At 38.2% G+C, this 288,358-nt stretch overlaps 2 protein-coding genes and 1 long non-coding RNA gene across 21 annotated transcripts; 2 read left to right on the forward strand and 1 right to left on the reverse strand.

The window, feature by feature from the left end:
* The first annotated feature begins 20,971 nt into the window (after positions 1–20,971).
* On the forward strand, positions 20,972–169,304 carry MEF2C (myocyte enhancer factor 2C). 19 transcript variants are annotated; one of them, XM_072958411.1, is made up of 11 exons: positions 20,972–21,050; positions 23,256–23,346; positions 77,872–78,067; positions 95,910–96,113; positions 128,391–128,534; positions 137,292–137,478; positions 139,597–139,644; positions 155,673–155,845; positions 158,271–158,400; positions 159,013–159,148; positions 164,587–169,304. In XM_072958411.1, the coding sequence occupies exons 3-11, from the start codon at positions 78,014–78,016 to the stop codon at positions 164,906–164,908; spliced, it is 1,398 nt and encodes a 465-aa protein (XP_072814512.1). In that variant the 5' UTR covers positions 20,972–21,050; positions 23,256–23,346; positions 77,872–78,013; the 3' UTR covers positions 164,909–169,304. The 19 variants fall into 19 exon arrangements, with proteins under 19 accessions (XP_072814512.1, XP_072814519.1, XP_072814513.1 ...); XM_072958418.1 differs by lacking the exon at positions 128,391–128,534 and adding an exon at positions 128,594–128,731; XM_072958412.1 differs by having other exon boundaries at positions 77,875–78,067.
* On the reverse strand, positions 139,401–140,032 carry LOC140695635 (uncharacterized). Its single transcript, XR_012071338.1, has 2 exons — positions 139,941–140,032; positions 139,401–139,719 (listed from the first exon to the last, which is right to left on the reverse strand). It is a non-coding gene; the product is annotated as an uncharacterized lncRNA (long non-coding RNA).
* Positions 169,305–192,778: 23,474 nt separating the features above from the next.
* LOC107034349 (uncharacterized) lies at positions 192,779–217,619 on the forward strand. The gene is made up of 5 exons (XM_072958932.1): positions 192,779–192,915; positions 197,191–197,380; positions 208,979–209,102; positions 210,946–210,995; positions 214,517–217,619. The coding sequence occupies exons 1-5, from the start codon at positions 192,779–192,781 to the stop codon at positions 214,577–214,579; spliced, it is 564 nt and encodes a 187-aa protein (XP_072815033.1). The 3' UTR covers positions 214,580–217,619.
* The last annotated feature ends 70,739 nt before the right edge of the window (positions 217,620–288,358 follow it).

Below are 288,358 nucleotides of genomic sequence, written 5' to 3' on the forward strand. Positions count from 1 at the left end.
CATAATCTTGTATGTTTTCTTCAACAGTTTTAAAGGATTTAGCACACAAGTAAGTTTTTATTTCAGAAAATCATAATTAATAAAATGTCAAAATGAGAAGTAATACACAATTGGCCACCACAAAAAAATGAGAAAAAGTATCAAGATCTGATCAATAACAAATGACCTGTTAAATCTAAAATATATTATTGCTATGTTAGAAAAGTTTGAAAAAAATGGATCAAGAACCCACCACTTCATCAATGCAAAAAAAAAAAAAGACATTCAAAAGATAGAACTAGTGTGAATTTCACAAAGCAGACATAAGCAATTTCAAATTGGCTGCTATGTTCCTAAAGGTAAATGACAAAAACGCCTATCCATACACTTTAAAATTCTATTTCAGGGAGACTCAGATCGGATTAAAAACTCTACAAATGTTTTCTTCCCAGTGAATATTCCAGTAACACACGCAGGTAGAGACTCGGACACTCTCCTTAGTCCAAGGGCAACTCCAAGGAGGTCTTCCCGACACTGAGAGGAGGGGTGAGTTTCTGGAACAACTACAACCAATGACATCACAATATTTCCACCTTATATATTGTAAATCCTCCTTTTCATAGATCTGTGAAATAGACACAGCCTAACAAAAACTCTAAGATAACTGAGTTGTCACATTGAGTGGCTTTCGTAGTGCCTCCTACTAAGTACCAAAATATGTCCCCCAACATATCAGAAATAATATATTTTCTACTGAGTTCCAAGGGGGGAAAAACTTTTATAACTTAAGAAAACTCAAAATACGTGACAATCTGTCACTGAGTTAAAATACGTTCCAGTAACAAGTGACAGTGTATGTACAACACCCTCTGCAGCTGTATGTTCATCTCCACACACAAAGGCTATTTATTTCTAAACAGGTCACAGTAAAGCTTTGGTTGACGTGTACTGATGGCAGAATAGGGTCTGAGATGAGCCAAAGCTTTGTGTAATCCACAACTCATTGATATTTAAATTTGGAATGGGTCTTTGAACTTACGTTTGAACATGTCATGAAAACATGAGACTCCTGTTACTTTATACACGCTCATTCTTAGAAAGTTTGCCTTGTATGGTGAAGGTATTTTACTGAGGCCTTAACGACTACGGCACGTCACCATGTGTGCTGAGGGTGGGGGAGGGCTGCTCACAAGCCTTCCACAAGCCCATCACCGCTAATACATACCCTTCCAATAGAAGCAGGAGCTGCCAGGGACGCTGCGGGAGACAAGGGAGTAGTAGAGACACTGCCTCTTGGGACTAAGGTCTTCCTCCACTCACATGCTCTACAGTGCTTCCCATACACTGAGTCGTATTATAATGCACTGGGGCTGTTTCATTCCTCCCATCTCCCATGAAGTGCCAGATTTTTAAGAAAAAACATTTTATTTTGAAATAGTTAAAAATTCACAAAAAGGTGCAAAGAAATGTCCTGTGCTGTGTAACCTTCCCCAGCCTCTCCTCCCACTCTCAGTGTTAACATGTGACATGACAATAGCAAAACCAGGTAACTGACATTGGTAAACAGAGCTTATTCAGACTTCACAAGTTATACATACACTTATTTGTGTATTTGTGTGTGCGTGTGTGTGTGTAGCTGTATGCAACTTTATCACATGTGTAGCTCGGAGCACCCACTAACACAGTCAAGACACTTAACTGCACCATCACCACAGACTCCCAGTGCCACCCTTTCAGGTCCACACCTAATCCCTCCCCTCCCCTCTCATCCCTGGCAACCACAAATCTGTCCTCCATCTCTATAATTGTGTTATTTTATGAATGTTGTATAAATCGAGACAAGCAATAATGTACCCATTTAAGATAAATTTTTTTCATTCCGCATAGTTTCCTCGAGGTTGACCCAAGCTGTTGCCCACATCAATAGTTCATTACTCTTTATTGCTAAGTAGTATTCCACACTATGGCTCTATCACAGTCTGTTTAACCATTTATCCATTATGGACATTCGGGTATTTCCAGCTTGGGGCTATTACTAATAGAGTCATTTTGAATATTCATGTACAAGTTTCAGTGTGAAAATAAAATGGCAGGATTTTTAAGGGTAGTGTGATTCATCGCTATTATCTCCAACACTTTATACAACACGTCGTAGGTAATCAAAATATTTGCTGAAGGAATGAATGAATGAACCACAAAACTGTCTCTAAATGGCAGAAATAAAAATAGGACTCATCTTGTGGAAAAAAACCTAATTAGTTGGGAAGGCATATATCAGCAAGAGGTCCTGTAAGTTACATTGGCAGTTTAAAGACTGTAGCAGTGCCCCACAGGACACACACACACACACACAAATACACAGAGCAATTAAAACATTCTTCAGTTTGTTTTAAATACTGAGCTTTATGTTAAGATACTGCTTGACTTAAAAAGCTATGGTAGAATTTTTGAGAAATAATCCGAGAGACTTCCTATCCAGCCAAGATGGACTAAGAGGGGTTAGATTTTCCCCCCTTCCTAAAACAACCACCACCAAACTCTGACAAAATGTATGAAACAATGATTTTTAAGACACAGGACATCAGGCAACAAAGAACAGTGGTCCCTGAGAGATGAGAAGCCAAGGAGGTGAATCTTATGATCGCCCAGCTTACTGTCTTGAGGGTTGAGACAGCAGTGGCACGGAGGGTAACTCAAGGGACACAAATGCCCCACCTGTGTTGAGGAAACAGAATGGAAGGCATGTGGGAATAAGGTGGCTACAGTTCAAGGTCAGAGCACGTGGCAGAGAGCTGCTACACAGAGAACGCTCTCCCGAGACCTGCGGAATCCCACTCAGGAACTGAGCACAGTATTGATCTGAGTAAATGTGTGAGGACACTATCAGAGCCTGGGTATTCCTTAACCCTAAGGAATAAATGGATCTAAGCAATGATCAATACCTGCTAACGTTTCAAATCAAGAGAGAATCAGTAGTCTTGCCCAGCCTTCTCCAAATGGTCTGGTCAAGGTCCTAGCATTAACAGAAAAGGCATAGGACGGAAGAGCTTGTTAAATAGTTCCGCAGGAATGCATCAGCAAATACAAACTATGGAAAGCTGGACAAACACAAACAAACCAGTTTTCTCAGGAAATAAGGAAAAATAAATAGAGGGGAAACCTATACATTAAAAGAGAAGTATCAACCAACTGCAGTGTATGGATCTTATTTGTATTCTGTTTCAAACAGTAAAAAGTAATTCTAAACATTTTTGAGACAATTGGGAAAATCTGAATATTGATTTAACATATTTGATAACAATAAGGAAATACTTTTAGGTGTGGTTATTTTTTAAATGTGATTCATTTTTTTAAATTTAAAAAAGTTCTAATTTTTTAAAAATGCCTGCTGAAATATTACAGGATGAAATGATGTTGTGTCTGGAATTAATTTCAAAATAATTTGGGGTGGGGGTGAGAGGTGGGCATGGGGGTATGACGAAAGAAAATTTACCATGACATCACAGTTGTTGAAGGTGGATGTAATTGGATGGAAGTTCACTGCACTATTCGATTTTTAAATCGGCTTGGAATTTTCACAAAACAAATTTAGATAAATAAACTTAAAAATACATAAAGAAGTACAGTATCCATTGAGGCGGTGGCTAAGGACTCAGAGCTCACAGTCTATGTTTTTGAATCAAAACAATTTGTCAGACACAGAGATATCAGAGATAATATTTTACAAGGACACTGAAGACTAAATGGAGGACTGTCTTCTCTACACAGAACACTGGTTTTTAAGTAAGAATAGATCTTTTCTCTGAAAATCCAACAGCCTGCAAGTGGTTGACTACCTACTCTGAGACACCAAAAAACATCAAAGGAGGTCAAAAAGCTGGGTCTATAAATGTGATTGTTACTTCTTCTTGTTCTTTTCCTAAGGCAAGAAGTCTAACAGAGCGTATGACTGCTCTCCTTCCAACAGCATCCTTGCAATACAACTCATCCAGCTCAATTTGGCCATTCCCACATTTACTGATTGCTTAACAACACTATTTTCTGCTCACTTTCAGTTTTGGGGTTTTGAGATGAGGGCAAAGGAATCTTTAGAGATGTCTGAAATTCATTTTCAAGTCAAACAATTCATTAGAAAGTATGTTTTACCTAGAAACTGTTTTTCTCTCTTTCGTTCCTTTTTTTTTTCCTTTTTGGCAGTAGAAGGGATACTCTGAGTAGCTTGTCCAAGGTTATGCCAAAAGAAATTTCCTCTCTTTTCTTAACTTATCTGAATTCTGCCCTCCAAAAGGACATGCCCAAGGGCAATGAATAGAGTTCTTAAGAAGATGAGTGTTACATCATCCATTTAAAAAAATTCTTCATGGTCTTTAGTTTAATATCCTATAAAGAACCAATATCCTACATATAACTCATTTCTTAATCAGGAATGAGTTGATTTACAAATTTTTTTTAAAAAATCAATGTAAATTTAAAATTCTCTGTATTTTTAGGTAATTATTCTGTCTATAATATTACTGTACTAATACTATTATTAAAATATCAACATGCACCCTAAAGTTCATTTTCATTGAATGCAAAAAAGCCCATGGGAGCAGATTTAAAACCTGAGATGTACTTTGGGAACAGAATCAACTTTGGAGAATCAAGGCCAGTGGGCATTTACATAGGCTGGTTACATTTTCAGAAGCATTTGTAAGGATGTACTACATACTGCAGAAATTCTAACTGCATTTTTCAAAATATTTATGATTATAGTTAGAACTCCCATTAAGGTGTTTTTCTTTTTACAGACAGTCTTGCTTGCAATGACCATTTTAAAAGTTGCTACCCTAGGCTTATAAAACAGTATTATAATGTCTTCCCACTAACCATATTAAAAATTTTCATCTCTGGGAAATGCTACAAAAAATTTCAATGCCAACAATATTTTTGCTTTAATATAAAAATTGATAGTTTAATCTACAAAGGATTAAAAAGTCTTTGCAAGAGAGTATTTTAATTTCTGATAAGAACAAAATAATAGTGTAGTAGGTCACATATGGCCTATGTAAATTTTATATATATACTTTTTTATTTGGCCTATATAAATTTAAACCAATTAAATAAAACTCAAAACTCAGTTACTCCATCACACAAGCCACATTTCAACTCCTCAACAGACACATGTGTTGACACTGGACAGTGCAGATACAGAACATGTTCATCATCATAGAAAGTTCTATTGAATAATGATGGTCTTTGTTAGAGAGACCACCACTGGTGAACTGATGTGCAGATATCAATTTCTTTCTATCAAGTCATTTTTTCCTTTGGTATAAGAGGTTGAATTAAACTGACTGAATTTAAATGATCTTTCCAGAAAACTCTATATTCCAATATAAACACTTAAAATTCTGCTACAAGAATTGCAGTGTAGATTTCCTTTTTCTTCATGCTACAAGGAGAATGGGATTTTTAAAAATTCCGTTTCCTCAAGATCCAGAAGTATAACATTAACTAGTCTTCTCTTTCACTTTGCATTTTCTTTCTTTGTAACCGTCTATTCTAACCCTGCTCTGCTTCCAAGTTTACCCAGCAATGGTCCAACCTTTATTTTGTGGCGAGGAATTTCTAGTTTAGAGGGCAGCACTTCAGGCCTCCAACTCCACACTTACGAAGTTTGTAACTAGCATCAAAAAAAAACCTCACAGCCTAGCCAGGTCCTTCTACCAAGTAAAGGGTTTAATTTAGCAGAGACACTGAGTGATATAATCTTTATCAAAGAAAGACTGAATGAAAATAATATGCCAACCTCCCGAAACTTTATGCAAACAGATTTTTGAATCTCTGAAATTATACTTTTTTCAAAATTCTTTGTGCTGTCTAAATACTTAACCTCATCTCTGCTCACTTGCTTACTCCCCAAGTAAAGTCTAAAAAGAAATAAATTGCTATAAATGTTTACCAATAAAGTATTACTTTCCAAGCAATTTTTTTCTTCATTTTTAAAATTGAAAAAGTTTCATTACAATTAGGTAACTGCTCCTGGCACAAGGCCTCTGAAACACTGTTTCTCAGACACTAATGAGTTTTAGAAAAGTTTGAAACTCCCAATTCATTAGGACTTTGAGTAGCCGTTTGTAACTTAGGATGAGAATTGGTGGAGAGATTGGGACTAAACACATAATTTTATGAAATATGATGAAAAACATAAGGGTTTTGTTATGATGCACATAACAAAGAACCTGTTTCTTTTTAGCAAGCTCCTAAAAAGTACCTCCCGTATAATTATTAAATAAAAACACTCACTTATTCAGTACTCAGCTAGCTTTTAAACTCTGAATAAGAGAAGTACACAGTGAGAGAGGTACTTACATGGTTTCCTTGGATACTGGATGATGCCATTCAGGTCTATGTTTTTATCTGAAAGTGGTGCCCTGTGGAGAAATGAGGCTTAGTGAGTGGCTGTTTATACATAGTAAGTAAATAGGAACTTTGTTTATTTTACAAAGCATTTTTTATTTTGACCCAGATTTCTTTTCCTCATCACACCCAACGGCTGTAAACAGCAATAATATGGTAGAACAGGTATTCTGCACAACTCTTTTTAACACCACTTAAGAAAACATAATTATTAAAGTAGAAACTCAGAATGCCGAGGCTAAGCACATTACTTCTTGTGCTGCTTTATATATCTTGACTACTATATTTATGTCAGATGTATCAATGAACACTGCCTGCCTCTCTCTTTTCCTTCAAAAGGAAATGTTCTCAAACTATCAAGAAAGAAATCAATCTAAAAAATTCACATAAGTGATAAACGTCCTTACCTTAACCAGAGAGTAAGAGAACTCTAGCTTCGGCCCACTCCTAAACACCCAGGGCTTCCACAGACATCAGCTGCCATTTTAAATGTTGTACTGGGATCCTCCATTCTCAACAGTGTAAGTGCCATGAGCATACAATTTGGACATTGAGTCTCTCAGAACTACACGCTTTCTAATTTTGGTAGCATGATTAATCCCTCCTATGTGATAAGTTTTTAACCTTCTAATATTTCTTTGGATCGAAAAGAACAAATGAGCTACAGCAAAGAATGGCAACTGACTTTAATGCTTAACACAATTTAATAACCTGGAGTGAAGTAAGTGTGTGCTATGTTTCCATTAAAAAGTTTCCAGCCACAATTAATTGAACAAAAACTCATCTTGTTCCAAGATTATTCTTGGAAATGTAATTTTAAAGTCTGTGTGAAATAGGGGAACTTACTTTTTACCATATGAAAGCAATCTCATTTTTTAGGAACGATTTTTGGATAGACTTCCGATTTGATATTTTCCATTTGAACTGGCAGCGAAGGGGCTTGGAAGGGGGGAGGGGAGAAAAGCAATTCTGTGTTCTTCTGCCAGCACTGACAAAGGTCTGCTTGTCAGTGATACCTTTACAGCTAAATTTACCCCAGAGTGACAGGAACAGGTGCACCTCGGCCTGCCAGACACTTGTGCACAGGGATCACGCATCTTACGGCTTGACGATCAAGGGGGGAAAGCCTGGGTCTTCATAGAAAAGGAGAGGAGGCAAACGCAGCCCAAACTGGGGGGTTTCTCTTCAAAGCCAGCTGGTCTGGCTTTATTCTACAGGAATTTTTTTACCTGTCAGAGTTTGGACAACAAAGCCCTCAGCAGGTGCTGACGGGTACAACTTCCTGGAGAAGCAGAAAGGCACTGGTGAGTTTCAATTGCCAAAATATATTTTTTAATCTCTAAAAGTTGATTTTGTTATCTTGGAAGAGGCACTGCTGAGGTACCTACATTCAGAACACTGAGGAGACCACTGGAATCAGAGCCAACTAACTCAACAGTGGGTTTATCTGTTGTAGAAAGTAGGGCTATTACCATTTGACAATTTTTCAGAGTTAAAGAAAGGTTATACTTTATATTTTTAATGTGGGTCTCTTTCATCACTATCTTCAATATCTTAAAAATGAAGAATTAATTATATATATGATATTAGACTATCCAAATAAATACACAAATACTATTTCATCCCTTTACCTAATTCTGTCATAATCTATTCATTCCAAATAAAATGTTATTTTTCAATAAATCTCCAAATAAAAATGTGAAATGGTACATGCTCTTTTCAAATGTTTCATGTGCTAGTATTTTTCATGTGTGCATGTGAAATGAATATGATTAGAGAGAATATGAAATTAATTTTATTGTAATACATTTTTTTAAAACATTGCACAGAATGTTTAATAATGAAAGTGGCAACATTTTCTTATAACTTTACAAAGAGTTTCTTTAGAGAAAAATCTTTGGAATGAACAATCAATACAGTACTAACGCATGTTTTTACGTCACTGATTTCCAAAATTAGTACATTTATATATTTGGTATTTTTATTTTGTGAATTCAAAAGTTTAGGCAAAAATATTTTTTTCAGAATAGGACTTTAATTAATGCAAAACATGGAAAAGTGAGACCACATGTTAGGACATATTTTTAAAAAGAGATTCTATTTCAAGGACTCATTCTTTTAACTATGCTTCACAGCATTTCTCTACAAATTGTTGTATTATAGCAAATTGAAAACATTTATTTAAGCAAGTAAGGAGCTCAAAGCTAGGGACTATACATAGTAAACATATGAAACCATTTTAATAACCAAAATCCATATTCACAAGCAACATGGACTAATGAATGTAAAAGACACACAGCATACATTGAGCAAAAATGCTATAAATTATGATGCAGAAAATCAATTTTCTGGGCTGTGGGGGGTAGAATTGGTGCTTAAGAAGAGAAATGCTCCCACCAATATAAATGAATACTGTGAAGCAATTGTCTTATTCTGATGATCTCATAAATAATTTTCAATCTGCATGCTTAATACATAGTCACATAGTGGGAAAATAGTAAGATTTTTTTAATACCCACAGTATCTAAAACAAGTTTCAAATCAATGATGATACGGGTATGTCCCGAATTTATATGTATCACACTCTATCAGACTGAGTTAATTGCTGTTTAAAATTATGAAATATTTGTGGTTTAATAATTACCAGAAATGATCTCCCCACCAAAAAATCTAATTTTTGAAACATAATCTTATCTACATTTCAATGAACCCATATTTTAAAAAACTGAAACCCAAATCTGATTTCCATAATAAATTACTAAATGTAGAATACGGTTCAGAATATTAAAACCTCTTATTTTTTTAAAAAAGAAATACATTGTGATTCAAACTGCTATTTTTGTGTGATATTTTAAATCTTCAGTATATTGATTCTGGCACTTGAGTAACCATGGTCACTGAATTTTTTAGTTAACGTTATTATCTCTTAAAGAATGAGTATGTACTCAATGCAAACGATAATTTTTTTACTTATCTTGTCTGTTAAATACATATTCCTAAAGAATCAAAGCACGTGCTTTTAAAGATGACTAATTATTGCAAAACTGAACATACACTCTTAAGTCAACTTCAAAATTACATTTAAGTTTTTATGTGCAATACAATTAGCTATAATTATAATACTGTCTTTCATTAACATTAAGTATAAGCAATACAAAAGTTCTTCCAAACTATTTTTTATGACTCTTATGAATTACTTAAGTGTGACTGAGCCTGTAAGAAACAATGTTAGGTATAGCCCAAATATTTCTAAATAACTAAAATTTATAAGTTTAACTATGCTCTAAATTGTGGGCTTAATCTAAAATTCCATGATATTTCTTTTAATTATGAGAAGAAGCTTTAATTACTTGTTCGACATGCAGCTACATGTTTGTCCTTCTGATAAACCCTCAACTTTCCTGTCAGGAAAATACCTACGCCAACTCCCTCAATGTATGGGAATGGTTTCTTTTAATAAGTCTTACTCAGAAACTGTGGCTTAAAGTTGCAATGACTCGTACATGCCCTAAAAGTTTAATTTTAAAACACATGTACTTTAAGTATTATTTGCAATATATGTTCATGTGTTAAGGAGAGCTTATTTATAGTGGAGAAAAATTAATTATTCTCCCATTTCAGAAAGACATTTGAAAAACATTTTCTTTACCTTATATATTCATAGGGAAAATCTTGGTTCTCCTGGCACTCAATTCCAAAAAATTATATTCTGAATATCAATCTATTTAATTTCAGGACAAAGAAGTTTCCAGCTAAAATGGTTTACTTGTAAGTATTTAAAGAAACAAAAATTTTGGCAGCTTTATATGTATCTACTCATTGACCAGCCACCTGACTGACAGCTGTCAACTGTCTGTGAGCCAAATGTAACCCAGTAAAGATAAAAATTACATATTACTCATCCCTGTTGATGATAATACCTGGTGCCAGCAGGTTTTCAAATAGGAATAACTAGACTGTAGATACAAAGAAGTAAAAGAGGAATCATTTCCACCATCTACCATCCCTCCTCTGTCACTAACTTGTTTCCCCTTCCTTTTCCTACCTCCCCTACCTCTCTCAATGTCCATATCTCACACCGACAAAGAGTTAATTTCCTTAAAGGAACTTCAGATAAATGTAATGAGTGGGTATCCATGAAAATACTGGGCAGCCAGGTAATGATGCCCACACATTTCTTTCAATCAAATCTTCTTTTAAGTTCATGGAATCTTTGCAAGAGTCTTTGAAGCTTTCAACTACTCATTTTAAAGAAAATGAAACAGAAGTACAAAAATGAAAGTTACCTAAGATCATCAATGTGAGGATGTAGATGCAGGCTTGGGTCTGTGTCCCAACTTCATATCCAGTGATTTTTTTGCCTTCTATTAGACTTAAACATGTGGACTGTCACACTATAAGTAAAAAAGAGCACATGAAAATTAATGTGAATTACATTCCTTTGGAGAAGCATATTCAGTCACAAAATGTAATATCTTTTAGAGAAGTACAGCTTTACCAGAGTATATTAAAATGTAGTTTAAAAAAAACATAAACACATTAAAATTTCTATGGTGTGAATTCTCATTTAGGTTCTCTTTACTATTTAAGTTGATTTTCAAACTGAAAATGTTAAAGGTGCACATGAAGTAGCAGAAATAAAAAATAATCAATGGCAGCATATATGTTTAGATGAATGAGAAATGAAAAGTTCAGGTTGAAATTTTTTTTTGAAATAATAGAGAATAATTAAAAATACCAAATATACCAACACATAAGCATATGCATAATACTCAAGTGCAGAATATATTAAACAGTTCATATAAATGACCCAACAACTAACTAGCTTATATGTATGTGTGTTCATTACTAAACCTCTCTGGATCCTAGCAGCTTCATCAGCAAGTGTTTCCTAACAGTTCAGAAATTCTTTAACTCAATACCTGTATTAATATAAGCATCTGATATTTATTCAAATAATTATTAATTATATTAATATTTTATATTGTTATAATATAATTTGTTGGCAATGCTCCACAACATACTGATTCAGTCAAGGTCATGAAAATATATTCAAATTAAATACCTAATTTTTTCTGACCCTCTAGAAAAGGAATTGTTTAGGAGATATCTACCATGTTCTGAATTTTAAATAATTTATGTTAACCCTAGGCTTTGGAGCAATATTTGCCTGTGAGAAGTGTTTGCTTTAAAATCCAGACATGCAAACACATTTTTTTAAAAAAGGAGAGGGAAGCTTAAAACATTGATATAGGATATGGGAGGAAATTGTGGAAAGGGTTTCCTTGCAAGGGATTAGTCTAAAATAATCTCCAACATCTCTATGATACCATTTAGCAACTAAATTATATATCTAAATTTACAAATGAATTTGCTTATTCTATTACATTTAGTCCAAATCAACATTAGTCATTAATCAGCAAACCATTTAACAATACGCAATAACAGTATGCAAATCAACTACAAGCAAAATAATCAGTAAATAATATCCATTTCTAACAACTGAGAAAGACAGGGGTGTCAAAGCAAAATATGCAAAATCACAGGACTTTCAAATAAATTCAACCATCTCCCTGTATCTCAAATGACTGTTAGTGAAAGTGAATGATGACTTGTCCCTCGTCTGCCTTTGAAGGATCATAAATGTTTTCTCCTCAAAGCTGAAGAGTGCTGTCCACAAAGCACCAGAGCAGAAGTAGGGTACTCTGAGTTGTAGTCTCTGTTTGCACTGCTTAGTAATTTCGTAACTGGAAACAGGTCATGTAACCTCTGAGAGGCTACTGAAAGGATGAGACTCTTGCTAGGCTGTGTGTAAATCAGAGGAAAGGAAGTTTCAGTTATCCAATAAGAAGGCGTATCCTCTGCTGTGTGTGAAGTCCCAAAAGGACTCTGGACCTTACTGGTGGGTTCCGTTCTGCAGTGGCCTGCTCTGCCCTCTCCTTATTGCTGTAAGTAGCTCACCATGTCAGCATTCCAAGTATTAAAACTAACACCAGTATTAACTTATGAAATCAGTGGGCAAAACAAAATCACTTTGTAATACATTACTGACTGGCTGGCCATATTTTTCCCACTTGGGTGCCCTGGCAACAAAACATGAAAGGTCTTACCATCAAAATGATATTATTTATATAGCTTTGAAGTTTCCAGTGTGCTCTCTAAGGCTGAGTTGACACAAAGGACTTAATAGTCATTTAATGTTTTTAGTTTCATACAATGGGAGACTTTTTTAATGAAAGAAAAAAAATTCACCACACTCACTGCTGTAAGCCAGTATGTGAATATGTTTGTTCGTGTCAGAAAGACACTGGAACAAGAAACAGGCGTGGCGGAGAACCCCTAATCTGAAGTGATAAAAATATCTGAATCCCAGAGAGGTTAATAGCAGCAGCTGGGGATGGAGAGAGGTTAAAAGGCTGGGAATGTGGACTGCCGTGTTGCCTGGGATGCCAGTGTTGTGAAGGCCCTTCATGATTGCTGGGCAGACCAAGGTAATTACTGAGGTGATAAGGAACATTTGTATTGATTGAAAGTCGCTTTGGTGAAAAGCCACATTTCTTAAGTGATCAAGAACAAGCGCTAGTCCTGGGTGCAGCGAATCTCAGCTCACAGCTGCTGGCAGTCACTGAAATACGCACGTGTTTGTGGGCCAGCTGTCACTACAGGTAGAGGTCCCTGGATCCAAAGCCCATTTTAAAGGTTTTGCTGAGATTCTGGACTCCAAGGAGCATATTCCATCCAAGAAAAGATAGGTGCTACTCCTCAGATAAGTGAAGATGAAGACATTCAGAAATGCACAGAAATTTCAGAGAACTAGCTCCCCATGTTGCTTAGTCAGTTTTCTCATTACAATAGGTGGAATCTATGTGGCTTTTTTTTTTTTGCTTATTTTAATATGAACCAAGATAGGCAATGGGAAAACTCATATCATTTTGAACTCTCATTCTCACTATTTTGAAAGGTGTTCACTAACTTAAAAGTCCCATGAAACTTAAGATGATTCAGGAGAACAGGAACAAATGATGGAGAAAAGGTAAGGTTGCAGGATTAGGACTTGGTAGACTTTATGCTTACTCTACACTAAAGCAGTGGCTTGCAAACAAAATGTACGTAAGAAACACTGGAGGAGTTAATTAAAATGCAGGTCCCTGAGATTGTGGCTCCATGGACCTGAGGTGGGGCCCAGGAACCTGCATGAATCTGACGCACTCTGAAAAACTGCTCTCTGCGCTAGGTTGTTCAGTCCTCACTGGAGCCTTCTGTAAGTGGGTGGGTTCCCCTGCTCTACAGTAGCAAGAAAATGAGCACTTAGAAATCTCAGGCCCTGAGAGATCAAAGGGAACATGCGGACACAGCTACAGATGTTCTATGTCCACTTTTATTTACTGTCTGATATAGTTTTGCCTAAGTAGTTCATTACTTTTCATTCTTTTTATGTAGGTTGGCAAATGATAAGGTTCACGCAATACTAATGATAAGGCAAAAATCATTCTCAAGTTCTCCTGAGGTTTCAGGCACTAAATAGTATAGCCTGAAATATGAAAAATGGCTTGAACTGACCCCTTAGGAAAGTCATGAAAAAAAAGCACACACAGTGTTTATTAAGAGAAGTATGTATGCAAACATACTCAGTTTTAGAATACTAGAATTCTAGTTTCAGAAGCTTTAGAATACCAGTGATCACTGACCGAGGGAGTTTAAAGGGTTATTGGCCTAGTGTTAATGTATGGGAAACTGCAGGCTTTATTCTTCTGTATGTGAGTCACTCTGTGGCCATAGGCTACACAAACTAGAATCTCACAGTTACATAAGGGTAAGGTGAGAATGTGTGGCTGGATGAACACAAATCCTTCACAAATGCTAGATACACAAGATAAGCACATGCTTTACTGGCTGCGAGTTAATCATCATTGTAATCAAAGAGTAATTATAGTGATTAACAACAAAAATAATCATAGAAACTCTTCTATGACCATACTGTCTATAGCATAAATCATCAATTATTTAGAAATAAGCTCAACACTGGAATTTGACACAACATTGTAAAATGATTATAAATCAATAAAAAATGTTAAAAAAAATTTACAACTGAAAATAAAGAGATGGAGCAGAAAAGATGAAGGAAAGACAAAAGAAATAAAGGTGAAAAAGGAAGGAAATGGAAAAGATGGGAGTAAATCTGTTGATTAGCTATTTAGCTATTTCTAAAGGGATCAAAAGGAACACAAAAATTGAAGAATGTTTCTTACATACCCCTCTTCAAGTAGTGTTCAAACTCTTTTACTTAGACTCATATTTCATTTCTGAATAAAGTACACTCTATTTAATATGGATGCTCCATATTTAGAGGTTTAATGCTATACAAAGTTGGGACACATTTCATTGATGTGCCCGATCTTTGCACTCAGGAAGATGCTTTACCTGTGATTTCATAGAGGAGATAAAAGACAGAATGCATTTTGCCCTCCAACCTTGAACCTCTCCCCAATCCTTCCAAATTCTTCCCTCCGTCCAGGAAGTAACAGTATTCTTATCATAGGGTTTTTATATTCCCTTCAAGACATTTCTGGAGAAATAATCACTAACAACACCTCTGGTGGCTTTTGGGGTGGGGGCAGAAGGGAGTGCACAACACAGTAGGCGGTGATCCAAGGGACACACAGCAACTGTGTGCCTCCTATGCAAAGAAGGAATAGAAAAGGAAACCAGGGCAGCAGGAACTAAAGTATATTATATTTTTTAAAAAACTAGTAAGTAGACAAATGTTCAAGAATCATGATATTTTGCTGACAGAGAATTTGTCTCTCAATCCCAACCTTTTCAAAAATAATAAAATGTCTTCCTCAAGGAAGAGCCAGGCTTCTCACTGACTTGCAGCCAGGTCAGAACACCGTGACCTGAGACATACTGAGAGTCTCCTCCCCAAAGCATCTCCTGACCAACACAGCAGGGATTTTGTAGAATTTGTGTAATCACAGATATTCCTTTGGATTATGAACTCTTTTTGGAAAACTTCTGAAGAGAAGTTCATTTAAAGGAATAACACATTGCTACTGCATCACAATGTAAGTGGCTGGAGTGCTTGGCTCCTCTGGTAGAACATAGTCCAAGAGAATTCAGGAACATAAAGAGGCTTCTGAGGAATGAAAGAACCTTGTGGGTCATATCAGGGAGAGGCTGGGAGGAGATAGAGGCACGCAATAAAGAGCTATTATTGATTTTTAAAACTGCAGCTGGGTGAGTGGAGCATGCCAGAGTGAAAGGAGGACCAGCTGAAGGTGAGTGGAGGGAAGATGGTGATACAAAGACAAGCTTCAGCAACCTTACCATTTTGCCTGCACCACACCCATAATCTTGATTACAAAGGACTTAAAAATTCAGATTTAATAGAAAGCCACTAATTCTATACATTTATGCTAAGGTTCCATAAATTTAAGTGTGAGATATGTAATCAATAAGCAATTGAGAAGATGTCTGATATAGTTAAAAAATAAAATTTTGGTGCCTTATTCTGGGCAAATAAAATTATTTTCATAAGCCTGATCAAATCGAGTATGAATACAAAAAAAGATTCTCTGAAAAGTTTATATAAAATACTGACAAGGATATTAGAAATTGGACACCCCAAAGTGCAAGGCCCTTCGGTATAATGCATATTGGTTTGATCAACATATTGTCATAAATGTTTTATATTTATTTCAAATATGAAATGCTTTTATGAAATAAAACTACTTTGAAGCATGAAAGCTGATAGAAAAGAAAATATCGTCTAAAATTTTGTTAGATGACTGATGTTGAGATGTTTTTCAGGAATATGGGATAGCCCTTGAAAGTGAAATAGTATAATGATAGCTAACTATATTGAACGTTTTCTACATGCCAGGCACTAAATGGCTATACAAGTACAATTCACATCTTCTTGTTAGCAAAATCATCATCCTGGGGAGGTCCCACAACTTTCCCCACTTTACAATGAGGATATTTAGAGAATAAAGGTTAAATGATTACTAAGTGTTTGAGCCTGGATTCTAATCCGGGATCTCTATTTACCCTTTCACTCTGGTTTTATCCTGTTGTACATTGTCTGAAAAGGTATTTCCCACAATGTTCATACATGATATATAACTTTTCATTAATGAAACTGACTTCTCAAAAAAATGAGCAGAACTTTTGAGTGTTAGTTGCCAAAATGTCTCCTTAAAGGCTACACATTTATATCAGGGACATCCTTGAAATTCCCAACTTGTATCTGCGATTAGTGTCAATTTATGAAGCAGATATCCAATAATCTGCTGCTTTATAATCATATCATAGTTTCCATCAAGCACTTTGTTCATGACATTTGGTTTGGATTTAGTTTCAGTAACAAATTCATCCTTAATGATAATGACTTGCCAACAGACTGTTAAGATTGCAGAGTAAACGCCTAAGGACATTTCTGTAGAAACTTAAATGCAAGGACACCATTACTGAAATAAGCAAAGAGCTTCCTAAAGTGTGAGCCTTGAAGAGGTTGACACACGGTTAGACACATATTTATGAAATATTTTCTGGCTGGGAAAAAAATATCGATTATATCATTTCCTGCTCTCATCATCCCTATAAGTGAGCAAAGTTTATGAGTATAAGGAAGCCGCATAGCATCGTAGCTAAGGGCGTCTACTGGAAACAAATCAACATGGTTTCACATCCTTTGTCTGACACTTATGAGCTATGTGACCTGGGGCAGGTACTATTACCCCTCTAAGCTTTAGTTTTTAAAATCTGTAAGATGGGGAGAATGGTAGTACCTATCAGAAAGGCTGTTGCTTAGGTAAAAGGAAGTAAAGTTTACAAAGCAATTAATACAGTATTAATCCAATACTGACAAATAGTGAGTGGCCATTAAATGTTATGCATTTTGAACTTACTTATTTTAACCCACATTCTAATAAGGTAGTATTATTTTTGCACATATACTACAAATCTTTGTATTACCAATATGAATATTATTGATACAGAAATATTTAACTACAAATTTATTTTAGAAACCTTTTATAAGAGATCAGACCTTTTTTGGTTTGGATCTTTGACTCAATGAACTAGTATTCACTGGTAAAATAAACTGATTTTAATCATGGACTTAAATTTTAAAGTTTTATTGCATTTTACTTTTAATTCTCATCATATTCCAAAATAATTTAGACAGACTTCATCCCAAACAATGAAAATTAATTCTCTCTCTTTCTGGTAAATTAGAATACAGATATAATTATGTTATCTCATTGTTTTTAAATCTGGTGAGTATTGGAAACATATAAATCCATGCATGATATTGCTTTGAAAAAATACAATTTTATATTGTTTGGTTTGGTTTAAAATTTTAAGTTATAAATAAAATATTTTAGAAATAAATGTGTACATTCTCAGCTAAGTAAAGTACCATGATTTGGAAAATTACCTAGATGGAGAGGATTGGTGATGTGGTAGCTTTATTCTCTCCTTTCCAGATTCTTTGTCTTGGTGTTCCTAATGAGAAGAGTTTGCATGAATGCCAGATGTAAATTGCTTAATAATGTTTTTGAGTCTGTTTTTTCCTGTAGCACATACTTACACCCATCATGAAATCACAAGGAATCACACACATCCCAAGTGGGACTTTATTCAAACCAAAAATGCAAAATGCTATGGTTTCTGTTTTTCAAGAAGTGGCAAACAGTCCCTGAGACATAGCTCTACTGCTGATCATGCGTCCAACAGAGAACTACTTCTAGGTCCCTCTTGGACAGAATGCTCCATTAGGCATTCCACGGGCTCCCCCTTCCCAGCAGGCCTCTGCCCAGCCCCGTTGCCATAGATGGCCATCAGACATTTGGAATGACATCAGGAGATAATCTGAGCAGGCTCTGCCCAAAAGAATTCAAGCTAGCGGGAGACTGAAGATATCAATGTCTTCTTGGCTGACAACAGCATTCCAAAGGTCAAGCAGGGTGAAAAGAGGATAGATGGAGTTTCCAGTGCCTTTTCAACAACCAAGCAGCTAACAAGTATAAGGAAGCATCCCTCAGGGAGAGAATAAACAAATAAATACAGACAAAAGAAGCCCAAAAGTATCCCAGAGGCACCATCTTGTGAGAGGGAAATAAGGCAGCAGACAGCCATTGAGTCAGGAAATTTTAGGATTAAGGAAACCTCTATCTCTTAAAGGTAAAACTCACAAATAGCTCTCATGCAGAACGAATCTCTACCTCTCTGACAATCTACTTCTCCGACTTCTACGGTGATAGCCCACTATGGAACTTAACGGTGTAGAAGTACAACTCCTCGCAGGAGAGCAGAAATGGCTAACCTTCACTGCAGCTGACCGCTTTCCCACCTCTGGGCTTCACACTGAACAGCTCATTTAATCCTCATAACAAAGTTTTGAAGGTAGCACTTTATGTTCCACATTTTATTCATGAGGCAACGGAGGCAAAGGGAGGTTCGGTAACTCGTGTGTAATCATACAGTTACCATGGGATAGAGCCAACTGGCTTTTGGCCACATAGAGCCTCCCTAGTCAGGCTAGCGTTTTAGGTAGTCAGCTGTGGAAATATGTCCATGCTTCTAATACATATGAAAGCACTTGAAGAATTTCAAAGATTTTCTCTTTGGTTATCAGATTTCAGGGAGAATGGGAAGAACGCTTTCTACCATGAACCACATACAAATGGTAAATTAATAAGAGAAATAAAGATAATAATTCAAATATGCATCAGCTCAGGAGAAATTCAAGCTTTAAAAATCATTTTGTTTTAAAAGTATCATTCATAAGTACTCTTATCTGAACACTTAGTGGTCCTTCACTAAGGGTTAACTTAAAAGCTAATTATCATAAACTCCCAGAATTAACACCAATATATCACTTCCAAATAACAATAAGAAACACAGGGGATAGTCATGGCAAAATCAACCAACCAACCAAAGCACTGAAGTTAGAAAGTTTGTGCTTTGTTTCTAAATGTGTATGATATGTTCTGTTGCCTTACATGCCTCGAATAGTGTAATTTGCAATTACGCTTTGTTCATGTTATTAACGTTTCTGGTCAAATTCCACCCCAGTGATATCACTCTAAGACATAATCAATGTATCTGATACTATCGTCATCAAATTTGAGGAAGATTACGCTTTGTTAACAATTTTCACCTTATGTAACACCCTTCCTCTCTGACCTTAAGAGTGCAGTTAGCTGTTATTTTAAAAGGATAATTCCATTTCCTCAGAATTTTTTTTAGTACAAGTAAGCACAATGTTATGCCAATTAGTCTTTTTAAAAAGGCATTCTATGAATCTATGACATTACCAATAATACATTTTCAGTTTGGGAAACAGTGTTATTCCCCATACACCTTATTCTTTATTAAATGGAATTTCTCCCTGAAAGAATACTTAGAGATATTTTCTCTTCTAAGAGTACTTTTCTCTGAAATCTTCTGTCAGGTCACCTTTCTTTACAGTTAATTTGCCTTGCCAACCCCCAGCCACTGCCCAGGTCTGGCACAAAGAGTACAATACCCTGTCAGGTGACCTTACCTTCTTTCCAAATTTATGGCATGATTTGGGTTGCATCTATTAACTTCCCTTTTTTTGGTAAAAAATTAGTTGCGGTGTTAAGTGTTCCCTGAGACCTCTTTCAGCAGGAAGATACCAAAATTCTGACTTTAAAACCTTCCACATTACTACCAAGAAATACAAATGCAAAGAGGGTCCTAAAATTTGACCGGTATCATAAAACCAGTTATTCCTTTCTTTCTTTAACCAACATTCATTTAAAACTCTTGCAGCACATTCTGACAGAACTTTATGCAATGATGGAAACTTTCAACATCTAACAGTCAAATAAAGGTAGCCACTAGCCACCTGTAGCTACTGGGCACTTTAAAAGTGGCTAGTGTACCTGAGGGACTGATTTTAAATTTTATTTAATTTTAATTAACTTAAAGAACCACATACGGTCAGGGGCTACCACACTGGTAGCAGTTCATAGCTTCAAGAACACGACAATACAAACATTTTACCCTTTTGATTTATTCAGCACGTACTCTATCATGCCTTCCGAGCACTGATCCTCCCACCACGTTTTCGCTTCATAGAACTCCACAGACAGATCAAAAAACAGCACAGGCATTTCCATTTCGTGATGATAATTTTGCAAGAGATCCCAGAACTGTTCTTATGTGCTAACAAATACAGAGGCTTGGAAGGGGAAAGGAACTTTTTGATTTTTTTTTTTCCTGTGTTTTCTCCCCAGTACCCCGTTTCTCCTTGTAGTTTGTGGCCTTCCTCTAGCCAGAGCGCGCCCATCTCCAGCGGGGCACCTTAACTACTAGACTTTGTTGCTAGTTTTTTGAAATAACCCTGTGGACCCTGAGGGAGTTTGGACTTTAAAAAGACCCAGTTCGGGGACCCTGTCCTTTCCTATAGGTCGGCCAGGTGACAAGGCAGGCCGGCTGGCGCGGGACCTGCGCGAGGCCCCGTCGCTCTCCCAGGCTTGCAAAACGCTCGGAGCCCTCAGGGCAGCCCGTGCGGCCGGACGCAGACCGCGCGCCAGCGCTTTGTGCACGTGCGTGGGTGGGCTCGCTCCGTGCGTCGCTCGGCGTCGCTCCGCGCGCCCCTCCAGATCTGTGGGGTCCTCTTTCGTCAGCTGAGGGTAAATATCCCCAAGTTCCCCAAACCACACCAGCAGGGCAAGTCCCCCGACACCGCCCCCGCCCGTTACGGAAGCCCACCCACCGCCGCTGGCCCCTTCTCCATCCGTACCCCCCCCCCGGCCCGCCACGCGGCCTCTTCGCCCAGCAACCGGCCGTGTTCCCCCAAGCCGTGACTTCCCGGCTCTGGACACCACCCGGCACACGCCCGGCCGAGACAGCGCGGCCTCTCCTCCACGCGCCCAGGCCCAGCAGCCCCCCGAAGGGCCCCGAGCCCGCCTCCTCCTCGCCCGTGGCGCTCGCACGTGGCGCACTCACCCCCTAGAGCTGCCTCCGAGCTTTAGAAACGCTCCGGGGAGGGAGCCCCCGCCCCCTCAGCTCCGTCCGCGCGGGAAAGTGGGTTGGGGGAGACCGACCCAGAGAAGAATGTGTAGGTACCGAGAGCTGTGTTAGAGGGGAGGGCCGGCAATAATTGGCTGGCTCGGCGGCTGTTGCGCCTCTGCTGAACGCCTAGCCAGCGAGGATTCACTTTCCACACAAATCAACCTGAGGGATTGCTGCTGCCTACAGTCAATAACTCAGCGGAGTGAGCTGCTGAAACCGGAGGCGTTCCCGGGTCTGGGTCTTTAAAGGGGGCTGTCCGGACAGAATCCCAGCCTTCTGCTTCCCAGACAAAGAAGTGGGCACCAAAACGCAGGGTGACATTTTTCGCCCCTACCCCCACCCCTCTGAGTAAGGATCTTTTAAAATTAAAGGGCACACGCACACATAGAGGTATCTAGAAAAAATAGTTAAAAGGGGAAGTGTGAAAGTTCAATCTTTGAATTGAAGGTTCCTATGATATTTCAAGAAATGGAATAGAATCAATGTTCCGATGAATATTTAACAATTTTGTAAGTAAAAAGTAAAGTCCATGAAATGTGGCCATACATGTGGATACTTTTTAAAGAACTATACATTTGCAGGCAAATTAGTGATCAAGCCTTATTTGGGCATATTGATCCAGGAAAAGGAAGAAATGTATCATAATTTGTAGTGGCATTTTTAAAAGCCTTAACACCTATCAGACATTATTTCATGATGATTGCATTTCTGTACGATGAAAAGGCCCTGGGAGATGTGTATTATGATGCCTACTTAATAGACTGTAAAACCAAGCCGAGCTGGGAGAAAGGATTTACCAGGTGACCTGGTACTGACTCCCAAGTTGAGACTAACTCACTGTGGGCCTGAATCTGAAAGACAAAACTCAGCTAACACCCTTAAAATAAAAGTGACCAAAATTCTTCATTTCTCCTTGACTGTGAAGCAACTTAAAAATAAAAATAAATCTTAAGGATGACAACCCCAAAATAGAGGCTTTATAAATCTTAATGACTCTTGACTATGAAAAGTCTTCCTGCTAATACAAATGGGAAATAGATATTGACCATTATGGTCTGATATGTGTCAAGGCTGGGAGGACTAGACCCGTTCTAAAGCCAAAGAAAAGTTCATTTGTGTGCTCAAAGTCATTGAAAGCTGGTTTTAAACAGAGGCTAACACACAGGAGCACTTGTCTGTGCTCAGCACAGTAAAACACGGCTTGGAAGGATAAGGTATTATTGGTAATAGAATTCATTAACCGTACTGAATTCACATAACTAATCCCAAAGTATTTAAAGTTGGCCTTTAGGCAACATATAAAATAAGCCCTTTCAGCAACTTCAGTTGAAACTTCAGTATCCCAACTTGACAAATTTTATTAGCTTGGGATATGATGAATTTGACTTTCTTCCTTGTAATTCTTCATCAGATATTAAAATAAAGGTACAAAAATAAAGATAAATATAAGAGCTTTAGATACGAGCTAAAGGATGTGATTAAACCTTGGCTTGTAATAACAAATCCTTCTTATATGGCAGATTCTCAGTCACAAACAGTCCATGTGATGTACACTGTGCATGGACTAAAGCTGAACCTAAAGAATTTTTGAAATTTAGATTTGCCATTATTTACTTTAAAGGTTTATAAGTATTATCACAATTAATGATCATTTTAATTAATTTATATTTAATACCCATTTATTTGGTTTAAAATTAGAATTAACATTAATGGTACTTCAGATTAGAAGTTTTAGAAATAAATTAATCTGAATGTATTTTAATATCAACATTCTTAAAAAAAGTTTTTTAATTATGTACCTTGTTGTACTTATGCATTTTAAGGTGCCAAAGAAGAGTTGCAAACTGTGAAGTAACTTCTATGAAGAGATGAAGTAAAGAATGGAAGGCAAATGACGGACTGTATGTGTATGTGGTAAGTGCTTAACATGTGTTATTATCACCTACCACAAAGTTAATGCATAAAGGTGAAGCTGCCAAACTCTGTCATTAGGTATTTATAATGTAAACATGTATAAAAGTGATAAAATGTTGCATAACCATTATGTACTTTATTATAGAGCAGTACCATACCATTTTGCTTAAAACTCGCATCACCTTTCAGGGCCTACCTTTGCAAATCTGTTTTACAAATAATCCATTTCAGGAAAACTTGTGTGAGTCATCTCTACTGTAACTATAAAAAGAGATAACATTTTTTTCTGCTATTGGAATTTGTGTCTTACTACTTTTTATATCTGAACTTCTATGTTCAATTATCATGTGTGTGTTGAAAATATTCTAGCTGAAGAACAGATACTACTGTAGTTGAATAGTCTTGAGGGGTAGATTAATCTATAGACTTCCTTCATTTTAGGGTGGGTTGCTGTGGCAACCTCCTCAGCTTACTTTAGAATAATTTTTTAAAGCTCACTTCAAGAGCTACACCCAGCGTGGGCCAAGCTTAAAAGCAGGCAGACCCAGTGCACAGTGTTTTAGTAGATTGCTGATTTGATGTAGTGAAGTAGTAAGGAGTGGAGGGTGGAGCAAGATGATATGCAGCCCCAAAGAGAAATTCGAAATTAGCTTTCCTTTCCCTAGAGTTAAAATTCTGAGGATCATGCTCTTTGTAACTTCTGTGGCACTTTAGTTAAAATATATTGCTAAACAATTTGGGGGGGGATAAGTTAATATATATTTACAGGTTTAATAAAGCACTCATGATACTTATTTAATGAAGGAAATACTTGGTGATTGGGAAGGAAAACAGAGCTGGTTTAAATCATCAGTAATATGATCATCAGTCCCAGACATCATTTTCTCTTACAGGAAGTGTTCTCCCCCACTTTTTTAACAGGATAGGCTACTAGCTTTCAATTGGCTTAAAGGGTATAAAAATTTTCTACTTTCCAGTCATAGAACTGGAATAGATTGGAGAATTCACTTAACATATAAGCAAATTGAAGCCCACAAAGGACACACTCATTAGTTAAGTTCTAAATGAACTAGGGAATCCAGGCCTCCTAACACCTAGTACAAGCTACTTCCTACACTGGAAAATACTCTGATCCTAGCCAAGTACCATTAGGTGGCAAGGAACAGAATGATTTTGATTAAAAAAAAAAAGTTCAGAAGTATTTAAAGATGAACACAAAGCACATCTTGGATTAACCGCTTTGTAGATTACCAGTGAATAATTTTAAATCTCAGGTGACTTTCTATTGTGTATTTCTGCACAACCTCTTCTGTTCCACTTCGACTATAAAGGCTCATAAGGAGGAAACTAATGCTAATATTAACTTAGGTCACATATAATTACGAAGCTAAATCTCCTGGGAGGAATATCTTATATTTTAAAAGGCCAACTGTGGTACATTCCAGATCTAAATTATTTTCAAATTATCCACAATGTGGGGTTATACATACCTTTAAATGCTTGTACTATAACTGATAATTATGGGCTTGTTATAATGTTTATTATTAAATAATTCTTTAGAATGTTGAAAGGTTAAATAGTTTCTTTTTGAAGGAAAAAAATCTAAAACTGAAATGTATTGTAGTAAATAAAAATACTCTTTATTATCCATCAAAAATAGTACGGTTAAGAGTCATGTATTGAATATGTCTTTTTGCTCATGTAAAATAGACTGTTACAATTCATTAATTTCACACATTATGGCAATAAACTTAAATGTTCCTGCAAATGATTTGCTTTGTCAGGACATCTGTGAATCTGGAAAAAATTAATTTCTTTTTTACCACAATATATAGACATATCTTTAGTATTCAAAATGTTGATGCACCTTTAAATTTTTGGATTGTTTTTTAGAAGTTGTACCTTAAATGAAAACCTGATATAAATCATCTGTGCCATATTATTAAAATGAATTCATGGTAATAGTAAACTCACCAGATGAAAAACAAAACAGGCAAACAAATATATTGTAGATACTAATCTTCAAGAAATAATGGTATTTCATATGGTTTTTGCTTTGTGACAGTTGGCCATGCTCTCCTATAATAATAATAGCAAAAGATTCATAATGTCTGGGCTGATAGTCACAATGGTGATGAGCCAGAAGCCTGAAGATTATTCAGATCTAGTTGTACTGGCCTGAAAATCAACCTTCCCCTTGCAAGTGAAGCCTTCGGGCAGATGCTTAAATGTTGAGCCCATTCTTCTGAGAAACGCTACCCAGATTAAATAGCCCCTACAATGAAGCAGGAGCTGTTTGATTCACACTGCCCTCATGCATTAAAATAGTCTAGAGGCATAATGCAGAACTGAACAGGAAATGCAACTAGTCATTGAGTTAAACACATAGTGCTGAAAGAATTTTTTTTAAGTGAGGAAATATCTTTAATTAGCTAGATATTCCAGTATACTCGTATTGTCTGCACTTGTACAGTCAATATTTTTATTTCCCCAGTGTATTTTCTCTTCTTCCTTTCACAACATTAAAAATTTTAAATTTAGTTTAAATATTTTATATAATCTATAGTTCTACTGGCATGTAATCTTATTTTTTTCGTGGCTTGTTTACTAGTTGTTATATTTTATCTTTGGCTTTACTGGGCGTGGTGTAATTGGCTAGGGAGGGGAGGGGCTCAATCCCTAGTAGCCTTTCTTAAATCTTGACTATTAACCTTTTTTTGTAAGGAAAAGTATTTACTGTTCTTAAACCTTAGCATAAGTATCTTCCTTATCAGTCTCTATTGCTGCTTCCTGTGCAGCTGAAACTCTTCAGGATAAGTGAAGTCATCGGCTATCGGATAGGGAAGCCTAATGCATTTGGGAAGTTGGTTTGGTTTACATGTTAATGCCTTGGATAAAATCCAGTAAGGTGTGGAAGAGATATTGTGGGAGGAGGGAGGGGAAACTCTCCGAATAAGCTGCTGCCCGGGGAAATATTTCCAACCTGATTAGAAAGTTCATGGCCCCAAGATGAAGTCGAGATTTCATATACTGGTAATTCTTTTATTATTTTATACATTACTAACACTTGAAAAGCATTTCGGTTCACTTTCTTGCCCTCCAACCTCTCAGGGCCGAAAACCGCGTATTTTGAAGGGAAGGCGCGCTGGAATCGAGTGCTGCGGACACCGTAGTCTGGGGGTTTTAAGCGTGAATAACGGAGGAGCGCTCGGACGGGTGGAAGAATGAAGTGGTTAACGCGTCTCCAAACGCGGGGGAAAGTCATAAGAGCAACTGTTAGGGTCGCGCTCCTATTGGTCAGAGGAAAGATCCCGACTTTAGAAGGACTTTCCTGCTGGCTGGCTCGCAGCGTCCCCAGGGAGCGAGCGCGCCGCAGCCGAAGACTCGGTCCTCCGAGCGTCCTCGGCGGCGGCGCCGGGAGAGAGCAGGCAGCCGCCGCTCGCGGTGTTGTCTTCATTTCGAGCAATAAAGAATTGTCATTAGGTGTGCGTATGGCATTACCCCACCGTAAAACTAAAATTAGCAAAATGTCAGGAATGGAAAGATTGATTCACCAAGATGCAATTATCATTTAAAAGTGCTTGATTGAGGTACTGATGTTCAGTGATTTATTCTGCATACCATATACATAATTAAAGCAGTGTAGTGGAGTAATTTATCAATCTAGTTGAGACTGGAGGGGTGAGGAAGGAACTGCTGTATGTTTGTTTTATTAAAATGCTCCGAGGTCTAGTCCCGCCCCCCTTTTGCAAGAGTGAAACTGATGATTTCTCCAGCCCTCGAGGAGAGTCAACGGTTTGGGATTGTGAGGGAGATTGGAAAAGGCAGCGCGAGGCAAAGGCAAGGACAAAATAAAATAAAGGAAAAGAAGGCAAGAGGCACTTCATGGGACTTGCTGCTTAGAACCCCCAGCCGTGTGCTCCGTTTTCTCTACCACCCCCGCCTCCCCTCCCAATATCCTTCCACTCCCCCCGCCCCCCGCCTTTTTTACGCGATGTTTCAAAGGCTGTGAGCGGCTCTCCTTTTCCCATTCGTCTTCTGTCACTTCCTTCCTGGACGCAGTTTTCTGGACGAGTCTGGTTACTTTTAATCCGGCGGGCCGCTGAGAGCCACTTTCTCCTCCTCCTCCTCTTCCCCTTCCTCCTCCTCCTGCTGCTGCTGCTGCTGCTGCTGCTCCGAGCGGCCTCGGCGCGCGCGAATGCGCGGCCCCGAGCGCGCCTCCCCCGCGCGCGCTCCTTCCGCGCGCGCGCACACACATCGTCTCCAGCTCTCTGCTTGCTCTGCTCGCAGTCAGACACTTGAGCACACGCGTACACCCAGACATCTTCGGGCTGCTATTGGATTGACTTTGAAGGTTCTGTGTGGGTCGCCGAGGCTGCATGTTTGAATCAGGTGGAGAAGCACTTCAAGGCTGGACGAAGTAAAGATTCTTGTTATTTTTTTCTCTCTCTCTCTTAAGAAAGGAAAATATCCCAAGGACTAATCTGATCGGTTCTTCCTTCATGTAAGTACCTCTGACATTTCTCCAGGAAATAGAAATAGCCGGGGTATTGTCTCTGAAATCTGCATCAGTTATATTCCACTGCACCGAATCTATCCCTGTGCCTTTTTGGAGGCTGAAGTTAAGGCTTGCTGGCCATTCTTTTCTTAGATTCCGTGATTTCCTTGTGTTTTGCTAAAAGTAACTTTTTTGATAGTCTTTTCTGTTTGCCATCAGTTATTGAAATCACTCCTGACTAGTTCTTGTCACACTAGTGTGTTTAAAGTTTCATGAAGTTAGTTCACATCATTAGCATGTTATGGTGGAGCGTGTGGAGCCTGTGGATTTTAATATTTCACAGAATGTTCTGTGACCTTGAAGTACATGCCTTAAGATTTAGCTGTTAGTTCACTATGCAAAGATGCTTCTGTGAGTCCCACCAAAGACTGATTATTTGCTTTGGGTTATGCTTCTGAGCCACTAAATCTTGGGATTAGTTTGAGCTAAAGCATGGCTGTCTGTCAGAGTATACCTTTGTGCATCTCCTTCCTTTACCAAAGTGCTGGCTTGAGAGAGGGCTTCTTAACTGGTGTGGACAAAAAGTAATACCCTGGCCATGGTAGTCTATACATTTCACTGTTCTTGTTGGGATTTCAGTATATGCACTGCTGTTCAGATCGAGTCAAATACATAACTGTTTAAAAACAAACAAGGTTAAGTCACTTCAGTTGCCTTCTCTTTGGACTTTGGATGAAAGTTACCAAACTCAGTGATAAAGTTTGGCACAAATGAAGTATATATAGACACGGCACACTGTTTATTGTTTTATGAAATATTATGCAAGTATTAAAGTTGAATACTAGTGTTATCTCCTTCTCAGAATACGGCTATTCATTCTTAAAGGAAATTGTATGTCTGAAACACGTATGACTGTTCTAGGTCCAGTAGTTATCACTTTGGGGGAAAAGCTCTTTTTCTTCCCATTTTAAGAATGTGTGTCTTTTGTGTTAAATACCTTTATATGTAAATGCTGACAGTATAATAAGTAGAATCAGGCTCTCTGCCAGTTCTTTAACCGGTCCTCAGTGGAGAATTGCTTTGACATGAAGTGCGTTTTACTATTGTGCATCTGATACTAACTCTAATAGTAACCGTCTTGTGAAATGGTTAGTGCGTGCATATGTTTTCTAAGTGTTATAAAGGAACCCTGGCTACCTCATTATACCAGTCAAAGAGAGTGACCAGCCTCTTTTTCACTGGCACCTTGCAGTGGAATTGTGGTTGCAGAGTAAAGATGTTTATGTAGAGCATAATAACTCCAGTCCCTAGAGACTTGGTAGGACGTGGAAATGTGACCACCTGTGAACCCCATTTAACCTCTGTATTGCATACTAATTTTAGCTTTAAAGAGATTAACAATCTCCAAGTTGAAACTACATCTTGTTTAATTTTTAAAATGATGTCAGTTTGGTCCAGTCTCTGAAAATGTTCAATATGTACCAATGTGGCACAAGCAGTTTCGGTTAAATATAATGCAGTTAATAAACCATATTATTGTCTTCCAGTATATGCATGAAGTTATTTATTAAATTAAAAGGGGTAGTTCTAAAGCAAGTGTCAGAACTTGACAGGTAAAATGACATGTACCTATCTAATGTCTTATCTAAAGAGGGAAAAAAAACCTCTAAAATCAAATACCTCATTCTATTTGTAGGAAGATATATTTGGCTATATATTAGACTACTAACTCAATTCTAAAAGTTTTCCTCAAAACACATTTTAAACTCAATGTTTGTTTAACATATGGTCCTCTAGTCAAGTTAAGGAGACAATAGCTGGCAGTTACGTTTACTTTAGGTTTTTACTAAACTTTAGAAAATCTACTGTTTTTTCTAATGTGATTCACACAACTTTGGAGTATTTGTAGCATATTTTCCATACTTCTTACTAAAGACAGTATTTTACCTCATTCATTAGACTATTTACAGTCTGATTGCTGTGTATGTATGTGGAATATAGTGAAAGACAGTATTAAAGATGTAACTTTTAGTAAATATTAATTTATTTCTTATGTTTAAATAACAAATGAGCCTTCAGAATAAAAAGCCAATTTTCCGACTTTCCTGAGCTGTTCATACTTTAAAAGTATGCAATTATATATATTAACTTTTCAGAACAAAAATATATTGATATTAAATATATAAAATTTAAATAACAAGAACCTTGCTGAACCTTGTCTCTTTTCTTCTTTGTAAACATATTCAGTTTTCAAAATTTAGGGTAAATGATTCATTCCATTAGGGAAAAGGGCTACCTAATGATTCAAAATTGAATCCTGAAAAAGCATCATGTTTTATATTTTTCAGATTTCTCTGAGTTTCTTCTCTGACCCTCACTTTACCAAATCAATAAATTGCATAACACTAAACACTACAACCATATCTTTCCCATAAGTGATTTATTGTATTTAAACTTCTCTAAAAAAAAACTGAGCTAAATAACTCCTTGGCATATGTTAACATTATATTTCAAAACTTTCTTCTGTTTATTGTAGTATATTTTGTGGTTTTATTTCCCAACTCTTGTGTGGTATACTTTGAGTCTCTGAAATCTCAGAAAGTGATAAAAATGGGGAAATATCTGTGCAGCAACACTTGTGCTACATAATGACAAAAAAAATAGTTATTAAACAGAGAACCCTGGCTTCAGGGACATGATTCAAAACAATGTGGAAGAATTTTGTATGCAGTTAAGGATCACAGAGTAGACTTTAAAGAGATTATTAATAAAGTTCTACTTTTTTTTTTCTCTAAGCACATCCTCTTAAGAGAACACCACACAAATTAATATCTAAAAGTTACAAAAATGCACATATTCATTTTATGAATACAGTGATTGCCTGGACACAATGAGAAGATTTAATCACTGGTGCTCAGTCTGTGTGCTGTATGTGGAGGGTTGGGTGATTAAGATCCCCGTTCTCAGCACTGTACCTTAATCTCATGGGCGCGTGGACTGCCCTGCACTCAGTAAAGCCTGACTGTTCACCGAGATCTGTCATCTTTAGGAAATCAAACCAGATTACAGAGGCAATTCACAAAACCAGGAGCGACAACAGAGTCTGTGCACCTTACAAAAGGCGGATTACGCAGTTCACATGTTATTTTGATAGGTCAAAGATAAAAGCTGATTGTTGAGGAATGGCAAGACACTCCAATTTCAAATGATTGCTAGATAAGTATACCACGACCCTGTTGCTTCCTCATTATGAAGAGCCATTCAAACAGTAGAAAACTCAGTTTTCAAATGACAGGCTTTCAATAATGACATAAGAGAAAACATCTCCCTTTTATATATGTCTTCCTTGCTTGTATTTTAAGTTCCATCACTTCTTTATGAACAGATATCTAGTTCTGGCTGCTTATATGAAGCAGTTATTATTATAAGGCTTAATTGCAGTAGACATTTTCAGAGGCGTTGTAGAGAGCGCAAAACAGAATTTGCCAGAAATAAAACATACACTCATAGTATTGAGTAACCGAGCAGAAAATGCACAGTAGTCAATAACCATTATGTTATTCTGTTACCAAATAGGTTCTTCGTAAAAATGTGGAATTCCTTAGTTAATGAATCCATACGTTTGAAATATATCTTGATAGATGTTTACTGGTCAGATTATATCTATTTCATGAATGTTTTGTAAAGGTCATTCTTTACAACAAAATATGAAGTTTTCAGAGTTTATTTCAGAGAATAAAGTTTTGGTTTACATAATAACATTTTGAAAACCCCAACTTCTTACATATCCAACTCTACAGTAATTTCTTGCTTCTTTAAATATTGAAGTCCTTTTTTCACCCAACTGATGCCTCCTAGTGTTTCGCACAATAAAACACTAATGAGTCACCCATAATGTAAACATTGCATTTTCATTGCCTACATCTTCTGTGATACATAAAATTAATATTTATGTGTTTAATTTTCTGTGCATTATTATAGTGAGATAGGAAATTCCAGTGAATGAAATGTTTCATCTGAGTAGATTTGTGGCACACACTTGCAGGGTTTCTTTGACCATAACAATATCTTACTAAGTTTTAATAAGTTTATTACCTTAAGCTCCAGTTCATATATTCACTGTTTATATTCCCTCTTATTCCAAGTGGAAAACACAGGCAGAGTAGCAGAGCTTCCATTTTGTAGGCCTGGAAAATACGTAGCTGAGTTCATCCGCAAAAGCCTGACCAACAAATTGCGAAGGGACTAACCGTTTCATTTAAACACTGAAATATCTCAAAAGAGATAGAAAATTTCGCCTACTCTGTGTCTTCACATTTGCAAATTTCTGTGCAAAAGTGGAATAAAAAAAGAGGATTTAGCAAAATAAAAAGTAAAGATAAATGTACAGATTCCCACAAATGTGGATTGTATCACTTTATTAGAAAATCACAATAAAAAAGCTTGCTTTGGCAGCATAGTATTCTACCTAATAGAAGGAAAGCTTGTTGGAAAAACTTCTTATGACCAGCAAGTTGTCGAGGTCGAGGTCGAAGTCAGTGGATACCAACTCTGGTGTGAGTTTTCTGTCATTAGATGGTGAGTGTAGACTTTCAATGCTTTCCCACTTAAATGATTTCAGACAACTTTCTGATTCTACTTACAAAAAATAGAGACTTTAGTTTCTGAATATTTATTCTTTAAAATGTCTATGAAAGGCAGAAGGCTTTCCCCAATGGGTCTGAAATTCAAAAGATGCACCTTAAAGCCTGTAACATTTATGGGCCTCCTCCTGAGTTGCCATACCACACACAAGTGCACAAAAACACTCACAGATTGCTTCTAACACAAGTGTTCTGAGCGTCCAGGCATAGACCCTAGACTGAGGCTGAACTGAGCATAGTTCATTTCCCTTACCTGTGTATGCGTCTCTTAGTTTTCCTGATTCAAAACATGTGCATTTTAACGATATTTGCCTCCCATTTAAGATTTTTCTAATCTGGTCAATAATACAGTGTTATTACAATTCTGTGCATGTTGGACACATTTCAAAGAATGTTAGGGGGTGTGTTCCTTTCGTTCTAGGAAGCAAACATGTAGAAAGGGGTGGACCTTTCCCACAAGAGCCACATTTCTTCCCTTGGAGAATTGAAGCAAATATGCAGTATGTAAGTGAATAACAGCATGAGAAAGAAAATAATTTCTAATGGTCTGCTATAGTTAGTGAGCAAAGGAAACTGTCAGGTTTTTCCTAAAAGTGGTTCCTATTGATAACCTTTCTCACACTGAATGCTGAAAAAAGTCTTTGAGAATTTTGTAATTTTAATATTACTTAACTTCTATAAAGTGCACTACAACTAATTTTGCTCAAAACAAGAATTCAGTAGTAACTATTTTATAGATGTATTGAGGCATAAAGAAATCAAGAGAGCTAAAAGCACCCATTCCCTACCTTTCTTAAGAAGTAGATAGCTTCGGTGTTCTTACACTAGTTTTTGTCCGTGCAGGAAAAATAAAGAAAATTCTATAACAAAGAATACCATTGTAGAAAAATAAGATTATAAAAAAGATTATCCAATATAGCATTATCTTAAATTTCTTTGGTATTATTTTAACATTAACTACAAAAAGGAAAGTTATATTCCTAATAAATATGGAAATTGTATGATACCTGTTTTGTACGTGTTTTTGGGTTTGAGGTGATAACATGAGTAGCATTCATTTGTCATCTTAATGCACGTTGTCATTATATTGCCTGAGTTAAATCTCTGTGTTTATTTTAAAAATACAGCCAGTGTAAACAAACTTCAAAGTATGCATGAAGATAATCTTTTGAGGACATTATAAAGGAAATCAGTGACATTACAAGAGATTAAAAACAGCAAACCTATTACAGGCAGAATTCTGCAGGAATCATTACTCTTAAATAATGCAGACATTATAGAGACTTTATTAATTCTTAATGTTGTAAATTTGCAACGACTGGAGCAATGTTGTTCTTCTTGCAAGTGGTCGCAATTCATGTAGAATGACAGTGCCGATCTTCTAGCAATAATTTAATTGAAGTACCTTAAACTTGTTTTCAGAGACTGGAGAAACTGATCTCTGAAGCAGTCCCTGGTGAGAACCTGCTTTTTACAAATAGTATCCTGAGTGTGGTCTGGTTTTCCTCTTGTATCTTGTTGTCATAGATAAGATGCACATGAAGAATTCATATAAATTGTTCTCGGAAATAATAACCAATGGATATGGTCTTTTGATAGAATGCAAAGTGTTTTTTTTTAAACAGCTAACAACTACCTCTCTTTTTCACACCTCTGTAATTCTTTCAGCAAGTTAGAATGATAGCAAGAGAATGCGTCTTCCCCCGAACCCTGAAGATAGGCAGCTTTGGCTTAGATATGCTTATTTAATTGCAAAATTGGAAAATAGATTCACTAATGTAAATAAGTGGGGACAGACAAGGGAATTAGTCTACTACTTAATAGAGTAAACATGACTTTTTTTAACCTTCTAATTAATTGTTGACCATTGCATGAGGTATACAACTAAGGCTTATTATGGAAAGCTGGTAATATTGCTTAATATCATAGGAGAGATTGGGATTTCTGTAAAGTAATTTTGAAAATGTGATTATTTAGCAGAAATATTCACTGGAGCATTTCATTTTTAGAAATCATGGTCACACAAGGAAGCCTTTATAGGACCGACTACCTAATTGCAGACAAAAATCTCTTTAATGAATGAACACACACACAGAAGAACGCATACTTTAAAAATATAATAGCCCTATATTTTTCAATTTTTTTGCCACATTCTTTATATCTGAACAGAATGTGCATGTCTAAGCAGATGTTTTAAGTTATATCCTTCATGTAGGTGAGCCTGTAAGTGTACCATTTAACTTAAATGGTTTTGTGGGAAGGTAGTTTGAGGAGTTTAAAAAGGAGAAAAAAAAAACCCTCCAGTTACTATAGTTTCAGCTCTTTCTTTTTAAAAACAGTAATTACACTCAGGATAAAGAAAGAAAAATAAACTCTTTTAATTCTTGGTAACATCCACAGTTTCTGAGGCAGCGCTCTGGTGTATTTTTATTTCTGAGCATGCAGGGCAGGTACTGGCAGCACAGCTACAAAATGAAAACTTCCTGGCTGCAGACCAGATACAGTGCACAGTGCCACATCAGAAACTTCCCCTCTTCTGTCTCCGAGTGATTTCAGCCCGAAGTCATGTCCTTTTTTCCCCTTGCGTAGGCTCAGGACCGGAGGGCCTTCTTCCTGGGCAGTCGCTTTGGGAAAGGAAAAGCATAACGTTTCCCTTCTTCAACTTGAAAACTCTGCTTCTTAAATCACTGAGACCTTAGCTGCAAAGTGGATTCAGTATGTTTCCTTTTTCTTCCCATATAGCCGTTTAGAATGCATAAAACAATAGGTATACGATACAAAATGAGCCCTCTTCCCCACCCCCCTCCTCCAGCACATGCAGGCCCAATCAGATGTCTGTACTTTATTGTTTTGCAGAGAAAAATGTAATGGTTTCTTCCCATTGAAGCCCGTGCATTATATTCCAAATATGTTAGGTCATTTTGTGATGCAAATTAACGTTGAGTGGTTTTTGTACTTGTCTCGGGAAATAGCAATGTTCCACCACACTATGTGGCACTACAGTAATTTTTTTATTGATAAACATTCACACTTTAAATGATTACTAGGTCAAAATACAAAGGAAATATGGCTCTAGGTTTCAGATTTGGTTTACGCTTTTCATTTGAAAGATATGGTGTAAGTAATGCAGTTATTATCCCCATGCAGAATAGATCAACTTCTAAATATCTGCATTGATATTCTTTGCATTTGAAGACATAGTCTGAAAACTTGTACTTCTTCTTATAAAGTTAAAAAAAAAAGTGTTAAAACCAGTCTTTAATTACTAGTTACATTTTCAGTCGTTACCAATGTGATTGTTAAAATTTCTATTAAAAAATAATTCCTAGCTGCCATGACTCTTTTCAGTCAGTAGTAGAATTCTTATTTGTGTGAGGTGTAATCAAATTATTGCTAGCACACGTTTCTAAAACTAGCCTTCTCTTGTAGAAATGTATTAAATGGGAGCCTTAAGTGCAAAGTGTTACTGCGTAATATTTGTTCCAACTTTATTTTTAAACTAAATTATTGATTTAACAGTATACAAATAGCATATAAATGTTAGTGTATTCATTAGCCCACCAAACCAATTATTAATTGCCTACATAAAATTTACCAGGTCAAAACAATGGTTAAATGTAACTTAATTTTATTTCTTCTTAAACTAAGATAGATTGAAAAATTGATTTTAATTATGTTTATGTATCAAGCAACTATTTTTCTGTGAATGCAAATGTTTCCTAATAAAGTGTTAAGAAATTAACAGAACATAGATCTTAAAAGGTAAAAGGTAGCTCAGAGGAGTATGATCACAATGGCCTATTCTTGCCTTAGGTGTTATGAGCAAGAGCCCTACTCCTGGAACACTTTCAAGGCCCATTAGCAAGAGGAAAAAATGTTAAATTTTTTTTGCATATATTAATATACATAGGAGTCAGTAATTTTTTGACATTTATTTCTTACAAAATTAGACATTCTGTTTAAAAATTCAGATTCGACCTTTAAAACTATGCTTTTATTTAGGATATGGTAGGAGACTTCTTTATCTTCTTGGAATTCTCCTGAACTGTAGGATAATTTGAATCATCACCACTTCAAAAATATTGTTAGACACATTTGTAAAGTTTCAGTTGTTTAATATGTATACTGGAAAAATTTTTAATAGAAAATGAACTGTTTTATATTATAAAATTATGCCTGATTAAAACGTGAACCTCTTGGAGTTTCCTGAAGTAGATAATTCTCTAGGCAAGAAATTTAAAAAATTTTAAACTGTTAATCAGTAAATGACCACGTACTTTTTTAAGTTGCCTGATTCCCATTCACATCTGAAGAGCCTTAGTAAATTGTTGGATGATCTTTAAGTAAAGGTTTTGTGGTCCAGAAAGTAGATCTTTCTACCCTTCTTCTGTTGCATTTAATATAAATATGTTAAAAAGGTATGAATCCAGACCTAGTTTCATTAGGATTATTTTTCTTAACAATATGAAGATGAACAAACATGGCTATTAAAAATAAAAAAGTGTATCCTTTGGTTGATTTCTAAGTATTTATCAAAAGACCACTTAGAGTCTGTCTAGGTTATAGGTTAAGGAAATAACTTCGACTACCTTTTTCTTTTCTTTCACCTTTGAGTTTTTCTCCCCTTACATAAACCAAAAAGAAAATCTCATGATGACATTAATTAATAGCTTAGCAAAGGGCCAGATAAAATACTCAATCCCATTGCTTGTTTCCATATGGCCCTTTGGTTGAAATGAATGCACAACGTCCCTTCTAGAACTATGTGAGCTTTCTTGAGTTAGTGTGAGCACTATGTGATTTTTTTTGCCTTCTCTCATTTTTTAGCTTCAAAAATCAACGAATTCTTGACTTTACCCTTCTTTTTCCCCAAATTTTTATTGGTTTTGGATTCTCTCCTGTGTTCTCTTCTTGCTTCAGAATATTTGGTATTGTGAGAAATCAAGTGCACTTTTAACTTGTTTTGACTACACATGTGAGATCATAGAATTGTTTCAGGTGTTAACTTATCTCCTTACTCTTGAGAGCTTGATGTGGTTCATCACAGCCCAATGCCATGTCATGAAAGAGCTCTAGACACTGATTTTGAAGCAGCGAAAACTACAGAATATCTTTATAAGGAACTGCCAACAGCTTTCGAGTCAGTGGCTGGTCCATCCATAGCAAAAATGCACAGCATTATGAAGTCTCAGGAGATGGGACAGTTGTTGGACTAGATGAAGCAGATTATGGCTTTGATTGTATTTGGTGCATTCTTGGGCCAAATCTCCAAGGGGTGTGTGTGTGTGCGCGCGCGCGCGTGTGTGTAAAGGGAGAGATGAGAGGGGAAGAGCAGAGACTTAAGAGACAAAAAGCCTGAGAGGATGTGGATGAATGCAAGACAAAGAGAAAATCAGTTCTCTTGATTTGCAAGCATAAAGAGTTTGAAGACCACATTGCCATATTAATATCATTTCTTTAATTATACGTATGTGTGCTATTAGACAAACAGGCCCATAAGCAATAGAAAGTAATGTTTAAGAGCAAAGGCCAAACTGAGTTCAAAATCCAGCCTTCCATTTACTGGTTAGTGGCTTTAGGTAGGTAATTTAACCATCAGAAAGCCTTGGTTTCAGAATCTGTAAAATGGGTGTGATAATACCACCCACTTTTAGAGTTATTGTAAGGATTAAACAGGATAATACGTATAAAAACCAATGTAAGTGGTAAGTAATTAGTAAATTATTATAATAGCACTACACTGTATTTTAATTATTTTATCTTCCTGCCAGTGATGATCCCTTAGAAATCCTTGGTGGAATAATTATTTTGAACTTTCTTTTTCAATAGTGCTTTCATACCATTAAAATTGGGTCACTTTCGGGGCAAGTCTCTAATTCTGATGTTATGTTGGGTCAATGCTAATGATCGCTAGGTACAGTATACTCCAAGAAAAGCAAAATCTTTCACAGATCAGATGTTATTAAATATCACGCTATTTTTAGAACCAGAAATAGAACCAAAGAAACAAAATAATTTCATCTATGAGTTTTAAAAGTCTTTTATTGAAAGTTCTGAATTCCAGATAGATTCTTGCTTTTTAGTTTTAATAAAAGTTCAGTTTGGAGGAAGTGTTTGAGGTACACAGAGTTATTATGTGGTTTTAATAGTGAAAACAGCCTCAGTAAGAATTCTAAACTTTTTTTCCTTAGCATTACCCACTTTGAAGGATATATTAGTATTCTTTGTTTTTCTTATTGTGCAGTTTTGATTGTATGTGAACATAAATTATGAAGAATGAATGTCATTTTACTTATCTTTCCATTTCTTCATACTCTTGCATGTAATTGGTATACTATAGATATTTGTTGAATAAATTAATTATATTGACTTGTAAAGAGAAAATACATTTTTCATTGGAATAGTTTAAAAAAACTAAATGGCACTCCTGCCATCCATTATTTCCCCAGATTTGAGGGATTGTTCATTTTAATTATAGTTTATCAACTTTGAGATGAAGAACAAATGAACTTATCTTAATTTGAGTATTTTTCTTTATGTGAGAAGAAATACAAAGTAGTCTAGAAAATGCAGAATTTTACGTGAGGATTACACAAATAAGCGAATTTAGGTAAGATGTGGATGAAAGTAGGAATATATCTGGTCTCAGAGTCTATTTACCACATTTTTGTTCAGATTTTACATTTATGTAATTTCTCAAAGAAATTCGTATTTTGGATGACAGGTAGTGTCTATGAGGCTGCCCCTTTTAGACAGCCTGTGGAGTTGCAACCACTTGAAATTATTCTCATGCTCTTGAATAACTCCCCTCCGGTGTGTACCTCGCATTTCAGCTTTCTTTTCCAGCCCTGATTTAATGCTTGGCTGAAGAGTGTTCAGTGCAAGGAATACTTGCAGAGTGGACTTCCCTATGGTAAAACAGCATGGACAGCTCCCAACACTGCAATCAAGGATGCCTCTAAAAGCTTTAATTTAAAAATAATAATAATAATAATAAGTCTGCATGAAGATGATGGAGCCCTCTAAGGCACATGGGCTTAGAGAATTATTCCCATCTGCAACCCCCTCCCCCTGCTTAGTAGCCCTTTCCAGGGTTATGATTACTGGAAAATGGCTGTTAATCACCAGATTTTTTTTTTTGACTGCAGCTGCTTCAGTCAGACTACTAATCTATTAAACAACTTCGTCTCCAGTTTAAAATTTGTATTGTATACTGTATAGAATAAATTTTCATTGTAATCAGAGCATCCAAGAGAACTTCCTGATATGATTTATAGAAGCACATTTGTTTTTATGTATGGACCTCTGGTGCTACTGAGCCAACTGTTTAAACAATACTGTGGTTGATCAGCATAAAATCAAATATTGTAGCACTATTGAGTGCAAGCAGCATTTACAATAGTCACATTTGCAGAATATTTGAATTGTGGCATCTCTAGCACTTGACAATATAATAGCCACATAATTCAAAACTTAACCCAGATATTTAAAATTTGACTTGAACCTGAAATGGTTTTTAGAAGTTTAGATTCTCATACCAGACTGTGGTAGAGTGGTTTGGCCTCTTTTTCTACCCTAATGCTTATTATATTTGCCATAATTTGAAGAAATAGTCCAAAACCTGAATCAATATTTAGTGCTGGGAGAGGACAAAACAGCTCTGATTTACAAAGACCCTTTTAAAACACATTCTTGTATGTAAAATTGACAGGCTACAAGAGGTGCTTGGATGAAGTTCATCATGTTGGAAAGAATGTTTCAATTAAAGTTGAGCACTTTCTCTTCCAGGTCTTTTTTTCTCCATTTTTTATTTGCTGTGCCAAGGTATCCATGTGCGTTTTTCCACTGTCATCTGGCTCATTCCCAGCAGATGCACACAATCTGTTCTGCTGTCACTAACAGGGTTCGGTTTATGAAAAGAATGTGTCAGAACATGCCACTATAGTCACTTTTACAGGTTTTTTTTTAAGAGTAACTGAGAATATATGCATTGCCCTAGTTTTATTGTACTCAGCCTTTAAGAGATTTCTAAGAAACCTTTATAATATTCGTAGACCAAAAGCTTTCTTCCAAACATACTTTTGACCAAATATTTGCTTTCTATTAAAAATAAAATTTTAGAAGTTCACAAAACATCTTTAATGATGAACTGAATGTATTGTATTTAAATGTAAGAGTAGATTTTTATAGGAATGTTTAAAATAAACCCAAGATTTTTATGAAAAATAATTTTCAATTATAAAATTTACTTCATAATCATTAAATACATATCTCCTACTGAAAACAAACCTGCTTTCCTACTCAAATCAAGGCTTTATTTTAAAAAATAATTGTGATATACTACTTAGCATCAATTATTTGACTTGATCGATAATATTGGTTTCCTTAAGTCTTCGACTGACATCATTACATTAAATCAAAAGCAGTTAAACTATCAAATTCATCCTTATTCTGTATAAAGACATTTGATAAATTGTACTGTCAAATCATATAACATTTTTCTTTTGTAGTTGTTCACATTTTAAAAGCATAATAGGTAAATAATTCTGAGTTTAATTTTTATTTATTAAGGTGTCTCTATGCCTATTAAATATTCTGAATAAAAATTCAGTTTTTAGTTGTTTTCTTCATAGAAAACAATTTCTCTGGCTTTATACGAATTATTTAAAAAGTGAGCATTAGAAATGTGGAAGTAATGAGCTTAATAATGTAGTAGATTGTGAAGTTTAAGCATGTATAGTAAGTACATACTGCATAACATATGCACATACAAATAAATAATGGACACATTTGCATTTTGTATACAGGTTATGGTATTTAAGTATCTCCCGGAATAGAAGATTTTTAAATGTACTTAAGTGCTAATTTTAGATTTTTAAAATGATTTTTGATATGAAGAACGACTCAAAGTCCAGAAAAACTGAACATTTTTCATCAAAGTTATAATTCACATGAACTAAAAATGAAGATTCAGAAACTATTAATGGATGACCACTTATACAAATTAAGCATTAATTATATATATTTAAATAGGAAAACGAATTATTAGATTTCTGCATAAGGAAAATTTGTGAAGTACATTTTAAAATGTAATTTATGTCAGAAATTTTTCTGATTATGAAACTGATATATCGTCACATAGACAACTCAGGCAATACATATAAAGAGACATTTTTGAAACAACTTTGCAAATTTAAGCAAGAAAATAATTTTCTTAAAGCTCATTGGTTCTGTTGTCACATCATATGGATGAATTGCTAAATTATCTTTCTAGAATTGTATCAAATGATTGTTATAGTTTTTGTTACTTTTTTTAAAGTTTCAAGAAATAATGATGACTCTTGTCTAATATTCATCTATAAGGGATTAATTTTCAGAACCTTTAAAAAGTGACTGCCATTAAAAAAAAGTTGATATAGAAAGAGGAATCCTTGTCCATTAAATTTCAAACATAGCAATGTATACTTGTCCATTGTAAGTTGATTTTGTAATGTTTTTGATGATGTGAACAGGGCATATATATTTGAGATGAATGACAAAGGTCAGTTCTGGAGTTCACTTTTTCTTGCCCATGTTTTAATTTATTCATGACACTATGTGTCAGATAACTTTACTTTTAACTAGTCTGTATGGACTTGAATTGTTTAGTTTTTGGTAATCCTGAATATTTGCACTTGGGATAAAAAGGCTATTCTACACCAAGAATCATGGTGGTGAACTGAAAAGAATGTTTGGTAGAACCCCATAAGATATCAGAGCCTCTTACTCTTCCCCTCAAGCCATCGGCAGTGGAACTGGGGGAGAATGACCATAGTGCATTACAAGATGGTAGACCTGACCTTACTAAGTGACTACTGCTGGTATTGGAGGAGGAGTCACAAGGACTGGAGAACAACCAGAGTCTTTTCAAATTCGCTACAATTTGAATATACATGAGATCATCTCAAGACAAAACTCCATAGGCAAACTTAATTACACTTGTCCTGAATGACTAGTCTTTAAAATCCTCTATTTATCACTCAGAGTGTAAATACAATCCAAAATTTCATTGGGCGGTGCGGGGAAGGGCTTACTCCTCTACGTGAGATTTTCGGAATTTAAAGAACATTTGCCTGTATGGTTTGCCCTGTGAAATACTTTTAAATACCAGATCTTCTAAAAAGATAGTCTTACTTATTTAATAATACCTTACAAAGAAATGATCACATTTTTTTTCCAGTTTTATTTTTTTTAATTAAGAGAAAAGTAGTTTTGGAGCTTGAAATTTTCCTGGGGCCACTTTATCTCAGAAATACTTGTTTTGAATTTTGCCAGTTGCCTCAATTTCCGACATGGGTACCTCCCTGCTTTGTGGTTGGGAGGTAATTCTTTCTTCACATTTGCTTAGTCATAAGTCTTTTTGGAGCAAAGAAAGATTATTTTTGTGAAACTGTCCCCAAAATATGTATTATTCATAGACAAGAAACCCATCAAAGAGTCTCACTGCACTGGTAATGATAGGTTGGACTGCAGTGACCAGAAGGCTCACCACTCAGCTTTCTTTAGGGAACTTAAAGACAGTTGTAGCCTTTTTCCATCTGGATCAACATATGTTGACCAGTTGGTTTTCAATGCTTGCTGGCTTGGTGGCGGGAAGTAAGACTGATCTTCTATAAATAGAATTGATACTTTCAACTATGACTTAGGAATTCCACTTTTACTTTTATTCAGCATCACTACTCAGTATCTCTCTAATAATTCTAGTAACTTTTATGATGTGTAAAAAGCTTGTATTATTAACTTGAAAGCATTATTAATTACAGCTATTCTTAAATAGTAACAATCACAGCTAACTTTTTTTGAGAGCTTACTTTCTATTTGAACATCGTCTAAGGGCTTGAGGCTTTACAAGCATTAACTTATTTATTCTTCAAGACCAAGCATATAGGCACTGTTACTATTCCCATTTTACAGATGAAGAAACTGAGACAAAAGTAATTTAAGCAGCTTGCCTTAAAGTTATCCACTTTGTTAATAGCAGAGCTGAAACTTCAACCTGATAGTCAGTCTCCAGAGTCCACGCACTTACCAACTAAGCCGAAATCTCAAATACGCTGTCTCAGCAGTGAGATAAGAAAAAGGAAATAACTCAACTATAGAAACAATTTGGTGTGGTATCTTGGGGAAGAGTGTTCAGTAGCCCCAGAATGACATGTTTATAACCATGTTTATGTGATATGTTAGTATGGTTTTTAAAGAGAAGCGAATTAATTCTTAGTCTATGATACAGTTCCATATTGTTAACCTGGAGGGGAAAAATATGTATTTTATCAGCTATTTGATAGATTTTCTTTTCACAAGAAATATCTTATTACTATTGTGAAAACAGATTTACCAGTTATAATGTTAGCTTTAATTGAAATGTGAACATCTAGTTTTATGTCATCTCCATCTAGTGACTTCCAGTTTGTTTCTCACTTTTTAAGCTCTCTTAATTTTTTATCCTTTACTTGCAGGAGTCACAGTAATTTATAGAGTTAAACTTTTAATTCTTAATTATTTAAGAATATAAGCTGTATGACAGAATCTATGCATGGATAGTAAATGGATTTCAGGAGTTATTCAGTTAATTTAACTAGTGCAAGTGGCTATCTTAGACAATTTTAATTCTAGAACACTTTTTAATTTTCTCTCTTTGTAGCTAAAAATGGAAAAAAACCGAACGTTAAAAGCAGAGATAAATTTGAAACAGTGACAAGTTAGAACAACTTGCATTGTATTTGAAAACTAGGAAATGTTATATCAAGTTTATTCATCAACTAAATGGCTTTTATTTGATGAATGGCTTTTAGTTTCTAACTGAGTATTTCTGAGTTCAGTAAAAGGCCTTTTGGAAAAGAAAAGGGATCACATTTAGAATTTTTACTTTGAGAGATAATATGAACTTTCTTTCTTCTAATAAATAGTTTTCATGTTTTTTCATAAAAGCATTACTGTGCTCTTGGCTAAAAGTGAGGACAGAGAAGCTGGTCAGAGGTCAAACGGAATGCAGATACTTCTGAATTACCAAGTGTACACACATCACACTTCAAAATTAATAACTACCATATCTTTAAGTCATGGATTCCTTGACAAATTTCCACAGTGAATCTTAGTAACTACATTTGGTTCCACTTTATTTCACTTATTGAAGAGAATCAAATGCTTATTTGGATTACCATGCAAACACCAAAATAATCTGTGTTCTATGTATTTAAAAATGCCTTTATTAGAAATGTGACTGGAAGATTTGGGAATTAGACATACAATTTGGAATTAATTGGTTACAGTGATAAATGGCCTCCATGTCACTTTGCGGTGCCTGCTGGCGGGAGGAGTTTTGTGAGCTTTATGCAATATTAAAGTGCTGCTAGTAATGCTCAGTATTCATTCCTCCCTTTCAAACAAAACCACTGAGGCTAGTTAATCTGCTTCCTTGTGTAATTTTGACTACAGTTGTTTGAAATTCTTCTTTGGAACCTTCCAACTGTAAAGCACACTCTTAAGACTCCGTAAAACACCAGATTTATATTTAGTATCCAAAGACAGGAACAATAATTCTAAATATACAGAAAACAGGTATTCATTATAATGACCTAGATTACCCAGAGACTTAGGGAGGAAGTCATAGCTGTTAGCTAACTCTATAAAAGATAATTACATAAAGTTATTAGTAATATTTCTGGAAAAGGATTGTGATGTAGTTGATACTGCATTTTAAAAGCCTTTTCAAAAATTTTAATCATCAAAGGACTAAAATCTAAACTAACAATTTCTCACTTAGAGAATCCATTCAGAAACGGTGAGCTATTATTGATCTTGGGTATATGCTAAGTGACAGGGTCATAGGTATAAAGCATTGAGAGTCCTTCATACTGTTAGTTTAGTGCAGTGTTCTCGAGCCTGGCTATATGGGAGCTTTTCAAAAATGCTCATGCCCGTGCACCTCCAGATTTGGATTTAATCGGCCAGCCCTCTTGACATTGCTGTTTCTCAAAGCTGCCTGGATGATTTTAATGTGAAGCCTGGGTGAGAACCACTGTTTAGAAGAAGATAAATGTGAATTTTGAACTCCATGCATTCTGGAAGTTAAAGAAACAGATAAGCTTATAGTTTGAAAACGTTCTTGAGCTCTGCCCATATAATGTCTACTGCTATTCCCCACACTTCCCCTTGGACATCAACTAAGAATTTATTAATTGATCAGTCGTTTCATTCACTTAGTGTTTAATGGGGCTGGATTCCTAGGTGTTAGGGATACAGAAGTGAAAGATGGAGCGAGCCTCTGTCCCTGAGGAATTCAGTATGATAAGGGAAATGAACGTGCCAGATGCAATTATGAATATAATGTGATAAACACTATCCTATAAGTATGTTGAAGGCAAAGAGGTTATTTAAGTGCTGGAATGTTCAACTTTTTTGGGAGATGAACAGTCAGGTCAGTCTTCAGTAGAAGAAAGGACACATGAGGTGAGCCTTAAGTGATGAGTCGAATCCTGGCAGTATTCTAGAAAAGGGCATTTTTTGGATTCATCTCCCTTCTAAAAACATTTACAAGTTTTTTACATGGTTTACCATATTCTCAACTTTGCCCCCTCATTTGGAGAGGCTGTCCAGGTCTTGTCCAGGACTTTAGCTTCTGTTGAAATTGGGGGCAGCTAATGGTACTATAGTACTATGAGGATGGTACCGGAAGTAGGAAGAGCCTAGCTAATCCCCTTTCCATTTTCAGGTATGAAGTAAGACATCCTCCCTGTTACGGGTCTTAAGGTGACTCGGAGGACTTGCACCTTCTCCACTCCCACTCCTGCCCTATTTCCTAGACGCAGCTGAAAGGAAGGATGGCCTCATCCAGGTCTTCCCCTGCAATTCACTGTTTTAACAGGAGATGCAAAACAAGTTATGAATGAGGAAAAAGAGTACTGACAGTGAAATACCACCACAAGAATACTTTCTATAGTGGAGACTCAGCTCTGATCTCCTACCAAAAGTAATTTTTTAAAAAACTTCACATGGTATTTATTTCCTTTTTTATTTTCTCTTGGTCTAAAAAAATCAAAAATAGGTAAATAAAAATACGTTAGGGATGTTACACGGTTATGAAAAAATTTTGTTTACTTTAAAATTATTCTGTTAGAGTTCCTCTAAAAGAAGAGTATAAGCCTGTAAGACAGCAGAGCATGACCTTCTAAGACACAGAACCCAAGAAACTGGACTTGTTCTTTCTACGTTGCCAAACATATGACAAGTACACACATACACACACACGTGTCAGTTTCAGAAGACAAAAAAGGCAAGATATGATGAGAAAATAAATATACTGGTTCCAGAAGTTATATAGAAAAATGTTGCATTATTTCAGAGGAAGCCTTACTAAAAATGAGTCACATCAAATTTTATGTAAGGGAGGATTAGATGGTGATCTTAATTATATAATGGAATAAAATTCTAAGTCTGTAAGTAAACTTTTCGTTCCAATTCTTAGACCACGTTACCTCCTCAAATCTGATACTTCATGAAACAGGTCCAGGTTCATACTGGGAGGGAAGAGGGGGAACTGGGCTGCACTGCTTGATTATATCATATCCCAGTGACTGGAGTAGAGAACTAAATTAGTTATGATAAAAGACTGAGAACTTTGACCTAATGGGTTGACTTTTGGGGAAGTCATAAAATGTACTGAATTTGGTCTCAAAGAAATGATGCATTATTATCACACATGCAATTAGAAAATTATCACCTTGAGTAAATTAAGTATACAGCATTGAATTCAATTAGCATATTATTAGGAATTTACAAGTCAGTAAATATCATAAGGTGAGTTTATTTTTTTAATGCTACTGGAACTTCTCCAGAAATTCAATATGATCCAGATAAGAACGAGTGATTTTAAGCCATCGAAAGCCCTCAATCCTGGTTTTGCAGGTAAGAGGCATATTTATCCAGACTGTTTTATCTCAGAAAGGCAGAGTTCTCTATGATTGTAACGTATAAATCTGTTGAGAGTCCAGACGAGTTTTTCTCTCACATCATGCAATAGCTGAGAAGCTCTTTGATGGCAGTCAGGTCATAAATAGACTAGTGCATTTCAAGAACCTACTACACCCAAATAAAATCATGCTACAACATAACGTGTATTGGGGTGCTATATTTCTAAGAGAGTTTAACACAGTAAATTTCAGATCTGGCTTCACATTCGAATTCTTGGAGAGCTTTTAAAAAATAACAATGCTGGGCAACGAGCTGCAACATTTCCAATTTCATTGGTCTGGGATGGGTCTAGGTATCAGTATTTTTTGAAAGTATCCCAGATGATTCAAGTGTGCAGTCAGGGTTAAGAACTACTGTTAACATTCAAAATCTTTAGAACTTTGAATCATCTTTGAACACTAAAGTGAAGTAAATAAGGAACATTAGTATTACCTCCCTTTGAGCTATAAAATTCAGAAGAAAATTAATTGATTTCTTAAGTTATAACAGGGAAATTATCTCTTCCATAGAATCTTCCTTTTCCGAGTTTATGAGAATAGCTGCATCATTCCACTTTCTAAATTATTGGCATTTCTAAAGATGAAGTAACAGGGGAAGTGATGAACTTTATAAATAGACTGCATGAAATATTTGGCATGCGGGGTCAAGATGTAGGCGAAGCTGGAAAAAGACTAGTATGTGTGTTAGCCAGAGGCCAACAGTTGTTAAATTCCCTAATTTTCCTCAAGAAGGGGAAGAGTAAGAATCCCTTTAAGAACGTAATTTTTTTTTCTCCAATGTGTAGTCAGTAAAACCCAGAGGGGAAAAAAATGTACCTTTCAAGCCAAAATTAGGTCATGCCAACCACAGCAAATTGGAAGCTCTGCTTAAAATGTAGTCTTGCAGGATTGCTGTGGATCATCTTAATGTCACGCACGTGGTGGGGCTGGCGTTTCCAGATCGTGGCTGCGGGGCTCTGCTGAGCGGGCCAGCTCTGCGGAGTGAGTCTGACTGCCCCAGTGGGGCCGCGGTTGGCACACAGACGTGACCTAAAGTTGTGTCTGAAAGGTATGTTCTGGACTGTGGCATTTTCTAAGGTGAAAAAAATTGTACATATTCTAAAAAAAAAAAAATCAAAAAATAGAGTTCATTTTGTCTGATTCTAGAGGGGGAAAATGTTAAAGGAAACAGGGAATGGACAAATCCAGCATAGTGGCCAGCAATTACGGCTTCCTAGTAATTAGGAGGAGGTTGCCAAAGAACTACCTTGCCATTAAAAAAAAGAAAGAAAAAAACCTACAAAGTAATAGCTTCATTCATGTATTCACCTGTTCACATTAGGAGTGGTGGGATTGTTCTTTTTCCAGCCTTGAGGGATGTGGAAGAAAATTAGAAGGCACTTCATTCATTTCATTGGCACTTATCATTATTAGAATGTTGAATCTGCTGTAAAATGCAGTATATTTCCATTATGTAAAAGAAATTGCTGCTTTTTTCCTACCTGCAGAACATAAGCATTTCATGGGTGTTTCTGTTCATTATTTGAATGTTGAACTGGCCATAAAAATATAGCTTATTTCCATTACATAAAGGAAATTTATACTCTTTCCTACTTGCAGAAAGTATTTAATAAAGTGATAGGCCTGTAAGGTTTAAAAAATTTTATTGTGGAATGCAGTAGAGAACTTTATCAAGTTGTGTAAGGAAAGTATTAATGTGTGTTATATAGTATCTCATGTGTTTGTCTATCTTTTGTTTAACACTGCTGAATTCATTCCCACTGGAAAAAAAAATCTCTTCAGAATTTTGGACTTGTTCCTAAATGAGCACATATATTCACAGCTGCGGGCTCTGTTGCCACTACCTTTACATCTGTGTCCTATCTGCAAAAAGAAGTTTTTTTCCTCTTCTAGAGCAACTTTCCAGTGTGTAAAATTAGTTGTATCAGTCTAGTTTCCAAATTATTGACATCTGCTAGGATGAGATAGCAGTGGATGTATAATATTGTATCTGCTAGGGACTGAACTGGGATATTGTGCAGAAGACTGAAAAAAACAAACAACTTTCTTTCTATTAGAAAACACTGCATTCTTGAATTAATTACCAGAGGAACTTTCAGGTGTTAATCTCTAGCCCCTCTTGATTTTTCTGGCATGCTGATTCTACATTCTCTGATAACATAGGAAATAAAAGGCCCAGTTGGTCCTGAATGAAAATTCTGAAAAAACTTCACAGAGGAGAAAACACCTGAACTGTTTCTTAACAGAAGATCTTGAGTGTGTCTCACCTTGCTGTTGCATGTCTTGCCTTTCGAGCACAGACTCTTGTGTGCCACTGTGTACTCAGTAGTGCATTCGGGCCCCAATTTATGAATAATTTGGGTCCCATAAATTTGTTTTGAAATTGGGAGTCGCAGAATTTATTTTTCATAGAAACTGTTTTTAAATGGTGGTTAGCTTCTCACATGAGCCCACAAAAACCTGTTGTACCCTTAGAGTAAAATTTATTAAAAATAGCAGGAAGCCATACAGGTGTTGTAATATGTATAACTGAATTAAGAGTCTTCAAATTTTCCTTCACCAGCAATGCTGAGACAAGTCACTTTTTCATGAGGCAAGTAGAATTTTTGTGGAAATAATGGAAACAATTTCTAGGCTTCACAATGTAGTCTAGACCTCAGAATCATATTCAGTGTTCCTTCAAAATGCAGAATTCCCACCACCACCTTCCTGGGGAGACCTTTCAACAGATGATTAGTATGTTTACTGGAGTTTAAGGATTACTGCTTAAAGATTGCAAGTATTCTTAGGTTATAATTTCTTATAAAAATAGCTTTTTCTGTTTCTTAATGCAGATCTATAATAAGCATCACTAAATGTTTATGAGTTATCTTTAGCTAACATGTGGAACATATAAGAACATTTCCCAGGGGATAACTGGGCAAGAGGAAGAGGACAGGAGATGGTTAACAAGGATGTGTGCCTGGACGAGAGTGTCTGAGAAGGATTTGACTGAACTACCGTTAAGACTCCATTAAGACTCAAGCACTTGGACTCCAGACTCCACATCTTATTGAATACACTATGTTGCCTTCTATGGCCCCTAATAAACTCTTACTGGGCTGTCTCCTCCAGGAGTGTACAAGGCCAACTTTGAGTTTTATTGCCCATATGCCCAAAATCTAGACTCTGCCAGGCATTTGATTGGTAGATACTTACTGAATGAGCAGTTTTATTTTATGGAATTTATTAATTTCTATCTTGTACTAAAATTCATGTTTAAAGTATCTTTCCCAATTTGGTAAAATTTAAGTTCTTTAAGGAGTAGAGATTAAGTTTTATTTGTCTTTGTATTCAGGATATACTCTGTAATGGATTTGTATCTCTGAATTAACAAATTACTTTTTTGCACCAGATCCGCTATACTATCTGACTGGCCGAATAAACTTGATCATAACCTCAGAACCAAAGATCCTTCCTTGGAGTAGGCATCCAATTCCTGTTTGAAATGCTACTGCTCACTATTCTATGAACCCTAGTAATAATATCTACTTATTGTACACTCATATATATTTTTACAGCTAGGAAAACTGAAGTTTAGGAGTCATAGATTAAAACTTTGGTCAGAAAGCAAGATTCTTATAGCTACAAAAAATTATAAAATATAGCTACAAAAAATTATCAGTAAGTATTATTTCATTTCATATGCAGGTAATGGATGAATAATGGTTTTGCATTTTTCTTAAATCATAATACTACATTTCTTTCTCAGATTTTGCCCACTGTGTAAAAATTATGAATTTTTGTGGTTCTTGTTTATGCATGATGAAAGCCATGAAAAATACTGTTGTAACTGATAGAGCAATGTTGAAAGACACATTTATGACTCATTAAGAGACATGGTGTATCTTATTGGTGCTGTCTGGAGTTTCAAATTTTATGTAATCCTTTCACATAAGTTGTGGGGGAAGTTTTTGTTTTGTTTATCACAAAAGCATCTCACTAGGTTGATCTCTTACTTCATAAATATATGAAGAACCGAATACATTGGAAAGGGTTTATATCTTCTGTAAATCCACTATTTTGACATGTAACAAAAGTCAATTCAAGCCTTTTATCTATTCCACTGCTAGTTAGCATCAGTATATGAAGGGGATTAAAAAAACCAAATGATAGTTAAATCATGAAGTTTTACTCTTTATTAGCAGTCTCCAAGATATGTTTTGTTTTGATGATATTGTTATTTCTAAATGATAGTCATTTTTATTTTGGTCATAGGTTTCATTTATTCAGGCAGTTACATGGATTACCTGTATCCATTTAAGTATAGTAACTTACTATTGTTTTCAGTTTATTGAATGTCTAAGTGTTAGGCAGCTACAGAACATTTCTTCTCAGAGGTCCTAGTGGAAGATACTTGGCTACCAAGTGTACACAGGTGTTTGATAATTGACTTTTGTTCAAAGGTGTACGAGTCCAGTCTAGACTCCGTTATCCATTAGGTTCCCACTTCAGTGACAGCTGCTACATTTTAATACTGCATTAAGACCAGTGGATGTATCATTTTCATTGTCACTTGAAAAATATAATTATAATAAAAATCCTTGTTAATTTTTTTCTTGTTGTATGGTACACTTATTCCAAATAATGGTTAATACAACCAGAAGCCAGTGTTTAAATAAACTGAACATTGCCTTGAATGTTCTTTTATAGGAATTGACTTTAGAATATGATTCTGACTCTTCTGATTCTTCTTGATTCTTCTCTCATTGTGGTTCCTGTAATTTCTTTATCTCAACTTTCATCTCTACCACCAGTACTTTTAGATATGTATTTTCCTTATATTTATTAATAGAAATAGATTTATATTAATGTTTTAATCACATAAAAGAGATAAAGTTATATTATAAAAAGGTGTGATTTTTTTAAACATAATGTTTGACTCAGTTGCTAATGAATATTGAGGACACACTCTAATATATAGTTCTAAAATTGTTTGAATCATGTTACCTAAAAAGATACTAATAACCTTTTGTTTGTAACAATACTACCAAGGAATGTAGAAAATTCTGCATAAATTATTTCCATATACCATCACTTTTAGTCTTTTAAATTTCCATTTATCATTTTGAAGATGTTGTAACCTAAAATACAAACACAGTTTGGTAGTTTGCTTATACTCTGGATATCTAAAACCCCTACAGGTTGAGTCTGATTGTATTGGTTCCATTTAAAGCTTCAAGTAATAATTATCGCAGTACATTTTAGTACAGTTAGAATCATTTAATCTTTTTGAGATGCTGAAAATAGATTTTATAATTTCAAGTACCTGGGATAAATAATTATAGTCTATTCACAGAAGTATAAATGCATTAGTTATTTTAATTTTAAAATATGATAGAGAAGTATACATTTCTAAATACTAAATTTTACAACTTAAATTAGCTAGCTAGTGAGTTAGAATGTGAAATTAACATTGGTGGTTTATAGAATGTTAACAAGTAGAAGCTTAAAGTTAGTAGAAAAATCAGCCAAATTTAATCAGATAGGTGTTCCCTGAGGAAGTTCACTAAGCCTATATTCGGTTCTTGTGAGACAGGTTGATGGATTTCACAATGTATGAATGTTTACTGAAAGACAAAGACTTGGCATTATTCTAATAATTGAACAAAACAAAGTTCTTCACTGAAACATTAGATATTCTTCATTTAAAAGTTCATTGTATGTAAGTTCTTAATGATATGTAAGTTATATATACACACACAAATATGTATACATATATACACATCTCAGTATGTATGTATGTCAAAGGACTTATCACAGTCAGAGCGAGTACCTTCCAGAGGTCTGGAAGTTTTGCTTGCTGCTCCATTTTAAAATGTTAGGTATTCTGGACATCATGGAGGTCCTGAAGAGCAGTGGCCTTCTAGGGTCTGCTCCAACTCTTAAGTTCCCCCACTCTCTTACCTGCTTTGGCAGTTACCATTAATATGTTGTGGTCTTAAAGCAATCAACACAGCCATCATTTTTTCATTAAATTGTTGGGATTCTTTTTAGCATGACATAAAGGGCAGACGCTGGAGTCAGATTGCGTGGGTTCCAGTCCCAGAGTCACCACTTACCTTAGGCAAGAGAAGTTCCCTTTGTCTGTTTCCTCATATGTCAAATGGATGCAATGATGTTTGTTATGAAGACTGAATGAGTTGAGATATGTAAATAGAAGAGCCCTAGACACAAAACAAGGATTAACATTCAATATCCTTTTTTAATTTTTACAATCAAGAAATTTTGCATTGAAACATTTTTGGGTTTTGCCTTTTGTGGGAGAAGATCTAGGAAACAGGTTTTATAATTACCTACATCATACCACAAATTAAAGCCATTAAAGGCAACTTTACTATTTGATTTTATCTTTTTGAAGTTCTTTTTTAATTCTTATAGTAGAATCTCAATAGTTTCCATTTGTATTATCAGATTTAAAATAGAACTAGGGAATACCAGATTTACCAATTTCTGGAATTTTCTGAGTTTTGAAATATTAACAACAGATAATTTCCTGAAGGAATTTGCAGATTCATCCCCCTGAAACATCAGAGAAAATTGAACTTTAATAGTGGTCAGTCATTAATCCCATTGAAACACTTAAAATAAACATTTAGACGCAAATCAAACAGATAGATGTGATGAAACTTTTGTAGATTTTTACATTAAGCCTTAGACAAAATTTTGCCCTAGCCAAATATTACACATTTTCAGTGCATTTTATTATGTCTGTATGACCTTTTTTTTTTTTTTAAGTTTTCACAATTCTTATAAAAAAAGATTTCCCGTAGCATTCAATAGACAGCCAAAATCATGTGGATCTGGCTCTTAGATATGTGACTTTTAAGACTTAGATAGTTGAAGCATGTGAATTTATGAATGCCTTTTATTTTCAAATTAACAGACTTAGAAACAAGTAAATTAAAGTGCTTGGCACAATCACATTCTTTTAAGAAATATTTTACAACGTTGAAGTATTTCTGTATCCATCTGAGATAACAAAATACTCCCACATGGACCATCTATACCTCTAAATAACCAGTCCATTGACAGAGGGGATTGGTGGACCAACTCTTTCACAGAGAACAGTGTCATTAGTAAACAGAATTTTGACCAGGATCTAAACTTTATTTTTTCTCATTAGTGTGCCCCATTCATCAGTGTAGGTGAGAATGAATTCATGACATTTTTTTTATGTGCTTACCCATGTTGCAAATAACTAGTTTACAGCATGGAGTGAGAAATTACACTACTTAAGGTTTTCAAAATATGTCTATTTATTACCTTATTGTGACTAAAATAATTACAAGAATTAAATAATATATGTAAAGCACTTAGCATGTTGCCTGTTATTATTTCTGTGTAGAAAGATGTAAATTTGTGAAAAAACAAATTTTCATCTTAGGGAGATGGTTTTCACCCACATACGTTTATCCAGTGCTCTCCAAAGTAAGAGATAATTACATAACAAAAAAGTTGTACCCATTCAACTGAACTTCAGGAATTATATTTGTTATTTTCTACTGAATAGCTTTCAGCTACTGTAGGTTTGGACTTTGAAATACAAATAATTATTATGTTTTTAAATCATGCAGATTCTCTCCAGTACCTCCTCTTCTATGTGCCTTTGGGGAAATAAAATTGCTTTTTAAATAGCAGATTATTCTACATGATTTTTGTAAAAGTTGTTATAGTAAGAATATAAATCTCAACTAAAATGTTATATATGAATTTTAGTTACATCACCCTGTGCCCAATGCAGAATGGAATTTGTGTGCCCTCTGTGTATTCCCAGTTTTCACTCGTGTATTTTATAAAAGCATTTATATTTGAATCTAATTTTTATAATTTAGATAATAGTTGTTTGTATTCAGTTTCAAATTTGAGAAGCTCCTGTGTAAGATACTTGCAATCCAAGTCATTACCAAAAATTGTGCAAATATAAATGAGATAAACAAAATAGAAATAGTGATCATGTGAAAACTATAGATTGGTATCTGATCTAGTCTCATAGCTAATTATGCATCTTAACAGCCTGTTAAAATTCTATCTAGAGATCCTGAATTATTCTCTCTCTCTCTCTCTCTCTTTTTTAAATCGTTGTTTTATAGATGAATTACTAAATGAAAAAAAACAAAAGTGGTAATAGAGGAAGTTGGCATGGAGAATTGTCCCTGTGCTCAGCTCTTTTTATCTTTTTCTAAATATAGTTTTAAAATATTGTTCAGGTCAGCTGATGTCAGCAGGGGAGTGCTTCTTCATGTCTTCTTTCTTTCCCAATCATTTCAATAATGTTTTGATAAATTAAAGTATATAAGTGAAACAAAGAAATCAGCACCAAGTTCTCATATTAAATTGAGAATTGAAATTGCTAATTCCCCAGATATTTTTAATACATTGCTAATCTAGAGACCAGGACTAAATTGGTATTCAAGGACTAAAGTGGTAAATTTTTAATAGAGATGTCTCTTACAAGCAAGTCTTATTATAACATACTAGAATATCATTTATTCTTTGAGGGTGTGATTTATTCTATTTAAATGTAAGCCCTGTAAAGGAGATGTGTTAATCTATTTTTACTCTAAGTACATAAATATGTCTGCTACACTCTAGTCAGTAGATGTATTCAGAAGCCAATATGCCTACACTCTCACATTTCTTCTGTAAATGATGAATAATATTGATAAATGAAAATTACAAATCTGCAATAGAGCTTAACTATTGAACACTAAATCATTCTGTTACTAACTCTGTGTTCCAGTGACATTTTCTAGATTAAAAAAAGTCATTCCTACACTTAAAAAATATTTTATGCTTTTGCAGCAATGTAAGCAAATGTGCATTTGAAAGAAAATTCACAATGCAGCCACAAATAATTCCCTTTAAGACTCCAAGTGCCATTTTCAAAAATGATTCAATTTTCAGAATAGAATATTTAAAACCTCTTTCCTGCCAGACTTTACATTCTACATGTTTGGTACAATTAAAATGGAAGAGTGGAGGAATGGAACTCTTCCATCTATATTTTGGAAAAACATATTCACTCACCTCAATTTGTCAGTGTGCATTAAGAAGGAGGTCATTATGCAGTAGAAAAAGAAGAAGAAGGCAGCTCTAACTCATGTGACTGACATATACTGAACATGGCCATTAATACAACTTGGCAGTGACCTTGGCAGCATTACGGGTAATCTCCTTGCAGGGATAAACTACTTGAATGATATTTCTACCATGTTAAGCACAAAGAGAGTTCTCTTTGGAACTTTACCCTTTAATTTTCTTTTATTCTAACAAAAAAAAATTTTTTAATTTTCCCTTTGCTCTCTGAAATGATATTTTACTTCAAAACATTGTTGCTGTCATTTTTCTGTTATAATGGGGGACTGCTGTATATTGATAGCAGTTTCATAGAGGATTGAAGTTTATTTTATTTTTATTATAGGTATAAATCTGTAGTCAAATTTTATTATACCACTCATAACCAAAGTTCTAAAAAAAGCAGAAAGCTTATGTAGAGAAGATACATGTTGAGAATTTGATGTTGAAAAATTTATTGCATATTTTATAAAAACTCTCAGCAGCATTATTATTATTACCATTTAGGATTTATTTGGATTATGTGAGATAAAACATGTATTTGTATAACTTCGTAGAATTTGCAGTAGAAAGTTCAAGTGCATCATTGCTCATTTCTTCCTACTTCAGATAAGTTTGTCACATAAGAAGGAAACTGTGTGGCACATAAAAGATTTAGGTAAAAAAATGGAAAAGATCACAAGCATAGTAAAGTTGTAATCTTATTAAAACATTCTACTGCCATTTTAATCCCATATTTAGTAATAATCTGTACTAAAATACGTATAATAAAGAAGTTTCACATAATGAAGGCTGGGCTTAGTAAAAAGCCTCTAAGCAGGTCGTAATTTCTTACAGTTTCTTCTACGTCATATTTCAATACAGGAAATGAACAATGACTATAAAGGAAGAGCATTTTTTTCCACAAATGTGGATCCATTTAAAAACTATTCCTTCCTGAATTGTTTCTGGGGCCTTTTGGCAATTTGAACCAGCTGTTGACAACAGCATTTATAGGAGCTATTGACACTGGAGGATATGGCAGTTTCTGTTCAATGTTCATTATTTGAAATGTTCATTCTAGTTTAAATTTTAAAAGTGGGCCAGATTGGTTAATTTCTGGAATTAAAGCAAATTCACTGGTCATTTACATTTTTAAGTATTGCGTGTATGTAGAGTATTAGAAAGCTGCTTTCAATCAGTGAGTCATTTAAAGTGCACAAGGTGAATTGTTTTCATACATAGAATCTTTAAGACTCATTTGCTAAGAAGCACATAGAAATTTATTAGTTAAGGCATGTACAGTAAATTACAATTATTGCATTTCTCATCAATTTACCTATAAATTTAACCTTTAGCAGCACCTAGTTCCCATTTACTGTCAAGTTGATCTATATAATCAGAATTCCTTGTTATGTTTACATTTCCAAGGCATACAACAAATGGAAAATTAAAAGTACCTTATCTCTAGCTGTAAATTATAAGTAAATGGTTGCCGATAGCCTATACTATTTAAAATCTTAATCATGGGGGAAAAAGAAGATTTTCTTCAAATAACTGTAATAAAAGTACATTAAGAAATATAATTTCAATCAGAAAAAAGTTAAAATTACTTAGTATTTTTGGTATATTTTGTTTAAGCTACAAATGGCAATATGTTTTAATCCGTTTTCAAAGGATGACGTGGAAAAGTCAGAGAAAAAATGAAACACCCTTCTCTAATCTAGAGAGAATCAAACTTTAAGGTTTGTTTTTAGATAAAAGCTCAAATCATGAATGTATTAGATTTTATGTATTTCACCATCACCTGACTTAGGACTTTGACATATCAAATTTAAAAACTAGATGATGAAAATATTTCCTTAGAATTTTGTAAGACCCCCAACACATGGGACAGTATCGCAGAGGAATATGAGCTTGGAATCTGGAGTCAGGTTATTTTACCCAGTTTTGCTACTACCTACGTTGTAAAGTTGGGCATGTTTTGTAGTTATTTTTTCTGGGCCTTGATTTTGTTTCTGAACCAGAAATATAATATGAACCATGATCATGACAGTACAGCTTACCCAGGTATAAGTTCCCATGGAAATAATATTCCTGGGACATGTTCATTCAGTGAACTATCACTATTATCACTATTAGTAGGATGATTAAAAATTGTTTCACAGGAATAAAGAATCAAACACAAATTAAGACTCTGTTGCCAAAATTTCAAATTTTATTCTTCAAATCTTTTTTTCCTCCACTTTTCCAATCTGAAATAGAATCTCCTAACATGATAATTTTCTAGATTATAGAAAGTCATAGATACTCATTTCAATAGATCATAAAACCTTTCAATAAAAATTTAAAAAAATGTATATCTATAGTTAATGCCTCTCATTTGGTGGTGAAGAAACTGAGTCTTAGAAAAAATTGAATGAAATACAAAAATTGAATTCAGAAATACTAAAAATTTAGCTTAAATGTGATTGTACAGCATACATTGTCAACCTAGTAATTGATTTGTCTGGTTTTTGCACAATGTCTCAATAGAATTTTTAAGACAGACTTTTTTAACTTAATTCCAACAATTTATTAGTTTACCTTGATTTTTTTTAAATGTAATTTAAATAATACATAGACACAAAATATTTTAAATGATGGAACATGTCTCCAGGTGTTTAAGCATAGAATACAGTTAAAGTATTAGCGAAAGGCAAATAGAAGTGCTTTTTGTGGCAAGATTGAAAAAAAAAAAACTAAAAGAAAAAACACAAAAGAAATCTAGAGACATTTTGTCCATCCAAAAACAAACATGGGATAACGAAAAGCATTAAAGTAGACAGGGCAACACCACCGCAGATATTAGAATCTTCCGAAATACCTCAGCCCTTTGTACCTCCCAGCTGGCCGCCAGTGACACGTCTCTCTCTGCACATACTCTCCTTCCAGGAGAGGACTCTGTGGGGAGATGGCTGTGGGGAGCGTCAGCACCTGCTGTCTCCACTTCAGACACTTCACTGTAGGATGATGCCCATCCTAATTTCAGGGCTGCTAGAAAAGAAAAGTTGCTTTCCTTCAAAAACCATTGAGATCCTAATCTAGGATATCATCTTTTTAAAATTATTATATTTAAGTTCTTGTAAATACATGAGAAATTTACCTAGGGAGCTGGCATATTGGCACACATCTAGCCAGACAGAAGAGGTGTGCTCTCCTTTATCTTACTGTTTCTCGTCCTGAGAATTTTTTCCAACATAATTAAATCTAAAATTTTGACAAAGAATCATCACAGTATCTCCCACTTTATTGTAATTTTGGATTCTGATGCTATATCCATAAATTCTCGGGGAAGGGTTTTTTTTATTGTGTATCTTTTAGTTTATTTTTTCCATATGGTTGATGTCTGTAATTGCACTCCGTTTCTAACCTACTCTTTTATTATAAAATGGGGAGTCATTGGTCACTTGTTCTCATCCTAGTATAATAGAAATATCCAAATATTATAGTCACAGATTACCTAGCCATATAATCAGGAAACATGAAAATGATATGGCTTTTAAAATTTATTAGAACTTATTTCTCTTTCAATAAAGCTAAGACAATATTATTTATTAATTAGTTTAATTTTTATCAGACCTGCTGATTGACTGAAGATTCACACCTTTTAGGGTCCAGTCACAAGCAGGAATTAAAGATCTGAAGAATTCAACAGTAGAAAAAGATGAATTTAATGGAACAGGTTTTCAGAGGACTTGGAAGTATTTCAAAGGTACTCTTTGATAATTCAGCATACAGGGTGGAGGATTGCACAGGTGGTCAAAGACTACTTTACCTTGTATCACAAACATTTAAGAAGGAAGGAGAGTATCTGGTTGACTAAAGAAAGACCTGTATGAGGACTGGAAATGAAAAAGTATTATGAAAAAATTTTTTAATAATATGGGAATTTAAAAGTTCTAAGAACTAGTGAAGGCTTGAAGTTTGATAAAGAGAGACAAAATTAAGATATGCTATTTACAAAATGTATTCAGTTTAACCAAAAACAACAATGAAAGAAGGTGTGGCCCATTTTTCATGTGAAGGGGAAAGTAAATATAGATAATATGAGGAATATTGTAAATTCCACAGGGGTTTGGATTTTTGTCTGTTTTGCTCCTTGATGTATCCCTTAGAATAGTGCCTGGAGCATGCAGTAGTTACTCCAAAATTTTTGTTGAATGAAAGAATGAATTAAATGCTTCTTTGCATTGCTTTTTACCTTTATTAAGCAGTAAAATGACCTCATGGTTTTGGCCACGTCCCTGAAATGTAACATACGTACGAATGACCTAAGGAATGAAGTGATGCTAAGGAACATAGCAAGTTTCACGGAACCCCTGGGCAGGTCTGGCTAAAGCCTAAGATCATTCTAGTAGCAGGAACTCGTGTTACATATGCCATTGCGGGGCCACAGCTACTATTCTTAAGAGCTATTGAATAAAGACTAGAAGATATCTATCACGCTGATGATATTTTTAAAAGAAAACAAAGGATGACCCAAGGGACCACAACTAGTAACTCTCTAATTAGCAGACTTGAAAATATACGGGGAAAAATCACAATGATGTGTTATACATTTCTTATACATCCTGTAACACCCTGGATGTGAGTATAAAAGCTGATCCTATGAGAATATTTTATCCTTCACTGTAGTGTGAAGGGGGAGGGGTAGATATAATATCAACTTTCCAAGGCTTTTGATTTTGTTCTGTACAACATCCTCACCCATAAATTGGGAAACTATTTTCCAAACTGCACAAGTTCCAATCGTAGCTACAGGAATAGTGTAATAAATAATTTGTTCATTAAATTTAGAGAGTCCTGTGTAAAGAGAGTTTTTGAGGTTTGGCCCTTGGAAGACAAGATCAGAACTCAGCGTGACCTTGGTAAACTGGCAAAGTGGTCAGAAATCATGAAGCCAAGGAGAAGAAAAATAAACTCTTTACATACAAAATATGAAAGAGTTGGCCAGGAGCAAATCTGGCAGGGGAAAAAATGCAAAATTGGAATAAATGAAAAGGCAAACATTTACTTTAAAATTCATACAGTATGTGGCTAATTAAAAAATATATCTGATATGAGTATGTAAGAGCCTTTTCTTGGTACTGTGTGTATTTTTGGACTCCAGAGCTAAAGGTGGGTCTGACTTGAAATGAAGAGCTGCAAAGATGGGGGCAAAAATAGAAACTCAAGCAAGGAAAGGACAACGAAAGTAGGTGTAACTCAGTCCATAGCCTTAAAGCTTACGAAGTGAAGACACGATCACCAAGTGCGGTTCTCTGGACAAAGGCTAGAAGGAGAGGACTGGGCATGAAGTATTCTGTGAGGGATTAGCTATAAGTAAGAATTTCCTGAGAGGGAGAGTTGTGAAATGTCAAAATAGGTTACTGAGGAAGGTTGTGCTGCTCCTTTTCCGGAAGGCCTTAAAAATAGGAGGGGTGGAATCTTTGTGAAATAATTTGGGTATGGTATTATCTGAAGGAGGGGAAAATGCTGTGACCTTGCCTGACCCCTACCAGTTTTAGTGTCCGGCATTTCTGCTCTTACTTTGGCTAAGTGGTATTATCGCTACGTATTTCTACAAAAAAAATAAATAAATAAAATAAGAGAAAGACTTTTTTGCTCTTTTCTAACATAGCAAAATGTATTTTTCTCATAAAGAGCCATTTTAAGGCAAGTGAAATGTCCAAGCCCACCCTTCATTTAATATGAAATTCTCCATATTAAATTAGAGAGGCAGTTATTAAATATTCATCTTAATTGATTTTTTTCCAAAGGAACTGGATAGAGATTATGCTATTATTCATTGTTTTCCAATTCATATGCTATAAAAGATGAATGTTTTTCTATAATTTTGAATGTTAGAATCCTCAGGAATGTGGCCAAATAATGATTTGGTCTGTTAACTGGTTATTTGATGATCATGTCCACCTTTCTAGCATCTAAAAGTCACGTCCCCCCTCCACTTCTCAGAACTTTCTTAATACCACTGACAGGCGTGAGTGACACCTTTGTAAAAGTTATTCCAGACGTTTCTTCACTGTGAAAGACAGTACTTGCCAACAGGTCTTTTCTTACTGAACTAGACATCTCAGAGGTTTCCTGTTTACCAAGCGCCCTCTCAAAGCACAGGGGATATGTAGGCAGCCACTTTGAGCTTTCACTTTGCACGGTCACTTGCCCAGCATCTCAAATTGAATTCAGGCTTGGATATTATTGTTGCTTATGGAGTTTTTGACTCTGACCCATAGTCCTCATCAACTGGTGCAATAAACGTGTAAATACATAAATGAGTACATATGTGCATACATCTGTACCACAGTGTTCTGCCTACGAAAGTAGGAGAAAAGGCCGATACATGCTGAAAATAGGCAAAACTGTTACATCCTCACACTCTGTAGGCTCTGACAGAGTAAGGCTGAGGTAAATTGTGGGAAGAAAATGATGTGAACTTCTATAATACACCAAAATATGTCACTTTTCTTCAACAATCATAAATATATTGCCAATTATGTCAACTGTTTTTATATAATTAATTTATATATTTTATTAGGTGTGTCTTACAAAGCTGATAGCCATACAATTACTTCTAAAATAATGTATTTAAAGAGCTTCAATTACAGTTACACCCAGAGGTCTCAAACACAAAGAATTCTAAAAAAGCAGGTACTTGTATAAAATACTAAAGTGGAAACTCCACTGCCCTCAGAAGAATATTGCAGTGGACCATGATTTGAGGAGATAAAGGAGAAGGAAGAGAAAAAGCTTAAAGAGAAGGAAGAGCAGGAGGAGAGGAGAAATGCGGGGGGAGATGATTACCAGGCCACACCAGGCTTGCTTAGATCTGGGTAGAAACCTACCCAGGCTACTTTGAAGGGGAGCAAGATAACTGCCCCAAGCCTGGAGACAAGGTGTCTGTAATATTCTGTATAATTCTCACCTTTGTCATAAATGAAGTTGACTTCTTACCCATCCTCAGAGAGACACCTGTTTTGGTGGCTTTTACCAGGAGTTGAGATGAATATATGCTGAGTCTTGTACATTAAGCTGGTTTGACTTGTGAGCAACCACATTCATTTGTAGAAAGGAGGGGAAAAAACCGTTGGTGCTGATCAGCCAGTAAATACTGATATTCTAATGACAGGTATCTGACTCAAGTTTTACTCCTTTTCCTGTTAGGACAGTGAAGGAAACTCTTTGTTTGCCATCAAGAATCAGAGAATGTTAGATTCTTTAAAGAAAATTGATTTTTAAAAGTATTTTGGATTCTACTAAATCTCTCTGAACATCACATTTTCTACATAGCATTTTAACCCTAGAGTACTCTTTTGAATATTACCTTGCAGCATGGAGAAATAGCAGAGTATGTGGTTTGATTACTGAGTCTCGGACTGGACTTACAGGGGTTCAAATTACAGCTCTAGCACTAGCTGTGCGACCCTGAGCAGGTAATTTAACCTCTCTGTCCTCTGGCCTTTTTTTCTGTAAAATGGAAATTGTAATAGTGCCTTCCTCAGAGGCTCCTGTGAGGATTAAAGTCAATATATGTAAATTTTTTAGTGCCATAGTATTTTATAATTTGTAGCTATTGTTATTAAGTTTCTAAATAGAATTAGTGGTCCAAAATGCATAATATAACCTTCATCTTAACTGCTTATTTTGCTTGAGTCTCAGGTGAATCAACTTCTCAATGCAAAAAAAAAAATTTAAGCAATTATATTGACCACACAATTAAACATTTTTGTCAGCTTATTGTTTCTCTAGAACTGTATCATTTGGAGAAGCATTCTGACCTCATTTTGTCTTACACCTTTATTGAATTTATACCGTTTAGAAACTTGAAAGGGGTCTTTAGAAATTGAACCCAGCTCCCTTTATATGTCCAAGGAAAATGAGACTCAGAGGAGTTGAGTGGCCCAAAGACCTGCACCTCCTGGGTAGCAGAACTCAACCAAGAGTCAGATTTTGACCAGAACTTTCTTTCCACTGCACTCTTCTGCTTTTTGGTGCTTTGGACTTTGGAAACAAATTACACTAATAGCTAAATATTTTATTAATATTTTTACTTTAGAAGAGCAGCAATTTTCTGCACCTGATACCATGTTTGTATTTCTTTGTCAAGCTGAAAGAATAGTTTGTTTTTTTATCAATTATTCAACAATACTGTTATATCTTCCTTGAGCCAGGCACTGAGCTAAGGTTTGATTTGGGGCATTTGTATTCAGTAGTCAGAGGAAAGAAGCAGGTTCCTTTCTTTGAAGCTAGCATTTCCCAAAGGATATTCCCGATAAATCTGTAGATATTTCAGATTCTGTCATCCAGTATATTAAAGAAGTGAAAAGTCCTGCAGCAAAGAAATGTTTTCCTCAATTTTTTCGATTTTCTGACTTTTTGAGGGCAGAGGGGATCGTTTGTTAGCATCCTTAGCAACCAGTGATCTTCTGAACCCACTTTGGGATTTCTGAAGAGTCGTGAGCATCCTTCCAGCAGTGAGTGCTCTGTTTTAGATCCCTGGTTCTGGAGAATCGGGATGAAAAACTGTCCATCTCGGTAACTTCTGATCTGTCGTAGCACGGCCTTCTTCACAGGGGCAGTGCTGTAATACTTTCCATGTAGTGGCATCTGCCAAGGATGACTTGGGCTTTCCTTGAAAAGAGCCTGGACAGAGTGTGTAGACAGGCTGAGATAAGGAGCCTCCCGCCAGGCCTTCGGCCCGGGACGGGTGCAGCTTCCCCCGGCCCGCGGCTGGCCCCGCGCCGCGTGCTCGCCTGCCCTGCCTGCGTAGTCAGAGGAAGCGTTCTGTTCATCTGAGAACACCTCTGTTCCTAGCCCTTTGACAGTTTCACTTTCCATTTCCCCTCAGTTCTAAACATGTGGAAAAAGAGATAAAGGTGATGAAATGAAAAAAATCAAGTGGGGAATGCCTGAAATAGAAGGAAGAAACCTGTATTCATGTGCCTGCTTTGTATGTGGTTATGACAGGGTTTTGGAAGGGGAGGCAGGCATCCTCCAAAGGTCGTTTTACAAGATGGGGAGGGAGGAAGGTGCATATGTAATGTGAAGTATTGGTTAACTCTGAGAATAAAATGAAACACTATGCTTATTTTTAATAGGATAAATGTCTATACTATGATTCCTTTAGGAAAGGAAAGAAGACAGCTTGACTTAAAAAAAAACTTCAAATTTTTAATTCATTTTCAGAGCATTTGATCAATAATAATGAAAATAAATTAGTGTCAATTTAGGCTTTGTGGTAAATTATACAACTTACCGTATTTTAAAATGGATAAATAATGTTCGCCAAATAGCACATTTTAAAAAAAATGATAGAATAAAGGATCAAACATATCCCATTCCCCCTAAAAATGACAGGGGAAGGAGAATTGAAAATGTATACCCATTATTCCTTAAACAGAGTTTCCTTGAATAGGAAATTTTGACCCCCCCCCTTACTTAAAATACTCTAGTTTTTCATTGGACATTTCTGTTTTATAACTTTTAAAATTAGTGTGTCAGTTGTCCTTCTCTCTAATTTCCTACTTGTTTAAATTCATAATTCTCAAATTTTGTATTTTTCCTCTTAAAAATACTTTAATTTAAAAAATACTAGATGACTCAATTTCTCTGTTCATTCTAAGTTGGAAATTAATCTGTTTGGCTTGAGGCTACATGGCTTACTCTCATTAGATGCATATGTCCAAAGATGTGTGAATTTTTTCCCATACAGTGAGACGCTGGGATTATCACTGAGAGCTTAATCAAAACTGTGCTGATTACTTGGGAGTTGGGTCCTATGAGAGAGGAAATAAATCAACCTAAAACAATGACTCCGTTACATTAGTAATGTTATAAGATTGTTTATTTCTAAGAGTTTTAAAAATATAAATCTGTATTTTACATTTGCAGAAATTTTGCATTGTATTTGTTAGATTGCTCATGGTGCTATCCATATTTAACATTGCAACGTGAACTAATATACCCACGAACTCTTTTGACCAGTGGACCTTGCTTTTAATGAAATACCCACATTTCAAGGGAAGACACACCTTTGGATTCAATGAATATAAATTAGGAACCTTTTTTGTTATAGTATATATTCTCAGTGTTTCAAAGTATTTACAATTTCCATAAACTTATATAATAATGAATTGAAGAAAACAAGTTTACACAGTGAATTTAAGAAACTGAATTGCATCCAACTGAATTTTTGCAAATGAATGTGGTTCTCTTTTCATTTGAGCCTCAAAGCCTCGTTATAGAATATATGTGTTATTATTCCCACTCTATAGCCGAGGAAACTGAGGTTTAGGAAACTGAGTTAGCCAGGTTTGTCCCACCAGTGACAGGCAGAGTGCTGGAGTATTCCCCTCCAGATACCGCCTTGCTCCATCCATGGTTTACATCTCCCCTCAGATGTCATCTTGTCAAATTACCCTTCCCTGACGCATTGTCTACCTTGGCCCTTTCCTGTTCAGTCACCCCCTACCTAGCCTGTTCTACTGTGATGTTTTCTCTATAGGATTTTTCTATTTAAAAATCACCATATTAGTGCACTTGTTTATTGCTTCATTCTCCCTTTAAAACATCAATTTCTTGAAGACCAGACCTACTTTGTTTTGTTTATAGCACCCAGCATTATGCTTGATGCACTTATGTCCCTGTGAATATCGATCAAACTTTTTCATTGATCTCTGTAATATTAAACATCATAGTTTGGGCTCATGGCCTTTGATGATGTCAGTTTAGCCAGGATTTAATTGCCCACGTGGTCCAAGCTAGAGTTTAGTTTAAAATCTATGACAGGAATACAGCCAGTGCAAATGTATCATTCATCCACTCCAAAGGTGGGGCAGGTAGACTGCCTTGCGTCCTTTAGGAGCTCTGCCCTGCGTCTGTGCACTTTAATCTCACTTCTCACATTTAACTGTCACCCTTCCTGACCACCAACCCCGAGAAAAGATCTGAAGTACTAAAAGCGTGTGTTACACAGCCCTGGCGTGTTTTACAGTCCACGGGGCAGTTGGGTAGAATCCCCCTGTCCTGGAGTTTTACACAGATAAAGGGAGGATACAGTTTTGAGAGGAATGCTGTAACTACAAAGTGCATCCTGAAGGCCATTTAGCTCACAATGAAGGTCTGTGTTTTAAAATAGCACTAAAACAAAGTAACTACAGAGTTTTGGCAAGGGCTTCAACTATTTATAGAACTAAGTAAGGCATAGTAAATAGTGCCACAGTACCCAGTTCTCCCTTGCCATAACCCCAAACTTGTGAGAAGCACTGTAATTATATTTTTATACTTTAAAAAAAAAAATCACAGTAGCCATTATCAGTTTAACCATACGGAAGCTCAGCCTGAGATTTCTTTTTTAAATGCATAGTTTTGATTTTCAGCAGCTGCACTGGGTCTTTAATCATATATTATCTTTATGAAGCCTTTTTCTAACATATGTTAATTGGCTGTTTTCTGTGACAAATTATGAGCTCTTACTTTGATGAGGTTCAATTGCAATCATGTTGGAGTCGAGTACGTAGAGTTTCCACCCCTGCTGGCTCCTCAAACCACTACAAACATCCGCACGTCACTGCAGTGCTGAGTAATGGCAGGATTTGGGCTGGCTGATTTTGTTACAGATTTTTTTTTTCCACAGGATATTTTCAGCTTCTTTGTACTAAATCTGTTGCAGGGTTTGCCCTTTTTAGCAGAAGCATGCTCTAAAATTAACATCAAATCTTATTGGAGATTACTATAATACAGTGAGAAATATTTCATGATACAACACCCCCGCGTCTGTTTCACCCCACTAAAATGTTAATACATTTGTTGGACAGTTTGTAGAAGACAGTCAGCGGTGAGGTTGGTGTTTTCTAAGTCATCGGCATTTTGTAATAAAGATTTTGAATTTTCCTCTTTTGAGGAGAACAGTTATTTATTGAGTAGCTGATCAAGGGTGTATTTAGCTATCATAAAGAAGGCACATGCTCTTTTTCTCTAGGTGTTGCCAAACATCAGTATGCCAAAGACCCCACTGTATTTTCTTTTTCCTTTGCAGTTAACATCTGTTGATCGAGTAATAAAAAGAATTGTGTGTTCCATCAAGGTTAGTGTCCTAAGAGATGCGTAACATACATTCCAGTCCTCTAGCCTAACATCAGTTTTTAATGTATGATTAGCGTGAACAGATATGTTCTAATCCACCTGCTCTGCGGCCTGTGAGAGAGAGCCTGCATCAGAAACCAACAGATGATCTGTGAGAGCTGTCGTTAGAATAGATACAAAAATAGACTGCATTCGTTTACGTTCGCAGGAAAGTAGTCAGGGCAATGTCCTGCAGAAACTGTGTCGAACACCAGTCATGTTGGGATTAATTTAATTATGGTTCTGCCTTGACATACAAGGTGGAGGATCTGTAAACTGAGGATCTCCAAAGCGAGGGGTCAAATTTCCATACAGGTATTGGAGTTTAGAATAAGATGAGCCAGATGTGAACAGGAGCTACTCCTCACGAGGCTGTTTTTAATCAGCCGTTTCCCTGGGGTAGCTCACAGTCAATGAGCTCTAAATCCTGAGGCTACCTGCGCATATAGGAAGGCCTGGGAACATCATTACAGAACTTACAATTGAGCTTATGTGAAAAAATTAGAGCAGAAATTAAGGGTAAGAAAGGTTAACTTCAGAAGTCTTACTTTGATACTGCTGTTTCAGAGGGCCTTAAAGAGGTTATTTCAAATGTTAGAGCGTTGGTTCAGTGCAGAGCGTAGCTGCCTTCCAAATGTTAGCAAAAAGGAGTATCAGACTCAACTAAATGCAGATACTGCTCTATTAAAAGATCATTGTAAATAAGCCAAGTGAAAAGTTATTATAGATTTATATTAGCCCGAACTGTTTAAACACATGTATTATTTTGAGAAGGTACATGTGCGTTGTTTCATCCGGAGTAAATAAATGTAAAGTTTTTTGTTTTTTTTTTTTAATGAATATCACGACGGCTAGAGAGAATGGCTTCAGGGGTCCTGAGTGATGCCTCCGTGTGACTGTGAAGTCATTGGATGCACTGTCTTGAGCTAGTGTACGCAAGGAAACTTGGTTCCACTTGATGGGACACATATACTTAATTGGCCTTAAGAAAATAAACCAAGGTAAAGAATGATGTGTAAATGAAACAGAGAACTTGGCATTTGACTGTATGGAAGCCCACGAGCCATGTGGCTTAATTGGGGCCAGTTGGGATCATTTAATGATTGCTGTCAGAAGATCAGATTTAATTCTCCTTATAAGAAGACCACAGTGGGATAGAGTTAAACAAATTGTCATCAGAGGTTTCAGACGAACAAAGCCTTAATTAGGTTGATTATGATGCTGTAAAGGAGATGAAGAGAAACAGAAAAATTGATGAATCACTGGGTTCTATGTTGAACCATATATAATAGCGGTATCAAATATCTGTATTTTGAGAGATAATGATGATGGCATTTTGAGTATTATATGGATATGAGCATGGAAAGTTTTTATGTAAACTTTCTAAATTTCTAAAGTTTAGCTACAGACAAAAAATAAATGAAATTCAGTGTAAATAGCAGATGATTTATCAAGTACAGTCTTCTTAATGTAGAACAAAAACATTAACAGGAGACAATAGTATTTCTTCTCATTTCAAGGTCATCTTTAAATGTTAAATAAATTGGGAAAGTAAATAATAGGGGCAAATTATTTTCAAGGACATAATTTTCAATTATTGAACAAAGTATTTGAATACAGAATAAAACAAAATCTTTACTTAGAATGTCCTTTTAACCATTTACATCACAATCCTAACGATAGTGTGATTATTTACTAGTGATAATATTCAGGACTACTCAGATGTCTTAAAATGTACTCTTACTGTTTTACCTGCATATTGTGAAAGACTAAAATGTGTTTTCTCCATCTGCTGCAGTTTTGCAGGAAAATATTCCCTCTGTACAAACATACAGACACAGACACACACATTTACACATACACAAATGTATCAGGGTGAAAACTGTGTGCAATACACACAGGCTTTTGAGAACAAAATTTTATAGAATATTTCCATTTCAATAGTGAATATGATATAGTAAAGATTAAGAAAACCATGAACATAAGATTTTTTCCTGAAAGAATCATGAGATGCCTGAGAGTTTAGACTTCTGTCGTCATGAGATGAAAATGTGTAGCAGCATCTCGCATTTCAAGCCCCGCTTGCTTTGAAGGCTGACAGTTTCTGGTGTTGGTGTTGTGTAGTGCTTAACTTGCTTTGTTCAATACCAGCAACAAAAATCCAGCTGCATGTGCTTATTGAGAGGTTACAGCTGGGGAACAGAACCCACTCCGTAATGCTAAATAGTAGCTCTTGCTTGGTGATGAGGACAGTGCCAGATTTACCTTTGTGGGGAGCTTTGCACGTCACTCAGTGGCCTTTGAAAGAAAACGTGGCGGCTGTGCTGTTGCGAAAAATTAGGAAAACAAAGACATGATTAAACCCTGAATTAATTGCTAAATATGATGTGGAAAGACTAAAAACTGTGGTGTGGTTGGATAGCACGAGGCTTTTGACATATTTGGACCATTTGGAGTTTATTTCAGCATGGGGATTGAAGGATGCTGTTTAAGCTCCAGTGTGAAAAAAATGTCAAAGGGAAAAATCTACCATGGATAACCATGACAGGAAAGCTGTGCTTCCCGTGTGTTTATTAAACTGTTTATAATGCAGTGCAATGCAGTTGTTTGAAGGTATTCATCTCCTAAATTCTAGAACTGTGTAAATAAAATGGCTTGTATCAGTGACAATGGCAGGTTAGGCCCACTTGTTAAATTAATTGCAGGGGTTTTCAAAACGAGTTCTTTTTTAGCCTTATTATATTTCTGACATACATTTCATCTCCTTTTGTCCTTGGGGAAAGATATTAAAGTAGGACTAGAAGCATTAATGTAGAGTTTTCAGCAGCCGTGGTCATTGGGAAAATTGATATATTTCCCTAGTTATTTCTACTTTTGCAGCCTGAAGCTCTTCCATGACTGATACTTAAAAGAAACTTCTTAATTTTTATAACCCTGTAAATTTTTTCTTCACATAATGATTATTGTTAATGGATAAATGAAGCGTTTCCTTTACAAGTCATTCATCATCATCTCTGCAAAGTGAGGTCTTCATGGTATATGTAAGGACTATGATTCACTTGACAGCCTTACTTACTTGTAACTTTCAATTTATGCCTCAAAACTGAAGCAATCTTACAAGTAGTAAGGCATGTTCCCAGTACTAACTGTGTACCCAGCCCTTCACGTACAGTATGACATTTAATGATCATAGCCATCCTGCATGTGGAGAAGTACATTCCCAAGTGTTTCCAGGGCAAGGGAATAGTGGATCCAAGGTATTAAATCATCAGTCTGTAATCTCTCAGCTTCTAAGTACCAAGCTAGAGTTTAGACCCTGAGCTTCCTGACTCCAAAATCCATTTAGCTTCCACTTCTCAGTATAAATTAGCCTTTTCCATACATGAGATGCTATATATAATGAAAGATTAAGTGAGGTTAACAGCCTATCTGTATAAATAAAAATATGAAAATGTTCTCAGTGGTTATTAAAAATAGCAACTGAAGAAAGTACCTGAGAGATAAAAATATTAATGAATTAATTCATTAATCAACTGGTAATTATTAGCTACTGCTGTCTGCCTGGTATGAGGGTAGAAACTGAGAATGCAAAAGCGAGACGAAACAGACCTGGCCCACAGTTGTTGAGGAAGATGGCAGACAGTTTCAATCATGAGAAGTGCTACGAAGGAGGACATGGTGCTGTGAGTCCTTAAAGGGAAATTTGATGTGATCAGTAAAGTCTGGAGTGCTTCCTGAGGAGGTGAAACTGAAGCTGAGTCAGAAAGGAAGGGAAGAAGTTAAGGAGGCACAGAGAGGAAGGAGGAGCATTCCAGGCAGAGGAAATTGCATATGCAGATACCCTGTGGTAGGAAGGAGCATGGCAGGTGTAAGGAACTGAAAGACAGTTGACATTATTTATTATTTGTCTGTGCGATATTATGTTACTGAGACTTCAAGAAAACTCAGAATTCAGCATATTAACACTAAATTGGAATAAATTGAGAAAATAACTTCATTTGACATGATGGTATTTATCCAGTGGGCAAGAATGGGTAATTTTGTTACCCTTAAGAGGATGACTTAGCTATATGTCTTTAGAATGCACTCAGCTTGCATTCATAGCTAGGGTAATATAACTTTCTGTATAATTCTTGGCAAGCTTTGAGAGAAATGGAGCGACTTTCAGGACCAAGGAAATATTCCCTAACTCATACGATGTCACGTAGTCAAGTAACAATAAGATTAATAATTACTATAGCTTTTGAAGTTCAGAATACTTCTTAAAAGAAAAAAGTTAAAGTTCTCCTTGTTCCTTTTAACCAAAATTTAATTATGTGCCTCATATGTCTTTCAAACATATCATAAAGTAGAAGGTTAAGTGTATGTAGATGCATCATAATGAGGAAAGTTTTCCACTTAAAATAATGAATCATTTAATTGTTTGAGTTAGTAATACCAGGCTTGCAGCAACTAGGCTTATGATCATTTTGGTCCCTTACTAAGTATCCAGCTTATATTTATTTAACTGTATAATTTCTTATGTGATATAACGTGCTTGGTTTTCAGCCTTGAGTTTCTAGAAAACACTGTATGAAGGTGCTAGTGTTAGTGAAAATGTGAGTCAATGGAAAAGTTATTTGTTAATACAAGTAAAAGAAAACCAGAATTCTTTCTTTGCAAACTGACATCACATATTTTAGTGTTTTATCATTATTCATAGGCTGTTTTTATTTAAGTGACTGCACTGTGCTTATTGTAGCAAAATACATGCTTTGCAAAGACAAGTTTAGCAGCAGAGAATTAATTTCTTCCCACATCTTTTCATGTGGCGTGGCAGTCTCACTCTAAGATCAAAACACACAACTGAAGGTTATGTTTAATTTCTAAATCAAAGTGTTGTGGGAAGATGATTGAAATCTGAAGATGACTCAGATCCACTTGATATGTGGTTTTCTTCCTACAGAAACCTTAGGGTAGACTGCCATTTCCATGTTAGAAAGAACCTAATAGTGACGGGATTAAAATAAATAGTTTCACTATATACTGAAAGTTTATGTTAGTTACTTTGGTTCTTAATCTGAGTTTTTTTTAAAGAAATTTGAAAACTTCAATAACATAGGAATCTCTCCCTTCTCAACCCCGTGTATCTTTTTTATTTTTTAACTATGGGGGCAAAGAAGTAATCCATGTATTTTCCCAACAAACTTTGATTTTTTTGATTCGTGATTCTTTTTCTTTTTTAACCAAAGAACATAATTTGTCCATTTGGGTCTTTGCCTGTATAGAATCTTCTTCTGCCTCCAGAGGGTGAATGGAGATTGCATGGCCCTGTTAGCTGTGTCAGATGTTGCTGGTGAGGCATAGTAAATGGTAATTGTAGTGTATCTCCTACCTCACCAAAATGAACTTTTTTTTTTCTTATTTGTATTTCTTAAAGAAGTCATACAAAATACTAAGCTAGAGCTGTGAAATGGAATTTTTTTTTTCTCAGGTGTTTTAAAAATAGGAGTTAGAAATGTTCCCCTGTCTGGATTTCTCTCATTGTCCCTTATCTGAACCTCTGAAAGGCTTCTGTGTGTGGGGTGTGCAGCACAGTGCACTCAGACAGTGCTGCTCAGAGAAGGAAGTGAAGAGTTTTGGTTCCCATTTTACACTTCTGGAACAGTTTAGGGAAGGAAGCACCTTTACACCTTTTATTGTTCGTGGTTGCTGACATCATATCCTTCCCTGACCAGTCTGTGCGTGTTTCCTGCCATTCTGTCAAGATTCTTCTGTGTTACTGGGAGGGATTTGTGGGAGGGAGGAAGAGAGCGAGAAAGAGTGTTGGGGAGGGTGGGGGGGGTGTCACTCAAGGGAACTTGTTTGTAGAGGAGAGAGCCTGGGTGGGAGAAGGATCTTTAGCATCTGTCCGCAAGAAATTCTTCTCTCCTTGGGTCTCAAACCACGTTGCCTTCATCCATCTGCTTATGCCAAACTCAAAGTGAACAGAAGCCTGCCATAATGAAGTTCCCCTTTTTAGTAAGCAGCCTGATTTTATTTTTCTTATATTTAGGATGGCAAAAAAGAAAAAAAGTGCAGAAGACTATAGCTCTATAGAGTGTAACTGTGGTAGAGTATTTCTCTTTCTTTCTTTCTTTTTTAATTACTGATTGTTTCTCTGTAACTCTGTCATTTTCCAAGAATGCTTCTTTCATGTGGAAAGAAGTAGCGGCAAGGCTGCTGGAATTATTTTAAGCTTATGGTTGATTGTACATAATGAAAGTTCTCAGCATAACTTGAAATCTACTATGTGTAGTTTAGCTATTATATTCTTTTCTTCATATACCTACAAGACAGTTTTTCAGATAACTAAAGTTATATAATCTCTTTTTCAGCCTCTCCAGGCCTCCTACAAATGAATGCTTGAAACTGACCTTACAATATAATTTTTGCATAAAAATCAGATTGGAAAAATAGTTATGCTAAAAAAACAGCTGCTGAGCTATTGTTGACCTTCCTAACTCTTTGCATTTTTACTGACAACCTTGAACCATAGTGACCCATAATCAAATATTCTAAGCCAAGTGTTCCAAGACATATTTTACTTTGTGAAAACAGTCTCATTATCTAACTCTGTATATGTATTGAATCATATCAAATTTTGCATTTCAAAAATGTTCAAAAGGCAACACACTTCACAAAATAATTCATTTTTTACAGAAAACAATAGAAGTTTAATCTCACTGATATTTAAACTTGCATCTCTCCACATGACCTTACATATTTCAAAAAGGAAAATATATTTAATGGCAATTTTTAATATATCATAACTATTTTATATATATATACAAACTGAGACATAGCAATTCCTTCTGGCAGAATATTTCCCATCGTGTTTTAAGAATTAAAAAAGAAAATCCTTGCTCTGCTATTTTGAAGAAGTGTCTCTCATTTCAAAGCTGTGAAATGTGGGGTGGCGATGGAGGGGAAACTCTCCTAAGTTTGGTAGGGTCAGGAGCTCTGTCTATCTGGGGAGCCTTTTCTCCAGGGATGTTTCTCTGCTTGTTTGGTTATTTGTATTTTGAAATCAGGATCCGTAGAGGTTCTCATCTTCCCCGCCTCGTCCCACACTAATCTGCTCACCCTGACCTTCCACCTTAAAGTGAATAAGCGCTTAGGCAGGCATAGTCCTGTAAGCCGATAGTGCCACCGGCCTCAGCTAAATGACAGAAAGGAAATTGTCCCATATGCGTTTGCTGTGGATTCATGGGTTGGCTTTTCTGTGGTAAAGGAAGCCTCTTTGTCTCTTTGGGGTCTTGCCCACTCGTGGGAAATACCACCGTAACATGCTGCTTGCTTCTAAGGTAAGACTCTTAGGAAACAGGAAAGTTATCCAGTTGGGTGATATTTAAGACTGTTACTAAAGATAGACAGATGGACACTGTTTGGCAATAGTGAATGTAGGATGCAGTTGTGCTTAGTGCATTTTTCATATTTTAATATATCTTGCAGCTAATTTTTTCCTGCATATTTGTCAAATGTGTATTATTTGTATAACTCTCAAACTCCGAACTATTTCCAGCATTTAAAATGACCACTGGAGCAATAGTATTTGATGAGCAGTGTGTGGTCATGATATTACTCAACATATATACATATTCTCAGAGGCAGAACTGAGCTGCAATTTAATAGAAGGGGTTGGGCAAAAGAGAATGGATGGTATTTAAGTAGCACTTAATCCACCAGAACTAATTATATCATAATAGCTTCTGCAATTAGATAATCACAGAAAACTTAAATTAAAAAAAAAGTTTACTCAAGGTGATAAAGAATTTAGAAATTAAATTAAAGAAACCAAAAGACAGCTGATGATCAGACCAAGTGTGTAACAGTTCCAATTCCTGTTCCAATAACATTGAATTAGAGCCAAATAATCTAATAAATAGCCAGGGCATTGGCTTAGCATTACATAATACATGTGGGAATTTATCAGGTCAGTTCTCAGACACCACACTAAAATAAACAGGGAAACTCTGAGCAGTGTGTAAAGCAGTTGCATTCTTTGACAGAAGACAGGATAGAATAATTGAAGCTGTTGCTTGCAAATGAAGAAGCCATTGTGGAATGCCTTCTTGTTAACTTCCACATTTCACAGCAATTCACTTTCATTACGTTCAAATATTTTCAGATATAATTTAAAACAAAGTGAAATAAATACTTTTAATACTCTGGGTCCTTGGGTTGATTTTGTATTATTGATGACCACTTCCTCCATTTTAATTCATGGCTTAAAGATATACAGTATATAGCAAGCTTCTGTAATTTTGTATCTTCCTCCCCAAAGAGATATGATATGTCTTTTAAAAATATTTAAATTTAGAGGACTGATGGCTTATTATAAAAAATATAGTTATAAATGGAATGATACTCTAATTTTTCACCCTTTCTTTTGTATGAATGATTATCTTTCTTGATTCTTGTACTCAAGATACAGCTTAAGGGCTTTCAAAAGGGAAAAGAGATCTCACTGTTGATAGCTGCTTGTTATGTGAGATTCAGTATTCCACATTATTTTTACAGTGTTCTCATAGCAGTGACTTTTTAAAAATAAGATTAAAGGATTTAGATTTAAATTAATTGACATTTACATATATCAAATAGCACTTTCATAATAGTCCATCCTATTTGCATAACGAGGGACGTTATCACCTCTGCTGTCAAAACATGAGATTGTTTTCCCTTCAGAAATGAATTAGCTGCCCTACTTAGCATACACAGGTACATAAAGGTTCATTAACTCTCTGATTTAGGTAATTTTTCATAACAGAAGGGTGAAAATAGTCACCTAATTTCATTAAAAATACTAAGAAACTCTTTGCAAAAGACATTTCAAGGGTTGGGCTTTAAAGCATAGTTTTCATCATTTAAATGACTTGTTAAATTACTTACGAGGTTATTTTAATTATAAAAAACAACTCATTCCTACTTGATATGCTCCTGCATGTGGTCTATACCGTGTACTTTTAATAAGTACTTATTTTCATTCATTTGATTGGCTTACTTCCAGAGAGTTTTATTTTTAAAAAATTAGATTATAATAGGTGTTATGAAACTGGCTTGCTATTAAAGTGGTGTTTAATTTTTCCTTTTTGTTCAGCAGGAACGAATGCAGGAATTTGGGAACTGAGCAGTGCAAGTGCTGAAGAAGGAGATTTGTTTGGAGGAAACAGGAAAGAGAAAGAAAAGGAAGGAAAAAATACATAATTTCAGGGACGAGAGAGAGAAGAAAAACGGGGACTATGGGGAGAAAAAAGATTCAGATTACGAGGATTATGGATGAACGTAACAGACAGGTGAGTGGGGTAAACTCTTTTTGTATTATTATTTACATGGATCATTTATTACATCCCCCCTACCAGGTATATTACAGGTACTGAAAACGTTTTGATCTTAGAAACAAGAGAAGTTTTAGTGAATTTAATGTGGCCAGTTTAAGTGTTAATAGTCTCTTATGTGTAAAGGAAAAAAATTACCCTGTTTGTTAGAAATACACTTTACACCTTCCTGATTATTCACTTTTTACTTCAACGTGAATGTTAAGTGGGAGCTACATTTGTGTGACATGAATAGCTTAATAATTAAGAGTTAATACGCATAACGTTGCTACACTGCACGCATCATCAAACAAAGATATTCTCATGTTCATGGGAACGAGGCCTTTTGTGGTCATCCACTTAAAGGTTTGTAACATAGGCTAAATGTTCTGTATAAAAATGGCTTTCATTCTATTCACAGTAAAAAAGACTTTGAAGTACATCCAAATATTTGACCTTGTGCTAACAACAACAAAGAAAACACCCTCCAAAAATATTAGTACCTTCCAGCATATAGGCAAGAACTATTAGTTAGTCCATATCATTTTCTTTAAACCCTGAATTTTATAAACCTAGAGGCAGATGATGTTATAATTTTTTCCGAGAACTCCAGGGACACCTATATGATACAATTGATCTGTTCTAAAGACATTATACATCCAAATGCTCTATTCAACAGAGACTTGTATATTATGAATATCTGTGCTTGACTCTTTTTCTTCACACTTGGAGAGAGTGGATTTCGTTAAGCGATGTAAGAATAGCTGGGTGGTTTGTATGCCTTCTACTGTTAAATATCAAAGAATGGTCCCTCAGAACTACTACAGTACTGCCCCATCTCAGCCACTGCAGACGGATAATGGGACCTACAACACGGGCTTTCCTTGACCGTGGGAGAGGAGAGCACTTTCCTGTTGCCCATTTACACGAGGGAAAGGTGAGAGGCCAGCCTTGGGGACACCTCACCAGACAGTAATTTCCCTCAAATAAAGGCAGTCTATCTCTCCTACTGTGCCTTCCTATCTTCCTGGACCTGCAAATGAGACTAGGACTGATTTGTGGTTTAAAATTTTTTGTTGCTACCCGTGTATAAATTACAATGACTAGAAGTTGTTGTTTATGCCATCAAGGCCCCTATGCCATTAAGAGGTTAAAAAAAAAAACTTCTTAGATTTTCAGGTTTTAACTCCCTCAAAGTATTATATTTGAAGTACATATGACAAACTATTTTTGGCTGAAAATTGATCTAGAGAGTCAAAAATGCTAAGATTTATGATGGATTCTTTCAGTATTTTCCTGCACATTGTTTATTGCTATGGGTCAGGCCAAAAAGCAGTAATTCTGTCAATATAAAGCCACTTTTGGTAGGGAGGTGGTAATAGCTCAAGTAGTAGAGCACACACTTAGCATACACGGGGTCCTGAGTTCAATCCCCAGTACCTCTTTTAAAAAAAAAAATTAAATAAATAAACCTAATTACCTCCTCCCCCCAAAAAACTAAAAATAATAAGAAGTGAATTAAAGAACACTGTATTTTTTAATTGAATCATAGCTTGAAATTGGAATTAAGACAGAAACATTGATCATCATACCACTGACCTTTAGACCCTGTTGTTTGAACTAGCACCTGTTTTGGGTGCAGTCAAAAATTATATGAATTATCACCTTCACTTCATGAATAATGCCAAGTTGTTTTTAGATTCATGAAATTTATTGTATCTTCCTTTCTCTTACAAAGACAAAAGAAAGTTTTTGCAGGTTGAATTCACGAGCTTTCATTATGCTTTATAAAAGAACGTAAACTCACACAGGCATATAAGAATTTTAACACCGTACTTCTGAGCTAGTAATTGAACACTTTTTCTTAATTGAAATATAGTTGCATCTACAATTGCTGTTACTGACACCCATGTTAGAAATCCTAATAACTTAGCAGAAAAATTATTTAAATTCAGCATAATCTTATCTTTTTTTTAATCTTGAAGAATTCCTTGATTTTATTCTATAGAATTTAGGGTCTATGTAGTCTTTTTTCCTCTGGTCTTTAGGTTCAGTTGCCCTTTTAATTCAGTAAAATTGAAAGCTTTCATATTTTAATATGTTGAAATATATATTATTTTAAATGGCTATTGATAATCTTAAACAGCCACCTTACTTATAAATACTTGTCATGCACGCCTCTCATCTACTACAAGGGTCATCCTAAGAGCCATTTGGGAGAAAGCCTAAAAGATGTGGGTCACTTCTAATAATCACCACCAGCAGACCTGCAACAGCATGTAATGTGAAGTGAGGACGCATCCTGAACCTAGGCTCCCTTTAAAGTATGTGTTCACGTGTTGAAAAGAAAAACGTTAACTGCTTTGCCCTTTTTGAAGCTTCCCCCACTGCAGACTCCCTAAGAGAACCTCACACAATGGCTCACTGTCATCTTTTCTTAATAGCAGTAAAAGCCTTCCCTGCCATTGCAGGTGTTTATTTGACTCTACAGAGAACAGGGTGTGTTTTTACAGAATAAGAAATACTGACGTAAAGTGTGAAATGAAATATTACAGAGCTGATGTGATAAGTTGTATATCATTAAGAAATAAAAACTGTGGTAAAACAGAGCAGCTGACTGTTTAAATTGAATTTTGCCCTTACTTTATCTTTTGTTATAGCAGTAGGCAACAGCTAAAATTCAGAAACTCCGATTGTATACATAGAATAGTTTAGGAGAGGGGAAAAATTAACAGCTTGTTTTATTTTTTTAAAGATTTTCCAGAGTCTCCAAGTTTCTGAAAACTACTTATTTCTCAATCTCTAACCTAAACAAGGTGGATTTGTTAAGCTAGTATATAAAAATAATAAAATCATAAATTGTCAGTTTGTCTTACAGAAATTTTCAGATAACTTAGAAGTAGCTACGTGTACCAAGAACTACATATATACTATAACATTTAATCCTTGTTAATTCCATTTACAGCTGAATAATTCATTTATTTGTTAAATCAACAAATACTATTTGTTAGCATTAAGCATTCGGCAGTAAACAAGAAGGGTCTCATGCAGCTTCTTGTCTGCCGCAGAAACCAGCAGGCTTTTTCTCTAAAGGTCCAGATAGCAGGTATACAGTCTCTGTCTGGACTCCTTGGCTCTGCTCTAGCAGCAAAAGCGGCGACGTGGAAACACATACATGAACGAATGTGCCTGTGTTTGAAAGAAACTTAACTGGCAAAACCAGGGGGCAGGCTGGATCGGCCAGTGGACCATAGTTTGTGTCCCCCTGGCCTGGTGGGATGAACCAGACATGGAATGTGCAAATATGCAACAGAACCTTATTTCGTCTGTGCTATGAATGAAACTGTCCAAGTGCTGTTAAAGAATAACAGGACGTGCTTTATTTGGATTGGGGGTGGGAGAAAGACCTCTCTGAGGGCATGCTGAAAGATGGAAGCTAAAAGATGATTCAGAGTGAGGCAGGTGACAGCGTTCCAGAGGGAACAGTGTTCGCAGAGCTCCTTCAGAAAGGAAAGAACATGCTAAGGAGTCGAAGGAAAGCCTGTGGAACTTGAGCCTGGTGTGGATGACTTCACAGAGAACAGAGGAAAGATTTCAATGCTAGGCAGGGCCCAGATCATGCAAAGCTTTGGAGTTAGATAGTTAACATTAGCAGGGGGCCAGGATTTGAGCCCACATCTTTCAGATTCAAAAACAAGCTTTTCTCAATTATGTCATGCTGCATTGTGCATAATAGAATGGCTAAGGACATGGTCTTATGTCATTGTTTTCCCCAGTTACATCATGCTGCATCCAGTACAATATAATGGTGACGAGCATGGTTTTTAGAGGCATGCAAACCTCATCCTGGGCCTGGTCCTACAACCTGTTAGCTGTGTGATGTGCCAGCAAGTGACTTAACCCCTCTGAGCCTCATCGTTTTCCTCTTTAGTAGAGTGAAGATTGAAAAATAGTACCCACTTCATTGGGTCATTGAGATGATTAAATTGAAGGATAAATGTAAAGCACTTAACGTAATAATAAGTGCTCAGTAAGCTTACCTGTTAGCTATTCCTGTTACAACTCGCGCTCTAAACCATTAGCTATTATAGTTAGTGTGATTTCTATCAAAACAACTCCTCTGCTGTGTAGCACTTGAAATAATGGTACCTGAACCTTCATTTCAAGAGGATGCTACCTTAAAAAGGTATCAGGGAGATGGAGGGAGCAGTGGAACAGAGTAGAGCTGGAGCAGAAAGAAGTGTTTGGTAGCTAACAAGGGACAAGAGAATGACTTCAGAGCGAGAGCCAGCTGATGGCAGAGGCTGGCCTGGGGAGAGGGGAAGTCACACAGAGCGTTCGCAGAGCAGGACTTGTGACAAGGATGAGGAGTAGTTTCCCAAGTCTCTGCTTGTGGGACTTATTTTCAGATGTGTTACTGACCGAATTATTTTGAACTACGTATTACTGTTTTTATCGCTTCTAGCTTCCAGCTTGTCCTCACATCTGCATTTTTTGTTCTTACCTCTGAGTTATCTTCATCAATTACACAATAATCTTACCCTCCTTTGTATGATACCAGTTTTCACTATGCTCCTGAAACAGCCAGATTTTTAAATAAGTTCTGTCCTCGTATGACTCCTTTTACAAACAGAATATACTTAGACATCTGTTCTCTCTGTTATATCAGGAAGAAAGATATATGAAAACTAGGCATGCTTAACCTAAATTTGTATGTTTATATTTAAAATTTTCAGCTTTCCCACTTTGAAAGTATAGGAAAGGTAAACCTGAATTTATTTGTGTGACTTGTTATAAAAAGACATTTAAATATTTGAATAACTATCAGAGAGAAGTATTTGTCAAATAACGTGGTTAGGGACTAATATCGTTGAGTTAAGGAAAAAAGACTTTTGAATGTCTTAAGTTCTTTTCTTCCGTCAGATCTGGCACGTTAACAGTTTTTGCCAGCAAACAGAACTTTCTGTAATTATCAAAGCAATAACTGGAGCACAAGTTAAAGACAATTAGCAACATTCTCCTGTTAATAGAACAGGAGAATCCCCTCATGACTGAAAAGAATTCAGAGTTCATAGCTGTCAAATTTTCTGTCTTCCCTTCTCTTATGTCCCTACCTCAGTTTCTTTACCTGACTTATGAATTATTTGAAATGGGCTCAGAAAAAAAAAAAAACTGGAGAAATAGGTTCAGTGTAGATACAACCTCTGACAGGTTCTACATACTGAAACTAAACTAAACTAAACCTGATACTTTTTAAACTAAAATGAAGGAGGGAAGGCAATAGCTCACTAGTAGAGCACATGTTTAGCATGCATGAAGTCCTGGCTTCAATCCCCAGTACCTCCATTAAAAAAAATAATAATAATAATAATAATAATAATAATAATAATAATAATAATAAATAAAGTGAAAAAAGAGAAAAAAATTTCAGTGGACTTTTTGCTGTAACATTCCTTCAAGGTGATATCCAGAATATCGGTAAATAAAAGGGCTAATTACAGTTCTAAACTTAAGAGTTACAGCCTACTCACCTAATATGAAATTTGTTGAAATGGAGAGAGATTCAACTCTAAATGTGAGGAACTGGGTAATATAGAAATACAGATAAATTGCTTCAAGAAAATAATTTTGTGATGAATTCTAAACCATGAGTTAAAGGACAGAGTTATCCAGCCGTACAGTTTTGTTTTGTCTTCTCCACAAACAGAACTTCCAGACTTGTCAGCTGCTTGTATGCAAATACATATTATTTAACAAGAAATTATGCTTTAAATATTAAAGATGAGTTATCTGTGTTAGTCAGTGAATATCTGGAACCTTATTTCAAATCAAGTGAATAACAAGTTCAATAAACAAGTATTAATTTTTCTATCTCTAAATCCAAAATAAACCTGCAGATAACCTCATAATGATGATCATTTTACCCTTTCTCCCCCAGTATCATTTCTTAACAGCTGACAGCCTCCCCTAAATTCATCTTAAAATTTTCATTAAGCTCATTTTATAAAATACGTAAATAAATAAAATTAGGGTATATCATACTAATATATTAGGACATCTCAGAATTGAAATGTAGGGTGTATGGGTGCACCCTGTTCATGCCTACTTAAAGGTGCCCTGTATGTATCAGTTAAACCGTTCTTTCATTAATCCTGTAATCACCAAGGGGGAAAGTTTTTGTTCAGAGAGTTGGAATTGCTGGTGATTGAAGAAACTGAAAAAGAAAACCAGAAGGGGAAACTGACAAGCTATACCTTTGTGAGATTCCAAATCAAAGAAAGCAGTAGCCAGAGTGCTGACCGTATGTTTAACAGCTGTAACATCAAGCCATTCCTTTCTATTCTATTCCTAGCAATGTAAGGACAATTCATAAATGGTCTCCCCACACTGTAGTTGAATCATAGAAATAGTGGACGACACACCATACATCCCATGTGGTATGCGACATTTTACACTTACACCGCTAGATCTGTTCCTCTGCTGCCAAAAAGGTATTGTCATAACTGCCATCAGACTTCTCATTAGCTTTCCTTTAGTGGGAAATCCAAGAGAATCCAAAAAGTTCACAAAGATGAAAGAGTAACTCTTCCTCTAGAATTCTGTCACTGCATTTAAGAAATAAGCTGCTCCTTGAACTTGGGGGCCTCAAGATTTTTTTGCTGTTTCGTTCTGATTTGTGTATCTCATATCATTTCCACTTAAAACTAATTTTTGTAAGTTCCAGTGCTTTAATGAACTTATTTACAAAACAGATACAGACTCACAGACATAGTAAACAAACTTACCGTTACTGGGGTGGGGAAGGGAGTGGGAAGGAATAAATTAGGAGTTAGAGATTTGCAAATATTAACTACTATATATAAAATAGACTTTTAAAAATTCTTCTGTATAGCACAGGGAACTATATTCAATATCTTGTAGTAACCTATAATAGAAAAAAATAGAAAGTTGACAAGGAATGGCACCTTCCACCTCTGAAGGCATGCACACACACCTTTCTGTTTGCTACAAATCCCCTTTTGCTTTGCAAATGCACAAACTATATATGACATTGTATTACTGAGAAACCAACACTAAAAATATTAACATTATAAATAGACCACATAAACCAAGAGGTTTCTTCCAAACTGTAAAGAACATGTTGCTGATTGTTTCAAAAGCCATGTCCTTTGAAGTCTAGACTTATTTAACATTGTAATTTATTCACTTAAAATGAGCTTCTTTGAAAATTATTATAATAAAAGTATTTTTAAAGTTTACATCCCAACATACTCTTACTGAAAACAATTGGACCCCCGCCCCTGCACTGCGAATAATATCTTTGGTTAAAAAAATAATAACAAAATTAAGTAAATGAAATTTCCATACTATGGAGTATGTATTTGTGTTTCTTTTGTAATATGTTGGACCACTAATAGGAATAAGAGAACCACTCAAAATGTTTGGATATTTGACTTTTAATTTTCAGTTGGAATAGTTTAGCTTAAGAAATCACTAACATTTAAATAACATTTCAACAAAAGTAACTGTTTGGAAACTACAACGGAGACAGCCTCCTGCCTTCTGTCTTGCAAGAATTGATTTGGAAGGCCCTGAGGGAGAAAATATTGGAGTTAGAAGGTAAAACTGAAGCCATTGTGGAAAGGAAGAAGTTACACTCTTCCTGTTATGACAGGAAACATAGACAAATGTGCTTCCTGAGCATTTGCTCAGCAGGGAATGAAGTAGTCTTTGACCTTTACCTTAGGTACATTTCGGCTTTGTTCAAGTAGTAAACATGTTTTTGCCCTAAAAATATTAATCTGGTTTGATTCTTCTCAGATTCAGATTATCTATCTCATGTATATGAGGTATAGAGAAACAAGTATTTATTTCATGACTGCATCTACAGATTGGATTTGGAATGTAAATCAGCCTTTTAACAAACCAAGCAGACCTGAATAGCACAAAAATTAAAAACACATTGTGTTGTAGTCTTCTCTTTTTAAAGTCCAAAACATTCTTAGGCTTAAAAATGGACTACAATGAAATCTTAAATCCTAAGTTTAATCATGACAGCTCATCCTGCTTCCTTTTCCTCGTGTACATAAATATATCAAATATCAGCTATGACAAGTTTTAAAATCCAGACTCTGAGTTTGTTAATAAGCACTCACGCTTATTAACATGCATTCAATTATTTAATTGTAATCTAACCCCATTGTTTATCGGTTTTCCTCAAAATAGTGTGCAATGCACAAGATTTAAAGTTTTATTTTGGGGTTTGGAGTGTTGACTTAGGGTGAGGGTTCGGTTTGGTGGAGTTCTAAATTCCACATTCTAAGCCCCCTATTTTAATCGTTTTATCATGTTCAGAATTTTAGGAACTATACCGCTTAAAAACCCTTTGGAAGTCCCACTACATTGCAGCGAAGCGCAGCTCAATTTGCTGGAGGCTAACGAGGACAATAGTCCTCTTTGCAGCAGAACACACTGCTGTCTCATCCTCGCAAGTTATGCTGGAGGGTTACAAGCACATGGTAGCAGCCTGCTTGAAAGAGTCCCTCACTGCTCTTTAAAGAGCCTTTCATTTATGATGGCAGGCCCCGTCATTGGATAAAGGAGCGCTTGTCCAGAACACAAGTCTGCAGCGGGGCTACTTCCTCCCACCGAGAGTAATCATCAAGCCGAAAGCTCGCAAGCCTTCCTAATGACAGACTGAATTAAACAAAATAAAATTGAAGAGGAATACTTTAGAACAGTTGCACCATTACTTACTGTCAGGAGCAAGCCCGGGGAAGAAAAAGAGCATTTAAAAGGGCATTTCCCTTTTTTTCAATTAAAGATTGTCGTTGCAGACTCTTGACTCCATCCCTAACCCTTTAAACACAGAGGAAGACCTAGTGGCTCTGGATTAGAGAGCGCATTGTGTCTATGAACTGTCCGTCTTGTCGCCCATTAGTCACTCCGTTTCCTTAATGGAAGGAAACTGAGAGATTATCTAGGCTGTGGGTGAGGAGGAGTGGATCGAAAATATTTTCGTAGGATGACTGTTTTATTCATCATGGCTGTATGTAGACATGAAAAAAAAACTGATAAAACCTCAACACTTTGAAAATAGATTTAGCTGGATGTATTTGTCCCAAATGCATTCTAAAACAAAGAAACCGATACTACTTTATGAGTTAAAGAAATGAGTAAAACTACTCATTGAGCAGGTCAGTCAAGAGCAGGCTGAAAGAATGCTGACTGCTGGGGAAAAGTATTGGAAACCAGACATAAAATTACCCTTGCTTCCCTCAGCAACACATCGGAAGTCATTTACAGTTAGGCCTCAGTTATTCTCATAGATTTGAGTAGCTGTTGTCTCCAAAGGCCTTTTTCTTTCATTTATTCTTTCCTGTAAGGTGCATGGACTCCCACAGTGGCAGGAAAGTTCTCCTGAGGTGACTTTATGAATGGAGCCAGGATTGGGAGGGTGACCGAAGGAGGCCTGCGTGTGGCGTGGAGACTTGTTAATAAATGCTCTTTCCATTACACAGTTGTCTAACTAATTTCCCTGCCCTGTGGGAAGGGATACAGTACTTGTCCTCTGTTTTAGAAACTGTCATTTACATGGACTGTGTGTAAATCCAAGACCCACCTTTGTTGTTCTGACTGTAAACAGACTTGTATTTGCTACCAGCCAAATCACTTCGCATTTTGTGAAGTTAAAATAAACATCCATAAATATAGAACTAGTGTGTGCCCACTAGTGCAGGCGTGTGGTTCTCACTGGCTTTAGTGGGAATGTCTGGAAGTCTGAGGGCAGAGGTGGCTGCAGGGTCCACACAAAGGGTGCTTTGGTTTATTGTCAGAACCTGGAAACCAACTTCTTAATTTTAGTATTACCAGTATTATTTTTTTTTTTACTTTAGCCTAGAAAGCTGTCCTTAAACTAGTTAATAAGTTATGCTGTCCTCTGCTTGTCCTCATCTGAATTGCTGACCATTCCAAATGTACCTATATGATGAATGCTTGATGAATGTTTGACGGAGGCCATGCTGTGCTGAACTTCAACCCCTGAAATGCATTGTTATCTAAAAGAGGGAAGGAACCCTGACTAATGGAAAGAAAGATAGATTTTGTGTGGAGAGGGTTCTATTTCTAGTTGATCCAGAGACTAGTTTCGTGACCCTGGACAAGGCAATTCACGTCTTTGTTTACAGTATCATCTGAGAAATGGGAATGATAAACTGTGCTAAATAATAACTTCAAAGAGACACTGTCAAATGTAGCAAGATAACTTAAAAAGTCTTTGAACTTTTTAGAAAGGTCACCAAAGTCAACATTCTTATCTAAAAACAATTAGAAGAAATATGATATGCTCCAATTTCACCAGCAAACCCACACACAAAATTTTACCCACTCTGATTTTCCTTTGATTCAGTTTTACCAAATTTTTACTATAAGTTAACGTGACAAAAAAGAAAAATAACTATGTGAGATTTTCCTCTCTCAGTGGCAAACTTCCACTAACATAGTGTGAGCATGCATAGAAATTCATTTTCAGCCATTCCTTTTGGATTGCAAAAATAAAAGAGTAATTCTTCCATGCATCGTCCATTCATTCATTCAACAAATATTTGTTCTGGGACTTCAGGTTACAAGAACAGACAGGAGATGTTCAAGGTTTTCAAGGAAAGCTTGAGGTCTAGTTGAGAGAGGAACTCTAATCGAAACATAATAATGGTAACACAAGTTGGCAGGTCTGAGGAGAGCAGTCTTTTCAGTATGTAACAAGAAGTGACTGAGCCTGCTGCGTCCGAGAGAAAATATTGCTGCCTGTCTTGTGTAGTGTTTCACAGTCAACAAGTCACTTACACTTGTGTGTTCTTAAGTTTAACTCTTATAACAACTCCATAAGATGGCTATTATCACCTCCATTTTACAGGTGAGGAAACTGGGGTTTGGTAAATTTACCCAAGGGCACACAGCTCATTTATGGTAGAGCTCAGACTTGCTGTTTAATACCCATGTTTTTGCTTCCACACCACACCACCCTGATAGTATGCTTATATAATTACTGCTTCTTTTAAAATATTTTAATAATGTGGATATGCTATTTTATCAATCTGGACAGTTATTTTTCTGTACATTTTCAGCACTATACATAAGTTAATAGTGTCTACTCAAATTCTTTATAGTCTTTATCTCTTCTAACTATTAAAAGAAAGTGACCCAGTTTTATTTCTTGGAATATGGAAATTAGAGGTGACTATGATAACATATTGATGAGATTGGATAACAAAACACAAGACATTCTATTAGAGTGAATTGCAGAAATAGATTTCTTGTTTTAAACCAGATTGCCATTCACTCTAATCCTCCCCTTGACCCAAAAGTCTTTGCTACTGAGGCATAGAATCTGAATATATAAAATCTGGAATAAATATTTTAAAGTTCTCTAGTCCAGTTTCCTGTTTAGTTCAGGGATGCCGTCTACACCTTCCTTGATATGCAGCTCTGCTTGAGCATGTTCAGAAATAAACTGCCTCTTACTTCACAAGAGTAGATCCACTCTTCAGTTCTCATCACTAGGTTTTCTCCTGTTTTGAACCTCTCTATGATTTTGCACAGTGCTTTCTAATTCTGATCTGTAGAACAAAACTCATCTGCCTCTTCACATGGCCACAGTCTTCAGATTTTGGAAATCCGTGTTTGGCATTTCACTTTTAACTGTTTTTCTGGGTCAAACATTCCAGATTCCCTCAATCATTTCTCATGCAAAATTGTTTTCAGACAGACCCTACATCAACCTGTTTGCCATCCTATAGACACTCTAATTTTGTTAGTATCGCCAATATCTTCTTAAAATTCTCAGAGCTGAATATAATACCAAAGATTAGTTAGTGCTGACTAACAAAGAGACCGTTAAGATAGTTAATTCCCACTATGGAACATTCTGACTTTAGATCCTTTCCCCCTAAATCAGCTATCACTTTAGTTTTTCTCCAACTTGAGCTTATGTAATTGCTTTTTTTTTAATGTGAACAAAGACTTTAAAATTACCTCTGTTTCATCTTGTTGTTTGTGACCCAGCTTTCTATTCTATAGAGAGAGCTCTGTGTGGATAGAGACTCTATTGGCTTATCTATTGGCTTATCACCCAGCTTTATGTTATATGCAGATCTGATAAGCATGCTGTCTATATCTTCATCTAAACCAATGATAAAAATGGTGCCTGGGACAGGAAAGTTACTGAACTCTGCGGCCCTTGCAAGAGACTGTCCTTAAACTTAACATTGATCAATTAGTTCATATTTAAATCATCTAAATTACTACCAGCCAGTTTCAGATCTATAATATTGTGATGAGCATTTCATCAAATACTCTGCCAAATACATGTTCTTTGAAAACCTGAACTCATTAAAAAGTTCAGTAAATTTTTGCTCAACAAATGCAATCATTCCAAACTCTTAGATCCTCTCCCTTTACCTCTGTATGTTGTGATAGTAAAATTCAATTTTTATCTTCACATTTTTCTATCCTTCATAATGAGTCATCCGGGTAAGGAATAAAGACCACTTTTCTCTGAACATTTTGAAACATATTTTTCTTGACGTCTTTTTTCTTGACATACATGTTTCTCTCCAGAGATTTTCCAACTTCTCTGTTACAGACTCCAAAATGGTATAATTACTTTCTTTTAAGACTTCCATTACTAACATGTTAAACTTTTTAGTAAAACAAATATATATATATATAATATATATCCAAAGTCTCTTATTTTTGAGATTAAATTGTCAGAAAGCATCTACTTTTAGCAGAAAATTTTATTGAAACAGTTAGAGTTTAAAATAGAGTGTTTCCATTCCATAATGCACTCCTTCAGCAAATGTTCATTGAGTGATCAGAGTCTGTGTGAGGCCAGAGGTGGGGTCTCCAGGGAACGCCAAAGTCAGTAGGCAAGGGACGCTCACAACCAACCAACCAACTCTGTAATATTAGAATAAGTCTCATAATAAAAGTTAGTAAAAAGTTCCAGAGGACAACAACGAGGGAGGAATGGGTGTTATTTGAATGTGACAATGAAAGCTTCATCAAAGAAGCTGGCATTCAAACGTGGCCAGATGGAATGGGGGAGGGACGTAACAGCGCAGGGTAAGAAATAACCAATATGGTAGATTTCACTTCACAGTCATCTTGATTGGGTTAACATCTACTGTTATTTTTCTTGCTCAGCCTAGAGAAAAGCTTGGTCAAAAACAACTGACTTTATGCAACTCTAGATAAAAGTATGAGTTCAGATGATTACATATAACTGAAAATATAATACTATTAACCAAGCAATATATTTTGATTCAAATAGAGGAAATTCCTTTTAAGCATTAAGGAATTCAGTGACTAATTTTTCTTCAGCCACAAGGAAGAGACATGAATAAGGGAAATACAGATATTAGAAGCCCCAGTACCTGGCACCGATGTGGCATGGAGAACGTTCTGTCAGTATTGCTTGGCACAAAGTTTGCCGTGTAGAAAATGCTCAATAAAAATCACTTCAGTTACTTTGATGTTTCTGTAAATTGATTTTCCTTATTTCTTTATAACCAAATTATATGGAGCTGTGTTTAATGAACCTGCCTTTTCTCAATTTCAAATTCTAATTTCAGTTCCTGATTTGTACCTGATAAGTTCTAGAGTAACTGTCAGTGTGAGATATGTGATGCCTGCCTTTGTGCTAGGATTTAAAACTCGAGGTTAATATAAAACTTAATGGTGAAGTGTCTTAATAAAACATCATCATTACATTTAGGGCTGTTTCAAGAGTTAAGAAAAAAACATAAAATACTGAATGTTTATGCAATAATCCTGCTTTCCATACATATATTACATTTGAAGTCTCTTTCATTTTGAAAACTAAGCATAAATTATAGTGCCCACTTAAATAATATTGGCTTTATCCCTTCTTGGTGCACTTTGATTAATGGAAACACTGGAAAAGAGCATCTCTTCGCTTAAGTACTACAAAAACAGTTTTCCGTCTCACCTCAGGTTCGAAATACATTATTGAAATAGAAATGGACTTGTCCCCATTAGAAACTATTGTCAAGTTATGAAAATGTAATCATTACAATACATTATTATATTTAAGTATAAGAGCTCTGAACTGCAGTCTGTGTCATTGAGTGGCATATTTTAAACGAAGAGTAATATACCAGTTCTCTTCAGAAAGCTTAATGCTGAAAAACAATTTTATCTAACTATGAACAATGAGAAAAAGCATTACAAAATACATTTTGAGTATGCTATGAAGAATATGAACATAATACAGAATTAAATTTAGCACAATTAAGAGTAGGTTTTGAAGATATTTTCTTAAATGCTTTAATATAGTCATCATCATTTCAGTTTGCAGTTTTAATGAAAAGAAGCTGTATGCACTGACTTTTTTGACAGGTATTATTAAATAAGCATGCATTATCCAGCAGCCTATTTGGTTACACAAAAGTTGAGGAGTACCTAAAAGTAAACACAAATAGTGGCTTTAATGATATTTCTGTGCTGAAATGTACTTTGATGGTGAGTGTTGTAACGTGCTAAATTCTGAGGTTTGAGTACAACAGAAACCATACTGTATTGAGACGTTCCACCTACAGTTTGTGGTCATGAAAGTCTGGTTAAAAGTGGTTTTAGATATATGAAAGTATTTCGGGTCAGTGCCTTACTGTATTGAACCTACTCTGAAGTCTATTTCACTAGACAAAATAGCAATGTGCAGGTGTATTTGCATAACTAAACTGCCTCTAAGAGAACTATTAAGAGACATTTTGTGTAAATCTGTGTAATTAGTGATGATACTTTTTATCCATTCCAAAAAGATAGTCTTTATTTAGCTCATCCCTAATACCAATCATGACTCATCTGAATGAACCAGGATTTTAAAAGTTTCTAAAGTAGTATGATGATCAGATGGGAAAATAAAACACTAGCTGTATTTTATTAGAAGCACTTTAGTAAGGCAATCAATAAACATAAAACAGAAGGTGAGAATTTGGCAATTATTACAAAGAAAAATTATTCAAGTTGAAACGTAAATAACGTAATCTGAGTAGGTACTGACTAGCTGATGTGGGCTGGTGAATACCTAAATGCTGTATTTTCCAAAGAATGAGCAGTTCATAGTTCAGCTTTATCTTTCTGTCAGGAATAGTAAGATCCTCAAATAGTCTTGATCAGTAGACTCTTCAAGCCACCAGGACAGTTATATTTTGTAAGTTCTTTTTTTCCTCTGAGCCAACTGGGATTTACTGAGCTTCTACTTTGAACACCAGGCTTGTTACTGTACATATGTTATTTTATATAATCCTCACCACAACCCTAGGAGTAGGTGTTATCTCCATTTTTTAGATGAAAAATCAAACTTGGAGAAAAATAAGATTTGAAGAAGTTAAGTGAATTTCTCATGACTAGTAAATAGGTCGACTTTCAAACCTAGGGTCCACTGAATTCAAATTCCATGTTCTTCCCTTTCTGTTATGCCGCCTTTGGTGAAGATGTGAAAAAAGAACAAATAATTATGACGTAGGGTATACATTTATCTTTTTAAAATTCTATTTATGAGTTGCTGAATAAAAATTTGCCAAGGAAAGTTATCACAATTTTATATAACATACATCAGTTTGATATTTCTAAAAACCAAATAATAGTTTTCCGTATTTAGTTTTTTACACTACAGATCCTTACTGTGTGCCCATGTCTGCTGTTCTAGGAACTCAGGATACAGCAGTGAGCAAAATAAAAACGGTACATTTCCTCATGGAACATACGCTATAGCGGAAGAGATGGACGTTAAACAAATGATTACACACAAAAGTATACAAATTATAAAATATAAGTGCTATTAAGAAAAAATAAAGGATAGTAGGTAAAACAACAAGTATTAACAAAAGTGTAGAGGAATGAGGAGACCAGGAAGTCAGCTTTTCTCTCTGCTTGTCCACCCACAGTTCCTGTCAACACATTTATTTAGGTGTGTGGGTCAGGGTGAGGAGGTTCAAAGTCCACTCGGTGGTCTCTAGCTTGGCTGACTTCATTTATGGTGAGGTGAGGGACCCCGGAAGGGGAGCAAATTCAAAGCAGAAGATGAGCTTGGGCTTTGGGGGTTTGAGATTCCTAGAACATTCAGACAGACACCAGACTAGAGGGCATCCATTGGGTGTCTGAAGAGGAAGAGAAAGATAAGGAGTGGGAATCTAGATTTAGGAATTACACAGAAATAGGTAGTACGTAAAACTGAGTGGGCCTCTGCAAGATGGGTTGGATTTGAAGGTGAGAAAAAAATTTAAATAGTCGCTTTTGAAAAAAATAATAAAGTCATTCAGCATTTGCCAGGGAATTGGAGATGCCTCAAAAACCTGCTTCTGAAGAGTGATGGTAAGCACTCCTCAAAATAAACAAAGAAGCAAGGAAATAAACATTCTGTCAGCAGTAAGTTTGGGAAGCAGGTTAAAATTTAAAGGTTTCTCAGCCTTTAATATACCAATGTGCCTCATTTTCCAAAAGCATTGAACCATTGAACTTTCTGTCTTAAGGAGTATTTTATAGAAATAATACTCTACAAAAGACTTGCTGGGAAACACTGGACCATGTAAAGACTTATAACTAAGAATATTCATGGTTTTTGGTGGGCAGGCTGGAGTTTAATCAAGAGAAGACTGAAATTGGGAATAGTAAAATACGTATTTTCATTCAGTAGCATTGGCAGGTAGAAGTATCTGAAACGAAAGAAAGGAAGCTGTTGTAGCAGCTCATCAAGAAAAGGCAGTGATGTTAGCCACTATATATAAAAACAAGATTTTGAAAAAAAAACTTTCTTCTGTATAGCACAGGGAACTATATTCAATATCTTGTAATAACCTCTAATGAAAAAGATGAAAATGAATATATGTATCTGTATGCATGACTGGGACATTGTGTTGTACACTAGAAATTGACACATTATAACTGACTACTTCAATTTAAAAAGGAAGAAAGAAAAGGCAGTGAGAAGAGTGAGGTTTTGAAAATTGGGATGAATCGAGGAGGGAATGATTTCAGACAGGGAAGTCATCTAGGACAGGAAGCTGATAAGAATGTGAATGATAGAGATGCCTGGGAAATAGATGAGAAAGCGTGAACCTGAGAAACATTTTGAGGGAAGGAATTAGGGCACTTGGTAACAGATTAGATTAAAACAAGAGAAAGGGAAAGATAACAAAACAGTTTCTGGCCTGGGAGAGGAAGAAAGATACACAGAAGAATGAAACCAAAACCCCAACAGTGTTATGGCTAAAGCACTTCCCAACTCCCTGCTGGATTTCTAGAAAACAGAATATAACACTGTCTGAAAGTACAGTCAGATCCCTTCAAGTGTTTTCAGTTAAATGGCATGAGACTAAACAATTTTGAGAATTTTTTAACGCAGATCTAGAATATTATGCCCATAATGTCATGTCCGCTCTTCAAGTGATGAAAAAAAAAGTTCCAGATTTATAATTAAGAAGTATGCTGCCCCTGCCGAAATTAATTTTTTTAATCTTGAATTGCTCAAAGAAACATGTACAGTTCTCTGGTCACCTTCATTAAAATGCCCTACATTAAATCTGGCAATTTCACATTTAGCAACAAGCTAGAAATCACACATTTTCAAATTCTAAGCAGAAATTAGTTTTAGATTTATTTGCTTTCCTCCCAAATGTGTTACTGCCCAAGGGCTCTGACAACGACACACTTTGTTTTACAAAGGAAAAAATTACTGTTTTAAATAAAAATGCTTTTCCCCCCTCTCTTTAAAACACCTGCCTGCTTTTCTTTTTTCCAGGTGACATTTACAAAGAGGAAATTTGGTTTGATGAAGAAGGCGTACGAGCTGAGCGTGCTGTGTGACTGTGAGATCGCGCTGATCATCTTCAACAGCACCAACAAGCTGTTCCAGTACGCCAGCACGGACATGGACAAGGTGCTGCTCAAGTACACCGAGTACAACGAGCCGCACGAGAGCCGGACGAACTCAGACATCGTGGAGGTGAGCGCGCATGCGTGGTTGGTGATCCCCCAACTTCCGCAGAGCCTTGGGTGTTTGGCCCTCCCCTCTCGCTGCCTCCCGCCACACGCAGGCACAACCTTCCTTTTCCCAAGATGGTCATATTCCCACAGGTGTACCCCAGGTTATCACCCCAACCATTACTCCACCCTTTCCTCCTCAGAATGCAAGTTAGAGCAATAGGATAACAGGGAATATGTGAATCTGATCCTGGCTCGGAATCAGGCACCCATGTCAAATTATTGACCTCGTCCTTCTCAAGTCGTCATTGTCCACCACAGTGTCAGGACACTGAAATTGAGAAGTGTAGCCAGGGGGCGGCTCACCCACATTTTAGATTACCTCTCATAATTTCGTTTAAGTATACGCTAGTTTCCCACCATAGTCAAAAGAAAAAAAAATTTTTGATGTGCTTACCCCAACTTTACACTTCAGTTTTTCACTTTATATTTCTTCTTCCTAATTCATTCTTCCTAATGTATTGTTGCTGAAAGAGTAAAGATAATTATTCTCCTAGAAATGTTTTTCCCCAAAATTATATCATTTAATATAGAACTGTTAATATACATGGAGTCAGAAATCTGACGAAAATGAATTTCTAAATGTTAACCTCGTGTTTTCTCAAACTTAGAGTTAAAACAGTGTTTCATTGTGCCAAGAATAAATAAGCATTGTATTGAAACTCAAAAATATTTTTGATTTGTTAGCATAAATAACATTGCCATAAATTTTAAATGCTTGCCACATGTATTCTATTTAAATGTTATGATCTGATAGTACCCTTCATAAGCAATGAACATTAAACCAAAAAGGAAGTGGTTTTATGTCCCCATCTATTTTCCTCACCTGTCTTATGGTTTCCTAGATTGTGACTACCTTCCCAGAATTAAGAGAACATAAACGTTTCAAAAGTTTGTATTCTCAATCAGTTTGCCAGAGTACAGGTTATTCTTGCCATTCTGTGTTATGAAAAAATCCAGTTCTAACCCTGATCAATTTAATCTACCTCTCATATCCATCTTCTCTTTAAATATGTTATAATTGTCTAAGATTACTTCTCATTTCTTTGCTTTTATTGAGAAATTTTAAAACAGTACTGACATGATCAATTTTTTAATTTTTAATTTTTGCCTAATAGGACCAAGCAAATAATTTCAGAGAAACAAAAGTGTAGGATAAGTAGACCTAATGTGGTGTGTGTTTAAAATACTTTCAGGCTTGCATTACTGCACATGTAACTTTTCATTGATGATTTTAATTGTGGACTTACCTTGATCTTGAAATTGAAGATCATTTATAAAACTTACCTACTATATATTTCAGGTAGTATTTTATTCATATACACATGTAAGTGTGCAAATACATAAACAAACATGAAAATGAACAGAACTAGTCAGTTGTCAGACTTCCTAGGTGCTTTCTTGAGTGTGTGTTTGTATGTGTGTGTATATGTGCACACTCACACACATCTAACATAAGTTCTGAACACAGAACAACTCTATACTCAAAACTCCGTCTCATTACAAAAACCATTACAGCAAACATTCCAGGGTAACAGAAGAATTTGAATTAGAATTTGTCATTAGACTTGAACTACTCCAATCTTTAATATGATGTGAAATGCAGTGGAACCATATTAAACTAGTTGAAAATTTGTTGACTTTTAAAATTTGTTTTCTTAAAGGAGTTTAAAAATCTGTAAAATTACCTTCTGAGGGCTTTACTCAGAAATATACTATGCGGTTTAAAAGTGATTTACAGCTTCACATACTCTATAGAGATTTTCATATTCTTGGACAGATGGGTATCTGAGCCAGACTTCTTCAAGGTCATGAAAGGAGCATTGGGTTGAAAGTCAAAGGGCTTGTATTTGTGTTTTTTCTTATTTTTTAAAACTTTTTAAATTGAAGTATAGTCAATTTAAAATGTGTTCATTTCTGCTGTAGAGCATAGTGTTTCAGTTATACATACATATATATATTCCTTGTTCTATTTCATTATAGGCTATTACAAGATATTGAATATAGTACCCTGTGCTATACAGTAGGACCTTGTTTATCTCTTTTGTATATGGTAGTTAGTATCTGCAAACAAAGGGCTTGTATTTGAACCCTTGTCTTGCACAATATTACTGTGTGACCAATTAGCTACTTCTAGGGGCTGAAGTTTTCTCATCTCAAAAATGAAGGCATCGAATTTGAAAATTCTTTGCAATGTAATGCTTTAAAAAGCAAAAAGAGACAAAAGCAGCAATTCCGTTTTTATCCTGCACTTAACATCAATAGATTAAAGTTCTGAATCTCTCAAAAAGACATTCTGGGGCTCCTAGACCAAAACTAGAGATGATTTGATTCTTTGGATGAAAATATATGTCTGACACATTGTGGGACTGCCCAGCTCAGCTACCTGAAATGTCACCAGTTTGGCTTTCCCACACTTGAGCAATAACAGAGATGATGGAGAAAGAAATAAAGTGGGACCCCTAAGCTTGATCAAGTTTACACCACAAAAATACACAGAGTATTTGTCGAAGTGCAGTTCACTGAAATCGGTATGCTTAAGATACTTGGCTGGTTGGAGGAGGGGTCCGGGTGGGGAGCTGTGTTTATAACACGTCTCACAAGTGATTCTTATACACACTAAGTTTGAAACCCTCTGCAACACTAAGACATAAATTGTGTTGGAGGCTAGGAACCTGTGATACATCAGGGACTTGAGAAGTCCATTCTTAGAATGGATCTAACACAAAGTTGAGAGTTAGGGTAGTTTACTACTCCTGGGTAAAATTTTAAATCCTATTTATTTTAATTTAATGGAATACATTTAACTGAGTAAAGTTTAATGAGGAGCATAATATGTTTCATGAAGGGTCATTAGTTTTATATTTCCCATTTGGACCATTACCCCCTCTCCCTTAACCCTCTGAAAACAGTTTACTCACAAGAAAAAAAAATTGGCACAGAGAGAGAAATAATATGATTCCCAGCATTCAGACTGAAATACAACTTTCTGGGCCCTACCAGAGGAGTACTGCAGGGTCATAGGAAATTGTGGCATGTGTGGGTGTTGAAAAAGATTCCTCCTTTTAGCAGAAAAGCTCTTCGTAATTATCGTGTCTTTGCTTCGTAATTAGCACTACTGTTACAATGGCACAAAGACTTACAAAGACTTAATAGACAGACTGAGATTTTTTTTATTATTATAATATAATGCAGCTTGAATATCTGTTTAGATGCAATATATAAATATGCCAGATTTAGTAAATGTGTTAAATTTTTAATCCATTGGTTAGGGAAAAAAACAAAAACAGTTATTGTATTAAAAGCACTTCCTTTGAAGAAAGTCCATTTTATTTAACTCTGTGACAGGCTGGATATTTACCCCAAATGCTGGCTTGTGAGGCTGTTGAAATCCAGTAGGGATTCTGAGGGCACTAAAGGAACTGCCCCTTCGTCTCTTCCACCTGTGTAGTGCTGCTCCTGGTTCCCTTAAGCTGCCTTCCTACTCTCACAGTTGATGCTGGGCTCTGTTCCTGGAATGAGATGCGGGGTTGAGCATTTCAGGATGACCTAAAAATCTCAGCTCCCGCAGGACATGCTATAAGCCTGTAAGGTCATTCCTTGCCTTAACAGTGATTCAGCAAGCACCAGTTTATGCTCATCCCTGGTCAAGGGATTCTGAAACAGAAGACAGTCATTCTTGTTAAGGATGTAAAGCATATATAAAAATCAGTTTGGGAACAACTGGAGGGCAGAGGAACAGTAATCTCATGAACATAGGACAAGCTACTGAAAGGAAGGCTTAAGCTAGACAATTTAACAAAACTTTCAGACAGGCCGTTGATCACCAGATCATCCCAGGTGATCTTTGGAGTGGCAGAAGTCCCAGACAGTTTACCTACATATCCAGCACATGTTTTCTAACCACGAAACCCATATGGGAGCGATAATTAGCAACTGGCTAGAAGGGAACCTCTCACCTCTCAGTGACCTAGTCTGGGCCAGTAGTCAAGTGACTAAGTGTGGCTATGGAATAAAACACGAGGCCTTCTGCTGCTCCCTAGGAAATCAAAAAGATGCTTGTAACTCCTGCGGAAGGAACATTTGAGTCTCAGCTCTCTCCATAGATTACTGGCTTTTATTTATTTTTTTTTTCAGATGCCAGGATTGGCAAGAAGAGTTGTGTGTGTGTGTGTGTTTGTGTAGTAGGTGTGGCAGTGGGTGGGGGAAGGTAAGGAGGGGAGAGTAAGAGATGATATATACACGAACTTTTACTTTTTGTCACCTGAATCCTGTTTGGATTTAAAGACTTCTAAGAACAGTACTTCGAGCAAAATATTTCCTTGCACAGTAATAATTAAGGCCTGAATTGGGACTGAACAGGTCTTAAAATAGCTTATAAATTTGATTGTTCCACAGTGCTATTGAGGTTATCAGTAAGCTAAGACTAACTTTACATAGATGGTGAAAATTAAGAGCAATTTTTGTTGGAAAGCAAATGCAGCAAATAGTGGAATCTTTACAAACTCTATTACAAAGTTCAGGAATAGATGTAAAATATAGAAACGTGTCTATTTTACTTGAGCTTTTATTAGGTCTAAACCGATTAAATAGGTTCCAATTTTATACTTATAAAAATATAGATGTGTGAAATTATTTTTATGCATGTTTTATAGATGTGTATTACACAGATACTTCTATGAAAAGAAAAAACACATTCACTTATTTGGTCATTTGTTGAATTTTCATTCTTTCATGCATTCGCTAAACGAAGACTGGCTGAATTCCTGCCGTGCGCTACATGCCATGAAATGCCTGGAGACGTGAACATTAACAAGGCCCCTCAAGGACTCTTAGTCCTTAAGCTTGCTCAGGCCAAGCGTGATCTGGCCCTTGCATTTGTCTTCCTCTCTTACCTCTCTTACCTTTTGCTATTTCCCTCCAATCAAAACCCCCACCAACTCCCACCTAATGATGTTTATGTCCCTCTACTTCTCCAAACCCTATGTTTTGTCTTCAACATTCCTTACTAGGCCTTGGCTTGGCTTTTCTTTATCCTTCATTCAAGTCAGATCCCAGTTTATACTTTTGGAAAGCCAGCCTTGAAACGCTTCATAACTTGCGTTGGGTGCTCTTCCTATATTATCATTATAATATGTTCTATATCCCCATCAAAGCACTGTTGAAGCTTTTATTCAATTGATTGTTCCATACTAGATTTTAAACTCCTGGAGGGCAGGGACTGTGTATATTTTTTTTATCATAATATCTCCAGTGTTTAATGTGAGGTCTAGACAGAGTTAGGCCTTCAGAACAAATTTGTAGAAAAAATAAACAGGGGAAGATAGTTATAATAGGATATATCCAAGTGACTATCATATAACAGAATGTTACTCATTTAAAGTATGAAAAAGTTTTTTATGGCTCTAAGGGAACAGTTCATTAAAGTTTGGTAAGTTTTATCGAAGCACTATCAAAAACTAAAATAATCTAGATCTGTGCTAATACAGTAGCCACTCGCCACATGTGGTTAGTGACTATCAAATGGGACAAGGAAAGACAGAGAATGCATTGATCATAGAGAAAGTTCTATGAGACATCATCAATCTAGATTGAAATATGGAAAAAGAGGCATTTAAACTAATTTTGTTCTCAAATCAACACCAAGGTTAATTCTTCATTATGAAATTCTTCAATATAAAATTCGAGCAGTGCATTTTAGAAGTGAAGAACTGTATATGTATCCTTGAGATTTCAGAATCCAGAGCATAAGTGTTCACTGTCAGAAACGCCGATTTGGAACTAAACACTCATCATAAAACTAAAAGCACAATTTACCCCTGAACCAGTAACCACAGAGTCAATCAGTAAACTTACTACCTTGTCAGGAAGCCCTCACAAGTTGTCCAGCTGACACGGAGCACTCGCTGCAGGAGCTCGTAGGTAACGTGTGCTGGTTCTTTAAATGTGAAGGTTGTGAACGGAAAGATGGGAGGTCTTTCTTGTTACTATTTTAAACTTACTTGAAACAACATGGGCCAGTATTTAACTTTATAATTAGTAATTAATTTCTTCAGAAAAGCAGTTTTTCAGGAACTTAGAGAAGTAATATTCTTGAGCTACATTAAACATATTCTTAGATGTTTATTATAGCTAAAATAGTTCTTACTGCAAGCAGCCCAGTAACTACCCCGTCCTCCACTAAACCAAATACATAATTGCTTCTCAGTAGATAGTGCTGAAAAATGAAGAAAGGATTAGCATATTCCATAAAGATTTAAACCTTCAATGTTGAGGTGTCTAAGGAAAAGGAGAGAAAAGTAATTTTGTTTTAAAATTTTTTTTGCATCTTTTTCCTAAATTGTAGTTGTTCAATTTTGCTTATGTATCTTTAAAAGACTTTTACTAGCTCCTATAAATCATATTTATATTTGTTCCCACTGTCTAAAAGACAAAACAAGTCTAAAAATATTTTCTTATTTCTCATCACAGCTACAATCGATTTTTATATATCGAATTTGAAAATCCATTTCTTTTTTAAAATAATGCTCTTGCCTAATTTGCATATGTGTTGTAAAGATAAAAGGCTGCTTCACATCTCATTTATTAAGAAAATCACTGTTGAACAAATAAAGTGCATGTTAGATTACTTAAGTTACATGCACAAGGCAATAAAACTGAATTTCCTCTCCTCTCTAGCATTGCACAGCTCTAATGGCTGATAGACATTAGTACTAACAGTCAACAAAAAATTATTTAATAATAGTAGGAGCAGAAAAGACAATAAGTTTCAAAATACAGCCTTTGTCAGTAATGTAACTGCTTTAGCATTATTAATCATCACCATTTTATCATTATTATTTTATGTAAACCAACTTGAACTGGAGCAAAGTCCTCCTGTGTTTTATTTTCCTCTCATTATCTGAGAGTGAAAGGGGAAAAATATTTAGCCTAGCTCATAACCGTTAATTTTTAGTAATATTCGGAGATTTCATATAAATGAAGGCCTTGGTGTTAGATAGCACATTTGGACCGAAGTTTGCATTCTAGACACTGATAATCCCTAAGTAACACTGTTTGGTTTTAAAATGTGTCAAATAAGATATCTAAGAGTAGAACATCTTTATTTCCTCAGGATTGGTACTAAATCGCTGTAAATATTCAAAAGTGAAGTTTTAGGAATAATTCCAGAGTTTGCCTAGAGTCAGAATAAAAGATGATTCGGCTTTTAATCACAGAATGTTTATTATTTAAACTGCCTCACTGCATTTTTTTAAATTATTATTATTAAAAAAAATTCTTATTATGAGTCTATGTCCCATCCCTGAAGGACATGCTGATGTTTTATCTATCTCTGTAACTCCAACTGCCAGCTCAATGTCTGGCACATTATAGACATTTAATAAATACTATCGGGGGGGTATAGCTTGTGATAGAGTGCGTGCTTAGCGTGCATGAGGTCCTGGGTCCCCAGTACCTCCATTAAAATAAATAAATAAGCTTAATTACCCCCAAAAAACACACAAAAATAAGTAATACATAAATACATACACATATATGTATATAAAACAACTTACTGATCATTATAGTATAAATAATACTAGAATTTACCAAGTTTTCTTCATTGAAGTCAGATATGTTCTAATAATAATAGAAGTGAGAATCTTACAAGTGAGCCAGAGATAAATAAAGGTTGTTGCTGTGTAAGAAAAAAACAGGAGACCACATAGAAATAGCACTTGTAGTGCTAAGTACACTACATATCACTACTGCTTGTGGCAGAAAGTAACAGGCTTCCAGACCAACATATAGGGATTCCTGGGAAAGAGACAAGCAACGTAGGCACTTTGGCCAGGATCTGACAAGGAGCAGAGGGTCTCAAACAAAATGCCTCTGGCCCAGTATGAATTATAGGGGGATGTTGCTGAAAGGCTGATTTTGTTCGGTGAGCATAGGGCAGGGCCCAAGGCTGTTTCCAACCAGCTCCCAGGTGAGGCTGAGGCTGCTTGTCTGAGAACCAAACTTGGAGCAGCAAGGATCTAGACTTCCCTTTCCAGACATCCATTTTCTCCAGCATGGAGTTGGAAAGTACATTTTTGAACATTTATCATACCATAAAATAGATTTAAAATTTTTTTTCATAAAACAGATTTTTTAAAACCTGATATTTGGTAAAACTAATTATGGAAAGCAAGTGTGTTAGATTTTTGAAAGAACAGTATAAAAGGCCTGTCATTACACAGCCAGGTGAGCATGGTGTCTCCTGGTCTGGTCCCCTCCTTTGTGAGGGCCCATCAGTTGGTAGTGGCTCCTGGGAGCACGTGTTAAGGAAGATTCTGAGTTCGAGACCATACTCGGCAGGCAGATGTGATGTGGTTGGTGAGGGGTGTGTGCCGTGGGGACAGGGAGCAGTGGCTGCAGTGCTTTCCTCATTATCCTCATGATCAAAGTAAAGTCATTGGATATTCTAGGAAAAGACTCCAGACTTGATATTACAGGATGTAATTAGGCAAATGCTGTGTATGTATACAACAGATTGGGTGGATAGGTTATCTTATTGGAAATATATCTCATTTTACTAATAGCTGTTTAGCATATTCTCCAGTCATGTCTCAGCGGCATCTAGTGTATTCTGTGTTACCCTGAAATTTAGCCACCTGATGGAAATTTTGAATAAGGAAAAAAAAATTCCCTGTCAATTATTTCTAAAGGTCGTAGAGTTAATGACTAGCTGCGAGGTTAATTAGATTCTGAAAGTCTCTTCTTATCAATTAAATCTATTATCTTTATGTTTTAGTAAATAAACTCAGTAACTATTTAGAGCTACTGTTTTAGGGTAAGAAACACTGTACACAGTAAACCTTACAATGGGTATTTGGGTTTTTTCTCACATCCAAGAAAACATAATTACAAAAAACCCGATGTATGAGTAAATAATTGTAATTCTTATTCCAGAATTTCTGAATTAGATACTTTATTTTTTGAAACACCATACAAATTACTCCTTAGTCATAAACAAATGTTATCACTATGACCTCAAGAAAACCATTTAAGAGAGAAAAACTAAGGTCAGAGTTACCCTAACAGTGAGCTGCCAGTCTAAAACCAACCCCACTCTCTGTTCTTTTAGCTCCAGAAACTACATTCCTTTCAAAGTTGCTTGTACACATTAGTAAATAAGTAATATATTTAGTGCCCATGGCCTGACATCTAGGAATTCAGTCATTTCTGTCATGTGAATGCTCTTTGGATAATATAACCAGATTTCAGATGGAATGATACAGATCTGCACTAATTATTAATGTAGCCACTAGCTGCCTGTGACTATTTACATTTTAATTAATTGAAATTAAATAAAATTACAAGTTCAGTTCCTCAGACTCACCAGCCACATTTCAAGTGCTCATAGCCACATGTGACTAGTGGCTCCCACATTGACCCAGATGGGTACAGAAATGTTCATCACGCCAGAAACCTTCTATTGGGCAGCCCTGATGTGGGAGAGAAACTGGCAAGCCTAGTGCTCTTGCTCCCTGAGGTGGCTAGCATGATGGCTGATGGACACAACCAGTGAAGGGCACATACAGTGGAGAGGATGCCCGTGGCCATTTCATCTTTCAGTCCTGCCACAGGCACTGAGTGGTGCTGGAGTCTGTGCCAGGGCAGAGAGGACCAGTCAGGAAAGCTGAGTCACTCAGCCAGCATTTACTCCCATACAGAGTATTTGTTAAAATAAACGTGATTCTGTGGAGTGAGGTACGGAAGCAGAAACAAGCCAGGTCAATTCTAAACTTTTCCACCAGGAAGGGAACGCACAGGTCCTTCTGATTTTTCCGAATTAGGTATGTGAGGAATTTTATCTTCATCCGGGCTTCATGACTCGGTTCTTCTTAAATGTGGTGGTTCTGAATTAATGTCTTGTGGGGAAGAAGAACGCTGCAGAGTAATTTTCCTAAAGAATGTTGTTGAAGCATTATCATGAGCTTTCACCTTTTAAATTTTACCTTTAGCAAATAGAACTTTAAAAGCCCCACAAATTTGGAGAGAAATTAAGTTCTAGTTATAACAATATCACACACTAGTTCTCTAACCTGGGGCAAGTTATTTAACATTCTTGGGCTTCAGATTCCTCCTCTGAGTTAGTACTGCTGGCCAGGACCCTGCCTTCCTCACAGGCTGTTGTGATGATCACAGGCTATAAGAGATGTCAGAGCCCCCCCACCCCCGTATACTGTTAAATCAGATAAGATGTTTTAATTTTCAACATCAAGGAGAAAGTTCAGATAATCAAAGCTGTTTTACCAAAGGAAAGAGAAGCAAATTCTTAACCTGAGAATAATTATATAGCATTTTATATTAACAAGTATACCATTTAATAAATAAGTATCACTTTCTTATATAAATAACTAGTGTTTTATAAATGAAGAAGATCTAATAAAGGCTAGTGAACTTTTTTTCCCCACAAGCATTTATGAAATGTTCCCTATGTGCAAGGCATTGTGCTGAGTGTACAGGAAATGTGACAAGGATGATGACACATCCACTGCCCTCCAGGGCTGATACTCCATTGTGGACACAACATACACAGACTTCGTTCTCTCATTCAGCAGATATTGATGGACATGAAGACCATGTGTCAAACACTGAGCTGTTTATTGGTGATGCACCTGTGACCATCCTACCCAACAGTCTGAACCACAATAAGACATAGACTGAGTGGGATAACTGAGGCTAAAGAATGTAATTACAACTGTGAGCACCACAAAACATCCATCTCGTGGTGGATTATAGATAAAAGCATGGCTTTGAATAAATAGAATATGTGGATATGCTAAGCCAGTCTGCAAGTCATTTATTCCCATTTGAAGTAAAACTGAGACTATAAAGGTAATGATACAGATACGTAAATGCATATATATACACACATTGATGTGTGTGTGTATGTGGCAGCCTTTGTTCCCCATTGGCATTGGATTTTTTAATATATAGTTTCTCTGTAAACATGTGGTTATAATTTTTAGAGAAATTCTATAGAAGACAAACGTTTGAAAAATGCAGTGAATATAATTACCTTTAAGTTTGATAAAAGGTTCTCTGGCATTGAGAAAGGACTTCAAGTTACATCCCACATCCTCCTTTTCACTTTACAGATGAGGTTTTCCCTCCTTCTTCTAAATTCTAGAACACCATACATCTGGCCCAAAGGCTGGAAAATTGTTACATGCCTGTGTAACATTCTTACAACCTAATCGTTCTACAAGTTTTCTCGCAGTTTAATCATTGGAGAATGTTCTTTGTTTTCGTAGTCGCTGTTTCACATAGTAACAGCTTGTTGTATTTTGGTCTGTTTGCCAGAGGGAAGGTTTATTTTTAAAACCCTGAACTCTGAATTTTTCTTTATTTTTCCAAGATTGAAAGCAGCTGAAATGCCTGGAGTTACAGGTTGAAGGCTGCTTTACAATATGTGAAGGGAAGCTTCTTTCCCTCCTCCCTTTGTGTGTGTGTGTGTGTGTGTGTTTTAAAATTTTTTCCTAACAAATGTCTTCTAACTGGTAGTTGTCTAAAAATAGAAAACTGCCTAACTAAAAATAGCCTGGCTCTCAGTCGTGCCAAGGAAAATGGAGAGGGATAGGCGTGGAATAGAAGGCTGAGTAATCCAGCTCTCTTCATTCAGAGAAACCTTTGAGAATGCGGGCGATGATAAAGTGCCCTCCAGAAACCACAGGCCTGACTCTCTCTTCAGACTTCTAGGTGCCAATAAACATTTTAGCCCCAGGATACTTTTTTTTCTCTCGTAGGTTGTAAACATTTTCTGAAAGACAAGGCTTTGTTTCACAGAACCTGACAAACTGCCATAACTAACCAACTTTCCTAAGGTCTCAAAAATTCATAATTATAACATCTTTTAAAAAGAATCTTAAATGAAAGTATTGTAAAATAATGTACATTGTATAATAATTAAGAGGAAACTGTTATAATAAGAACCACTTACTGCTTGCAATTAAACTTGAAACTTTAAAGAGTTTTGCAAAAAGAATACTATTCCTGTGACTCGTAGCGAAAGAGAGCAGCTGACTTATTTTCACTTAGTTCCCTTAGATGTAAAATTTTCTTGTTAAGTATATATCCTCTTGATATACCAATATTTAGTCTCTGTCTTACAATTATAGTTTTCACCCAAGCAGATTTTCACTTGTAATTTTTTAAATGGCGTAGAAACGACGTTCCAAAAGAACATTTCGAGAGTAGGACAGCTTTCAGTTTAGAGAGATGGAACTCTGAGTAAGCCGTAAAAAAAAAAAATGCACAGGCCAGTTTTGCAATGGTAACTTTTTTTTTTTTCATTTTGTTTTGCTTAAGTAATCTGAATAACCAGGTCAAACATAGCAACAGGGTGTGGAAATGTCAGCACAGTTCATGGGGTTATACGGGTCTGAGCATTGTTATGTTCAGTTCCTGTAATGCTGCTGGTGATAAGACTCGAGACAAAGGACGGTAATTGATGGAAAGAGACTTAAATCATGGCTGGAAGAATCAAGGTCCTTGTATCCGTGTACATCGACTCTTCTGGTCTCCTTCCGTCTTGTGAAGCACTCTGTCGTCTTGCGTGGTGGCCCCCTACTGCTCTTTGTAATGGATGCAGACCACAAGTGATTCCTTCATGCTGCACACAGGGTGTAATTGTGTCTGGGTGGTGTATTAGTAATTACGAAGCTGAATTCCCATATTGTATCTTTTCTGCAGGCATGGAAAAATAGGACATACAACCCTGCATAGCCATTTTCAACCTAGATAGTGAGCCACTTAGAGCTACATTCCAGGGACAAAGCCTTTTATATGCACACTTTTTGAACAAAATTTTCATTGTTGTGTCATTTGTGCTATGCAGGATTAAATTCCGTTTTGGAAGTAATTACCTTTGATAACATATTCATTCCTGACTTTACAGCACAATCTTTGTAATATGAAAAAATAAGTATTTTTAATTGCAAAAAACATTTTAATATTACTAGATATATAGTGATATGAGCTATAATAACTATGCCAGGCTATCATATGGAGAGAATAGTGCATGAATTAGTACATATAACAGATTGTGTAACATTCATAAACATTAAATAATATAATTATTTTAGTAGCATTTTTGCCTTAAATAGTGATGTTTTCATATGTAATTTATCCATCTTGGCTCGAGCATTGTTAAACTTCAGAAAAAGCTGGCAATAAACTTTTGTTACAATAAGCAGATATAAATTAATAATTAATTCTTTGCTATAAAATTTGCATCCGTTCTTTATATATTATGTAGCCAATGTTGATTTGACTACCTCCTAATCATTGGGGGTTTGAAATGTCTACAGTGTTATCTATCTGTAATAGAAGCCAAAATAACAGGAGCCAGGTTGGTTTAAACAAGAGAAGACGTGTTTATTCCACGCATCAAATGATTATATTAACAGTTGAAAACCAGTAAATACAATAGCAAAGAAATTGGTATGGCCAATTCATTAGTGACAACCAATGACATTAGATTTATTTTGTGAATTATCAAAGCATGGAAGGTTTTAATTCCATTTTTACCTCCAAATTTAAAAGTGGCCTTCCAATATGTATATTTTTGAAGTTTGCTTCCACTTTTATCTGTATATATTATTATTCTAGCAATAATTATTAAATTCCTTGGATGCACAGAACTGTATAGTGATGCTAGGAGAATGATAAGTTTGGAAGACATGGTCTGTGACCTCACAACACTTTAGTCTAGCTAAGGTAGAAAATACACATGTGAATCAACTAGACAAAGCAACATACTGGGCGTTATGAGGTGTTGCGGGAGGCAGCATAGCTAGCGACGTGTTTGGGAGCATCAGTTCCCAAACTGGAGCTACCCTGCCTGAGTCCTTATCCCTCTCCACCGCTGACTGGTTGCACATCCCTGGGGAAGTCCCTTAGGTGCTCTTCATCCTAATTCCCTCACTTGTAAATGGGGGTTAATAATCATACCTAGTACATACCTAGTTATTACATATATTACATAATCATACCTAGTTATTACATAATCATACCTAGTTATTACAACAGTCAAATAATTGACTGTTTTTAAAATGTGTGCATCAGGGTCTGGTTCATAATAAGGTTTATGATGATGATGAAACCTTGTAATCAGGTAATATCTGCTAGGAAGTAGAATATTTTAAAAATCAAGAAAGATGGCCATGGTAGGTGTCACTTCAGGCTTAGACAAGTTAAGTTCAGAAAGATGGTTATGAATTGTTGAGGCAGATGGGGACAAACCTTTCAGAAGAGCAATTTTGCAAAGATCTCCAAGAAGAAGTGAGCGAGGGCATGAAAAATATTAGTTTGATAAGAATAGAAGATTCACATACGAAGGAGCTGTAAGAAAGATGGCAAGGGAAAAGAGGAAAATTGTGTGGAGTTAGACGCAATACAGGAAGTATGAGAACAGTACTGCATGGTCTCAAGCAGTAGAATAGCATAATGATAACCAGTTCTTGGGGAAGATTTTACTGGAAAATGTAACCGGATAGAAGCAATGTAGTTGTAAAATGTCAAAGTGCCAAAACATTTTAATTTTTGTAAGTAATATGTGTATATGCTATACAGCCTAAAACCTTTCATTATACTTATATATTTTAAGCCACATAAGACAGTGTGGTGTGGGAGGAGGGGCAGACGCAAGTTCTAGAGAGTCCAACAAACCTGGTTTCTACCATTTTCATAAAATGCACATGCTCTTGGGCAAGTTTCTTCACTTCCATTGAAGTTTAGCTTCATAAGCAGTAAAACAGGGATACCGAAATCTCACTTTTGGTCTTTTTGTAAGAATTAACTTATATAATGTACATATACAGCCATTAGCACATGTTGGGTACATGATGCCCATAAACATATTATTTTCTTTCCTGCTCTCCTTCCTCCTGCAGATGTAAGTTTAGGCAAAGTTTTTAACTTTTCACTCTTTCACACACACACACACACACACACACACACCATGAACATCAAAGGCTTCAGTGTATTTTGTGGTGAGATTCAAACAAAATGTCACATTTTGTCCATTGTTACATATAACCCATGTGTAACTATTTCTTATATAATAAAGTTATAGAATCCTTCAGATATAAGAGCTTCATTATACAGATTTTAAAACTAGGAGAAAGGTAGAGAAAGGTAAAACTAGGAGTCACAAGAAACTCTATTAAGTAAGGTCAAAACAGAATTTAAAAATATAACAAAAAACAGGTGGAACCCTGTCAGATAGAGGGGCTTGCCCAAGTTCTGTAGGTGAACTCTGATAGAGTTAGGATATAATTTATTCCCTGGTATTCTTTTGATCTACTGTGTATCCAGGGAGGAACACAGACAGTGAAAGAGAGAAGGGGGGAGGGGGCAGAGGGAAGAAGAGTGACGGAGAGCTTGATTGAGATTTTCAGGCAATGAAAATAATTAGCAAAGTGAAGACAAGGTGTCCCTACACTGCCAGTTTCTTTTCTGACTCAAAAACAAATAATTGATTTTATTAAAATACTAGCCAGCCAACAGTGTTTAGTATGGTGATATTGTTAACAGTGAAATACATCTCTTACATTCCTTTTAGCTTGTATCTTTGCCCTGACTCCCTCAGTATGTTGATGGCAGTAACGATACGTGCTCTTGGAAGTGAGCCAAGCACACGCTAACGTATTACACATTTGGCTTAGTTCCAAGTGAGCAGGTGTTTTAAATATTCCAGTCACATACCCACAGTGTACATCGCTGCTAGGGAAAGGATATCATTTCTAAACCACCGATGTTTGTTTGACACTCTCTTCTGAACCACCCCTATTGTGCACTCTGAAGACCTCGCAAAGATGAATTGCAATTTGAGGAAGGACGACCATCAGAGTCCTAATTGTACTGACAGGAGGTTCAACAAATGTATAGTTCTGAACTCTGCATCTGATATTTGGCAACTGAGTGAGATCAGAGCACTTGCTGATCAGCGTTAGAAGAGATGGGGAAACATTTTAGTGCTTTCCATGATTGAGTTTCTACAAATAAGAGAGATTTTATTTATATTAGAGAAAAATGTAGTAAATTATATGATAGCAAAGTATTTGTTATATTATGATTCAGGGAAGAAATCTGTTTTCCACTAGACACCACCATTCAGTTTGGAAACATCCTAAAGTAAAACAACTTAACTTTTGTGGGGTCTAAATTGTGAGAGAATTGTTTCCTTGTGGAGGAAAAAGATGAAAATAGTTGTACAGAAATACATCTACCTAGAAGTAATTCTGAAGATCCTTTCAAAATCCTTAGCTTCATGCTACACGTTCACACACAACACACACACACACAGAGATACATACACCTATACATGCAGTTAACACAAGCCGGGTAGTTTTTCCAGCAGACAAACTCAGATGCATAAGTTCTGTCTTCCTGTACACAAGTTCCTGTGTCCCATCAACAAAACTTTCATTGACTTCTATCTGTCCCTTTGGCTTCAGCTATGAAGTAATGCAAGAAGTTGGGGTTGGGAGAGTTTGACTTCTCCCAGCCACCTGCTTTGACTTCATAATACGTCATCTCGGTAGAGATTGGATTCCTCTGACCATTAGTCAATTGTGTACATTACCTCATGGAAACAGACTTTGAACCATGGTTTGCTTCCTCCTTTAATGGTGCTGTTTCCTCTCATCTGTTAAAAGTAGACTTGAAAAAGAAGTGGGATTCTGTTCAAAATGATGGTGATGGCTGTTTGAGGCATTTTAAAACGATTAGGTGGTTAATATGTGGTTAATATTATTTATTCAACAGAAAATTGACTTTACGCCCATGTAAAAAGCCAAGTATCATAATTGTAAACTTCTTTTAAATGTTATACAACTTTGTTTAATTTCAATTTTCAAAGAGTCCAGTTTCCAATCTGAGAGACCTGTGTGTGTTGGCCCAGCTGGGGAAGCCTCCAGAGAAAACAGGGCCGCTAAGCCACTGCGGAAACAGAGTCAGTCACTGTGGGTGGCACTTCTCTGCTGAGTCAGGTCCGTGCCAGCCCTTCCCCGGGCTTTTACTAACAGTGCGGATTTTCTGACAAGATGCAAAACCCAAGTCTTGTGGTTCTTGAAACTCTCCTGCAGCTTTCCCCTTTTCCTTAAGACTTTGGGAAATTTTCACTTAAGAAGATCTTGCTCTGTCTTCCTTGTAACTGCTGGAAAAATTGGGAACTTTTACAGTCATTCCTTTGACTCTTCCTCCTGCCTGGCCTATGGAGTAACAGAGTGTTATCAGTATCATCTTGAAAACAAAAGAAAGGGAAAAGCTGATGCACCCATGTTTTAAAAGAATTTTTATAATGCATACAAGATTTCTCCCTGATCTTGCAGCTTTGCCTGGAGAGAAACAATAGTTTCTCCATAAAAGCAGACATTTCTTCTCTTTTCTCCAGCCTACCCTCTCAAACCCAGAAAAAAATACCTTCTCATAGTTACCAGCCTTGCCATCCCTTATCTCCTCAAGCAAATTGGAGTGAAGTGCTGAGCAGCCAGATTGTGAATCTAAAGAATATAGGTGCCAAAAATATAAAGCAGCCTTTTTTTCTTAGCAACAGAGACTTAAAGTTCCTGCAAGTATTATTTTAATAATTGCAACAAACCTACACCTTGTTTTACCCAGGTAGATACAACCAAAATGTTATTGCAAAGGACTTCCTTCCTAGTCTCAAAAATGGAGAGGTGGAAAAAAATAAAGCAACCTTTGTTTTCTTAGGTTTTCAACAACCTCCCCTTCATTTTAACTAGGTAGCTACCTCCAAAATATTATTGGAGGGGCCTTCCCCTCTCTTCGGTGGATATTGCAATAAAACAATAGGGAAAACATTTTAGATCAGATCATACATCAGAAAATGAATTCGATGATAAATATATCCATTTATGGAGAAATAAGATTTGTCAAACATTTAACCAATTTCAGCTAAGAGTAAGTGTTCAAAGAAGACATAGGTGTGATTCAGGCCGCCTTTATGATGGGGCAAATTTGCAGAGACACGGTAGTGAGAGCTACGTGAGCTGGGTGACTTGGGTCTCCCACGGACTACCTTTGGGGACTTTAGCAAGTTCTTGAACCACTTGGCACTTCTTCTTCTTCATCGAGAGAATGACAGTCATTGTGGAGGAGAGGCTGTGAGGATTAAAAAAAGATCCATGCCAAGCTACAGCCTCAGTCCCTGGCACACAGTACATGCTCAATAAACGGTTGGTGTTACTGCTGAGGAACAGATTCAATTAAGAGGAAAATTAATATTTTGATAGTGCGGGAAGACTGGTTTAATTTCCTCTTCATACCATAGAAGAGGAAATGTTGTTTTTATAATTACCTAATGAATAATATGGAAGAAATTATTGTGCAAATGAAAAATCTAAGTTCACCGCTAAACTAACAAAATCACTGAGAATTTGTAAGTTATGGAAATTGAAATACCAAACTTAAAAATTAAGTTGCACTACCTTTCCAGGGGTAAAGCCGACAATATTAACGCCATCGTGGCTTCAAAAGCAGGCAGCTAACACCATAGGGGATGGAACCCAGGGCCACAGAGACTCTCCAGAGAAGGCCGCCTGGGGCCAGAGGACAGAGCAGTCCGTGGGGCTGGTGGCCGCCACTTGGCTTCACTGACTTAGACACCAGGTGCGGAGCCACTGCCAGAGGTGGGTATCAGGATGAGCAAGATTGCTGATGGCCCTGATTAAGCTTTATATTAGATCCTAAAGGGCTGAGCCTGCACACAGGGGGAGGCCAGGCTGCATACGGAGGGATCACCTGATGTACTCATCTGAGAACTTTTTCCCTCTCTCTTTCACACTTTCAACTTCTCTCTCTCTCTGTCTGTCTCTCATTTTCATTCCCTCCCTCCCTCTTCTCTCAATATCTCTTTTCTATCTGTCATCTATTTATGCTCTCTTTCTCGCCCTCATTCTTGTCATTCCTTCTCTTAAACATTTTCTCTCCATACCTTTCTCAAATGCTCTCGCTTTCATAGCATCGTGTGAAATCCAGAATGACTGAAGACAAAACCTCAGAATGTTACTTATCTGTATAACATATGATGTCATGGGAAATGTGATTTTATGAACTACAAGTCAGTCCAAGGTTCTGGGACCACAGTTTCAGACATATAGATAACATTCAAATAGCATAAGGAAAAAAATTGAAATGAGTTTGATTTTAATTATTAGGTCATTTCATTTGGAAACATAAATCTATAAAAATCTGAATTTGCCCATAAAATAATAAGGTAGCAGGCCTTGAATAGCACTTGATAAGAATAATACTAGGCTTTCTAGAACATTTCTTATGAATTATATTTTATTTGTATATACTTAATCTAGAAGAAATAGTCTCAGTTTGCCATAATGGAATGTATATTAGGTACTTTCAGAATCTGCTTTGTAGATGCCCTGTGGCCTTTTTATTTCTAATCATTACCTCCAATTCATAATTGTCTACACTAAGGAGAAAGGACCCTTCACATCAATACTATGAAATAGCAGGAACTGCCATGTGAGTCCAAGAGACAGCAACCCCCTGTGATAAATGAGCCAGGAAACTAGAGGGCACATCCCTGTGTAAAGTTGAGTAAAGGGTCCTAACTCTGAAATACTGCTGGCATTTTTGATATCTGTCCTTTATATACGCTGGTTATTTTTCTGGTACCACCTGGAAATAATTATATTGTTAGGAAAGAAAGAGAGGCTCTTTAATGAACTCAAAATGCACATTAACGTATGAAATTCTAGGTGCCAAGTGCTCTGCTTGGTCCGGGGTATACCCACATGAAAGGCACAGCCCTGCCCTCGAGGAGCCAGGCTTGTGTGGAGGCTGAGGCAGCACCCGGTGGGCCTGCGGAGGGAACACCACGATGGGGCTGCGGGTGGGCTAGTTAGATAAAGACAGTGACGAGAATGGTGTCAGTGTGCTGTGGAAACACAACAAAAGCCTTAAAAGGAGGCCTGAGACTGAGCGACTGCCTGAAGATTTTGAAACCCTTTTATTTCTAAGCACCTTTTATTTACCTGAACCTCCTTGATTACCAAGAAGTACAGTTTTAACAGACTTTCTTCCACTGGTCACCTACCCAAAGTAACTGAATGTAAAACCCACCACTTATTACCCACCTACATGTTAGGTGTGTGCTAATGACATGACACGTGTAGAGGATAAATAGATTAGACTCTTTCTTTTCCCACGAGTGGTTTTCAGTGTGGTGAGAGAGCTAAGGTATAAACCCAGATAAACTTACTTGTAGAAAAGAAAGGAGGGGGCCTTGTAAGTGCACTGCTATGCATCGTGAAGATCTGGTCTGCGGACTTTCTGAATGCCTGATGTGAGTGTGGGTAGAGATTTGTTCCTGACTGCTTGACAACATCCTGTAAACCCAGCATCCAGTACAATGACCTCTACTTCTTTGGACAGCCCTTGGGACCTGTAAGGAGCCTTCCTTCCCCAGATCTTGACTTCCAGCCAGCCTTGCTGGCCTGTTGTTCACTTGGGAGTGCATCCTGATTTCCCATCCATGCACCAGGACTGACAGAGTCCCACCATGGTCTTCTACCTACTAGTTTGACTAGCCCAGTCCCTGACCAATGACCATCCCACCCATTATATTTTGGGCACTCTCTGTTAAGCATATAGTTCTCTAATATATCAGCCAGTAAAATGAAAATATTAATACTGCATTAACCAAGCCCCAGGGGATTCTACATTGAAAGAGACAAGTAATAAAGACCAAGGTTGCTAGCCTTTGACAGATCTCGCAAACATTACTAATGTTAAAAGGAGAGAGGGGGAAAAAGAGAGACAAGGTTTAGTATTAAAGGAAAGGGAAACCTTGGATCCCCACTAACTTTTGCTTAATCTTGCTGAGCCTCCTTATTATATGTTATCAGGCTCTCCTTGGAGGTACTCTCCTGTCTGACATCCTTCCAGAAGAGTTACCCAACTTCCTGTGACATTCTTCTGTCGGATACGGCCCTAGCTGCCAAGGGTAGAAAGCTCTCAAGAGACACTTCCTGTCTACGGGGATCTTATCACGTAGAAAATGAAATAAAAACAAGAATACAGAGAGCAACACTGTAAAGTGAATGTTAATTATAAAGTTCTGGGGAAGCACAAAAGAAAGATATACCAATTCCATTAGCTCTCTGCTCCATGTGATTCTTTCCTTTTAGAATTTCAATTCATGTGTGGGGTCACGAGGTGGGTGATTGGTAGGGGTGAGAGCAGCCTACGCCCTGAGTCCACACCCAGCAACTGCTCCCTGTGTGTTTTCAGATCCCATTAGGATTCCGTCTTAAATAAGAACCTCTGATGCTGATTGTGATTCCATTATTCTTTTATTAACAACAACAATACGTATTGAGTGTCATCCACATGCTGGTCACATTCAAGTTGCTGTGGGATACAGAGGTGAAAAGAAAAGTTTCTGCTCTCATGGAGGTTTGCTCTAACATACTGAGACTCTCTGCTCCCCCGGTAGCCGCCGTAGCTGTGACTCCCGATTTGATCTCACACAATCCCAGAATGCTCTGAGTCCTCGTTTTGACACGTCAGAGCAATGTGGGTGTTGGGCAGCGTGGGCTCCCACTGTTGTCAGTACCAGTCTCCCAGAAGGCATGCCACAGATGCAGGCAAAACGCTCAGAATTCGTGCCTAGGCTGAGCACAGCCACAGGGTTTACTGACTGAGGAGATGGAGTAGAAGAGGCCCTTTCCCATCGTTGCTGTAGAATATCCAAAATCAAAGCTTTTCTATTGAGCAGGTTCGGTAGAAAATGGCTTATTGCCACTCACTGGTGAGCAGGCTTGTCTATTGGGAAGAGAGAGAAATCAACTAGAGAAAAGGCTTGAATGTCAGGTGTTATGGGGAAGAAAGTGAAGATAACATAAATAAAATCTGTGTTCACAGATGGTTCTTGAAAATCTCTCTCCTGTCATTTAATAAATTGGAGAACAGGAAAGAAGTTGGTGAAGTATTTTCAGTGATAACCCAGACTGAAGTCTGTTCTTGGTGCATTATTGGTCCCATCACTTAAGACGTGGAAACTACAGCATCGAGAATGAATGGCAGGCAGAGGAAGGTTCCTCCTAGGACCAAGGCCAGCCCAGGAAAGCATGGGCCGAAGCTAAGCCCTTTGGAGCTCTTTACCTCTCTTGAGCCTGGCAGAGGCGCAGGGGGAGAGAGATGTTAAGAAAGGAAGCTGCTTAACTTTCATCTGGGAGTGAGTGCCCAGCTGTCTCTGAAGTGAGGATTTGGCCATCTCAAGTACCACTCTCAGGTGCGATCAAAATTGTCATGACATGAGTCAATCAGTTGTCAACCTCAAATCTTTTTATTTTGTGTTGCCTTACCGAATACTCTGTGTACACGCTGCTTTTCTGATCAGCTGGTATTAAACTGTAAATCCCAACTGATAAAAATTCTTCAAATTACATCAGAGGTAATGCCCTTGTTTCTGAGGGGAAACCTAGAAATAGAGAAGAAAATGCGCTGAGGCACCTCTTGCAATATTTTTGGTTCTCAATGTGTTTATGTCCTCCTGGTGGTAACTTAGAGCACCAGTAGCCACAAAAAGTTCAGGAGCATGGAAAGGAACAGCCCGTGGTGCCCGGGACTCAGCAATTCTAAACACAATGAAACCCAACCCTTTGCACCCTGCACATAGTATTCTGTGTCACCTCTCTGTTCCCACAGGATACCCCATGCCACAGTCATGAAGTGATTATAGAGATTGCTTTAACCCAACAGAACTCGTGCTCCTTGGATTTTGACTTACTGATCTTATTAAAACAAATACATAACACTGTCACCTGAGACCACCCAAATCATTTCAATTAGTCTGTCACATTAGAGAGTATGACTGTCAAGTTTGTTGGCTTATTCGCTCATCCAATGCACAGTTACTGAGAACATGTATTGAGCCCACATGTATTCATCAGACCCTCTGTTAGGAACCAGAAATACCCGACCCTCATCGAACTCACTGTCTTGTGGTAAAGCAGACATGTTAAGAGATAAATTACAGTATTAAACACCACATATTAAAAACCGCAAGAAGTCCAGGGTTCTAGGGGTACAGAGTAGGGAGTCTCTAAGTGCCTGGGAGAGTTAGGAAGGGGCTTCACAGAGCAAGTGATGCCATAGGGGATAGATGTCACAGGATGACTCTGGTTTGTGTAGCAGAGAGGAGTAAGCAAGGATATTCCAGACAGGAATGAATGACACATACCAAAACTGCATTATTAAAGGGCTTACCTGGCTTGGGAAATGGTGAAAAGTTTCCCCTGGCAAAACCTAGACTGCTAGTGGGGAAAACAGAAATTGGGGCTGAAGAGGCCGGCAGAGGGCTTGCTGAGAAAACTAGCAGAGCCGCCACGGTGCAGGAGGAGAGCAGCGGTATGGTTAGTTTTTCATTTTAATAAGACCTTGCCAAAAGAAGGAAGGATGATTGACTGGAAGGTGGGAGGTGGGGGAGAGGGTCAGGGGAAAAACAGAGTAAGGATGGGGGACCAAGTAGAAAAAACAGTGATAAGTGAATAAGAGATGGTGGAATGAAGGGTGATTTCTGGGTCTGCAACTTGGACAACTTAGGTTGTGATATTTGCTAGGAAAGGAGAATTGGGAGGGAGGTGGATGAAGGAAGAGACTGGAATCAAAAGTATAAATGGGAAAATAAATGATGTAGAAGAAAAGATCCTGGAAATCCTACAGAAAGGAGGAAGTATGGTGACTTAGGATAGCCCTGAGCTGACGGATAAATAAGGCGGTGAAGGCTACTCCCACTTCAAGTGGCTAATCACACATTGGCCCAACATGAACAAAAAGGCATTTACAACTAGATAAAAGCCTACAGGGAAACAAAAATAATGATTTGACCTTACTCTGTTTACTCAAGATAACATATACATTTTCTTTTGTTAAAATAAGTCATTAATGTTTTGTAAAAGATGCTTCAACGTGTTGTTTTTAAAGAATCAGTGCCCCCAATAACTGCTTTTTTGTCCCTGTAACCTATTTGCAAGTAAAATGCCATAGTCCAAAAAGACTAGTAGATGACGTTACATTCATATTTTATACTTTCAAAAATCCTGCTTCCTGATCTTTGTTAATTTACTCCTCTCCTCTCTTTTTTAACCTTTGTAGTTCTGTCTTATCTTTTCCTTCCTTATTTAAGAAATCACTAACATCGAATTTTTTAAACTCACCTACAGTTTGATCCTTTTGTATTTCAGCTTCTTGTTGTGTATTCCAGCTTTTATTTTCTTCACTTGCTTTGTAGAGATTACTAGGATTAACTGCATATTTTAGCATGCATTTTAGTCACTGGATATTAAAATATTCCCTATTTAGTATTTTACTTCAGATCTCTCCTGGATTCAGAATGTCAGGAAACATTTCAGGCCAAACTTCCCCATCTCAGTCCCGTTCTAGGCCAGCCTTCTGATGTGCGCCTTGTTCAGGTTCCAAAAGAGGTGTTGTGGAAGGAACCTTCATAAAAACGCTAAACCACTGACCTATCCTGAGGAAGCCTGAATCATCTGATTGGCCCTAGAATCACCCTGATTTTCCATGAATCCTCCAGGCTAAGATTGGCCCAGAATAAGACCAGTGTCAAAGCCCCAGAGAACACTGGAGCAGGAGACCAGCATCCAAGAATGGGGGAAAATGATGAACTTTACCCAAGAATTTTGAAACGTACTTATTTCAGATTTATAGTATCTGACTCACATTCCCAGAAATTTCCCTGTGTTTTTTTCTTTAAGCTTTCTGCTTTTCCTTTCCCAGCCTTACACATGCTGCCTAAAATACCACTCCCTTTTTCTCCTTTTGTGCTGAATTCTGTGCCCTCTTCCCTGTTACCTGTTTCATCACTGAGATTATATGCTTATGAATTTTTTTCCCTTAAAGGTTTCATGAAGGCTCAGTTTTTCTGACATTCCATATGTAGACCAGTACCCCAACTTTTAAATGTTCAATGATATAAATCTCCTGAGTTATAATCAGTTTCATGCCTAGTACCAAGTATGCCAATACTGCATTGCTTTCTGAGTTAAAAACTATACATTTCAGAAAATGGTAAATTTATAACAGTTACTTTAAGAGACTAAAATAGTAACTGAGTTTCAGCACAGTGTGAAATAATAATGTAAAGTGTGGAAAAAGAAGCTGCCGTGGCAGAAATCCTGCATGGAGACTACACTTTCTCCCTCTAGCATCTGAACTCTTTTTCCTGTTCTGTTCATCTGTCTATTCAGTCTGTCATTAATACTGCAAACATTTACAAAGCTTCTACCACATGGCAGGCCCTGTGCTAAGTCCTGGTGATACAAGATGACTCATAAACAGTCCCTAATCTCCAGGAGCTCACTCCTGGGAAGAAAAACGTGTAAATCATGTAAACAAATGATCTAATCACACATTCAGAAAAAGCATCTTTGCATCCAAAGGACCACAGATGTCACCTGACAGGGTAACACTTAGTAAACGTGTATCAAGAGGGATCCCACTACTGTCTTCTCCTCCAACCAACCAGACTGACTCTGTCCAGTCGCAAAACCTCTGCGTATTAACATTGAAGTGGAAATGTGTGTTCTGTTCTGTTCATTCAGCAAGCATTTACTGAGCACCTACAGTATGTCAGGCTCTGTTCTATACTGAAACTTCAAAAGTGAATGAAGGAAGATGCTTTCATTACCTAGTGATTTAGCACAAGAGATAAACACATCAATCAAATAATTTGTGATAAACGCTCTAGTAGAAAAACGTATACCATAAATGAGTGCATGGATGAGGGAGAATTTAATGCAGTTCTGGACATCAGAATGGTCTGCAGCAAGGAAATGATACATCAGCTCCGCCTTGGAGGAGGAGCATCCAAATCCAGAGGACAGATACTGGTGCAGCCATTCCAGCTGGAGAGCCCAGCTTGAGCAAGGACACCGGTGTGAAAGGCCAGGGCTGATGCACCATTACCCCTCCCTTCTGGAAGGCATGCAGAAAGGCCGGGTGGCCCTTGGTAGCCTCATCCAGTATTAGAGTACCAGTAATTCTAGGAGCTGCCACCCTCTAAATGTTTATATGAAGCAATTTGTGCCCATTAGGAGGGGTGGATGGATATTTCTTTATGTTCTATACGTTAAAAGCCTTCAAATCTTTAATCAGAGTCTTTTATTTCCATTATTTAAAGATGAAAACTTATTCAGTGGAAAAAATTTCAAGGCCAGTATTAAGATTATCTTTTGAGGAAAGGAATAAAAACAAAAACAATGAAAATCTTCAGCTCTTTCCAGCCTTTCCCCAGTAAGAGTTAATATCTGGTTAGAATGAGCGTGAATAACCTAGAGAAATGTAGTGTTGCTAAGGTTTATACTTTAAGGTTTTTATTAAAATTTTCACCACAAATGAATAATTTGGGGTAAAATTTTTTTTCATACTCTGTGCTAGCTATGATTTGCTTGTCTAATTAAAGTCTACCTACTGATTGTACTAAATTCACAGTATTTTAATGTGCCTTTTCATTTCTATATTAAGAACAAAGAAGAACTATGGAACAAGGGGAGGAGTACAGACAATGAATACAGTTTTGATTGTTAAAACCTATGGAGAAATTTCTTTACACCTGATCTTCCTCCAGCCTAAGTCATCTGTGCCAGAAATCACCAAAGGGAAAAAAAACATACAATGTTATAGGTCCATTCAGAGCTTTTTGGTTTGAATTTGTTTTGCCTGCTTCTCTAAAAAACAAGTACACCACACAGTGTCTGGTGGAGAGCAGGTTTTCAGTAATTATTTGCTGAATGTAGTTTTTTTATTTTTCAGTTGAAGAATACTCAGTTTACAGTGTTGTGTCATTTTCTGGTATACAGCATAATATACATATACATACATATATTCTTTTTCTTTATAGTTTACTACAAGATATTGAATATAGTTCTCAGTGCTATACATTATGAACTTGTTGCTTATCTATTTTATATATAGTAGTTAGTATCTGTAAATCTTGAACTCCCAATTTATCCCTTCCCCCTCTGGTAACCATGTTTGTTTTCTATGTCTGTGAGTCTGTTTCTGTTTTGTAAATAAGTTCGTCTTTTTTTTTTTTTAGATTCCACATATAAATGATATCGTATGGTATTTTCCTTTCTCTTTATGGCTTACTGCACTTAGAATGACAATTTCCAGGTCCATCCTTGTTGCTGCAAATGGCATTATTTTGTTATTTTTTATGGCTGAGTAGTATTCCATGTATAAATATATCACAACTTCTTTATCCAGTCATCTGTAAATGGACATTTAGGTTGTTTCCATGCCTTGGCTATTGTAAACAGTGCTGCTATAAACATTGGGATTCATGTATCTTTTTGAATTAGAATTTCTTCCAGACACATGCCCTGAATGTGTTTTAAATCAAGTAAGACATTGAGCCCAGCTCTGCAGATACTGAGGCGACTGGAAACAGCCGTCGTGGGTACCAGCAAGCACCATGGTGGGAGGCTGTTTATGAAATCTGCTCAAAAATTTCATGTATAGTCAGTCTCCATTTCAACTGTACCTCCTGTGCCAGTGTGGATTCACCACTTTCTAAAGATAACACAGCTTGTTAAGAGCAGAAGGTTATCTTCATAAAGCTGGAATAGACAAGCACAAAAATGATTTAGTATCAGAGAAACGGAAACTACCTTTTCTAAGTTGATGTCTTTTTTTTTTCCCTTGGCTTTTGTGTGAGTAGGACATTCACGCAACCAAGAGTAATTCCTGCGTGTGTTCTTGACACATCAACCCTCTGAAGTGAGGGTCCTGCTAACTATGCAAGAAAGGGTGATTATTTGAATTTTAATAAAAATTAATTAATATTTTGGGATTTTTCACTAGGGGATTTGAATTTGCCTCTGTAAAATGAGGAGGCACAGAAAAAGAAAGATGATGAAAATAATACACTCTTGAGGACTAGGACCACAGACATGGAAAGAAATTGAATGATTAGAGGCTTTTCATCTGTGATGGTGGGTCTCTGAAAGAAGCTGGATTTTACTTAAATAGTGTTAACATAAAATATGAAGTTCCATATAATTGAAAAAGGCCAATAACTTAGTTATTTCTTTTTTACTAGCAAGAAATAGTACAGAAGGGGAAACCAGCTTTAACCACCGTATACAGAGGGCTTTTCTAGTTGATGACATGATGCCTGACAAGAAATGAGAGCTCCAGGCAGCGTGCTTTTTTCATTTACATTCCTTTCAGTAATGAAGTAGAATCTGTTCCCTACATCTATTTCATTAGAATCTTTGAAGCACCTGTCACCTATCATCATCAGTTTATATGCACTTCAAGTTTTCCCGGTGAACAAATGTAATAATGCGGGGTCCATATGTCCACATGTCTGAGCAAAGAGTCCACGTGGTTTTCGGATTACCTGCCTGCACTCCTTTTTCCATTTATTGTTCGGAGTATGTCACCTTCTGTCAATCTACTTCTCGGAGAAATGGCTGTTCTCAGCTCACTGCGTGACGATCACTGCCTTGTGAAAACATCCCAGAAGCCTCTGCAGTCAACTGATCTACCCAAGTGTCACTCTCACATGGAAGGCTGACTCCAGAGTCACAGAGTTCTCTGAGGAAGGAGTTTCTTGAGATAACATAGCAAGAGAAGCTGGTGGTTTCAATAGATCTTGTGCCTTATCTTGACATACAGAATAAATCTTTTCAATAGTCAGCTGAGAGACACTTACCATATATACATCCAGGACATCTAGCCCCTATAAAAGAATAATGATTTAAGTGCCTGCATTGCCTGACCAATAACATCTGTAAAAGATCAGAGAAGCTTTCAAAGGTCAGTGACAGATTTTGATTTTACTAGAAAAAGACCTTAAGGAACAATGCTTGTTTATCCATTTAGTAATCCTTTGAGTTAGTGTCATCTATTTACTACTGTGATAAAGACAGACTTGGCTGAATCTAATAGTAATTCTTTTGTCATCACTAAACAGCTGTGGATTTTTAATACAATAAAGATAACACTACTCTTGTAGTTCCACATTCAAACTCTGGTAAAGTTTGTGCCATCACTTCCATTTTCAGAGCTTTATAATTCCACCATAATCATTCATTCTTGGCAGAAATGTGTTCTACAAGCTCTGAGCTGAGAATAATATTTTTGAACGATTTTTTCAATGTTCTGGTTAAGTGATTATGAGGATTTGGAACTCAGTATTAATTTGCTCTGGGGTTTTGTGTTTGTATATCTCAAAATGCTCCTCTTTTAAAATAACACAATTTAACTTGAAATAAAGTTATAAATGCCTTAAAATGGTAGAGATAATTCATTACTTAAATACTGGTGATATTCGCAGTAGGATGACATAGTCAGAAAGGGAAGAATTTACTGGAGAGAATGAGCCACTGGTTCCGTTTTGTCCCCGTCCCTGTCATTTCCTTTGTGACTTCGTGCCACTTGCTTCATGTGCTTAATAGTTTATATGATTCTTCAGGTAAAAAGTGAGCTATTGATCTAGTCGATTTTTTAATACATAAACTGAGAAGTGTTTTATTGAACAGCAGACTCTCCCTCCTGGTCTAAAATTTGACATTTAAGAAGTATCAATATTTTAGCCATCATTTTAGACTTTAAATTTTCCCACAGACTAATTTTAAAATTTTCTGCCTAATTTATTTCAGTGTTCAGTCCACTGCTATAGTTAAATATGAGTGGGAGAGATCTATTTGACACCCCCCACTGCAGGGTGAGGGGACCGCACACGGCCCCTGCAGGAGGCACGAGGCTTGGGCCATCACGCTGGGCCATAAGGTTTCCCTAAAGTCTTCATGGAAGATTTGTGAGAGATAATGAGTTAACATTTGCAGAGCTCTTTTGCTAAAGTGTAATTGATGTTTGAATTTTTATACACCAAACACAGTATCTACCCCTGAAAGCTTAGTAAGAATATTTAGCACACATGTATGTGCCAGATGGATTGTAATGACAGTTGATAGGCCTCTCCTAACCCTTGAGTTCTGTTGTCAAAAATCTGCACATCAAAACAACTCTAATTTTTACAAGATTTATTGGATAAAAGATTCGGGTACATGTTGAAAAATCTACTATCCAGATAAGACTGTAAATTAATGTTATATAAGATAAGACTTAATTAGGGGTTTATGTAAGAATATTCTTAGCACGCCTTAGAGAAATATCAGTAGATAAATTTTGAAAAAATATAACATTTCCTTGATCCTACATATTTTTCTCTACATAAGTGAATTTTTATGAAAAATATGTGGAGTATGATGCAAGACACTCAGAAATTATTCTTAAAAGCTCAAGGATATGTGAAGATGAAAGCAGAAACACATCATAATACAAATAATCATCACCCAGAAGAATGTTCTTGTACTTGAGATAATGGTAACAAAAAATTTTAAAACATAGGAAATTTAGGTAGCAAATAAAATTAATAGTCTGATGTTTTGTGACATCATTATTATCGGAACCCTCTAGGAATACTTACTCTGGGTGAAAATGATAGCTGCAAATCCATGATAAAGGGACAGGTGGCCCCACCAATTATAAATTCCCCAAGATTGTAAATGTATATTTTTTATCATCTCATGTCAAAATATTCGTTTTAATATTCAAACATTTTACCACATAATAAGCTGTAACCATATGTTTATTGTTATATTATATTACTATAACATTAATAAATATTTACAGAGCCACAGTGTATCGTAGATGCATTCAAAATGGTAGCTCTCAGTTTGATTTTCATTGGAAATCTTAAGTGCCTCCGAAACTGATGTTAGATAATGTTATATTTGTTATACATTGATAAGAGCCAAGGAGTTTAAATTTTTAAGACTGACGCCCCCTTTTTAACTCATGTTGTTTTATTTATTTTCCCCAATTGCATGAATTAAAGATAGAGTGTTATCTCAGCTTTGAATTCTTTAGCCCGATGTCGCAGCTTTTGCTTTATTTGTATGTGAATTCAGTCTTTAATAAAGATGAGCTCTGCTGAACTTTCCGTTAATGAGAGACACTTAGGTACACATCTCTTTATAAACGATTTGGTGGTACCAGGAAAATTCAGAGATGTTGCTAGTCGATTAATAATTAATATAGCAAGCTGTGTGGTTGATTTATCAGAAGTTCTATAATCTCTAAAAACATAACACTATCTCTGAAAATTGGATCCTGTACAATTGAATTGACAGTCATCGGGTGAAAAAAAAATAGTAAGACTCTGGACTCATACTTTTTCTGTTAGTGTTACATGAGTATTTATCCTTCTGTGACAGCTGAGACTAGACCAGCCACACATTCAGGAGACAGGAGGTTGCAGATGAGGCACTGACTTGTCAGTTTCATGTGGCCGGAGACAGTCTCTGGTGAGCCTCCTCGGCTGGAACCAGGAGGAACTTTTGCTAGTTTGGTACTGACCTGGTGACCTCTTTTCAGTGTTCTTTGGCTTCCTTACTCAGCTCATGATAATGAAGCCCAAAGCTCAGCTGTTGACTTTTCTTTCTCCCTATGTTTAGGCGGATAGCTTCTCGGTATTATCAGTTTCAGTGCACATTTCCGCATGTATAGGACTCTAACCAAACCAGACTGAACAAAGGTGTTTCTCCTTGTGATCAGTGTCTGAACCTTCTTTATGGGGGCTTCCTGAGAGTGTGAGTGGGGTTCTCTTACAGCCTCCTGCTGTCGAGTGCATACCCAAAGGGCTGGCGGGACACTGTTAGTGCTGACCATTATCCTAAACTCAGACTAACAGTATGTTTCCATCATTTCTGCTTTTGTCATGATCACGTTTTCTGAAAGCATTGTGTAATGTCCCAACTTCTAATTTTTCTGTGGGAAAATAGTGTTGCAGTTTGCCACCTCGTTTGTAGGCGTCTGTGATTATCTCTCACTAGACATTTGGAGCACATATGAATTCCACATCATGAAACTTCAACCCTCATGCGATCTTTGTTTGTTGACTGAATTAAGTTGCAAAAGGAATATTTTCCCTTTTACTTTTTTCTAACTAGTAATGAGTGCACTGTTGAAATGACTCTCGGTTTCTCTCTACAGCTTCTTAAGCCTAATGTATTATAGCCCATGTAATAACCTGAAACACTGGACAGCTTGAACCTCTGTAACACCCCTGAATGTCTTTTACAGCCTTTGTCTAGGTTTGAACTTTCCAAATTATGTATTTCAGACGTTGAGAAAGAAGGGCCTTAATGGCTGTGACAGCCCAGATCCCGATGCGGACGATTCAGTAGGTCACAGCCCTGAGTCTGAGGACAAGTACAGGAAAATTAACGAAGATATTGATCTAATGATCAGCAGGCAAAGATTGTGTGTAAGTACTCCAAACACCCTTCATTTTTTTTACTCTTGATATTTCTCTGAACCTGGCAGGCCTTGAACAAGAAAGAAAACAAAGGCTGTGAAAGCCCCGATCCCGACTCCTCTTATGCACTCACCCCACGCACTGAAGAAAAATACAAAAAAATTAATGAAGAATTTGATAATATGATCAAGAGCCATAAAATTCCTGTAAGTACCAAAGGTAGATGGCTGGTCTGCTGATAACTGCTGCAGTAACATACCTTAACCCTTTCAGTGAGGGCTTTCCCTAAGAAACAGTGCAAAGCCAAACCCAGAAAAGAGCCATCTCACCCGCGGGCAGTCCCTTCAGAAAGCAAAACTGAGGGCTGCTGCAGTTCACCTGAGGGAGTCACCATCCGAAGTTCATTCGGACGTAGCAGATTCACAGGAGGAAGAGAAAGATCTACAAGACACACCCTGAATTTACACAATCTCTTAAGCACGCAGTTCACACGAATCACCAAGCACTCCTCAAACACAGGAATCTCCTTCTGAACAAGGATTGACTGTAAAATATATGGATCTATTTTCACTGAGATCAGATACACGAGTGGAACCGCAGTTCTCTCATGTAAGCTGACGCTCATCACCCAGGAAAAAGCGTATTCCTGAGTGAAGCCTCAGCCCTCTCCCTAAACATGAGATTCAGCAGCAGCACTGAAGGGTTAAAGCTAATGCTCGCCGCAGGGAAACAGACTGCATGACAACCTAATGGTAAGATTTCAACATGTTTGTGTGCTGGGGTGATTTTAAAGCTTCATCAGAATATTCGCTTTGCCTACACCAACATTTTCCATGCTTTAACATTTGGCTAAATTTTGTCTTAACCAAGTCAAAAAATTCCTAACAATCAATCATATGCCTTGCCAGATATTTAAGAGAAATAACTGTGCATGTATTATTTTGTTTGCCCACATGTAAAGGGGGATGGGTACGGAGTTTTTATTCTATTCTGTCATCAGTCGAGTGATGTTCATTTTGTGACATAAAGTGATGCAACACAAGGTTCACACTCTTTCTGAGTAACAAATGTTAGTGTCTGAGCCCTCGCTGTATATAGGCTCCTCGGTAGGTAATTAATTCCTTTCTCAAAAAAGTCTATTTTTAATAAGTTAGCAAAACAGCCTAAACCTGGAGATTCAGAGAAGACTCTGCCCTGAAAACAGGCCTTAGCAATTACAAGTGCAGATATCTGAGGACAAAAACTCCAGGCCAGAGCCACAAGGGCACCCGCAAGATGAATTAATGCTTTACGCAAAGTGGGTGCACAGTCAGCCTGTGCTGAGCTAAACTGAACACTTTAAAACTTTCTTATAAAATATGTGCATATTAAACTTCCTATCCTCATTAATACAAATCTGCTTCTTTTGTTAAATGAAATAATGTCAGTAGGAATACTTTTGTTGAATCAGAATTATTGATTCACTGTGTCATGAAGGAACGCTAACTGCTGTAAATGCTTAAAGGTTTTATAAACCGAGTACTACATACAGCACTTCCACAGTGGGCACTGGATCACATGAAACATTTCCTCCCAGATGCAGTGATGCATTCTTGTTATACCAGAATTCTTAAATGGAATCCATTGGGATTTTATCTCCCCTAGAAGAAGGAAAGAAACAGCTCCTTTGGGCTGATTTTTTAGTTCTTATGGCCTGAGTTTCTCTTGCTATGTAGTACACTAGTTTAGAGCTGCTGGCACGTTTGTGAACGTAAGATTTTAAGGTGATGTACGTTAGGTGTCTCATGAGGAATCCGCAGCACAGTTAGGGAAAGGGCGGTGTGTGTAAGACTGCTGCTCACCCCCCCCACCATACACTGTGTGTGTGTGGAGCTTTAATCCCCAGAGTTCTGGGAGAATGCCATATTTGCACATTGGGTCATTTTCCCCATGCTTTAGGGGGAAAGAGGTGTGATGCATACCTGGATTCTCTCACCATATTTCATCCTGTCGTGTAAAGAGCTCAAAATCAGGATACATGATTTCTTAAGAGGTGCAGTGGTGTGCGGCAGGGGATGGAAAACCACATTAGAGTTTGCAGGCAGAGCCGTGAGAAGGAGCCACACAGCTCCAAGCGGTGCCTCCAAGTCTTCGTTTCTTCAGTAAGTGCTTCAGTCTCCACGATGAAAAGCCCAGTTTTCGCACATCGCTTTCAGTTGCTGGAAGTAAATTTTGTTGAAAGTTTCCACAGCTGCTAAAACATTTACAGCGGGGCAAGGACACTCTGCCCTTTGTGTGGAGAGAGTGTCTCCACCTCTTGAAAAACATTACAAGACTGTTTTTCTATTTCTAAGACCCAGGTTGAAGAGTTTCCCCCCTTTAAAATAGAAAATTTAATATTGCAGTCACCTGTTGGTACAATCGAATTTATGCCCATATTCCTCAATTACGTGAAATAATTCATGGATGATTTGGAATCTCGTCAACCAGCATTTCCTCATGTGAGGTTTGCCACGGTTCATGCTGGGCTTCACAGCAAGAAAAAACAGATCCATTTGAGGAACCAGAAATTAGGAAATGGGCTGCAGGAAGGAGGGGTGAATACAGGACCGGCTGAGAGTGAGTGGGAAGGGAGGAAGTGGAAATAGAGAGTACGTGGGTGTTTTCTTCAAATAATGGACTGTGACTGGGGAGAGAATACTGTAACCAGGTTCAAGGAGGGAGTTAAAAGGGAAAGCACTTGAGATGATTTATGTGCACAGGAGGAATGCTTGAAGGAAGGAAAAGGTGGAACACTTAAGTGCCATGGATATGGAATGGTGAGGCTCCTCAGGGAAGGGAAGGAGGCTGGATGGGACCAGGACCAGAAGGACTTGCAGATGTAGTGAAGACGGCAGGTGGGTAGAGTGAAGTTGAGTGGGTGGCCACCTCATGACCGCTCTCTTTATAACAAATTCAGCTTCTGTAGATGTTGAGGTGGGGGAGCAGGTGCTCCCGAGCGGACTGAGAATGGCTCTAGTGTAGACATTGTGAGGAACCGGGGATGGAGGGGCAGTGGGCAAGCACGGGAGGGGATTTGGATATCAGCAACCGGTGGTCACGAGTCATCAGGGACGTGTGATTCCTTTTTCTCTGCTAGTTTTCAGCAGCCGGGTTCATCAAAAATTAAGGCTGTCACTAGTGGCCCAAAAAAAGGGATTCAGTTCAGTCATTCACATTAAATAAAAGAAGCCCTATTAACTAAAAATATTTTATTAAAAATATTTTTATTTGACTTTTTATTGGACTTTTCCTTGTGGTAAGTTTGGGAAAATCGTGGGTTTTGGATAAGAGTTCAGATACCTTTCTGACCACGATGACTCACTTCGGTAACCATGATCAATTTGTTCAGGAATAGAAACTAAAAGCTTTTTAGCTCTCATGTCTGTATCTCTTAAAGCCAGAGCCAGTGTCGTGGGCATGTGACCTGTGCTGTCACACAGGGCTCTGCTGTCCTGGACCACACTAGGTTAAATGCTCTGCTGTCACCATTTTGAAATTCTTAATAATTTTTTTTACAAGGCACCCCACATTTTCATTTTGCCCTGAGCTCTGCAAATTATATAGTCAGTCCTACCTACAGCATTTTATTTAATCACCCTAAATTCCTTCTTCCTTCCTGTCTTGAGGGTTCTAAATTTTGGAGCCTGGCCCTGGAGATATTTGCAAGTTTGGAGTTTTTAATGACTTTTTGGCTTTCCTTTTTAGACAAAAATGTTAAAAACTTAGATGCTTTCAAGTTCCTTAATTTTAAAAAGTCAAGAAGAAAAAGAAAAAGAAAATTGCCATTTTCTTATAAACATTGGCATTCCCTAAAGCGTCCAGAGCTGATTGGTCTCTTAAGGGATGCAGCCACTTCAGGGCCCACGTGAGGTCAAGGGAGATTATATGACTTGCCTGTTTAACTTGCAATTTATTGCCTATCCTGGACTGCAACTGAGATTTCTGATATAAAGGCTAATGTTCTTTCTGATTCTCTGAGATACCTTCTCACTATGTGTGGTCATTTTTAAGCTTATACTTTGATTTCAAAATTATTTAGTCAGTTCCTGATACAGCTAAGGAAACAAAAGGTAGACTGCAAAGGATATTACCATGGTTTATGAATTATGAATTTTTGAAGTATGCTGTGATTCAGAATTCTATCTGATTGCCATTTAGCCAATCACAAGAGAGTTTTATGGTAATCACCATCAAATTGTTTACAGTCCAGAATGCTGGAAACTGAATAACTCTTGGGGATGATGGTCTGAAGAAGGGAGAAGTAGAGACACTTTTGCTGAATTAATTAGTAGATTGGTTCAGAATTTATTAAATAATTATTAGTAGTCCTCTTTCTTTCTGATGCGCATATAATCATAGGGGATGAGGGGTGGTATGGACTTTGCTCTCCACTGAGACAATCAATATTCTTTAGAATATTCAGGGGAAAAGTAGTTTTATAACAGATCTTCAGGTTCCCTGTAATAGTCAAACATTTATAAGTAGTAATAGTGAATACAAATAAAACATTACCAAAAGATAGCTTTAAAATACCAAATGTGAGTAAATAGGAATGAGAGGGGTCTTCCAGGCTTATTTTTTTCCCAAGCCCTCAGTCCCAGTTAGTAGGCATAAACATGCATTTTAACATCAGTGCTCAGCCACGTTCCATGAGAACCCACTTAATTCATTATGTTCGTGGTTCACAAATAATAAGCTACCAACATGCAGCCCATACTCACTTCACAGTATGATTTCTGACTTAAATGTTTTATTTCCATCCAAAAAGCTACACTGTGTTGTTCGGTGATTTAGTAGTAAAACCAACAGGCTCGGTCACTGGTTAGATGACCTTGGGCCGCTTAATTAATCTTACCGATTTAAAAAGGAAGAATTACATCTCTAGTGAAGGGACGTTGGAAGGGTTCGATGATATGTGTGTAAATTATATAGAACAGTGCCTGCTCAGTAAGTAGTAAGTTGTAAGCTTGTATTTTTGTGTTAGTATAATATCTTCCTAAAAATTCTTCTTTGAAGAAAAATATTGAATCACTATAATTAAAAAGTAGACTAGGCTGCATATTTACCTCATAGCAGAAGAGCTTCAGCACTTTGATGAAAGGGGACATTATTTGGCCAGCATCATAACTGATTTTACAAAAGTAGGAGAAGAAGAGCAAGGGGAAGAGGTCAGGGGATGGGTGGGGAGCAGGAGCAGTATTAAATAGAGCGGTCAAGGTGGGCCTCCTTGAGAAGGCCAGATTTTGAGCAGAAACTTGATGACAGTGATGGAGTTAACCATAGAAATGAGACAAGAATGAGGGCGGGAGGAGGAGGATGATAGGAAATCAGATCATGGAGCCTGGCGGAAACTGGAATTTATAGGGCCTTGTGGAACATTGGAAAAAGGTGGACTTTAACTCAAGTGAAATGGGAGCTCTCACAGGGTTTGGAATAGAGAATTACCATCATCTGACCTTTGCTTTTAGAGGATCTGATTGCTGCATTGAAAATAAAAAGGGGATCTGGGATAGAATCACATGACTAGTAGAGGTGACTGCAGGGGTCAAGGCAAGAGATGTCGGTTCAAATCAGGGTGGTAGCCGTTAAAGAGTAAGAGGTGTTTGTAGACTATGTTTGGAAGTTGAGCCAAAAGGATTTCCCAGTAGACTGGATGTGGGGTGTGGGAGAAAGAGAAGATACAGGGGTGACTCCAAGGACTTTATTCTTGTAGACAAAAGCATTGAGCTGTCATCAGCTGGAGATGGGAGAGGTGTGAGTGGACTAGACTGGAGTTGTTTTGAGATGTCAGACGTTTAAGTAGAAGTACTGAGGGGTTTAGCTGGATGTGCAAAAGTGGAATCAGGACAGAGATCTGAGCTGGAGGCAGAAAGGGTCTGTGGTTCTCTCACCTTCAGAGAGCAGAGTGAAGAGGAAGAACCAGCAGCAAAGGCTGAGGAGGAGCAGCCATCGAAATAAGAGTGAAGTTCATGGCCACGGAAGGGAAGGAAGTTTATCAAGGAGAGATCAGCTGTGTCCCAGTTCAGGACTGAGAAGTTACCATTGGATTTAGCAACCTGAAGGTTATCAACAACTAAGACATGAGCATTTTCAGTGAAGTGATGAGGAATAACTTTTTAATGGAGTGAGTTGAGAGAAAGCAGTGTGTTGTATTTACATCCCAAGTCACAAGTGCAGAAGTGTCATTGGTGATGTGATTTTCCAAAGTGGTGAATAATTTTTAATAAAGTTCCTTAGACAAACAAAGTAGAACATTCCCTCAACCTGCATTCTGGGAGTTTCAGTGAATAGTAAAATCTATGTTTTAGAGTATAAAAAATACCTTGTGTTTGCGGAACAAAGTTAGTTATGACTCAGATCATTATTAAAGAGGTTTTTTTTCACACACATGTATGTCCAGTGAAGCATTTGAAGGTCAGATGATGTAAGAGACAATTCTTTGTTGAATGTAGAAGCATCCCACAGATAATACAGCACACCTACCCATCCACCTGGAAAATGCCAGCCATACTCCCTAATCATTGTGACACCCCCAGATTTCCAAAATGCTCCCGATAGGAGAGATAGTCCACCCATGTAGGGTACCACTATTCTAGATTAAGAGCGTCACTGTCAGGGCTCCAGTGGGAAACAGATGGGAAACTCAAAAGGGCAATCAGAGTTCAGTAAAGGGACTTTTTACAGATGAACAGAGTTCAGGGAAACCTGAAGGAGTAGTGAAGCACATTTGGGTGTACAGCCTGGAAGCTGTTACCACATCTAGGTCTGAAGGAGCAAGAAGAGGAGGGAGAAGTTACTGGAGCACAGCAAGATCTATGTCTGCAGGAAAGAGGACCGACCCCCAAAGGGGTGTGACCCTCACTAAGGGAATGCAGCCTCTGTCATCCTGTGATCCAGCAAGAAGGATGCTACAGTAGGAAAATACTCTGACCTCTCTTTCGTACTCTGTCCTTCCACAAGTGCCTCCACTGGCCTCAGTAAAGCCAGCGGGCAGGGGAGCCTGGTGGATGCAGTCTGGAGGGTCAGCCTCCCGGCCCAAGCAGCGAAGAGGGTGGAGAGAGGTTTTGGAGGGGCAAATGAGGTTGCTTTACTTTGTTTTCTTAGGTATGCTGGAATAATTCTTATTTGGCCTTTTAATAAAGGAATACAGTATTTTATTGATCCTGTAGACATTTATTATACAGCATACTATCTTTTGTTGTTTAAAAGGCTCTGAGAATCTGGGGATATAGTCATTCTTTGATTTCTTATCAAACATTTGTTTTTCATTATATCATGGTGTTTGTCCAAAATTATTTTTGTTACCCTATTTACAAAAGATAAAGCCTAATAAAGTATGACTCTGTTCATACAGCACTTGAACGTTTTTTTTTTCCCCTCTAAAACAATGAAGAATCAAAGACATGGCAATGAATAGAGTTCTGACACATTTGCTCTTGTTAGTATCACCACGCCCAGGTCATGGAAGAAAAGAAAAAATAGGAAGAATAAAGAATAAGGGAGCAGAGACATAAACAGAGATAGTATTTTAGTTATCCCCAGGATAAACATGGGACTCTTGCAAATCACGACATATGACACAGGTCAGCCAATCAACCAGTACAAGAAACTTGATGTTAGGATGACAGGAGAAAAACAGTAAAGGAGAAAACTTTGGGCCACATGCACAGATGCATTTAAATTTGCACGATGGCTTATTAGAGAATCCCCAAGAGAATATTCTGTATCAACCCTGTGTCTAATATATATATTAGATTCACACACATAAATATTTACTCATGCATATATCCATTTTATATTAAGAATGCTGTATTTTCTGACACCCTGTGAATCCTCTGGCAATATATTCCAACAGTATTTTCATTTATAATGTTAAAAACAAAAAAAGGGGGAGAGAGAATTACAACTATGATTATCTAGCTAGTGCAAGGAGAAAAATAAACATTATTTGGCTTAAATGGCCAAAATAATACTGAAAATCAATCACTGAGACCTGAATTACTCTGATTAGGCATCCACACAGACACAGTTCACTAGCTGTCTGCCCACTCTCTCATTTGAGATTGAGGTCTTACCATCTGTCAGTGTCAGTATATCCCAAACTGTGAAGTGTAACATATATTCTGAACTATCATTTTAAAATATGAATTATTGAATGATACATGCTCTTTTGAATCCTGTATCTTAAAATGTCTATTATCTTTAGAGCTACTTTCGAAAGACAGATTTTTAAAAAATAATAATTAAAGTATATGTGCTATTCACATGCCTGGAGATGATTTTATATCATTAAACTTCTGCATAAATATGCTTCAATAAGCAATTAAACCGAAGGCTCCGGTTTGCATTTTAATCCTTTTTCTCTGCGAAGTCATCACAATCATGTACCTTTGATCTTGCAGTCATTTCTGGCACCAGATTCAGATATCACAAATGAACAATTACTACTTAATAGAATGGAATTCGGAGACAATGGAGTCTAATGAAATGGGGCTTTGTTTTAAACAAAAGTGAAACGTTTTCTAATAGTTGCAAAGAGAGAGTTCTAAGCACATTAAAGAAATCAATTTATGATCTGAACATCTTGAGAGCTCTTCTTAATGGTCTTCTAGATACCAAGCAGTTTGGAATTTGAAATTTCTCTTGGAAATGTAAAGGCTGTCTGTACTTGAAGGGCTCTGCTTCTATTCTTTTTTTTTTTTTTTCACCCTTGCTTTTTTTTTTTTTTTTTACCTGCTCCTACAGGCTGTTCCACCTCCCAACTTTGAGATGCCGGTCTCCATCCCAGTGTCCAGCCACAACAGTTTGGTATACAGCAACCCTGTCAGCTCACTGGGAAACCCCAACCTTTTGCCACTGGCCCACCCTTCTCTGCAGAGGAATAGTATGTCTCCTGGTGTAACACATCGACCTCCAAGTGCAGGTAACACAGGTACGTCCTTATCAGAATGCAGGGCTAACAGATCCTCGGGAAGAGCCAGTCTTGGCAAAGAGGCTGTTTTACCTATGAGAAGTTGAGTTCCAGTTTTCCTTTTGTTATGTTTCTTCATTGCTTAATGCCCACCCTGACTAGGTCTTCTAGAGATAAAGCCTAACACTGCTAGCATATCTTTTGAAATCTTTCATAATCTGCAGTTTATCTGTTCAGCCTATCTGTCACCAGTCCTCATGTGGTTACATCTTAACCACATCTTTCCTCAAACAGAACGTCACATACTCTGTCTCCATGCCTTTGCTTCTGCTCTTCTCCTGCCTAAAATACCATTTTCCCTCTTCCTCCTGGCCATACAACACCTCTTCCATGAAACCTGCCCTTGTGTTCTCTGATAGCATTTATCTCATTTAGTTACTTATTATTTTGGTCCATTTTTATTTGTTTTTTACAGTGACATTGCAGAGGATTTAAGGCAGAAAGGAAATGTGATGGGACAGCATAATTTATAAGTGTGAACTAAAAACAAAACTGTCAGAAATGAAGTTAAGAACACATCATAAGGACATGTACACCTGCCACAAATTTGTGTCTACACTTTTTGGACATCCTTATGGTTATACAATGTACAGTGTCCCAGAGAAAAGATACTGTTCCTCAGGAGAAGTTTAACCATTCTTAGAACTCAAATCAAGCAAAACACAATTATGATGTGCTATACTGACTATGTGTCATTTCCCCACTGAACTTAAAGAATCTTGAAGGGAAGAATGTCTCTTGATTTGCCAGGCTCACAGTAGGAACTAAGTAAATGTGTGTTGAATGTAACTAAACAATTCCTTCATTTTTCTAAAAAAGCACCCCAAATCATTGTATTTCTAAATCGTATGCAGCCAATCATTATATATTCAAGTTTTATTTTTTAAAAAAGCACTTCATAGGAAAATTTTAATATCTCTTAGACACACTTAACTATATTAAAAACAGTTTATTCACAGAAGAATTTTTCCTTCAGAATACTTACATATCTGTCTTATAAGTAGAACTCAACATGTATTACTTTTTAGTACAGGAACTTCATGGAGAAAATACAATCAAAATAAGCCACATTGCAAAAAATTCTTGATGAATCTGAGAGATGTGTATAAAGGACTTCATTATGTCATTCTTTCTACTTTTGAATATGATTGAAAATTTTCATAAGCATTTTCAAGAACCATACATATTCCTTTCAGATCATACACAAATGCTGTTGAATGTCCTATTTAATGAATTTATGCTCATTTATTTTTTTTAAATCTCATACTTTATTTCCAAAATACTATTTGATTGGCAATAATAAACATTTTCTTAAAATGTAATGAACATTTTCTTCTAATTCTAAACCCAGAACCAAATAATAATTATAAAATATCACTTATTTCAATTAGAAAATAATCTAGATGATATTCCATTCTTTTGGCTAAATTTTGTTCCTAAAAAAATAAAAATAATGATCATATTCAGTATCTTTTTGTAATATCCCAACTTTCATAAATAAACATTGCCAAATTTTGATGTACTTTCTAAAGTTAGCCATGCATAAGTATATGTTTCTAAATTTGTAGGCAGTAAAACCTATAAATAAAATCAGTAAATAAAATTTGGGTAGTAAATGAGATCATTCACCGTAGGAAGATTCATGAAATGACCAAAGTTCTGAACAGTTAGCATTGCACATTAGCGTTATAAAATATATTTACAAAGAATTAAACATCGAATATATTGTTATTTGAGCACATAGTAAACCTTATTATTTTACTTTTAAGACAATACCCTCTTTTGAAACACTCACTTGAAAATAATAAAAATTTAGAGACCATTCAAAGACTAGGTTTTTTAAATGTACCCTTTCTTAGAAAAAAAAAAGATTCTGCAAAATGTCAGTGACAGAATGTATTTTTAATGTTTGCGCACAGCATGTCACAGTGAAACAAATGTCAGCTATCCCACTTAGGTGATATTTTACAAATTTAGGACTCTTAGGCAAGGACAAAACACTGAGGTTGCTAAAGGTAAAGTGCATTGTTCTGTGAGCCTTTGGTCTTTCTCCTGTTGACCTTCCTCTTTCATCCACAGGTGGTCTGATGGGTGGAGACCTCACATCCGGTGCAGGCACCAGTGCAGGTGAGTGGAGACTTCATACTGCAACATGCATCACTGTTTAAGGTTCCTTTACTGGGTAATTTGCAGTCAGTCAGTCTTTCAAACAAAGTGAATTTGAGAGATCTGTGAGGCATGGGAAAATGACCCCAAGAATTTCTAAGGTACTTTTATGAAGCAGGAGTGATTGGATAGTAACTTAGAAGACAACTGTTTATTAACTAGACCATCCCTTAATAAAACTTCAACTAGACAACATAATCAAAATTGGGGGTTCTGATCAATTGAATCCTGGATGCCACCTCTGAAGACAAAAGTACCTTTAGTAAGCCTTGCCAGTCACGTTCTGTGTTAATCATTTCACATTGAATGTGAATGACATTCTACACGAAGAAAGACTGACCTCCTGTACATTTCTAAAGAAGAATACATACAGAAAAGGAAGGAGTGAGGATATAACCATTCAACAATATTGTTAATGAATAAAACCACATTTGGCATTAGGATGAGCTCTTAGAGAATGTGAATCCAGTGTACCTGCCAAATAGCCCCTTACATATATTCCAGCTCTTAAGAACTTCTTCCATTCCAGTATGTCATAGCCACACTTCTCCAGGGTTCCATATGAATTCATATTATTGTGATTATTGAGATATTTATGTCATTTTCAGTGCAGAGGTAAGACAGCACAGTACTTTTTATTGCTAACTGCAGTTCACTATTGGCATAACAAGTAACCATGGTAATTCCTGCAGCTGGAACATGCTATACATTTAAAATAGTAGCAGGCAGGCATGACTAACACAAGGTTATGTTTGAAATGTCAAAAAAAAAATTCAAGTTTATTGAAATATCTATGGACAGCCTAATTAAAATATTTTGCCAGGTTCAAATATAATGGCCTGCTAATTATAAGAAAGAAGATAAAAAATTGGCGTATAAAAACATTTTTATAAATATATCCATTTGGGGGTAATGTTTCTTGCTTCTGATGTTGGCTCTCACTAATTCAGTGAAGAAGTATTAGAACATCACGGTGAATTAACAAACAGAATCAATGGCACTAGCTTATTTTATATAGCTTTTGAAAATTAGAGTCAAATTAATGAGTAAACTGAGTATGCTCTTTTGCTGGACATTGAAACAAAGTGTTTGGTTTTTTTCCCTCAAAAAATACTTTGTGCTTTGTAGCCTGAAAATTACAGAACCAGATCAAAGCTAGACCAGTAGGTCTTGGATTCAAGTCTCTGCCAAACACTATGTTTTAGAGAGGATGTTGGGGACTGACAGTTGGGTTGTCACAAAGACCAAGAAAAAAGATAAATAAGAAAAATGGTTTAGATGTTACGATACTTTATCCAGTATCTCGATGTATCAGTTTGTTTGCTCTCATGGGAACTTCCAGTAGTGGTGGTGAAAGTTATTAGAAGTAGTAAAAGGAAAAAACACATGGAGTTGAGAGTGGGGAAGGGTTATTCCTCTTTGATCAAAGTGGCTTTTTGTTACTGCTAAATAGCTGGAATGCTTTAGAATTCTATACTGAAAATAAGTGGTGGTGTTCAATTATGATGTCATTGTCAATTCCCTGACAGTCTGCTAAGGTTAAATGGCCCTCCAGGGACAAAAACAATCTTGTAAGCATAAAAGTTAGCCGCACATAGGCTACAGCGTCATCGAACTAAAAAAAAATCTTCTGAGCTTAGCAAATTCATCCCCCTACTTCAAGACCTCTGCCATAGGCACGAGAATCTTGTACTTCAAAAGTAGAAACAAATGAAAAGAAAGACACTCAGTGGCTCCATCCTGATGATAATAAACATTATCTCTTGATGATTACATCTTATATCCAGGAGAGTGTATAATTTTCACAGTTTCTATACAGTTGTGAAAGAGTTGCTTCCCCACTTTTTAAAAATAGAGGAAGAAGTCCTTTCTAACTCTGGTTCCTCAGAACACCTGTTGCAGATGCCACTGAGTCTTGAGCTGAGCTGTTGTGTCCTGCTCACAGGCCCAGCCGTCCTCCCCCTCCTCATGCCAGCCAGTATCATATGTCGAAGCTGAATATATCGGTGCTGATGTCAGAGAGTCACATAACACCAGGGGAAACAAGGCCAGCCAGAATGTCTCTCCATTTTCAGGAAAGAAAACTAAAGCAAAATAGCCAAAAGATATCTTCCAAATTTTGAATATTGTCACTGAAATTCAAGGTCTGAGAGAAAGTTAGAAACCCTGAGGTCAAGTAGCAAGAGTCTGCAATTAAATTAAATACTTTTCAGTCTGTAATTTTCCTCAAAATCTAATCATCACAACTTGTAAAATGGGTATAGTCTCATGAGGGAAGGATGTCAGTTTGACATTTATTATGTTCTTAGAAATACCAGGAGGCCAAAGAGGTAAGCAACCTCTCTTTTACTCAGCTTGATAAAGTGTAACATCTCTCCCATCCATTCCCTGCCCTCTCCCTCTCCCTCATCCCATCATCCAGTGAATTGAATCATTAAGTCTTACCAACTCTGCCTCCAAGGTATTTCCTAAACCTACCCCTTTCTCTCCATTCCTCTCCCACTGCCCTGGTTCAGGCTCATAGCAACACCCTGGGATTATTTCCAGAGCCCTAATTCTTCTCCCAGCTTCACACTCTGGTGTCCCACTCCAGTCTCCCCATGACTCATTAGTCTTTCTCAAAGCCTTACACTACTCGTAGGTCATCATTCACATGTTTAAAATCCAACAATGGCTTCCCAACTCTTTCAGAATTAACCATGAGCCTCATCTCTGGCCCATCCCTACTCTCTGGTCTTCAACCTTCTTGCCTTCCGCCAGTGCCGTCAAGGACCCTGCATTCCAACTCTAACAAAAGCAAACATTTTAAATGGCTCTGACTTTGTGATTTACAACAACTAATTCATTTATTTGCATAGCAGTCCTTTAAAGTAGATATTGATAGTTTGCCCTTTCTATAGCTGGGGGCACTGAGGCACAGAAAGTTTAAGTAACTGCACGAGGTGTAACCCAGGCAATCTGTCTCCAGAGTCTGAGCTCTCAACTGCTTTGTGCCGCCACTTTCCAAACAGGGAGGGTCAGGGCTGCTTGCCTTTGTTCATGAGTTCCTAGCGATCTCCTGCTTCATGCTACTGAACACTCCTTGTCATCCCTCAGAATTCAGTTCAACCACTCAGTTCTGACATTCTGACTCTTCTAGAAGGAATTATGCACCTCTCCTTAGTTCTCTTATGGCAGCTTGTTGTCTATATTGTTTATCTCAATCCATTGCAATTGCAATGCCTAGGCTCACATCTCTCTCCTGAACTCTCAGCCCTCTGGGGCCAAACTGTGTCTTATTCAGTTGTATTCCCAGATCAAGATGTAAGAGAGGACACAGCAGATACTCAGTAAATTTTTGTTAGCTGAATAAAGGAAAAGTTGATTTTCTAGACATAAATTTTTAATACTGTTGATGTAAAAAGAAAGAACACTACAAAGAAATAATGTAATTTTAAATTCACAAAGATATACTGTTGATCTGTAATTCACAAAAAATAATGTATTCTACTACTGTAAACAGTGAATAGCAAATTAATTATTTGATTAAATGGCTGAGCACTATTGACCAATAAAGTAAAGCTTTACTAACTTCTCTAATGTACTTAGTGGAAGATCTAAAGAGCTGATAAATAGCAGTAAATGCAATGTGGGTTGGTCCCTTAGACCATCACAAATCCTTTCTTAAAATAATGAACCTCTTATCACTGAAGTTGAAGTCATTTCAAAGATGAAGGCAAGTGGTAATAAAGAAGAAAGAGGATGGGGTTGTACTCTTGGTATAAGGAAAATACACACCAAGTCGTTACAGAACATTAGTAACAGTGGCATTTGTAGGTTTCAGTTGACACTTATTCATCCACTCTTTAAACCTTTCCTCTCAGCAACTAAAATGATACAGCACTGCTTTTAAAACTACATTGGTCATGTCTCCGTACATTGAAGCCTTTAACATGCTAATCTTAGCGGTTGTTGATGCTTGTAGGATCAAGTTCAGCTGAGTTTTTGTAATCATGAGACTTATAGAAATAACCATTAGCACAGCAATGCCTTGTGTTGGACTATTCACTTTTCTTCTAGTACCCTTTGTTTTCTCTTTGATAACGTAGTTGCTTTCTGTTGAGGACAAAGTACCAGTGTGCTCAAGGATATACTATTTCATAATTGAGACCAAAAAAAAAAGGTAGGAGAGAGAAAGGAAAACTCTTTAGGAATCTCTTTGAAAAATTTAGGAAAATTTATAATCTACATGGCTATTTGACAATAAGGCAAAGAAGATTTATGCATATTGGTTGATAATTTTAATTGGCATTTATTGTAAATTAGAAATAATTTTATATAAAGAGAAACTGACAGCTGTTTCCTTATTTTGATTGTTAATTGTTTACTATTGTATGCATTTGGTTGTCAAGCATTGTCATTTCCAGAATGCTTAATTTATATCAGCTAAATTCAGAGACTTGGTAGTGGCAGTGTACTGGGGACCACTGCACAGCGGCTGAACAAGGAAACCAGGCTTCCAGACTCTGAAAAGACTCCATCCAGCAAGACCTTGGACCTTGACTTTGAACCTCTGAACAAAGGACTCACATTAGGAATAAGACACAGAAATCTTTAGAGTCCGTTTACATGCAATGTTTTATGATCATATAATCATAAAACTTTACTAACATGATTTTTTGTAATTCATTTAGCATTGAAAAAGAAAAATTTAGCATATTATAAAATTGAAGTAAATGAGAAGAGAGAAAAAAATCATTGTTCAGCTATTCTGTACCAGTACCATTGCTTTGGAAGTATTTGTTTTGCGAATACTTATCAAAAATTTCTTGGCTGACTTTCTTATCAAACAGACTTCTCTGCAGGTCTTACTCAATGATTTAAAATATCAGTGAAGTGATTAAAACTTCAGTTTAAAAGAATTGGCTTTAACAAGTTTTTAAGATTTTTGTCGCTTAACAAAACACAAATTCAGGTTGCAGTATTCAAGAAAGGGAGAGTACTACCATGTATAAAGCTACTCTAAAATAAGAAAACTATTTTTGTTAGTATAAAAATATGATTTTGTATTACTTCTAAAAAAAATTATTAAGCAGCAAGCGAAAAGAATCTAAGTTACAGTCTTTAAAAAGTATTACTCTGTTAGTTTCAGTTGTTTGGAAAAAATTCTGAACTCATTTGCTGAATTACCTTGGGAGCTCATCCAAACATAAATAAGGATCCAACAGCATTGCTTTATTATTATCTATGAAATTCAGTAACAATGATATTTTTAACCCAAACCAAGGTTATCTAGATTTATTAAAGGAAAAAGAAAATACTTAGTGCTCTGGTTGGATGGTGTACAGCACGTGGGACTCAGCCACTGCCAAGAAAATCAGTGTCCACTTCCTATATATGAGACCTGGAAAATTGTAGATAAAGCAGTACCTTGGCACCATTCTCTAGGGGCCGGTGTTGAAGTGAGAGAGGCTGGTCGAAGAATGTTATAGGCTAAGTCAGGATATCATGGTCTCTTTTCAATCCCTTTAGTCTGGCTCAAGTCTTAAGGAGTTTGATTTCCAGGGGGAAAAATAAAATTTCAAATTATAACTTCCTAGAGAATGTTTTACCAGATTTTCGAGCCTTTCGTTATATCGTGATTTCTAACCTCACAAATTGCATCCTTTTTATCCCTGTCTTTCTATTGTATTCAGTAAAGCAATATATGAAAATCGGTCTTGGCACTCATATCCCATTGATTTCACTGAAGAGTGTGACTGATAATAAAACTTTGGTCCTTTTAATGCTAAATCAGATAGTTAACATTTCCTCCTAAAATAGTGGTTTTACTCAACATTTCTTTTTTTCTCTTAGCGCTTTTTTTCCTCGAACAGTATTCGTTTCTCTCTGCCCTGTTTTTGGCATCACTGTAAGGTTTTGCTTGGTGATAACACAGAAAAAAAAGCTCTTTTCAAAATCATCAGTGATATGAAACTGTGCATCAGTAGACAGCAGATCCTGATGGAGGGTTGTGGTTAAAAATCCCCTCTTTGGGAAATCAATTTTTTACCTACCAGGGACTTTTTGGTGCTTCCAGGCTGTTGGCCAAGAGTATAATTTTGCTGTTTTTAGACAAACCTTTGCCAGTCTTAAATTTTACAGTTAGACTTAGTATGTTTCACCTGAATTTCACTTCAAAGAGTATTTAGTCATGGAACAGTCTCATGTTTGAAAGATCAAATCAGATACATTCCTTTTGTTTACTTTATACCAAAGGAAACTATATTGTACCAAAACCTTGGCTAAGCGTTTCAATTTATCATCTATAGATGTGTCCATAGGTGCTAAGTATTCAGTAGGTTTATTTATCATTACTCATTTTCAGTTGTTTTAACTGAACTTAACACTTACTTGATAACTGTTTTACTAAACACTAAGCCCTCTTTTCACAATTTCTGACCTTAGTGTCCACTTACTCCGGTTACGGCAAAGAACTGGTTACGTTACATCTGTAGTTTGGGGGGAGGAAACCCTGCTGTATTAACATAGGTTATTATAGTAGAGTACTAATAGCAAGTCTGTATCTATGGTCAGTTTACATATTCAAACGTGATAACATTAATTTACATAACAATCATGAAAAAGAAACCTTTAATACTAATCAACTCAGAGACAACTGTAAAATCATGGAGTGAAATTTTCACTCAAGCAGTAATGTGGGAAAATATTCTGGAGGCAGATGTTCGGAAAAATAAAATAACCAAGGAAAATACATGATACACAGGTTACTTTAGAGATGACATTATTGCCTTTGGAAAGTCTGTGAATTCCCATTCTGCAGGATTGTTGTGAAAGTTAAATGAGATCATCGCTATGTGGCATCACCTAGCAGTTTCTGCCCTAGAGTAAGTGCTTGTTAATGGCTGGATGGCTATTGTTAGAAGTATAATTATCCTGCATTCTTGATTTCCTAGGCAAAAAATAAAGCTTAGTTTAATCCAGTCCCAGTAACACTTATCAAATGTGCAGTGAGTGAGAAGCACACTAGTAGGCTTCACAGAGATACCTGCCACGGCCCCTGCCCTCCAGGGCGGGAGTAAACGGGAGATATTAATAAATCCTAGGCAGAATGAGAGTGCGATGCAGTGCATCACATCTCATTTGAACATTATCCTCTTCTGATGTATTTGCAGCAGTTGTGTAAATGTTAAAACCGCAAGTAATTATTCTTTCTCTTCTGTCACGTTCTCTCTAATCTGAACTGTCTCAATATTTTTGTTTATAAAATGACTGAAAGAATGAGTAATTGTGTCAATAATGAAGACACCCCCTCATTTTTAGAAAAGAGACAGCCCCCAAATTGCAAGAAGTGAACAATTAAGTGAGTCATAAATCTATCTATCATTCACTGTTAAGTGGGACTTTTTTTAAGACAGCAAGATTCCAGATCACTTTTATGGTGCGATGGAGAACTATCCCTTCAGTAAATCAGTACTCAGAGCAGAATGGTATTTTGAGTGCCTTTATGCACTGGAGGCATCAGATTGTCAGTTTCTTATTTGTAAATGGAGCCTTTATTCCAAGAGAAGAAGAAATTCAAGGATGCATTCTAAATCTGAAACATCTGGCTTTTGTAATAATGTAGTGGGAGCAGCTTGGGCTTTGGATTCAAATCAAAGCTCTCCCACTGACTAACAAGTCGCAGAAGCTCCCAGAACCTCAGTTTCCTCATCTGTCAAAAACTGGGATGATAATGCCTGACCCCCGTGACTTTCAGGGCAAATGAGAGGGTGGTGTGCCAACACAAAGCTGCTTTATGACACAGGCTCCAAGCTTCGGAAAAACAGCTCAGTAATAAATAGCGGTTCTTTACTTCTGCCCCACAATCCAGAGCCCACTGTATGTGCTGAATGTTTACAGTTCTAGTTGGCAGATAGACTGTTAATTTCACCAAAGATACTAAACAAAACACGTCCAAGAAACATGAAGGACAAGCGGGGTAGTAGGGAATCCACGAAGGCATGGTTCAGCGTCAGGGTGACATGGTCAAGGAGAAGACACAAGTCTCTTTTTAGAACGTCTGCTGCCCTCTAACTGGTACAGCCAAGAATAGCCTTGGCTCTGGTGTGTTCTTTGGGTATTTTTCTAAGAATACACCACAAAAGGCACTGAGGTTTCACAGGAGTTTTGTCTTAGTCTAACATTATGCATTATTATATTATTTCCCTAAGAAACCCCCAGAAAGCGTGGAGACTTGATTTTACGTTGAAGAATCTGTAATCAGGAGACTAGCTGGATAGGAATCCGAAATCTGATTTGCCCTCCTTCTGCAGTAGGCATATTGAAATTTTCATCATTCCCAGATTTCTGACCTCCAAATGTTTTGTGGTTGCCTTTTCCCTTAGAGCCATCCCATGAAAAACATCTCCTTTTCCCTCAAAAAAAAAAAAACCTGATTGTGATTTACAACAGCTGAGTAACTTACAGTCGCTAGCGCTTTTAGCAGAGTTTCAGGCATCCAGGGCAAAGTGAATATAGGACTGAAGTTCAGAAGGTCATAGTATTTTTCCACCAAAAACTGTTTTAGGTGTATTGTTCCAATAGAGCAGTAGACAATTACTGTGTACAATTAAAATTAAAATTACGTGAAAAGATGACTGTATGAGACACAAAACAGTGTCCTGATATTGAAAACTAACTTATCTTAAAACTTTTTAAAAGTCAAATGTAAAATTAATTGTTAGTAGTGAACATTATTATGTATGTGACATCTCTAGTTTACCAAGACAGGATGCTGTTAAGTGTTTTCAAAATTGTTCTGTTGAAAGAAAAAAAAAAACCTAAGTAGACAAAAAACATTTTGCTGAAGTAAAAGCAGAAAATCAATACATCAGAGGTTCAGCTGTATGTTCAACTTAATGTTTTCCTGTGGCAGTTTGCTCCAAATTCCCCAAAATAAGATACTGCTAACAAAGTACTAAACAAGTAACTTTTATACACTTATATATTAAAAGTTATATTCCAGACAACTAATAGTGGATACTATAAAATACTCGGCATTTCACTGTCATGTTGAGTGTTTCTGATGGGAGCTGGTCTCTTAAATTGACATTAGGTAGGTAAACATCTTTACCCTCTATTACAGGGGAGACGATTATTAACTAAAATATTTGAAAATCTACCTTTAAAAGCATATTTAATCATCCACTCGAAATAGCACACTGAAAGTTAAACAGCTGCTCTGGCATTTAGTGTAGCTAAACCCAATATTTTCTATTTGTAAATATTTATTTATCCAGAAGGAGACCAGCAATACGGTTTGGAACATCACCATTCCCTGACCCTTATGTAAGTCCAGTGTCTCTTGAACCAGAACTGCTATTTATGACGCCCAAGTTGACCATGTTCCTCAAGGTTCCACATCACCTCTGACTCAGGAGGTCCTGTGAGCTTCATACCCCTGGTCTCACACTTTGTTTCCTCCTTTCCTGTGTATTCCTGTCATTTTAGAATGAGATCTGACAGAGAAGGGTTTCAAAATCTCAGAGTGTGACCAGTTCTCAAGCAGCATGGACTCTGGACACACTGCTGGGTTCAAGTCATGGCTCAGCCTGGTGATAGCTGTTGGCCGCTGGGCAAGTTCCTGGACCTGTCTGTCCTTCTGTTTTCTCATATATAACACAGGGATTCTCTTAGTACCACACAGGGTGGCCGTGGTAAGGATTAAAGGTATCTTCTAAGCAGGCATAATAGCAAACAGTTACAGAGCATAGGTGCTGTGCTGTTCTGGGTACTTGAGGTGCGTGCTTGGTGGTGGTAATGTTGTTGGTGATTAACGCTGTATAAAACGTTTGCTGTTGTCAGTACTGCACAGTCACGCTGGCGATGGCTGCCTCCGGAGAGTATGTGGGAGTCTCTGATTCAGATGACTTTTCTGCCTCTCTCACATTAACAGAATCAGTGCTGAGTGTGAGAAAAGCAAGACTCAGTATAGCTGAAGGGACTCTAATGGAGACCTCATGCCTAGGAACTGGATTTACCTACTTTATTCTCCTTTGTCCTCGACACCCATCTGCCTTGTAAACCTTCCCATCCCAGCTGCCTCGTTCAGACTTCATTCCTCGTGTGTTCCACGGCAGCTGTGTCCTAACTAGCTTCCCTGAACAGCCTAACCCTTTCATCTAGCCTTTCCACTGCCACTATTGTTATTTCCCCGTCACACAGCTAATGATGTCACCTCCTACTCACAGACAACTTCGGCTGTTCATTTTCTATAATATAAAGTCTGCAGTGTAAAGTTAACGTGATCTGAGAGGCTTGTGTTAGCCAGGACTACTTTTCCAGCTTTTGAGAACTGCGTCCTCTGACGCAACCTATATTTCATCTTCCCAGGAATACTCATCCTTCTCAAATACAGCCCAGCCTCTGAGATCTCTCCGTCAGTGAATTCCCTCTCTCCAGGAAGTCTTCCTCTGAGCCATCTAATAAAATCTGTTCACTCTTAATTGCCACTCTTCTGCCATGTTTTTTCCTAGGATATTTTACAACCCATCTTTTGGTAGAAAGTTCTGTATGAGTAAATTATTGTTGAAATTGATCTTGATAGAGAGACATCTATGGCAGTAAAGTGTAGAAGAAAACATCCAGTGTCTCAGAGTTTTCTTTTTCGTTAGGGAAAATTTCTGCTTTATTTGCTTCTACCCCTTGCAGTTAGCTAAGGTAATGCGCTATGAAATGATTAACAGATGGAATTGATGAAAAAAAAAAAGCTTTAATTAACTCTCTATCAACAAATTTCATAGGTGGGCACTTGCATGATTTTCTGACTTTCATATTATATGATTGGTAAGCAGTTTGTCTTGGTCATCAGTGTGTAATCATTATCTAAAATAGAAATTTTTCTCAAGTAGCATAAAGAGGAGAGACCCTCGATGTTTGAAATTAGCAAGTTACACATTACATTTTCAGTTCGCATCTTATGTTCCCTCGGGAACTTGACTTTTAGGGCCATTCCTGAATAATTCTAATTTTTCCAGCATAGTCTGTGTCTCTGTTTTGTGAGCATTACTTGGAGAACTAGTGCTCTGCCTGGTATCACCGCTCCGATTGCTCAGGATTTTGGAGGAGAGTGAGTTCAAAGTGGACTGAGGTTGTCGAAAAGGGATCATGAGAGCACAGGGCCTTAGCTGGCCCTGAAAGATGAATTTGAATTAAACAGGAAATCAAACACAGCCAGGTATTTAACTGTTAGAGCAAAGGCTCCAGCATCTTCAGAGGACCGTGAGCTTGGCTGTGACCACTGAAAGTTGGGTTCCATAGACAGAGCAGGTCAAACTATGCATAGTTCTGAGACCCAAGCCAGGGCACTGACCCTGTAGTGTTAAGTGTGATGTGGAAAAGGAACATGAGGGATGCAGCACTTTAGAAAGATTTTTGAAGAAAATCCTTGGGTTGCACAATAGGTTTATTATCAGACATAAGCATAGAAGTTTGCTCCCAGCCCTCCTACAGCCCGTCTTAAGGCATGGAGAAGAACCCTTCAACTAGAGACCAGGGACCCAGCTCAGAGGCTAGAGAAAGACCTAGTTAGAGGGCACGGAGAGCCTGAAGTAGGATGGGAGCAGTGGAAATGGAGACAGGCATTTCTCAAGAAAAATTAACAAGACTGGGTAACTAATCGGAAATGGAGTTGGAAGAGGGAGCAAGAGTCGTCAAAGATGATGATTTGGGAGACTGAAAAAATATTGTGCCAATGAAAAGCTTAGCCTTGGTATGAGCACCACTTTGTTTTGTGCTTATTTGTTTTATATGCTTGTAGTTATGATTGAAAGTCCACAGAGGAAGAAAAGCGAAGTGAAAAGACTCATAGTGTCTAAACATCCAAATAAGAGAAAGTTTCAGAACTTCAGGCTCAAAGAGAGCTACATGCTCAATTGAGCTCTGTGAGACAAGGCAAAATGTCCTCCTCACAACGTCTTAAGCCAGGAATATGTTCTTTGAATTTACAACTTCTTAAAATAGGAGTCAATAAAAAAAAAAAAAAGCAAGTATTTTCAAGTTAACTGGAGAGAAAAAGATTTTTTTCTCCTAACACCACATTTGAAGTTCTGTATATTTACACGAGTTTTAATACGAGTGTTTAGAAACTTGTAACCACGCGAGGTAGATTCTGTTATCCTTTACATGAATTATACCGTGAATGCTTGCATTGTTTGATGTGAAACAATATTTTTAATCAAATGAAACTATAAAACACACGAACGCCAAAGTTGATCTGGTCTTCATTTTCTTACCATCTGTAATCAAGAAATCCATTCCCTCATGCTTTATAATTTTTGTGCTTTTAAGTGGTGAGGGGACTGTGGCATCTGCATGCAGTCACATCCAAATCGATCATTGTCCCAGGCGGAGGGCAGTTTTAAAGCAGGGCATGACGGAAGGTGGAATCTATCTTAGACACTTATCGACGGGTGGCGTTTCCCACCTCCCGACCCTGGACTTTGAAAGAGACCGTTCTCTAGGGTGAATTTATCTTAAGGTAGGACAGCAGCCCCAGTGCAAGGCCACAGCGTCCTGAGTGAGGAGGAGGCCGCGGTTTCCGAGCCCATTTAAATGCAGGCTCTTCTTAGCAGTAAACCACACGAATGTATTCATCATTGATTTTCAAATGATAGGTTTCTATATCACTGGTTTAGGATCCACAGCCTTGCATTCCTGAATCTATATTATGCCAAAAGAATAACAACTTGGTGGCTGGAAACAGAAATGGTTATTATACGGCTCCAAAATGCTAGCTGGCACAATATGCTAAAAACAGCAGAAATCCACCGGTAAAAGGCAGAATTTATTTGTTCTCAAAAATAACTTGATGCTCTAAAAATACGAACTTAAGAAGTGTCATCGTGGTTCAAAATATTTTACATTCAATATGTAAACACCTTAAAATATGTGACTGATCTTCTAAAATGGCATAATTTTCAAATAACAGGAAATATTCCAAGAGGAAAATAGAGTGCTTTTTCAAATCAATATTTTTTCTTAGTTTTGAGGCATTTATTGGATGAAAAACTGTAATGTATGTTGGCTTTCTTCCCCCCTGCTGTTGCCCCAATTCATTGTTTAAAATGTGAGCCAAAAGAGGTAGGCTTTGTTGGAATTTCTCAGAGTTGATTGTAGAAAATATTTTTTTAAAAAAAGAAAAAAAAACCCACTTTTCTCAGCGTGAGTGGGGCACTTCCATTTTCGCACACTGGCCCAGGGCTGGTCATATCACAGGACAGCACATTTCATGAAGCGGTTTTACTTCCTTTTAGCAAAATAACTCCTCCATGCAAACCAGTATCGGCATCTACCAAGCCGGGGTTTTAGTTTCTTCTGATCTGTTCAAGCTTCACTGCACTGCTTAACTGACTTTTCTTCCCCCCATTCTTTTGAAATTACCCAGCTAATTTTCCATTTGATTGTTTATTTAAACCAGCTCTCACGCAGCCTTCACAGATAAGTGACATACACTTCAATGTGTCTGTCGGTCTGAACTCCGGCTGACAGGAAAGTAAGGTGCGAACTTAGCCATGGTTTTTCACTCCCTTTTTACCCAAATGGAACCTATTAATTAAAACGAAAGCCCTAACAGTGTCACAATAGTGATTCAGGAAGACATTAAATATAAAACTGCTCTGAGCATTCTGTTTGAGCAACCCTTTTTCTAAGGGAACATATTGTTTGTGTTTCTCCTAGTGAAAAAAGGTAAATGTATTCATTTCATATAATAACTTTCGCCACAGGAAAACTGTCCAAATTAACTGAAAAAAAAAAGTTTGGCTTTTGACATACTTAGCTGGCTTTAGAGAATTTAGCTAATTTTCTTGACATTTTATTATAGAAGAGTGGTTTACATCCACATTCAACCAACATTTTTTAAGTACCTACTTTGTATTTGCCATATTTTTGGGGGGGAGAGTTGTTTGTTTTAGTTTGTGGGGTTCCCCCCACAGTGGAGAGTTTTACGCATAATCCAATTGACAGATTTAATATTGTCGTTACTTATTATGTCTTCATCCTGTTTATTCATGCATGAAATGAGACAGGTAAATGGATGGGATGTGAGGAACCAGTGTGTTCTATGGAGTAGTGCCTCAATAGATTCTAACTGAAAAGATGTTCCCATAAAGAGCTGCTGAAATATGCCTGTGCTTTGCCTCCCCAGCTCCTCATCATAGCTTGTCATCACAGAAGTTTCCAGGCTGGATCATACTCCCAGGCTTTCCTAATGCCAGAACATCCCAACACCAGTAGATCTGTCTGCCCACTTAGAACCTGTGTTACCTCTGCTCTGCAGCCTTCAGGGGCTGCGTGTCCACCATTTAAACCCAAGACAGGTTAAGCCTGCAATTCCCTGAAATAACCTCTTGTCGTCTCCAGAGCACAACCTGCCTATTCCTTCAGGGTCTCCGACACTCCTCTCTTCTCCTGGGTTCCCTTCTCCCCAAGATCTTCATAGTGCCCCTGACTGTCCTGCGTAAACTGCCACCTCTCAGCCCTTTCCCAGTGCCCAGCCACATGCCCAGAGATCTTACTGTCTCCTCTCTTTTTTTCAAGACCCACGTCAGTTCTTTCCCTTCCCGTGAATCTTGTCTGGATTACCTCTTCCTTCCTGGCAACCCAGTAGCACTTCACCTGGATTGCTCTGTGGCACCTCACCCTGGGCTGTCTTGTGTTGGATTATACGTTTCACACATGTCTGTGCTGGGTTGCCACAAAGGGCCTGCAGGGCTGGTCTCTGCACCCCCTCTAGGTAGCACACAGTATCATTCGTCCCAGGTTAATAGGTACCTGTGTTTTACAGTAATGATAATGATGACGATAACGAGGTTTGACTGTCTCCTTTAGAGAGCTTCAGAAAACAGCTAGCCAGTTTTCCAGCAAGGGTTGTTGAATCAGCTCGCTGGTTTCTCCTACTCTCCAAGGAGAGACTGTGGAGGAAGCCAGCGGAGGACGTCCGCGTCAGTTCGGGCTGTATCAGCTCCCTCTGCAGCTCCGCCTGTCACACAGATCAGAATATTTGGATTGAGACACAGAAACCACCAGATAACATTTGTCTGTTAGTAGGGGGCTAAACATCAGAGACCGGAGGAAAACCGCTTCGGTACTGTTCTCTCTCATTAGATGGCTGTCCCGGTGCCTCGTGAGTCGGCACTTTAGTGGGGACATCATCCCCTCATTTCAGCTCCTGAGAAGGAGTCCTGCTTTTTGAAGTTCTGCGTGAATGAGAAAGCAGGCCTTCAGGTTCGTGCATTGAACTTAGTGAGGAGAGGAAACCAGACGGAAGAAAACCATAGGGAGAAACCGCTCAAAGGAAAGGGGAAGTGAACAGCAAAACGTGTAAGAGGCTGCTGCTCCTCCTGCATGTCCTAGGATTTATAGTCTTGCTGGTGTGCCCTTTCTTCATTTCAGGACACACAGACAAACTGAATAAAGCCCAAACCATTGAACCGAAAGAGTGAGTCACGCCACCCGGCGTCTGCCGAGCCAGTCATTTAAAGTGTGGGACCAATTCAGTGCTTTTCTTAGACCCTGAGCGACTGTCTCAGTTTCTTCCCAATTGAAAAAAATTTTTTAACTGAAGTATACTCAGTTTACAGCCTTGTGTTAATTTCTGGTGTACAGCATAGTGATTTAGTTTATATGTATATATATATATATATATATATATTCCTTTTCATATTGTTTTTCTCTTCCCAGATTTTTGTAATAGCAAAAAAAATATGCTATTTTCCAGACAAGTTGATATTTACTAGGTCTCTTCGCTGTAAGAGTTTTTAGGCTTCCTTCAGAGGAATATTCAATAGCTAACTGATTGGATTGCTCTTCACGTGGAGGTGAAGTCAGTGGTCCTGTGGACTTTCAGTATATGTTGTTAAGTCTCACCCTGGTGATTTGTTATTCTTAACCTCGTGTACTGTATTCTCTAGAAACATTTTTGAGTCTAGATTTTTTTCCTGAGTGCTTTCATTGTTTTGTGTTAACAGGGAACGGGTATGGCAATCCCCGAAACTCACCAGGTCTGCTGGTCTCACCTGGTAACTTGAACAAGAATATGCAAGCAAAATCTCCTCCTCCCATGAATTTAGGGATGAATAACCGTAAACCAGATCTCCGAGTTCTTATTCCACCAGGCAGCAAGAATACGATGCCATCAGTGGTAATGCAAAATTATATTTTAAATAAATGTTGATAATGTTTGTTTATGTTTTGCTGTTCTTATACTTGTCTTACTTTATGAATTACTTACATGCTCCCAGAAAAGTAACATGTCAGTGCTATTGCCGGAGCTCTGTTTGGATTTAGCTATTATTTCTAGTAACTGGCTTGCATTTCCCTTTTCCATGGGGGGATAAAAAAAGAACCAACATCCAATAAACTGCACTATAGGACTGGTGTTCTGGGGTAAAGAAAACATGTCCTTTTAAGGCTCCCAACTTATAATTAGAAAAAAAATCATTACGTAATACTTTGCTTATGGGACATTCGGTTTGACCAATGGTAGAATCAGACTCACAGATGAGGTATTTCATAACAGATTTTTACAGTATTGAACTAAATAAATATGTCTTTGAGGTGCTGACAATGAAACAGCTTTTCCATAATTTCTAAGTGAGCTTTCTCCCGTTAATTGGCAATTCTTTCCTTAGGTATATTGCAGTGACAGTGTTTACTACATCACTTGCCTGTACACCAACTGCCTCAATTCCTCTTTCCATAGATGTGCTTCAAGCATAGTGAGCTCTTAGAAGCTACTTGTTTTAAAATGCTAGGCATTTTGAGAACAGAGGTTATATTTTACATAAAAAAAAAGTTGTGGCACTTGTAAGAATAAATAAGTAAATAACTATGAAATATAAATAATGTCCCTGGGCACTACCATTTTTCTTTCTCCTGGGTCTGCAGGGCTAAGGTGAAGATAATATTGTGGGGCCAAATTCAGCAACAAAGAGACTTACATCCGTATACTCCAAATTAGCTTTGCTTAAGAGCGAGAATGCTTTAAAACCAAGACTCAGTAGACAAATTTAGATCATTCTGCGAACACATTTTTTTTTCTTTCTGTGCTCTGTGGCAAGCTTCAGGGTAAAACAGTCCTGCAAGCTGATTAGTTTATTATGGCACTGTGCAGATTAATTTTGAATATCAACCAAAAAAGAAAAATCACATAATATGCAACGTTCCCTTCGGAAAAGGCTGGGTCTAATAAATAAAACCTCCCACAGGGCCAAAGCCAAGCAGTGTGGGCCATGCATGGCAGGCTGTCTCTATCAGCAGATTTATTCCAAGTCCCTTAAAACTGCTGCTTTCCCAGGGAGTCTGTGAGCACCAGGTCAGGTCTCCCTGGCAGCCAGGTGCAGTTTCCCCCCTCCTCCAGCAAGTGGGGTTTCAACGTACAGTCTTTTTTTTTTTTTTCTTTTTAAATGTGGTGGTGAAATAATGAACGTTGAGACACTGACCTGTACTGAAAACTGGATAGATTGTCTTCCCATTTGAGACAAACAGCTCATTAAAGGAAACAAAGAATGTCTTCGTAAGGAGTTATCTCTAGAGTCTGGGTTTTAAAACTGTTTAAACTGTTGTGTCTATCAGAAGGTGCTTTTCCTTTTGTTGAAAAGATTGTGCCCAATTACAAATATTTACAGACACTAATTAATAAAACTCCTTCCCCATGCTCTCAGTCTGAGGATGTCGACCTGCTTTTGGTAAGTGGTGAGAGTGCTCCCCTTCAATGGCACCTGCAAGGAGAAATCCAAGCGACTTTAGGTGGAGTGGTAGTGCTAGTTAAGATGGAAAGATTTCGGGAGTTGCTATAGTGTGTCAACATTAGTTGCATTTAAATACCATTAATTTCAAGTATCACTCACAGGTGAACTGTCAGGTTATCTATTTTTCTGTCTCAACCTCTGTAAGTGCAGGCCTTGTTTTTGATTTATTTTAGAACTTACAGTAAAAATGTAACAAACAAAAAATATTCTTAGTTATTTAACACCATGAAGACACTTATTTTTCTAAAAACTAAAGTCTCAAGATATTTAAATTTATATGAGCCTTTAATCTCCTTAAGGAATTAAATATACACGTTAGCTGCTTTGCCATCTAGTTTTGAGGGAAGTTTAGAAGAATCTGAAAAAAGTGGTCAGAGCACCACCTGCTGGCCAGAATATAGCATGACCCCTCTACCCATCTGCTCTGCTGTATATAGAACTGAGCATAAAAACCATCATGGTTGATTTTAATTTTTTTAATTTGCATTTGAATAAAAACTGAAACAATGGAAGTACAGTATACATATTTCATCAGTTTTCAACAGTCTGTTTTTACCCATAATAAAGCCACGGTACTTGTTACTAGTTCAGTTGCCTAGGAGATACTGATGTAATGGGTTACTATGGCAACAGCTGGTCTCTTGAAGGATTGTAAATGATAGGGTTGGCAGAGTTCATAGAGACACATGTTAAATGATTAATTTCATGAGATTTGTACCAAGTTATCTCTTTATATGCAAAACTAATACTGTAATCTAATATTTTCAACTTTTAAAAAAATGCTATCAATAAATGTCTTTTTATTTACTTTAAAAGAATCAAAGGATAAATAACTCCCAGTCTGCTCAGTCATTGGCTACCCCAGTGGTTTCCGTAGCAACTCCTACTTTACCAGGACAAGGGATGGGAGGATATCCATCAGCCATTTCAACAACATATGGTACCGGTGAGTAGCTTTGCTATGTTTAAATAGTACATTAAATACTTTTTATTAAAAAGCAAGATGAAAAGGTATTACCTTTTAGTCTGTTAGAAAGCTTTATTTGATACCTGTAGTATCCAGAGCACTATACCATTGCCTATCCATAACGAAGACAAAATGAATTTGCACATTTTTCTTGCTTAAGTGACTGAAAGTTTTATTAACCCAACCTGAATTCAAAATAGAAGTATAATTTCCAGGAAAATGAGCTGTTATTTCTTTGATGTAATAGAAAGCTTACTTTTTCTCAGAATTGTTTAAAAGTCATTTCTAAATCATCCATACTAGGAACATACTTGTGATATCATAGTGTAGTTTTAATAAACTAGAATTGCAGGGTGTACTACTTTGAAGCTTTCATGGAATACTTATTTTTTGGTATATAATATTTCTCTTTTAAATTAAAATTGTCCCTAATGTTTCATCTCCCTTTCCCCCAAAATAAAAAAAAATGTATACTAACCATCATTAAATAACACTAGTAGAATATTTTAAAAACTGAAACTGTTTATTCTAGTCACCATTTGATGATGACCAAATTAAATATTTCCCCTTCTATTGTATCCTTTGACCTAGAATACTCTCTGAGTAGTGCAGACCTGTCATCTCTGTCTGGGTTTAACACGGCCAGCGCTCTTCATCTTGGGTCAGTAACTGGCTGGCAACAGCAACACCTACATAACATGCCGCCATCCGCCCTCAGTCAACTGGGGTAAGCACCATTACTTCTTTTATAACATACTTCTAGAATGCATCTTTAAATGACAAATGGCAGTCTCTAAATGTGTGCTGTAATGTCCCATTAGAGGATGTAGAATTCTACTTTATGAAAATCTGAAAGTAGTTATCAAACCAATACCTTTCAAGTAGCTTAAATATTACTTTCCTTCTTTAAGAGGAGAGGAACTCTGATAAGGAGGTATGTTATTTCCCTTTGGTTTAGGCTATATTTGTTTCCACTTCTATCAATAATAAATTTCTATTTAGTTAAGTTTTCACATAGCGCATGTGGGACATAAGAAAACATTTATAGTTATTAGCTCTTTAGATTTTGAGATATTTGAGAATCCTTTTCACTTGGCATAAACTGCATAGTTCCTGCTACTGTTAACCTGATACTCATAGGGTCAGCTATTCCACGGATACACAGACTTCCTGTATTTATAATGTACTCACAGTATAGTTGCATATTCACAGATACTACATGAATATAAATATGTATATATATGGACAGACATATACTAATTACCTAAATTTGGGTATAAAAATTGTTGTTTTCTGAAATCAGATGTGTATTTCTGCCCCCTTGTGGTAGTTTTGAGATATGTCTTTATTATAGAAATAACTCCTGTCATTTATCAATGGAAACATTCAAATCTTCAAAAGCCCTGAATTCATCAATACAACTTGTAAAACAAATAGATTTTTTAAAATTTAAAACATGAAACAAAGATCTGACTTTCAGTTTAACTAATAATTTTAAAACTTTAATCTTCAAAAGAAAATACTAGGACGATATGAAGTATTTAAAGATAACACGTCTTTATATTTTAGAACCATTCTATATGCCTTCCCCCACTTTTACTTTTCCGCTGAGCCATTTAGTTAGAATAGTTAGCTAATTCTGGGTTCATATTCTAAGGAGATAATGAGGAGAAAACACTGATTAGAATAAAAATCACTGATGGATACCACCACTGCTCTCTCACCCTCACCAGCCCCGCTCGCTTCCACGTGGAAGTGACTTCACGTAGATTAGTGCTCTGGTCATGGAGTTCTCACCCTGTCCCTATTTGCTACTATGCTTTTTACTCACTAATCCCTATTGTTGAAAATCGACCATCTCGTGTAAATAATGAAATAAATTCATTTGACACTGTTGCTGTGTTTTCTTGAAAGATGAACTTTGAAGATGTATTATACATTGATCAGCAGCAGAACTTCTGTTTTTAGAATAACATCTAAATTTTAACTGTCCAAATAGACATTTATGGCAATAACTTTTTCAAGTAACTATCACTAAGTACATCATACCAACCAGGCATTGTTAAAATACATTCAAGTGGCCTTGTACTTGGGTGATTCAGCAGTGAATCCCCTGTTTGTGCTTCTTGTCAAAAATAAAGGTAGCTGTTTACTTCTCATTTTTTAGGATTAGATTTCCTTAGAAATTCACAATGTCAAAAGCCATCTTAGTTTCTCTGAATGTGGCTTTCTTTTGTTCCCAATAACACCTGATAATTTGCATTTTTACATAGAAAACACTTGTATTTGAACTACATTACCATTTTAAAATTCTCTTCTATTCCATGGGAAGAATCTAATTCTCTGCGGCCCTTAATAGTGGCTGCAGTAAATGAGAAAGAAGTGACTGGCCCGGACTAGAGAGGAACTGAATTACAACAGCCAAGGATGAAGCATTTTGTTTAGTTCCAGTTTCTTTCAACACCAATTCTCGTGGTGCATGATTTGACTCTGAATTCAGACTATGGGTTCCTATTGCACTTAATCACTTCCCTTATCCTTCAAACAGATACCCTTTCCAGCCCCAATGCCTGCCTGCCTTTTTGCCTGCCTTCACTGCTTCTTCTCTCCTCCCTCTCTCCCTCCCATCCTTCCTCTTCCTCTCTCTTACACACACACACACACACACACAGTAGTTTTCAGGAAGAGATTCCATCAAATGGAGTAGCCTATGCTCACACAATTAAATCTTAAACTTAAAATAAAAGTCTCAAGTTATAGTATTTATGTAAAATATATGAGCTTACCCCTCTTCCTCATGATGGATATCAATTTTTAAAAATTGATATTTTCCAGGCCAAAGCAGTACCACCTACTTGTGTGGTGGAGTCAAGTCACCTTCTTTGGGACAGATACAGCATCAAAGCAGAATGAAGTATCTGTCAGCCCCCCAGTGTAAATACTCCCAGCAGCCCAAGAGGGTCACCATAATTCTTTCTCAAAACTAAAAAAAAAGCAAGAAAGAGCTTCTCGTATTTTTTTGTGGAAATACCTTTAAATCTTCAAAGCTATACTATCTAGTATCTGATTTTCTCTAACAAAGTTAGATCAACAGCCTAAACTGACCTGATGTAGGGAGCAGGGAAGACGGGCAGAAGGAGCTGCCACCCAGGGTTAGCAAAAGTCATTTGAATACCAGTATTTGAAAAAATGACCCTCAATTTTTTGGTGTTTTTCTCCTACCACCTAAAAAAAAGGGCAACCTGTTTTCTGGAAGCATTTCTGTACGTCATTTTGGTGGATGCAAAACCTACTGAGAGAGAACTTTTAGTAAAGATGACATTTAAAAGATTGATTTGAATATAGTTTGATAGTCTAATTTCCAGGCAGAGGCAGTAAGAAATGTTTCATTTCTGAACAATAAGGGGAAGGTAGGTGTCTTCCCAATTGGAAGGAAGGCATCTGCAGGGGATGGCAGTTTGCAGCAGGACTTGATATGGGAACTTGCACATGTGGCTTCTGTCTCCCCACCCACCTCTTTATCACCCACAGTAAGAAGCATCTCACAATGATCTGTGTCTATAAAAATTCTGTTCTCAGGAACAAGTAGACCAACATGCTTATATCTGAATTAAGCACGTAGACGACTAAGTGATTTTTAATGATCCCTTCTTCTTTTCAATAAAATACTTTCTTTGATAATGGAGACTAGCCAATTAAACCGCATTCTGTTTTGAATCCTATACCACAGTATAATGAAGCTGAAACCAAGATATCACTTACCATTCATTGCTGTGGATTTAGTGTCCCCAGAACTACTCAAAATGCTTCATAAATGCTTTCAGTGTCAAATGAAATGCCACCAACTAAGTTCATCTTATCTTAGGGACTAGCCTATTTGTTTATAGGAAGGTGTAAACAATACGTGTTATTGTTACACCTTTTATAGGGAAAAGATGCAGCGAAATCCATACAAGCCAGCTGACATTAGGAGACGGTGATAAGCAGATAATGTGGCTTCCAAAAGCTGTATAAAAGAAACGGCATTTAGGTTCTCATTTTTCGCTCAGTTTATCCATATTGACTGCTTATATTGGTCCAACTCACCAAATATTTTTTTCTGATTTTCCACATCACCCCTGTCTGTGAGGACACCATCTAAATATCAGAAGGCAGATGAATGTATTTATTGATATGCCACTTTATTTTCAGACTCCTAATTGACGTTCATTATTAAACGGTTATGTGATTTATAGTGGAAGCATTTAATTAAATTTTAGTGAAATAGTCTTTCTTATCCAGAGCCAGGGAAATTCTTTCTTCCAGAAATCAAAAGATGATTTCCTCAGACATCAAAATGAATCATTAAGTAACTCTGAACCAAGATAAAATAGTCCACCATTATGAATCTCTTTGAAATGCAGGTGTTCCCCCTATTTTAGTATCTTCTTGATTTAAATATTATTTAATTAAAAATCTTAGAAAACTAGTATGCAAATATAGACTATAAAATAAAAACAACAAATAACAAAAAGTATAAGCAGGTGATTGAAAATTATATACACTCAATGTAGTATTTTGATAAAAATGCTAAGACTGCTTGAATTCTGTAAGATCAGAAAAGCCATAGAGAGAAAGACTTGTTAGGGAAACAAATAATTCTCCTTCATGTTATTCTCCACATTAGCTCATTTATTAATAAGAGAAGGAAAGTAATTCTTTGCCAGTAGGTGGTGCTTTTGTATAAAACATCACTCAAAGATAGACTCATTTCTGACTGATTTTATATCTCTGTACATCTCGAGCCTGAACTGCGTCTCCCAAAAACCCAGCCCCAAGTTGCTCCACTTTTTCCCAAAATATATACCCGTTTTCTCACTGCTCATAATGACATTTTTAATGCCCTCTAATTCTCTCCATTAGAAAGTAACACAGTCACACACAGGAGTAGGTGAGCTTGCTTTCCTTTGTTGAAAATGGGTGTGTCTGTATGGATAATTCTTTACTGTGACTCTTCTCAGTAGAAGAGAGTCCTGTTCTGTCTCGCAATGCGGACAGATAACACTGAGTCTAGCCGTGGCTGTCAGTGCACTCAGAATGTAAGGACAGTGCAGGCATCTTCACATCAATGTCAGCAGTGTTATTGTGGTTGATCCTGAACAAAGCCATCGTGAAGGCTGGTCTACACTTAAGGGCTTAATGCCTTTCCCTCCAGAATTCCAAGTATCTAAGTTCAGCCACATTTTGAAAGAAGGGCAAGTTACGCTGTCCTGGAATAAATGAGGATTAAGGGTTATAAACACAATAAAATCACACTCGATCCTTTTCTACAACAACCTTTCCTTTAGGCAAATCCAGATTCATCAACTAATGACAATGATAGATGAGAGGAGTGGTCTCCTTCGTATCCCAGCAGGGAGAGACTAGCAGTAGTAATATTGAGGTCATTGTGGGGAAAAAACAACTGAGAAAGAATGAAGAAAGTCAGACAATCAGTTTTAGTGGGGTAGGAAGTCTAAGTGTTTTTAAGCCCCTCCTTAAAGTTTCTGCAGATAATTTTCAGCCTCCTCCCCCATCTTTCCCCTATCCCAAGCTTTTCACCAGATATGGTTACATGTAGCATTTTCTCAGTTCTATTCATTTGAAATTTTGACTCTCTTCACTTTCTCTGAAGACTGTGCAACTTAGTATGCATGTGCTTATTAAATTTAGGGAAATATTTGTATCCATAATAAGCTCTTTATAGTAATTTTCAAACACAGGCATTAGTAAATCAAAGAAGTCTTAATTCAGAAGCTAAGCCCTGTATCCTAAGTCTTAGATTGTATTTTGGAACTGGTGTAGGGAGAAATTCCATGGACACAGAAAATGCTTTTTCCCGCGTGTCTTGTTAAAACCTCCCTGAGCCGGTAACCTATACATTAAGGGAGCCTGTCAGAGACTTGGAGGTATGACTCGTGAGGCCTGGGCCAGTTAAATGCTGTGATCGCTACCGGGCAGATGAACAAAGGCATCCCAAGTCGCTGTAAGAAGGCGATGCCCCCAGGTGCTGCCAAGCACGCTCTGCTCCCTCTGGGCATGCTCTGGTGTCGATGCAAGTCTTTAAGCTGATGTTTGATGTAATTGTGAGTTCCTGGGGGCTCCAGGCCTCCTCCATCTGTAACTGGGTTTCCTTTCCTCCTACAGAGCTTGCACTAGCACTCATTTATCTCAGAGTTCAAATCTCTCCCTGCCTTCTACTCAAAGCCTCAACATCAAGTCAGAACCTGTTTCTCCTCCTAGAGACCGTACCACCACCCCTTCGAGATACCCACAACACACGCGCCACGAGGCGGGGAGATCTCCTGTTGACAGCTTGAGCAGCTGCAGCAGTTCCTACGACGGGAGCGACCGAGAGGATCATCGGAACGAATTCCACTCCCCCATTGGACTCACCAGACCTTCGCCGGACGAAAGGGAAAGTCCCTCAGTCAAGCGCATGCGACTCTCTGAAGGATGGGCAACATGATCAGATTATTACTTAGTAGTTTTTTTTCTTGCAGTGTGTGTGTGTGCTATACCTTAATGGGGAAGGGGGGTCGATATGCATTATATGTGCTGTGTGTGGAAAAAAAAAAGTCAGGTACTCTGTTTTGTAAAAGTACTTTTAAATTGCCTCAGTGATACAGTATAAAGATAAACAGAAATGCTGAGATAAGCTTAGCACTTGAGTTGTACAACAGAACACTTGTACAAAATAGATTTAAGGCTAACTTCTTTTCACTGTTGTGCTCCTTTGCAAAATGTATGTTACAATAGATAGTGTCATGTTGCAGGTTCAACGTTATTTACATGTAAATAGACAAAAGGAAACATTTGCCAAAAGCGGCAGATCTTTACTGAAAGAGAGAGCAGCTGTTATGCAACATATAGAAAAGTGTATAGATGTTTTGGACAGACCCGGCAAAGGGTGGCCACGGTTACACGTTAGGAACACGCCAGGTCACCTAACACCCACCCCGAGAACGCTCACAAACCTGCAGGCACATCATTGGCGTATGGCACTCATGAAAAAGGATCGATGACCATTAAAAGAGGACCATACCTATTTTTTAAAAATGTGGAGTTTGAGGGCTAACGTATTTAATTAAATAAATAAATAAATCTGGGTCTGCATCTCTTATTAAATAAAAATATAAAAATATGTACATTACATTTTGCTTATTTTCATATAAAAGGTAAGACAGAGTTTGCAAAGCATTTGTGGCTTTTTGTAGTTTACTTAAGCCAAAATGTGTTTTTTCCCCCTTGATAGCTTCGCTAATATTTTAAACAGTCCTGTAAAAAACCAAAAAGGACTTTTTGTATAGAAAGCACTACCCTAAGCCATGAAGAACTCCATGCTTTGCTAACCAAGATAACTGTTTTCTCTTTGTAGAAGTTTTGTTTTTGAAATGTGTATTTCTAATTATATAAAATATTAAGAATCTTTTAAAAAATCTGTGAAATTAACATGCTTGTGTATAGCTTTCTAATATATATAATATTATGGTAATAGCAGAAGTTTTGTTATCTTAATAGCGGGAGGGGGGTATATTTGTGCAGTTGCACATTTGAGTAACTATTTTCTTTCTGTTTTCTTTTACTCTGCATACATTTTATAAGTTCAAGGTCAGCTGTCAAAAGGATAACCTGTGGGATTAGAACATATCACATTGCAACACCCTAAATTGTTTTTAATCCATTGGCAATCTACTGGGTCAACTGACATCCATTGTATATACTAATTAGTTTCTTTCATGCTACTTTTTGTTTTTGTTTTGCATTTTTATCAAATGCAGGGCCCCTTTCTGATCTCACCATTTCACCATGCATCTTGGAATTCAGTAAGTGCATACCTTCAACTTGCCCGTATCCTAAATTATCTGGTTGGTTTTCAGCCTAGAACTCGAAAATGCTTTGAAGAAATATGCCCAGAGTAGAGAACTGTGTTGGGTCACATGTCCTGCAAATACTGCCCTAGAAATAAGTGATATGGAGTTTGCTCGATGCATGAGTTATAAATTCCCACAGAAGAAAAATGTGAAAGTCTGGGTGCTAGATAAGAAGGAAGCAGGTAAAGGGATAGTTGCTTCGTCATCCGTTCTTAATTATTTTAACTGACCCTCAACAATCTTGTCAGCAATATAGGACTGTTGAACAATCCCGGTGTGTCAGGACCCCCAAATGTCACTTCTGCATAAAGCATGTATGTCATCTATTTTTTTTCTTCAATAAAGAGATTTAATAGCCATTTCAAAAAATCCCATTAAAGAACCTCTCTATGTCCCTTTTTTTTTTAATTTTTCAGGAAATAATGATGACTCTTGTCTAATATTCGTCTATAAGGGATTACTTTTCAGACCCTTTAAAAAGTGAGTGCCATAAAAAAAAAAGAGTTGATATATATTGTTTAAAGAGATTTCAGTCTAGGACTGATATTCCTTCTCTAGGCATGTGAAGATCTGTCGATCCAGCTCCCATCACACACGCTGACATGCACAGCAGAAAAGACAGACAGTAAGATCGACACTGCTATGTCTTGTGTAGGACATTTCTTATCCCTTTTTTTGCTTTCACTTGCTTAGTTACTATGTGTTTCTCCTTGTAAAAGGCTGCCGCTGGGTGGCAAAAGCCAAGAGATCTTACGAACTAGGCTATATTTTTCTTAACTCGATCTGAAATCCACAGTTAGACCACAGTGCACCTCTGGTTGTGTCCGTATAGGATGCCAGCCTGCCTTGTGCTAACATTTTATACACGAAATCAAACAAAAAAATCTGTCAGCCATTTCATGTATCCCACTACTCGAGGTATCCATGGAACATGAAAGAAAAACATTTATGCAGATGAAAAACAGAAAATCATCCCAGAAAACACACATATACACATATTCATACATGGGGGGGGAGGAAACTAAGAAAACCATTTTCCTCACCATAGACTTGATCCCATTCTTACAACCCATCCTTATAACTTGATGTGTGTAAAATATGCAAACATGTCACAAATGTTCTTTGTCATTTCAAAACACTTTATCAGTATCAGGAGAAACTAACCAATGGGTGGGAAAGGGTCATTATGTGAAAATATGAAAAAAAAATAGCCATATTAATTTTTTACCTGCAATTTGCCTCAGCAACAAAGAAAAAGGGAATTTCTAATGCTGAAGATAAAGTAACCTAAAGTACCAGCAGAAGCCTTGGCTATTTATAGCAGTTCTGACAATAGTTTTATAAGAACATGAAAAGAACAGAATCACTTGAAAATGGATGCCAGTCATCTCTTGTTTCCACTGTTGAATCCAGATAAAGTGGTGGCAAGACACAAAGGGATAATCTGAGATTTTTTTTAAAGGTGATTTAATGAGAAGAAGCACAAGTTTGATTGTGATGAGTCACTTTCTGTAAACGATTGACATCAATCTTTCCCCTTATACCTTCTCTGTAATTTACCATTTATTGTATTTGCAAAGCTAGTGTGGTTTTGGGTTTTTATCACAGCAAATCCTTTGTATTCAGGAGTTTAGGGCAGAGCCCTGAGGAGGTACTATTTTACATAACCCATCCTAGAGTAACATTTTAGGCAACATTCTTCACTGCAAGTAAAAGAACCGTAAGTGGCGTTTTTACACAGCTACGAGTATTGTTGTATCTAATCCTATTTTAAAAGATTTTTCGGTGATGTGAAGTTTAAATACTGTTAACACTGATGCAATACACGCGAGCTGCACAAACTGTATGTTGTATGCATTGGTGCGTGGAAGGCTGTTCATTTCAATCTTTTTTAAAATTGTGTTTTTAGTAAAATGGCTTATTTTTTTCCCAAAGGTGGAACTTAGCATTTTGTAACAATGAATACAAAAATACCTATCATCCTCAGATCATTTTAAGGTTAACTAAAGTGAAAATTTTTTAAAATTCCAATACACTTTTTAAAAGAATGTCTGCCCTCTCACATTTTTTGTATTTATTTTTCTTACATACCCATCTTTTAGGGAGAGCATTTTTTGCCCCCTTTATCCTTACGCTTGTTTTTCCAGAGAGTAAATGCTTTGTATTTCTTCCTTTAAAAAAAAAATTTTTTTTTTTTTAAAGAAGCAGCAGCCACTCAAACCCTCCATAGAGGCTGTTGCCTGAGCACGGCACCCTTCGTCTGTTCCCGTTTGTGCCATCTGCTGTGATGTCGTCACTTAACATGGCGTTAATTTCCTGCCACTACACATCTTTTGAAGATTGATGGAATACTGGTGTCTGTGAGAACGCTTCAGACTACAGATGTAATTAAAGGCTTTTCTTCGTATGTTTTAACCAAAGATGTGGAGCAATCCAAGCCACATTATCTTCTACATCAAATTTGTCCATTTTGGTTCTTTTCATAATCGGGTATTGCATTTTGCCTTCCCTGTTCATACCTCAGATTGATCCATACCTCAGTTGAATTCAGAGAGGTCAGCTAAGTGACGGATTCTGTTGTGGTTTGAATGCAGTACCAGTGTTCTCTCGGAGCGACGGAGACCTGGGTCACTGTAGGCATAGGACTTGGATTGCTTCAGATGGTTTGCTGTATCATTTTTCTTCTTTTTCTTTTTCTGGGGACTTGTTTCCATTAAATGACAGTAATTAAAATAGCTTGTAAATGAGGGCATACAAGCATTTGCAACAAATACTCAAATAGAGGCTCACAGCGGCATAAGCTGGACTTTGTCGCCACTAGATGACAAGATGTTATAACTAAGTTAAACCACATCTGTGTATCTCAAGGGACTTAATTCAGCTGTCTGTAGTGAATAAAAGTGGGGAATTTTCAAAAGTTTCTCCTGCTGGAAATAAGGTATAATTTGTATTTTGCAGACAATTCAGTAAAGTTACTGGCTTTCTTAGTGATGCAGTGTCTGTGGTGCATTTTTTTAATTAATGTTTTGCTGTTTAAGTTTATTCCACTTTATCTTGTTTGTTTTTTTAAAGAAGCTTTTTCCACAAGCACAAGTGAGCTTTCTGTTTTCAACTCGGAATACTCAAAAAGAAGGGTATCTGTGTTTTGAGGGAGGGAGGGCATAAACTGAATCACTGCCTTTGGGGTGATATGTGTATCCAGCCAGTGTGGGAAGTTCAAGGCTCTCATCAAGTGATTCAACTTTGTTATCAAAGCAATTCCCTGAAGATCTTTGATAACTTGCTTAAATGCACAGAATTTTCCAAAAGTCATTGTTCAAGGCACTCTCATGCAATAAGTTAAATATTTTTGAACCTAAGTTGTGTCAAAAGCACTTGTGGATTTTTTTCTTCTACATCAATAGTTTCTTTAACCAAAAGTGGTTGAAAGCATAGGCTTGTATCTAAATATCTGAGAAAATTAGTGAATTCATCCATTTTTAGAAACTATCAAATATATCCTTTACCAAAATTTAATTATGATTTCTAAAAGAAATTTCCTTAGATAAATCAACATAGAGACTAATTTAGGCACTGAGAAGGAAAACCAGGAGACGGCGCAGGCCAGCCAGCTGGGAGCTGAGACTTCTGCATTAGCTGTGATTCCAGCTCTGATGGAGAAAGGACTGCCACGCGGGGAAACGCTGCGTGTGGCCTCAAAATAGCAGTGCTCTTCTCTTTGTTCTTTTTATTCATTTTCAGCAGACATTTATTAAGCAATTATTATGTGTAACTCATGGGGTGAATTCTAGGATAAATGAAGAAAGTTATAAACTAATAAGAGGTTCACAGACTAATAGGAAGTAGAAAGTGTCCTCAGAGACTTCTGCCAAGTGCCTGGAGGGAAGCACGCTGGCCGTGCTTAGAGCGGGGTGGAGCAGAGGACCCGGACAGGGGCACTGCAGGATCTGCCCACAGAGGCAGCCCGTTTGACTTTGGAGGTGGGTAGGATTGAGAAAGGCCCATGTGGATGAGAACAGAGCTGATCTGCGGGCACACAACCCCCAGAGTCGCAGTGGCCCTGCACGTAGTTTCGTGTTCTGCTGTCTCCGTCTTGATAGTCTTAATTTCATCCTTGAGCTTACATTTTGTAAGTGAAATTGGAGAGGACAGTAGAGCATGCCTGTGAACGGAGGTGATTCACAGAAAATCAGTGGAGAGCTTGCGTGTTGGTACCTTCACAGGCACTTTTTTTGCTGTCTTTGAAAAAGGACGTTTTTACTTTGCAGTGAGCCCCACAAATTATGACTCCAGTCCTGGATGAGAGCAAGCTCCACGTAGGAAGTAGTAGGTAGCAAGGCACAGGGATGGGAAAGCGGGAGACAAATCTGCAGGGATAGTGGCCCGTCCTGTGTAAAGTGCAGTAAGCGTAAATGTTGGAGGAAGTCGTAGAGAGGACGTGACCAACGGCTGACCTGAGAGCTGGACTCGGGCGATCAGAGGTCCTCACCCCACCCCGTCTCTGGAATGTACATTCTGCCCACAGTTCCCACAGTGGGAGCTGTTTTCCAGGACACAGTCGAGAGAGAAAGTTTGTTGAGACCATCTGGCCGGTGTATGAGACGGAACTCTATATAAACTTTTAAGATTTTGGCAGGTGGATGCAGAGATCCAGTCATATGGCGGCCGCCCCAGACAAGCCTTCTAAGCAGGTTTCCGCGCTTACTAAGCCCCAGCCACCTACCAGTGTGGAGGGGCCTGGCTCTTACTGCGGTCTCTCCTTGCCCCCTTGTACAGAGGCCTGGGAAGCTCCCAGAGGGGGCAGTGAGAGACAAGGCTGGAAGAGCTGGCTGGGGTCTGAGAAATTGTAATTTAAGAAGTCTAGGGTTTAAGGAATTAAATGAAAGATTATAGGAGGTGGAATTGTCAAAATACAGCAAATGATTAGGTGTATGGTAGGAACGATAAGGAACTGTTCATAGTTTATAGCTTCATACGTAAATGATTGGGATCACAGTAATGTCCCCATTGGATCTAGAGAGGTCACTGTTTTGTCAGGAAGATCATTAACTCCATTTTCAGGGTGGGGTGTGAAGTTTGAGTCAAATCCAAGAAGAATATGAGAATTTTGTAAATATAATCTTGAACCCAGGTTACCAGTTAATCTGAAGATAAAAGTTTTGGGTGTTCCTAACAGGGAGGTATTAGGGTACGAGCTTGTCAAGGGAAAGGGGAAGGAGGGGGAGAAATGGGCTGGGAGAGGGAAGGTGCAGAAGGGAGACCTAGGGAGGAGCGAGGACGAAGTCCAGAAATCAGACAGAGGGAAAACCAGAGTGCTGTCGAGGCAAGGAAGGGTTTCAAGGGGAAAAAAAAAAAGCAGCATTCAAAGGGTCCAGTGCTTTATTGGGGTCCCAGAGTGGGAAGATTGAGGAAGGATGAGATCTGAGAATCATCTCACTAAAATGGCGTGAGAGAGAGGAGAGACCACAAGAGGCTGTCTAGCAGCAGATGTGAAATTCCAGGCAGCGGGTATGAACTCGCCTTTTACAGTGTTTGGGATTAGCAGAGGAGAGCTGGCATGGGGGGCTAGCAGGGCCAAGGATCAGGAGAAGGGTTGTTAAAAGGCCAGGTGGAGACTGAGCACGTTTACGGGCAGGGGGAGACCTCAGATGCGAACCGTCCTAACCAAGGGCTAGAGGATTCTACTTCGTGCCCCCGAGGCCCCATTTGGATGTGGTTCTTGTATTGCAATGATGTTTGGGATTCGGGATTAAATAGAGTTATTGAATTTGATAAAGGAAAACGACCCAGACAGAGCATTTCATTTTGTGGACTGAAAAAGTCTTTTTTCCATTGTTTGCATATTTTTATGGTATCTTTCCTGATGCGTTATCCTTACAGGCAGACTTTTAAGCATCATCCAGGGATGAAAGAGGAGAGCCAGGTTCACTGCGCCACTGTGTCTCTCCCTTGAATTCCCACTGTCCCCATTTCCGGAGAGCAGATGTCTCCATCACCAAAAATGAGGCTATTCCTTTAACCTCCCTTCCTCCGGGCACATCCTTTTTCCTGTGGGGCTTTTGCCTGAGGGTTATAAGTAGGAAAACAGGTAGGAAAATGTTCATAGTTTCCGGCCCTAAAGTGGTTTCTGGTTTTGGCGGCAGCCTCGCCAGATCATCGCCTCTATCAAACTCCAGTCTTGGTCGGCTCACACTTGTGGAAGAACTCCAGCCCTAAAGGACCCAGCTCGAGCAGCCTACCTCTGCTCGAGGCCAAAAAGAGATGTTAATCCCCTTTGAGTCTGGTACCTGGTACAAGGGCCAGGCTGCGAGGGAGGAAACACGCACCACCTGCGGGCCAATTCCTCGCTGAACAGAAAGCACTTTACCAGGAGACTCCAGGGCCAGACATGCAGGGTCCGTAGCAGTTCCCTTGCTGCCCTCTCCTCTCCACAGAGAGCCCCAGTGCCCGCGAGGTTGCAAGGGTGGGGCAGCCCAGGACACAGGAACTGAAGCTGGTGTGTGAGTGAGGGCATGACCCACAGACACTGAGTATCCTCTCGCCACCAACTTGACCTTCATTATTTTATTTTACCTGCTCAGTGACACTGGATGCACTTTTCCCAGAGGTCATGCAGTCTCCCGGTTGAGAATCAGACCAGCTTTCTCCTCACAAGCTAAGTAGCATTTGTCAGGTTATTTATTCTCTCTAAGCATCCATTTTCTTACTTATCATTAACTCACAGGGTTTCTCTGAGGCCCAGCTGAGATTTTGTAGGTGCTGATCACTGCATAGCTCAGGATCCTTACTCCCACTGACAGTTACTCAAAATACATGCTACCTATTCTGTAAAATCATAGTAAAAAGAAGTCAGCAAAGTTCTGATTTTCCCTATGATACCAACAACGTGCTTTTTTACTTCTTGGCAATAGCACGTTCTTTCCCAAAAGACAATTTGGTACATCCCTGCTTTGCTGAGGCCCAGAGCACACATTCCACCTATGGAGAAAGCAGTGCTTTGCAGGTGTTCATCCTGAGGCTTCCCACTAGCGGTGCTAAATCTATTAACACACAGACTTTTCTACAAGCAATTGTTACAGGAAGAGAACTACCTCCTTCAAGCATCTGTTCCATAAATATTCCACATGACATGCTTGTTTCTCTTCACACGAGCCCTGCTTGGAAGTGCAAGCTTGTTTACAAGTGCAAGCAAAAGTTTACATGTAGTATTTATGATTAAGATGTTGGGAAGATGCCCATCCATAAAGGAGTGTGTAAATAAATTGTGGTACCTCAACACAACGGAACACTATGCAGTGTAGGATCAGGCTGCTCACGATGGCTTTTCTCTTGCTCTCTGTCCATCCCTGGCTCCACCAGTCCCCTCTTCACCTACACCCTAACTCACCTGACTGACCTTCCCTCTTAATCATAGCGCTTAATTAGTAAATGCTTTCAGCTCTCATCTTCAGCTCAATGCCCAGGGGGAAAACTTATGATGAATCGTCTCCTTCTCTGTTGACTACACTAGCCGACCAAAAAGCCTTACTAAAGCAAGATGTTCCCCATAATTAAATCACAAATATTATTTCCTAAGGATATTTGAGTGTTCTTTATCAGCTGCCTACCTGCATTTTCTTTACCTGACTTGAGAATTTATCCCATCAGATTTAATTTTCTCTGCCTAATCAAGAATCTATGTATCCTATTGAGCCATCTGATTTTTCCTATTGAGGCTTCTAATTTTAAGACTGCAAATTCGAGGGATCTTGGCTGGATTTCTGTTGAACTTCCAGCTGCCCAGGTGACAATGGTGTCATCTCAAGCTGCTCCCACATATGACTAACCCAACTAGATAGTATTAGGACACAGGAAACATGCCACCCTTACCACCGTCTCAGTCCCGTAACAGTCAGCTGGAATGGCGTGGAAAATATACCACTTTCTCTTACTTCTAATTCATCAGCTGAGTTTCCAAGTCAGAGTTAGAAGGCTGAAAGTCATCTAACTTTTTCACGCTTCCCCAACTTCCTACCCTCTTAATTATCATGGTTTATGTTCTTTGCACGTACAGAAATGTTACCTGTTCAATTTTATCAATACCTCTCCTCCTAAACTCTCCATTAACAATGGTATTTTTCCTTTGTGTTCATTTATTAAGAAAGAACTCAGAAAAACAGTTTATTTTTCCTAAACAGCGCATCCTCTCCAGAATCCTTTTCAAAGGTACTGACAACAATATAAGAACATATATAACAGCCCTTGAGCGCTCACCTACTTTGCTAAAGTCCAGTTTTCTTCTGCCTTTAATAATGCATTATGCAAAATCTGAGAACAGAAAAGTTACTGTGAAATGTAGAATCTAGAAGTATGAGGCAGGATGCATTGAACTTCTGTATTTAGAAAATTATATACAAGTAGTTAGTTGTTAGGTAAACCAGAATGTAACTAACGTGAGTGCTAATTGTGATCATAATGATGAGAACGTCACTCATTAAAACATATGCAAGGACTATGTTGAAAGAAAGAAGCTGAGCACAAAAGAGATCATATTGTATAATTCTATCTATATGCAGACCAAGAGACAGAACTCATCTGCGGTAACAGAAATCAGAGCAGTGGTTGACTGCGGGGGCTGGAGATTGGCTAGAAGGGAACACAGAGGGACTTTGTAGGGTGATTGGGATACACCTACCTGCACATTTAAGATCTGTGCATTTCACTCCATGTAAATTTCACCTCAGTTAAAATGCTTACGTGAAAAGATCTCATATTCACAGGAGGGGTGGGTATAGCTCAGCGGTAGAGCACATACTTAGCATGCATGAGGTCCTGGTTCAATCCCCAGTACCTCCATTAAAAAAAAAATGAAAAAAAATAGTAGTAGGAGCTATCACCCCACGGTGCTTCCTGTTGAGGTGGAGTAAAGCCTGCCTTAATACAGAAAATCATAGTTCCTTCCAGCCTCGAGTCAAATCAAGATAAGCTGCTCAAGATTATTCTTTCTCATAAATATTTTGAACATACTTTCCCACAATAATTATTGACAAATATTAACAATATTCATAGGTAAATGGAGGTAACTTTCAGTTCAATCATGATCAAATGATCACAAATGCTAAAGTAGTGGAGGCAGATGAATATGATTATATTGAGACTGATGATGAACAGAACAATGTACATCAAATAAATTAACTGCTTCAAGGATGAAGGCATTATGTGTTCCAGAATATTAAATGACTTGACTATTTTGCTATTGAGGGTCTTATACCATATTCTTACCAAGTCTTGCTCAATATAATGTCAAACCTCAGAAAATAAATGAGGATAAGATAGCTAGAATGTTAATCTTCTGTCTCTAGACTGTCCAAAAAGAGACTTCATTTGTTTTTCCCCTAGGGAAACTATTTGAAGCTGCACTTTGTGTATGACACAAAGCGATAGTCAATGCAACCAGTAATATTAAACCACTTTCCTATAAAATTGACCATCCATCTCCTCATTCCTTAAGGGTTAAATGAAGGACAACACAAATGAAAATAAAAGGCCCAGATGCATTTTGAGGTGCACTTAGTGAAATTAAGTGCAGGACCTATCTGCTTAAGTACTCTGGAGCTACCAGTGGGAGGACACTGCATTCTTCTTTTAATTAGTAAGAGAAAGGATCCCAAGCCATTAAAACATAAATATTTTTCATGAATTATTAGGGACTCTCTGTTTTTATGCAATTAACCAAATACATGTATATAACCAATTAAGATTCAGCACTTACGTGTGCCTATGCATACATACATATACACACACACAAATAATGTGTCTGTAGTTCATGAACATACATCAGATTGATACAATAAAGCAGCAGAAAAGAGGTTCTGAGTTGGTCTCCTTGGATATCTGTCCCAGAATATAAGCTCATTGAGACCAGATATTTCCAGTATTTTCCATCTTGGCTTTTGCTCAGCCTCCTTTGTTGGTCACCACCACAAGGCTGAGTACAGCTAAGCAGAAAGAGCATAAGAAATCCTCATTCTACAAAGCAGGTATTTGAGGCTAAATTCTAAGGTCACTGGCTAAAGCCTCTATTTTCCCTGAGTAACAGCGAAGAGTGAGTCTTGTGTTACCTCTCCAGGTCTCCTCACACTGAAGAACAGGATGTGAAGATGCACATAGTAAAAAAAGGGGAGCAGGCGAGGAGGTGCCCCACAGAAATACAAATCCACCCACATTCCTTTCATTATAATTTCTCATATGGATGAAAATAGTCTCTATTCTTGATCTTGTGCTTTTCTACTGTGTAACGAGTAATATCTTAGGTCCTCAAGAATAAGATATAATTTATTACAGACAAAGAAACATCTTAAATCTTTATGATTTCACTTATTACAGTGTGGTGGACATTGGTAAAGCAGCAGCATGATACGGTCAAAAGATTACAAACTTTGAAACAAACAAATCTGTTTGTATGCCCTCTTGGTTTAACTATGAGCTGGGTGGAAAACTGTTCAACTTCTCTGGCCTGGTTTTCTCATCTGTAAGTAAAAATAATAATATCTACACTTAGAGACGGTGTAAGGATTTGAAATTTTTTTGAAATTTAGGATTCTACTCTGGCCATTAGCAGGTATGAGACTTCTTTGTTTTCCCTAACAGCAACCATAGGCTGACCTAACTGGCAACTGAGCCAAAACAGGGTTTCAAAGGTTTGGTAGACCATGGCATCCTCAGCTGCTAGAATGGTACCTGGCATAGAATCAACTCTTAACAAATATTTATGGAATTAGGAAATGAAAGGTGTGAGTAATATAAAGTACTGCATAACTTTTGAGCTCTTTAAGTTGGTTAAAAATAGCTTAATATGTTGATACATCTGAATTTAGTTTATTCATTTTAGTTTCTAATACTATTCCCAGTGAGAATAAATCAGTTTTTCATTTCTTCTCCTAATGGACAGTTAGTTTGCCTGTAATAACAGGAAAAAATCTTAAAAGCATAATTTTTGGAGAAAGAGCAAATTTGTAGATGTAAATATGTCATAAAAGATTTTTTTCAATGCACAAGGGAAATATATACTAACTTCTGGATAATGGTTACCTCTGGAAAGGAAGGACAGAAAAAGGGATGAGAAGGTGGAAGGATAGCTTATTTACAATGTCTTATTTCTTTTCTTAAAAAAAAAAGAGAGCTCAAGTGAAAAAATAAGCACTTTCCCATGTGGATGGTGGTTATAAAGATTTCTGTTATTCTATTTGCATTTTCTATGTTTAAAACATTTTATACTCAAAAATTAAAAATACATAATTTTAAAAATATGATCATGTCGTCTAGCTTTAACAAGCTCTTTGAAACATAAGAATGTAAACTCAGCCAAGGAAGAGAACACTAACAATATTTTCATTTATACTCAAAACAAATGATTTCTTATACAATAGTGTTTATTTTCATATGCATGGAAATAGAATAAGATTAAGTTGAATTTTTTAAAGGAGAAATACTATTACATTTTCCCTTTTTTTTGTAGTCCTGTAGTCTTATAGCTATATTATGTTAGTATCATATCTCATATCCCAGGTTGGACTCTCCCGTCCTCATGACTCGTGTATGTTCAGATGAACAATAAATTACTTTGAAGGTGAAAACAAAAACCTTATTTGAGTAGCTAATAATGTCTCATTTCTAGTTAATTTATGCAGAATTTCCAAATAAACTTAATTTTACACAGATATTTAAGGATTACCTAGTTCTGTGAGAGATGGTACTTCTACTCATAATGATGAATAATTCCATGGACACTTGTTCATCCTTTCTAACACTTTATGCTTAACACAAATCATTTAAATATCATGAGTTTTATTCAACTTATAGATCTAGTCTCCTGCATGTTGCATTTTATTTTATGCAGGACCCTGGGGAGATTTTCTGAGAGAATCCGAGCTAATTTACTAATGTATGTCAGCCATACCAGCAAGAACTCCGATCTACAAGAAGAGAGAAGACAGAGTTCTTTAAGTTGGCCAAAAAAATGTGATCAAAGCAAGTTAGAATATTCAATCATCTTCAGTTGAGAGACCAGACACAATCTAGATAACTTACCATTTTGTTCACTATGAGTACACGTAAATGTGAAGTTTAAATAAGGAAAGGCCAAAAAAGCAGTCATGTAGCATCATGTACTTGTTTGCAGTTTTCCCTACAGATCAGCATGCTCCAATGGTGGATTCTATGGATTTTGCAATAGGGGACTGATTAAGTTCTTATTCTTCCATTACAAAATACAAATATACACGAACTAGAGCCAACATACCAAAAAGCGTGACATAACTTTTACAAAGTTCTCAGGTAACTGAGTGTGTAACTTCATTTAGACTCTGACCGTGTATGTTTGTCTTTATTGAGGAAGATGATGACCTGAGCCAGAGAGGAACGTCTGTTCAGTCATTTGTGACCAAAGGACACGACTGGGAGTTGGCCAGGATGCTCTCCTTGTTTCTTTTCTTCACTAAGCAAATAGATACTAAATCCTGGGTGCAGAACAATGGTGGTTGAGGTGCTTTGGAAAATAAAATAATTTTTCTAAAGTATAGCCCTTGTTGTCAAGGCAGTTTGAAACTAGAATGTCACGAAGAGTTAGAAATATCGTCTGTTGCTGTGGCAAAGAGCCAAGCCAACCAGTCCCCACTGGACAAGAATCCAACCAAACATCTTGGCTTGTTTCCTCCCATCCTCTGCCAACTGAGCCAAGTTGTTTGTGTGATGGCAGTAGTACTAACACATGGGTTACATCGTAAGCAATATCATTAAAGTGGATCCCTAGGTAAAGATAAAACATATACTACAAAGTTAAGCAAGAAAGGAAACATGGTAACCACAAAAGTCAAGGCTTTTTAGAGTGCAAAATATTACAAGTTATTTTCTGTTACTTCAATTAAATTTTTTTGCAAGACAAAGACAGCAGATTAAGGAAAACTTACTTGCTGTATATTATTGACTATATTGTTGTTATTTCTTAGGTTTAAATTTTGTGTCAATATAACTTTTCTGTCATTTCCAGTTGTTGGTTTCTTTCTTTCTTTCATTCCTTTTTTTTTTTTTCCAGTTCAGCATGCCTGAATTGAATTTTAAATTGTGATGGCAATGATTTAGGATTCAGTGAAACACTGCCTTCCTGGGATGACAAATCTTTCCATTGTGTTTTCTTAGAAAAAATTAATTTGCAGAAAAGTTATTTTAGGGCAGCTTAGAACGGCTACCCCTTGGGGCCCACCCAGCGTATATGTTCCTCTCTTTCAGTTCCCGGGTGAACAGCAGGAGCTCCTTTTCTTCCTCAGAAATGTCAAAAGGAGGAGGGGCACGCTGGATATTGTGACACTGCTCTAAGCTGATGTAACATTGAGGCCCTCGGCTCTGTTTCTGGAAGCTCTGTAACAATGTGGAACGTTACCCTGTGTTTTCATCCTCCTGTGTCTCTGCCTGGACATGCACACTCGCACGTGTTTGCTGACACAGATAACTGTTTGGATAGGTCTCAAAGTGCAAACCCTCACTTTACAGTATTGGTATCACTGATCTTGCAGATGCTTTTCTCCCCTGTTTAAGAAAATTGTATTTTGTGTGAAGACACCATTCAGACCACGCAGGAGCACTGCAGTTACCTCCCTGGCCCAAATGACAAGACTCAACAATGAGCCAGAACAGAGGCCTAATGCATTATAAATGTGGCAGGCGAGATTCGGGGCATCCCAAAACTGAGACAGCATTTTTTTTAATGTAGGAAACCAAGTGGAGATGTTCCTACATAATGTGTAACCATAGCATTGGTAGCAGAAAAGGAGTGCTGAAAAACATAGCTCTGTTAAGGCTACAGAATGTCTATAGGTAAAAACACTCAACCCTTCACTAAATCTCCATCTCCTCCAAGTCTTTAATCAGCAACACTTCAAGGGAGAGCTTAGTCAGAACACTTGTCCTGGACACTTGAGAAGGGCCACATGCAAAGCACTTGGCAGCGATGATGTCACCATGTTGGGGCCACCAGCTCTTTCTCTTGGAGATTCCTGCCCACCCCCCCCATTTCTGCTCTCTAGAGGAGATGCCTTTACTGACTTCTCATCTGACCTCTGGGGATAAAAACCTATACATCTGTATCCCTTTCACCAAGATTCTCCCCTCTGCTATTCCAGGAAACAAATTCTATACATAATATAATAATATTATAATAATAATAATTTTAATAAGAACTGACACTATCCGAGTGCTTACTACATGCCAGACATGAAGTGCTTTACATGCACTGACCCAGTGAATCCTCACGGCAACTTTGTGAGGTAGGCATTGTCATTAAACCTTTTTCACAGATGAGAAAAACTGAGGCACAGAGTGTAACTTGCCACAAAGTCACCTAGTTGATAAATCAGGAAACCAGGACTGGAACGAGATGATCTGAGTCTATGAGCCTTCACCTGTAAATGCTGGGAGTTAAAGCACTGACCTATTCTAGAGCACCTGCCCCTCCCCTGACCCAGGGAATGAGGTTTATACTAAAGGGAAGGCTCGTAGGTATTATATTGGATCAGGGTGGAGCTTTATAAGCCAGTGGAATTATAAGCAAATCCCTGTCATTCCTTCATGAACCAGACAGAGACCCATGCTGCCATGAACTAGGTAATTCTAAGAACAATTTCTGAAGTTCATTTAAAAATTGAATCTAGGAGATACAAAATAAATGTTACAAATATAGTTCTTTTCAAGTAGTTAAGTCCCGGAACCCATATAACTGGAATAAAAGAGAAACAGGAAACTATCCAAGATACTCTACAGGACTTGAAGGGGAAATCCGTATGGCAAATGTACTTATTCAAGGCAACTGTTTAGGCAAAGCCTGCGTCAGCTTCGGTCTATGTGACAAGGCATGGACAACTAGTAAAAGTAGTTTAAGTGTCAAATATGGTGCACAATGAAAATCAAAAAGGGGAAAATGTGAGAGTCAATGTTTGGACAATTGATATAAAAAAATATGGGTACAATATGGCAGAAGGTGAAAGAAGGTGGCTTCCCCTACAAATGCAATATGCTCAATGAAAGAATGTTTTATCTGGGCATGTCAACAGTCAGCCTAATCTGAAAACCCAACCATCAAGTGCCAGATGAGGAATGCAAAAATGCCAAGAAACATATCAAGAGGTAAAGAGAGCCAATAAAAAAACTTCCATCTTGTGGCAGTTTTATGAAAAGGATTTACATAGAAATCAAGGGCTAATAATGAGGGCATACAAATTACTGTGGAAAATGATGATTAGTGATAATAATTGTTCGAGAAAACATGTGTGTCACCTGCCTCTAAATGGTAATTTATGTTTGACTAATGAATAATTCAAGTCCCTGGGCTTAGGACAGACTGCTGTTGCTGCTAACTAGTTTCCTAGTGGGGCCAAGGGGAGAGGGCTGCAACTGATCAGACCCCCAGAAATACCCATCGCTCACAAGCAATTCCTTCATTGCCACTCACTGCCTGGTCATGCTGACTGAGGCCCTAACGTCTCTTTCTCTCTCTCTCCAACCCCCTTCCCACCCCAGTTTGTTCACCTTGTTCACCTTCAGAGACTGAATAAAACAAATGGCTTATAACCCCCAAATGTCTAGACACTTTAGTGCACATAACATGTAAGACTTTGAAAGAAAACACACAAAGGAATAATCTGCTTGGCAGACCAGAGGGAGACATTGTCTGAATGGTGACCACAGTATTCAGAAAGATGTTTCATTCTGTTTCTCTGCAGACTCACATTCTGAACAATAAAATGCATCAGGAGCACTGTTAGAGATACTATTTTAAGGTTAAAAAAGGCATTAATGGAACAGAGAAGTTCTATCATCCATCTTCCCAAATGAGAAGTGTCATGATACCACCCTCCAAAGAAAAGAGCTATTATTAAAGAAAGGGAACTGGGCCTGCTATAGACTGGAAGTTTATATGTTGGAACCTAATCCTCAATGTGATGGAATTTGGAGATGTTGCCTTCAGGAGGTGATTAGGCCATGAGGACAGAACTCCCAAGAATGGGATTAGCACCCAAAGCCCAGAGAGATCCCCTACCCCTTGGCCTTGTAAGGTTATCGCGAAAAGACCACAGCCCGTGAACCATAAAGTGATCCTTCACCTGACACTGATCTGCCTTGATCTTCGACTTCCCAGCCTCCAGAACAGTGACAAATAAGTTTCTGTTGCGTATAAGCCACTCAGTCTATGGTATTTTGTTATAACAGCCTGAAGTGCCCAAAACAAGGCTCAAGGTTATGACTTTAAATATGTTTGGTAAGTTTCCACCCTTCTTATCGTCCTTGATGAAGAGTTTATATGACATTTTTAATTAAATACACACAATCCCAAATCAAGTTAGTAAAAGTCAGCTATTCTCCACAGTATATCTTTATTAAAGGTAAGTTGTAGAAATTTTTAGATAGGATTTCCTTTTGTTTATCTGTTTTGTGATGGTTTTTTTTTTTTGTTTGTTTCAGGAGAAGCAATTTTTTTTTACAACATTTCCTGTATCTTCTGGATTTCCAGAAGAAAAAAAGCAAAAATTAAAAGGAAGAAAGAGGATGATGAGGAGGAAGGGGAGAGGAAGGAAAGAAGGGAGGAAGGAAGGAAGAGAGGGTGGAAAAGGAAAAGGAAGAAAATAAGAAAGGAACGTACTGAAAGTATCCTCTCTTCAAATCTTAAAAGCATTGTGGAAACTTTTACTTGGTTTTTAAAAATGCATGTAGTCTTACCTGTTAGATCTTACAGAAAAATCCTTTTGTTGTTCAGTGCTAAGTTCTCAAAGTTTACAAATAAGCAAAGTAAGCAGTATCCCAGGCAGCGTGGTTTCAAGGACACTGGCTTTAAAAACAACTTTTTCCTTTCTGGTTTGGAAAATCCATATTAGGCAGCTTTTCCTTTACTTCCTAATTGGATATAATGTAAATATCTCTAGATGACAGCAAATTGAAATCTTTCACACTTTAGTATGAAACTGACTCAGATAATTTTTCTACAACTGATTGAAGAGCATGGAGAGCCTGATACAAAGGATGTCTAAAGAAGGGAGAAATGAAAGCAAAAGGAGAAAGGACAGGATGCACTGCAGTTAGTTTTCCCTGCAGTTTTGTAGTTTTGCCTAAAAGGATGGTAACTTCAAGGTACCAGTTTACCTGCCAGGGAAGGAACCATATCAATTGTCTTTGATAGCACCAAGCTTGGAATAGCCATTCTATGGATGCTTGCTGAAATAATGAATAAATGAAATGCAAGCAGCTAAAGGTTAATAATATTCTTGATACTTGGTGTAGTCTATACACAACATGAAATTGACTTCTGGAGACGTGGCATATAGAGCAAGTATTCTTCCCAATTAGCTACTCCTCTACACTAACTTCTAAACCAGGTTCTGCCTTCCCCCTCGCCATTTCTGGTGAGCATTGAAATGTACTGTTATTTGAAATGCAAACCAGAACAGGCACTTTTTTGTGGCTATTATAGTGAAGAATAGCTCATGATAGAGATGTCCAAAAGATGATCCACAATACAGAAAAACATTTAATCATTTATTCAGTTATCTATTGAGTTATCTGTTACGTGGCAAGTAAAGGAGGCAAATGCTCTTGACCTCTTGGAGTGTATAGTCTAGTAAAGTGAAGTAGACCAAAAAGGGGAGGAGGAGTGTTGGTGAACAATTACAGAAACAAAGCTCTTTCAGAATGTTTCAGATTCTGTTTTAAAAGTACAAATGTGGCAGAGAAAGACTGATAGGGCAGGTCTGGCCTGGGAGTGTTTCCTGAGAATGCAGTGAGGAGATCGGAACCATCTTCATTTCTGGGCAACTGGTTCCAGGCTTAGGGAACAGCAATTGTGAAGACAATGAGCAAAGTGTTCTGGGGACAGAAAGGTGAATGTGGTTTCAACATGAGGAAAGCAGTCTTCTTTCTCACACAAGCCTCATAATTTAAATTGTCATTGAATGCTCTTTTAAAATTAGTGTCTAAGAGTTAGAAACTGGTCTTCCAAAGTGTCTAATTTCTAAATGTCTTGGCCATTTTTTGATTCAGCAGTCTCAAGTTCCAGAGATGTCTGTTCTAATTCTTTTTCTACTGGGCTTTCTCCGTAAGTGAGGAGCTTAAGCATAAAGACAGGCCAGACTTAGAAAGGTGAGCCTATGTGGTATGACTACGCAGCCATCACTTGAAGTTCGATGGCAAAAGCAAGCCTATTCCCTGCAAATATTTCATTAGAATTTACATCTGAACTGGGAAGCTTGAAGGGACTGTGGCCTACGATTTGGACATTACCACGTTTATAATCGTCAATGCATCAGCATGAATTCATTTTATCATGTGACCTAATCATTGCCTTGGAAAGCAAAGAGTAGTAACTTAAAAGATTAGAAGAAAGGAGAACTAAGTTTAGTTGATGGAGAAAAACAGGACAGTCTCAATACATGATGACAAAGTTCTTTTACATTCAAAATTTCAGCCATTCTAAATAGTGGTTCTAGAGTATTTTTCTCAAGAAAGGATTAATGTTACAAGAGCATACGTAAGATGACAAAACAAATGAACATTTTTCCCTAGAGCTATAGTAAATTGCATTGTCCTTGGGTGTGTGCTGTGTGTTCACTGCTGATTGTGTCTTACAAGACTTTGTGATTTCCTTAATTTTAAAAGTGGTTGCAGTACTACATACATTACAATGGTATCTTTAAAATGTTAATTTTTAATATTAGGGTATCATCTATTTTAGCTTAATGTTAACTTAATAGTAAATCTATTGTAACTGTGAAGCGACATCTTAAAAAATAATTCCCATTGTAGGCTTTCTTTAAAATTGCACATGCTGTTCTGAATATCTGCAGTAGCTGGAAATGGTATTTAAATTGGCATATCAGAAGATGATATTTCTTTGACTTTTTTTCAATTTTTTTTTCAAAAATACTACTGGAAGTAAAAATAAACTAATAAAGCTCATTTTCTTGTGTCTCAGAAATAGATTCCAAAGGTAGATGTATAGGAAGAAGTGGAGGGGGAAAAGGATAAGGAGAAAGAAAAAAGGATGAGAAAGAGATAGAGAAGGAGAAGGAAAAGAAGAGAAGAAAAAGAATCCAAATATATTGTAGGAAGTGACTTTATTCAAACAAGTACATATTCTCCCCCAGAGGAATGCTTTGCATGCATATTTTGACACGTTTATTTTAAAATTTACTTTATTATCACATGTCATAATGTATAGTCTGAATCTCTGTAATTTTTATCTCATTTGTCTTAAATGAGATACATAAAATACAAAGATATATTAAATTAAAAAATCATTGAATACAAAGATTCTGCATATCAGAACTAATAAAATTAAAAGTAATTTTTAACATTTCATTAAACTATGTCTTGATTTTCTCTCTGTGTTGGTATTATCAACAACCTTTGAAGGACTAACTCCTTTATAACCTTTTTTTCTGGTACTTGACTTCCCTCTTTGTGTCATTTTGTTTAATCTTCCACAATTCTAACCTCACGTTTTAAAAATAAAGCACCAAAGAGAGTAGCAAAATATTTTTTGGTGTTCCTTGCAGAAGTCCGAGGAATGTGGAAGAAGAGATAGTACCAGGATTAACATCACTCAGGATTTGACTCTGTCCATGTGAAGAGCACTGAATAGGGTGGGAACACCAGCCTGTTTCAAGCTTTCTGCACTGAAGTCAGATCCCCTTAGCTGCCCACAGCTTCTACTCTTTCTAAATCACAGCTTTCCCTCTTAGTGGGCACCGAGAACCATACGTGGGAGGGTACTGGAGACTACTGGAGAGTACTGGGGGAACGTGGCCTCACCTGAAAACCCTGCTGACATCTGCTGACAACTTCCACTTAGAGATCTAGTACATGTGTTCAGAGTCTGCCTCTGCCGCTCTCGAGCTCTGCACCTTTGTGATAGTCATTCAGGGTCCCTGCACTGCAGTTTTCAAATCGGAAGGAAGGGAGATAGAGCGAGGAGGAAAAACTATGTGACGTGGTTGTTGTGAGACTTCATGAGAGAAAAAAAGATAAAGCATTTTGCTCAATTCCTACTGCTTTCAATTTATTAAATAAATGGTAAATATAGTATTTAGCTCAGAAGCCAAATACTTTCCACATATGTTTTTGAAAAAAAAACAGAAATAAAAATTAAGTAAAAATAAAGGTTTTCCATCAACAGAAATAGATGGGCAGGTAGATCCTGTCTTATGTATAGATTTGTAGTTCCTTTAACTTAACCTTAAAAAAAAAGATTTATGATTTTGGGGGGACAGGTGGCGAGGAAACAGATAAATGGAGCACAGGAAAGAATAAGATCCTTAATTTCATCGGCAGCAGAAGGGGAAACCGAGGCCGGAGGTTTATCACCGGCCCACGCTCACGGTGGCGGCAGAACGGCGCTGTTCAGGGCCTGCCTAGCCTGCGGCTGGAGACCCGCCCCGCCTTTCTCCACCCAGGTGCCCCGGTCCGGAAGAGCACGAAGTCGTCAGCGCCCCGCCCAAGCTCCAAAAAGTCAGATCTGCCCCGAGGCTGAGCCCAAAGCTCAGCGTCCCCCACCCCGGGGCGTCCTCAAAGTGTCTTGGAACTGCACTGTGGAGTTCCACTCCGGATGCTCTACCGGAGCAGCTCCAGGGATGGGCTGACCAAAGCACGCAGAGGAGATGGAACAGGACCAGGGAGTGCGGGTGGCAGTGTCAGGAAGGGGGTCAACTGCGCGCAGGAAGTTTCGAGGCGGCTCCCACGGGTTCCTAAGGTGCCCTTCTCCCAGTCTGAGCGGCCACTCGGTATCCAAGCTCATTCAAGAGTTCCGGGACAGGAATCTAAGTTCCTGTGGTTTGTCTCAACTTTTCCTCGAACTGCACGGAGGAGCAAAACAGATCGTATTACTGCGCAGATTATCATCGCCCTCGCCGTCATTTAGAATGGAATGAGACGATGAGGGTAAAACAGGTAGTGAAAAATTCACTTTCAGACCTCGGGTCCCACGCCTCAGTCTCCTGGCCTGTCCTCGTCCCTACTCCACCCAGGCACTAAAATTGCAATTTGAGAAAAAAAAAAATAGGAAAAGAAAAAAAAAAAAAACCACAGAGAGAGAAAATAGACCGCAAGGCTTTTAAGGCTCTTTTAAATATAGAGAATAGCTTAAATAGTTCAAATTTATTTTTTAAGTAACTCCACACAAAAACCTGTAACTCCAGCCAAGAAAGAAACGTCAATAGCCGGGATTGGGGAGGAAAATCCAGCACCACCCCTGCGTAGAGCCCCTGTGGGGCTGCTGCTCGGGGCCCGGGTCGCACGCCGGCTCTTTGGCCCCGGGGCTCGCCAGACCTTGGGCGCCATGAACCTGCAAAAACCGTCTCCACCTATCATCCCGGACTCCAGACTTCACATCCCCGCCTCAAATTACTCAGATAACCTGTTTGGGGGAGATTGTCGCTCCGGTTCCCAGTAGGATGGGGTGAGGAGTTGGGGAGGAGGGAATTGCCCGGCCTTTGAGTCTTTCTCCCCCCACCAGCGGTCGGGGCCGACGGAGGTGGTTCGGGGTGAAGGGTAAGATGATGGCCACTCTCTGGTCAGATTCTCAGAGGTTCCAGGGGCCAACCATTGGAGTCCATTCTTTCCTAAATCTTATTGGGAAAAGATCCTGAACATGAACTCTTTGAGAAGAGGGCCACTCCTTCAACAGCAGTGCTAGGCTGCTGGGTATTTTAAACCGGGAAATAAACCCTGTTGCCGCTGCTCTGGTGGTGTATCCCTGGGGTAGGGTCTGGGATATTGGCCTGGGGTGCCAGGGCCACGCCGAGCGCCCGAACCTCGCTGTTTTGACTCTCTAAGACAACGTGAGGCTGTTCCTCATCAGCGCCTACTTAGAAGTTGGCTGAGGAAGGCTCCCGCGAGCACCACTAACCAAGGTGAATCTGGTACGCTCGGGCCTGAGACGGGGTCCCTGGGGGCCTAGTGAGTTCTGGTATGTCCTCGGGTCCCAGCTTACAGTGAGAAGGGGAGCACTCACTTTGCTTCTGATGACAGGTAGAAAAGGGCTGCTAGGTGGCCAAAGTTAAGTCCCCAAATTTACAAGGGCCCAAACCAGGCAAGACTGTTTTGGAGACGGCTCGAAGCTAGGTATAGCCCTCCAACTTCGGTGCCAGGTGTGCGGTCGCCTGGCCAGCAGACGGTACCTCGGCTCTGTGCGCCCCAAGTGGTGCCAAGAGTGATTCGCGCCACTTCCCGGGGGCACAGAGATTAGGCGGGTGGGGCAGGAACCCGATTCAGTCCTTGCTTGGGGCGATACAAGTTTTGTTCTAATTTGATTCCAAAGTTCATGTTTTTTTCTACCACCCCCTACCCTTCGCCCCGAGTTACAGGGAACTCCTGCGGCATGATGGAGAGGAGGTCGAGAAAACGCCTACCAGCCAACGCACCGTTGCTGTGTGGGTCACGTCTGGGCGTTTTGAAGTTGAGAATTGTTTTGTTTCCTGGTTACCGCACTGAAGAGATCATTTCTTAAACGATTACAATTCGTTTTTAATCTATTAAAATCTATTAATTTATTGTGTTATTTTTGTTATAACATATATGTTATATTTGGGATTAACATGACTGTATTTCACTTAAGCAACTCTCAATCCTTCCTCCCTGTTCTGCAATGAATTCTTCGGCCCCCAAGGGTTCACTTTCATTGCGCATTTCTCTCCCTCCTAGGGTACAGTTCCCCGGACATCACACTCACCCCTCCGCACTGCAATCTGACAGCTTTGCTCCGAAGGTAGCCACTCCTGCACCCTGTGACTGACCTCCGACTCTGGATGGTCCCACTCATAAGGACAAATTCACAGGAGACCCTCAATGTCTCTGACCGAGAAAGGAGGGGATGGGAGCTCCCTCTCTCTGCGGAGCTGAAACCCACAATTACCAAAGTCCACTCGGAAAGCCGGCCACAGCCCTGCGGGATGAGGCCTTGGTCCTTCCATAGCTTCCTGGCCTCTGCGACTTACTTTCAGGACATTTCCGAAGGCGCAAAGGGGAGAGGGGAAAGTTCAGAGAAATAACACTGTCCCTTTCCCCGCCTAGTGCCCAGTTTTCCTCTTTCTTCCCCCTCGGTCCAAACTTTATCCAGGAACGATTGTCTCTCTGGCCTCGCTGTCCCTCCCCGACGCTGCTGTCCGCTGACATAGGGTGCCAGACATAGACGCGCTTCCTGCGGTACGTGCCCGCGCAACCCGACTACTGCGCTCCAGGCGCGGATCCTCAGTCCCGGGCGGTGTGAAACCAGCCCCAAGCGGACTGTGCTCACGGTTTGGAGAGAGGAACTGGCTGGGGGTCCCCACATCCGCCCTCCAGCCCTTAAGGACAGACTGGGATATCCGATGAACAGCCTGGGGCAGAGGGAGGGAGGACCCGTGACCGGGGGAGGAGATCATCTCCACGCTCCCGCTCAGAGTGACTCCGAATTCGGGGGAAGAGGACCTCGGGGGAATGGAGACTAAGAAAACCTCAAATGCTTTGAGGACAGGACCCAGGAGGAAGGGCCCACGCAGGCACCGTGGTCGGCGACTTGAGCTCAGTCACTGCGAAATGGCGGGACCATGAGCTCCGAGGCGGAGGGGTTTTACTGGGGCCGCTGCAGCTTCTGTGTTATGCTAGGGTGTGTGCGGAGTGGGAAAACAGAATATGCAGAATTCTATTTATTCAGAAAAGGGCATTCGGTCTGAATTACTATGGCCTGTGTTTTGCTCTTGACGCATGCAGTTTGGGGATGATCTTTTCCAAAACAGCTAATGCACCAGTTTAGTTAACTGGTAAAATAAATGGAGGGGGTGGGGGGAACAGGTCATTTTATCCTGCTGGACCTTTTCTTTATTTTTATTATGTGAAAAGGCTCGAGTGTGTTATTGTTATTAGTATTTTTGTGGTGGTGTCTTATTTGCCTGAGGGGTGTGAACTCAGAGAAATATGGGCTGTTCAACACATCATTTGTTCTCTTGCTTTTTTCTTGTTAAGCCAACTGAGCGTCTTCTTTTATTTTTATTTTTGAAAGCAAAAATAGGTCATAGGAGTACTGATGAACTTTGTTTACAGAAGCGCATTCTGACTCCTTTTCCTGACTGGCTGAGGACCCCCAGAGCTTTGAAAGCCCTGCTTTCCTCTAGGTTCAGAAACCACTTGGAGCCCACTTCTCAAATTCCTTACACAGGCTCTCCCTCCCCCACCGAAAAGAACGGTAAATAACTATTTGTGTGTGGGGGGGGGGGGTGAGCGTGTGTGTTTTCAACTGCCTTGGGATTAGATTTCAGATATACCAGAAGAGCTAAGGCGCTCTCTCGACATCACTTGCCAACGGCCATTTCTCCTTTAATTCGAGGACCAATGTCCCTCCTTGCCGCTGGATTCGGAGGAGTCTCTAGGCATCCCGGCAGGCAGAAGTTTTCTCGGCTACCGAGCCCCGCAAGCAGACTCGCCCGAGCTGCATATCCCCTCATGTCCACTAGAGGTCACTGGCCCCTCGCGGCTAGCAGCGCGGCCGGCAGCCTCCTGCTCCTCCAGCTCAAATTAGCCGCGCGTTAATTAACACCCGAGTCCATCAAGGCGCGTTCCTCGGTACAGTACTCCAGCAGGGTTTATATAGGCAATCCAAACCCAGCCAAAGCAACCTCCCCAAACCGAACACTTCCAGCATGTCCAAAATGGGAGACAGGCGCCTGAGTAACCCGGGCCAAGGTATAGTGCCATCACGCTTTAACTTTTGTTCGGTGGGGCTTGGTGAATTGCTGTGAAGATCATTCTCCGCGAGCGCAGGTTCGGCGGGGCAGGTTGTGCGCGCCAGCTTTCGGAGGCTGGGCAGCGCGCGTCCTAGCCTCTCCAGCCCACCGATCCTCGGGTCGGATTTCTCCAATTCGGTAGCCACCAGGGAGAGGGGCCCAGGTCTATACCGTCGTAAGTGCACACGAATGTAAAAGAATATTTATTTAGGGTGCGGAGTACACGAAAAATATCTAGATGTCTTTGAAATTGGTAGAGAAAAGAAAGAGAAACGACGACGTTTCTCATGGCTATTGATTCGGTCGGGGGAACTGGGGGTGGGGAGGGGGCGCGTTGAGAAGGCCAGGAGACCAACGCTGGTGATTTTAACACGCGAGGAAGGGGAAGCCTGCAGATGTGCAGGGACGGTCCCTGCTTCTTGCTGAGTGTGCGTGGTTTTGTTGTTGAGAGATCCACATGGAACTTGAGGTCTAGCTTTTTATTATTTTTTTTTCAGCCAAAGCCCCCAAAGCATTTAACACTGTGGACTAGGGAGACTGAGTCACGTCTCCAGGGCCTCAACTAAATCCCTAAGAACTGCATGAAAGGAGTCCGGATTTAGTCCAATAGCACTGGCCAAGTTCTTGATATTTATAAACCACCACCACAAGTTCCTTTGACACTGTGTCCTGGTAGGTAGAAGGCTCACCTGAGGAGCTTGCATTTCTTTTGTTGAAAGAAAGAAAAGAAAGAAAGAAAGAAAGAAATGAATCTCGGAAACATTAATAGGACTTCTTGCAGAGTTTACACTATCCGAGGTCTTTCGCCTTAGGCGGGGAGCAGGAGGTTTGTGCAGAAGGATGTGGATACCTAGCAGTCTGGGTACTGACTTTTTCTCACGGAGTCATTGGTGCAGAACCCAAAGATCTGAACATTCAGGTTGTTGGGAGAGCGAGATTCAATGCTGTAACCACCGTTTGCCCAAAGTGCTCATTTATTGGGCAAAAGATACCTGCCGTGCCCTAATTGTGGCATATAGGGCTTCTTTTGCTTGGCTTGGTTTAATGATGGCAGATTCATAAAGCCACTGTCCGCCTTCAAGGGAAAGGGGAATCCTATCAGGCCACGCAGTGGGTACCTCCAAAGTGGGCATCAGTAGCTCCCAGAAGTAGGGTTCTGACCGGGAGCCAGGACTCCCAGAGGCCCTGCAGCAGGTGAGTAGCCCGCCTTCAATGAGGCCGGAGGGGCGCCCCCGGGAGCACACCCCAGCCTGGGGCAGCGAGGGGCGTCGGTTGTCCGCTGAGGACTCTGAATCCTCAAAACCGCAGCTTTGATTTTTCGCTTTCCTGTTGTACCTGGGAGCCACCTTGAAGCCTCCTCTCCAGGATCCAGTCCCTACCTTTCCCCCGGACCGAGGCGCCGCCTTCCAACCCGAAATTCGTTCCTCTTCCCCTTGGCCTCTGGCCTGGGCGCTGCCGAGCCAACGTTCCAGGCCCGAGCCGCCGCCAGAACCCGATCCAGCTCCAGCACCCGCACAGGTGTCAGCTGGAGCTGGCATTATGTAACGGATTTGGCAGCCCGGACTCTAAGCAAACGGAATTAAGGAGGGTGGGTTTTTCCCTTTTCCTTTTTCTCTTGACTACATCTGGTATCAGGTGTACTTGATCCGCGGCAGCAGGTGTGTTTTTTTCCGCAGGAAAAGACCAAAAGGAATGGCGGCCCAGGTCAAGGCGTTCCCAAAGAGGGGCCCAAGGCAGGGCTGGGGGCCCAGGGACGAGCCTTCAACGTCCCCTTCCCCAGCTGCTCACCTGCGGCAGTCCGCCGCAGCCTCAGGTGGCCTGAAGTCCAGGCGCGAGGGGCGTGGAGCTGGTTGGCCCCGCTGGCTCTCTGTTTTCTGGCCAAAGCCTCTCCGGTAGAAACTGTGGGGTTCTACCCCATGACTATTTGACTGTTATTAGCCTACCGACCCCCTTGCAAATATGGCTGAATGTGACTTAGGGCGCAAAATCAGGAGATCCTAGGTAAAATTCCTTCGCAGGTGACAGGGAGCCCCGCCTTCATCTGGATAGCTTTACCTGAGAGCTACTTGGTCAGGCGCAGGTCTCAAAACCATCCAAAAAGAGCCAGCTTGGGACCCTTTCGAAAATACAAGACCATGGGACTCTTGCTCAATTGGTTTTTAAAACATTTAACCAATTTTGGTAAGCTGTAGGGGGGATTTCATATACTGTCAGGCTCCATTTTGTAAGACAGAAACGAAAGAAAATTTAGGAATGGTGGCCTCTCCCTCCCCAAACCTTCAGTTACTTGTGGACACCAAATAGTTGCTTTCAGGAAATTCAGTGCTAAGGGCTAGTTTGAACCCCTTGAGACCTAAGGAAGGATTGGACAGTTAAGGAACCTTTGTTCAATTTTGGGGAGTGGGCTCTATTTTGAATGATAAAATAGGGAATAATGTTTAAGTGACCAACTTTTAGGCTAAATTTGATCCTGTGCATTTAGCCTGACAGGACTAATATCATTAAAAGTGATAACGTTAAAAGCAAAGGCTTGGAGAATTATAACAGTAACTGTGAAGACAGCGGCCAGAGGCTGGGTGTCCGAATGGTTAGTTACAGGAGATCTGAGTGTGTATCCCGACTCCTTAATTCAGACTGAGGATTTCAGCTGGAAACTTACACTCATAAAGATTTGAATTGCAACTACATAAATAAAAACATGTCTTTTTTTTTTTGGAGTAGCTCCCATTTATTAGATGAAGTTACCAGGTAAGGCTGGCAGACTCTTTACACAGATATTTACATGACCCCCAGGTGCCTCTGTATCTGTCTTGTTAAACGTAGCACATCCCCAGCAATGACTACCTACAAATGAGATTTTAGAAAATCTTGTAAAAGATAAGCAGAGAGAAGGGTAATATCTGTAGAGGGATTTTTAAAACAAAGTTTAAGCTAGCCCCATTAAATACATCATGTTCAAAACTGTTTAGTAGTGAACTCCTGCTTTCCATGGTGCTTTGAAAGCCATTGATTGTTATCACAGGAGCCCTCCGCAAAAAGAATCCGGAAGCTGCACCCCCTACCCCTCTTCCTTTTTTTTTGAAATGCCCAAGAGTTTCTTCATGAATCCCATTTGCTGGATCTCCTCTGCCAGCTGAAGATCCTGTCGTGATCTGGGGAGGGACCAGCCCTGGCTTGCAGCAGTCTGCTTCTGGGTGGAACTTGGAGATAAAACTACATTTTCATGCCAAAAGGACAAAATGATTTTGCCCAGAATCAGGTTGTGTTTTCAAGTTACCATTCCTGTCTAGTCACGTGGTGCTTAAAAGACATAAACTGAAAGCAAACTCCTAAGTGTAGTCACCACTGAACCGGTTTCGGACTTGGGATTTCTCTTGAGTCCTCATAAATCCTTTGGCAAAAGGGACAAGCCAGACTTCGTTGGGGCTACTTGGTGTCCACGTCAAGCCTTTGCGGGGCATTTTCTTAGCAAGGAAGATGAAATATCTGAGGTTGTGGATGATTTAAAAGAGAAATAAAAGAAATACACTTTATGAAGTTTGCTGCTTAAAATACAAAAAAGAAAAGTTTTCGCAAACTGCTAAGCCCTATTTAAATGTAGCCCAAAGTTTCTTTTTCCCTCCTTTACCTATTAGATAATCAATTACTTTCCTTTACACTAATTGTTCTGTACCTCACATCTGCATCTTGTTGAGCCTTTCCCCTCTTCCGGAGAACCCAATCCTGAGGCCTCATTAGAAGAAAACACTGGCTAATAATTTCAAAGAAAGAGGAAAATTCTCTAACATAGTATGCAATAAGCAGAGCAGTTTACTTATTAAGCAATTCCTAAATAATGAAAAAATGAGTTCTGTCTCCATCTTCCCTCTGCCCTATAGCCTGAACATTGCCCTGATACAAATACCCATTTCTAAATGTGTGGCTGATCCACAGAGACTGCACTCATTCTCAAAAACAGAGCTCCAGACAGCGTGGATGTTCGAGGGCTGGGATGCAGATGGGCGCAGAGTATGCGCTCCTGGCACAGCGACCCAAGAGTGCAGGCTGGGCTGGGGTCTGCATGCTTCCTACTTCCTCTCCTATGGCCGCTGGAGGAAATAATTCTTAAAACTCCCCTTCAGATTGGTAAAATATGATCCTCGTTTAATAGTTTGCACACCAGCTTATTGTGATGAAGGGCAATATTTTTATTTGCCTACAACTAACATAATTTTTAAAGAACAACTTCGTTTGTTCCATTTTCCTTCAAAACTACGGTGGGTGCAAACTAGCAATGTTATCTTCCTTATTCTGAAACAAGATTTGGCAAGTAAACGAGTTCTAAAACATGTCAAATGTTCCAATAATTTAATGTTCAGAGATTTTTTTATGCCACAGGATGGATCGATAACTCTATAGCAATAATAATCCCTTAACTAAATATACAATGCATTGTTCACCAAGACATCCAGTAGTTTCACTGAAGTGGGAGAAAGAGGATGGTTACCGTGACATCATTGCTATTATTTAAATGAAACTGCTAGGGGAGACTATAATTGTTAGTAAAAGCCCCCACCCCTCAGAGTTTCCCCTCCTCCTCTGGCATTTTATGACGTGTCACCCTCGATAAATGTAAGCAGAATTATGTCGATCCGAGTAGCCTGCTGTATAACCAAAATGTCGCATCTACAGGTCAGCAAGGAAATGCAGAGGAAAATTACCGTGTTTAAGAGATTGTTGTTTGAGAAAATATACATATTTATGAGTTTAGGGTGCTGATGTTCAAACTTTTTCTCTTTATAAATGTGACTGTGTGTGTGTTTGTGTGTCTTTGCGTACACGGAGAGTTCTATAAACGCTTGTGCGCATCCTCTGTAATATCCCCGTGATTGTACATTGAAGGCGGCCATGTAATCGTTACATGGCGCTGGCTTAATGCAGTTAACAGAGAACTAATGGGTCGTCTATGTCAGAAGCATGCATCTGTTTTTTAATCCCGTCACGTAATGAATTGGTTTTGTACCAGTCTGAGGCTTCCACCTTTATCCATCGTGGATGCTCTTGTCCAAGAAAACCATTTCAACCACTTTTGGTTCCTGACCATTGCTAAAATGACCCCCCTTCTTTCTCTGCAACTATTCTTTATTTTTTTAAAGCCTATTTTCGTATTTAACAATAATAATGAACAATTCTGGCTGCACAGAAACTCAGTTGAAATGATCCGGTGAGCTCTTACTTTGGTCCTTGCTGAGAACTATAATCTCAAATACTGGATATGATCGGACTTGGTCGCGGGCTCCAAGCTGCAGGAGACCGAAGCTACTTTTTCGTGCCGAGATTGCACCTTCTTTCTAGCCTGGAGCGTGCGCGCTTCACGCGCGCGCGCACACACACACACACACACACACACACACACACACTCTCTCTCTCTCTCTCTCTCCAGTAATAACAAGTTGAGGGGGTGCCCAAAATGTGAACAGAGATGCAGGGCATACGGATGCCGCCCGGATGAGCGGCGCGGGGCCCAGGGGCTATGGCTAAGGTGGGCGCCGGCGGCTAGGGTGAGGACACGCTGGGTCTGCGCGGGCTTCCAGCTCTGGTCTGAGACGCGGGCGAGGGTGGTCAGGAGCCCAGGAATGAAATCTAAGTTCCGTGGAGCTTGGAGCCCCTAGACAGCCACCCCCGTCCGGGCGGAGGAGACCTCTCCGCGGTCCAGCTCGAGCGTGGAGCGGCCTCCGGCGCTCGCTCTGGCCGGGCAGAAGCCTGCGAAGGGGGTCCCGTGGCGCTTTTGTACTGCCCCGCCTGGGCCAGCCGCGATCTGACGCACCGGCTCCCCTGGGACGCTGGGGGCGTCGCACTGCAGCTGGGTGGGGAGCAATTTATTCCTCGCCGTCCCATCCCAGCCCATCTTCGGTTACTCCACCCTACCCCTCCCTTCCCTCCTCCTCCTCTACCTACGCCTTCACTACCTCAGATTCTCCACCTCCTCTTCATCCTCCATCCCCCTTCGACTTCTCTCTCCCCCCTCTCCTCCCGCCCTCCTCCCTTCCCTCTCCCCTCCCTCTCATCTCTGAATAAGCAAGCTTTTGCCTCTAAAAGTCACAAGTAATCCTCGTGTGTGACAGAGGGAGAGAGAGAGGAAGAGGGGGGAGAGAGGGGGGGGGAGAGAGAGAGAGACAGAGAGAGAGAGAGAGAGCGGGGGGCAGGCAGGCAAGCCCGCCGAGAGGAGCAGCAGGCAGGAGGGGAATCTGGCATAACGGCTGGGAGAGGAAACTTGACGCTTCAGGGCCACCATTTGCCAGGGCCTCAATCGAGGTAAGTACCCTGGGGACAGCGGAGTTCGATTCCTGGCAGGGTCCAGCCTCCACCCATAGCCCAGGCCCAAGAGATGGGCACCATTACCTGGGGCTACTCAAATAATGATAAAAATGGAGATGGGGTGCGAGCGGGCGGGCGGGGTGAGGTGCGACAGCGGGCTGGGATCTGGCCGTACCGCGGATCAGGATCAAGAAGATGCTGTGAGCCTGGGAAGACTGGACTCCAGGCTACTGCCCTGAGGCGCCCTATACGTCCTGCAAGGGTTCCAAGCCACTTCAGGGGGGCTTCCCAGTACCCTATTTCTCTCCCTATGCTGCGCGTCCTCACAGCTCCCCTCTTTTACACACCCGCGTGCAAATGACCCCCTGCTCTGTCATGAAGTGACAATTTGCGCCTCGCTCAAACCTTGGAAAGGGAAAGTTTGGCTGCGCAGCTCTGTGGTTCCCTGGAACCTAAACTGGGAACCCAAGACTTGCAGAGGAAATCGACAGTTTTCCTTTTCTCTTTCTTTCTTTTTTTTTTAAATTACCTTTAACAAAAAATTGTGTGCATTCAAGAAGATTATTGGATTACTATGTCTGATCAGCTGCTGATGACCTACCAATAAGCGTTTAAACATACACTCATATTCGCGCGCGCGCGCACACACACGCGCACACACACACACAAGGGGGGCTATGTGCAGTGAGAAAGGCCGTCATAAGTAACCAAGAATTCAGAGGGAGTCGCGAGAGCTTTTAAATGTGTAAAAGCTGTGTACATGTCCTCCATGTGTACAGAGAGCAGAGGGAGGGGACAGAGGGAGCAAACGTTGGCTCGGCTTTTTCTCTGTGCCTGTGTGTTTCGTGTGTTGTCAGCTGGCTCTGGTTTCTAAGCGCTGAACACTGCCAGGGGCGGGGGCCGGCATCCACCATCCACCTCGGCACCCTAGTGGCGAAACAGGACTCATTTGTTTGGTGCAGAGCGGTGACGACCTAGAAGAGACTGAAGTGTGGTTAGGTCGGCCCCCTGCCATCCATTACACCTGCAGCAGATGGCTCAAGTGGTAGAATGGTTTTGTTTGCAGGGATCAAGAAGGGAGGAGGGAGAGGCTAGAGCCTCGCCCCACACTAGGGAAGCACGATAAAGAACCAAAGACATGAAAGGAGCTATATTTCTACTAGCAAAAGCAATAATGTTGCCACGGTCCGTGAGTGAACCTGGGACATGTTAGTGAGCTTGGTGCCTGACTCCAATTGATGACACGGTAGAATTTTAGGAGCAGTATTTTTTCAAATGAATTTTTTTTAAATGAAGCACCTACTCCTCCCTACACAGACACAGACAGACAGACAGACAGACACACACACACACACACACACATACAGACACATACACACACTTGTCTCCAACCAGATGCACACAGGTGTCCTTGGAGCTCTACTCTCTGAAGCCAAACGTCATTGAGCCCCTGCGGATTTCACCGCAGCTGAAAGGAGGCCACCTCCAAGCTCTGGGAGCCTCTCCCTTCTCCCCAAGTGATCTGTGCCATCAGCCTGCCAGCTACCACACACAAGGCTCTCACCCCATATAACCATCCTGCTGGGATATAACAAGGTTTCAGATAGATTCATCTCATTTTACATGCAATGATGTGCCTTTTTGATCAATAATCCCATCCTCACATCCCTTCCTTCCTTCATGCTTCTCAACAAGCAGGAAAGGAAGTACACACATGCACACACACACACACCCTCCCGGGAGAGCCCAGAGGGAGGGCAGGTGTGACAAAGGAACACAGACACAGTCTAATGACAGTTTAGCTTGTCTTCCTTTCTTAATTTACTTGCCAAATACGAGGAATTTAAAGAGAAATAAATTAAAGAAGGGAAGTATATTAAAGACCTAAACAGAACAAGAAGCCTTGCCTCCACCCTTACTTCACACCCACACATACCACTGTAGCAACCATGGATATTCATGGTTTATATGTTTTATGTATATCCATTATATATAACATGGCATATAATATAAAACATGCACATATGCATATTTCTTGTGAATAAGAAACAACTTCAGTGGCTTAATTTTTTGTTCAAAGTAAACAAACAGTCCTTTAATTGTGGTTTAATATGTTTATGCTTTGGGGTCATTAGGTATATAGAGAAATTGCACTATTTTTGACACTTAAATTCTAGTCTTCTATTTTCTTTAATGGTAAATCAAAAATACTTAGAGTCAATAAAACCAAAGAATATTAAACAACAATGAGAATCCACTCTAGCTGAGATTTTCAAGTCATAAATAAAGCTACATTCTAGTAGTGCTTCTTAAGAAAGGAGAGAATTTCAACCCTTGCATTTTCCAAGTTGCCTTCAGTACCCAAAGATACCTCTGAATTGGGTTTGGTTAATGGGTGCTTGCTCTGTGTCCAGTATAATTTAATTTTTCTGTAATAATTTTCTTTTCTATGAAGATTTCCATTACACCAGGAGAAAGCTGACTTTGATATGCAGAGGGGTGCAGGTTTCATTGACAGCAATGTCATTAGGATATAGCTCTGTTTTATTCACCATTAGTAATACAGGTTTATTCATACATCATACAAACTGCTAAGGTCCTGCTCTGGGATATGAATTCATACATTATCAGAACACATTCAGATACACTTGAAGAAAAAAATTCTCGCAAAACTGAGTTGAAGAGCTGCCTTCTTGAGCATTTTAGAGATTTTTTTAACTAAAAAAAAAATGGAAGAGACTTGATCTAAAATTCTTGACTTCAGGGCAGAGTCCAAAATTATTTAACCAAAACAGAATTAGCAAAACTTTTCTTATTGTAGAGAATGCAGACAAAAATTAAGCCCTAACAAGACCTTCCTCCCCTTTTCCTCAAAAGCCTTTAGACCCTAGTTCCAACCACTATCTAAAGCTAAGGGAAATAACTCCTGGGATGAACTTACACTTTAAATGACAAGTTTTTTCTTTCTTCTTAAGTCTGGGGTTTTAAATGAGTAGTATTTTAAAGAGAAAATCTCAAGGATTCAAATTAGTTCAAATAGCCCCATCTTCGTAGGAGAAGGAATGTATTTTAATGTTTAAGCATGTTAACACCTGAATCACACTCAGTTGGGTTTCTCAAGCCCAGGTGAGTCTCAAAATCTAACAGTGAAAACGGAGGCATCTGGGGAGGAAAAGCCTGAGCTTCCTCCTTTCTTTCTCCACCCAGTGCTGGAACCACCTACACATCCTTTTCACAGAAGTGGCTATTTGCTCGAGCAGAATGGACTGAGGAGAGAAAGGAAATGTGGAATAAACGAGGCGGTTTCTTTTCATCCTCATCCTTGCTACGTTTTCGTGGGGCCTCGCCTTCCTTTGGCATCACCTTCCTTTTCCCAACTGAGGCCAACAGTCCAAGGATTCACATTCACATTTAGCAGGATCGATCGATCGATCGATCGATCGATATAGCTATCAATCATCAGGTCTCGAAAATATCACCACCACCCCAAATTTGCCTTTACTTTCGGTGTAAGTAAGAAGATCATAATCTTTAAAGAAAAGCTACCAAAGCGGCGGTGAGGGCACGCTCAAGGTGCGGGAGGCTGGTGAGTAGGAGGGTTCGATCGGCCCGCTTGCCTGGCGCCGGCCACTACGTATGAGTCTGTGTCCTTGACTCGTACATGTCCCTTCTTAAGGGAGGATAATGAACTCTCCTCTGATTCTAATTTGTAAAGATATCATCTTTAGGAGGCACCAAAATGGGGGTCGTGGAGAAGAGGCCTGGGTCGTGAACCTGAAGAGGTCAGGGCTCCAGCTTCTGCCTGTATCTCTCTTAAAACCAGGAGACGGTGGCCAACTGCGTCTGCAGATCCCTCGGTTCCCTAGAAGAAAGAGACTCGGGCTGGAGGCCTTGTGTGCCGGCGCGAGTGTTCAGGCCCATCCTAGGGGTCTCTAGAAGCGAAGGCTTTGCCTTCCCTTGGGCAAGCGATGCCTGGAGGGGTGGGCCGAGCGTTGGGCACGGGTTGCCACCGCCTCCCAAATGCATGCAGCGGTGCACCCCTAGTCCAGGGGCGCCCCGACGGCCCCGACGCGGTGCCCACGCGGCCAGTAGGTGTCGCTGTTCCCCTGCTGGCCGGAGCCGGGAGCCCCGCGCTGGCCCCCGCGCCACTCAGCCTTCCGCGCCGGGCGGGTTCACAAACCCACCAGTGCTCGGGAGAGAGGGCTACTGCCCTCGGGAACCGTCCCCTCGCTCACCTGGCCAAAACCGCAGCGACATTGGCCGGCCTAAGGGAGCGCCTTCGGGGAGAGAAAGAAGGGAGGGGCCTGTTGGGGCAAACGCTGGGCCCCGACGGAAGCGGCTTGAAGCCACCAACTCTCCCTCCTTTCTCTTCACGTGCTGTGGGGCAGCGACTGGGCACTGGGACCATCCTGGTAAAATCTCGAGCCAGGGAATTCACCTGGAGCTCCACATTGGCTTTAAAAATAAACAAGAGGTTGAAATCCCAGCTTCGTGGGAACTAGCCATAGAATAAGGGGAGTCTTTTCAATTTCTTGCCTTAAAAAAAAAAAAAAGACAGAAAAAAAAAAAGAAAAAAGAAGGAAGAAAAAAAAGAAAAAAAGAAAAGAAAGAAATCTGGGCCTGGCCACACGCGTGAGCTATCTACCATTTTGTACACACGTCTGTACCCAGAAATGCCGGGTAACCGCGACATCCCCCATCCCCCGACACAGGAAGGAGTCAGTATTTGGATGTGGTTGTCCTCCCTGAAAGCACTGCTTGCCAAGTATTATTCCCCTTCGGAAACTAGCAGTTAGCACATCTTTGGGGTCTGTATTTAAATTCTAGGTATTGAGAATTCTGCGCCCTTCTCTGGCGTCCTGAGGCGCCCTGCCTTCGGCCTCGGTGTGCCGCGTTAGAGATTATTAATCAGAAGCGTTTTTTGTGTGTCTCAAAAGGAGAGGGGTTTGGTTTCTGAATACCAAGAGGGATATTTACAATGGGTACATGGTCTAGGTGACTGAAGATTTTATTACGATTCTGATTGTTTCGTACGGGGAAATCATTGTTCCAATTTGACGATAGGGAGGGGAACACTGTTGAAACGCTAAATTCGGAAGAGTTATTGAAAGTATGCAAAATGGAACTGGCTATGTATTTAAATTAATGTTTAAAAACCATATGCTCAGTTCAGATGTGGGGACACCTTTGCAGTCAAATTTTTAAAAGACCCACACTTTATCTACTTTTTTTTTGGTAAACGTAATCAACTCGTGAAGAAGAAAACTGTAACAAATATCAAAAAGGAAAGAAAAATTCTTACTGAAATTCCAAAATATTTCGGAGCACTGTTCCCATTCCTGACTGTGGGCCTCGGTCTCGCTGTCTCAGAAGACAAGGCTGGGCAAGTGCCCGAGTCTTCAAGGCAAGCCTTAACATTCTTAAGGTGAGGTGGCCAACATCTTCTTTAAATGTTCTCTCTTTTGCTGTATTTCACAAAATCGGCTCCTTTAGTTAAATCCTGTATCTGTTACACAATTCTAAATAATTATTTTTGATTGAGATGGCATATTAATCATTTGGTGACGTGGAAGAGGGGAGAAACACGTGTCTAATTGGAGGTTGTGAAGTTCAGTGAGGTGGTATTTTCAGCTTGGAAAGTCCAAATTCAGATATTTGGCCATTTCTCCCCCTCCCGTCTTTTCCCTACTCCCTCCCCATTTTACTTTCTCTTTCACTCAACCCTTTGGGCTCCTTTCCCCGATTTTGCCCCTTTCCTTGGCTTCGGTCTCCCTCCCCCTCCCCCCTCCCCTACCACCCACAGCGCCTCTCTTTCCTCTCCATTCTCCTCTTCCCTTCTTCTCCCCCATCTCTCTGTGTGTCTGTATTTCTGTCTCCCCCTCCCCTATTTATTGTCTGATCCTATCAGCCAAGTTAATATAAAAGTAGCAAGTGGGAGGCCCAGTTACCTCCCTCCTGCGCGCCCAGGGCACTTTGAGGGAGGTGTCGGCCGCTGACAGGTTACCGGCCAGAGTGTTGGCCCTTGGTGCAGGGCAAGCCGCCTGCGGGAGAGTAGGGGTCTGAGCGGGTTGCGGGGCTTATTCAAATACCGCCCGCTGCCGCTGTGATTCGCAGGGACTCGGCCTCCATATGGTAATATGGGGCGGGGTGGGGGGGGGGAGGGTGGAGAGGAGGCGCAGAGGGGAAGGGAGGGGAAGATGGGGGTGAGGGCGGGGTGGGAGGGGGCTCCGGCACCGCGCGCTCGGCTGCGGGGCTGGGACAGAGCACCCGGACCCGCGGTGGCGGCGGCAACGGCGCTACCCACCCTCCATCACAACATCCACCGAACCAGCGAGCCACCGAGCCACCGGCCCCCGGGGTAAGCCATAGCGCGCAAACGGCAGTGACGGTGACGGTTCAGAGGCTTCAGATTACTACCATGCGCCAATAAGGGAGATTAGAAACAGAAAAGGAGATTACAGAGAGATCAGAGATAAGAGGTGTACCTCTCTGTGTCCCTTGTCACACAGCGCGCGCACGCGCGCGCACACACACATGCGTCTGTACACACACATGCATGCCCAGACATCCCTACATGCACACATTCCTTACTACTACCCTCTAAATATATGCACCGACACTGTATGCCTTGCGTCGTGGCCGGTGTGTTTATCCTTACCCCTGCATAAAGGCGGGCAGGTATGTGCCTGAGTCCAGGCAGGAACAAACAGTCATGCACGATTGAATTGCAGCCAAACTCGGAGACATTTAACCTGCCGAATTGTTTCACTCAGCCGGGTGCCCCGCAGAAACCGGCAGTTCTGCAAGTCGTTGTGAAATCTGCAACTATTCATAAAATGTGCTGAAAATGTACTTTAGGAAATGTAATCTTGCTATATATGGCAAGGTAAGGGCAAATCTAAAGGATAAGTGTATTTCCGTTTTTTAATGTTTTACATGTTGGCATCTGACCACTTTTTATTGGGTGACATATCATATGAGCACTTTGGTGTAAGCTTGGAAAACCTACAGCCAGAGGAAATGCCATAAGAATTAGGGGTGCTAAAAATGGATGCTGGATAGTCCAGTATGAAAGATGGCATAGAGCTGTAGGTTTAAAATGGGAGAAAAATACATGTGAATATTTATACATGAAAGCAACTGGGGAGGGTGAGTCTTGCCCTGAGTATCTGTGCAGGTAAGTCATTCATAAGAAAACTAATTACCTGTGCATGTACTTGGACTTGTTTAATTGAATAAGCTGCATGTGTGCCTATATGCTGTTCTTTGTGGCTGTGCTATTATGGATTCAGTCTTCTTAAAATAATAGTTTTGGGGAAATTTTTAAAGTGGACTTTATACATATATATTTTCCAGAAGCCATTGTGCTGAATAAATACATTGCCAGGAAGAAAAATCCGACCCTATAAGCAAGATTTCCATTGCTTGAAATCTAACTCAAGGCCTGTATATTTTAGGGCAAATCAACTGGCTTAAAATAGTAAACTGTTATGTTTATTTGTTTTCACTCCGAAGTCACGAATTAAGGACACTTTTCAATCAAGATAACACACCTTGTTTCCAGTCATATTAAGAGAAAAATGAAACTCAGTAAATTTTGAATGAGGCAGATAGGTACAAATACAACATGGTTGAAAATGTCTTCCTTGCAGAAAGCTGTCCGTTGCTGTTTCTACAGATTTTTAAATAATTTTTTTTTGCAATAAGAAATGCTAGAAAGCAATAGGGAGGTGAATGCCACACCTCTCAGTTAATCAGCAGAAAAATTCTTTAGAAATCTTTGGAATCACTTCCCTTTATACATACATGATCTCAAAAGCACCGGCCCGAACTGTGTTTTGCTAATATGAAGTTAATTAGACAATCAAACTTTGAGCCTTGAGCGATGGGCATTATAGCCGATCAAGGGGTATGTAAGGAGAGAAAAACAAAATGTGTCTTTTCTTTAATGACCAAACCAGGAGGTTATACAGGGCATTACATATATGACAGATGTGCATATTTGGAGCCTTCGATAAACAGAAGCAGGGAGGCAACTGTGTATATTATCGAGCAAGAGACAGCAGCAGACACTTGCCAAAAAATAAAGACAGACAGAAAGGGAGAAGAGAGACAGACATAATAAGATAGCGAGGAAAAAAAAAAGGTGGAGAGAATCAATAAAACGATAATCCTGAACTTTTCGCGAATTAAAAAATGCAAATATACCTTTACATATGCATCAGTATTAAAAATAATACACGCTGGAACCAACAGGAGCGGGAGCGGGAGGAGGAGGAGAGGTGGAGGAGGAGGAGAGGTGGAGGAGGAGGAGGAAAGAATGGAGGCGCCGCGGAGCCCTGATTATGCATGGGCTGGAGCTGCCTCCTCTAACCTGTTCTTCTCCGAGCCGGGCAGCCGGCGGTCCTCAGCCGCCCACAGAACAGGAGCCGAAACAACCGTTTCCGAAGGCTACAGCGTTTATTTTTCTCTTTTGGGGGTTTTGGCGGTTGTTTCAGGGGCTTGCCAACTGGCCCCTTTAATTAAAAGCTTCAATAAAAGGCGATCGCGCCAGGAATGCACAGGCTCCTCTTCGCGCAGGATTTGCATATTTTTTTAATGCCCTAATTTCCTTGATGTATGTAAATGTAGCCGGACGTAGAGGGAGACAGGGAGCTGACGTCAATGGACGTGACCTCGCAGCTAAACCTTGAACGTGAAGCCGGGATGGGGGAAAACACGGAGCGGCAGCCGGCGGAGCCCGCTAGTTCGCGCGGCGGCAACGGCAGTGGCGGATCCCAGGCCCAAGGGGGCCAAGGGAGCCTGTATGTCGACCCCGGGGGAGGACGAATCGCCGCCTTCTTTCTCCACTGCCCGGCTTCCAGCCTCGACAGCCTTCAGGCCGCACCGCAGGCTCTTGTCCTGCGCCTCCAGCCCCACGAAACACACGTTCCCTTGCTTGCTTCAGAAAAACAACACACCCCAAAACAACAAACCAAAAACAACAGATAACGAACCAAATCAAATCCCCAAATGCTTTAGACCAATGCTCTGATAGCTTATCAGAAAGAAGACTCTGACAATGGAACTTGATTTTTTTTTTTTTGGCTTCTCTCCACAAGAAGAGGAGGGGGAGACCTCAGACCACCGCAAATCACTCCTAAAACACGATAAGCTACACGTGTTTCCAGTAGGGAGAGGTAAATCGCCCAGCCGACTGGTGGGGGCTTCTTGTTTCGGTACCTATTTACCTGTGCACTCATTAAGCGCGTCGGCTTCATTAACAGCTATGCCAAGAGCGTGTGCTTCAATGTGATGGGACTGTCAAGTGTGTGTGTGTGTGTGTTGGGAAGGTGCTTGAGCTAGTGAGCACTGAGGCAGGCGCTGTGAGCGAGACGAGCGAGGGATTAGTGTCTCTACATGGCCACCTCTGGGACTCATGTTCGGGACCATCTAGGCCACATCTCCTGGACTGGAATTTGAATTTCATCCATTTGAAGGCGGGGAGGGGGTCAGAGAAGGCAGTCTCTGAACTGCCAGGCCCTTTCGATTACATTGTCTGGGGTGTTTAAGGTGCGAGAGATTCCGTGGCCGCAGGCCTGGGCGCTGTCTTGCCGGATTTACCCTGGTGCACTTTTTCACTTGAAGCTCCGCAGCCTCGGCCAGGAGGTAGCCGCTCTCGGCTATACGGCAGGGAGGTCTTCAGACTCCCCCCACTGCCGGCCCCGCGCGCCAGCGTGTGCGTGCCCGCGCACTAGGCGGGGGGCCGCTGGCACCTCCCTGCGCACATCCGCCCCTGCCTCTGCTTGCTACCCTCTCCTGGGCAGCTAAGAAATGGTCTTCGGCCTCTTCTGGGCCAGGGCGGTGCAGAGACGGGGGCGGAGAGCAGGCTGCGAGCTGGCAAGGAAGGGGCGCAGGAGGCCGCGGTCTCGGCTTCCCAGTCCTACCCTTGGCCAGCAAGGCTGCGGTTTCGTCGTTCCACCTCGCAGCCTTAGCTTTGTTTTCCTGACATGCTCGTGGCCACTGGGCCCCACGCCGGCGATGGGAGCGTGTGCGTGTGCGCGGGGGGCGGGCGCGCGCGGCAGGCGGGGGCCCTCCCGCCAAGGACACGCATGACTGTATGTCCTCCGGCTGCACTTGGCGGGAAAGCTGGGGGCCGCCGCGGGGCTGCGCGCCCGCGGCTCTCATTACCTCCTCCCTGCTCCCCCCGGGCCACATTTACATACGGGCCACTCGTCAGAATTTTTACAACGTCCCCCCTCCCGCCCCGGCCGCACACGCGCAGGCTCGGAACAGGCGCCCGCGCGCGCAGACACCCGCGCTCAGGCTGCGGCCGGCCGGGAGCGCGAACAGGCCCTTGGGTGCAAGCCGCCCTCGGCGAGACGGATTCTTGCACCTCCCTCTCTCGCCTACACCCCTGACAGCCTCCCCGATAGTGTTCCAGGAAGCCCACCTTCCCCTCAAGGCTCCCACCCTTCTCTCCCTGCACACTCCCACCCACACCCTCCCACATGTCTCTGCCTCTTTCCTTGGAAACACACACACACACACACACACACACACACACACACACACACACACACACACACACACACGCTTTTTCTTCCCCCTCAAATAGCTAACCAACCCCTATGGGGCGTCCCTGGTACCTTTTGAATAGCTCTGGACTTTACAGAATAAAAATCCTTATAATGTATTGCTGTCTTTAGCCAAACACATTTAACGACCACAACAAAAAAAGGGGGAGGAGTGAGGAAGGGGGACTTGAACCAAAAGACCTTTTTTCTTTTTTTAAGTCTGCAAGTCAAAAGGTCATTCTTCAAGTTTGTAAATAAAATTGCAAAGGAGTCCTTAAAAAAGAAAGGAGAGGAAAGAAGGAAGAAAGGTAGAAAAGATCCACAAGTTACATTAAATGATGCACTGGAAAAACAAGACAGGGCTATTCTTTTTTTTTTTTTAAAGGGGAGGGGGGAGGGTAGTCTAAAGAAATCAAGAGGGGGAAAACTGAAGGAAAAAAGAAAAAGAGGGAGAAGAAAATAAAAGGTAGAAAAGGCAAAAGAAGTTTCCAAAGAAATGTGTGCTTTGCATCCTACAATAGGAAAATGTAGCCATTGCCCTCCTTCAGACGAGACATTTCTAATTTGTTCCGTCTGTCAGGAGGGGACTATGAGAGGTTTGGGTGCAAATTCATTATCTCTGGCAACGCAGAACGTAGTGTGGGGACTGAAAAAGACCGTGGCAATGGATGAACAATAGGGCTTCAGTTCATCAGTAACAAAAGCAGTGGGGAAATTGGTTGAGTTTCAGAGCACGTCCTCCTCGGCAGAGGGGGCTGGACTAGACCTTGGACAGCCCCCCCAAAAACTTGCCGAGCCTCGCACACACCACTTCACTCTCCACTCCGAGGCTCAGGGAGCAAGTGCCTGGCGTGGGGGGGAAAAGTTATCTTTTTTTCCTCCTTCGTCTTTGGCGCTTTTCTCTCTCTCCCTAGAAGAGAAGATCCGTTTAAACTATTTTAGACGCAGTCAAGCAAGAATCACCGTTTGGAATTGAGCGGCAGTTTTAAATGTGCCAAGGAGAGGGATGATCTGAAATTTTTTTTTCTCTTTTTTTGAGACGCCGAAAGGAGACTGTGTACTGCGGCCGCCCTGTGACTCTGGATCTTGTCTTCTGGCCGGCACCTCGATTCCTGTCCAGCTGGATTGCGGGGCAATACTGCCTGTAGCAGAGAGGAGAGCAAGTGAGTATCGTGGCGGCCCGCAGGCTGCAGCTCGACCGGCGGCGCGGGGCCAGCAGTGCCTGCCGCGGCCCGGCGCCCGCGCTCCTCACCTCGCCAGCAAGCCGTGCCCGCAGAGCCCCGCTGAGGACCACTCCGAGGGCCAGTCCGGGGCTTTGCTTCAGCTAATTGATTGTGTGTCTCGGATGCTAAACCTGTTGATCTCGTGAGTTTTCTGAGCCAGGACGGTTAATTATTCCAGCGGCCTGACCCCCAACTGTAGAAAGATGCCAGGAAATTTTCGCTTTGGAAAGGGGAATTTTGTATATAATTTTGTGTTGTTGGGAATAGGACTTTTCCCTCTTAAACTGAGAGCAAATGCAATTGTATTTTGCGTTCCCGGAGTCAGGATTCGCATTTTGAATAATTCTTTTAACCACCTCAAAGTTGCAATTACCTGTCAATGAAGTGAGGATCTAATTGGATTCTGGTGGCAACTTATGTATAGTAGCTAACTAGATCTGGAGGATTTCCACTTCCCTTTTCTCCTTCCCTTTTGGATTCTGGGAAACGAGAGGCGGCTTTACAGGGTTATCCCAAGTTCGGATTCGTCAAGATGCAACCATCTCGGTTACTTATTGGGACTTGGAGCCATTTCAGCTTCTGACTCTTCTGGTATCCGAGCGGAATCCGGTCTCTCTGTTTGCTAGGAGCCCAGACTCAGCTGAGGGAGGCAAGACCTTCCTTCCTTGGCCTGGAACTGTCTGAGGGAACCCAGAGCGGTGGGAACCCAGGCAATGTATTTGCATTAGTGTCTTTGGTGTTTTATCTGACAAATGTACCAGTGGTGTTTGAATGGGGAACTGTCTTGAGGGGTCAGGGCAGCAGTGGGATCGATCAGAAGTTAGTCCGGAGGCTCTGTCAAGTCACGGCCATGGCCGGGGGCTCTCTGGGAGCTGAGGCTGCCTTGGGCCCAGAACGGCGGGGATCCAGTTTCCTCTCCATCCTAGTGCCTACCTCTGCCGGCCACCCTCCATCCCCCTCTTTGCACCAGTAATTAGGGTGCTGTCTGGAGAAATGAGCTGTCATAGTCAGCATGATTGAACCAGTGCAGTACTTTCATTTTGCAAAATCAGTAGCCCCACCCCACCACTCCAAAATAACAATAAACTCTAAGAAAATCATAAAAGAAAAGCAACCTATTTTCGTAAGACTTCTTGACTATTGAGTCGTGGGGGATGGGGGAGGGAATAAAAAAAATCCACCACTTTACAGCAATCAGGTTTTACATTATTCATTGATTTACTGGAGGAAATAGCCAATCAGGAGCCATAGATATGAATGCACATCTCACAGTGCTGGCCTTACAGTAAACTATTTGCATCTTTCTAATGGATTAGATATTTACCCAGGGATTCCCATTGTTTGAAAGGCCTGGAAATTCAGTGCCTTTAACATTAAGAAAAATATGACTTTGTTTCGGTCTTAAAATTCTTACAGGGAAGAACTCCCCCTCCTCTTTTGTATGGCAGGTTACAGTGTTCAAATCCCTAATGTTTCTTAAGAGTCCCTCTTTTCTTCTAAGCTAAAAATAAAAGAAGAAAGAAAAAAATTAATTTCCAAACCCCTCCACATTCTGCATATTTTGCATTCCTATTATCATGCATGTCTCCATTTAAATGCAAATTAGCATATTTAACCCTGTGGGTGCTGAAGCACAGGATACATTGTATTAGGGTTTTCTGGACACTCTTGGCATTTTAAGGAATCATGGTAATTGCAATCCTTTAAATGAAGCCACATCTAGGCATGATTTTTTATAGACATATTAAAATTGTGATCATTTGTTTTCTTGACTGTTTTTCAGATGAGACTACAAAGCAGCATAAAATGAATAGACAATCCAACCAACCAAAGGTAATTTTAAAATTTACATTTGATAAAATCAAAGTGATGTACAAGAAAATAGAATATTATTTACTGGGTGGCAGACCTACAGCATATAACATCTCTCCCAGTTCATGCAATAGAAACAATTCCAGAAAAACCTAAGTTTCCATATGTGCAGTTTCACCCCCATAGGTAGCCTATGTATACTATATATCAAGAAGAATGCAAATATAGCCTGTAACTGCTTATAAAAAAGGAATCTGAGGTATAGAAGAAATAACAGGACACTTTTATTAGAAAGTAAGTTAGTCAAGTACCTTGCCTGAACTATTCAAATCGCTATAAATTAAATGGCTTTTTAATATGGAAAATGGTAGTCTTGACTGTATTAGTGGACTGTGGTTTGCATGCATGAGAATCATACAAACTCAATATTAAAAACGGAATTTCAGTGATAGGCCAATTTCTTTATATACTCTGCAGTAGTCTGCATAGGATTCAGAGAAGTGTTCTAAATATTAGTGACAACTTGATGTATTTGCATGTATGGAATAGCATAATTCTGATCTAAATTGTGAAAAAATCATAACTTTTCACTTTTAACTTAAGCAGAGATTGTTTATTCCCAAGAAAACCAGGATGTTTCAAATCATGTTTTAGCCATTTGGAGACCTATAAAAAGATTAGAAAACAAGCATGACAATCACGTCCTAATCTACTGGCCATTAATGGGAATTTATTAGAGAATGTGTAGGCTAGCCATATGAATTCAGTATATCTGTCAATATGCAGATTTCAGAAAGGGTATTCTGTAGCTCAGCTAAATAGCTTTTTGTAAAGCAAAAATAACTGAAATAAAAACATCTAGGTGTTAGTAGTTGCTCATAACAGTGTATGGCAGACATGGCTAGGAATCTTCAGAGCAGCACAATTGTTTCAATTTGTCTCATATCCTAGATAATAATATAGTCCTTGAAATGTATATGATAAAACCTTGGCAGTATTCAGAATACCAAGGTGCTCAGTGTTAAGCTTTGCTATGTATCTTTTATTTCTTCACACCCTGAAAGCTGATGGAGAGGTAAAATATTTAGTTGGTTATCTACGGTTAATGAACAGACTGCCCATAATCGTTATGTTGGCTAAATCCACTTTTTGGTGCTCTCATAATGAATCTACAGTGTATGTGACAGGCAAGAGGCTAGTCCCGGAGTCAGACTGTGTGGCATTGCCAGAGAAGATGCTATTTTAAGACAGTAGTTTCTGTAGCTTCTAATTGTAGAAGCATCTCAAATCTTCAGTGTCTTGGCTTTCATGATAGTTGCTTGGGTTCTAAAAATGCATATAATTGTTAAATGTAGAAATATAGTCACATTAATTTACACAAGTATAGTGGTGATACACATACAGACATGCATGCATCATATCTTTCTACTTTCACCAACCCCCACCCAGACATATATAAAGCAAAAAAGATATTCTAAAAATGTCTGACATTTCTTGGGATTTTGACTTAAGGAATTGAATTCATCTGACTATATGCTTGCTTTTTGTAGTACATGCCAAATCACTAATTATTCTGCTTCTAGGTCTTGGAAAGCAAGGCCAAAATACTCTCAGTATTCCAAGGCAGCAAAGCTCATTAGGGTTTTAGATAATGTCAAAATGGCATGTGCCTCAGTGATGTGTTCAGTTCTTACCCAATAGTTTATGTCATGGCTCATAGTTCAAGAAGGAACTGTTAACTCTATGGGAATGTGTTTCTCTGATTTTGTTTGTAGTTTGCATGTATGTTTTATATATAACCCTATGCAGCCATTTCTGATTGTACTTCTTGGACAAGATTTGATAGGAAAAATAGATGAGTGATTTCTATAGCTTAGTCTTTTCTAAATGATCAGGACAAGAATGCTCACTAAAAAAGAAAATTACAAAAAATCTAGGGAAAAGTTGGCATCATGCTACTAAATTATATATTTAGTTGGTGTAATACTGCTGTTGAATTTTTAATTGGGGCTTTTCTTAGCAATTCTGGTTTTCTTTACTTGTCAGTCTGTTCTATAGGATTTACATATATGTGCTCTGTATGTAATTTGGCAACCATATTCACACTCACGTCTTAAATGAATAAATTACTGAATTAATGAAAGAGTGTGTATTAATTTTGAAAGTGTTTTAGTCATTGGGGAAAATAGTCAACCTATAAAAATGAGAGTATTGTGATAAACTAGTGATGTGTGAAATGAATATGAAGATTTATGACATTCATATGTGGCATATATTTAAAGAATAGAAATACCACCAAACATAACTCATAATTTTGGAAAACAGTCCATAAAATTCATGCATACTGAATATGCATCTTATGTGGACTTTACCTTAGATGTTCTGTTGAGGGGCCTCTGACTATTAGAACTGTACACATCATAGATGCATTGGACACAGATTTCCCATTACAAAGGAGAGAGAAAAAGAAAAGTCATCTTTTAAGTGATCATATTCACAGTTTAAAAAGTCCTAAAAAAAAAGAAATGAAGCTAATTAATTAATAAAACAATATCCCTTTCTAGACAGAAGAAAGGTGGGGGTGAGGAAGGGGAAGGCGGGGGGGGGGTAGAGTTATGTACGCTCTTAACATCCAGGTGTGTATCTGTCTTTTGAACAAGGTAACAATCCTTCTTTATACAATTTCATAAGGAAGACCAGTACATTTTGCCCTTCTGGGTGAAAATTGATGTTTGAAACTACAGACAAAGGCTCAGCATTTTTATTACAGCAGAGTTGCGTACAACGTTAGAAACTATTGCTGCAGTATTTACCTGTGCCACATTCTAAGGCACACCCTATATAGAGTCATTTAAAAAAAAAACAAACCAGGATGAAGTCGGCTTGCTTAAGAGCATTCAATTTGAACTTACAGAACAAAATACGCTGCCCTATCGCCACGGTACATAGATACAAAACATGCCTGAGCTGTGAAGCCATTAAAAACACAACACCAGAGCAAATTGTCAATGTAATCACACATCGACTCACTGTGTAATACAGATCTGATTCCCAGCCCCAGAAAGCAAGGCCCTGCTTTAAGCAATACCAAAGTGCCTTCCATCTCTCTGCCCATGCAATCTGCCAGAAGAGAAATGCAGGTAAAGACGTTCCTCAGATCTGAAATGCTTTTATCTGTCCTTAGAGAGAGATTTCTTCCAGTCTTTGGATATTAGAGCGATCTACACTAGCACCGAGGAGGTAAAAGGCCGCGGGTTGCTTTTCCAGGAGCAGGCGGTAGTGCTAACGGAAGAGATGTTGATTGAGAAAATAGGACTGTTGCAATGCTGCCGCTGCTGCCGCCGCCGCTGCCGCTGCTCGGGCAGCAGGCGTGGGGCAGTTGGATGATCACTGATGCATATCAATAACCGTGTACTTGAGATTTCTCATGACATCATCATTACCTTGGTCTCCCGCGGTCTCGAACCTTTGACCCCGTCGGGCTGGTCCACGTTTTGGCGGTGAAAGCCCCTCCAATGATGGCCCTTTTCTCCTTCTTTCAGACCCGGGGCAGCAGCACGCCAGCAAGACGGCATCTTCTCCTCCCCAGCCTAGAAGCCTTGTGAAATCGAGGATCTTCCCCCCAAAACACACACACACAAGATATGTGCAATCAAGCTGCCACCGCTTGGTAAAAAGCTCATGGTGCCTAACCCAAAAGGATCCGGAGCAGATCCTTGAATCAGCTGTCACTTCTTCTATAGAATGGGATGTTTTTTTTTCCTTCCTCCTTAACCTGCGCTGGAAATTGCCGTTGGCTTTATACATCTCTATAGAGGGAGGCTAAAGAGCCTTGCGTGAGAATGAAGCAATTTACAATGCAAATAGAGGCCTGTGAAGGGATGGATGCTGCTGCTCACTCCTAACCGCTTGCTGCACTTTAATAGCTGGTTTTATTTTCTGATATTAATAGATGAATTGTTGGCTAACGCTGCCGGAGATTACTTGCTGAAAGGAAAAAAAAAAAGTTCGGAATAAACTTTGAAAGCAACAGCTCTCATTTGGATGTTTTAGCCGCACACACAGACAGAAACCAGGTCGTCTTTCCGTGCAAGGAGGAATCTTATGCGCGTCAAGTCTCCTGGAGGACTACTCTTCTGCTCTGCCAGAAAGATCCGGATCTGGAGTCTGGCCCGAAGAAGACAGAGGCTGTGAGGGAAGCGAGTTGTTATCTTTGGTTATCTAGCTGTATGAGTGTATTGGTCTTCATAAAGCTAGATAACCGAAAGTAAAAACTCCTTCAAGATCGCCGGGGAGCGTGTGAGAATGAACTCCAACCAAGAGACAGTAAAAACCAGAAAGGTCAGGAATACTTATTGAATCTAACTTTGTTTGGGGTTTTGTTTTTTCCTTATGATTAAAGGTGGGATTAGAGGAAATTGACACACGTATGCCAAAACATAAAGGTGCAGATATTTTGAAAGAGGTTGTTATAGCTGCGAAGGAGAATTGTAGAGTGCTAATGAGTAAAGAGACACAAACTACAGTTTGTCCTACTTAAAGGCGAAAGTTTACATATGGAGTTATTTTCTTTTTCTTAGAAAGCTGTTGTGGGGATGTCTAGTACCTAGTTTGAGAATGATTCCATATACATAGACTGAGGCCGTTCCCTTCTGAAGCCCCTCCCCTGAAAAATTGGAAGATTATGCTTGGAAACTGCATGTATTTGGGTTGTATGTCAAATTATATGAAATCAGACTTTCAGAAAAGTTTATACTGGAAGGTTAATAATTTGTAGCTACTGAGGACATTGAGCTAGCAGGGAAAGTGCAAAAAAAGAAAAAAAAAGCAAAGGCTGATTTTTATTCTTCTATTCAAAATACAAGGACAGATGCTTCTCTGTTCCAAGAGGGTTTCCTTGAGGAAGCTACTGAAGCAGAAAGACATGATGGAGACGAGATCGCCTCCCCTCTTGTCAAAGTGTTAAAAAAATGTTCTATCTTACTCTGCGCCTAGCATTGGAAATGAAAGTGACATTTACGCCACAACCCACGTGTGCGCCTCCTCTCTTTTTGTTTAAGGATGATCAGGTCTATCCAGGAAACAGCTCTGGCATCCCAAACTGAAATAATTAGGACGTATATAGACCTGACAAAAATGGAAAGGGGGTGGGGAATCTGAGGGTCTGTCTTGCCTAATTGATTCCGCTAAACGGAATGCAGGAGATGTGAACGGCAGGACGCTCCGATTCCCACGCTCGGGGGCAAGTGGTAAAGCGGGGCCCGGCAGCCTATGACAGACAGCCCTGTTGGGGGGTGGGGGTATGAAAAAAACATCAAGTGCACAAACCATACTCATCTCCATCGCTTAAGAAAGTAGAGGCATTTCCCACCCACAGCCATCTGCAGCCTCCAACTGGTCTGTAGCTGCTGCATACTGTCTGTTAATTTTATAACCGCTGTTTAATCTGTCCATAATTAAGTTTGGCTTCTTTCTTTGGTTGAGATTTTCAATATTTAAGGAAAGCTAGTAAAAAAAAAAAAGCTTCCCCAAAAGTCTCATTCCTACCTGCCCCTCATATCAAATTCTCAGTGCATACTTTTGGCCTTGTGACCACATTTTTTACTTTTGTTTTGGGTGGGTTATATTTAGAAATACGTATCTCTATAATAACAGGCATTATGATCACCTCTTCAGGCTATTTACCTCTTAACATGGATGGTATATGTAGGAACTTGGCCTAATTATGCCAGCAGACACACACTGGAAGTAAAACTATAAACATCAACCTAAAGAGTGTTGATTCCAGTATGATAAAAGGTTATTCTGGTATAGTCCCAGCTAGATGCCTTCTAAACAGCCATTTTTATGTAATCTAAAAATGACTGTATTTAGGAGAAACTTTGGCACTTTAGAGGTCCCCCGTGATATCTTTTCCACACGTCACCCAGCAAACATTTGTATAGGCATTTAAATATAAATACAAACATGCATTCAAGAATGCCCAAAATGGCTTGTTATCGTCCACGTGGCCTAGATTACAGACAATCCCAAATCCCAAACATACAGTTTTTCTTCAGAAGCATTACACTTTCCTTTGTAGTTTCAACTCCTTGTAAGACTGCAGACTGGAGAAGCCTGTAAAACTACTGTTACATTCAGTTGGAAACTCTGAGAGACTTTACGAACGTAAATTCTCAGTTTGGCTGCTGAACACGTGCCAAAGTTTTACTACTGTAGTGACCGTTGAGAAGACCCTTGTTTATTTACATGTGAAGCACTGTTTGTGCAAACAACCTTTCATTGTTAAGTGCCTGTATTCCTTTCATTTACTTCATGTCCAGGGGTGCTATTTACCTAGAACCATTGTCTACTACAATTAACATTTACATTACAAAGTGTGTGGTTTTCTTTCTCAAGGAGGTTCAATTAAGGCAATAAGACGTTTGCTGGGGGAAACCTATTGTTTACTGCAAGCACTCAATGGAGTCAAATTACTGAAGCTTTTGCCTACATCTTGGTCTTTTATGTAAATGTGTTAAATATAACATTTAAGGAAAATAAACAATATTATAATTATGTGTCTGCCATTGTCATATCAAACTTGCTTTGTATCATACTAATGTTACATGACTTATCGATCAATAAAAATACATTTCAATGTTATTATTTTCATTTTATTTTTTGCTGTTCCACTGCTCTTGCTGCAACATGTCCCAATTTTTCTTTTTTCTATTACACATCAAACTTCTGACATTTTGTTTTATTTGTGTGTGTTGAAGAGAGGTACTGTATCTGAGCATGCGTCTGAAGGGCGTCCGAGGTCATCTCTACAGTGACCTTATAATAAGGTGATATTTCTTTGAAATCTGAAATATTCCAAAGGCGTGTAGATTTAAGTCAAAAGAAGTGTAAATATCAGTTAAGTAGTTCTTTGAAAGCTAGTTGGAACATTGGCAGAAACCGGATCAAGTTTATTTAGCATACCACTGCATTGTAAAACAGTTGGAGTGAAGTTGCAGGTTGCGTGAGTATGCATGTTAACTAGTGGGAACCGAGCACAGTCTTTGTGAAAGGGGAGCAGCAGATTGCTGTGCAAGGCCAATGTTAAAAAGGCAGCTGAATTTAACACCATCTGGAAGAAAAGATCCCTTCACGACTTTCTCACACCGTCAGACAAAACTAGTGTCTCTTGTTCCAAGCCCTTGTCTATGCAACCATACAATACTGAGTCATTATACTTTTGCTGAGAGAAAATTTGAGAACACAATATGGGTAACCAGTGAATGACCAAGTTTCATTGTGCCCGCTTAAGTCGATTGAAATCTACGTCTAGAGCTATGAATGGTAGTATTGTTTTCCTCACCAGGGCTGTACTAAATGTCAGCACAGTGTAAAGAAAAACTTGAAGTCTGCAAATAACTTACCAGATCTCAATTATAATATTTTCCCACACTAGAACTAATATCATTGCGAGGGGCTACATTGCAGAAAATACAAAAAGAAACGAAAGGAAATAGAGAGTTCATTTAGAAGTTATTTTATCCAGACAAACATTTTAATTTTCTGATGGGAACTTCAATTCAGGCTGTAGGCTGGGTTGAGAAGTGGAATTCATTACTGCGAAGTTCAAGTTACAAAAATGCTTCTTGTGCAATTAAAATAGAATAGAACAAACAACAAGTCCCACCTGAGCACCCATCTTCTTAAATATAGAGACTCTTCTTGGGGTTTATTGCTTACAGTACTGCTGAGAATTATTGGTATGGATCTAGCTTGAATTGTGCTTTAAATTTTGGCAGACACTGCTCTTTCAAAGTTTGCCACTGTGATTGACATTGCAAAAGAACATCGTAGATGTACATTTCCAAAAATAGACAACATTCTGGCACCTCCCTAGGTGGAATCTGGTGCCCTCAGGAATACATCTCCCTTTATGTTCCATCCCCTCCCCATTTCCTAACTTTTCTGTTCTCAGGGTGTGTGTGAATCAGTTATTATACTTGGGTTTAAGGTTCACACAATCTATTTGACTGTAAACAGTCAGAAAAAGGAAGCAAAACAGTTCAAAAAGAGTAAAAGGAGTTGGTTGTGTATGTTTTATTAGGATGTCTATTTTAAATATAATTGACTTTGCAATTTTGTTATTGTGTCACCAAGTGTCGCATAGTTCTTAACATGTAAGTGCAAAACAATGAGTAATTGCTGTTTTGCTGAATAATACATCTGAGTTGCCAACGTCAAAGGTATTATTTTGTGTATTTCTAAACAGGAACGTTAACTGCAGGTTTTGACATCTAGAATCTTTTCATGAAATACTTAGAAATAGGCCGATAAAATGACATGTGTAAAAGTAAATATAAAGATATAACCAACTTATTTTCCTTGTCCTACTTTATACCAGAAAATTAACAATGAAAAGTCACCCAATAATGGAATTATAGAGGATATAACATAAAAACAGGCATACAGAAAAATCCAAAACAGCAACAGAAATGGAAACTAGATAGAGGTAAAAAAAGATATATAGGAAGATTTCTGCAATATCCTTGCAGGATATGAATGAATATCTTCACCAGTATCAGCCCCCCTAGTGCAGTTATCATTAATGTGCATGGTAATGAGATAAATGCATTATTTACAGTTAAAATGAATTGTTTTCCCCAAGTGGCCTTTCTTTAAGTCTTCTTAAACACTACATTTCTGCCATTAGTGCTCTATATTTATTTTTTAAATTAAAATCATTTTCTTATTTGGAAAAATATGAAATGTTAATTTGATTTTGTGTAGTCTTTGATGAAAATTAAGAAACCACTTAAATAGTAAGAGATAAGGATAAGCACATTTCAAGTTCATAAACGTTCTTTATATTCATAGACTTCGTATAATCAGTTCAAGACAGTTTAGCATTTTGAGAAATTTGACTTTTTTAAAATGGAGAGATGAAGCCAAAGGTTTTATTTTCCAATGTGGCTAGAAAATGTGGGAAGGAAGTGTATAACTATGTATATATCCAGTTTTTTTCTATAGATCTGTACCTCTGGAAATACCACTGTGGTTTAAGAATATTGGTAGACTTTCCCCACTCTGTCTGGATATAACTTAGCTTTTCCCTGATTACAGTAAGACACACCATAGTATGATGTTGCATTTGGATATGTGCTGAGAGTGGAGGTGGTGTCTTGGGCAACAGGAGACAAGGTGTCCTTTAGAATTTAGTGAGTAAAAAGACATCTATAAAACTGGATCAATTGTTTTTAACATTAGTACTTCGAGACAGTCATAACAGGTCCTAGAGTCATAGGGCATATAAGGTAGTTCTTCAGTGTCTTCATATTTTAATGGATGGCTTTGTTATCCTGTTTTTGTGTTCATGTTTCTTAGCGCAAGTTAACTTAGTACAGAAATAGCAGAAACCTCTGTTCTCATCTGCTTTGAGAATCCATGTCACCCCATTTGGGAATTGTTCGATTTTATTGTGGAATTAATTCTAAGGATGGTGAATGAAAAAGAAAAGTATATAGTTATGATTGCTAAGGAATATTTGCCTGCCTTCAATCAGGGTCGCGAGAGTTAGTGCACTTAGAAGGGTGCTGACCATCTTTGAGGTGGGAGCATGTGGCTTTCTGCTTTGCAGCCAACTGCCAGACCACAGGGGGTAGGACTTTAAAAAGTGAAGATAATCGACTTTATTCAGGGAAATATGGAGTTCTGAGCCATATTTGTTCAAAGAGAAGCACATCACTGTGCTTGGCTGTTTGACTGGGTTTTAGTTGAGCTCTGCCACAGCGTAGTCTTGAGATCTAAAAATAGCCAGGCTTAGCTGCCGCCTCGCAAGGGGCTTGGCGTGGGCGGTGCACAGAGGAGACAGTCGACTCTGTGACTGGCTGCGAAAGTGGCTAGGCTAGGCAGTGGCAGCGGCGAAGGCGGCTGGGCCGCCGCCGGGCAGCGCGACGCCTCCCAGTGACCGCCAACAGCCTGAGTCCTCCTGCAGCTGCGGCTGCTCGCGGCCCATTGCGGAAAGCGGGCGTCTGATTGGTGTTTCCCGGGAGACCAGCTGCCCGAGCTGCCCGAGCTGGTGCGCCGGCGCGCGCGCTCCTGGGGCTGGCGCGCGCCCCAGGCTGGCGCGCGGCGGGGAGGCCGGGGGCGCGCTGCGGCCCGGGTAGCCGGCTGGGAGGCCTCCCAAGTTTGCGCGAGCTCAGATTCTGCTGCCTGCCCTCCACAGCTTACAGACCGCCGGACTCGGGCGTCGCAGGACCCCACTGAGTGGGGCCGCCAGCGTTCCAATGCCTGGTTTGCTCAGTTGCGTCCGTGAGGGCTGTTCTGTGTTTTTTAATTTGCCCGCCCTTCGGCCCCTCACCAGCGACCTCCGTCCTGCCTCTGAGCCAGTTCGGGACTGGCTGGTGCTCAGGCATCCAGGGAGTTGGGCTTGTGGATGGGGGGTGGCGTCGGAGGTTAGCCATGCCAGGACGTCGGTCCTGAGATCCGCCTTCCCAGAGATCCTTCTTCAGGCTAGTAGGCAACTTGTGATTAAGGGGCTTTCTTTTGCTGACACTCGATTATGCCCAGGCATCTTCCCTGCGTGTGATCGTATCAGAGATAAAGATATTGTGTGCCCCCCCCCCCCAATTTTTTAACTTACCCCGCGGGGAAGATCTTGGGGGAGGGGGGAAGTTTTGTGAATCCAAAGAGGGGGTTTGGTGAGCGCATTGCCCTCTGGGCCTTAGCTTACATAAACTTCCACCTCCACCCCATTGCCCATGAGGGACTCAGAGCGCATCTTCCCCCTATCAGATTTGCTGCAAATATTAATCTCCTTGTTGGATGGATACAGTAGAACTTGTTCAGAGATTACTTTAAAAAGAGATCTGGGTCTTAAGCACTTACTAAAGCCAGTTAATAACATCATGCATGGACATTTAAACTTGTTGTAAGTTGCAGAGAGGATTAGTGGGAAGTCACGCTGTGCGCAGCTAATGATACCATCTTAACTCTAACCGGACTAAATCCACCTCGCCTCGCGCAGGTCTGGCTCTTCGGCCCTCGGGTGAGGCTGGGGAAGAGAAGGCTCTTGGAGGAGCGCAAGGAGGGTGGAAACAAGAGGAGCCACTCTGGCCTTCCCTACAGGTGACGGCCACTCGTCCTGGGAGGCTGAGGGTGGTCCTGCTGCTGGGTGGGCACGAACACTCGGACGAGGGCCCAGGCTTTCTGGTGTATACGGACGTGCCACAGCCCGTGAGCTGTGCTTCTGTGACACTGAAGGGCACTTGCCTATATGTTAAAACAAGTTTGATTCCATTGACCAAAGGGTGCACCAAGATCTGTTGCAGGCTCAGGTGAGGTTGTGGGATTCCAATCGATTTGCATTACAAAGGCCGTTTACTTTCAGTTCTTTTTCAAAAGTAGTCAAGCTCAGTATTTCACAGATAAATTTTGAAGCATATTATTAACAACTTTCTGTCATAAGCTTGCACAACTAGTTTCAAACTGATTACTGTTGTAAGGCAGTTTGCGACTACTTTATGACAGGGCCAATTAGGAATAATCTTGGGAAAAATGCTTCTAAAATGCTGCGTTATTAAAACACTCACATAACAATATTCATTTGGTTCTGTCACTAAGTAGCTGTCTGACGAATTTCTTGTGTTCTCTGAGTTTCTTTTAAATAGTCACGGGCCCTGGGAAAACAAGCTACAGGGGAATTTTAACTGCAACCTGGCTTTGAAGTGTTTTTTTTTTTTAAGTTTAAAATTCATACAGGGCAAGGTTAAAATGTTTGTCTTATATCATTAGTTGCTAGTGGAAGATTTCAAAATAACTATAGATGCTAATCACTTTAATAATTGGTGAGAACCTATAAATAAACCACTTGGGAAAAAGGATGTGTGCAAAAAAAAAAGGAAAACACTTTCTCTGAATCAGTCCACAAAAAATGCCTTACAGAATATTACTCAGGATGTCTCTTAAATCTTTGTCTTTTAGGGAAAAAAAACTATATACATATATACCCATACATACACATTTTTAGATATGAGTGAGATTTACTGGAATGGAAGATTTTCTAATAAGTATGACAAATATTTTCACTGAATAAATATCTCAATTATAATTAATTTATGTGTTTATCGAAATTGCTCTAATGAAAAAACTATAATTTCTTTGGAGGTAATGCCTTCATGAAGACAATAATAGACTTAATATAATTGAAATTCAGAATCCATGGACTTACTTCCTGTCAGGGCTAGAACTCTTGTATAGTAATAATAGAAGTATACTTAGTTCTTATTTTTAATTCAGTGAGAATTAATAATGTATCTGAAACTGTTGCATGAATTTAATAGTTTTTGGGAGAAACTCAAATAATAGATTTTAGGCTTTATTTTTAAAAAGCACATAGTTTGTACATAATAGCTGCTCAATATATATTATTTGAATGTATTAAATTATCTTTGAAATGTATGAGCTATAGACAAGGTTAAATTAGCATTGACTGACAGGAGTCTGAATTTGAGGATGTTGAACAGACTATGGAATAGCTTGAAAACTGTTTGGGAGGTTCAATATAAAGTTATCATCACAACTAATTCATGGCAAGTGAGTTTGAAAAGAATGGAAGAAAAATAATTTGATAGGTCTTCATCTTTAGAGTTGCTAGTATATGCCTCTTGAGTGATTCTGGGAGTGAAAATACCTAGACAGCAAGGAAGTAGGAATTAATCGATGACTTTGCTCTGTTTTATAAAGTAACCTTTATGACAATTTGTTAGTACTTAGATTAGTGTAAAAAATAAAAAGTTCAGGTATCTCTAAATAAGGTTAGAAATTGCTGAGTGGCTTAGATTTTCACACTGAAGATTCATGCTCAATTATAGTCTAAAATCTGAGTTTGCAGATATGACATGGGATTCCAGTGATTCGAACAGCACAGTACGAATACTGCATATATTTCTGCCAAATTTGTCTCAGATGGACTAGCTGCTAAGGAAGAATCCTCAGCATGACTGAGTTAACAGAAGTGTGTTACCTTTCCGATAGGTAATCCTCTCTTTGCATGCTTCCTGACAAGAGAGAGAACTTGAATTTCTGTTATTTTTCTGGTCTTCAGTCTTAAGGTCTATACTGGCAGTTCAAAATCTATAATGTGGACAATATTTTTTATTGACCAATAATTATTATTAACACAAAATTATTTTCTTAGCCAATAGAAATAGAAATTTGGCTGTATTTAACTTAAGTTTAGCTCCATTTTACTAGAGATTGTCTAGTTCAATTTTGGTTTTTCAGACTGCATTTTATACTATAAAGAGCCCTTCTGCATAAAGTGCAGTTTGAAAAGAGAAAAACATTTATGCTTTTATCGTTTTAAGTGATCAGATACTGCAGTGGTGGATATTGGACTATCATGTGCATCAATACATTATTAACTTAATCTAATGCTCAGATCATTACCACATTCATGGGTGTCTTTCTGATATCTCTCCAGTCCACTGGATTTTGAAGTGTGATTATGTAAATTTTCTACTGATAAATAAATGACTATAATTGTACTTGAAATACCACTCAAATTCTTAAGACCATGGCATCTAAATAATATATTATGCATTCCTTAATTATTTATCAAGACTAATTCAAAATAACTGTAGGGTAAAGCATACATTTATTTTTAAATGGCTGTCCCCTTCCCCAATCTTTCCTGTAGCAAATTAAAAAATATTCCAGATGGTGAAAATATGGAGAGATGAGAAAAAGGTTGATGAGTAAAGTGAGTAAGTAGCAAGTTTATCCTTCAAGGAAGTATCTATGGTTTGCCCAATAATAATAGCACCCTGATGCAATTTTTGTGGTATGTGATCTTCCTACCAGTTCAGTTGGGGTATTTTGTTGATAGAGGAAACCATGTCTAAATGTTAAACATTAGTGCAGAAAATCCCTCAGCATTCCTGGACAAGGAAAAAGGGAAAAGTTTAGCAAACAGAAACATTGCACGCATGGGTATTTTTAAAATTTCTCTTATAAACGTAATAAGGAAATTGTGATCTTGAGTTATGAAATTTGACTAAGGGTTATACAATCAAGTGATACTAGATTTAAAGTATGACTTTCCTTCATTTAATCATAGCTATAGAAAATCACAATAACCAAATGGTGCCTTTTCATTGTTTAACATTGCTAGGCTGTATTGAGAACTCTTGTGGCACTGTGCCTTTAAAAGAAGCACGCATGTGTGTTTTACCTACATAAATTCTAATTGCAGAATCCACTCTAATCACCATGTAGAAATCATCTGAAGCCTCATAAGTTCATGAGATACACACTTTTCTTTTTTATTCTGCAGACCACACCTTATCTGGTTGCTAATGAAATACGGGAGATTGATTGCACAAAATCTTCAAGGGAATATTTGCTGTACCACATATAGTAAGCTCCATTTGGTGCATTAGCATTTAGCCATTTTATGCAAATTTAGAGAAAATGACTCATGTATATGATTTAATATGCATCAGCGATAACTCATACCACCCTTATAAGAAAAAAGAAATTAAAAATTCATTAGAAAACTAGACTAGTGTCACTACATGGTTAAAACATTATTAAAGCATATTTCAATGTTTTGCTTACACTAGTGTTCTCATCATGGTGCCACCATTTCATGACAAAGGCCGTAGAGGAGAAAACATTCAACTTAAAATGTCTGCTGGCACACATCGCTGGATTTGTGTGTCACTAAACAATGAGCGAGCATAGCCTTGAATACCAACTATTTAATTAGCACTTTTGGAAGCCATGCATAGAAAATAGCTCATTTACATGCATCTGCTTAGCGATTAGTCCCATAAAAAGCTACCATTTTTTTGTTGTTGTTTAATATAGCGAGCATTTTACCATTCGGCCGTGAAAAAAAATCAAAACACATGTTATTATTTTCAAATCCTGAAATTCAGAGATTTAATTAGAACAGGCAAAAGTCTTCATATTTCTTTTCAAGGTATATTTAAATTATTTAATTTAACCTTAAGTGTACCATAAAAGACTGGATACAAGTAATAATTAAGAACTTCAAAGGGCAACGGAAACCCTCTAACAGTCCTTGGTTTAATTAAAGGCTATTATTAGAAAGCTCTCAAATATACAGTTACATTTAATGACAAGTGATGACTAGTAAAAGCAGTATTTGAAATTTATGAGTATCTTATTTTAAATACAATTGATAGACTCTAGAAAGTATTGCTATCATTCCATTTTGAAAATAAATGACATGTATTTCTTGAAAAATCAAATTTATAACATTAAAAACCTGTTAGTTTAAGATGCTTTGCTTTTCATTAATTCTTTAGTCTACACAGACCTGTCATGATCACAGATTAATTGTATGCTTCTTAAAAAGCATTTCTGCCAATTTGAATGTGTTTAAGAGGGTGTATTTTTCGAATACAGTGGCGTATTTATGAAGTCATGTATACAAATGTGTATGGATGCATTAACAATAGAAGTGAGCTTTACCAGTGCATTTTGAAATATAACATTGTTTTTTGGAACGGGAATTGATATTTAATATGACAGTAATAAATTATCTTTTAGAAGTTTATATTATCTACCATATTTGTGTGAGTAGAGAATTGGCTCAAAGAACAGATTATTCTAAATACATTTTGGGAGTATAAACCATATTGAAAATAGTAACAGGCCACATGTAAAATTTGTTGTTTATTATAAGTAATTATACTCATTGGACTATTTTGCTTAATATACATTTATACAGGGAATTTAGTTGGAATAAAATGTTCATAGTTAAAATTCAGGGCAGATGAGTGATTAGTGTATGTATATATATTATCAAGTGAAGTTGATGAATATTTTAAAAGTTCATTTAGAACATTTTACTGATTCTGTTTGTTAATTATATTTAGTAATTGGCCTATAAAGCATGTGTGATAAAACTGTCTACTTATTAAGCATATAAAATTTTACTTTTATGAGTAATCTATTATTTTGAAAATGTGATACTATTTCCTTTGTTCACTGTGGGCCAGTGAGTACCATGGGATGTTAGGTCTCAGAAAGGTTAGGTAGACCTGAATCTATATCTGTGTGGCTTATCTATCTATATATCTAGTTAACTAATGCAGTATATGTATATAGTCCACTGTGTAAGAAAAGTGCGCTCCTGATGTGCCTTTTGTGTGACATGTTATTTAATTTGAGAATTTTTTTGCTTATTTTCTTATTTGATCCTTCTTGTAACCATTATTCTTTGTTTAATATGCTCACCCCTTCTTCCCCCTGCTTAGAAACTCAGAATATAAGGTTTGTAGAGTAGGGAACGTACCTGTTTTATACTTCTGAATATCCTGTACCTAAAACAGTGTTGGACACATAGTAGATGCTCAACGATTATTTGTTGATAAAAGAATGAGTAAATTTAAATGAGACTGATCTTTCTGAGATAGCTGTTGCTTGTGGATCTAAAAGATTGATTCAGATAGATAGATTGGTTCCCCCAACCCTGGAGCCTTTTGAAGCTGCTCAGCTATGTTGAGATTACCTTCCTAGATAGAGTAAGACCTTTGGTATGGGGATGAGTGATGACCACAAGCAACTTCTAAGCTAGATTTTAAAGGCTATTTGTAAGAGAATTGTATATATATTTGAGATCCTATCCTTGATATAGGGAATAGTAACTGGTTTATAGAAGTTAACTGGACACATGGGAACTGAATCTTAGAACACAGAATTATTACCAACATATTCCAAACAAAAATATTTTGTGAGTAATATAAATATTTTTAGAAATAAAAATGTAACCCAGACGAACTTTGATTAAAATATCTAATTCACAGAAGCATGTTGCTTGTAAATGGTCTGAAATGCTTGCAATTTAAACTAATGATAGAAGAAATAAATTTGAGTCAGAGTCTCTCTGGGGCCTAACCTTCTTGACTAAGTTAGGACCGTTTTTGAAAGCTCCATTAGTTTCCTTAGAATACTAAGGAATTATGAATAAAGACAGGTTTATGTTACTAAACTATGCTCCTGTGACTTAAAAATTAACCTCTCTAAGTATCTAACATGCAATTCAAGAGTTACATGGAGAATTTAAATCGTTGATTATATTTTCGAGCTGACATTGGAATTTATGATTTGGTATGAACACTGAAATTTTGTCTTTTTACATTTTCACACAACATGGGTTCAAAATAACAAATGTCAGATGGGAAACTCAAATCAATTAGATATTTATTGGGCTCTTATTATGTTCCTACTGGTAAGGCTCTAAAGTTCTTAGAAAATAACCAACCATAGATTTTTTGAGTTCATAAGCAACAAGCCAAAATATTCACAAGACCAGGTAGTTAGAAAAGTGAGTCATCAGAAAAGTGTAGCTCTTTCCTATTTATGTACCACTAAGAAAGAATGTTCTTGATTTGGGAGTTGGGTTAACCATATTTAATTAACCCCATTAACTCTTTGAGATTATTAAGGTACTAGTTTAGTCTGTGAACACATTTTGGAAGCTATAGTGAACTCTGTGTTGGTGCAAAAAGGCACCAAATGGTACCCTGGGAAATATAATAAGCTTCTCAAGTCATCTGCCTTGAACATCATGACTGACTCTGGAATCTGGTAAAATCAGATCCGAACAGATAGTGTCAACCGACATTATCTTGAAACAAAGCAAAGAATTCAGATTATATATTTTATCTGTGTTTTATCTTCTTTGCTTTTGGCTTTTAATGAGAAAAGAAGTCTCCACTATTCAAGTGGTCATACTATTTACTACCTTAAAGATAGAGCTAAATATGAGGAAATAATTAAGAATTTCTGGGTTAATGGAAAAGTCTATTAACCAGATCATATTTATTGAGTACCTTATAAGGGTATACAGTACTAGGAGCTATTTGTATTTTGGGGAGTGTTGACATGGGAGATGTCCAAATGGAAAGCTTTGGAAGAGGGCTTAGAAAAAGTGTAAGAAATGATATTAAAGTATAAGAAATAATGCAGTCCCACTCCTGGGCATATATCCAGAGGGAACATTAATTCAAAAAGATACATGCACCCCAGTGTTCATAGCAGCACTATTTACAATAGCCAAGACATGGAAACAAGCTAAATGTCCATTGACAGATGACAGGATGAAGAAGTTGTGGTATATTTATACAGGAATATTACTCAGCCATAGAAATTAATAAAATAATGCCATTTGCAGCAACATGGATGGACCTGGAGATTGTCATTCTAAGTGAAGTAAGTCAGAAAGAGAAAGAAAAATAGCATATGATATCATTTATATGTGAAATCTAAAAAAAAAGCAAATGAACTTATTTACAAAACAGAAACAGACTCACAGACATAGAAAACAAACTTAAGGTTACCAGGCGGGGGAAAGGGTAAATTGGGAGTTCGAGATTTGCAGATACTAACTACTATATATAAAATAGATAAACAACAAGTTCATAATGTGTAGCACAGGGAACTATATTCAATATCTTGTAGTAACTTACGGTGAAAAAGAATATGAAGATAAAAAAAAGAAATAATGCTAACTTTAAGAAATGTAAATCTGGTTGAGGAGACTAGATTAATAAATATTTAAAAATAGTGAATAATGTAAGATAATATTGAATTGTGGAATACCTATTAATAATAGGAATGTACAGTAAAGATCAATCAGTATGAACAGCTAAGGAAGGATTAGTAGAGAAAGTATTATTTGCAGCTTTGAATTTGAGTTTTGAAGGAGTTGTAGAATTAAGAGAGACAGAGGGGAGAGCATTCTGGACTAGAAAAACAAAATGATTGATGATGACCTGGATGCATGAATGAAGAGAGCATGTTTTTGAGAATGAAAAGGAAGAAGAACTTCATACTTAGTAATAATGATTAATATTTGTGGATAGGTGGGATAAGGCCAGATTATATTCTTGAAACTTGGTCATTAGAGATAGACATGATGATGGAAATTATGGCTAGTTACTCTGAGTTTCTTCTTTGGTACATTTAACAAATATTTATTGAGCATCTACTATATGCAAAGTACTGGGCCAAGTACTGGGAGAACAGTAGTGAGCCAAATCCAATTCTTGCCCAACCTCTTGTAACTGTACTATTTCAATGTATTACACAGTTTTTTGACTAACTAAAGTTATCAATTTTTCTTTTCAGGACATTACTTAATTGCCAAAACATAGATTTGAGAAATATTGGAGTTCTCTAATCACATGTGCTTAATGTAGTTTTGGGAATTCACGTTCAGACTTGATCTGTTGTTTAACAATTTTAATTAATCAATTTTTAAAAATAGGCATACATGCACGTGTTTTGAAAAAATTCAAATTTGCTCGGAGCTATACGGTAAAAAGTAGTTTCCCAGTCCTTTGAGTTTCACTCCTCAGAAGTAACTAGCAGTTTGCTGAGGTTTGGAAACCGTTTTAAAATTTAAATTGAAGTTACTTTGCTTATGTGAAAGTTCCTCAAATTATAATTATATTGGACTTGGGAACATTTTTCTGCTGTTTTACAACTTTCTCTAAAATACAATATCAAGATCGGATTTAAACATAAATCACTAAGTATCTCAGAACTGTTGAGATTATCTTTGGAGAAGGCTAGGCTTCAGTGAATTTATATTGTTTATTCTTTTTGAAATTCATATTTCAGACACTTACGGGAAAGTTACGAGCAGTGTTCCTCCAAAAAGTATTTATTTATGCCTTCAGGGATTTCATGAACATCGTTGTGAACACAGGGAGTTCCCAATTAGATTTAGTTTGTAAACTGTTTTCCTCACAACCCCAAATACTTGACCCACTTTCAAAATGCCGAGATGATTAGGGGTTCTCCTCTCACAGCGAGTTAGCTAATCTCTACACATTGGCCTGAAGCAGTAACCTTCTCTTCAACTTCCGGACACTTACAAATCAGTTAAAAAGTTTCAGGACATAGTGTTCTCACTGAGGAAGGAGGCTTGTCAGTTCCTAACCTCTGTCCTGCAACCATGGAAAGAATAGCAACAGCAGTGGCCGAATGTCCAGTCCGACTCTGTTAGCAGACAGATTAGTAATTCATGTCCCTGTTCTGCCCGAATCCCCTCAATTCTTACTGTTTATCCTTCTCTCAGAGTTGAAGTTAAAGCAGACATTCTGTGAAGCTGTCACGTTCCTGTCTCTAGTTCCAAAGCTAGCCTCTCAGTTCAGATCGTGGGTCTTGGAGCAACAGTGGCTGCCAAGGGCAAGTTTTACAGCAGTGCTACCCTGAAGCACCCCCTGGTAGAATGAAGATGGAGCATTTTTATGCAGTTAGGTAAGTCAGTAAATAGATGTCTTTGATTTTTCTCAACAGCATATTATAAAGAGAACTCTGGACATCAAGTATATTGTTAACTAGTACCTAAACTGGGGAACAAACCAAGACTGTGAGCAAACATTGCTTTCTCATCCATTACACTTGCTCTGACTGTTCTAGAACTGACAAGAAAAAGTGAGGCAAGGAGAAAAAAATCCTTATTATTGTATTAGACACTGTGTGAGGTGCTTTACATACCTGGCCTCACTGAATCCTCCTGAAAACTTTATGGTTTATGTTAGCTTCATTTTCAGAGCTAGGAACTGAGCCAGGAACTGAGGCTTGAGGAAATTACTTAAAGCAAGTAAAGAAAAGAAGGGACATACACATCTATCAAAATCCCTCAAATTGTACATCTGAAATATAGGTAGTTTACTGTACAGGAACCATAGCACAGTAAAGGTGTTAAAATAATGTATTTTTAAAAAGGTACAAACTTCCAGTTATAAGTAGATACCTGATGTATGTTTTATGTGCAGGCTGTTGGGAGAGTGGGTCCTGGGAATTCTCATCAGAGTAAAAAAATTTTTTATTTCTTTAATTTTGTAGCTATATAAGATGGTATATGTTCACTGGACTTGTGATGGTCACTTCATGATGTATGTGGGTCAAATCATTATGCTGTATACCTTAAACTTGTACAGTGCTGTATGTGAATTATATCTCAATAAAGCTGGGAGAAAAAACGAAAAAAAGAAGGGACAAAAGGAGGACTATACAGATATCATAGAATCAGGTTAGGAAATACTTATATTTAAACAAACAAAAACTCATTAGAGGATATTAGGATTTGAATATCTGTCAATATTTGAAACTATCTCAATAGTTTAAGAAAAGCCTCAAGTCAGTGAAACCTCAGCACTTTGAATTTATAAATTATCAAAATATCTGGTCATTTAAGGGGGGGGGGAAACAGACCCTTTGATGGAGAAAAACATAGCATCTACAAAATGAATTGAATATTCTGTTTTGCATTCAGTTGCTAAGGTACCATAGAGACATAATTTATAAACACTTACTTGCTTCAAATTTTAAATATTTAGAAATTAAATCCACATTCACGATTATTTCAGTACTTGAATTTCTTAACCAAAAATACCCATTTTTATGTGTGATGTTTTTCCAGCTTTATTGAAATATTATTGATGAATAAAAATTAGATATATTTAAGGTATACAATGTGATGATGTAATATACATATATGCTGTGAAATAATTACCACCATCAAGTTAATTAATGTATCTATAACTTCACATAGTTACCATTTTTTTGTGTGTGTGGTGAGAACACTTAAGATATATTCTCTTAGAAAACTTCAAGTATACAGTAAAGCATTATTAATTATAATCAACATATAGTATATTTGGAACATATTCATTTTATAGCTGAAAGTTTGTATCCTTTGACCGACATCCTCCGATTTCTCTCACTCCCTAGCCCCTGGCAACCTATACTCTCTGGTTCTATGAATTTGACTTTTTTAGATTCCATATATATAAGTGAGATCATACAGTATTTGTCTTTCTGTGCCTGCCTTATTTCACTTAGCCTAACATCCTCAGGTTTCATCCATGTTGTTATAATTGGCAAGATTTTCTTCCTTTTTATGCTGAATAATAGCCCATTAAATATATATACTGGATTTTCTTTATCTATTCATCCGTTGATGGAGACTTAGGCTGTTTCCATATCATGGCTATTGTGAACAACACTGCAGTAAACATGGGGGTGCATACATCTTTGTGTTAGTGTTTTCATCTCCTGTGCATCTATACCCAGAAGTGGGATTACTGGATCATATGTAGTTCTATTTTTAATTTTTCTAGGAACCTCCATACTGTTTTCCATAGTGGCTGTACCAGTTTACATTCCCATCAACAGTACACGAGGGTTCTCTTTTCTCCACATCTTTACCAATACTTGTTACCCCCCACCTTTTTTTTATTGCCATCCTAACAAGTATGAGGTGATATATCTTTGTGGTTTTGACTTGCATTTCCCTGATGATTAGTAGCATTGAGCACCTTTTCATGTACAGTTTTTTGGCATCCTTGGGGAATTGGTTACAGGACCCCTCTATGGATACCAAAATCTAAGGATGCTCAAACTCCGTATGTAAAATGGGAGGTACAGTCAGTCCTTTGTATCTGTGGGCTCCCTATCCTTAGATTCAGTCAACTTTGGATCAAGTTAGAATTTGACTGTGGAGCCTGTGGATACAGATGACCGACTATACCTGCTGGCTACTTGTATGTCTTTGGAAAACAGTCTGTTCAAATCCTTTGCCAGTTTTTAAATTTATTAGTTTATTAGTTTTTTGCTATTGAGTGTTATGAGTCCCTTATATAGTTTGGATTTTAACCCCTTATCAGATATATGGTTTGCAAATATTTTCTCCCATTCTGTAGGTTGCCTTTCATTTTGTGGATTGTTACCTTTCCTACACAGAAGCTTTTTAATTTCATGTAGTCCCATTTACTTAGTTTTGCTTTTGTTGCCTGTGTATGTGTGAAATCTTATCTTTAATTTTGGAAAGAAGTTTCATGTGCATTGGATCTTTGTTTATCATATGTGATATTGTGACTGTACAAACATACTAACCCTAATGTTAAGTGACAATTTGCTCTGCCTTATGTCTGAGTATGGGAGGAGAAGTGTCTTTGATGATCAAAAGAAAGTTGAAATTAAGATAACCCACATTTGGCACTCAAGCATTGCATCAATCAAATATATACTATTTTTTTTCTGCTTTAAGCCTGTGGATTTAAACACACTTAAATTCATGGTTCTCCTTGCTCTGCAGAAGCAGTTAGCAGTCTATGTTGCTGTAATTTGACATTGCCTAACTGCATGGAAGGCAAGCTGACCCTGGGCAAAATTGTGAAGTAAGGGTTGTTTGTAACTTGTATTTTAGTAACGGATTGCCTTCGTTCTGAGCCTTTTACCTTCATAGTTGTTTTCTCTTCTCACACCCCTATTCCTCCTTGCAGATACCCAGTTCTTTAGCGTCTTCTCAGATTTTACCCTGGTAATTTTTTATCTAGGGACAGTACTGGAGGAAACTAATTCCTGAGGTGAAAATGACTTAAATGGTTTAACTTTTTTTTTCTTAAAACACAGTATAGGTCAAAGGAATGAAAATTGTTCAGCAAACATTCACACACTGTTCTGTGTGTTTTATAAATGTTAATTCACTTAATTCTCACAAGAATCAATTAGATAGGTTTTAAATGGTGGAATTTCAGATAATCAGTAGGAGAAAGCGGGGGAAAGGGTTGATCCTTTCATCTTTGAAATCACTTCATGAAATGAAATTCTGTTTGTGTGGCTAGCCTCATTTGTTACTCCCATGGTAGTAGTCATGAACCAAGGCAAATCTAGCACAGTATCTTATGGTCAGCCTGGTTCTCTGGGGAGTAGTTACGACAAGGTTCAATTAGACCCTCACAACAGGGATTTTACTGGCTCATACTACAAGTAGAAACATTCACATCTAAGTTTAAAAAGTTTTACAGAGATTTGCTAATTCTTTAATTTTTACTATTATAATTGAAATGTAACTCGATTTTTTTCTTATAAGTCATATTACAAACCTTTTATATCTAATATTATAATATGTTAAAAGTTTATTTTTTGACTTTTGGACTATCCTAGTGTGATTCCCATTTTAAAATGAGTTATCTGTAAACAATAGTTGCTTTCAGTTTTTAAAAACATACCTCTTCTGAGAGAAGCCCTTCTTCATAAGAAAAAGAATGAATTGTATTTCTTCTTTGTAACAGTGTTATACAGACGTATAAATGTTTCAAGAATATCATAAATTTTTTTTTACTTTAGTTATTTAACCCTCTTTAATGTGTGACAATATTTAACTGTGAAATACATTGCCATTTTAACTACTAAATTGTAATACTCTATCAGGAATCTCTAAAAACCCCTTCTAAATATATTAAAGACTGAAAGAATTATAACTCACACAATACTCATTTTAATTGAATTTTTACCCACCTTTTTTAGAGTATATGGAAGAATCACTAAGAAAAATTACATTAACAGTGACTGCAACAAAGAGGAAAAAGTACTAATAAACTGGACACATTCATTATAATGGATAGCAGAGAAATAGTGGTCATTGGGATGTTTGGACCTACAGGGATATTTAATGAGGGGCGTTCCTCTCAGTGAGCAGGATTTCAAGTTGTCCATTTGACTGATTTGAGATATGGTAGAAGTACATTGTATTAGTTTGCTAGGGCTGTCATGACAAAGTACTGCAGATTGTGTGACTTAAACAACAGAAATTTATTTCCTTACAGTTCTAGAGGCTAGAGTCCAAGATTAAGAGTCAGTGAGGTTGATTTCTTCCTTAGCTTGTAAAGAGCCGTATTTCCCCTATGTCTTCACATAGTCTTTCTTCTTTGCATGTCTGTATCCTAATCTCTTCTTTAACAAACACTTGTCATCGCTGCTTCCCAAGGTAGGAATTTTTCCACCTGGGGACCTGCATGGTTCCATTAAATTAGAATGTCACCTGGATATTTTGGGCTTCTCATTCCACTGAACCAAGAGGCTAAAGTGATTAATCTCAAATTACCAATTACCCATTGGAGATGTGTGTGTGTGTGTGTGTGTGTGTGCGAGTTTGCGTGTGTACTCACGCTTGCATAGAACAAGCAAAGGGGAAAATGCATAGAGCTGATACTGTCTTAATTTCTATAACTGGTCATGAGACTATAGTTTGATATTTTAAAAGTCCTTTCATTACCCGTATTCTGTTTCCTTTGTCTTCCCTCAACCAGGACTTCAGCTGTTCAGTCCTTTATCTGGCAGAGTGACCCACCTAAACTTTTAATTTGTGATGGGCCTGAATCCTGCTCTTTTTCAGTTGATTTATGTTTTTCATTAACTTTTACTGTTGGACATGGAGGTACTAAGAAAGTGCGTGGAGAATTTCAGACACGGGCTCCTTGCCCTGTTGGGTGATGTCAGTGCTGTCACAGTCAAGACAATGAACCCATCTAATACCCAAAACTGTTCCCACCTTTCTGTTTACAGTTTCTCCCTCCTGGCCCTCTTTGTCTCCCTCAACCTGTGCATACTCAGGTATCCTCTGAATTTTATATAAATTTGATCACATAGAATAGATTCCTTTTTTTTTTTTTTTTGGCCTGGCTTCTTTCACTCAGCATAATCATCTTGCAATTCATCCCTGTTGTTGATTGCGTCAATACTTCAGTCCTTTTTATTCCTGAGTATTGCAGTATATGGATGTATCATTATTTGTTTCTCCATTCTTATTGATGGATATTTGCATTATTTCCAGTTTTTGACAATTAAAATAAAACCATTGTGAACCTTTGCATCAACTCTTTGTGTGGACATATACTTTGATTTCTCTTGAGTAAATACCTAAGAGTGGAATGACTGAATTAAATGGTAGTTGTGTGTTTAACTTTTTAAGAAATTGCCAAGCCTTTTTAAAAAAGTTAGAGTATTATTTATTCCCACAATGACTGTGTGAAAGTTCTAGATCCACATCCTCAGCAACACTTCGTATAGCTATTCTTTTTATTTTTAGACATTATAGTCGTGTCATTGTGGTTTTCATTTACGTTTCCCTAATTATTTGTGAAATCATCACAATTTCCTTTCTGTGTTCTTGTTTGCCATTCATATATTTTCTTTGGTAAAGGTAATTATTCAGATCTTCTGCCTAGCTTTTTAAGGTGACTATTCAAATCTTCTGCGTAGTTTTTAAAAATTATTAGGAAGTTTTGATTTTTGACTTGTTTATTCTGAATACAAGTCCTTTATCAGATATGTAATTTGCAAATATTTTCTTCTAGTTTGTGGCATTTATTGTCATTCATTTAACAGTATTTTTTGAATAATAGAGGTCTTTTATTTTGGGGAAGTCCAGTTTATCAGTTTTTTCCTTTTATGGATCATGTTTTTGTAGCTAAGAAATCTTTGTCTAACCCAATGTCACAAGTATTTTCTCCTATGTTTTCTTCTAGAATTGTGGTTAGTTTTAAGTTTAACATTTAGGTCTGTGATCCACTTTGCTTTAATATTTGTACGTGGTGTGAGGCATGAATTGAAGGTTATCTGTCTTTGTATGTGGATATCCAGTAGTTCTAGGGCCATTTGTTGATAGTTAACAGTTCTTCATATTAATTTTTCTTTTTTCATATAACTAGTACGATTTCTGATTCCTGGCTGGACTCTGACAGACACAAACTGGCTATCTCTTGAATTGTGGTCTGGATTTCTAAAGTATTTCAATTAATAGTTTTGTCTATGTGGTCACAGCCTAATGCATAAAGAGTGTCAAAATGATACCTTTCAGACAAACATGTAGGTAGTAATGTTCCTTTGTTGTAAGTAATTTAAAAGTTCTGGTTACCTAATACATGGTGATAAAATATTTTAGGAGAAAGCGAGTGGTTTCCAAGTCAGTGCTCCTACATGTTAACCATTGGATCTGAGCATATCCAAGGGTTTCATTGGGCTGTGTATTATAATAAATGTTAATACAATACTTAAGGCAAGTATTAAAAGATAAATGACTATCAATTTGTTTTTCTTACACATTTCTTGGGTATTTGGGCTGAATGGATGGATAATTTGGGTTGGATGAAATCAGCCCACCAATCCAGCAACCAACCAGCCAACCAAAAAATAAACAAATTGATGCCCAAATACAAAATCAAAACAACGGAATCAGTGAAGTAAGGCATGTTGAAAGTGAAATGCTTTGTACCTTCATGGTGATGTAACCACTCATTTTATCGTTTTTCTTTTCAACTATTTTTAGGCCATAATACAAACAGAATAGTGATAAAAGTGAAGGCATAACAATTTTGGAATCAAGGGTGGGAAGTTCCTCGTCATTAGAATCTTGACCTTTGAACCAGATTTTGGATCCTGGTAGGAAGCAAAACGTGGAGATCATAAAGCATAGTTTGTGCTTTTGAACCAGCTGCAGCCCGTGTGTCTCCTTTCCCACAACCCCAGGCTTAGGGCATGTTGTGAATTAATGAGTATCTAGAAAGTTAGGACCAAGCCTATTATTTAATGAGAAACACTACTCTTTTTAAGTTAATGGTTTGAAAATACACATACCACAAATGTGATTCTTAAATTTCACACATATGTAAAATGGCCAATTGTGCTGTTTCTTCTGCAACTTGACCAAGCATTCATTTGCTGTTGTACAACGAGGAGGAAAAAACATTCGTAATATTGAGAGACTTTCTAATGAGGCCCAGAAGAGCCAGAATACATTTAAAGTACTGAGAGAAAATCGAATACCAGTTTTTAGACGAAAGAATAAAGGAGGGGGTTGGTTGATAAACTACTCAGAAATAGAAACCATGTTAAAGGTGATGTTTTGGCTGTTAGGCTTTCTTCAGGCCTTAAGAGATAAAACTAACATTTTTATATTTCTTCTGCCCAAGGAAGGCCTCAAAGACTGAATGCTGCCTTTAACCTTATTCTATATTCCACAGAGTATTTTAAAGACTAGAAAAATATTGCTGGAGCAAAAGTGATTGGGGCTCTGAAAGATCAGAAGAAATCTATCATTATTTTTTTTTTAAATAAGCAGACACTGAGAACTTCATCCACAAAGTTATTCTGAAGTCAGTGTTCCAGCCAGAGACTTTCGTAGTAAATAAATAAGACTGACCTAGGGTTCACTGTGTTTTTGGATCTGAGTGCTACTTTCTTTTAGATTGTTTTACTCGAAACTTTACCTCCTTTTCTATAATAATATTACTTATATTTTGGTTTTAAGTCAAATGTTGAATTCAAAAGTGATTTTAATTTAGACAATGGAACTGTTCAATACACTAAACTTACATATGCTTTCATAACAACTTGAAAATATTAAATTATATGAAGATAATTTTTAGAAATTATTAAAATCTCAATATTTTATTTTTTCTCATTGAATTTTGTTTATAGGATTTTTAAAATAATGAATTAGCAGTTTAGAAAAAGTAAAAATGACAAATCAAAGCACTAGTCAAAAAAGTCAAGTTAGTCTTCATATCTTTTTCTTTGAGGATAATAGGAAAAAATTTTAATATGTTATGCATTAGATAATATTATTGTGTCAAGGCTAAATTTATTAGAAAAAATTAAAGTATAGTTGACATACAATATTATATTATTTTCAGCTGTACAGCATAGTGATTCGATATTTTCACACATTATATACCATACACAGTTAGTACAGTGTTATTGACTGTGCTCCCAGTGCTGTACTTTACATCCCTGTGATTTATTTATTTTATAACTGGTACTTTGTACCTCTTAATTCTTTTCACCTGTTTTGCCCACCCCCACACTCCCTTCCCCTCTGGTAACTGCCGTTCCCTATCTGTGATTCTGTTTCTGTTTTGTTATATTTGTTCTTTTGCTTTGTGTTTTTAGATTCTACATGTATGGTATTTGTCTTTCTCTCTCTGACTTATTTCACTTAGCCGAATATCCGCTGGAGCCATCCATCCATCTTGTTGTATCTTTTGATTTGTCTAATGAGCAAACACATATGCTCTGAAAAAGATGCTTGTCTTGACAGATATGGCCAGGTACATGCATGGATTGTGACATTCACTGAGGATTGCAGGACCGTGTTCTAAAAAATACAAGTAGCTGCCAAAATCACCAACTATGTGGGTCAGCTGTGAATACCTAAAATATAGAACAAATATTTCTATAGCATAAAGAAAGAGAATTACTAAAAGGAGGGACACTATTGATTACTGAAAGCCAACTCTAAACCAAATGTTTTACACGTATTATCTTGTTCAGTCCTCACAGTAACCTCATTAAGGATAAAGCAGTTTCCCCATTATCATACAACTGAAGTGTCACATCTAGCACTGATGTGTTTGCTCTCAGAGCCTGCTTCTTCTTCACTACACAGAACTACCTATTAAATATATACCGTTCTTTAATTTGGTGGGAAGCAACAAATTTATAACTAAATAGTGTTCCATCTAATACTATGAAATGTATTAAAATACCCGTGAAAAGTTACATCTTTATTATTAATTTTTATATATTCTATTAAAAATGTAGATTTCATACTATGTTTTTAAATATGTCAGTAGTAGACTTTTAAAAATTCCAATTTCTGTCTTAAAGTTTGTTTTTGGCTTTATTTTTATAATTTTCAGTGGTGATATTGCCATATTGATAAACTTTAATTTATCATAGGTTTTTCTGGGAGAAAATGGATTAATGTAGTCCAAATGACTAAAAAAATGAAACAGGCATGCCTCTTTTTATTGCATTTCACTTTGTTGGGCTTCACAGATAGAATTTTTTACAAATTGAAGGTTTGTGGCAATTCAGTGTCAATCAAGTCTATAGGTTCCATTTTCCAATAGCATTTGCTTACTTCATGTCTCTGTCACATTTTGGTAATTCTTGTCATATTTCAAACTTTTTTATTATTATTATATTTGTTATGGTGATCTGTGGTCAGTGACCTCTGACATTACTAATGTAATGGTTTTGGGACACCACGAAGGGTGCTCATGCAAGACCTTGAACTTAATCCATACATGTTGTGTGGATTCTGACTGCCCCATCAATGGGCCGTTCCTCTGACTCTCTCATTTCTTCTCAGGTCTCTCTATTTCCTGAGACATAATATTAAAATAAGGCCAATTAATAACCCTACAATAGCCCCTAGGTGTTCAAGTGAAAGGGTTAGAAGATGCTCACTTTAGATCAAAAGCTAGATATGATTAAGCTTAATGAGGAAGGCATGTCAAAAGCAGAGATGGGCCAACAGCTAGACCTTTTGTGTCAAACAGCTATCCAAGTTTTGAATGCAAAGGAAAAGTTCATGAAGGAAATTAAAAGTGCCAGTCCAGTGAACACAGGAATGATTAGAAAGCAAAACAACAGCCTTGTTGCTGATATGGAGAAAGTTTTAGTAGTCTGGATAGAAGATCAAACCAACCACAACATTCAAAAACCAAAACCTAATCCAGAGCAAGGCCCTAACGCTATCTGATTCTATCAAGGCTAAGAGAGGTAAGGAAGCTGCAGAAAAAACGTTTGAAGCTAGCAGAGGGTGGTTCATGAGGTTGAAGGAGAGGAGCCATCTTAATAACATAAAAGTGTGAGGTGAGGCAGCAAGTACTGATGTAGAAACTGCAGCAAGTTATTCAGAACATCTAGCTGAGATCTTTAATGGTGGTGGGTGGCTACACAAAACAAATTTTCAATGTGGATGAAACAGCCTTATATTGGAATAAGATGCCATCTAGGATTTTCATAGCTGGAGAAGAGAAGTCAATGTCTGGCTTCAAAGTTTCAAAAAATAAAATGCCTGTCTTGCTAGGGAGCCCCATTCCATCACATTACCTGCAGCTGGTGACTTTAAGTTGAAGCCAGTGCTCATTTTTATCATTCCAAAAATCTTCTCTGTCTGCACTGTATAAATGGAACAAGAGCCTGGATGTCAGCACATCACTTGACAATATGGTTTACTGAATATTTAAAGTCCATTGTTGAGACTGCTGCTCAGACAAAAAGCTTTTTTTTTTCTCCAAAATATTACTGCCTATTGGCAATGTAACTGGTTGCCCAAGAACTCTGATGGAGATTATCAAATGAGTGTTGTTTTCATGCCTGCTAACACAACATCCATTCTGCAGCCCAGGGATCAAGGAGTCATTTCAACTTGAAAGTCTTATTTTTTAAGAAATAGATTTCATTAGACTATAGCTGCCATAGATAGTGATTCCTCTGATGGATCTGGACAAAGTAAATTGAAAACCTTCTGGAAAGGATTCACCATTCTAGATGCCATTAGTAATATTCATGATTTATGGGAAGAGGTCAAAATATCAACATTGACAGGAATTGGGAAGAAGTTGATTCCAACCCTCACAGATGACTTTGAGGGTGTCAAGGCATCAGTGGAGGAGGAACTGCAGCTGTGGTGAAAATAGCAAAAGAACTAGAATTAGGAGTGGAGACTGAAAGTGTGATTGAATTGCTGTAATCTCTTGATGGAACTTTAAAAGATGAGGGGTTGCTTCTTATGGATAAGCAAAGAAAGTGATTTTTTGAGTTGGAATCAACTCCTGGTGAGGATGCTGCGAAGATTGTTGATATAACCGTGAAGGATTTAGAATATTACATAAACTTAGTTGATAAACCAACAATAAAATTTGAAAGGATTGACTCCAATTTTGAAAGAAGTTCTGTTGTGGGTGAAATGCTATCGAACATCATTGCATGCTACAGGGAAATCATTTGTGAAAGGAATTTTCAACTGATGTGGCAAACTTTTGTCTTATTTTAAGAAGTTGCCACAGCCATCCCAGCCTTCAGCAACCACCAGTCTGATCAGTCAGCAGCCATCAGCACCAAGGCAAGCCCCTCCACTAGCAAAAGCATTATAACTCAGATGATGGTTAGCATTTTTTAACAATAATTTTTTAACAATAATTTTGTTTTTTTAGAAATAATGCTGTTACACACTTGATAGACATAGTATAGTGTAAAATAACTTTTATATGCACTGGGAAACAAAAAAATTTGTGTGACTTTATTGCGATACTTGTTTTATTTAAAAATTTTTTGGTGAGGGAGGTAATTAGGTTTATTTATTTATTTATTTTAATGGCGATACTGGGGATTGTGAATGCTAAGCATGCGCTCTACCATTAAGCTATACCCACCCTGCGATCTGAACCCACACTATCTCCAGGGTATGCCTGTAACAAGTTCTTATGCAATAAAGAATTCATTCAGGAACTGAATAGTCTATAAAAACTTAAAGATTTTGATGGTAATTGTAGTCTCTTATAAATTAACTTTTTATAATCTTAAGTATTTAGTGAAGTTCTTTTTGAAAATACCAAAGAAATCATCATATTTTGTTTCATTCACTAATAATAATAGATTAAGTCATAGTGGATGGAATCAAAGTCAAGTAAGATTTTCAAATGAACTGTAATGGTTTTAAGATTGGAAATCTTGGGCTATTTTTTACTATCATAGTTTCTAATGAGCAGTATAAAATTCACATCAGGGGTGTATACCTTAGGAGTTCACTCTTCATGTCGTCATAGGGGATTCACTGGTCAAACCTTCCAGGAGATAGCAAGTAGTTTCTTACTACTTTTGTTTGGTGCCCTTGCTGAGATTCAATATTTCAACCCAGCTGCAGGACACTCTACTAAGAATTTGTGGTCTAGAAAAAAATTCTGTAATTTTTCTGAGAATATTGTTCTAATAGAACCTTGGCGGATAGACTAGGCTACTTTAGCTGTGTCTTCATGATGAGACCAAGGTAAGCAGCATTTTCATTTTCAGTGAAATTTGATGAACAGATTATTAGATGTACTTTCAACTCTGTGAGTCAAAGCTGAATGACGAACACAAAGAACTGACATTCAGAAATCCTCATTAGTCTAGCTCGGTATAATGCAAACAATTTTTGGAATAGTTGAAATCAGTCTCTTTAGAGTTACAGCATTCTATCTTTTTGGTCACAGTCCATGGCTAAATGTGCTGTATTTTTAAAAAAATTTACTTAAAATGAACTAAAATTCTGCTTGGAAGGTGTAAGGAATTTTCATAATACCACTTAGCTTTGGCACAGTCTAAAGAATTCAAAAATAAGAGATCGAAATAAGTACCTTAGAGCTACAGTGACAACACAGATTATAATGAGTTGTTTCTTAGTGATAAGTTCTAAATATGACAGTCCTGTTTCTGTTTGCACCCCAATAGCTCCTAAGACCTTAAGGGATTACTAAAAGATGATTTCAAAGCTAACCTTGTAAACGTCTTTTTTAAAAGTTCTTTTTCATGACTAATACCAGAGCAAGTATAGTAGTAATTGCAGAGGAAGACAAAAATGTATTTGTTAGTATGCTCAAATATTTTTTTTAATTAGAAGAAAAATTATTTTATTAATTGAAACTTCTCAACTGAGTTTGTACAGTATAGTATTGATTCTGTGAAATTATTTTTTTGACAAATGCTTGTCTTCAGTCAACCCTCTGATTACTTATAGTTTTAAACTTGGGAACAGAAGGGAAATGTTGCGTCTACTAAACCACCTGTCAGATTTGTCTCCAGAGTAGTTGTTTCCCCCAGGAGGACTTCAGTTCATGATTATTAAACAAATACTGAAGAAGTAACTAATAAATGTGGACTGCTAGGGTCAAATTAGATTATTACCTGAATGGACTCATGCTTTAGTCCAAACTGAGTTGCTGATTTTCCAACCTATACTTCAGTTTTCTTTCCCTGCAGAGACGGTCTTAGCTTTTATATTCATATCTTGACATTTTCATTGCATTTTTTAAAACTGAGAATTCCCATTTATCTTTATGTCATTAAGCAAAATAAGATTCACAATTAAAATGAAAGCCACATGTGGGTTGGCTAAAAAATTACTTATTTTCCAAAAACAAAACAAACAAAAACAAACAAAACACTTGACGGTTTGGTAACTAACTACAAGACACAGGTCTGTTCCTCAAGATATGCTCCCAGTTCCCCCAACCCAATCTTCAGTGACTGTGTGAACCTGTGGAGGCCAGGTAGGAGTGGGACTGAGGATATCTTATTTGAAGAACAAATTAAGAAGGTCCAAACAGTAAAGCAGTGCTCTAAGGAACTGGCAAAGGCTTTTGCATGAAGAAGCAGCAAGGAAAAAAAAAAAATGAAATGCATAAAAACTCTGCACAGCAGTTTTAGAGCTTTGATAAAATATAAAATGTCTTTAACCCCTTTGCTGTTCTTGCAAACGCCTGCAATTCAAGAATTTTATTATTCTGGGGCTAACGTATTTTAAACCTCAATAACTGAATGTTTCCTTTGGGATACCTTCAGGCAAACTATATATTGATTTTCTCAGAATGCACTGTATTTTTCATTAGTACCAAGGTTTGGTGGATATCTAGTCATTTGTTCACCAAATTCCTCTGAAAATTAAAATGGACTACTCCATTTTGGCTGTGGAGTCTTCAGAGCATGAATATTAATTTTTTTTTTCTGTTAGACTCTACCAGGATACACTATTTTGACATTCATCTTGTCCAGGGCATATGATACCAAAGCACCTCTTTGACTTGGTATGCCATTTTCCTCTAAATACCACTCCCTATTTGCCACTTGGTTTTGATGACATATTTGACATTGCCAAGATCAAAATGTTTTTCTGATTTAAATTTTAAGCTACCAAGTTACAGGTTTACCTACATAATGCACATAAAATGAGATCTTATCTGATTATTCTGTCATTTGAATTATCCAGGAAATTCAGTTATTTTAGAAGGCAAAGCATATTGGCTTTGCTCAATGTTCAGATTCATTTGTTGGTAGAAACGTAGTCCGTGACATAGGTAATGAGATTCCCACAGCTGAAAGTAGCATTACGTAAGTAATTCTGGTGTACCTTCCAGTCTCGTCCTTCATGAACTACTAATGTTTTCCTGGTTGAGGGAGGAGATTCCTAGCTCTTCCTCAAGACTACACCTCTCATCACACCAGGTGTGCATACCAGAGGTTGTGTATGGAAGAAAGTTCACTTCTTATTTTGTGTTATACTTCTTGATACTGGCGTAGTTTTGACTCTACTAGCCACCCCCAGGGACATGTAGTTGGAAGTAGCAGTGGGTACCTTTTTGGGTGTACGTTTAAATTGTGCAGTTTGCCAGTGAGTGAGAAAACTGAGCCCCCTGAATCCACGTCTCACCATGGATTTGCAGTTCTCTTCTGAAATAGGTGCGGATTAGTATACCAGTTTTACAAATGAGGAAAGGGAAGAAATTGTACGTTATGGTTGGATTGTTAATTCAGTGAGTCTAGAGGAACTGAGGTATTTCCTTTGGAAAAGTCAAACATCTACTATGACAGGAATGATTCAAGGAATCAGGGAGGGGCTAAATGCGGAGATGCACTTGTTTCTTATTTACTGTATGCATCCTTGGTGTTGAGGTTTTGAACTCAGAATTTTGAAATCTTGAATGTCTTCAACGAGTAGAGCACTATTCTAGGCGTGGAGGATTCCAGGGTGAACTAGACAGGAAAGGTCCCTACTTTTACAGAATTCGCATCTAATCAGGGAGAATGTGAGAGGGTCAATACAAAAAGAAACAAATAAATGAACAAGGTAATTGCAGGTAAAGGAGGAAGGCTTTGAAGATGGTAGAAAGTGGGACTGCAAAGCATGGGCTTGGGCTGGAAGTGATGAGAGCTGCTTTAGGTTGACTGATGATTTCTCTGAGGAAGTGAACTTTGGTCACAGGCCTGCATGATACGAGGAAGCTAGCCATGTGGAGTCTGGGAGCAGGGAAGGCAAGTGAAATGGTCCTAGTATGGTGATGAGCTTGGTGTGTGCAAGGGACAAGAAGAAGGTGAGTGGGGGCAGAGACCAGAGCACAGGATGGCAGCATCATTAGTGTGAGACCAGGTCCTTTATCCTGGATTAACCAAGCTTGTAACTTGACTACAAAGATGTAACTTCAGGATTCAGAATTTAAAACTTTTAGGTCAAGATCAGTGTTCACTTATAATGGCATAAGATTTTAGATCGTATGTCCTTTTAAAAGAATTCATGTGAGAGTAAGATATAAAATTCAACTAAAAATAGCAGGAAAAAAATCCGTTTAATGAAGTATTGAGCACTTTTATGTATCAGACTCTGAGCTAGGTGAAGGCAGGTATATGAATAAGACATGATCCTGCCATTAAGGAGGTCCCTGAGAGGTAAAATGCAGGTTAAAACTATTACCTACCAGTCAGATGTTTGAAAAATCAGCCAACTTCAAATGTGATCCCTCATGGCTGAAACTGCACTTATGTACCTTCTCAGTTACAGTGGAGCTTCTTCTCCGGTGTCCACTGTGTTTGATTGAAGTCAAGTTTAAACTTAAGCAAAATGAGTTATACATACTGGGTGCTTATTAACTATTGCTTCATTTATTAGTTTTATTAACAACATTTGAAAGATTCAATATATGCAATTTATATCAACAATGACTACATCTATGCTGTAATCAGAATAGAAGAATAATGCAGAATTTTTAATCCACATCTTCAAACTATTTCCACATATCCTATTGATTGCAATATATGTATTTTATTTCTGTAAATCTAACTGCAATTATTTTATTCCAAAATTTCATCTGAATTTCTAAAACTGATTAGTTTTAGGACAAATATAGGTTGACAAATTACCAGAGCCCCTTATTTTTCCTCTTTACTTGAATTATTTAAATTTATTAAATTATTAAAAAAATAAAAGTAATGAATTCTCATTATAAAGAAAAAATAAATATTATAGAGATTTATAGAATAAAAAGTCAAAATCCTGATAGACTGCCCCTCCCCCGCTCCAATGCCAAACTGGAGACTGTCACCATTAATAATTTGGTGTGTAACTTGCAGATCTTTTTCTATACCCGCTCCTCTCCTCTCTTCACATAGGGTTTGCTTAATTTTCTGTTTGTATGAATAAATCATACTCTACATGTTTTGTGACTTGGTTAGCAGACTATCTCTGAATTTTCAAGTTAATACACAGATTTATACCATTCTCTTAGGATGGCATGGAATTCCATAGACTCAATACATCATAATGTATTATTTTTTTCTTCTTAAGATTGTCTGTATTATAAAATATCCAGACAAAAGTAGAGAATAAGATAATAAAAACAATAAACACTTGTGTCCATAGCACATAACTCCATCACATGTTTAACAAGATCTCTATTGATGGGAATACGTGCTATTGCTAGATTGTTAGTGTTCAAACAAAAGGATAATTTCTTTGCATGCTTATTATCATTATGCACATGTGCAAGCTAGTTGTGAAAGATTGATGCCTAGAAATGGAGTGGTTGGAACAAAGGGCATGTGCATTTGAAAATTTGAAAGATCCAGCAAAATCGTCCTACAAAAATGGTTGTGCTTACACTCCCATGTGCAACAGATGCATGTACGATCCCTTACTTGAAACGGTACACGTACATAATAATGAATAAAAATACAGATTTTAACATGGAAGAACAATTTTTAGAAAAATAAAATTAAACTTCTAAAATTGTATTATCAAACTCTGAAATATTTAGCTGTTGTACTTTTATTAACTTTATTATCTCTCAGTGCCTCAGGCTGATGTCTGGTTGAGCATAGGTTCAGATTTTTTTTAAATAAAGATTAAAGTATTTCTGCAAAGAGCAATAAAATTATTCCAAAGGCTTGATACCTATAGTTTGTATTTACGTACTCTGTTTGCCCCTACTATTGTTTTTCCACGGTCTGAAGTACTTTTCTGTGATATTTACCACCCAATAAAAGAGATATCAATCAGGATCCTTTCCTGAAGTATTATAATTGGAATAATTCCAATATTGCCTTTTAAACTCCAGAAACTGAGTGAAAAAAATCTTTTCCTTGGTTGTAATTCCTTTTTCTAGGAATTCCAGCTTCTATTTCATTTACCTCATCACTTAGAAATGTTGAATTTAATCAGAGTTACAAGTCTGTATTTCAAACTCAGCAAATTAGAATCAAATTTCAAATTTTAATTTTAAAATAAATTTTGCTTACTCAGGAATGTTCTGAAAATTAACTTTGTATCACTCTTGTGTCACATTAAGAAAGTACATAAAACAAAAATAACCATTTACAAATTTCATTTAAGGACCCTAGGAGTCTTTTGAAATTAAGGGGGCCTATTTATAGAGAACTTAATTTTAGACTCTTCTTGAATTATTTTCAAGAAAAATAGAAAGGATAAGAATTTATTAAATGAATTACGACCTCAAATCAGTGAACGTTTATTGAGCTCTGCTGTGTGCACAGTGCTATGTTAGGTATTGTTCAATGAATGCAACCGTAAATGAGACATGGCCCTCACAATTCAAGGAGCTTACACTTCAGTCAAAAGATAGATTTCAGTCTCTATTCTAAGTTGGTAATAGTTGTACATTCTCTGCACTTTTCTAACGAAGATAAAAAGTTATGCAGTTGATAGAATCAATGCTTAATACTAGATGAAAATTAACTACTTATGGCTCCCATCTCATACTTTCTTTCCAACAGGAGCCTTCTATTGAAAGTGAGAATCAAGGAGCTTTTCTTTCAGGGTAGCCGAAGGTCCAGACTAAACCAGACTGTTCACTAAATAACTCCATTACGGATTTCAGTCCTTCCTGATTATAAGGAGAGTGTGTACAATGAGACAAAACATGGGGAAGGAGACTATGCACATTCTGGTGAATTATCAGATAGATGGCTGAATGAGTTGCTATGAAATTTAGAGTTTATGATTTATAGTCTTTCATGGTTAAAACAGGTATATTCATCCTCACTTGCTGACAGAAATCATGTGAGGGTTGGTTTCAAAATAAAAACAGAAGGAAAAAACAGGTCTCCAAAATTGCTGCTCTTTAGATAAACTTCAGTCCTTAGCGACTCCAGTTGTAAATAGACTCAGTGATCACGCTGTCAGAGAATAAGCTTTCATGAATTAAACATACTCTAATTCATAAAGGCTCCATTTTGTGAATTAAATGTCCCAAGTACTATTTGTGATAATATCATTACCTGCCAAAAGCATATGAAAAGGATAAGGTGAAACAAAGTTCAGGACTAACTAGAACTTTCCCTCAAAGCACTTTGCCTTTCTAGGTGTGTTCCCTGAGTGCCGTGCTCAATAAAACTCACACCCAGACACATCACCCACATCCTGCTTTTTTCTCAACCTGACTCTGTGCCCTAAAATTAAGCCATTAAACCATTAGAATTAAACCATTCAAGGAATAAAAATTTGTTTGGTCACAATGAAAGAACGGATGAATTCAAATCAGATTTGTGGTTTTAATTTCAGTGTACCGAAACTAGATCTCATTATTTGAAGGCTTATGTTTTAGACTGAGTAAAAATTACTTCTTCTTCTATCAAAATGGTTTAGTTCTGTTGTGAGCTTGAAGTAAAATGTCCTCCATTGTCTCTATGAGCTTAAATTAACCTCAAATTAACCTTTATTATTATTTTAAATTATTTTTCTATGCTGGCAAAATCACAGAAAATATTTGGCTATTTATCTCTTCCAAGACACAGAATGACATCTTGATTGTTCGAGATAGTTAAATGTCTGATGTAAACAAGCAATTTTTTTCCCCTCGATGGATTATCACGACTCACTTTGGCAGCAGTTCTGTAATATTTTACATAAAAATCACCTGGGAAGCTTAAGAATTCAGATTGGCAGGCCTTTCCCCTATGACTGATTCAGTAGGTCAGGGGCGAAGTTCAGCAATCTTTATTTTTCTCAGCCATCCCTCTCCATTCTGATGCAAGAAGTCCATCCAAGCCGTGCACTTTCAAAATACTCCTGGGGCCAAAGTCAAAGGAGACTTAATGAAATATTTGGAGTAAAACATAAATATTTTCTTTCTTTCTCTCCTACTGTCTTTCATTCCTTTTCTCCTTGTTGCTCTAAACTTCGTGTAGAAGTCCCCCCATCACCCATTTTGCCCTTAAACACACAATTAAGCAATAACTCTGGTCTCTTCCTAACAGACTGTGTTTATCCCATGGAAAATACGATTTTATGTTCCTCTAGTAAAGTGTGCAGACACAAGGGATAGTCTTCATGACTAGAGCTGGGGCTTTGCAGATTGAGTTTTGCTCCCAAATGTCTTCTCTCAATTTTTTTTTCACCTTTGCGAAAAACTGATGAGGAATTAATAACCCTGTTAATAAGGCTGCCTTATAGAGAGCTGATTTTCAAAATGAATAGAATTTTTAAGTGGGACGATACTGTTACTATGATAAGGGCTCTCTGGTTTGGGGGACATACCATCTTATCTCGTCCCTTCTGAGTGTCTTTCTTTGCAGGGCTGTAGTTGTCTGTCTCCTGTTTAGTCCAAGGGTGATTTCTGAAAATTCACTGTTCATTGCACAATGCTAATTCAGTGTCCGCTACAGGAGAAGCACTGTCCTAGGCCCTAGGGACACCCCTGTGAGCAAAATAGAACTGGTCCTTGTCCTCATGAAGCTTTCAGCCTGAATTATGGCCTGAAATAAGTGGTAGCTTTATGAGGTTACTTGGGTTGCCAAAGTGAACTTGAAATTGAAAGGAACTTCAGTGATACTTGGTTGCTACAGGTTTTTGGATCTGGAAGAGCCCTTAAAGATGTTGACTTTAGTCTTTTTATTTGAAAGCTGACAAGAGTGAGATTAAGGAAGATCAAAGGACTTTTCAATCATGGGACTAGGTAGTGGTACAGACAGACCTTGAATTCAGCTCTGGATAAAAATGTTAGAATTTTAGTGGGGGACCTTAGAGATCATCTGTTGAACTCATTTTACACTTGAGGTTACTGACCCAGGTCCCAAAGCCACATGGCTTCTTTGCGACACAATCAGGATGTGTAGCTGAATATTCTTCATGCCAAGCAATATTCTTGATGATAAACCTTAGTGTTGACTCTGAGTTCAGGACTTTCCCCTCACACTGTATTATCTGTCTCATGGACCGAGTGTTTGGATGAAATTATCAATTACTTTGAAAAAAAACTTTAAAATTTAGAATAGATAAAGATTTAAGGGAAATTTATGAAAATAGTACAGAGGTTTCCCACACACCCTCCACACTCCCTCTATTATTAACATCTTACTTTATTACAGTACATTTGCCCAAATTAATGAACTAATGTTGATACATTATTAACTAAAGCCCATATTTTATTTAGATTTCTTTAGTTTTTACCTAATGTCCTTTTTCTGTTCCAGGGCCCCATCCAGGAAACCACGTTACATTTAGTCGTCACGTTTCCTTAGGCTCCCCTTGTCTGTGACAGTTTTTCAGATTCTTCTTGGTTTTGAGGACCTTAATAGCTTTGAGAAGTGTTTTGTAGAATATTCCTCAATTGGGATTGGTCTGATGTTTTTCTCAAGAATGAACTGTTGTTATGGATACTGGGGAAGGAGACCATGGAGTTAAATGACCCTTCTCATCACATCATAGTGAGACTACCTGCTGTCAATGTGACTTGTCACCGTTGACATTGATGGTAACCCTGATAACCTGGCTGAGGTTGTGTTTGTTAACTATAGAGTTAATTTTTCCCTCCCCTTTCCATGCTGTAGTATTTGCAAGAAAGTTACCATGTGTACCTCACACTTAAGGACTAGGGAATTACGCTTCTCCTCTTTGAGGTTGGAATTCTACATAACTTTTTTGGAAATTTTCTACGTGGGAGATTTGTCTATTATCCCTCATTTACATTTATTCACTAATTTATATCTGTATGAGGTTTAATTCAGTAGTACTTTATTTGTTGCTCAGATTGTCCCATCTTTGGCCTTTGGGAGCTCCTGTGTCCCTTTGACTTAACACCATCAGTGTGTGTATGTAAAATGTTTCTTACTTTCTGACCCTTCAAGATGCCCCAGGCTCATCGTATTTATTTTCTGCCTGAGTTCTAGAATCAGCCATTTCTCCAAGAATGCCTGGTTCCTTTTATTGAAAATGATATTAGAAACTAAGTTCTGGGCACTAGTGTGCTTGCTCCTACTGAGATATCTTTGCTTCTAGGTCCTCTCAGCTGAAAAAGCAAGGAAATATATGTGTGTATGTTAACTCATGTATATGCACATATCTATAAATATTTCCATATATATATATTTATTTGTATATGTGTTAAGTTAAACAGAAATCCATACTGATGTCTCTAACTTTAATCCATTAGCACATGGATCACTCTAGCCTTCTCTCTTTGCTTATCTGGCACCTCCCACTCTAACTACAGGAAACCTGGCTTTTACTGTTTGCCACCCAGTTGTTTAACTTTCCAATGCCAGTATACACGTATAGTGGTTTCAACAAGTTTATCGACTAGGGCACAGTGCTTATGTACGGTTGCTTCTGCCTCAGTCCTACAGACTCCACCCACTACTGGTTGCTTAGGTCAGCACCTGTTCCTCCTGTCTGCTTCAGTCAGGTTGTTTCATACATTTGCAGTCCGATTACATTATTTTCTCAGAGTTGCAGTTCTTCTAAATGATCTTTTTTTAATTTGAAAAAATTAAGGCTCACTCTTTGTGTTCTAAAGTTCTATGGGTTTTGACAAGTGCGTAGTATCATGTATTCACAATTACAGTATCATATGGTAGCATAACTACCCTAAAAATATCCTCTATTCTTCATCTTATCAGCTCTCCTTGTTGTCCCCAAACCCTTGGCAACCATTGATCTATTTACTATTTCTATAATTTTGCTTTTTTTTTTTGAAATGTAATATAAATAGAATCCTATGGTATGTAGGTTTTTTGGACTGGCTTTTTTCACTTAGCAATGTGCATTTAAGATTCATCCACATCTTTGCATGGCATTAGTTACTTTTTAATCAAGTAAGATAGTAGAATATAGTTATTTCACTATTTATGATTTTAATTGTGTTGGAATTAGTATATCTAGCTGTAATAATAGAAGTGAGGACAGAGCACAGTGCTGATAGAGGATGTTGTTCGCTCTGTTGAGGTAGACAAGGAAAAGCTTCATGGAGGAGAAGGAAAAACTTGGGTTAGTTTTTTATTTTAATAGTTTTCTTTGTAAAGACGATGTCACACACACACATTCTCACCATCTTAACACAGAAGGTGTATTCATTTTGATGTCTAGATTTGAAGTATACATGCATACATTTTTGCAAGCATTATTAGTAGAATTTTGTATTATTTTACTTGATAATAGTACTGAAACATTTTTCATTTTATCGTATACATTTCACAATTATAATCTTACAAATGCTTTAAATTTATTTTTATGTTTATAAAAATTATACATGTTAATCTAAATTTTTCCATTAAATATCAGTAAAGCTGGAAAAATAATTATACATGTCAACTATAGATAAATACAGAAAAGCATGAAAAAATTAAAAGATTGTAATCCCATTAATCATCTGCAAAGGCAATATTTTACTATACTTTCAATCTCTAAGTGGATTTTAACATTTCTGTAGGGAGGGTATTGCTCAGTGGTAGAGTGTGTGCTTAGCGTGCAAGAGGTCCTGGGTTCAATCCCCAGTATCTCCAGTTAAAAAAAAGTTAAAAAAAAAACCAAACCCTTATTACCTACCCCCCAACAAAAAGAGACAATGTAACATTTTGTACATTTTAATTTTTTCTTTAACATTATAATATTCTGTGTTTTTTGAAACTGTTTATTAGCACAAATTTAATGGCTGCATAACATTTCCTTGTTTGGATATTCCATTATATTCTTATGTTTCCTATTACACTGTTGTAAGTAACTATGTGGTAATACTGTAACAAACATCCTTGTAAATAAATTTTTTCTGTAGACTTCAATTAATTTTCTTTATAAAGATTCCTAAGAGGAAAAATAAAGCCCAATCTTTTGTCAGTTGGGATTACTTTCAGCTGTGAGAATACCCTGCACTAAAAAGACTTAAACAGTGAGTAATTTATTTACATCATGTAAAAAAGAAGGCCAGAGTTAAAATTCAGAGTTGCTTCAGTTACTGACACAACAACATAGTCAAGAATCCTTGTGTTCTTCAGCTTTATCATCTCCAGCATCTTGGTCTTTGTTTCAGGCTTTATCCCCTCGTTGTTGCAAAGTGCTTGTTATAGTTCCGGGTGTCGTGCTAGACCCCAAAAGCCATTAGAAGTAGAGAACAGTTCTCTTACTTGTCAGTTTTCATCAATAAGGAGACTTTTCTCAGAAGCCCCCCAGTATGTCTTTTCTTATATCGCATTATCTAGATTTGAGTCCCTCTCTGGCAAAGGGGAATGGTGTTACCATGATTGGCTTAGACTTGTGTGAATTGTCCCGTGACTGGCTCAGGGTCTGTTTTGATTAGTATCAGGGTTTTGTTGGCGAGAGAGAAGTGGGAATAATAGTTGTATTTACAGTGAAAAGTGAATGCTATACATGTTTTCTGTAGTTCTCGAGTTCTTTATTTTGAAGTGACTTTTAGTCATCTAGAGAATATTTTCAAAGGCGTTTTTGGAGATATGCAGGTATTTTCATATAAGAGTATCTTCACATTTCACACATGAAAAGTAATACAGCTGAGAATAAAATTTATGGATCAGAGATGTTTTGCTTCAAAATCATACAGACATTGCTCCATTGGCTCCTGGAAATTAATGAAGAAAAAAGACAATATACAACCAATCAAAATAAATTCATTGCTTCTTTTTAAGTAATTTTCTCTGTCTGAAGGCTTATGAGAATTTTTCTTTTTGCCTGTGTTTTAAAAAACTTTCTTCTGTGATCTCGATAGATCTTGTATTTCAATCAATTCTTTCTGAAATATCAAAACCTCTTTTATCTGCATATTCTGGCTTTAAAAAATTTATTCAAGAAATATATTTTTCTGCAATTATAGTTTTGGTTCTTGTGTCTGTTTTAAATATTGTGTTTCCTTCCTCAGAAGCATGTGTTATTTTTATGTTGTATCTTTATTTTCCATTCCCGATTTCCATCTCCGTATTTTCCGTGTGTGTTATTGTCTCAACACTTCTTATTCTTAGGTTGTGTTGTGTGGCACAGTGGGGCGGCCAGCTGGTGAGCCAGTGACACGTGGGTTGGTAAAAGAATTTACCAGAGATTAAGTATAAGAATAGAAAGGAGTTTATTAAGTATGCTGTCATAGACAACAGCAGGCCACACAGGCGAGGGGTGCCTGTGTGAGCACCGAGGGCCGGTTGTTGGGGTGTTTTATAAAGTCAGGCACGAGGTGCCTGACTGGCTTGTGCACAAGTCTGGTTGTAGGTGAGGGAAGAAGTTTAGGGTCCGTGAAGGGCAGTGGAGTTTGACCCTGATAAGGTAGGCTTTACCTGGGGCTATCAATGTGCTAGGGAACCACGCCAGCAAAGAATGTCAGACATCTGAGAGCCCAGGAATGGGGGTTGTCGGACTCTGAAGGACGTCGGTTGGCCCAACAGCTAGGACTCTGTCTTCCATATCATGTGTATATTTTTATTTCTCATATTTTCCCTCTACATCCTTTTCTTTTGAAAACAGCGAAATTCAAAACAATGTTTTGTTTTACTTTTTTAAAATGTGGCTTTCAGAAAATTAAAAATGACATATGAGGCTTGCTTTATATTGTTTTGATTTTTTCACAACTGAGCTGTTGGTGGCCAGCACAGAGTTTGACACATTATAGGCACCAAGTACATCTTAGTTGTATAAATGAATGAAGTTGTTAATAATTGAAATTATTTAACTATTTACATAATTTCATCTACTGAGAAACTCAATCCCAAATTAGGAAGAGCAGTGGTGAGTGAGTGTGGTGGGAAATGTATTGGATTTGATTAGGTTTTAGAGAAAAGCAGTGGGAAATGTGCCTTTGAATGTAGTGGATGCCTGAGGACTGGAAAAATGCGTGTATATATCCAGATCTTTCTCTTCTCTCATCTCCCTGCTCTAGGTTCTCTCTCTACCTTTCTTCCTTTTCCCACTTTTTCTCCATGTTCTCTAATCTCTTGGGATTTTGTTGTTGTTTATTCTGTTTTCTCTTACAGTTTAAAAATCTACTGAGTCATTGACTAAGTATAAAACGTGAGATGAAATAAAAAGAAGCCCTGTAACTAAATAGGGTCATGGAATTTTAGGTAATTTTTCTTAATCTAGTCCTCTCCTCCCCCCCTCCCTAATTAAAAGTTTGATTATTATGGTTTTGGGCTGGTGCTCATTATACAATAAATACTGTAATTGGCCAGAGAAAGCTTTGAAGGCGGTTTCTGACACTGGCCACTGTTTCCCACATACAAGTAATCCATAGTTGATTAAAAGACTTTTTAACCCTCAGTGCTTCAAAACCTCCCTAGTTTGTTGATAACATGAGAACTATGTGATATCACGATTGTAGCGTTAAGTATGTTTTAGGCTGATTTAAAGAGTAGTTTTAAGTGATGCTCTCAGTGGCATGGAGTTGGAAGCTAGAAAATGTTTTGAGAAGGGCCAAGAGGGTGCGGACTGTGTGTGAGAAACACTTACCACCAAGTCTGACAGATTCTCGCACACGGTAAATCAGCCCTTTTTTATGAACCCTTCACAGTGGGACTTCATTAATGATTTGAAAAGTTTGGGACTCATAAAATAGGAGATACAGGCTTTGAAGTATAAATGTGAAATTGTATGACAAACGTGGCATTGTCCATCTTCTTGACCTTCTGTGGAACCCAGAACTTTCCCGTTTGTTCCTTTCTTACCTGTTAATTTTTTAAGCTTCAACTGGATGTTGATGTTTGTATCACAAATACGGGAAACTAATTTTTATTTTAATAGGAGCCTTCATGTGAAACAATGAATGATACCAAATTATTATTAATGGGAGAGGTAATTTGGATTGTCTTAAATTTTACCCATGATATTTAAAAACAGTGGTGTTTAGACTGTTCCAGGTCTGCCGTTCCCAGACTGGCTTTTTCTGCTTACACCAGGTTCACATGTGATAGCACATCAGCATAAAGGGAATTGGAAACTTGACTCTAGGATTGTAATGAGCTCTCTCGCAGCAAACTGTGAGTACAGTGACCTGGTTCTGAGATCTAACTGCCTGGATTTGAATCTGGAGTAGACCATTCACTTGCCATATAACATTGGGAAAGTTACTTCGCTGCTCTGAACATGTTACCTCGTCTATAAAATTGATATAATAATAGCACTTGTCTCAAAATATTATTGTCTTCACTTCAATAAGTTAATACATGTCAAGTACATAGAACAGTTCCTGGCCTTTGGTGAACGTTTAGTAAGTATTAGCTATTATTTTTACATGATAAGTATCAGTGAAATATGTCTGGATTTTTTATGTGGATAGCCTCAAGTCTAATTCATCCATTTGTTCTGGCTACGTTGCAGTCAATTTAGAAGCGGTTTTAAACTTGACCCAAATTAGGTATTATTCATATTATAAATGTTGGCTAGGCATTTGGTTATGGTTTTCCAAATTATGCTTATGGAATTGAAATATAGGGTGAGAATCTGGGTTATAATAGTAAAAAGTTGTTACAAATAATTTAAAAATAATCTATTTGCAGGAATAAATTTTGGCATAAATTTCCCCTATGAATTATAGAAATAAATGTCTGAAATCATATTATGCAAAAGAAGGCCACCCTCAATATTTCTAGACTAAAAAAATTGTAGATAAAAGTAAAAACATTCATAAATATATATTTGGGCACAATCATTCATTTCATGAGTCAAAATATTTAATATTGTTTCATCTTCCTGAGTTTCTTGCCTCAGATGTAACTGGGTTGCTTAAATATGGATTTAAATATATGAGTTAGAATGCTTTTGGTTGACAGCAACCAAAACACAAGTTATAATGGCCTCACCCAAAAAGAAATTATTTATTCACTCATGCAACTCAGAAATCCACAGGACTGGATTCAGGTATGGTTAATGCATGCTATCTCTCAACTCTTCTTTTCTTTATATAGATTCTTCATTCTCAAGTAGATTCCCCTGGAGTTGTGAAAAAGGCCTTTTAGGCTTACATTCTCACAGTTGAAAAATCATAGTAAAAAGTTCTTCTGAAAGTTCACTCAAAGCATTTTTCAGCAGATTGACATACATTGTATAGCTATCTCTGAAAATTCGCTATGGCCAGTGGCTGGGTTAGTGGGTTGATCAGCCAGGTCCAGTTTTCATCTTCAGAGTAGGAGAGGGAATAGGGGGTGGGCGTAGTGGAAAGGGGTGTTTCCCTAAGGTAAAATCTGGGCTTAGCTATCAGATAAAGGATATTCTGCGCCGGCAAGACCAACAGACTCTGCTGTAGCCAGGAGTGGCCAGGGGCATGTCTGCTGTCATTTCTTTCTTCCTTGTCCTTGGGTGCCATCCTAAATGGTACTCTTTCCAGATGAGCAGAATTAGCCTCAGAATCTTTTTCAGCAGGATACTTCAAGCAAATTCAACCAGTGGGATTTAAGCTGGCACTCAAATGAAACTGAACTGCCATACCTGGTTTAGGCAAAGAAATAAACACAGCCATTAGTATTAACATTTGGGCTTTAACACCTGTTGCCTTAAGTTGGCTTCTTCAAAATAAGACCGTGAAATGAAGATGTGCATTCAGGGAGTGAAAGTTTTTTGGGGATACTCTGGATAAGAACACCTCTAAGGGAGTGAGGGAAGCAGGATTGGAAAGAGGGAATCTCACTGGAAGCTCTAGAGCTCGGGTTGCCCGCAGCGTTGTCCCAAATTGGGGCAAGGGGCCAAGATTTTTATCCATGATGCAAGCTGGGTGCAAGCTGTCATCGTGGAGGGGTCTAACCTGGGGAGAGGTGGCTACCTGTGTCCCAAGGTAATGCCTTGGAGGGGACATGGAGAGGGACACACCCTGAGCCAAACCAATCAACCCTCCAGGCAGCTGAGGTTCTAAGCACAGCCGACCAGTAGAGGTGAATAGAAGAAGTCAACCTGATTGAAGAATAGTTATAATTCAGAGCCTCAGTGTTTTAGTAAGACATTACTTCCCTCAATACCTACTGATACTTTGTTTCATTTCCTTTCAACTGAATTTCTTAGATATCGTGTATACACAATTTGAATAGAGATGATTTTGCAGCAAATCCTCTGAAGTATGTTCTCACAAAGAGTAACACTAGATACTACACAGGCATCTATGTTCCTTCAAAGAATTAAGAGTTATTGAGCTCTTGTTGTCAAAAGACTGTAAAGACTGAAAAGCCAGTGTGTATAAGCATTACCTAGTCATAGTGAAGATAACTGAATAACTGAGCTAGAAAAAGGGGAGAATCAGACATTTTAAAACAAGAAAGCAGTAGAAATTTGTGCAAACAGGAATAAGAACAGCAAGAAAAGAGGTTAGAGAAAGAAAAAAGAAGAGAATCAAGATGGGTGGGATTGCTAATGCCTGATCATGTAGGGGTTCTATAACACAGAGACAGGAGCTGCTGTAGCTGCGACACAGACTCTTGAGCAGCATCGCCAGTGTCCATGAGTGTCAGAAATCTCAAGAGCCAGTTGTGTGGGAGGGTGTAGCTCAGTGGTAGAGCATGTGCTTAGCATGCATGAGGTCCTGGGTTCAATCCCTAGTACCTCCATTAAAACAAACAAACAAACCTGATTGCCCCCCCAACACACACACAAAAGAAAGAAAAATAAAGTGTTAAAAATTAGAAAAACAAAACCCAGTTAAGACCTTAGCCATCAGAGAATGATAGCTGCAAGACAGATGGAAACATTTAAAGGGTGCTTCCCAAAAGATCCCCAATAAATCTCAGAGTTCCAGAGTAAGGAGCAGTGAAATTCATCAGCTCATTACTACCAACAGACACCATTTTATGCCAACAGAGAAGAATGGCTATAAGTTAAACACCATTTGGAAATTATAATGAAAATAAACTATAACTTTAAAAATAGAAGCATCAAACTAGGCATGTATGACAAGTTTCATACACTTCATAGATTAAACAAAACTTGAGCATTTAGATGTGTACATTTTCGAATAATACAGCTGGATTTAGTACCAGAGGACAATCAGTTCGACTCTGTTATTTATTTGGAGAGAAGGAGAGAACAAGTCCAGATATGTTGGGTGACGTATTTAAGATCACTCAGCTAGACTGGAAAGCTGATCAAAATATACCCAGTGTAGGTTCAGTGCTTGTCCCTGTGAGCTATTAAAAAAAAGCAAATGTTCATGCCACCTTTCCTGTCCTTAAGGAATTGAAACCAAGCTTGACTTTTGTCAGGACAAACATATGTGTTCATCTTAAGGTTGCACTCATGACTCTAAAATTGAGGGAAAGGCAAATTGGGGGTGAGACCATTATGAAATTATCCGTAGCCTCTAAGTGTAAAAAGTGTTCTTTACAATTCTCTCTAAACTGTGTATAGGAATAGAATTGAGTTACCCTCAAAGTGCTGGATATTGATAGATATATTTGGCATTTTGAATGTTTAAATTTTTTTTTCTTTCCTTATGGATTTTTGGAACACAGAATCCACCCTAAACCAGTCTCCCAATTGGAATTTTCAAATTGGAACTTGGCTTTTGCTTGAGAAACATTGTGACTTGGAGATATCTTATTGGATATCTTATTGGAGATATCTTAGTGACTTGGAGATATAGTGACAGGAAATATGTTTGTTTATGGCTAGTAAATTTTTAAAATAAGAATGTAGGAAGAGAGATCATTTGAAGGTACACCTGAGGACAGAGAAGAGATCTTTGTTTTGTGAAGGGAAAAGTCAGTAATTTATACAAAGTTTTTACATGTGAGAAAATTTGAAATGCTTTGAAAATCCAGGATTTTTTTTTGTTCACTTATTCATTCATTTATTTACAAATATTTGTTTAGGCCAGGTATTTTTCTAGATGCCAAGAACATAGCAGTGAATGAAGCTTATATTTTAGTTGCTGTGAGAGACATGATAAAGAAGTTAAAAATAATGGTAACAAGACCTGTGAAATGAAGGGGGTCAGAGCTTTGGGGGTGGGATTGCTATTTTAAATAGTACATGAAGGTGTCACTGAAATGACATTTAAGGAAAATCAAAGGAGATGAGGAAGCAAGCTGTATAATTCTCTTGGGAAACAGCTAATCTGGAGGGTGGAAGACTGGAAGACTGGAAGACTAGAAGTTTGGTTTTGAGCATGGCTAACTGCTTTTTTCTCATGTTGACTTGAGATTTGCTGTGTGTATGGTTATATAAAACAATCAGCAATCTTAAGCACTTGAAATAAATTAACTTCATATCAGTTTTGGCCAAAACACCCATCAGAAGCTTTTATATTTTTTATCTAGAAAATATAACAAAGGGTTTAGTAAGCCTTTCTTTACAATATTCAGTATTTTACATTTAAATTGAAGGATTTGTACTTTATGCAAATCCAGGTCATCTTTTTACCCAAAATGCCAAGAAAAATTTAAAAAGGTACACTTGTTAATGGTCAGATAGGAATACAAGAATCAGTTAAATGTTAATGGGTTTAATGACATTCATTTTTATTGTATGATTTTAAAGCACACCCCAGATAGCACATCTTTTCACTCATAAATACTTCTGTAAAAATATTTATGTCTGAAGAATATGTTTTATCCACTTACCTGTCTAGCTATAGCTTCTAATTCCAGTTCCAATGACAGTGTACATATACCACCACATTCAAGGCCTTATCTGTGGATGGGCAGGTGTAAGAGATCCTTGAAAAACTCTTAAGAATTCCTCTAATCACACTGACAATAATAACATTAAATAAAAATTCTTTAGTGAAATTACACTACACATATTAAAATAAAACATTTCCTTTTTCTCATTCAATCTTTTGTGAAGTATTTGAGTTTTCTAGGAATATTTGTGTAAACATATGTTAGATGCCTTTTTTAGAAAGTATTGCTACTGCCCAGCTACTTGAAATACAGCTCAGCCTGTGTCTGCAAATGGACTAAACTGAGGAATTTCCTGGGGGATTAAAAATATTTTAATCTGCTATTTAAGAAGCAAGAGGTTTCAAATGATCCAGAGAAACTTCTAGGTCAGCAATGTTTTCAAAATATTTAAGTGAAAGTGAACTTTCCATTATATGATGTTGGAACATTAAGGAATTACCCAGAAATTATTTTGCATTATAGGTTGGTTAATATATATTTATCTCTCAACTACCCCCAAATTCAACTGGACAGACTGTCATCACATTCATAAAGCCTATAGCTGAAACTTATTTTAGCCAAGAATGTTCCAAAAGATATTGAAAAGAAGGCATAGATTGCAGCTATTTTCAGATACTTGAAACTGATCTTTGTGGCACATCAAGGGTTTATTCTGGAAAGGACATCATAGGCGTGCAGGTCTGGAAGTGCCCAGAAGGGCTCATCTGGTTCATCATGTCATCCTAAAGACTATTACAATTTCCAGATGCAAAACCAGTTATAATAGGCCAGTTTTCCAACCTGTGAACTCTGGAGAACTCTTCTAAAGGCAGAATCTCCTTTTCAAAGATATTAAAAATAAGGTTCCTCCTCATTTCACTTTTGCAGAGTCCCCAGCAGTAGTGAAGTATTTTAAAGGATCTCTTCACAATACTTTAAACCCTTAAAAGAGTTTAGAACTTAAACTTCAAATAATCTTCTCTTTGTCAAGGTCTTTTGGTGTTCTTCAAATAATGGTCCTTTGTTTAAAGAAAATCAGACTTAAACTTGTGTATTAAGTGATTAAAGTAAAAGCTCATTATTATGTTTTCCCTGTTACTTCACCTCTGATCTTTCAACTTTGACCTCTGCTTTTGATCCATTTCCAAAGTATTAAAATATAACCACTATAAAGAACTAGCCTTTATAATAGCACAATCACCAACATGGCCCTTGGCTACTTCTGATTATTCAGGCCTTGTTATTCAGTTTTAAGACTACCTTGTATTTTTTTGGTTCACTTCATATCAGTGGTGACCCAACTTTCTCTTTCAAGTAACTCTGTCAGCATTGGTCTAATTACTTTGAACACTAAAATCATTAAAATAATTTAAAATTCTATTTTTTGCAACTATGCGTGTAAAAGGCAATAAGTAAAAAAATGTTAAAAAAAACTATGTTAAGGTAGAGGATGATATAGGTGATTATTTCCAGCATATTCTTGAATATTATTGCTATGTCAGCAGTAACTAATATCTACACATATGTATGTAAATTACTGCAATGGATAAAAATATCCACTAAGTTAAAAATTTGAGTTAATAATGATACTTTGAAAGCATATTTCATTGATCATTCTTGGAAACTAAATCATTATTCTGAAAACTTATCAGTAAAAGTAAAGTCGAAAAAGAAACATTCTATTTTTTAAGTCTCAGAAATTTGAAAATATCTTCTGTACCTTTCCACCAAATATTTAGAAATTTCCTATTCCTGCATCGGTAACCCTTCAGGCTCATTTTGTATCTGCCACAATTGTAATACCGCCTGTATTGGGGTCCCAGGGTTTTACAAGATCAATTTTGGAACATTTAGGGACCAATGAAGTAATATGGTTTTCAGTGGTAAAAGTCAATAACAAATCAGTGGTGCTATTTTTAAATGAAAGCGTGAAATGATTTTCTTTAAAGGTTATGCATTCATGGATTAAAAGGAAAGGGCCAAATGTGGGAGAGTGAAGACTTCACTGTTGTTTTCTGCCAGCACCTTTCAGACTTCCTACAGGACTCCCTTGGGAGAAGCTTCCTAGAAGCTTGATGCCAACTCAGAAAATCTTAAGAACTCCATAGCTTCTTATGGGCAATGAATTTTAGCTTAAATTTATAACAACTCTTGAGACATTAATGTGTAGCTTTGGGCCCCACAAGTCCATGGTCCAGGTAACTGCTCTGTACTTTTTCACTTTTGTAGACATGTGATATTGACACATCCTTCCTCAGAATGAAACCCCACATTCGGATGAATCCTGATCCAGAACTTTTCTCTGACCTAATCCACCCAGCTGCCTATTCTTGCCCCTTAGTTGTTCTCCTTACTGGTTTTGGCTCTTATCTCAACAGGAATTCTATGGCAAACTTCTTCCAAGGCACGTCTCTTCTAAAAGCAAAAGACGAGCTCCTACCCTGTCCTTCTCTCCTTGACTCTAGACATGTTCACTTATATTTGCCCAACATATTCACTTAAAATGGTTACTTCTACAAACTTCCAGATGCAGCTGAAATATTCCTGTCTCCAAGAAGTCTTCCTCAAATTCCTCGGATGGAGTTAGCAGCTCTGTTGTCTTGTACAGTCATGGAACTTGGTTTACAAGTTCGTTGTAACATTTACTGTGTTCTCTAGTCATGTATTAACTTGCTGCTGTAGATCTCACTAGATGAGAGCTTTTCAGAGGCCGTTTATCTTTTCTCTAACATAGTTCCTGACCCTTGGTAAATATGTAATAGACATTTGTGGAAAGACTAAAAGAAATAATGAATGGGTAAATAAGTGAATGGTAGTGTGTATTTTTGTTTTCTCTCTGCCCAATAATTTCTTGCTGTGTTCATGGCATTTTCTTTGTTTGTTTTCATGGTTACTATGCTTTTATATTTATTAAGTGGAAGTGTGGTCTTCAAGCTAAATAAGTAGTCCTAAATTCTTAATTTCCCCTTAAATTCAACTTGAATAATCCATGCATTAGTAAAGCACTAAGGAAACTTCATTTTATGTTTGTCTCCACTGGAAATTCCCAACTGAACTGCTACAAAAAGGCAAAAATTAGGGTTGGTCAAGATAATGATGAAATCATTTGATTTCTTTTATTACAGCTTGTCATCAACATAGGCATTTGATTTCTGACTTACTTGCTTTTCTTCCCTCTTAGTAGATGTTGGTAATCAGAGGGAAAGCAGAAATCCTGTAAGTAAAATAAATTCTAAAATATTTTCCACCAACTTGACTGTAGGGAAGTCTGAAGCCAGAGGGTGACATTTGCATTTTGGCAACTTCGTCCTTACTCTGTCCCTCCCTCCCTACTGCTCTGATCATGCCGTATCTGGCCCTCCTTAGTCCCTCTTTCCCTCCTAAAATGGTTTTATCTTAGCGATAGCGTGGGCTAGGAAGTCTGTGCAATTATGTGAGTCACAGTTTCCTCATCTTTGAAGAGGGATAATAGATCTAGATGCTTATAAAGATCACATACATAATGCACAGAAAAATTATCTGTGAATCCTAGGAAATTATATAGCTGTAAGGACTTTTTTTAATTTATTCGAGGCATCACCTGTAGCACCGTAATTTAATACTTCTACTTGTGTCTCTGTGTGCTTTAAGATGACAACTAGGAAATGCAATAACACAATGTTGTTACAATCAAGAGGTGCTTAGGGTGTGCCTTTGGGGCATTTTAGCAATAGCCATTTGAAGAGGATCTCTCTCTCTGTAGTCTAACCTTGCAGAGCCATGCACATGGGTGGGGCTTGGTGGGCAGGTGGGTGAGACTGACAGTGGGACAGACAAGGATCAGCGGTGAGGACCCAGGGAGACCAGGCAGGAAGCCACCGAACACATCTTCACCCTGAGATGGCCCTATGATCAAAGGACAAAGAAAGTAATTAGATAGTTTTCTTTTTAAAAAATTAATGTATACAGATTATTTAGGTTGTAAACTAAGCCATTTAAAAGTGTAAACCATCAGAGTAGGAAAACCCCAAATTAACAGAAGGGTGCTTTTACCTCCACCTAGCTTTATTATTAGTATTTCAAACCAGTACATTTAAAGAAAGATGTTACTGTAGGTTACCTTTCAAGACTGTTCATGCAAAACCAAGGGTGAAATCTAATATATTAAGTGGTATGTCTAGCAGAGTGTATATTGTGCTGTTTTTCACTTTTAGGGGAGAAAGTATATGATTAAAGAAAGATATTAAAGAGAACCATGATGTACACATGCTCCCCCCACACACAATGTACTTGTTAGAGGATATGAAAGTGAATGGATTTTTATGTTAATGAAGTCAATCTTTTATGAACGTCCAGATGATTTTAATTATTTATGTACTGTAGAGTTCATAATATTTCTAATGTTAATTTTAAAACAAATATTTTGGAAATAGCCGATTTGGGGAGATTACAGAATTACAGAATATCATGGAAAAGACATTATTTAAACTTCAGTACACTGGACAGTTCCAGAGAAATGAAAAATAGCAAGATGATATAGGTGATAAATACAAATAGAGAATCAGGGAACTCTGATCTTCAGTCTTTGGTGTTTCGTCAAGAAGCAATTTCTTTATCTATAGAAATGTCCCCCTAGCTAGCTGGGCCATGAGTGCTTAAGCAATAAGCAATATGTTTTCCCATACATTTATTTTAACTTTACCCTCCTCAAAAATGGATTCTGTTTAAAATATACAGTTTGGAAAAATTAAAAGGAAGTAGAAAAGTAGGAAAAATCGCTTAAAGAAATTACGTACTTCCTAGGTGAGGTGTGGGAAATTTTGCTTATTCTAATGTCATTTTAAAATTTTATTGCATTGTAGCTCATTGCCTTGTTAAATCATTTTGCTCAAGACTCTCTGAAATGGTGAATGGTCAGTAATTATTCATCAGTTTATTATTCATTTCAAAATCCAGATCATTTTGCCTGATGCATAGTAGGTGCTCCATAAATGGATTTTAAATGGATAAATACATAATAACATTTTATATGTTTGAAGCAATTTTATACATATTGTGTCAGGTTTTTTTTTTTTTAACCTCATTCTGCATGTGTGATTATTGCCCCACTTTTGAAATGGTAAAATTAATTTTGTCTTTCTTCTAGGGTCTGCTGGTCTGAGATGAGAGCTCTGACTAAGATCAGTTCAAATTAACCCCAGGGTAGACTGTTGTTGAGTCTCAGAGGAGGCAGACCCGTATGTTGGTAGCCATGCCGGCCTCCCTCCCTCCCTGTGATCAGGACCTCCTCCCTCTCCCACTGCCTTTCTGATCTCACCTCCTATGACTGTCCCTCTTGCTCCACGCCGGCTACCCTGGCCTCCTTGCTGTTTTAACGCTCCAGGTATGTTCCACATTAGGGCTTTCTCACTAGCTGTTTCTTCTGCCTGAAGCCTTCTTCCCGCGGCTATCTGCTTAAACTCCCCCATCTCTCGTCTTCTCAGCCTACACTCTGCAGACATCACTACCATTCACCAGTCTCCAGTTCCCCTCTACCACTGGGCAGATCACACGTCCTTTCTCCCTTGAAGTTAGACAAGGACATACGACTTGCTCTGGCCAAAGAAATATGAGCGGAGGGGACTTGTGACACTTGCAGGTGCATGTTTTAAAGTCCCATGTACAGTTCTCTGTGCTCCCTTACCCATGTCCCTGCCATTGGCAGCCTTTCAGATGATGGGGTTGCTATCAGCCTGGGTCCCTGCGTGAGGATGACGTGGGCAGTGCTGCCCCCAACCTGTGATGGGTATGTTGCATGAGCCAGAAATGCACCTTTGCCGTTTTAAGCTGCTGAGATTCGGGAGTTGTTTGTGCTGCAGCTTAACCTCGCTAATCACGAATAGCACCTGAATCTATTGTCATTCAACACTGCAACTTGTCCCCCACCCCCAGCCCAAGACCTTCTTTTCCTTTGCTCTACCTTTCATGGCACTTCTCACATTCTAACAAGGCATGAGATACTTTACTTGCTATGTTTATTTTAACATTTTCTCTATCCTCCCTCATCCCCCATACACATACTAGAATGTAAGCTCCATGGGGTTAGGGCTCTTTGTCTGTGTTGTTCAATGATGTGAACATAAGGCATTCAAGAAGTATTTATTGAATGAATGACTCTTAAGCACCACCATGGACTGTTCTGAATGTTGGGGAGGCAGAGAGGAAACACCTTCCCTGCCCTGCTCAAACCTTATAACTGATGCAGAGAGGATAACATACTTACATGAGAAGAGCAGAGGGGCAGCCATGCTTCTGCTAGGAGGCATCAGTGGCCACTTTGCTCTGCCTAGCAATGTATGTTAAGGGATGGCTGTTAAGGGAGGCCTACAGACAGATGATGTTGAGCTGGTATTCGATGGCCTATTAAGGTAGGCTCAGGCAGACAAGGGAGCAGGGTATTTGAGGCAGGGAACAGCATGTCCTCAGAATGAGGAATAAGAAATAACATGGATTATTTCAGGAGTTGCAGATAGTTTGGAATTGCTGAAGTTCCATATCCAGAGGCTGGAAAGGTGGAAGGAGGTAGTGATGGTTGATCTTATGTGTCAACTTGACTGGGCTAAGGGATGCCTAAATAGCTGGTAAAAACTTATTTCTAGGGGTGTCTGTGAAGGTGTTCCCAGGAGAGATGAGCATTTGAACTGGTGAACCAAGTAAAGCAGACGGCCCTCCTCAGTGTGGGTGTGTATCGTGTGGTCCAGCCAGGGCCCGAAGAGAACAAAAGGGTGGAGGAAGGGCAGATATGCTTCCTCTGCTTGAGTTAAGATACTGACCTTCTCCTGCCCTTGGCTTTTGGACTCAGATGGGGGCTCACACCATCAACCCCCAAACCTTAGGCCTTTGGACTTGTACTGAATTGCATCACTGTCTTTCCAAATTCTCCAGCTTATAGGTAGCAGGTCATGGGACTTCTTGGCCTCCATAATTGTGCAAACCAATTCCTGTAATAAATCGCTTATATATTTTCTGTATATATACTTTTGATTTTGTTTCTCTGGAGGACCCTGGCTAACACAGATTTGGGTACTGAGAGTGGAGTATGTTGACATATCCCTCTAAGATGAAGGACAAGTTGTTGCATCTGGCTCTGCCTACAACCAAGTAAGAGACACAATGCCTAGGATGTACCGAAGGCTGTATATGGCCTGTAGCTGAGAACCTGTGAGATCGAACATGTCGTGTGTTTCTAAAATACAATGATGGGGCAGGGATAAGATGCACATTCCCATTCCGAAAGGGAGAAAGAGAAAGCAGAAAGGAGTAACAGGTCCAAGGCCAGCCAACCCAATGGGATAAACGACACTAAGTCTCAAGGCTTGAGAACAATCCTTCTTGGATCCATGCCTCACCCTCCGGACATACTGGAGTCCGAGTTGGGCCCTCACAGCTCTGGGTGATCCCACCCCCAAGGCTTTGCTACTAGTCAATAGACAACAGAAATTGATTTATCACAGTTCTGGAGGCTGGGAAGCCCAAGCTCACAGAGCACCGGCAGATTTGACATCCGATGGTGTGAGTCCTAATCTGAGTCTGAAAGTAGCATTGCGGTGGATAAGGAGCAAGAAGGGCACTGACAGCTTTTTCCTTCTTTTTTGTTTTATCATTTAGAAGCCAAATTCCTGGATGGTGCTTTTGAAAAGGAATAAGCATTAAGTGAACTTAACCAAGTAAAATTTATGACACTGACAGTTATAGTCCCACAGTCAATGTTCTCAGAAAACCTTTTTTTCACTATTAATTTATTTTATAAAAATATTGGAGACGTGCAAAAATTTTTTTTCCAAATATCATATTGAAATTTATTTGTCATTCACATTGGACTAACATCTCTAATTCACAGAATTTCACTGATTTTATAATTTCTCCAATCAGAGTGTGAAACCTATGAAAAACTGAAAATGTGCCTTGTAATGTCAATAAATGTTATGACTCAGCTATTGTAAATATCACTAAAATTATCATCCTTCTTTCTGTTCCTTCAACAAGGCAGCGTGTCCCTGCATCACAGCCTCCGCACTGCTGTGCCTCCTAGGTCCCCCTGCCCCAGATTTCCGTGTAGCGGGCGCTTCTCCTCCATCAGGTCTCAGCTCTATTCAGGATTCCCAGGGCCGAGGGCAATGCGTGGGTTAGGAGATGATGGCTAACGCTCGTGTTGTTTGCCATTGGCCCGGCCCTGTTCTCAACAATATACAGATATTAATGTGTTTCATTTTCTCATCAATTCTGTGAGGTAGGCACAGATAAAACCTCCACTGATGGGTGAGAAAACCGAGGTGCTTAGGTAATGAAGGCCCTGCCTCTGCTAGTAAGTGGACAGGCCTTAGAGCAGTGCTTCTCCGATATCAGAGAATCACTAGGGGGCTTGTTAAAACAGAAGTTGTTGCCCCCACCCTGTGTTTGTGATTCAGCAGATCTGGGGTGAGGCCCAAGAATTTTCATTTCCAACAAGTTCCTAAAGGATGTTGATGCTGCTGTTCCAGGAACCACCCTCTGAGATACAATACCATAGAGTTTACAGAGCATTTTCTCACATTATCTATCTTAATGCTCACATTCCCATAACCCACTACTATGCCCATTTTGTTGATGAGGAAACTGAGGCTTGACAAACTTGATCAGCCTTCCTCAGACCACAGATGGAGTGAGTGGAAAAACTGCTTAGACACAAGTCTGGGTCTTAATCAGTGCTCTTGGTACTGCCATAAGAAGCCTCTATATGGTATTGAATTTTTAAAAATAGTGCACCAGTAGATCAATTGTGAAGACTTCATGAATTTGACAGATAAACAAAGAAACCCCAAGGGAATATGAGGAACTTACATCTTCTACTCTGTTTCAACTTAATTAATCTGTGTAACCAAGATGGTTTCTAGACAAGCTAACTGGGCGGAAATTTATTTTTATTCTCACGTAGATCTGCCATAAGTATAATCCAGTCACTTTCCCTTTTGTTTAATATAATCAGAGGCAGATAATAGCATTGCAAGTGGAGTTTATCTGGCTCGGATTGCTATTAAAGAAACCTTGCAAATGAAAGGAGAAATTCAAGAGTATTTATTGAAAATTGCAATATTTTAATATTTATCATATAACCCCTCCTAAAAAATCAGACACTTGTTCTAAAAACAACTTCTGGAAATCTTACTCATGACAATTTTCACTAAAATTTATGAAGAAATACTTGGATTACTTTTCTTAGACAGCAAAGCTACTACACACAAGAGACTTGAAACCACAGCACTTTGTTTTCCTCAGGTGTTCTCAGGCATTAACATTCTGAGGCCATATTCTTACGACGAAGACTAATAAGAAGAGAAAACGGCACACCATGGATCTGTTTTAGTGATAAAGATAGGAGTGGGAAATGGTGAAAATCTGCCTTGTTCTCATTACTACAGTGCTAAGGCCGTCATCAATTATCATCACTCACCAGCTCCCTAACGTGAGGCTTTGTTGGTAGCTTCTCTTCAACGCAAACTCGGCTCCTTTAATCCAGAGGGCATGTGAGATACATGTGGAAACACATCGCTGATGCTCCCATTCTCCTCACTTACGAAAGCACATGCTGGAAAAGAAGTGATGTCCGCACACAATAGCAAGTTTTCTCTAAGACAATCCTTTGTTTTACGGCCCATCACCTTATAGGCAAATTAGACAATGTCCCAAGCATTTACATTGACCTGGATTTCATTCTTCACTCTGCAGAATTGTTCTTTGGTCCTTGCCCAATGTGCCAAGATGTCGGGACACTGCTGCCTGGCCCTTTGCTGACGGCCTCGTGTTCATTTTTGCTCAGTGTAACTTGACTCATTTCTTTTCTTCCTTTCTTAGTGTCCCTCCTTTTCTCTCTCCTCCTTCTCTTCTCCTCTTTGTTTTTTTTTTTTTTTTTTTTTGCAAATAATGATTGGACTCATGATTTCTAGATTCGCAAAGAAACATAGTCATGCTGGAAAGTTTGCGATGATGAAAGTGTCTACTAGACGAACAAAGAACATGTATTGGAAAAAGGACATAAGCTGAGGGCTGAGGGTCAAAGTCTGGAGTCACACATAGAAAAGAGACAGTTAAAGCTTTGGGACTGGGTGAGTTCTGAGACAGAGGTTGGATCAATGAACTGTGAGCTATGACGGCAGTTAGAAATTGGGAGGAGCCAGATTAGGAGCCAAAGATACCAAACATTCTTCTCACAGTTTGTGACACTGTTAGAATTTTCATATGTCCAGTTGAATTTGACTCTTATTTGCACATGTCTTTGGGTGGAGTTTGAGAAATAATTTGTTTTTATTTCAGCAACTTTTACTGTGAAGTACCTCTACTGCTTTAAGTTGTTGACTGAAGAATATGTATTTATTAATAATAGCTAGTATCTTTGACTTCCTCATGGTTCTCACATAGGGGGAATCATTGCATTAAAACTAAAGTTAATTCTAGAGCTTGGTAGAATTAAGCTTTTATTAATTAATTCTATTAATTAAATTTTATTAACCTTTCAGCTGCCCTGCTTTTGGAAACTAGCAAAATTGTATAAAAAGTTACTTTCTATAATGAGTTAATTTTCTTTTATGAAATGGACTTGATATTAAGACTATCAATGCAAGTATAAGAGATTAAAAATATGGTGCAGAAATATCTTCTTGGTGTCCCCTGGCAAAGTAAAGTCAATTTTTAGAGGCAGTTAATAGTTTTCTAAGGCTCTTTTGCACACATAAATGAGAATTGTTGATTGAGGAAGTGTTCAGGAATTCCCTGAGGAAGTGTCAGGGCATTTTTGTACATAAGCACTGTCCTGTTGCACTGAGTTACCCAGGTAGGCCTTAAGTGGCGTGTACAGCTGATGTGACAATCAGACCAAATACTGTGGGTGGCCGAAGAGCCCTCTCACACTTCGGCCAGAGGGGGTGGGACACATCACAGAGATCATTTGGAATGTATTACTTTTACTCAGTCCTCTGCTTTGAGAGAAAAAGGTGGAGGCGAGGAGTTTGGTCAAAAGTGAAATTAAATATTTTTGTCTTGTGTTGTTTCTTGGTATCACTGATTTCCCCCTTTTCTTCCACTTTTAAATCATTCTGGATTTATTGTATGGAAAACAACTATACATCCTTGCTTATCTGCAAGAATGTAATGAGAAAGATATAAAATGTAGTTGTAATTTTATATGTATTGTGTGACAATTTTATTAAGTATGTTACTTGGTTACTTTTACAGATTTTCATGGTAATGTGATGTGTGTTACACAGGCCATGTCTTCTCTAATGTGCTACATTGTGACCTAATATAAATAGGTAACATTTATTGAGCTCTTACTATGCCCTAAGTGCTTTACACTTATTATTTTATTTGATCCTCACAGCAGCCATATGAGTTAGGTACCGTTATTCTTTATTTGCAGAATAAGAAACTGAGACACAGAGTGGTTATGTAACCCGTCCAAGGTGACACAGCTAGTAAGTAGCAGAGGAGGATTTAAACATGCATCTCTGAGTTTATAGCCAGAGCTTTTAACTACTATCCAGGCACCAGACATTCTATGAGCTTTCTCCTACCATGTTTCTTTATTTTCTGCTTTTTAAAATCTTGAAACTGTGAAACTGAGAACAAATAGGTCAATGGAAGAAGGGGACTCGCCTATAATATTTTCTTGTTATTCTCTTACTATTTCCTGAATGGCTACATCTGTAATCAGCTAATTGTTAGTAGTAATAGATACATGGTGCTTGATATATGTCAGTATTGTCGTTTGAAGTATATTTTGTGTTTCAGCTCATTTAATTCTCATAAAAGCCTCATGAGATGGGCATTTTTATCATCTTCCTTTTACAGATGAGAAAACTGAACACAGAGAGCTTAAGTAATGTGCGCAAGGTCACACAGTTATTAAGTGACAGCGTCAGGGTTCAGATTCCAGCCATCTAACCCCAGAGTCCATGTTCTTAACCACTAGCATGCTGCTCCTTTAGTTTTAATTTGTTTTCTTAAAAACTATATCTTTTTTACATAATAATTTTGATGATGACAAATTAAACAATCAAAATTAGTTTGGGCTGTATAAAGACTAAGATATATTTCACACCTCCCTCCCCAATTTGTTTTAAAAGCTAAGATGGTAAGGACTGGGATAATAAACTTATTCTTTGTATTAAATAATAATTGTGCTTCATAGAGACCCTTAGAGTCCTTTTGCTTGTTATGTGTCTATTGAATCAGCTCATACTTGGGGCATGGATATGTGTGTCCTCACTCACTAAAAGCACAGAAGAATATTTGAATTTAGCTCAAATATTGTTGGAATAGAATCTGCTCCTGATCCTATTTGAAAACAGTATCACTAAACTTAGAGTATTGCATGCATCATCTTTTTACAAATATAGAAATATTGGGATCCCTTAATCAATGCATATCATTCTGCATTAGAGTGTTGCCATAGGAGCGAAAGAAGCTTTCCTTGTAAAACTGTTCAGTGCTCAACAAATGAGCCAATTTATGTGATAGTAGGCAACTCTTTTTAAATAACATTTAAAACTGAGTGTTTTAGAAAAAAACGCTTATCAACTTATCTTCTAGGAAAAAATTACCAAAACAATGGTTGGGAATAATCCTAGAAATTAGAGCAGGAAGTCCTTTCTGCAAAGTCATGGTGACACTGCTGAAGTGGAGAAAATGCCCATGGCGTATGTCCATGTGGCTCTTTGTTGACTGTGTCCCCAGCCAAAGTACCAGTGCCTGAAATCCAGAGAATCAGGGAGTGGCTGAGCCTGGAATCCCGTCTCTCTAAGAGACATGGCAAACGCCAACATTTGAAAAAGAATTTTAGACACTGGGGTCAGAAATCATGTCCAAGTGTCTGACTTCTGTCATGGCCTCCAGTGACAAACAGAATTTTTGATAAGAAGAGTTCTCCTTAATATTAGTGCGTAGTGGAAATAAAGTTTTCAAGTGAATTACTTAAGTAACAGGCAGTTCATACTTGCTATGCTCTACTATTGGGTCATCTTCTTCCCATTCATTATATTACTTAGATTTGGAAATCTTTCCATTTTCAAAATTAGTTTTTGCAATATTACTTTAGTGATCAGCCAAACAGAGATCCAGATGTGACTATTCATTTTAAAATCATTGTAACCTTCTTTAAATTCACAGGATCTGAAACATGATGCATCACTTAGCATGTTTGTTTATGGTGATAAAATTTCCCCAGGCTTTCAATACTTTGAAATTTCTAATAAACTTTTAACATGAAAATAACTTTTACTGTTTAACTCTTTGATGTTAGCATTTTAAGTGGCTTTGATTCAAAGGTATTCAGAATTAATTATATAGGATAACCGGTAACGTATATGTAGTGACAAGATAGCCCATTCTAATCATTTGCAGGATGCAAAAGTAATTATATAATTATACAAGTAGATTTATTTCTTCATTATAAGAAGGACTATAACACAGACAGCTTTACTTTATCATAACTTTGAAAATTCTTTGGGATTTTTATTATATACGAACTAATGAATAACGAAATATCCTTTAGTCTTTCATCCCTTGAACATAGATTTTAGACAACTTTCTGTGTAGGAATATGAATCATCTAGCAGGGGGATTTTTTTGCTAGCCACGTGTATCCCTGTAGTGATAGGAGGCATTAAACTGAAGCTAGAAGGAAATTCCTTACTTTCATATGATCTTCAAATAATTTTAAACCAACTAAATTCTTTTCAAGCTCGAATTTCCTATGTTCCAATAACCCTAGGCTCTTTTTTGAATCTTGTTATCATAGGATATGTGATTTTAGAAATGTTTTTATTTAAGTTGTAAAATAAAATGTACCCCTGCTATAGCATGGCTATCGCATGCCTTTGGATTTAACATGAGCCAGTCTTCTCTCAGCTAACACCGTTGTGAGAACGGAGTTCCCATGGAATCACAAAAGCTGAGAGCTCTATTTTGTATGAAGTCTGTTACTGTTTCTACAATGGAGGCTTGTTCTTTCATAGTGGATTCCAAGAGAGTGAGATGGATTAGGTCCCACCAACTCAAGTTCAGTGATTAGTGACAGACCGGAAGATTAGTGATAGACTTGAATGGTGGCCCATGTCTGCACTAAGAAACAAAGTCAAGAAGGTTATTTGGAGATTTGATCAATACAGGTGTTTCTTTTTTTTTCTGAGTTAATGACTCAATTCTCCATTTACATTAGTTGGTGTTATCAGTTCAGTGTATTGGAATCTTGTTTCTTTAAAAATAGGAGTTTATAGCAATAGTCCATCATTACTAATTAATCCGTTTTACGGGAATGACCCCAAAGGGTCAGAGAAGGGTTGTATTTAAACGAAGTCAATCATCCACTCATCTATTCTTTCATTAATTCACTCAACAAACTTTTGTTGCCTTCCTAGTATGTGTTAGGCCTTATGCTAGTCCTTAGAACACATTTGTAAGTGGAAAAATGTACAAAAAGACTAAGTAAAAGGTTTGATCCTTGTTCACATGAAGCTTCAGACAAGTGCGTACACTTACATTAATCACATCACCATACTAATGAAAGGATAATTACAAACAGGTATGTTAATTTATGGACGGCAACTCCACACTTAGCAGAACAAAGCAACCAATCTGTCTGGGGTGAGTTTGGGGTGAAAGAAAGGCTCTGCTGAAGCTTGAATAGGGTGGAGTACCAGGGAGTTTTATACTGAGAGGAGGAAAAACATTTACAATGACCCCAAGTAGAAGGAGGGTGATGAGCAGGAGAACTGAAGGAAGGCCATCCCTGCATGTGTTTAGGTAGCAAAGGAGAAAGATGAATTGGGCGCCAAACCACTCAGGGCCTCTCTGGCCATTTATAAACTTTGGTCTTTATCCTAAGAGCAAGTGGAAATCGTGAAAGTGTTTCGAGACAGGAATGTAGTGAGTTTCATTGCAGCCCCCAGAAAAATATGTCCAAGACCTCACCCCCAAAACCTGTGAATGTAATCTTATTTGAAAAGGGCCTTTGCAGATGTAATTAAGTTAAAGATCTTGAGATGAGGTCATCCTGGATTATCCCAGTGGGATCTAAATCCAAAGACAAGTCTTTTTAAACACAAGAGGAGAAACACCACAAGGCAGAGAGCCGGGTGGAGAGGGAGGCAGAGAGTGGGGTGAGGAGCTACAAGCCAGGGAATGCTGATCGTTGTCAGGTGCTTGGAACAGAGCCTCTGGAAGAAATCAAGCCTGTGGACGCCTTGATTTCAGACTCTGGCCTCCGGAACTGTAAGAAAATGAATTTCTGTTGTTTTGAGCCACCAAATTCGTGGTAACTGGTTATAGCAGCTCCAGGAAACTGATCTGGGGTGGTGACCTCATCTGATTTTCACTTTGTCATGGGTGGTTCAGCTGCGACGCGTGGAGACCTGATCCAAATCAAGTCAGAGGAGATTGGGGTGGACCAAGGAGTAGGTTTTTGCTTTATTTGAGGGAAAATCTGATGGTAATTTGCTTGGCTCAGGGGGAGGATAGAGAAATAGATAGTGAAGGAGTTAGGGAAGAACTGTTTAGGAGGTAAAGTTGAGAGGACTTGGTTATGGAACAGTTACGCAGGTGAGGGAGAGAGGCAGGTGTCAGTTCTAAGTTTCATCTTTTGTTTTTGGCAGAAAAGTTGGTATTTTATTCATTCAAGGACTATTTATTGATTACCCACTGTGTGTCAGGCACTGTCCTAAATTCTGGTGACAGCGTGAATAAGAAAGACAGGACTGCACCCTTTCAGGGACTGTAGTTAGCAAGGAAATGAGGATGAACTGAAATTCAGGTATGTGCACATGCTTGTAATTCATGAATGAGTAAACAGAAAAGTTTGTAAAAAGGACACTGGCTTATTTTGCATTGGACCCAGAGTAGTCATTATACTGTGCTTATATCAGACACAGCTGACCAGGGAGACGTCACAGGACAAAGGAGTTACCCTTTCAGTGTAATGGTTTTTAAAAAGATACTCTCCAACTCAATCTTCTTAGCTTGAGATGAAACAGGAACACTTATAGTTAGGTGTCAGGGTAATCTGTTATAACCAAACAAAGTACCAATAATTGTTTTTTCCTCTGTTTAAATGAGAGGATTGGACAAAGTGATTCTCTAAGGTCGCTTTTAGCTCAAAATTGTTTCTGACTCCGTTTTATAAAGTTCGATGTTAAGATCTATGTTTGAAAATAATTTATTAAGTATAATTTAAGGATAAACAATAATTTATAAATATCCTTATATTCATAGATACACCAATAATTTAAAGGTGTGAATTGTTATGTTTTTCATAAATGGCTCCTAGATCATAATCAATTTTTCCCCCTGGGATGTCATTCCATGAATTGGGGATTCCAATATATCGCTGGTCTTCACTATAGATCTTGTGTACTCTTTATACCCAAATGTTTATATGAACATTTTGAAGAAAGAGGAGTTGTGAACATTTTGAATTAAGTTTTGGGGGATTCTGAGTCTAGTTTCAGGTATTATTTCGTATGACTTTCAGTCTTATCCATCGGTTGCTGGTCAGTAGCTTTTAACTGGCTCTCTAGCTTGAGCTAAATTTGAAAATTATGCTTGGTGTAGTCCTCCTTGTCTACATTTGCTTTCGTTGCTTGTGCTTTTGATGTTGTATCCGTGAAATCACTGCCAAATTTAATGTCCTGAGGCTTTCCCTATGTTTTCTTTTAGGAGTTTTACAGTTTCAGGTCTTTAAGTCTTTAATCCATTTTGCGTGTAGTGTGAGAAAAGCATCCAGTTTTATTCTTTTGCGTGTGGATAGCCAGTCTTCCCAACAGCATTTGTCAAAGACACTATCCTTTCCCCACTGTGTGTTCTTGATACCCTTGTTGAGGATCAGCTGACTATATTCAAATGGATTTATTTCTGAGCTCTTTGTTTCTGTTCTATTGGTCTATTTGTCTGTCATTTTGCTAGTACCAATCACTGTTTTGATTACTGTAGCTTTGTAATATTTTTTTTTTGTTGAAGTACATCAATTACAATGTTTTGAAATTAGAAAGTGTGATGCCTCCAGCTTTGTTCTTTCTCAAGGTTGATTTGACTTTTTGTGGTCTTCTGTGGTTCCAATGAAAGCAAACATAACCAAGTGGGGTTATATCAAACTAAAAAGTTTCTGTACAGCGAAGAAAACAATCAACAGTGTAAAATGGCAACCTATGAAATGGGAAAAAGTATTTGTAAACCATATATCTAATAAAGGGTTAAATCTCCAAAATATATAAGAAACTCCTACAACTCAATAGCAAAAAACCAACAACTTGATTAAAATTGGACTGTGAACTTGAATAGACATTTCTTCAAAGTAGCCATACAAATGGCCAACAGGTATGTAAAAAAAAAAAAACGCTCAAAGTCACTACTCATCAGGGCAATGGAAATTAAAGCTACAATGGAATATCACTTAACACCTGTCAGGATGGCTATTATAGAAAAAACCAAAGAGAGTCAAAGGCAAGAATGTGGAGAAAGTGAAACCTTTGCATACTGTTGGTGAGAATATGAAATAGTGCAGACATTATGAAAAACATGGTTTCTCAAAACATTAAAAATAGAACTACTGTATGAGATAGCAATCTTTTTCTGGGTATTTATCCAAAAGAATTGAAACAAAGATCTTGAAAAGATATTAGTATTCCCGTGTTCATCGCAGCACTATTCATAATAGCCAAGGTGTGGAAGCAACATAGATGTCCACTGACAGGGGAACGGATAAAGAGACTGTGGTGTATACCTACGGTGGAACATTACTCAGTCCCCCGAAAGAAGGAAATCCTGCCATTTGCAACAACATGGATGAACCTTGAGGATATTGTGCTAAAGGAAATGACAGTTCACAAAACAAATACTGCATGATTCCACTTAGAATCCAGAAGTCAAATTTATGTAATCAAAGTGGTGCTTGCCAGGGACTGGGAGGAGAGAGAAATGGGGAGTTACCAATTAATAGGAATAAAGCCTCCATTAGGCAAGATGAATAAATTCTAGATTTCTGCTGCACAACATTTTACCTACAGTCGAACGTGCTGCATTACATGTTTACACATCTGTTTAGAGGGTAGAGCTCATGTTAAGTATTCTTACCACAGTAAAATAAAATTAAAAAACATATATGCTGAGTTGGCCTCACTCTGTGGGATTTTTCTAAACAGGGGCAGGAACTGAGCATCAGGTATCCACTCTGTGAGGTTCACAGGGTTCAGCCGCTGAGGGAGTCAGCAGGAGGTAGAAGGGGCAGCCTCCAAGGGTGGAGGCTGACGGCCCTGAAGGTGATTCCCACTCCAGCTCTCGCACACTGCATCTTACTTCTGTTTTTGTTTTCTTAAATCTGTAAAGTACCCATTTTGTCAACTCATTTTGAGGACTAACAACACGTCTGTTCATAAAGGATTTAGCCCAGTTCTTGGGTTGTTCCAGGAGCTGAGTAAACGGTGTCGAATGTGTTTTATTGCCAAAATGTTAGGAAGAGTCATCGTAATTCTCCATTAAGCAGTAGTCTTTGGTTAGACCCTTTGATTAAATGCTCTGGATTCGAGTTTGAGTGGCTTAGCTCATTTGAGGAGAGGGGCTGAATCGGCGCCAGAGGAGGACGCGAAGCAGGAACCCAGGAGAAGGAAGAAAGACGGTCTCCAGGACTCTTCAGTAGCCTCCCTCCGCTCCGTTCAAACAGGCTTGGGGTGGAAGTTCATCGTATGCTTAAAGTAGCATATCTCTGAAACATCTATATGTCATCACACCTATCTGTTAATTTTGCAATGCCTGTTTCAAATCTAGTTCCACTGTAATTTTGTATATAAGGAAAAGAAAAAATATTCTCGCAATTTACAGACATCCTAGACGTTCCTTGGGTGTTTCTGAAAGCTGCATTTGATGCTTTCTTTTCATCAGCCTATTGCTTAATAAAGTATTATTTACTTAGCAAATGACTAAATACTATCTTAGAGCAGTTGAAGAAATACCTTACCAAACCTTCTCAGAATGACCACGTACATATTTCACGGAAGATCCATTTATTTTAAACTAGATTTGAAACTCACCTAGGTTCGTATTTTCTCACATTTTATCTGAGAAATGCACAATGTTTATTTGTAAAATGGAAATGAATTTTAATATTGTGCTTCTTACTGCTGTGGGGTTTAGAGTTGGCTTCATATCATTAAATGCATGGATGAATTAGTGTATTTATTTGCATGTATGATATATCTGTATTTCAAAGCAAACATTTCAAAGGAGCACCAAAATATGTATGTAAAGTTTGTATTTGCCTTCTAGTAATGTTCATCGAGAGGATGTGCACTACACAGATCTGGATTTATAAGAAAAAATTGGACTGCTTGGAACTCCATTACCCAATTTTCATGGGCAAACATGTAGGCAGACTTATATATGCAAATTTTGCAAGTGTTTATGACGTAACTTTAAAATTTGACAATAAATACATAAGATCAGATTCTACCCACAGATGACTTAATATTGGTCAAAACAGTGCCTTTGCTCTTCGATATTTATAGCAGAGTCAAGACACACGCGGCCAAGTACAGTTTGTGAGAAGTCACTCACATACATTTTATAATGTGGACACTTTACAGTAAATAACCTGAGACCAAGGACATATTGGAAATAGTGCCCGGGGGGCTGGCATGCCATTTAATCATCCATAAATGTAAGCTTCTTTAATTAAGCACAACATGCTCTCATTTTTTTCGTAGGCTTTTCCCCAGATTTTAGTGCTTAGTTTTTATCATTTTATGAAAAATAGATTTTAATCGTTATTTAAACATATAAGGGTCTGATTTCACTCTGATCCGTGTGTGTCTGAGTCCCACAGATGTTAATGGAGGTTAGGAATACCTACAGAGGAATGAGTAGACCCCAGCTTCCAAAACAAATTTAGAACAATTTCAAATGCCCTGGAGTAACAAAGAGCTAGTTTAAGGGGTCAATAAGAGGGTAAATATATGTTTTAAAGATTATCTTTGTGAAAACTCTCATGGCTTTGAGGCTCAGAGGAGGAATAGATGGGTGTGAACAGAAAAAAAGGATAAACTAACAATTTTGCCCAGGGTAAAAGTGTAGATTACAGTTTACCTTGGCAGGAAGCATGTGCATGGAAACATTTTTTATGAGAGCTATTTATATTTCCAAGAGCGGTGTAACTGTTGTTTATCCCTCAGAATGTCCTTGTGAGATGTGCGTTTCCTACCCATCAGCCTTATGTGACAGTGACATGGAGATGCATTTATCATTCAGCTTCTAGGATCTAATATTTTAAGTGATCAACTAAGCTACTGTCAGTACGCCCCTGTGCAAATGAGAAAACGGAGAGTTAACGGGGTTTAGAACTTTCCTCAAATACTTGAGTGGCAGCACTGGGATTGAATTTCGTAAGGAATCGCTCTGTTGTGTTATCTAAGAGATGAGGGACACATTTGGTGCCGTGTACTGTGCCCGCCTCTCCATCCTTCCATCTCACTCCCTTCTCTTTCGAGTCAGCCTTGTTATTAGTCATCAAGGTGCCAGGAGAAAACGTGCTAAGATCCTCAGTCTTGAATGCTACTTAAATGTTGGCAGTCCTACCCTCTCCTTAAAAACCATCAGAAAATATTAGTTAAATCAGTGGCACCAAACACAAATCCTCACCCCTGCTCTCCCTAAGGCGACCTGACAAGAATAACCTAATGCCAACACCAGCTGTGGTATAATACAGACCACCTACCTTGATTTGGTATTATAACACCATTATAAAAACCATTATAAAACCAGTATAAAAACCACTGAACTGAAGTCAGAGCACCTGGCTTTCAATCCAGTGCTTCTCAATGCTGGCTGCCCATGAGAAACACTGGGTGAGTTTTCAAGCCCATGGATGCTACAGACACCTCTCCCCGCCCCACTACCAAGAGTCTAATTCAATTAATTTGGTGTGAGGTTCCAGCATCAGTATTTTACACATTCCTCAGGGGAGTTCACTCGTACACTTTCCATATTATAATATTTGCTTTTTGTGAATTCCTTGCAAGAATTCAAGCCCCATTAAGCTTCTATTTTCACATCTCTAAAATTGGGGCAACACATACCTAGCCTGTTTGTCTCATACAGTTGTAAAGATCAAATGGAGAGATGATTTTAAAACTTGTGAAAACTGGGACAGGCTGTACAAGCATGAGACACAGGGATGATCATGTTAGCTTTCTTGTCATTTAAAAGTTAAATTTGAAGAAACCTTGGGAAAACTTTTTCCTCCCATTTCCAGTTTCTTTGATTTTGTACCTCGATAAAACTTCAGTCTGTTTTTACTCGAGTATATATTGTGTACTTATGTATAATGTCTGCTAACTGATTTCTGTCAACTCAGTGGTAACCACTGACAGTGAGAAATGCTGATTTGTGTGTAAGTGTGTGTGTGTGTGTACAAGTTTGTTCACATAGATGTCTGAGGAAAAACTCTCTTGATAGATTTAAAGAGTAGACAGTGATAAACATATAAAAAGGCAATTGGCCAAAGCTTGTCCTAGTTTATTCATTCATCCAAAAAATACTATTTTGAGGGATAAATAGGTGCCAGTCCCTCTGCTCAGACATAGAAAGTAGGTGACATTGTTGATGCCCTCAAGGAATTCACAGGCAATTGACGGTGACAGACAAGTAAACCAACACTTGTAAACAGAGTCATGAATGCAGCAATTGAAAACTTCTCAGCATCCTGACGAAGTCTGTAAACAGAAGTGGAGGGCACGAGAATGTGGTCAGGAAAGCACAGGAGAAGATATTAAGTGTGAACCGAGTCTTGAGGGACGTGTAGGAATAAGTTAGGTGGAGGAAGTGGGTGGGGCTTCTGGACAGAGGGAAAAGTGCAGGAAGAGAAGAGGGAACGTGGTCCATTCAGGAAAATGTGTGACATTTACGTAACTGCACGTGAGAGGACCTTGGGAACATCGGTACTGGTTGAGGCAGAAGAGAGGCGGCCAGGGGACGAAACACAAGTAGATTTATAATTTATTCCGAAGGCCACAGGTGCACACTTTATTTTACATAGGGGAGTACGGATTGGATCGCTCTTTTGTAAACTCACTCCAGTGACCATGGAGAAGGGAGGGACATGGACTAGAGGTAAGAGACCAGAACGGTTCACCCTTGATGTCATCCAGGCATAAAAGTGATGAAAGACTGAGCTGAGAACAGTGGCAGTAAGAAGGAGTTGAGGAGACTGAGCCGTTTAGTGGAGTAGAATCAATAAAATTCAGTGACAGATTAATAATAATCACATTAAACATTTAAAAAATAAAACCAACACTTGAATAAAAGGGTGTTAAAGTGGGACTATAGTCGGGCCCCCAAGGAGGCTCGTGTCCCGTTCCCTGCAGCCTGTGAATGTTATTTTATATGGTAAAGGGAACTTTGCAGGTATGATTTTGAAATTATCCTAGATTACTTGGGTGGGCCCTACGTAATCACAGGCGTGTTTTAAGAGGTGAGCAGGAGGGTCAGAGTTGGCAGTAGGCGGAGCAGACAGAGAGGGCAGGAGTGTGGAGCAAGGCAAGGACGGGAGTGCAAGCTCACGGGTATGGGTGGCCTCTCGGGGCTGAAAAAGGCAAGAGGAGGAATCCTCCTCGAAAGCCTCTGGAAAGAAACATCCCTGCCAACACCTAGATTTTAGACTTCAGACCTCTACAATGACGAGACAATACATTTTTCTAAACCTCCAAGTTTGTGATAATTTGTTACAGCAGAAACAGTGCCAGGATTTTATCCTTAACCCCGTGCTGACCGGTCCCGGGGTCTGGGCCACGCGAGGCAGGGCACGGGCGTGGGTGAGAAGGCGCTTTCCACCCCGTGCGAGTCCCTCAGAGCTCTCCTCCCAGCCACCGAGCGGGGATCTCCGTGGTTCATGTCAACATCCACCCCATCTGTTCTGTTTTCTAGGCTGGACTGTTAAGTTCTACTTGTTTAATTTTTTTTCTTTCTCTTTTCTGCTGTTGTTTTCCCCTCAAATGTTTGGTGAGTTTAGATTTTCATGAATAGGTATGAATGAAAATCTAGGCAGTGGGTCTGCTGACTCTCAAGCTGTGTGCACAGTGAGGTTCTTCCGCGAGTGAGGGCACTAACAGAGGGCCCTGTGCATGTGGCTGGGGCAAGGGACTGGCAGCGCTCACTGTAAGATGCGCATGCAGGAAACTACCCGTCAGTCCCCGTGCCAGAACGAGGACAGACGTATCCTGGGGTGTTATCTCTGCCGGGTGTCCCAGACAACTTGAGCTTTTCTTTAGAAATTAATTATCTGGCTTTAAGCCTGGGGATAAATGCTAACCCGCATGCTGTAGGGATCTCTGGTGGGTGGTGGGAGAGGATTCCTGAACACAGAGCGGTCTGTAGTCCAATATTGCCTCAACTAATTTTACTTGAAAATCACATGGACCCTTTCAAAACTCCAGAATCCTGAATCCTAAAGCCAGACACACTGAACCACAGTCCCCAGAGAAGGGTCCTGAGATTCTCTATGTTTCGTAAGAACTCCAAGTAATCTTACGATCAGACAAGGTTGTAACAGCACCTTCAGACACCCTGCAGGCAGTCACAGCCACCTTCCAGCCCAGCGCCGCTCCCACTTTCTGGAGTCTCCTGTGTCTCCACAGCTAGGAACAGTGCTTCTGCTTCTGCTAGAGCTTTCTCACATTTTATTTGAAGTGGAGGCTCCCACTTTGGTTTGCCTATTACTATGATAGCTTCCACCTGCTTCCCAAATTACAGCGCATCATCGAACTCCCTAGTCTTCCTGTTCTAAATTTATTCCCTTTTTAGCCTCCTTCCTGTTTCTTCAGCGGGTTTTTAGTAAAGAGAGAAGGTAAACATGTGCACTCAAAATACCCTCTTAAATCGAACCTCGATAATCACACTCTGGAAATAATCTCCTGAGCTAGGCTGTTGCTTCTGTGCAACGTGACAGACCGGATATGGGGATAAGGGAGATGGAGGAGTCTTGGATAATCCCCAACTGGCTGGTTTTAGCAACTGGGCAAGTTGTTATGTGTTTTACTGAAAAGAAGGATGGTGACGGGGAGAAACCATTTTGCTGGGGAAAGATAATGAATTTAGTTGTTCACATGTCCAGCTTGATATGAAGGCCTAGGGAGGAGGTCTGATCTGAAGCATTTATCTGTGATCATTCATTCATTCATCAACTTGCATATATTAAACCCCTCCTTAGGATACGCCAGGATATGGAACTAAAAATATCTTATAGGCTATAGAAACAAATAATTAAGCTAGTACAATAAAATGTGATAAGTCCAATGGTGGGAGCTATCTGGAGGACCTGAGAACTCATAGGAGAGGCACCAACCCCAGACCTGAGTGATCAGGGAAGGTCCTGACATCTAAGCTGAGATGGGATGAACTGGACGAGTCAGCAGAGTGGCCTCGACAAGGAAGTTATTTGAGAAAGAATGAAGAGCTGGTAGGAAAGCTTAGAACCAAGAGAGAATAGCAGTAGGAATTTCTGTATGACTAGCTCTTAGAAGGGAGCAAGGCAGGAGAGGAGGCTGGAAAGGCAAAGAAGGGAGAGAGAATGCAGATCTTCTACAAAGGGAAGCCACTGGGGAGTTTTAAATAATTGTCCTAAAACCTTAGAAATGGCTGCTATCACCCAGTGGTTCTCTAGCTTTGTTCTGTGCTAGAATCAACCAAGGAACTTGTCAAAATGCACCTACTGTTTGTAGCATTGCGTTAAGTCCTTTACATAGGTATCTTCTTTATATATATTATCTCTTAAACCTCACAGACTTGGAAAGTAGTGGAATTTCTATTCCCAAGGTTACCTCTGGCTGTAAAGTCCCTGCCCTTCCTGCCACACTGTGTCGCTGCCAGGCAGAAGCACCGTACAAAACAGATCCTCAGATTTCACAGAGGACGTATAATGAGAATTTGATAGTTCTGAGAATTGCCATGTCACACTAGAAAACCCTTTACTCTCTCCCACACCCAGAGAGTTAGTTAGTTCAGGAGAGTGGAAATGGGCCTAGGAATCTGAATGTTAACAAGCCTCAAGTCATTGTGTTGTTGCTGATGCTTCCCTGAATCTATTTGGAGTAACTAGAGAATGAAAAGAGGTCTGAGGTTGGTCCTTTAGGGCAGAAGAATCTATGAAAATGGGAAGAAATGTCTGGAGAAGTAGGAGGTAAACTTCAAGACAGTATTAATTAATATGGGAAAGGAGAGACTTTGAAGAAAGATCAGTGATAGGACATGCAACAGGCAAGGCAAGTTGGGTAAGGGCTAGAAAGTGCCCAGCGGATGTGATCATCAATTCACTGATAAGGCTGAGATCTTTTCCTCCAAAGCCACGGTTCCCACTTCAGAAGAGCTCCTGCTTCTAGTTGTCCATGCTGCGTGGAAGCAGGCCTAGAGGAATTTCCATTTCCCCTATAGTTCTCCCTGTTTCATAAAAGCAGTTACCAAATAGTCTTTGGAAAGTCATTTCTCTATTGCCTACCTGTATAGGCACTGAACTTCAGCCACAGCATAGCTATCAAGGGCAGACTCATCTAAATTTCTTACCAATTCACAAATATTCTCCAGGATTTGACCTGTTAAATATGCAAAGATTATTTGTTTCAATAAAGTGCTGCACAAGCAGCAGTCTCTTTATACTGAGGCTTCTATCACCCACAATATTTGAACTTGAAGAGAAGACTTGAACTACGATTAAGAAAAACCCTGTGCCTCTTTTTAAATGTAGGCAAACAAAATTCTCACAATCGGGAGTTTAAGCTGGAGGTGGATAATTCATTGTTTTGGAGAATTTAATGCTTTCGAAATCAAAATAAACAGATTCTGCTTTGAAGTTATGCTGGCTATTC

Source organism: Vicugna pacos, chromosome 3 (assembly GCF_048564905.1).
Source record: "Vicugna pacos chromosome 3, VicPac4, whole genome shotgun sequence".
Classification (NCBI taxonomy): domain Eukaryota; kingdom Metazoa; phylum Chordata; class Mammalia; order Artiodactyla; family Camelidae; genus Vicugna; species Vicugna pacos.

What these genes read in the sequence shown, in the direction of transcription:
- MEF2C (XM_072958421.1), top strand. Translation starts at nt 78,014, where the DNA reads ATGGGGAGAAAAAAGATTCAGATTACGAGGATTATGGATGAACGTAAC. An exon ending in TCAAGAGCCATAAAATTCCT is followed by an intron (nt 128,732 to 137,291) that starts GTAAGTACCAAA and finishes CTGCTCCTACAG; the next exon opens with GCTGTTCCACCTCCCAACTT. An exon ending in CGGTGCAGGCACCAGTGCAG is followed by an intron (nt 139,645 to 155,672) that starts GTGAGTGGAGAC and finishes TTGTGTTAACAG; the next exon opens with GGAACGGGTATGGCAATCCC.
- LOC107034349 (XM_072958932.1), top strand. Translation starts at nt 192,779, where the DNA reads ATGGCGGCCCAGGTCAAGGCGTTCCCAAAGAGGGGCCCAAGGCAGGGC. An exon ending in TCAGGTGGCCTGAAGTCCAG is followed by an intron (nt 192,916 to 197,190) that starts GCGCGAGGGGCG and finishes CGTGTGTGACAG; the next exon opens with AGGGAGAGAGAGAGGAAGAG. An exon ending in TGTAGCAGAGAGGAGAGCAA is followed by an intron (nt 209,103 to 210,945) that starts GTGAGTATCGTG and finishes ACTGTTTTTCAG; the next exon opens with ATGAGACTACAAAGCAGCAT.